Source organism: Corvus cornix, chromosome 9 (genome assembly GCF_000738735.6).
Source record: "Corvus cornix cornix isolate S_Up_H32 chromosome 9, ASM73873v5, whole genome shotgun sequence".
In the NCBI taxonomy this organism is placed as follows: Eukaryota; Metazoa; Chordata; class Aves; order Passeriformes; family Corvidae; genus Corvus; species Corvus cornix.
Genome location: NC_046339.1, coordinates 22,459,276 through 22,689,816, shown reverse-complemented (window position 1 = coordinate 22,689,816; position 230,541 = coordinate 22,459,276). Strand labels below are relative to the sequence as shown.

The 230,541-nt window shown below is 43.0% G+C and overlaps 1 protein-coding gene across 1 annotated transcript; it reads right to left on the bottom strand.

Annotated features, from left to right (window-relative positions):
- Positions 1–21,751: 21,751 nt before the first annotated feature.
- On the bottom strand, positions 21,752–206,155 carry HS6ST1 (heparan sulfate 6-O-sulfotransferase 1). Its single transcript, XM_039556782.1, has 2 exons — positions 205,334–206,155; positions 21,752–28,332 (listed from the first exon to the last, which is right to left on the bottom strand). The coding sequence occupies exons 1-2, from the start codon at positions 205,849–205,851 to the stop codon at positions 27,624–27,626; spliced, it is 1,227 nt and encodes a 408-aa protein (XP_039412716.1). The 5' UTR covers positions 205,852–206,155; the 3' UTR covers positions 21,752–27,623.
- Between the last annotated feature and the right edge of the window lie 24,386 nt (positions 206,156–230,541).

Below are 230,541 nucleotides of genomic sequence, written 5' to 3'. Positions count from 1 at the left end.
CTGAATGCTACAGAGGCATACACTTGCTTTCTTACAGTTGACTGAACTTGCTCAGGTCTGGAAAATGAGACCAAATCCTAGGAGACAACTAAAAGGGGAAAAGGAAGCAGCCAGAAAGAATAAATACACACCATATGCCTATGACCTCCTCAACAGGACTTTGCACTCCCCTCCTTTGGCTTTTTGAAGTACCTATTGAAGCATGTTACTGTACATACTTAATGCTAAAGAACTGATCACCCTCCACCCCAAAAGAGCTGCATAAATGAGAAAAATTCTGATGGGGGAGTGGGGGATAAAAAAAAAAGTAGTTTTGAAGCCTTTTTTTACAAAATTAAAAAAAATTGTATTAACCTGAATACAACAGGTTTCTTTGAGGAGCAAACTGTCCCATTCCCCTCAGCCTGCATCCTGCCAGCTATCAATACATGCAGGTAACATCAGCCATAACACCACACAGAGCTGGGGCTGTCACACCACACGGTGCAGGATTTCTCCCTCAGGGCAGTAACCTGCCAAGGGCAGCTGCTGGAGGAGCCCATCACGTTCTCACTTGGCTCTGCACTTCTGGCCATACGTGCAAGGCATTGCTCAAACAGTGCCCAACCTGTCCCTTTACTTTCTCAGCAGCAATCTCTAATTTCCAGCACCTGTGTCCATCTCTCATCAATAAGCAGAGCCAGCTTTCCAGTGTAAAACTTGCTGCCCTGAACTAACAGCCTGAGGGGCCACAAGGCACACGGGGACTGTCCACTGCCCTGTGCTGAGAACACAGCTGTACAGCGGGTGCCTCTGTCCAAGACTTTGCCACAAAACCCAAGCAGGACTTAACCCAAAGCTCTGTTCAGTGCTGCTGCTGATGTATTGGGCACAGCAGCTCGCATCCAGCTCCTGTCTCCACAGGAGAGATGAAAGGAATTGAGTGCCCCGATGTGTGTAGAGGCTTCTCCCTTGCTGGTTTGCTGTGTAGCATTTAGGCTCTTTCTGGGGGAGATACAAAGCCATATGAGGGCAGGCAGCACTTTGTTTGCAGGTAAACAAATCCCCTGCCCACAAGCTGCTCTTGCTGCCTGTTTCCATGTGTTGACCAAATACTTGCACTGACATAAGATGAAAAGTCACTAAAACGCTCTTCAGAACAAGCTATGCTGCCCTTGTCCCCAAGGCTTAGACACAGGGACAGGGATACCCCACACCAGTGTCCCATGCACACTGTGCTAAGCCTGAAGGGATCCTGCTCCCAAATTGGTGGTTTGGCCCATCCAAGGCACACATGGCACAGTTCCTGTGCGTACAGAAACATCCCTGAGTTTAGCACACAGCACACACCAGCACTCTCAGCTGTGCTCTGGGTGCCACAGCCCTTCCTGTCCCATCCCCAGGGACTTCTTGCCTGCAGACAGCTCCATGCTGTACTAACAAGCAGCCAGCACTGCCTGGAGAATCCAGGCCACTGGATTTAATCCTGTCCCTAGCAAGCACCTGCAGTCTGCATCACAAGGGAAGCCCCTTGATCCATACAGGCCATCAGAGGGGCTCCTGGCTGGAAGCTCTCTGTGGGCTCTGCCCAGCCTGCCAGGTCAGTCCTCCCACCACTCCTTGGTGGTGAGTGAAGGTGCCCAGACTGGCACTGCAAACCCACAACGGGGAACCAGAACCAGCCCTCACCAGTCCTGGAACTCCTCTCCACAGCTGTATGGTGCCTCTGCCACACATCTCACCAGCTCCTAGTGTCCAGAACACATCTTCTCTTACTCTGTCCATCAACCGCAGCCTGATTTGCACTCACTGCAGAAATGCACCCCAGGAAAGGAGTTAAACCTGTACCCTCTGGAGCCAAGAGACTCTCCAATCTGCCATCCCTAACACAGCACTGGCCAGCGGGTCACAGGGAACGAGGTTCCTCAAGGAACTGACTTTCCCAAACCCTGCCACTCCCCCAGAGCAGCCTTGCAAGTCACCACAGAAAAATTTATTCTGACACTGGATTCATGCTTCCACCTTGGCTAACAGTGGCAGTGTAAATATCTCAACACTCAAAGCTGCCCACAAGGAAATTCCTCTCCATTTACCCATCTCCTCTTTGCCACATAACCGTATTTACCCAGTCATGATCACTGCTTATGGATTTTACACTCCACCTGTTTGGAGTCAACACATGGATCTTCACTAACTTGAAGATAAAGAGCTCTCCCCCCCTCTCCCTTTCTGTCTGCAGCATGTATGCTAGCTGCTCCTTGGAATCCAGGTAATTGAGCAGCATTCCCTAATTGGGACACTGGGAAAATCACTTCTGACTACCAGGGTTTATTGCTGCCTAGATTTTATCAAGACCACTGCTAGAAGGATTGCCTTATTCTTGGAATACATTGAATTTGTTCCTTATTAGCCAGTTTGGGGATTGGTGAGGAATGAGAACAGCATTTCTTCTGTGTGAAGATCTGGAATAAAGAACTCTGCAATACACCTGATTATGGCACAGCAGGGTCCTCTCCTGCTCCTGGGCAACAGAAAACATCATTAGCCATCTGACATCCTCCCCCTCTCACTAATGTTACTACACCTGAGCACAAACACACCTGAAGATGCAGAACCTGCCTGGCCACAGGGTTGTGCCTGGGGGACATGGATTTGCTGAGAATCTGATGAGCCTGCAAGGTGTGTGTGTGTGTGGGAAGCACTCCCTGACAGCACCCCTTAGAAACGACTGATCTTTTCCAACTCACAGAGGTGAGAGGGAAGGACCAGGACATGCTGCCATCGTTCAGAGTGGGCACCTCTCAGCTGCCTCACCAGCCCCACAGCTCAGAGCTCTCACCCAAGGCTGCTGTATTTCTCACCACTCCACCTGTACTAAGCAGAGCCACCTTGTGTACAGCCTTTGGCTTCCTCCTAAAAGATACAAAGGAACAGAGAACCTGCTTTGCTTCCTTAAAATTCATTTTCAACAGTAAAGGTGTGCTTCTTTATTTGCTTCCCCTTTTCTGGGGAAAGTTTCCACCACACATACATCTCCTTCCTCTGCTGGAAAAAACAGGTCTCAGCTCTCAGACTCTTATTCTCCAACCTTATTCCTCCATCTAGGTGTTTATTTACTACAATAAATATGCAGTGGGTATTTCCAGACATCAAAATATTGCCCTTAGCCTTTAGACTGTTTTCTTGATATTCTCTCCTTTGCTTGGCTGAGTGTTTTAAAATTTGTTTTTTCCTTTTTTTTTAATAAATAAAATGGAAACTTGGCACCAGAACCGGATACATTCAATTTCATCAACGCTACATCAAGAAAACATGTTTGTTTGCATGTGTATTTCTGTATATCCACCCCCATCCTCTAAGTATTTGCCTTTTATACCATCAAGCTCCACAGGAATCCTTCCACTCAACCCACTGAGAATTTCTTATGAACTGCTTGTCCACGACAATCACCAAAACTCCTTGTTGACTCAGGAATGCAGCCCCCTATTTCCTGGAAGTCTTTGTGTTTCATATTCCCAAACGTGCAGTTTCAAACTTGCCTTACCAAAATGCTTCTGTGGTTTCCCTGCAAAAAGAGGCCTCAGGATTTTGTGCTGCTGCCTGTGATTCACTGCTGCTCAACAGCTGTCACCACAATTGCTTCCAGACCTCTAGGAAAGCACCAAATAGCACAGACCACTGCAGAGGAAAAGAATCCCAAACACCTTTTTGATAGGGATTCCCACTAACTATTACTACTGGAACTTTGCTAACTGGGTTTTAATTCTTTTAACATGTGCCCCAACAATACAGTAACATTATTTTGGAGCAACAAGGTACAAGCAACAAGGATTTTGTGAAGTGTTTATGTATACACCCAGTGTTGCTATTATCCCAAACCTGTAATTCCTCAAAGTTACACTGCTTTGACAAGAATCATGTCCCATAAAAAACCCTCAAGAGTAATTTCAGCTCTCAAGGCGCCCCTGATCTCCCAGGAGCTTCCCCTCTGGTTTCAAGTTCATGTTTGGACAAGTAGCTCTTTGCTGAGCTTCTCTGAACATGTGCCTTATCTTCCATACTTTATCAAAAACTGACCTCATCGGGTCAGTGACTCCTCCAGCCATCTTTTCTGACTTTCTAAACACCAGCTATTGAGTTGTCCCTTTAGAAAACTCTTCTAGAAAAATTTTAGAAAAATCTTAAAATACCTGAGCTGCTCAGCATCTATTGCACCAGCCTGGTGAAGATATCCCAGTATAGGTGATATTTTAAAGATTTTTACATATAGCACATGGATACCTATTACACGTCCTGGTTTTTGTTAAAACACTTTTGCCATCTTCACCTAACAAAGCTTAAGGAGTTAGGAACAGTTTCCCAAATGTTCTACTGTGCGTCCTTAAGTTGACCTGTATTTAAGATATGTTCAAGATTGTGTTTTTCCCTCTTGGGGAAATAAGGCCTTATCTCTTGCTGTGCTGGCAGCCACCAAGGCCAGTTAGCAGCCAGGCTGACTGAATTATGCTCCTGCCTCAGGAATGTGGCTCTAACTCTGAATTAGGATTTTATGGGAAAGCTCCTCGTTGCTGCTGATCTGTGCAGACCTCTGTAAGAACACATTGCTGTTTTCACATGCCATTCCTCTGGGGTCTTTCAAAAAAGCCTCAAAAATAAATGAGTGGCTGCTTTTGCCCTCCTGAATCTTGTAGTTATTTGTCCCAGCATCACTGACTGCTGGTTTGAAAGGTCTCACCTGAGTCAGCAAGGCCAGTACCTTGATACCACAGCCACGTTTGCAGAATCTCATTCCCAAATGTACCCAAATCACGTGAAATGAGTTGGGATTTCGCTCTCCCATCCTACTGCTGGGAGCCTGTTCAGACCTCTCCACAGTGATAGTGCTGCAGATCATCATCCAGTTGCCCACCTCAGTTTGCACTTAGCAATGTCACACTCTTTTCCCCTTATATCAACATTTGACTTTAACTTTTTCAGCTTTTTTTCCCCTCTCTGCTGCCACCCCTTTCTCACTGAATAAACCAGCTGACCTTATAGTAGGTGACACAATTTTCTGTTGGAAACTGGCTACCCAGAATCACACTGGGGGGCTCACTAAGGGAGTTTTTAGCTGTCTGGTACTTTAATTAAGGTTACTAAAGAAAAGGACTCCGACTGTGCTCCACAACGATCTCAGGAGATGTTCTGAGCTGTAGATGGAGCACTTGCACTGCTAAGAAAATCCACAAGTGCCTGCTGACCCCTGCCTGCAATTTCCAGCAATTTTTAAAAGTGGGAAAGACTTTTTTCCCTTGTGGTCTACCGTGGCCTTCCATGAAAAAAAAAAAAAAAAAAGAAAACAAACGTGCCTTGCTGCTGCACTCACACTAACACAAGCAATGAGCACCAGCTCTGTGTAGTACTGATCATTCACTGGACTTGCTGCTGTTATAAGGCTTTTCAATTAAGTTCAAGTATAGAAGTACAGTTCCCCTGAAAAGGTCTAAGGGCTTCCAAGAAAAGGAGCAGCCAAACTGATCAGATTCTGCACCTGTTGTGGGTGGGTTTTTCTTTGTTTGGCTGCTTTGTTGATTGGTTGAGGGTTTATTTTTTACTGTTTATTAAGAATAAAAGAAAGTGAAACTATTTATTTCAGTTACCACCAACATCCTAGGGCAAATCATGAGCCAACACAGAGACCTTTGCACTATGCTGAGGTTTATTTGGTCCCCTGCCTTGTATCCAATCACAACTACCACAAGCTCTTTGACAAGAGTGTGCAAAAAATCTTGTAGAAGGTAATTTAGAAACACCTGCCTTGTCCAAGAGTCCTCTTCCTACCTCTTCCTTTTATGGCAGAAAGGACTCAGATATAAGGGCAGAAGACTGACCTTCCTACAGGAAGATCCTGTTTCCAAGAGAAGCTCTTGTCTCACATCCCACTCAGAGAAACACTTCTGCCTGCATAACATGAACACCTAAAAACTAATACAAGATTTAAAATCAAAAGTGGACTTTCAAGACTTTTATTCTGTTCACTGATACAACCAATATATTCAGTTTCTTTAAAGGGTGAGCACTGGATGTACAGTGAGTGTTCTGAACGTGTGTTCCCCTTTTTCTGTGTTAGCAAAGCAAGCAAGAGCACACAGTGATTGAGTCATAAAAGTACCTGTGACTGTCAGAGTGGCACAGGAGAGCTGAAACATGCTCTGCCTACACTCTGAAGCACTGAGTTTCCACACTTTTGCCTGAGTTTCCAAGCCTTTCTGCTTATTTCTTTTGGACAAACCCACTGGGAACAAGATACAATCCTCTTCCTCATTGTCACAGTTCCTGCCTTGCCTGTTTTCCCTCCCCCAGAGCTGATGCATGAAAAATCTCTTGCCAGCTCATATCTGTGGAATAATAAATGTACCTGATCACTTTGTGTTGCTGATCAAAGCAAGAACTGAATTCTAAAAGCAGAAATGTGATCTGAAGGCAGCCAGCCCCATCAAGCATAAACGGAATATTTTAACATCTGGAAGTTGATTCTAAAAGCTCTTCAGCAAAGGCCAGGAATTTTAGGGATGAAGCTATCAAGGAATGAGATATTAAAAAGCTCTTACTACAGGGACCCAACCTTTGAAACCACCTAAGTGCTGTCCAGCTTGTTTGCTCATTCATTCATTTACATAAGGCTGTAAAGCTTTCATGTCTGTGGAGCAGAAAACAGGAGAGGAGCTGCTCCTGGAAGTCAGCAGCTGCTCAGAGCATTACCCACAGCACTGACCAGCAGTGCACGTGGGCCAGAGACAATCTGAGAAATTCATCTGCTGCCATCAATGGCACAGACTTGGAGGAAGAAATTAATTGCTTTAGACAAAAAACCCCGCAGTCACTATCCTACAGCAGCCACAGAAAATCAGGACTTAAAATAAATACGTGTTTTACTTCCTTTTGTTTTCTTACTTTCTTCATATTTGAGCCCAATACAGAGATGAATCTGAGACACAACCTTTACATGTAATTACAGCATGATCATCCAATTCAAACTTAGACCCAAAGTTGCCTCTCTTTGGACCTACAGCTTCCCGAGGTGGGGAGGGAGGGGACAATATGCCTGGAACTCTGCAGGAACCTGCAGCTCAGAGTGTCTTTCCAAGACACAGATTGCTTAGCTAACCTGTGCTCACCCAGGTGTGCCCATGAAGAAGAATGGAGTGGTTTCTCAAACTATCTCCTGAGCTTTCTCCAGCAAGAGTTCAGAGGTGTCAGGCTCACTCCAAAAGAGAGGCTCTGCGTGCTCCCAGTTTGCGTGTCACAGGAGAACCACAGGTAAGCAACTGAAGAATAACTGAAATCAGGAGCCTGGCTACTCCGATAATCGAAATCCAAAACACAGCCAGAAGGAAGGGAAAGAATTAATTCATCAGCTAATTATAAAAGCAGCACACAGCCTTCTCTAACTAATCTAGTAGCAGAAGGCAAAGTGATCAAATAAAAACAAGCAGTACTGAACTACAAAGATAGAAAAATGAACCAGAGAAACCCACTATTGCTGAAATGATGGACTCATGACCTGAAAGGAGATACATTATTTATTTCAACTATTTATGTCCTTTTTTATTCCCTTTTGGCTCTGATTTGCTGTCACTGGTGTGTTACAAGGTCATTAATAATGCACGGCAATAAATAATATATCCACACTCACACCAACTGAATTTTGTTTGTCACTACAGCCCTGTGAGCATCTTAAATTTATTATACTTGGGGCTTTTTCTGAATGGTGGCTAAGACCTGTACACATAGACTAGTTCAAATGTGTAAAACAGCAATATTTTGAGCTAATTTCTGGAGAAAAAGCAGACATGGAAGTACTCAGTCATTGGTTTCAGCCCAGACAGCTGCCAGGAGGCATGAACTGAGGCACCAGAGCTTTGGCTAGACAGTTCCATACAAACCACCTCCTCTGTCCTTCAAGCAGCCTGTTGGGTCCACAGCTTGCAAGAACATTTTCAACTGTGTGACTTTATCACAAAAAATGCACAGCCACACAAACCATAAAATCCACCAACTTGCACCTTCTCCTGCACTTGAAATGGAGTTTCATGGGGCAAAAGAGGTTCTCTGCAATGCAATAAGGGCCATTCATTCAAAGCCTGACTCCACACAACACCATCCAGCTTCACTGTGAAGCCTGGGGGGGGAAAAAGAACCAGCCCTAAGCATAGCCCAGAGTTATGGCAGTGAGTGACCCATGAGAGCACACAGTGAACTCCTGAGCAGCTCAGGACTCCTAAGCATTTCTACAGGAAAAGGTAAAGCCCATATGGAGAATACCATTTTCATTCATGTTAGAGCAAAAAGTGACCATGCTCATGTGTCCAGAACCAAAAGAGAAGCTCAGTATACAATAGGAACACAAAATAGAGGTATTCTAGCTTTAGAAGGTGAAATTTGGATTTAAAAACAAAAAAATACCAACCCAGCACGGTACTAATGCTTTTTATTGTTATCAGCGAAGTAGTAAAATATAAATCAACCCCTTCTGAACATCTCACTGTGAATAAACTGCAGTATGGAGTAACACAGGCACAGTCTGACCTGCATTTACTTCAGGTATAGTCCCAGAGAGAGCTCATCCCAGCCCTGTTTCTTTCACCCACTGCATTAACTGCACACCTGGAAAGCAAATAGGTTCAGCGAGCTGGTCTGATGAGAATAAATGTTTGGAGCTTTTTTTTTGGTGGGGTTGTTTTTGCCAGTCCAACTTTCCAAACATGCTGCTTCTAAGGCCACATCATCATCACCATGTGCAAAAAAGAGGAATAGCAGTGGGAGCACATGAAATTAAAAAGAAAAAACAAACAAACAAAAAAGCCTATTTTTAGTGGAAGGGCAGAGATGGGGTGGTGAGATGGGACTAAGCTCATTTCTCACAGCTGCTGAAAATTACATAAAATTAGATGCAATGTAGAAGCAAACCTTTAAAGCAAAAGCAAGGAACTAAATGAAACAATCCTGTAGTTGTTACTGAGAATACAGACGTACTTTCTGATGCCTGATCCAAGTCATTGAATTAACAACTCATACTTCCATTGAGGCTGTAAATAAGAGGTCTAGAAAACCTCCCTTTACATGTATTCCTCTGGTGTCATGCAATATAGTCACATTCTAAGTATTTACTTAGCAGTCCCCACCTATTATTTAAACACATTTCAATACAGTACAGCAAAGTATGATAAGTATGATCACAATCCAGAACTGCATCAACTCTGATAGGAAATGCAGAAAGACTCCTGAGCTGCCACTGAACTCTGAATTAATTAACGAGGAGGGGAGCAAAAGGTAACATCAAGCACCAGACTGCCAACAAATTTCCAACTTAACAATTATGACACAGCTGCGTCAGGGTGCAGAAACAATATTTATTTGGACAGTTTAAAAGCAAAGTAACTTAACAGAAATCCAGGGTCCTGACCCTGCTTTAAGGTCAATAGAGAAAGAATTTTGACTGAGATAAACATTACTTATCTGCAAGGAGCTGAGTGCTACATCACCAGGCATCAGCTTTTCACGCATTTCCTGAGAGCAGATCCAGAACAGGGGTCCATTTTCTCTGTTATCATAGAACCTGTAGCAAAAACCAGAGCTCAGTCTAATCAGCAGTTTCAAGGTAATAATTTCACACCTCTTGGCTGAAGCAGAACTTCACAGCTCATCAGGTAACAAGTGGAAAAATCACTTTTGTCCTAAATTAGTTTCCTTTCCCCTAGTGAAGATACCATCAACCCCCCTGTCACCAGGTATTATTGGAGGCCTGTGTAGTGTAGAGGCCATGCACAGGAAGAGATTTCATCACAGAGTTCAACTCTCACTTTGACCAGTGACCACAAATTCTCCCTTTCACTCATCAGTGCTCGCCAAGATCGGGATATACAACATTATGTGTGAAGCCTGTGCATATATGTTCTTAATAGCCATGGACCATAGACATGATCAGTGTGCAATAAATGGAGCGTGTGTTCAGTTGTAACACAGCAAACAGAAAACCCAGGTTACCTCTGACAGCCTGGACCTCACCCTGCAGGCACAGGGACACCTCCCTGATCCACCTGAAACCTTCCCATCCATGTTGATTATTCCTGCAGTCCAACCAACTGTGAGCAAGATGCTCACATAAAATACTTCAGGCAAAGCCTGTCTGGCTTGGAGGTTTGAATCCCTCTGTTAAGGCAGAAGCAGGTTAGGAAATGCCATGCAAACCTCTCTAAACTGTAGGGATACCAGCTCCTGCAATCCCTCCCTTGGCAAACAGCACAAGGAAGGGCAGCCTCATCTGAGCACAGCTGGGTTAGCCACGGTCTTCAATAAAATCATTGCACCTCTGGGATCTCTACAGCTCTTGGCAGTGATCTCGTTTTTATGGTTTTCAGTCTAAACCAGTCACATTTAAAGTGACAACCTCACCCATGAAGGTGCAAACTGTAAGAAGTCCAATCCTGCAAGGAGCTGTGCTGCAGCTCAGTCACGGTAAAGCCACTCAGCAGTACCACCACATCAGAGCTCTACCGACAGCAGAACACCCTAGCCTGGTTACTCTGACACCCCAGTCTGGTGGGAGAATTCCACAGACTCCAAGATTCACAAAGTTACTCAACACAAGCCTGTTCCTTGTGCAGTTAAAGCATGCCATACGGTGGCACACAATGATCTCAAAAAATCAGAATTATTAGCCTTCAAAAATAAAAATTGAATCCTGCTGCTCTAGGCTGTTTCCACACCAAAGGCAGTAGTCAGGCAGTGGCTTTGCTTGCATTCATATCCAAAACCAGTAGAGAATATCCAGAAAAAAACATGCATAGTAAATTCCCTGAAAAGTGGCTGCAGTTCTAGCTTGTCTCTGTAACACTGGCACCACTATTATCTCTTAATATGGTGCAGGAAGTCCAAAGCCACATGTCTGCTCAGGCTCTGATGGGCATCAGCATCTGAGGGAAGTCAGGGCATTGTGGGCATCAGAGAAAACCCCAGACTCCAGCTAAGAGAGAGGATTTGCTAATTCCAGCCTCTTCCCACCCATCAAAGATGGGCAGATTTCCCACAAGTGCTGTAATCTAAATATGAGGTTTGGCTCCAGCGGCAGAAAGAGTGAACCTAAGAGCCAAGTTTTCAAACATAGCCTGCAATATGGAACATCCTGGAGATCTGCATCCCCAGCCTTGGGTGGTGCTCAAACAGCTGCTCTTGCCGGCCTAGGAAGGAATGTTTGTGAACTGTCCTGTTCCATCCAGAGGTATGGAGAGGCAGGTTTTTCACAGAGTGAAATCATTCCTGAAAATTTAAACAGCTTTTGGATCAGGACCCTAAATTCTAGGGAACATAAATGCTTGTCTCAGACTAGTTAGGAGAGCAAAAATCAGAATTACACAAATGGGTGAGAAGAGCTTCCTAAAACCCGGTCTGTGAGACCTGACAATGCTCATGTGGTGTGCAGGGACAGGAACTTTTCCAACACAGCTTTAGAGAACACCACCTAATTCTGCAGTGCACTGTGCACAGGATCTAAGGCCCCTTTATGGAACTGACCCAAAGCTGAACTGTATCTTCCTATGCAGACCATGAAATCCAAATGCTTTACTCAGGTTTTAAGCCAGGTGCTCTGCTCTATACATAAGCATCAGACCACACTGGCAAAGTCTTTCAGACAGCCTCAATATATAGATGGATTTGGGCTCTCTTCCCTCTCTGGTGGGCCAGGTTCCCATGGCTCTGTGCACCTGAGTACTTCAGCAGCAGTGTCCCAGTCGCTCGGCAGCTCACGGATGGGCAGACAGGCTTCCAGACAGGTCACTTACTCCAGCTACCTTTAAACACTCTTTTCCTTCTTCCTCCTCCCTCTTTTTTTCAGAGCAGAGCTGTTTTTCTGCCTCTTGGGCTGAAGGGCAGGCAGGCAGTCATGCATGCACACATCCAGCAGCTAACTGTGCGTGATTCCCTCTGGCAGCCCTGTCAGGACCGTGGAGTTTGTATCTATGAGATGTCACTCTGGGAAAGGTTCTTACACCTGTTCCAAACCCCTTCAGAATTCACAGCCAAGAAATACTCATTACAACCCCAAAGTCTTTTCGTTTCAATTTTCATTCCTGGCTGATTTTTTTCTTTTTTTGAGAGGAGCCCAAGATAAAAGTTGGCTGTGGTCTGCCACAACAACACATGCACATTTCCTGAAGATTCCTGGAAAAAAAATATAAAATTTTGAAGTCCTGCAGCAAAGTGCATCACCTCTCCCTGGCCTCAGAAATCACAGAGTTTACCACGATGCTCTCTCTGGCTGCACCAGAGCAGCAGTCTACAAACTCCTCCTTTTCCGGTGGGAAATTCCCTGACCTGCAAAGGAGATTACTCCTTGGAGTTCCAACTGGAGCAGATCACTTTCCTTCTCACCAGCACACTTCTGAACAGAGAAGCATGAGTAATTTTTCATCTCTCTTTTCCTTTTTAAGCATGCTTACAGTTGAGCAAAATGCCTTGAGGACTGAACACAAGCCTCTGTGTTTTCAAGTCTGGCAACAAACAGCAGGCACTAATACTTCCTCAGGCCTTCCAGGGAGAAGTCCTGAATTACATTTGTGAGCCTTCAGCAGGAACAGCCTCAACATGAAGCTGGTGGAAATGCTCTCAAATACATTCTGCATTATGGCTTACGTGATCTACAGAGCAGGCAGTGAGCCATAATTATATATTCCACAAAGCACATGAGCACTTGCTCATCACTGTGTATGGAAGGAGTAGTTCCTACTCAGCTGCCACCTTTGAAAACAGGAACTGTCTAATCCTTACTTAAACCCTGACTCCCTTTCTCTCCTCACTCTGCTTTTCAGAAAATACCTCTTATTTCCCTGACTTCTATATGAACTTTTTCCAGGGGAGTCAATCTGGACTGGAAATTCCTTCAGTACTGCATGCTGTGCCAAGTCTCAAACAGTAAAAGCAGGGGATAATTAAAAGGAGCAGATAATTTTGACTGAAAGGCAATGAAACATGAGCTCTGAAAGAAGCAGGGAAGGATTCATTTGCAAGAAGTTCTGCTGTGATAAAACACTCAAAATAAGCAGGTAGCTTGCAGCAGGATAACATGCTGTTGAGCACAGTGGTTACTGTGCTGGACATGCTGATAGCTGCAGAGTGTGCATAACAGAGCAGATTCAAGGCCAGTCTCTCCCTTCTCCACTTGCAATTCAAAAGTAACCCAGGTCTGGCTCCCCACAACTTCTATCACCATCCACAAATGAACATGACTACTGAAAACAGTCTGTACCTGTACATGGGCTTGAATTCTCCATCAAAAACATGGAAGAAATCTATTTTTCTGAAGTTTTACACTTAAAACTCTTGCTGCTGGGGCTGTTCTGACTTCTCAGTTTGATTACTAGAGCCTCTCCTCTCCAGCTCTCCCACACCCACGCTGGCCTCTCGTACCCACATCCACAGGGAGAGCTGCTGCCCACAGCTTCCTCAGGCTCCCACCTTCTCCTTCCTTCTCTTGCCTCAGCTTTTCCTCCTCATGGTATTCAAACTTGTTTCCCTCAAACTGTCCCCTGTCACATCCCACACTCTGCCCAGCTAACAACATGCACCTTCCTTGAAGTCACTCAGGTCTCCTCCTGCCTTGCACAAAAGCAACCCAGATGCACATTTTAACTTTGGTCCACAAGTTTCTTTGTTTCTTTCAGCTTACTGAAATCACACCACAATGCTTATAAAACAGGCAGCTAGATTTGGGGTAATTGTCTAACTATGCTGTATCTGTTACCTTCAATTTCAGGATTTCAAAATGATGTAAAAATAAAAATTTAAATACCCACATTCTTCACCAGCCTTATAAGCTTTCCATTGTTAGGGTATAGGAAATTCTCTGCAACCTAAGGATCTAAAAGACCTCCAAACCAAACCATCAACCCCCTCCCACCCCCAAATGAGAAAACCTCCTGCCAAATTGTTGCTGGCAGCAAAGTGAGAGGCAACATTAACTTTTTTTTTACACCATACTCATGCTCATTCCTCAAACCTATCTTGCTCTAGCATTGTTAAGAGGTCTGGAGATGCAAACCAAGTTGCTGTAGTGGGTCAGTCTTTTTGAACTGCACGCAGGACAGGGAGATGGAGCCTTTGCTGACTTGGAAGGAAGATTTATCTGTAGAGAGCAGCTGCTACATGAATTTGATTTCCAGTTCCCTCAGATCCCACCTTTTAAAAAAGGCTCAATTTATAAAATGAAAATCCCCCTCCAATCCTACCAGAGCAAGCAGAGGACACCCCCACAGACAGAACCCTTGGATCTATCCAAGCATTGCATTTGCTAATATCAGATGTGACTTACAATACTTCAGCACAGCTCTCCCAACAACGTCCAAGGAAAGTCCAGACCATCCTCCCCCAGATTCTCCTGTGACCTGACAGCACAGTCAGAGAGCCAGACCTGTCCCCTGTGCATGTGCTCTTAGCATGGAGGAGTTTTTCCCAGTGGAAGCTCCAAATATATTGTCGAGGCAGCTCTGTGGCTGGAGAAGGGACACCCTACCTCACCCCAGCAGAGCAGCAGGGCACAACAGCAGGCAGGAGACCTCCAGGAAGGTGAGGGCACTGGGGGTCTCCACTAAATATCCAAATTCCCTCTGTGATAAGCCCCATCCTCCTCACCTGGAAGGATGGGTCAGAAGAATGTGTGATCCTAAACCTCCACAGCTCCTGCACTGCAGCACTTGTTTGGCACCTCCACTCCGAGAGCAGCAATCAATGGTGCTCAAAATTATCTCCTGTGTTGGTAACTGGGATTCAGTCAGGTTCTAATATCCTTGATCTAGAGTCCCAATCAGACCTCGTAATTTTCTGGGTCTAATTGCCTATGAAACTCTGTAGTAGTTGAAACTCCTGAAGCTGTAGTTTCAAATCTTTACTTGTGTGAAATAAAGTATAACCTTGGAAATTTTTTACTCAAAGAAAAGAAACTAGTATTTTGTACTCCTATAAAAACTTTACCTCATAACATGAGAAAGTTTTGAGGGAAGAGACAGAACAGTCCATCTGGAGATAATAATAAACCTGACAAGAGACAGAAATTGTAGGATTAAAGACAGAACTTCACTATATTAGGAAAAATGACTAATTAACTTGTGATTCATGCACCCTAATGGAGTTTGAGAGCCCCATCAGTGTCATCAAATCACTGTCCCCTCAAAATTATGGCTCATTGCCTGATCTGTAGATAAGGAAAGCATGATAGGGTAACTGGGCATTTAAATGGGATGACAGTAACGTTAAGGAGGAATTCTGTATTTTTACATGCCCAAATAGGCCAGTTTCAAAAATACTTTAAGGAAAATCTTTTGAAGTTAGTAACATTCACTTTTGGGGGGGACTAAATGTAAATCTGATAAGAGGCAGCTTTTATTTATTCTTAATGAGAGAAGATTGCAGGTCCTTACAATGCTGACAGTGAGAAGCTCCTGTCTTACCTCACCATTAAAATCACGGATGATGCCAGAGCCCAGGGGCAAGGCAAAACCAATTCTCCTTTCTCCTGATCTGTGTTACAGGGCCCCGAGGCAGGGGCTCACTGTGTTCTGTGTTTTTATGACACAAAGAGGGCACATTTGATGAACTAGGGTACGAATGCTACAATGCTTCAAAATAACATGATGAATGAAAACCTGCAGCATTTATTATGTATCAAAGCCCCAGACAAGGAAGGTCTTTTTGTTGTTTTTTGTTTAAGAGTGAAGCTCTGTAGTGAGGGGAAACAACAGAGTTCTAAAACAAATGAAAAAGCACACTGACCTCCTAGGTCAGTGTTTTAAGCACATTTCCATGCAGTTCTTTTCTACTACACACCACCACTTAACAACGTGAAGGACCTTAAATATGATAGGAAGAATAATTTGGCTCATGCTCAACATTTAAATGGAAGCTGGCTGACCTGGCTGATGAGTCAGACATGCCTGTGGTTATCAAGGTGCAGAGAGATTGAGATAGAGTAAGGGAGAGGAGAGATGGGCAGTTAATCAAAGTGACCTTTCCATTTATTTTATCCTGGAGCATCATCTCTGCTAGCAGCAGCCTGAGCATCAGCCTGCTTTGGCAAGTTTCCAGTCAAGTGTAGCCAGACAGATCTCTGTGACCTGTTTATAAGGAGCATTGCAGAGCATCTAGAACATAGCAACTATGGACACCTCTTGGCTTCTGCTCTTCTCCACTCTTCCGCACCAAAACTTGCATTGCGTTACTTCCATGGAATCCAGGATTAATGTGTGAGAAATGGTTCTTTATAAGAATGACTGGATAATGTGCCGCCTTTCTGTCACCCCTCTCCTTGTGTACAGTGAAGCAAACGTAATGGAGACCTAAGGAGGAGCCCACTCTTACCCCAGCCTTGCTCACCAGAAGGTGGTAGATATTTTTTGGATGTGGTTTAGAGTGTGGAAGAATCTACGACCTTCCTCTTTAAGGGCATGAAGGAAAGAAAGGTCAATAATCTCTCTACAGTTACCAAAGTTCCCACCCTAACAGCCCCAGCACAGCACACTGGGTTTCAGTGATGGTCTTTTTGCTGCCAGCACAAAAGACCACGAGAGCTTTGGGTTCCATCCTACCCTTAAAAAGTGTGACACAGTTTGGTGACTACCAGCTTGTCTGTCTTTATCCCCTTATGCTCATCCTTTCCAACACTCACCTTCCAGTTTTCCAGACATTTCAGCATCATTTCAGTCACAGAAACCTGGGGCCTTAATTACTGAAAGTAGTATGCAAGTAAATATATGGAAGGGCAGAAAGCATCAGACACCTTACAGGCACAGTTATTGCCATAGGGCATCTGTGCTAGTAAAAAAGAAATAGAACATCAGTAGGAGAAGAAGGCTTGAGGGGAAAACACCATAGACAACTCAAAAACAGATTTTGGAGGATGAGAAACACACCTAAGAGCTTTTAATGCACAAAAGGCAGCTCTGGACTAAGAAATGAATGGTAGAGGCAAGGGCTACTGTAAGGAACACACTACTTTCCACCTACCACCTTCCCATCCAAGAAGACAACTGCTTCACATGCTTTCATTGTCAGTTCCTGTGGGTTTTGGCCAACCCAGACCTGCAGGCCACCTTTACAAAGAATGAGGAAGGACGACAAAACAAATGGTTTTCACAAAGAAGCCACAGGAGACTGGGAGAAAAATAACCCACAACCAAAAATGTAAGACAGCTAATGAAATTCCCAAACACAGAGAAAACAAACAAACAAAAATGCTGATGTAATTTGTAATTCTAGTCTTGCCACAGATGTTACAGGCACTGTGAATTGTAAGTTCCTCTACTTAATAGAGTTCTTTTCTCTTGTCAAGATGAGTAAAATATATACAAAAGCAAGAACAGGCCAAGAGCAGAAAGGCCCTAACAAGAGATTGCTAACAAATGGCAGATCACTTGATGAGGAGACAGTAAAGGCTGTTGGGTTGGCATACAAGCAGAAATCTTTATTTATTGCTATAATTCTTCCTCCCAACACTGTCCCGGTGGGTTTGATTTGGTTTGATTTTCTTGTGAAAGTCCTTAAATGTACACATGAAAATCCAGACAACATGTGCACATCTCCAGAGCTTGGCTGGCAGGCCAGCAGCCATTCCTGCTGGAGGACATTGCTGTACCACAAACAACCCACACCACAAAGCTCAGCTTGGCCTGAGTTTTTGTCCACTGAGGCATGGCCCTGTCTCAGTGTGCTGCCTCGGCAGAGCTGATCCTGGGCTCGTTCCTCGCGGGAGGAGGCAGCCATGCTCACGCCTTTCACGTGGCAAGCACATAGCTCTCACCAGGACAGAGGCAGACAGGCACACAGAGAGTAAAAATGACCTGCAGATTACTGAGACGCTGCAAAGAGAAACCAAAAAGCCTGCATATGTGCTCAGATTAAACACTGTTTCCAAAAGGTTGTGGATGTCTTTTTCTTAGGGCAACATGGAACAACGAGAGACGAGGCCGTGCCCGTGAGGGCCAGGCCTTCACCAGCACTCTGGCCCCCGATTTTACACTTTGCTCTGACAAGCTTTCCCAGTGGAGAGAAAACAACAGTACTCAGAATAAACACATGAAAAGCTATGTGGAACAGTTGTAATGAAGGGTCCCTTGATAACATCAGCTAGGCTGCTCCTATCAAAAGATTTCTCCTCCAATAGGACCTCTGTCTCCATTTTCGCCTCCAAAACAGCTGAATTTTGGTCATTTTAGCTGCTTCAGAAGGCCAGACTGCCCTCAAAACAGAACACCACATACCCTTAATTCTTTGCATGACTTGGCATTTGATCTTGAGCAAAAACCTAACAAGCAGAAGATCCCTGAGCCCATAAGGTTGCACACTTCTCCCAGGGGCACAGTTTTCCAAGATCCAGGTTCTCCAGCCAGGGAGCAAAGCCTCCATTAATTAACTCCAGTAGCATTAGCATTTCCAATAACACAAACGGTATGATCATTCACTAACATAGTAAAATTTAAAAGCCTACATGGAGTTGTGGCTAATTGGGTTCAGTTTATAAATTCTCACTTACTATCTAAATATTTGATATCAAGGAAAGGAAAGAAAAGAACATATGATCAGTAGAAACCAGTACTGATGGGGGCTGCTGTAGTAGGCAAAATGTCTGAGCATTCACTAATTTGGCTGTGAGCTCTTGTTCAGAAAACAATGTCTGGCACTAATAATCAAATCCCACAGAAAGGGCTCTAAAGGAAAGTTATTTACCATCTCACAAAGGCTCTATGATTTATATGTGTTGTCACTGCCTATGCCAGAAAACTGATGACTGACTACCACATATTCATTTGGGGATCAGGTATCCAGCCTGAATTAACTAGATTAGGCCACATGGAATTTCTTTACCATTTACAGCCCAACTGAGCATAACATTTGGTTTAAGTCAATAAGGAACTTTTAAATGGAATCCAGTAATAACCAGAATATGCTAAAGCCACTTGAATTAAATGCTTATTATTTATTATAATGTCTATTACTCATTCATTGCACAAACATCTGGATTCCATGACCATAATCTAGAAGAATATATTTATATATTTATTTTGTTCTTCCCCACTAATAACATCTAGTTTATTAAACATTTGCAAAGCACTGCTTTCCCTCATCCATTCCCACCTCCTAGAGGACAGGCATTCGACTTTTCCCTTGTGTTGTTGGCTGGATGTTGATTAAAAAGTATCTCAGTTCTGCAGCTCCTTGTGCAAAGGTCACAAGAATCCTGACTGAGATACTGCATGCCCCCTGTCTCTGGGGACAAACCTTCTGTGAAGGGGACAAACCTACTGTGAATATCAGTGGGCCAGAGTAAGGCAGGGATACGAAAGCACTCAAGAGTAAAAAAGCTTATGAGAAGAGCATCACCAGAGAGAGTGAGATGAGTAAATTCATGTAGGACAAAGAATTTCTAAGCCCTAACAAACAGTACCACATACACAGACAGTGTGGTCTGACTAATAAATAGAGACTTACTCATTTTAGGCTTATAGATATTTGCAAAGTATGAACATGCATGGTTTCTTTTCCAAGCCACTTACTTCCCAGATCAATTAAAGCAGACAGGGCCTTGCTAGAAAAGCTTTCCCCACTTGAACCTCTGATTGCATTAAGAGATACATAGCAATGATCTATTAAATACTGTTCAATTAATGAATATTTCATTGACTACACCCCCTTTATTTGAAGTTTATGAAATAACTGCCAGAGTAAAACTCAAGCTGCTTTAGTGTTAAGCCCACAATATATTCTTTTGAGTTTATGTATGAACGTGCCTTGGTTTCCCCCTGCAGCAAAGAGGGGAGCTGATGTGCCCAAATCAGCCATGAACATTTCCAACTGCAGAAAGCCCATAAATTAATTTTATCTGTGTATAAATTTATTCACATCCCTATTCTAAGTGCCACTGAAGTACTGCATCATAAAGTGTTCCAAACTGCAAGGCCTGGGACTCTCCTAAGATCTGTCCACTTTTACAAAATCCATAGAAACATGCAGTCACCACTAGATACACATTTAACTATGCAAGGACCTACATCCCTCTTTCTGCTCTGTGACAACAAAGAAGTTCAGCATCATGTGGACCCACACATGGATCCTCAGCAAGGCAAAAAGGGAACCTGTACGACCCAAAGATCAACGCAGGAAAGCTTTGGCACTACAGTGTTAAAGCAGATTTGCTTTGCTTTTCCTTGTCCTCCAGCCAGTGGAAAGAAAGAGGTTATTAAAGTAGCTCTGTGTGAGTTTGCGAGCCAGAGAAATAAAACAAAACCTCTGACAAGATCTCAGCACCACCTCCTCTGGTATAGTAGAATCAGGATCAGTTTTCTATTCAGGAAGAGCAGGCTGTCACCTGGGGCAGCAGAACAGCCAGGGGCTGTTTATTGTTAGGGTAACAGCAGGATGCAAAGGAGGGCACTTTCCAACTAACCTGAGGCAGCACATCCCCCAGAGGCATGTCTTGGCCTTTCCACCTTCCACAGCTTCCCAGAGGCAGTGCTGGATAGTGTAAAATCACCAGACAGAATTGAAACAGCAACATTTTGGACTCAAGAATAAAGAAATTGAGTAATCAGTGTAATCAAGAAAAATTCCTGAGACTCTGGAGGTTATTCCCTCAGTAATTTCACTGCTTCTTTTAACCCTCCTTCAAGCATCCATTCTGCTCCTTTCCCTTTCTGCAACAGCAGAAGCCTTCCTTCCACCTGCTATCCTCCCTCTTTTCCTGGAGGCTCCTAGCACAGAGAGGAAGAACCCATTTTAAAGGCAGTGTAGGAAGACCATGTGCAAATGAAAGTGTTTTACCTGCCCAGACTTCTTGTGCCAGAGTATCCTCCTGGCTTCTGGAGAGGTCAAGGAGGAGACAAAGAGCGCTTAAAACAGGAACAGCAGGGCTCCCACAGAGCAGGACAAGCTGTGCCTGCACCTTGGCTGCCACGCTGGCCAGAGGGAGCCACACTGGGAAGTTCCTCCTGCAGCTCAGCAGGACATGAGGCCTCCTGGGCAGTGGTACCAGCACAGCTGAAGGGACTGACCCGAGGTCTCCATCAGTCCCCTCCCCTCACAGCTGAGCCCCATTGGGATCACAGGTGTTCCCCTCACACAGTCACTTACCCGAGTCCTCCAGCAGCACCTGCACGGCCCCTCCTTCCCTCCCTCCAAGTGTGATGCTTCAGTAAAATCACAGCCATGTTATTTGTTCACTTAGATAAATACCTTGCTGTTCTCATTCAGGATGCTGTGAAACACTTGTACCATCATCCTCTTACCCCCAGCTTACTTTCACTGTGCAAAACAGGCACGTGGCTTCGTTCAGTAACTGCAGAACATTTTTGCACAACAAAGTACTGAGCACGAAACCAACAAAAAAATTTCTGTTAATTATTCTGTAATGTTTGGTGTAACAACCTCTATTGCCTGCAAATGTGTTCGTTGCAGTGACTCTGAAAAAGACAACTAAGAACACTGTACAGCAGCAAAGGTAATTCTTAGATGATAGGTTCCATGAGGTTTAAGGACTTTCTGCAGTGTTGGCTCAAATGTAACAATAGGAACGAACAGACTGCAGTTTCTGCTTGAATATTTCTTGTCCAGGAGTCTGTTTTTGTAGCAGAAAACAAATATTCTTAATCAACTGCACTGGCAGCTTTATCTCTCTGTAATAAACAGGCAAGACATATTACACTGAAACAGCATCCAAAGGCCAATGCAAGGACAACACGCACAACAGATGCTCAATTTTAGGGTTTATTTCATCTGCTAACATTCATCCTTGATCTAGACAAAAACAATTAGATGATTTTTTAAAATTTTATTTTTCTTGTGGAAGAAAAAAAACCTTTTAACACTTTTTGTAAGATGCTATAAATAAATATATAAAGCTTTAAGTGTTACTCGGCTCAAGTTAAACAGTTGCCTTTTATTTTTTGTTGTTTTTAAGTTCCTGAAGTGGGGGGGAAAGTGCAAACCATACACATTCAGCCCAATGGAATGAGTCCAGCCACAATCACTTTCAGAGAAGCTGAATCTGTTTGATCTACAATATGGAGAATGGAAGGCAGGTGGGGGGACAGTTGTATTTTTTTTACCCTCAGTCACACAACCCCTAGAGGAACTGAGTTCCTTGGTAAGTAAAGCACGCAAGTAAGGGGAGAGGAAGAACAAGAGAACCCTGCCTGCATTGCCCTTTCCCTGCCCTGCACAGACTGTGTGGCAGAGAGGAAAGAAGAGACAATATAAGCAAAGTCTCAGATGAATAGAAATGACAATGAAAAACAAAATCAGATAGCAGGAGGGCTGGTGAGAAATCCTGCGCCTGTTACGTGTTTTGACTGGCAGACTACACATAAACACATAGGAACTTCACTTTGAGAGAGGATGGGGATTTTTGTCTTCTCCTTAAGGAAAAAAAGATTAAAAGGGGCAATAAAAATAAGTTAAATCATATTCCAATATGTACAAAACAAATCATGCTCAGTAAACCTTTTGAATATAAAATTATTCATTATAGTACAACTCTCTCAATCCAGTCTCCAGAACTGACACCTGGGGGAATTGACCAGGGAGGGGGAACTGTGGAGCTCTGAGGAGACAGACTCATTTGCAAATCTTGTTTTTTTCAGCTTGCATGGCTAAGAATTACAGAGAAAACTCCCTGCAGCTGGGACAACACAGGCTTTAACTCCCATGTGTTTATCAGGTCTGCATTCACCTTGGCAGAATTCCTGTGGATGGGGTAAAACAAACGGCCACGGGTAGCTGGGATTGTGTGCCCTGGTTCACCTGAGCTGCTGCTTGCTGACCTGTGCCATAAAGGCTTGGCTACACTCCTGATCAGGCAGTGAATCCTACATTCACTTCTGCCTCTGGAACATGATCTGCTAATATTAATGAAAGTGAAAACAAGAATAAAAAGAGAACGCAGCCAGCCTTGTGATTTGGATCCCGCAGATAATATCAGGTTGCATGCCAAGCTATAGCTCTGGGAATACAGTATTAAGCATAGTTTGGTTGATGAATTCCTGTAGTACTATCCCTTTTTTGTGATGACTGGAAAAGCCTATGGGGTAGGAGGGGGTCTGGGTAACTCTAAACACCAGCAAGACACTAGAGATGCTTTTAACCCCAAGATATGAACCTTGGTCAGGCCCTGTGCTGTAACATTCTGTAACACCTTCTGTAGCTGTCCACTGGTCCCTGTGAAGTGACTTGACTGGCTCAGAGCAAAAACTTCCCAATAGTCTGCACTGTCACTGGAGGGTCCTCCTGCCTTGTTCTCTCAGCAACCGCACTGCTCCTTTTCGCTCTAACAGGACAGCCCAGGGAGAGAGAATTCAAAACCTTATTGGGATCTTTCTTATGCTGCTTTCATTGTCATCCCAGTTTTGTAAGCAAGTAATGGACTATGGGGTGCAAAACCACCAACTGAAATGCTCCTCATTTATTCCAAAATGTTGGGTATAAAGGGAGAAATTCAGACAAGCCAGAAATTCACACTGATCCTTTGCTGACTTTTTCTTTGTTTGTGCTTGACTTCGAACCCTCTGACAGCCTGGGCTGTCAACTGTACCAGTCAATCCTGCATTTTGTGACCTGGATTGGGTACAAGGTGGCACCTGACTGTCTGGAAAACTTTGGATGAAGCAAACTCCTTCAACAGAGCTAACTGGGATGAGACAAACCAGCAAGAAAATGTTTTCTTCAGCAACACCACCACCAAGCAGTGAAGTTTAGCTTTAACTAAAAGCACATTGACTTCTTAGCACTACAACATGTCTTAGCCTTTCTACCTTCCCAGAGCAGGAATGAAGTCTGCTGGGAAATCCCCACTGAGCCCAATCCTTGTCTGTGATGTGCCAGGGTCAGCACAGTGCCAGATGGCAGAACCTGAAGGACCACTGCCTTTTCCTGCCCAAATTGCTCACTCACACTGGTACTGCTGCCCTATACAGCCTTAAACACCTTACACAGCCCCAGCCTTCGTAAAGGCTTTCCAGGGGGTACCCCTGGAACCATGGCAGAAACACTGTGGGGTGGGTAAGCATCTGACCAGGTAAATTCTGATTTCAAGGGGAACTGCCTCACCAAGTCCCTGAGAGACAGGTCCAATCTCGCACCTGCCCGCACTGCTCCCAGCACTCTCTTAACCTGAGCTGGATCATGACACATAGACAGACCCCCTGAAGAAACACTTCATGTACTGAAGAAGGTCGTTGTGTATCTGGATGCCACAGGAAAAACATTTTGGAAGAAAGGGGCAAATATTGAACAGGAATCTACTGTTTGGCCACTACTTCTGCCAGAGTGCCTTAAAGCCATTGTTCTCCATTCATTTTAAAACTACACACACACTTTTCATGTTATTGTAGCATCAAAATATCAGTCCTAAAAAGAAAAGAAATAGTACCACTTCAAGCTGTGGTACATATAAATCACAAAAAGCTACATTCACATTATGTTAAAAAAGTTCCCTTGCACCCACTAAAGGAAGAAGATAGTGCCAGGTGTGTCCTGCAACCCATGTTCTGGTACACAGCACTTAAAATAAATTAACACATGGCTTACAGCCATAAGCAGACCAGCACAGCAGCCAGGGTGAGGGATGGCTTTTGGGTGATTCTGTTCATTTCCATTACTCAGAATCTGTTTCAAAGTGCCCTATACTTTTCATACCCTGGAATACCCTTTTAGAGTCCGTAAATTTGTTACTCCCAGTGTAGAGGTGGGAAAACGGAGGCATTTGCTGGGTGCAGGATTTAAATCTAGAAACTTCTGCCTCAGTACTAAGTGAGGTCAGCCCTCCTTTTGTGGTTGAAATGAAACTGTTAACAGTTTTCAATATAATTTCAGTTCTTCTGCTTGTTACTGCAATATACTACAAAGAAAATGTTGGAACAAGGTCTTCTACTGACATGCTTCTAAGGTCAGAGGCTGCTTCTGATTTAGACAACCCTGCAGACAGATTCATTAACATCCAGCTGGTTACTCAGAGCCTGTAACACAGGAACAGCTCAGGCAGACACAGCACAATCACAATACTGGTGTGAATCACGCAGTCCCAGCAGTGCCACACAAACAGGGATTAGCTGCAGGCACCGCTTGTGTGCTATGGATCCATAACACAGGACGCACCCTGAAAAGCTTTTGGGGAAAGGTGGAAACTGTGCACATAGAACAGTTGCTTTTTATATGTCTTGTGTTGGTTTTGTGGATAAACAGCCTGTAAAGTCGAATTTTTAAGATACAAATGTTTTCTTTAGTTACAGCAACACATAAAAGTGCTGGCAACCACCAGACATAGCTTCTCCCAGTCTTGGAATTCAGAGATGAGCAAATGGACTTGTAATACCTTCTGCCCCCAAGCCAACCACCAAATACTGCTTCATTTTGCTTCCCAATTTTCATCTAGGTGGAAATGCTTATGGCCAGGCTACACATTTCTGGGAACAGGAGTCATTTGGTGCCTGCAGACAGGTGAGTGTGTGCTTGTGCACTTTGCAGCAGCAGGATGCAGACCTGACCAAAATCCATCTGAAAGCAACAGGAAAGACATCCTCTGACTTTGGCGGACTTTGGCTCAGGGCTGTAACAGAATTGTATTTGAGCCCTAAGTGCTCTTTGTATTTTCTGTTCTCAAGTTTTTAGTTGTCTTTACTCTTGAGGAGAAGAACGTCTCCAAAAGCAAGGTGTATCCCCCAGGGCATGCACAGGAGAACAGAGAAGCCCCTCCTTTGCAAAACTCAGTCTGAACTTGAAACTGCTGGAAACAGTGCACAGAGGCAGAGAAAGAATTAAAATACAAGCCAAGCAGCACATCAGTGGATTTGTATGATGGGAAAGAGATGCTTGTAAAAATGACATGCTAAAGTTGAGTGCACCAGCTCTCTGCCTCTCCTCCAGTGATTTCAATGCCATATTTGATTTGCAGTTAACATGGCCTTTGAAAATCAAATCATATTCCATTTGGTTCAGAGTTTACCCTAAACAATAGCTGGTTCAGGTCCTACAGGCTGAGCAATAACGGAGTGAGACATGAACCAGGCAAAAACTACTTCATTTCCATGCTTCCAGCCAAACAAAGAAGTGCTTGCAACAGCAAAAAAATAAGCCATATTTTAATTTGGCGAGTGGGAAGAGGAATTAGAGAAGCCATTGTTGTTCTATGACTGAAAAGTCAGTAAGCAGAACCTGGTTAGACTGTCCCCACACTGGAGGATTAAACTTACATGAGGCCCTAAAAAACAGCATTGAAAGAGAAAGAGTTCTGCTTTGAGAGTGGTCTGAGACTAAAAAAACACTATCCATGATTCTCCTTTCCAGTTTTATGAACACAGCTTGTTCATTTAAAGTAAGGGCTGCAGAACAGGCACCCTGCCAAAAGACAATGTGCACTGTCTCATAATTAATTCAGACCCATAGTCAGAAATTTTCACAGCTCTGGAAGACGGCCCCATCCTGTTCCCACTTAAATCAGTTCTAGTGACTTCACTGGAAGCCAGCTGATGCCCATTACCTCTTGATAAAAGCAAGTAAAAATAACTGAAATAATACAGCTAGAGTACGTCTGTAAGCTTATTCTGGGTCAGTATTTCACATAGCAACAAACAAAACACAACCACCCCTTTGTCATGTTCCCATTAATGACTGATCATTTGCAGGGTCTGAATTTTGTGTGGATTTATGAAGGAGTATTTAAACTTTTCTTTCTTTTTTTTTAGTATGTAGGAGAGGGTTTTCATGTGCTGTTAACACACAATACTGATGGTGGCTTGAGTGGTAGTGGTGTAAGCCGACAGGATAACATGGGAATGCAGGTTTGAGTCTATGGTTGGCTTTTGACTTGTTGTGGGACCTGTCTGGGAAACAAATCTGGGAGTTTTGTGCATGAATTCCCTATTATTTTTGTGATGAAGCTGCGTATGTATATGTGATACCAGTGCAATGCATCAGAACCACTGTGCTAAGTACATATCCCAGGCTGCAGTCAATTTGCTTTAATGTTTCTCATCCTCTGACTGGTTTTCTTCTTTTTTTTTTAATGGTGCTCTACTTTCTGGCAGTGGCTGCCAGCTGAAATGCTGTGAGTGCCTGTGTGCTGAGATCCCAGCCTGACAGGATGGCCAATCCTCAACTTAGTCACCATTACCAGTTACTGACAAACAATGCAATTCCCATCCCACCACCCCCATAAAAGAAAACCTCTATTTCCTTCTTTTTAATTATGTATCTTTAGATCATTATGCCCAGGGGAGAAAGAGATTTCAAAAATTCCTACTTCTGCCATTTGTGTTAAAATTGTGAGGATAAGAAACATTCTTTTGTATTTTGTATTCTTTGTATGAGTGGGTAACTGCATTTGTGCATTTTTTACCTCTGCATTAGAATGTTGACCCTTTTTTTATTTTTATGTATTTATTTTTTTTTAAGAATATCATCGGTCTTGTAAGAAACAGTAAAAAGACCCTATGCTTAAGGAAGCAATCTATCTTCTGTTTTACAGACTTGTTTTTAAATAAAATATTTTTTTTTGTTGTTTTTGCAATTTTACTTCCATGATCTCTTATATGGAAACCCTAGAATATCATTAATATAAAAGTCTGCCTAGGCTACCACTTCTCTATAATATGGCTCATGTAGTCCTCAGTGGGCAAACGTCCTTGCTCTTCGGTCTCTTCCTTGGGAAGTGCTTCATTGGACCGGTGAAGAAGCCTCTCTTCCCGGTTCTTTATCCTCTGCTCCATCCTCTCCAGCTGCCGTTTGTACTGGTAGCGCTGTTGGAAGAGGTCCTTTGCATAGTCATAGAGCTGCATGTCCAAGTCATTGAGCTCCTCGATCCTGCGGATGGTGTCGTTATCCACCTCCACCCCTCCTGCCCGCGTGCTGTTGTACTGCATGAAGGGCCGGATGAATTTCAGGTTAAAAGTTCTCTCAAACAGGTACTGAGTCTTTCTCTGGAACTCTGTCAGGCCGAAGAAGGCCATGTCTTTGAGGTTTTTTTTTGCACTCTCCAGCAGGATCTGTGCTCGCTTGTTCTCTGGGATGAAGGACATGTTGTAGCAGCCCACTAAGCTCAAGTCAGCCAACATCCTCACTTGGCGGTTGTTGGCCAAATTATATGGGCAATCCATGAACTCCTGCAGCGTGCAGCCCGACCAGTCCGTGCCCTCATAGCACGATGGCAGCTCTTCAGGAGTTGGTGTCCTGCCATCACACATGTGCAAGGAGGTCTTCCAAGTAGCTCCTCGTTGGACGTGACGCCATTCGCTGAGGTAACGAGATACGGGGTCTCTCAGCAGTGTGATGTAGTAAAATTTTCTACAAGAAGAAGAGAAAATAGAATAAATATTCTGCTAGTAACGGGACAGATGCTTGGCAATCAGAGATCTAGTGCAGACAGCAAAAAACTGAGAGTAAATCAACATCACATCATCCATTCCACTGTACTCGTGGGCTATTTTTTTCTTGCAATATCTCATGCAAAGCAGTGTGTGCAACATTAGGCCCGTGTTTCTCTTTCTCACTGCCCACCATTTTAGCCTTGCCAAGCAGTAGCACCTTCACCAGAATGTCCATTCCCAGCAACAGAGTACGAAGTCAGAACAAATCACCAGGACTGAACCTATCTATTGACTTCAGAGAGCAACCGTGTCTCCTGGCACTGCCTGGCCTGTCACACCAAGCACTGTGTGCCCGCCGTGCCAGCCAGGACCTGCTCTGAAGGACAGCCCAGCAGCCTCTCTGTTTATGAGTTGGGCCTATCACTTCCACTCCATGCAGATGCTGACCAGGACACCCACTGCTTGATTGATCTGGCTGTTGAGCTGAAATCTGGGAGTCTGCAGTAAGTAGCAGGATAACACCACAGGCACATAAACGAAAAACAATGGGAAATCAGGAATGCAATATGCTTTGCAGAAAGAGAAGGCTGAGCTGACAACCAGCAATAGCAGCAATAATTTATTCCCATTTCAGTCAACCTGACACTAAATCAAACAAACTTCAGACACACTTTTGACACGAGACTAAATAGAAGGGAAAAGCAAGACAACCAGGAAGAACATACATAATGACAAGGGGAATTCTTGCTGTTCCAAGCATAATGAAGCCCCCAACAATACAAGCTGTCCCTAGAACTGAAAACATGACAGCTGTCTCTAACAGAGACCCTCCAGCTTCAGCCCATAAAGTTCTGGGATTGACAGAGATGGCAGTCTACAATAGCCCTCTGCACACAGAGGGAAATGGGCCTTTTCTTCCCTAACTGCCAGCAGTGTGGGATTGAGGTGTCTTTGTGCTTCCAGAACAAGGAAATACCTTCTCTAGCTCCTAAAGCTGGCACGAGCTCGTGGGGCACAGGGCTGTGTTACACTGTGCACACAGAAGCACCTGGCTTTGGCAGGGAACACACATATGCAACTGGAAATGTTGCACACAGGGGTGCTGGAGGATTCATCTCCCCATCAGAAATGCATCTTTGGAATGCTGCTAGGGCTCACTGCCTTGCCAGCACGGCTCAGGAGCACTGAATGTAATGGCCATTGAGGTGGCAGTGAAAAGTTTTTTTGAGGAAAAAAATAGTAACAGTATTCTCTTTTGGCTAATTTTAACACACCCATGTTTTCCTAGCACCTTCAGTATTATTCTTCTAGTAGTAACTTAAATTTCTGCAATAAGAGCAATCTAATTTTAAAATAATACATCAAAGCCATTGCCCAGGAAGTCTCATATTAAGTAAAGTTTGCTTTCCTAATTCATTACAAACTTGCTGAAGGGCTGTTCCAAAGTGGCCAGTTCTGCTCTTTCCAACGATGGCAACGGGTGTCCACTCCAGCTCCAATTCCTCTCCTGCTTTCTACCTTCATAAGTAGGGCTGGTAAAGACATTTGTTATTTTTGGAAACTATTCCATCTCTCTTCAACAGGAAGAGTATCTTGCTGTCTAGTAATGCTGTCCAGTGCTGTCTGTGTACAGGGAGAGGGGAGGAAAAGGGGAGCAGACTCTTTCCTTAAGCCGACTTCTTTTTCCTTCCTTTACCTTGCAGCCTGTAGTGATTCCACTACCCTGAGAGGCAGCCATAATTTATACAGACTGAGCTAAGGAACCTCCAATAGATGGGATAAAATATGACAGCAGAAAGAAAAGGAAAGTAGTGATGAATGCCAGATGTTCAATGACAGACATTGGTGCTAAACACTATCAGCAGTTTTTGACTTGTGAACTGCAGTGGACTTTTTATTTTCACCAATGTAATCCAAAGGTTTTTCAGTGAGCAGGTTGAAGGCATTTATTATTTTGTGGCTACAGAAGCAACTAGAAGGTTGCTTCCCCCTGATCCCTAAGATCAGGGACTCATTTATGTGTGAGGTATCCACAGACACAGGAGGAGCTGATTCCTGTCCAAACATGCCATCTGTACAAGTATGGATAGTGGTAAAAGGCAAGAATTAATATCTGCATTTGGTAGACAGGGGAACCACAAATATTAACTGATGTGCATAAAGTCAAATGGAAGTGGCAGAGTTGGCATGAATCTGATTCCTGTAAGCCTGAGTCCAGCTTATCTTCTCTCTCTGTCTCTGTTTAAACTTTAGGAGACTGTTAGTAAATCAGATTAATAAATATCATGCAAAGCTTCTGGAGTCCATTGAAACAGAGACAGCTTGAACAGGACACGGACTGGCAAAAGCTTAAGGAGCAAGTATTTCTTTCTTCAAACCTACACTATAAGAGCTATTACCTTAGCTGAGGTAATACCCTGGTAAGTATTTTACCATGAATGATCTTTCTCAAAGATTCATCTCAATGATAAAAAGCACAGGAAAATAGGTTACAATTTTTGAAATTCTACTGAATCCGATTTGCCCCTTTCCAAGTCTGTCACACAGAAAAGTGCTTGAAGGAAAGAGCTTGCCTCCTAACACAGAAATCAGATTTATCTTTGGAAACTGGAACCAGCCCTCTGCAAGTACTTAAGGAAGCTGCCCCAATGGGGCTTAAATAAAAAAAACCCCTAACAAACAAAACTAAACAGAGACTTTAAAGCAAAAGAATAGTTTTAACTGCCTAAGTTGAGATGCACCATTCACATAGTGAAAGTTATGCTCCCAAATTTGTATTTAGCTTTCTAGAAATATATTCATTTCCAAGGAGCAGATTCCCTCACCCCTCAGGCAAGTGAGCAGTACACCTTCCAGGAGACTGGGACCTCAGGAGCCAGAGAGGTGAGCCACTTGCACGTTAGATGGATGACCATGCAAGTATTCACCCAAGGCACTTAAGATACTGAAGTTGCTGTTCTTGAAGTATAACTTGGGATTGCCTTTAAGTTTAGAGAAAAATAAGGTAACTGTAAAGCATCGTCCATTAGCAGTCAGAAAGCTGGGGGAACTCTGTTTCAGCATGGCTGAGAACACAGGCAGTGCCACTTGTCAACAGTGGCTTGATATTTATGAGGAACCACATGACTAGTAAGGTTTTTTTTTGTCATCAGAGATGAAATAAACCCATAAGCCCCATGCAGCTGTGAGTGCCCTTCCTTTCAGCATGGTGTCCCAGACAGCCACTTAACTTTAGTGTTCCTAAAGGCTCATTTAAGAAGTGTGGTCTTCTCCTAGCCCAGATGGTTCCACTCAATACTGCCTCATAAAAAGGCCAAGCAGCCCCAGTTTGGTCATGCAGTGTCATGTCTCACTGGCTTTTCTGGATTTAACAAGCTTGAGCAAGACAAATGGACATTGGAGTCAGTAAGATTTTGCTTCCCATGTGAAGCTGAGCAGAGCAGCATTACTGCTCTTGCAGGCTCCCCTTCACATAGCCATGGGGTTGTGATCTCCAAGGGCACAAAGACAAGCAGAAGACAAAGTCACACCTCTGCCTTTTCTTGCATTACTGTTCCTGGCAGTCCCAACATGAAAATCCACCTGAAGCTCTCTGACGTGTTTGCAGAGTTGCAACTCGGACCTGCACAGTTTTGGAAGCTGCACAGTTTAGTCCAAGGAAAGAATCCCTAGCATATCTTTTAAACAGAACAGAATAAAAGAATGTTTTTGATGAACAACCCTTTACCCGAACTGAAGTTGCAGGAAGAACAAAATCCAATATTAGAAAGGAAAGGCCAATCTTGTGGTCATAATACACAAATGAATTCAGGAAACCTTACTTTAAGTGCCCATTCTGTCAAAATTAGCCTGCTTGCCCCAGACAAATCTCTCTCTCTGCCTCTGTTTCCCATGTGTGAAGGGCTGACAATGTCTCCTTTGTCTGGTTTGGAAATTCAAAACATAACATCTCTTGGAGCAGGAGCCGTCTCCTTCCATGATTATGCAAAGCCCCTGTTTCAGCATGGATTGAGGTCAGAGGACAATGGTTAACTGGAGGCATATTTTCATGACACAGGCGTCAGAGGCACCACTGCCCTACAGGATTCCCGCCCGGACCTCTCCTTCCCATTCTCACATAGCAGCACAAAGCAGCCTTAGTTTTGCCAGCAGAGTTTTGTTTTTTTTAAGCAGGGCCATGCTGCAAATGCAGTCACTGAGCAGCTCTGGGTTAAAAACAACCCTTTCTTGCATGGCTGAAGCTGCCATTTAGCAATATTCTGTCTTAATTCCTGTCAGCAGGTTCCTCAGCTAATGAAGGGGAAATGAAACCATTCCTCCTCTAAAAACTCAATTCCTTCTCTTTTGCTAATAACCAGTCAACATAATTCGGATAAAGTGACAGATTCTAAATATGATGCTATCATTTCTCTTCAGTTCATTTCCACTCTTTTCTACATGCTGATGCACCCTTCTTACTGCTGCTGGTCTCTAAATTCTGCCAGGAACTGCTTATTTGACTGTGCAATTCCTTATTCTTTCCTGTGCTTGAATGCTTCCTCCCACATGGCCAAATTTTATTTTATTTTTCTTAAAATTTTTACAGGTTCTTCACTGAGCTTTCAAGCATTCCTCCCAGGAAAAGCAAAATATGTAACAAGTCCTTTTTGACTTCTGTGGTGGCCTTCCATCAGATCAAGAACAAAACACAGCTAGCCACTTGCAATATAAATGCTTCATCTGCCTGCCAGGAGGGGGAAGGGGAAGGAAGCTGCATAGGTCAGCTTCAACCATATAACCCCAATCTGTCAAAGCAATATGCCCCCAGGCTACAATTTTTCTAATGCTAGAAAACAAAAAATAATTAAAAAATCATTCCATATCCTTGCTGAATTAACTGAGCAGGGGGTCTGCCATCTTGTAATAATGAGGAATGCTGTGTTTTGCTTAAAGATGTAGTAATGTCAAATTTGTGGCTGATTTAAGGCATCCTTGTAAAAGTCAAGCCCACATATTATGCACTCCACAAATCCCTGGTGAGGGTCCTTATTCCATTCATACTGGCTCTCACTGTGAGTAGTTTATCACTGAAACAACCAGTGATTCTGCCTCCCAGCAGTGAAATGCACACGTGCACCTGCCCTGCTGTTAGCCTGCAGGGACCAAGGGAAGAAGAACCAGAGCATTCAGCACCCCCCTTGTGATCATCTAAACCCTCACTTGGCTGAAACACTGAAGGGGATTGCCAGGTAAAGGTTATCTCCAGTGAAAACGAGCAGTGTATCCTTAAGGAACAGCCCAGCAAGGACTTACAGGTAAGTAATAAGTAATAAGTAACAGGTGAGTCAGGTGTCTCTAACGATGGATGAGCTGAGAATGTGGCAGACGAAAGTTCATAAAGAATTTATATTCTCATTATAAAATCATACTAAACATTACCTACAAATAGCAGAGGTATGGTAGAACAGTTTCCCCCTTCTGCACAGAGAATGACCTTCAGCTACGATGGGAAACTCTGGGTGACTCTCCAGCCACCACTCACTTCAGTACAAGCTGCCTCCTGGCTTATTTACCACCAGTGCACCAAACCCATACTTACCACTTTTAAAGTCCAGCCTTGCCAAGACTCCACATATTTCCCTGTTTTCCTCTACAGTCAGATTTCTTGCACAACAAGCACATTCTCAGTTAGAGATTGGAATTTAATATATGTACAATGATTACTTCCTTTGGTAGCAAATAGCCCTAATTTTCCTCAGTCTATTTCCTCTCATCTGTTGTTCATTTAGACTCTTCCTGCATTTCACACACAATAAACTCTTCAGTCCTTTAAAAGTCATAGAAACAGAAAGAAAACCCCAAACAAACAAAACAAGCGTCTTCTCTATACCCTATGTTTAAATAAAGGTTGCAACACAAAACCCCAAAAGCCAAGAAACTGAACAGCAAACCCAATCCTCCAGCTCTCAGACTGGGTAAATAGCTACAGCAGTGATTTTCTTTGCCAGGAAAGGAGGGGGTGTCAGTGCTTGCTTTGGGAACCAGGTTTGTTTTGCATAATTGTGTTTGTTTTGCCTGATGATCTCTGCTCTTGGGACTCAGCTGTATTAAAAGATAGGACATTTGGAAATGTAACAACAGCCAACCCTCACACAGGCTCTGCTCACCCTCCAGATCTTTGCTCAGGGAGTCATCCTGGGGTTTGATTTCACCATGGGCCAGTTCCTGATGCAGCAGTGCCTGGACCATGCTGCCAACAGCCCACTGAGAGCCAGCCCTGAAACAATGCTCAGGCTGCTCCAGGAGGGGGAGGCAGATGAGAAGAGCCACTCCTCTCTCTTTTCACCCATATATTTCATAGAATGTGGACAATTTTGAATGGTTTGCAATCCTGGTGATGCAGCCTGTCATCACAGCATGATGATCCCACTGCAGAGCCTGCCCGGAGAGCAGAGCTCCAGCGTGTTGGACCTGCGTGCACCAAACACCACATCTGGGTGCAAGCACAACAGAGTCTGACCATGAAGAAGGAGACAGAAGAGAAAGCAGCACCTCAGGCATTTCATGAGAGAAACACCCACCCCTCCATCCACTCAAAACAATCTTAAACAAAAGCTCCCTTTTGGTGTTCTCAGCCATGCATGGGCTGAGTCACAGCTTAAAAATACCAGAGACAATCAAACACAACTGCAAGGCCTTCTCCAGACCGGTGGTGAAGAGACCTGAAGACACGAAACTCAGGAAAAGGTCAATCTGTGTGCTTGATCCAGTCACACTGCAGCAATACAGCCTTGATTCTGGGATCTGTAGGAGCAGTAATGCTGTGTGTCTGCACACATGGTGGCTGCAGCACAGTGTGAGGCGTCTCTATTTAAAGCTGACCCGCAAAGAAAGGTGGGTCTGCAAAGCAATAGTTGGAATAGTATTGTGTATATATTCCTGTAACACAGATATTCCTCCTGAATTATACTGGCAAAGGCAGCAGAGCTGGAGTGGAAGCACAAAGGATGTAAGTGAGCCCCAAGGGCAGATGGGTGAGACCTGGTTTGTCAGAAAGTTGGGAGGGCACATGGAGCCTTGACAGCCATGTTGGGAGTGGCAGAATGGTACAGGCTATTCCATACTGATTGATATGTATGGTAATACAAGGGAGCATTTCACATCTGGAATCAAATGGAGCATCAAGGTAGCTATGGCTGGGCATTCATTCCTCTGAAACCATCAGAAATGGATGCTTTCAAGACCACTATCTCCATTCCTCTCCATAAATGAAGTGAGGTGCACTTTTACCTCAGATCTCAGAGCTGTGCAATGCTGATACTCACTGTGTTCACACTACAGTGTTACACACTCAGCCCCAGTTCAGGTTTGTTGGCTTTTACCCAGGAAGCAAGTGTGGTCCTATCATCCTCGAGTCTCATGACTTTTTTATATCCAATTAGCAGAATAGACACAGATAATGAGTTTTAACAACATCTCTGCTTTTCATAAAAATTGCAGTGCTGTGTAAGCACAAGAATTTCCTGTTGAACTGTCTCTTTGCAAACAAGTTAATCTAAAAAAAGATACATGGCATGCTATGAACCTTAGGAGTGAACCGCCAGCTCATTTTTCAAAATGACAGATATGATGAAAATTGGACAAAGGCTTGGAAAAAAACGTGGGGGTCAGGGTGAGGGGAGCAAATGGGGGTGGAGGGAAAGGCATTCCAGAGCCCTCTGGAGCCTTGGACTCCTCTAGGACCCATTAAAAGCTTATGTTACTTGCACCATTTATAAACAAGCTCATTCTTTTGCCATCATAACTTTCCTCATATGAGGAGTTTAGGAAGTGTTGACTGCTGTCTTCTACTGAAGGAAGGCACCAAAAATGACAGCAAGTTACAAATCAAACACCTTTAATTTACGACCTTTCCCGAGTTTTGGGAGGCTTGTTGTGCTTCCTAAGTGACCTCAGTAAACCCCCTAATCAATAGCACATCGGAATGCTGACAGATGGCAAGGGGAAGTGTCAGTGCCAGAGGGATTACATCAGTGCTGGCAGAGAACAGATGGCAGAAAGGTGGACTGCAACCTGTGCTTATTCTTTGCATTCCTTCGCTTTTATTATTGCCCCTGCTGTCAGCAAGGTAGGAAGTTTCAGGAGGGGAAAAACATGGCCATTCTCTGGAAGAAAAATTTTCACTCCCTTCACTTACTGGTTCTGTCACAGAGACTTCCAATTGCATTGATTTTGGCATTACAAAACACACAGAAGTCAGTAACACATTACACCCATACTTACTAGAAAATATTTGCTAGAAGGGTTCTATATCCCTTTTTTGTGGAGTATCTTCCTGTGTGTGGCCACATTAGAACCAAGCCAGTAACAAATCAATCCCTGAAGAGTAACGACACATTTGCAATGAGACACTGAACTTTTCATCTCTGCATCAGAGATCAATTTCCACTGGATAGGTAGCATAGGACAGCAGTTTTCACCCCACCATTAGATAAGTGGAAAGCATTTGGGGCCTCATTCCTGCTCCAGGGAGTAAGTGCTGTGCCGTAGTACACTGCCTGTGCTTTCCGCTGTGTCACTGGGACCAAGCTGCACTGGTTCTGCACAGAAATCTGCAGAGCTTCATGCTGTCTTTGTCCTGGGAAGAGAGAGAATGCCAAGGATTTAGCCTCCCCAGGTGTCAAGATGGATGCAATGAATAAAACAAGTGAATATTTTAACTAATAAAGCAGGATTTCTGCATCTGATCCCTGCACGCTTCAGGACGCAGGAGAAAGAATGACCGGGATATTGCCGAACAGAAAAAAGAAAACCAGAAGCAAGTTGATACAGAGCAAAGACAAAGCTGAAGTAACTATGCAATATGTAAAGATATTTATTTGAAACAGCTGTAAATAAAGCAGATAGGCTAGAATTTGCATTTTCTTTTGAACTGTAAGTCAGCTTCTCTTGTGAATCACAGGAGCTCCACTGGCTCTGAGACTCAAAAAAGATTCAAGGAAAATGTAACAGCATGATAGACAGGAAATATGGCTCCTTGAAGAAGATTAAATTATAAAGAAACAATAGAGGAAGATTAAGGGAGCAAGAGTAGTCAGAGGAGCAGATATTGATCGCTTTAGCAGGACAATTGAATTCCTTGGCAAAGGGAGGCAATATTTGTGTCAGGCAGCTGCAGCTGCAACACAGCACTCCTGAGTTGCTCACTGATCAATCTTGTTCCAATCAAAAACTGATGGACAGCTGCTTTTATTGATCTGAGTAGGAAGGCTCAGTAGGAAGTAGGAAACAGGATCGAGATGCACAGGATTTTTAAACTGGACTGACATGTCCTGAACAAACAAGCAAACACTGAAACTTTCAGCCAGCCAGCGAACATCAAGGAACAAGACATTCCAAGGAAGAAAACACAAGCAGCAGCAGAATCCATCCCTGAAAGCAGGCACAGTGCAAGGACTGGATTCCAAGGAGCTCTGCAAGCCACACAGGGCTGCTAGGAAAAGGGAACAACTGCTGCCCTGCAAAGTAACCAGTGTGAGCTGCATACTGCCACACACCTCACAGCATCAGGTAGGGGACTGCTCCTAATTCCATTTACTCAGCTCCTTCTTAAAATCAGTGCTGGGGGAGGTTCCCACACGGCTTCTTTTCTTGTGAATAGTCATACTACTGGCTTACAAAGAGTACCAAAGCTCCCTCTCCTCAATTAACTGACTCTCCCTTGCTCAGGAATAGCAGATGTTGTTAAGCAGCAAAAGATAATCCTCAAGAAAGCAGAGCTACTGATCAATCACTTTTACATTTAAGATCACTTGGAGTTGCCACTGTCTTGTACTGTTTTCCTAATTAATTGCACTGGAATGCACTTAAGTAAGCCCCAGATCAAAGAATCATATGCAGAGATTGAAATAAATCCTGTCTGTGTTGCTAATGCCTCGGAAATGGATGACTTGCTAAGCATTCAAAATCCTGAGTACCATGGTTCAAAACTACAGATAGTGTGAGATGCTTTCAAAGGAGCAGATTTAAGGATGAAAAGGAAAAAGCTCCCTTCATTTGCTTATAAAAGACAATTAAGCAAAGGCAATTGTTCAACTAATTTAGTGTGAAGTTTGTGTATCTTAAGTTCCTTATTCTTCTCTTTCCTATCACCAAAAATCACAGATCAGGAGCATCAATTTTCATTACAGCAAAACTTTATCATTGTTACAGATATTTTAAAAATGTGCTTTAATGAAGGGCTGAAATCTTCTCAAAGTAATGATAAATAAAAATGACTGGGGCTGAATGTGTTACCAGTTGGTGCAATAAATCACTGTCTCTTCCTGCATGAGTCTCTTTCTCATGATCTAGAATATCATCAAAATGCTTTGATTGATTTACAGTTTAGTAACCCAGCCATCATCATCCATAATTCTACAATAAACCACACCACTTAATGTAGCTGTTACAGATGTTCAGAAGTTCATTCCCTGCCTTTCAGGAGGAGATATTGACACAACAGCTGCAGACACCAAGATTAGCTGGGGAAGAAAAATTTGTCTTCGGCACAGGAAAACATCCAATTTTCCTCTAACAATACCCTGTCTTTAAAGCTGAAAGACATGCTGCCAACCTTGATACAACCAGTTTCAATTATTAAACACCAAATATCTATATGCACATACCCACCCCCCTGCCAGCTGGCAGGAGTAACAAGCTGCCTGGCTTCTGTCTAAAACACATCATTTCCTGGGAAATCAAGACATTACTAAAAGCCGTACGCAACAAATCCATCAAAGGGTTTGCAGTGAACAGCAGCTGATCTCAGGCCTTGCCAGCACCAAGAAACCCATTCTGCATGTGGCACTGCCTCCAGTCAGCCCTAAGGAAACAACTGGAGGGAATTTGCTCTTAAAAATCACCACCAGAGGTGGGCTGAGCAGGGGGGGGGGCTCAGCCCCATGAAGAGAGGGCTGCTCATTGTGCTGTCTCTGTGGCCAACACCAGCCCTGCCCCACAGCACAGCGAGAGATTGCACGGGCATCGTTATTCATTTTTCACAAATTATTGATCTGAAAACGGTAGGTTGGTTCTCGGTTTGAACTTCTTTTGCTTGAGCCTGAAAACAATGCAGCATTAGCTGGCCTGCCATTAACACTTTTGTTAAAACTGTTTCCTCAGGAAAAGGAGAATGTGCAACATGCGAAGTACAAAGTGTGGGTATTTTATTCCAAACAGCACGAATACTCCCTGCCAGCCTCAGCAGCCACTGTTCATTTAAAGCAGGCATACAGACATACCCAACATGAATTGTCAGAGTGATGGTCTGGTTCACAGACACAATTTCTCTCCTAAGTGAATCACCATGCTGAGGAAGCTAACAAAGACTGTAAAATTCATTAACTGAGCAGTGCTGGAAAGGGCTGCTCCAAATCCATCACTGATCTGTCCTGGCCAGCCAGCATCCTGTCTCTGACAAGTGACCTGTCCCTGGCGCTGCTGAGAGAGGTGCAAGGAACAGCAAAGCCATTTCTAATTACAGGAATCCTCTCGTTTCCCCTCAGTTGCACTCAAAGGAAGCACAAATCAGCCTTGTGGTTTGAGACTTCAGATGGACATTTGAGTCTTCAAAACTTCAGCAGCCTCAGGATCTCTCTGCTAGGTGATCCCCCAGACCTGTGCATTGCGAGGCTGAGAGAGTTATGAAATATCAAGTGGGTATTTCACAGGGACAGCACCCCTGCACTGTGAAGAAGGGATATTTTGCCCTGACTAACTTTGGGTTCTTTTAAAGGTAGTTAATGGGATTCCTTGCCTTGTGGTTAGCAAGAGCACTTGTGAATACTAGAAAAGCAGCAACGTGTTGAATGGGATTTTAAAAATCTGCTTTTTGATTAATAGATCATTGAAAGACTTTTTTTATTTCAATACAGGCCAACATTATTCCCTCACCTTCCACGTGAAGGACTCCAGAGGTGTTCCAGCTGGCCAAAAGGCTGCCAAATTCCTCTGCAGCTCTACTGTAGGTAAGTCTAATTACGTGCTTAAAAGCGTATGTTGCCATCTCTCAAAGCACTGCTTTCAACGCGGAAAATCCTTCTGCCCAAAGAAACCCAAAGAAAGTGCACAGTGGGACTATTCCTGCTTCTGCTGCCGCCTGGGAATCCCCTGACAGCCCAGCGCAGAGGGAACCCCCGGCTGTGCCCAGGCGGCCGCGTTCCCACTAGATGGCATCTCCTGCCACGGAATGGCTCTGGCACGGAGGGACCGCTCCTCCCGCCAGCATTTCCCTTCTCCTGGGATTTGTCATGTCCTGCGCAGCAAGGCCACGAGTGCAGTCTCATTTAATTGCCGGGAATGGGTAATTGGGGCTGTTTCCCTCTCCAGAGCGGCACTGCAGGCAGCGATGCCCGTGTGCCACCCTGAAGCGCCGTGAAGTCACCCGGCTGGGCACCTCCCGCAGCCCTGCCGGGCGTCACAACCACGGGTGAGCCGGCACAAGCGCATCTTCCTAAGGCAGCCTCTGCTCGCACAGCCTTCCTCCCAGAGGCTCCGACAGCACCTGCCCCGGGTATTTACATTTTCAGCGTCACAGCTATTTCCTGCTCACACCCTGCTGCACCCGGAGTGCCCTCTGCCCGCGGGCGATGTGGCACTGGGACATGCAGCACTGGGGTTTGCCTTGGGAGATTGCAATGCACCTGTATCTGCTGAGCCTTTTGCTTAAGTCTCTGCTTCAGGCTTGACTGTGAAACACCACCTTTAAAAAATGTACACAGGCGTTTTCTCCCTCACAAGCTTAGGTTACACAGAAGAGTTTTGTTGGCATAGCTGTACTGTAGGAAGTAAATAATAAAAGAACATTACCAGCCAAATAGCAATGCCAGCAAAAAGTTGTGGGTAGCAATATATCTGTGGTTGTGGGTATGGGTTACTCTGTCCAGGGAAATGGGTTAAACTATGGAGCAGAGGATCTTTGCCAGTGTGAGTTCCTTCCCAAAAAGGGTTTAATCAGCACAGCTCTGCTGAAATAACCACGGTTTGAATGCAGGCATGTGCTCAGTCTCTCTGTAAAAACAATTATCACAGAGAAAAACTTTCTTGTGTTTGGTAAATTTTGAAGTAAGTGCGTGGCAATCCACATCCCTGGAGCATGCTGTGCTAAGTCTCTGCCCACTGGGATCTGCTGGGCTGGGGCCATGAGCTGTTTCAGATACTCTGGCAAACTGCTGAGCTTGGAGAGGCTTTCAGGCACCACCAACCTGGGGTGAATGAGAGCTGGTGATCTTGTTATATGAGACTCCATATCCCACAGCTTTGAGTCATTCAATCTCCTGCCTGTCTCTTCACATAGTAATTTATCTTTTCTTTGAATATTTTGCCCATGGGAGCTGGAAGGTAGCAGGGCCATTGCAATCCGTTTCTTTCAGTACTCTGGGGGATCTCAGCTTGGTGTATAGCACTTTTGTTCATCCTAAATAGAGGATGTGTACAAAAGCAAGAAATCTGGAAAGCTTTCAGCATCACAGAACTGCCAGCACTGCTTCCTTTGTCTGCACCATTTAACCCAGTGATGTTTTTTATTATCAGTTAGCTCAAACACAGAAACACTCTCAGTCACCTGTGGGACACAAATATTGGGCTTCAAACTTCCCTTGTTAATCTTTCTGAGAAGCTGTGCTGATGCTTGTGCATCCTGTTATTCCAGTCAGCCCAGAGACAAGTGCCAGAGCTGGCACGAAAGGTATGCATCAGAGGTAAATTCCACAGGTAAATTCCTCCCACTCCTTGCTTGGGCTTGGTGTACCTGTTACTGCATGTGGTTGCTCCTTATGCCAGACACAACAAGGCAGAAGCGGTGGTGGATAGGGACAGAAGGGGGACTGCTAATGCAGAAAATGAATTGTGAAGTAATCAATACAGTAAAGATTCACCATGTTCACTCTGGGAAGACAAGGTGCTCCTTCTGGAGAATTCCATGAAGGGAGGAACAGTAGTGACAGATTGAAAATGAAGAAATAACAAAAAAAACCCCCCCAAAACAACCAAAAAACCCAAAACAACAAAAAAAAAAAAAAAAGGAAAAAGAAATCCAATCACATCCTCTATATTTAAAAATTAAAAAGACTACCAGATGCAATTACATTCATGATTAAAAGATCTAACAGAAGCGTATTTAAATTCATTAACTTAGTCCACACTTTCCTACCTCAGGAGACCAGCTGCTCCTGAAATACAGGGCAGCAAAATACAAACTACATCTTGCTTGTATTTGATCAAAACCTTTTTGAAGTTCCAATGATCTGGCTGTTAACATCTCTTAGGTGATAATTAGGCTCTTGGGGCAGCAAACATTGTTTGGGAAAGAAAATGCACAGTGGAAACATAAGTAATGGAGCTTTCTGCGTGTTGAGGAGTCAGTTATTCCACTGTATAAAAAAAGGCACCAAGGGCAAAATGAGGCCATTTTCAAACAGAGCCTCATTTTGCCTGTGTATAGCAGCAATCAGCAGATGCTTACCTCTGTGTAAACTGTTTACTTTGGGTTTTGCTCATTTCTTGCAACACATGTTTTAAGCAAGAGATTTCAGCCCTTGCACACTGCGGCTCATGAGCATGGCTCTCCTCTGGAACACGGATGCTGCACGGTTTTTCCATCACTGCTTGACAGGCATTTGGTAGCAGGTACCAGCAGGGGCTGAGCAGGTACTTCTCCCAGTTCCCATCCTCTCAAGAAGGATTTGGTCTCTCTGCTCAGGGGATGCTCCAGGGCCTCTGGATGAGGTTCAGGGCATTTTCAGAGATACTGAGAAGAGCCAGAACCTCCTTGTGGGATGACGCCTGTTATCAAACCATGCACAGTGATATTCTCTGTCTGTCCCAGGAGAACACTAGAATAACAGCTGAGGCACTGACTTACTTCCCTTCTCTTACTGCCATGGGACCCGTTTCCCTCTGACGAGACAGGAAGAGGCTTGATTAAAGACAACTGGGAATTTCTGTTTATGGTTGCATCTGACAGGTATCTGTCCTTCTCAAGCCTCCCTCCAGGTGCTATGCCTGGCTTTGGTCTCCTCCATCCTGCAAAGCTCACCTCCTCTGGATAATGACCCTTCCTTCCCAAGAGATCTTTTAAATATTTCTGACAGTTGGAGTCTCTCCTTTCCTTCCTGCACAGCCCTCTGTAATCAAACACAAGACACATCAAAGGACAGAATTGCTCTTTCAGAAAAGACAGCTACGCCTGACTCTGAACTGTCGGTTCAGACATTTTCAGGACCCACTTTAGGATTTTCTTCTTGTGACTTAGTTATGATCCATGGCAGAGACCTCTGCACTATGGAAGAATCTGCTCCCCCTCCTCTGAGAAGTAGGGAGTGCCCCTGGGAAGTTGCAGCCTTGCTGAAGAGCTGTAATTCAGCTTCCTCACTGTCTGCAAATGTATCTGAAGTGCCCAGCATCTTCCCACACAGCCAAGACAGCCCTGATCATGTGTACAGAAGCAGGAACAGTTCCCTGCTGTCTGTGTCTCTGTGTTCCAATGAAGGCAGTGGAGATGGGGCTGCACCAGCAGTGCAATGTCCCACTCAACTTTAGTTCTCCTTTGCCACTGAAGAACTGGAGAGGTCTATTTTATTTTGCTCCAAAAGCCAATATATGGCAGCTGACCTGCCTTGACAAAAGTGAAACCCAAGAAATATTCAGGTATCAAAATCACAGCTTCAGAATGTTCCCTGTTTGAGCGCTAGCCTGGGAATACATCACAGCTGAGAGCATGGAGGGGAGAGCTCCTGGGGGGCTGCAGAAAGACACTCCTCCATGACTGATCACCATCCCTCTGGTGAACGTGTACATAGGGACAGGATTAGTCAAAAAAACTGTAACTGTAACCAAAAGCAAGAAAATAGTGGAAAAAACAGGGAAATGCACGGGAAACTGCAAACACTCAAACTCAACTTTAAATTCCAAAACTGTTTCTAGTAATTCAACTCCAGATATGTGATTCTGGATGTGTTTCTATCTCCTAAGTCTCATATCTTTGTTCTGACTCAGAGGAATTATTGTTATTTATGGGACCATGCATGATATATATCACATTGTGTTTCAAATGCAAAGGAAGATTCCTCTTATTGCCATATTTTTGGGACAATCCTTCATGCTGCTCCGAAAGTCCAAAAAGTATGTGCTCAACATGAGATCACTTTCCTGAATGGGAACCTGGAATTCAACCTGAGCTAAAGTTACTTACAGCAAAACTCAAACATATTTCATGCAAGACCTGCCCTGTGCACGTAACCTTGAAAATAATGACATTTTGTGATGAATTTACATGAAATCATGAGTGTTTTCTTCTCTTTCTAGAGCATTCAGTCTCAGAGAAAATGGAGATTATTTCCACAGAAGAGCAAAATGCCTGTTATCACCATGAACACACAGAACTTTACAGATGAGGTTTCTGATGGCACCTAGTGAAACTGGGTGCCAAAGTCCCACACACAGTGCTGTGCCTTGTTCTCATCATCAAGGAGCCTGTAAAGGCTGCTATGAGTCTTGAGATTGGGAACTGAAGATGATGGATGGCAGATTTATCAATCACATTCCAATTTTTTATCCCAAAGAATCTTCAATACCTTTTACTACCCTTTCCCCTCACAAGAATGTTACCTGTTATCCTTGACAACTGATAGCTCCACATAAGCTTTCATTCATCCCCAGTGAATATATAGATTTTCTCAAACCACAAACTCTCATCTGTCCAAGCCTTTAGGAGTAGCAAAATATTCTGGGAGAGAAACTCGGAATGATCCAGATGACAGGATAGGGAGGACAAGGTAGGAAGACAAGAAAAGAGGAGCTTGAGGATGAATTGTGATCACATTTGTTAAGTTTAAATTTTATTCGATTTGTTAGATTAAATTTGTAAAATTACTTAAGACATATCAGCCTTGAGTACACCATCAGGTCAATCTGGTGGTAAAACAAAAGGCTTCCCTTTTGAAGAGGGGAAATTAAAAATATTAGATGTTTTCTCTTTTAACACTAATTTGTGCAGGAGGGGATAGGCTAGGCTGCAAATGACACGATTAGCTCCCTTTGGGGTGAATATTTGGGTGAGCTTGGCTGCATGCATTATCATCCAAAAGCTTTATTTTTAAAACTGTATTTACTATAACCTGACCTTTTCTTTTGCTTTCTGTGGATAAGGTTTGCACGGGTCTTACTTAAAAGCTGCATCGATTCCAAAGTGAAAAACTGTGATGATGAATTTTTCAAATGATTACCATTAATACAGGTAACACAAACACACCCAGCCTTGTTGCAGGCTGAAAGCTGCACAGCTTAGAGGTCGATTGTCACTTTTAATTGACTGAACATGCCCATAACTCTGACAGAGAACTACTGTCATTACCAGTGTTTTTCTGGGCACCAGTGCTGACCTCTCTGTTCCTTCCTGTGCTTGGCCTCTTGCACTCAGCTCAAGCTTTTCCAGCCACCATCGGTTTGCTGAAATCTTTTTCCCTGACTTAAGTTGGGGATTTAAGCTAGTCTATACATTCTTCTGCCAAGTTTTCCTTCCATTAGGGCACAATCCAAAGCTCATTGAACTCAGAGGGAAGATCTGCACTCACTCTTAGGGATTTTGGATCATACTTCACCTGCCTGTCTGCCAAATGCTTTCCTTGAAGACAAAGTGAATGCTGTGCATGAGCTCTCTTACGAGAGAGTGACAACTGATAGGGGAGGACACATGAGAAAATGTGGGGAGAAGCCTGAGGAGACATGGGGAGGGACAGACTCCTGAGGACATATGGGGCTGGAGACATGCTTTTGGAAGGAGGGACTCCCCTGAGGGACTGTGGCCAGTGGAGGACTCACACCAGGGCAGGACCCTCCTGAGGAAATGCAGCCTGCTGGTGACCCATGCTGGGGAGCAGCAGTGACAAGAGCAGAGTAAAAGAGACAACCAGTAAAAACTGTGGAAGAGGGGCAGACAAAAATGATTTCACCATTACATGTTATAACAATTGATCCTACAATTATAACACTTGATCTTGCCTTTTACGCCCAGACCCTTATTTAGAAGAATAATCTCTAGGTAAAGTAGGAACTTGGATCTCTATGTTGTTTTAGTGCTGGGCCTTTCTCAGAAAGGGACAACTAGGACCCCAGCAGGGTCCACCTTCCTGCAAAAAGGGCAGATATGTTTAACTGAGGACACGTGGACCCTTCCCAATCCATGTTCAAAGAAACCTTTTGAAAATCAGCTGGACCTACTTTGCTTTCTGTATCCCCACCAGTTTCTTTAGGCTATGTCTACACCATCAGATCCAGGAACTCTCATCCAGGTGGGAAAACCAGTTTGTCCAGAGGTGCCCCAGCCACCCTGTGCTGTGGTTTCAATGGGCTGGAGGAGAGCTGTGGGCTGCTCCAGGCAGGTACCTTGTTAGCAGGACAAAGGGATCAGGGTATAAGGAATTGCCACAAAACACACATAATCCCATACCTTGGACAGAAGCAGTGTCAAACATCCTTTGGAAGGACAATTTGAGAAAAAAAAATATTGTCAAGCCTTGTTTAGGGAGCCAAACACTGTTTTCTCCCTAGAATTATGTCTTATTTGCCATTATCACAATGTCAACCTTCTGTGCCCAGTTTGTCACCTGGGACTCTGCTGATCTCGTTGCCTTCACCAGAAGCACTGGGGTCTTCCAGCTGTTCAGCAGCACCAAGAAAACCAAGCTTTTCCCTTGCTAATTCACTAAGAAGCTCAAAGGTAGAAAATAAAAGCCTCAGCAGAAACTTGAGGCCTCTCAGTTCAGTCCGTGCTCTCCCAGTCTGCCAACCCATTCTTGTGGCATTTACTGACCCTAAATTCCTGCCTGTCCACATGTACATGCAAAGTGGGTTTTATACTGTTTGTGGCTGATGGTTAGAAGGGCCAAAAAATTTATGAATTGCCAGAATCGTGCATTCAGAAAATTTGACTCAGGCCCCTGGAAAACCACTGGACTGGCTGAAAAATTCCACCACATTAAGCTGACCTCATTCTGCTTAGCTCCAAGTACTCTGGCAGGGGAGCCCAGGATCCTTCCAGCTCCAAGTCATTCACTCTAGTAACTACAGGAAAGCTGTGGAAGGAGTCCTCTGCCAAAGCTCCTTCCCTCCCAACAGCGATGCCTCTGTTCATCAGCGAGTAGTCTTGATTTCTTTTAGTTGTGGCCCAGTTCTGCTCTATTTTAGGATTTCTAGAAGCTGTTAAAAACTAATATCCTCTCACTCCCTCCTTCTAGAAACTCATTTATCACTCTGCCTCCTGCACAGTTACACTTCTCTCTCTCTTAGCTGGCAATTTCTCTCCTATGGTATGAATTTTGGATGACCTTAAGCGGTTGTAAGCACATGGGTGCAGTGGACCAGACTACACAGTGGCAGGGAAAGACTTAAGCAACTGGGACTGCTAGGCAGGGGGGAATTGTGCTCATTAGAAGGAAAAAGAACAATAAATAGCTACAAACAAAAATGCAGAGATCCTCAAGCAGAAGGCCTCCCCCCACCCTGAGTGGCAGCAGAGCTCCCTATGGCCTCTGAAACAGAGCTAGGAAATGCACCAATTTAGTGATAGATAAATTCACTCTCAGAGTGTATGCAGTGTCATGTCTGCTGACTTGGACACATATCTCATGATCAGTATTTTTAAAGATAAGCATGAGCTAACTACACATAAGACATGGAACAAAGAGCAGGCACCTGGAAAGGGAGTTAGCACAGGACAAAAGGAAGCTTCTCAAAACCATGAGACTAATCAGACTAGGGTTGTTACTACATGTCAACTAAAGTGACTGAGCTCTTCCATAAACAGCTCAACTAAAACACCTATTTACCTGTGTGCACGAGCACAAGGAGGAACTTGGAGAGTGCTTTCTTCACTGTTGTATTCCAGGGAAGAAAATTAATCTCCCTTCAAATCTAACAGGGGCTTTTTCTCACAGCTGGCACCAGTCTTCATACACTGATAACCCACTGTCTCAAAACATCAGGGAAACAACTGCTCTTGGGACTGTCGTTTGGCACAAAGCATTTGTGTGCTGTGAAACTCAGCTGATCACCAACCTGCTCTGCCTCCCAGCACTATGGCACGTCCGTGGCCACAGGCAAGAAATGTGTAGTACAGGTCCAGAAAGGGCTAGAGGTAGCTGCCACATGCCTCTGAACCCAAACCTGCCTTATGCCAGTAGTAACTGGCAGTAGTACAAAAGCTGGCTTAAGTTTACAGGCTGTCAGGGGTTCCTGTGGGCCAATAAAGCACCAGGGGGGATCAGTGGCAGCGTGCAGAGAAACCCACTCCAGCTCCTTTAAATTGCCACTGGGGAGCCACAACACAGACTCAAGGATGCAACAGGGCTCCCCTCTGCTGAGATGATAATTCAGGGATCAATTGCACTGCTGTAAATCCCTTCCCTAGCACCAATGTGTATCACAGTGACCAGCAGAAGACTGCTGTCTGCACCTGGAGGGTACAATACTCTACAGCTCACCAGGTGCTGGAGCATGGCCTGATGGAGAACACACTGATCACACCACAAACATCTCTGAGCCTCCCATTCCATTCACTGCTCACTGTCTTGCTTTCAGACAATCAATATTCCTTCTGATTTTTGTTCACATTCACACACACAAAGCAAACAAAGTCAAATTTTCCCTGCTTCTCATCTCATTACTGAAATTTTCCTTGCAGCTCACTAATTTTGTTCTCTCTCAGGTATGAGCACTCCCAGCAGCAGGTTTCCAGCAGCAAATTAGACAAGCTAAATTACTGGAAGTTTACCAAAGGAAAAGGAAATAAAGACCTCAAACACCTTGTAGACTTTTCTCTCCCTCAAATCAGTAGCTTGTTTATCCAAATAATAATAAAGCAGGCAGAAGGATGTAATTAATGTCAAACACAATTCTTTCCTGTTACTTTGAGGTACTAAAATCAAAACCAGAATTCCTGACCTTGAAACAACATACACACAAAAGACCAAGAAAAATTTTATATGTACGATTTTCTAATTTAGGAATGTCCATGTGCTATGTGAGCTGCTCAGCAAATTGAGCCAGGAAATACATTAACTGAAAGCTAATTTAGGGCAGACCTATTTTACCTCATGTTTGAAACTCTTCCACGAGGTTATTTCTCTGCAGCAAGGCAGAACATTTTGGAGAGGAGGATGAGTGCGACAAGGAGAAGAGAGAAGGGAGGAGATTTGCACTGTGGGTTTTTGGCTAAAATGGAAAGGAAGCTATTTCTGGTGAAGTGGACTCTCCCACACACATGGTTAATGGATAAATTGTGTAAGAAAAATGTCTCCATCCCAAGGCAGACCCAATTATGTTCTGCATTAACTGAAACATATGGGAACATTTCAGTATAAACAAAACCTGCACTGTATGAGCTTTTTTCTATGAGCTTTCCAGTTCATTTAACCCTTGATATGGTGCACATTAAGAACAGCCTGAGATTACTGGTGTAACGCTCTACTAAGTATTTTTTGGCTCAGATAATGCAGCAGTTATCTCCCAGCCTTTACACTGATAAACTGAGGGCCTGCTTGTGGGTTTCAACCCCTTCTTTGTGCCAATTTTGCAGCTGAAGGAGGTGGATGTTACAGTGGGCTTCCTGAGAGCACCAGGTTGAACAAAAGCCAATTTTTTGAACAGAAGGATGGCAACACTATAAAACCATCTATGAGAAAAATGTTATTCACATCAGCTTAGGTTCCCAAATAACTCGTCTGCTTCTCGAAATGCTGCCACTGTGTAATTCCTAGATTTCCCTTCCCTTTCAGGACCATGCCCTTTCCTGCTGGGATTCCAGAAGCACTTACTGCTGGTTACAAGAGCGAACACCAGGAGTCGTGGTGAATCAAGATGACTCAAACCAGTGCTAAAGTTCATACACCTCTGGGGTTTCAGAACAGTGAATTATTTGCTTGCCTTTTCATCTCCTTGCTTTCCTTGACAAGACCTGCCCGGCTGAAATGATCAGCTGCCCCATCCATCACTTTTTTCATCAGGTAAATGAGGAGCTATCAAGATTTAGACAATTTTCTCATGTTAACTACTCTACTTTTATTTCAATACCAATGTTTACTGTGTCAACTAGTTTACTTTCCTCCTTGAGAGCCCACTGACATTGAATCAGTAAATGTACATCCAACCTCTCATATCCTCCTGACTGCTAGAGCACCAGCAGCTTGGGTAGAGCTCTAATGAAAAGCTTTGGTTTTATATTTTCATGCAATTTGTGTGGCAGAAAAGAAGACTCACCAATCAAAGCAAAAGGTCCTTCTGCCATGGAAAACAAGGGAAGATATCTCTTCAAGTCAACGGCACAGTATCAAGTGACAGGATACACACTGATTTTCATTTTCTGACCAAATCACTGTGAAGCCAGGAACCTGTTCATCTCACTGTCATTCACAGAAAGTAAAACCACAGAAGATTATTGCAATTTTGACTTCTGAATTACAGGGGCCATTGGGTTCCTATGACTTCATTTTTCCTTGAATTCAGCATGTATTCTTGAAATAATCCTATTTCAATTGAGCAATTGTCAGCAGTGCTCAACCTAGTATAATCCAGCGAGTTTTATACAATCTTTAGCCCACATTTGTCCAGCTTCATCTGTCTTTAGTCTATTAGACTACTTCCAGCCTGCTGCTCTCTTTACAGACTGCAATCAATGGCCCTTTAGACTTTGGGTTGAACCCAACAAACTGTGCTCTATGAGCTTCTTCTGGAGGCCTGGTTACCAGTCTTTTTCTTTCACATAATTTCCCAATGAATCCTCCCCTATTTATTTTCTGCCTTCTCCAACTATGGGCACCAGAACTGAGGAGGGTGAGTGAATGCTACACTCACAGCTGCAGGGGATGCAGTCACAACTCCTGGGTGGATACTTGTTGTGTACCTACAGTACATCTCACAGAGGAGGATCGTGGCACTGCACCCCACTAATATCCCCTGGCCCCCTTCAGATGTTGTTAGGATGAGTGTCATGCTGCTGTTTGAGTATAAAGTGCTCATAAACTGATCCCATCTCATCAAACAGATTGACTTTCTCAAAAAGATTATAAATGAAGCAACCATAATGATGGAAATACTGACAGGGATATTCTGGACAAATTTCACATTCTGCTACACAGAGAAACAAGGACCTGAAATTGCTCAGGACTGAAAATGAGATGTTGCAGCATTTGGCTTCTGGATCAGGAATTCTAATCTGACGGAGGAGGGTAATGAACAAAACCTCATTATCATCTAGCAGCCACTAATGTGTGTCAGGAACTAGATGAATACAGGACTTTGCTGACTAGCAGTGGCAGCTCCTATTTTAGCAAGAGCTATGTTTGTAAGAGGTCTGGAAAAAGGAGCCAAAATTCTGAAACCAAGTACTCCTTGGGTACAAAATTCTTGCAAGATGGCAAGTGTGGGGCAGTGACTTTATTTTTAGGTCACTTGCTTACAAACCAGACTAGAAAAACAGAATGGGGAAGCAGTTAATGCTTAGCTGTCTGTGTGTAAATCATTTACTCTCCAGTCCAGAGGGCAAGCACTCAGGGTGGAGGCCATGAGCAGCGGTTTCCCCAAAAGCCCTGGAGGGGAAGATGTGCCCAACTGCCCACACTGAGTCAGCTGGGAGGTGCAGCAGTGGTACCTTCTGACAGACCTGTGGCACAGCTGCTGGTGCTGCTCCAAGTTGGGAGTCCAGTAGCCCACAGGTCTTTGCAATGATCAGCTTTAATGATTTTAATCTGGCTGGCTGGCAGGAGAGAAGGTCAGTACGTAGCTGTCCTCCAAGCTACAGTCTCATAAAGGTAATTGCATTCTCACTTTTAGAGAGGACTTTCACTCCACAAACAAACGTTGTTTCCAAAGCTCTGTGATGCAAATGAGTGTGCCCATTCTCCCTCCAAGCATGGACTGCTCTGGCAGTGCTGTGACACAGGCCAAGTCCCCCTCTCTCTCCCTTTCTGTGCTCTGCACTCACTGTTTCACTGCCTGAAAGGTTTTCACCCTTTTTCCCTAAATGTGTTTTTCTCTTTGGCTATTTTTTCTTTCCTACATGAAGTGCAAGGCCAGTAATATTAAAGAAGATGACAACTGTCAGACCTACAGTGTTCAAGTCAATGAAAATGCTGATGAAATTATTTTCCTTGTCCCTGATCTCCACTGCTGTCAGTTGTGGTCCTTTTCACACAGTTTGACTTCACTTTTGAATGTGTCATCTTGGCTAAGGCGGGCTCTTTGGGCTCAGAATCACACCCAGACACCTTAAATCCTTGCATCTCAGGGCAGACCGCTGCTACACAGAAGCCTTGTCAGCTTGCAGACAGAATTCCCTAACTCCCACAGATACCCTCTGCACAAGGGTTAAGAGAGGAAGGGACCAGGCCTTTCACTGCTCTGCCACGGCTGGCTGTTGGCAGCAATGATAAACCAAGAGAAAGAGTCAGGAAAACTCCTGGGCAGAAGAGTCCCGTTGCAGAATTTGCAGCAGAGGATGGCAATCAGAAAGAGAGCACATGTTGCCTGGATAACTCTGCTGGAGCACTGGGACAAGCTTGGGAAGAGGAGCAGAACTTTTTCTAGGTCTGAAAAATGTTTTAAGAATCTTCTGATAACCTTTTCTTTCTACTCATTAGTTAAACTTCCCTTGATGACCTTCTCCACTCCGTCTGAGGCGTGGTGTAAATCACAGACATAAAATCAAACACTGTTCTGCATGAGCAAGCATTTCCACAATGAGTACAACTCACTCCCTGGGTAACTGGGGGTATTAAGAAGTTAAATCCTTCGAACTACTGTTGCGAACAGCAGCACTTGACACGGTAACCCCAGACCGGAATAATCTTGGACTCTGATCTAGTCAAGCATCCCTGTCTAATAACTGCCTCAGGCTGTCAGGCTGCAAACCTTGGAAAATAAAGCAGCATCACAGCACAGAAAAATCTGAACTCATGTCATTCCTGGCTAAGAACCTGCTCACCTTGAGCTGCTAGGTCAAACAGGCAGGTACAAAGAGCTGGGGGTATGGATAGTCAGGCCAGGAACAGACAAATCAGGGTGCAGTTTGTCTCTGAATGAAAACAATTCCTGCTCTCAGCACTTTTGTTTCAGTGTGCCACACCTTCCCTGTAAGGTGTGCTCCCCTGCTCGATGAGGTGGGCTTTGCTGAAGGTGGGAGTCTGGCTCTGTCTCGGGCCTGCCAGGCTTCACATCTACACTTACTGCCTGGTTCTGAGAAAAAAGTAGATGATTTTGTTCTGGAGTACACACAGGAAATCCCTGAATGGTGACATTTGGAAATGGGGTCAGGAAAGGCTGCTCTCTGCAGGTCTTGGAGCACACAGCCCTTTCTGGGAGCCAGCATGTTTGTGGAGAGAAGTGCAGGATAAGCAAGAGCCTCCAAAGCAGAGTGATGCCACTTGTCAAATGGTCCCTAGAGAGCACAGGAAAACTTCAGAGCAGCAGCTCTGAACTAAACAATAAAAAATGAGGAACTTGGAGCAAGTTGATAAATAAACTGAGGCCATGCTGAAGGACAGAAAAGAATTCATGACAACTGGCCCTACTTCCTATGGGTGGTGAGCATGTTTCCCTGATTGCACTCTTCCTCTTCAAAACACCCCATCAGGAGATTAAAACACCCCTTTGAGAGCAGCTCCCAGCCCTGCCAGCCTTGGTTAGGATGTGCCTTGCTGTCACACAGGGACTTGCTGAGTGGGAAAGCCAGGCAAGACCACACACATGGCACAGACCCCGGGGACCCTCAGAGAGTGAGGCTCCGGGACACCCCTTTGTGCTCCCATCCTGCTTCATCCTCATGCTGAGTCCAGGATAGCACAGAAAAATTAGAGCCTTTGAGGGTCATTTATCACGTGACAGGTGTAATATTCAGAGCTGTTCAGAGACCTTCCTTTTGCTTTTCAACAGTGGCAACAGTTCAAGAAGACCCTTAGAAACTCTTTTTTTGTGCACAGTCCTCGGAGCTGCAACTACACACACCCGCTCCTGGATGGCATCTAGAAGTGTCAGCAACAGTCCCAGGGTTAAGTCCCTTCCCTTCTTATTGACAACAATAGTCTAAAGCTCCCCACGAAATTCTTTGTTCCATATCCTCTACAATGAAGCCGAATGAGACCCCAGGGCATCCCACAGTGATAATCCAGCCACATGTAACTTGTCTGAGGGCCTGTGAATTAACGTTTGCAGTGACTGGCTGAATAAAAAATCTCCTCTCAGCCATTTTTTGGCACTGCAACACTCATCAGAGCCCTGAGCATACCTACAGTAGCCACCATTGTGTAATGTTTATTATGGCCTTTTATTCTGTGCACACACTTTGGTAAAGATCCAGCATATGATTCCTCTACTCCTTCCATGTTTCTCTGGTCTTCTATCAATTAGCTTCCTTATGAACACATATCCCACCTCAAAGCCCCATTTTAATGGAGAAACCCCAACATTCCTAACAAGTTTTTAGTCTCTACTGGGCATGAACAACCACCTCCTCAACAAAACCCAGGAACCTTCATATAGCTGATTTAATTTCTTGTGACACACTTGCAGTTTCTGTCATTTTGCCTCTGGCGCTGGCATCCAGCCACGGTGGTGAGTCATTGAAAATTCCATTTCAAGGGTTAAATTTACATGTTTTACATAATGAGTACACACGTTTTCCAGTTCCTACTAATTAAATTCATTGAGTCTTCTGTGACTCCACTGTCACTATGTAAATGAAGGCAACCTAACATTGTTGAGAGAGGCACAAGGCTACTGGGTCCAACCCTCTGTCAGTCAGAGTCTGGAACACAGCCAGGCCTTTGCAGGGTTGTGGAGATGACCCAGACACTACAGCATCTACTTCTGCACCTCTAGGAAGTGGGGGAAGTATAAAGTTTGGAAAAATAATAGTCTTTTCCAGATCTGTCATAGACCAGGACTGTCTCTGTGCAAGCTGGGAAGCATCAGGACTTCACTATTTGCCACTTGCTGGTTACATATAAAAGTGCTCATTAAAATGAAATTTCTTACTGCAGTTTCTGTTGCTTGTCTTCGGTGGAATTCTGTGCTTGGAAATTGTCAGAAAATACACGGCCCTGCCTCCCAACGTCTGCACATTTCTAAATTTCTCCTGCAAAACATTCTTTTTCCTAAGTGTCCTGGTTCCGGAGGAACAGAAGGCACTGAAAAGGCATGAAAAGGCAGCAAGCTCTGGGAAGGACTGGCCTGGAGATATTTCACCTCAGACTTTGGCAGACTCCCAAGCGGCAGAAAATGCTGTGCGAACCAAAGACATTCTTGTAACAGAGCAACAGAAAGAAAACACGGCCAGCTTTCAGGGACAGACAATGTCCCTGCCTGTCTCTGGACACCTCTCTCTGTATATTCTGTTCTTGACTGGCATCCTCTCTCTCTATTGTCATTTAAACAGGCTGATATCTGTGATCTTTAAACTACTGAGCCACCTCTGACAGCCCCAATTCTCTGGAACTCCTGTGTCAAGGGAAACATCAAGTGACCGTGTCTTGCTCCTGCAGTCCTGGGCAGATTTGCTGTGTCAAGGCTGCTCTGATGCCCCCTCTAAGCTGTGGTGGGGGAGCTGGCAGAGCTGGGTGGCAGCAGGAGACAAAGCCCACCTGGCACTGTGTCCACCGTGTTGGGGTGTCGCCCAGGAAAACCCAGCCTCCTCTGCTGGGAGCATCCCTACTTGCAGCCAATGGTTAGTGAAGACAAAATAGAAAATGTTCTTCTTAACTGGAGTTCTTGCACTCCAAATGGCCTCCTTACCAACCTCCTCCCCAAAGAGCTTTCGAGTTACATTTCTGTACCTCTGAAACATGTATGATAATGACTGAGGAAATAATAATCTTACCTTTAAAGTAATGAAGCAGACAGGATCACACAGAGATATCAAAGCCACCAAAAGACAAATCCGGGTCAAATGGGAAAAGGAAAAGAGAGAGAAAATACACAGTTAGATTTGTATTTCACTATGACCACTCCAGCTAAGGAGGGAAAAAACAAAAAAGAGACATTTTAATTCAATTTAGTTTGCTTTCTCCAAGCAATGATAAAGTAAAAACAATGGGGCAAATGAAATAGGGTGACACAGAGTGCTTTTGTCAGTGGATAAAGATTTCAAAGATTTATGCAAATGATCTTTTACTAGCATTCCTTCATGACACTGACATGTCATCAAAAGAGTAGCAGGAAGATATTTTATGTACTATGAAATTTAACACAGACACACACCACTCCACCAGAAGTCCTGGGTGCAGACAGAGGGAAAAGGTAGGGTGTGTATCAACAGATCTGTCTGCACACACTCAGCAGCATTAAGCCCTTGGCAGAGCTCCAGTTCCCGGTGGTACCAGCCCAGCCCACTGGATTTGCCACGTTATCCCAGAGCCCCAGGCAGAGTTCTAACACCCAGCCCCTTTCCCCTGTATTAGTAGGCTACTTCCAGCATAAACAATGGAAAAGGCTTTGGAGACCTGTTAACACTAAAACAAAAATCCATAAAACAACACAAGTTGTGTGCAATGAAGGTACAGAAAAGGGAAGGGAAGGATTACTTGCAAGAAAAGAAACCAAGACTGTTCTAAAGCCAGAAAATCTGCGAATTTCCTGAGGAATTTATCAGACCGAAAGGTTTCCAGTACTACTGAAGGAAGCAAGCAGGAAGCAAGCTCAAGTCCTTTAACTGCCTCATCATCAGTGCTCCAACACTGTGGTAAAAGGTTTGACGTGAGTGTCTGTGAATAGAGGAAAAAACCCAAGCAAATGGGAAATCCTTTCTCACAACACCTGTGTCCTCCCCCCAATGCCTGCATATAAACGTAATGAATTTGGCATGGCATGTTGGAATTGTTTTTATAATGCTTTTTTCCATTTTATAATGCTTTTTTCCATTTTCAGTGATGATAAAAATTAAAAGCATTTTTTAAAAATTCCTAAAAAGAACCTTTTCTGGGAAAGCAAAATCAAGCTGGCTTGAATACTAAAAAACTTTCAGTGTTTCTATTTTTTTCTACTTGAGCTGCAATGCTTGACCCTAAATGGCACACAACTAAAGAGTTGTTCTTCCAGAGAAATTAAGGTCATAATGTAAGAAAAAAAGATTACAGACAAATACAGAAAGCAACATAAATGTGCTGGGGTAGCACAGCAAATGTGTCTGCCGTGGTGCTGGGGGAAGTCATGCACTCCCTGTTCATCCCAGCCTTGAAGGGACGTACGGAGAGCCTTGGTGCAGCTGGGTCAGGTGCTGACTGCTGCCTCCCAGCTAATCAGCCCAACATGCATGTGGCTGCAGCTCCCAGGGCAGGAATACCCTGTGATAGCAATGAGCTGCCTCTCCTCCCCTGGGCCTGAGCTGGGTGCTGGAAACTGGCCCCCAGCACGTGTGGGGAGGCAGCAGATGAGTTTCAGTGATGATGCTCGCTCTCACTCAGTGTGAGATTATGAGGAAAACCAGGGCCTTCTGCCAAAGCATTTCTGCCAGAGTATTCTTCCATCCACCTTTTTTCTGTTTATGAAAAAAGACAGGAGGAAATGAAATCTTGGATAAAGTCACTGTGCTGAAGGACCCAACAGGGCGGAGAGAACACAGTTCTAAATGAATTCCAGTTATGATCTCACCCTTCAGTAACTACTGAGCAAAGATGAATGAGAAATGAGCAAGGGCACGAGTAATGAGACGTACATTTCATGCGGTCACAGAAGTAAGTGGGAACATGAACTGTGTCTGACTTTCACCCCAAAACCTTCACAGGCAGTCTGTTATCGCCCTGACACTCATCCATGTACTGAATTCACTCAGAGAATTCCATCTTTGATGAGGATGCAGTGAGAATGGAGGAAAGTGGTTCAAAAACGCCACAGTAATTGTTAGAGCGAGCCGCTGTAAGGCAGGACACCCCAAAGGGTCTGGAGCTTGGGCAGAGAGTTGGTCTGAGAGCTCCCCCCTCCCACTGAAATCTGCCCCCAGTTGGTCTCTGGGTTGGGGGAAAAACAACTGGTGTCTGAAAGGGATGGGGAGTTTTGTAACAACTTCTTTCACAAGATTATTTATCTTTTCTTGTGTCTCAGCAGAGCCCTGTAGCTCAACTTCCCCATGAGGAGCTGGAATGAACTATGGAGCACATGTCCTCTGCCATGGGGCCTGGAACACAGCACAGGAATCAAGGAAATTTACTCTAAGATACTCTGTCCATGCTTGGAGGTACAATATTGAGACTGCACTACTGAAGCAGCAGAAGGAGAGTCCTACACAACTAACTCCACAAAAGGGTCCCATTTTCAAGGTGAATATGTAATTTGTGTCTCTCCAGTTTTGCCTCCAATTGTGGACAATACTGCACTACTGAAAGATTACACATAAAGGCAAAATGGAATTACTAGTCTTTATTCCCAGGCCAAACACTAAATGTTGTCACATACATGTGAACATATATGCTTATAAAGGCAACAGCATATGTGACAACACCTTGACACTTAAGAGCATCTCCTACTGCAGGGCGAGAGGAACATTGATAACATCTGTAAAAACACCCTGCAGGATCCTTGAGAAAGTGGCAAAGATGAATAATCCCAAAAGGCAGGCAGGAAAGCTGAAGCCTAAGGGAGCCACCATTAAAGATACCCAGGAGGTGGATGCACACACAGCTACACTGTCAGCAGCAGAGCCCTCACTGGGCCCTGGCTTCAGCCAGGCTACTGATGCCACGTGCCAAGCAAGGAAGGGCAGTCGGGCTGTGGCAAGGGGTTCAGGAAGGAGGGAAGGGTAAGACATGGTGGCAGCTGAGACCTGGCACTGTGAGCACCCTGCTGCCTGTGTCCCCACCACATACAGCTTCCTCTGGCTGCTCCCACCTTTGTGATGATGGCCAGCAGAGGCTGGACGAGGCTGTGGAGCCTGGAGCCTTTGGAACAGGCGTGCTGCTCTCAGTGCATCCTTGCTGCTGTCTGGATCATCCCTACCAGCTGTAAAAGAGTAGGAAACAGTGATCCTTGCCACGATGGAGCTCAGTTCAGGCTATATTTTAAGCATCATCCCTGTTCCTCTGGTGCTGCCACACGAGCCAAGAGCACTGTGGCATGGCCATAAAGACCGTTGAGGTATCAAAGGGATTTATAACTTTTTTTAAACTTGAATGGCATGGTACTGATGGAAATATGTTCTGCTACTAGAGATGAGCTAAAGATAATGTGGTTTGTATGGAATTGGACATGCACTCTGTCTCCAGTGCTTGCTCTTAAACAAGAAAGCTTTGCTTTCTGTCTGCTGCACTTCACTCCCTGCTGAGCCCAGGGCAGATTCCAGTCATTCCAAAGCTACCAACAGTTTTAAGGGTCTAAGATGCAAGGACATCAAAACTCAGATTTCCTTTTAATTTATTTCCTTTTATCTTGTGCTGATGGGCACAGTGTCTCCTATCAGCAAAAATAAGAGCATCACCCACTAAATCTCTTTCCAGAGGTCAACATGAGAGCACAGAACAATTGTCTAGGGAAAGCAAGATTATTTGCTTAATTCAAAACCACTTTTTTCTCATTAGCTGGCAGAGAAAGGGAAGGGAGTAGGTAAATCAATAAATATAATAACTTTAATAATAATCACATAGGAAACAGTTGAAGTTAAATAAATGAAACTTAATAACGATTTTTAATTACAGGGGCTTTCATTTCACTTTTCAAATGGATTTTAAAAACCTTGCCCTTGGAAGCCTCCCTGTACTTATGAAATAATGAATAATTCAACACAGCTGCAGTTGACACTTTACACACCACTGATGGTAATAGCATTGCTGTGATCAATCTGCAGAATGCCTTTCTTTAAAGTTCCTACATCTGGCTGTTAATACAGCTCTGAGTCACAATGCATTTTGCAGTCCCTAATTTTGTGAAGACATGCATGGAAGCAGAACTGAACTACTTCCTAAGCTTCTGCGTGCCAGCTTACAAAGGCTGGATTGCTTCATGAGACATCTCATTCAGGACTGCAGTCAGAAGCATGAAAGAGTGGTCTTGGAAATTACAGCAGGATGGATCCTGGTTCTTGGCTTTGGGCAGGGAGAGGAGAATGCTCAAGAATGTGCCTGCAGGACAAAACTGCTCTGATGTGCCCTAGCATGCCAGCTGAACAAGCCAGAGTTTTGTCTCTCTCCCAGAACAATCATCTCTGGAATCTTACAAATAGCAAACTGTTCTGAAGGTCTGAACAGGAGAGTAAAGCAACAGAAGCTCCCTGCTCAATTATCATACCAGAAGCCTGCCCCAGCCCCTTTTCCTGGAATAGCCCTCCATCATCAATGCACTGAAGTATTGTTTGTATTCAGCAAGGAGCAAGCTGCACACTGCTGAAGTGAGCTCTTCACAAACCAGTGGGACTGTCAGCAAAGTACCAGGGATGTACAAATTCTTAAACATAAAGGAGATGGAAGGACCACCATTCAAAAACAGCAACAACAAAGCAACCTCCAAAAAACAAACAACAGAGACATTCAGATTTCTGAAGGACGTTTTCCCATGAGTGACGGAGTTCACAGTATGTTCCATGACAGTAAGACAGGCTACAGCTTTAAAGTTCTGCCTTAACCAGGGCAAAGCAATGACTTGAGAGTGTATTGTCTGTACTTCATGCTTTTGTTTCTAAGGAACCACAAAATTATTAAGGAATTGTGTCATGTTTCATATTAATCCAGCTTTTCAGATGGTGGACTCTTAACTCAGTTGTAGGGGCAAATTCAAGCCACTTGAATAATTTATGCACAAAATTTTGTGGAGATTTGGAAACTGGGGAGTTCACGTGATGCAGACGGTGCTCTGTGAACAGCCATGGGGTTGAATAGCTTCATTCACACGATCTGTTTCACCAGCAAGTTAATGTAGCAAAATCTGCTCATTCCTTTTGACTGGCTGGATTGGGGTGCCTTGCCATGGACATGGGGGGGAAATAGGGTGTGACTGTAATTCCTGGGGTTCAGAAAACTACTGACAGCTTATTACAAAACTCCGTGTTTTTTCTTCTCATTCCCCTTTGAAATGATGCTTGACTCTAAATGTTGTTTGCCATGCAGCAGCACCAGAAGCTGTGCTGTCTGTACATCATTTTGTGAGTTGCTTCCATAACCACATCCCACAAGTGATAGAGGAGTTCGTATTTCTTTCAGAACCCATCCCACAAGTCTTCAGTTTTGCTCAGATTCAGTCACTCATTCCTTCCAACTCACCTTCTTGACAACTGATCAGAAAGGCCCTTCAAAACAACTTGTACATTTAACTTTCAATCAAAATTTTAAAAGACATCTAGGACATACTTAGGAAATATTCAAACAGTAATGGCCTTTTCACTTGGGGCTAATCCTAGGGGAAAGACCTAGGTCTCTTGGGAGATTTCAGGTTTTATTGATCTTTTGAAAATTTAGACATTTTAATGTAATTCATAAACTTTGGATGATTTTGCTCTCATTTAAAGCTTACCAGGCAGCTGAAAAAAATATCCTGAACACCTATAGGAGAGAAATCTGTGGTGAGAGCCTCTTAGGCATGCTGAAGGGAGATGAGAAGAACGGGCTTTGTAGTGGCATCTAGCAAGAGGTCCCTGTGGCAGACTCAGAGGTTTCTGTAATGCTTCCCTGCAATGAGCTCAGAGGTACCCACTGACACAGAGAGAGGAGAGACTGTGGCTTTGGATCCTTCCAACGTTTGACCACCAACTCCAGCAGGGCAGCAGGAAGAAGAACAAATTGTCCTCCCCACAAAGATTTGGCATTTAACTGTTTCTGTCACTTTTTGTCTCACACTAGCAGAACAGGATTTCCTCTGTTACAGGGCATGAATACAGTATCGGTCCTAAGGTTTGGTACATAACTGTAAAAAGGGTTGGAAATGCCCTATTTTCCTTTCAAAATTAAAAAAGAAACAACGAAAAGACCAAGAAAGTGGGATATAAAAATGAATCTTGCTTTAGGTGTTGGCCTTACAACATAAAGTCCTGTATCATTTACAAAGTGAACACTCACTTTAGAGGAGAGCAAATTTCTGTAAAATTGCCTTTAGATGAAAACAGAGTTCTGACAAACTACAGCTTGGGAGGCAAGCTTTGGTTCTGCAACACCAGCTTCTCTGCAACCTGATTTTTCTTAGCCAAAGCAAACAAAAAGCAGAAGAATCTTGACTGAACAGATTTTGTTTTGTTTCTTTTTTCTCTTTCCTTCAAAAGAATCGCTGATGTCAAAAATGTCAAAACACAATTAGGGAGGCCTTTCCTCCCCTTCTGTATGCTTTCTGACAGTATTAAATCATTACCTTCCAAATTAGCTTCAGAACGATGATAAATAAAGGGGAAAAAAAAAGTACCACCAGATACAGAGCTGACAGGGCTAATGCTCAGTTTGAGCCTCGTGTTCACTGATTCTGGCAGGTCTTCCACACATGCTCTGGCCCCTTCCTGAGAGAGGACGGACTGTTCACTTGAGATCTCGGGTAATTTTGGTGTTTCAGTAGAGCACATCATTAGACGAGCTAAATGAATGCTGAAGCAATCTACAAATAGCAAACCTCATACTACAAACCCCTTATATTTTGAGAAAGAGAACTTGTCTTTAAAAGAACATTGTCTTTAAGAGAACTCTTCAGCTTTCAGCCCAAGGTACCACAGCTTTTCAGCACTAGTGCAGCAAAGATCAAACACAAACCTCACTTACTGTCGTGTCTGACCTTTGCCTTTTGTCAGGACTCTGACAAAAGCCACCATCACAGGGCGTTCTGCCACACAACAGACTTTCAAGAAAAGCTAAAATAAATAAGTAGGAAAGCACTGATAAGAATTTGGGGTTGGAGCATGGTGGGATTGATGTGACTTTGCCAACATGGAGTAGAATAAGAAACGGTATTTTGAAAAATATTGACGGGGGTTTGAGAGCTGTATAATGTTCTTTGGGGTTCAGCATCATTGCTGAGAGTCAGGCCAAATCACTCTGCATCTCACCTGAGTGAGAGAAAAAGCAGCTGGCTTTCACCTACTTTTGTTCTTCCCACCTGCAAGCTTAAGCTCCTGCAGACAGCTGCAGTGAGCACCCACTCAAGGGATTAATTTCTGGCAGACAGGAATTTAGCACTGAGCTACTTTCCAGCTATCCTCCTTTCCCTACCTGGAATATTCCTGCAGCACGTCCTCTGGGCTAGCAGAGCTTGTCACATCTCATGCATCTCCCTAGGCTGGAAGCAGTTGAAACTGGTACTTCACGTATCTTTTAAAGCAAGCACCTAGTCCATCCAGGGTGCCATATAAATCAAAACAATCACTTCACTTGATGTAACTTTATCTTCTGTTGCTAAGTGGAAATGTTAGGGAGAAAATGGGGGAGAAATAAGGCTGCTTTTTTTAACACAGTCCAAATTGCCTCGGTCTGCAGGATGGCACGTAGCTTTCTCTTCGGGAGTCTTCCTTCAACACTTGCAGCTCCATGACTCCCAAATGCATTAGCCCCCTTCTATGTCCCTGTCTCTGAAATCCTAGTTAGAGGACAGAAACCTTCCAAAGACAGAGCAAAGTGTGCAGCTGGAGGGGAGAGGGGCAGAAGAGCATTCCCCAAATTGCCTGCCCTGCTTCTGCTGCCTCTGCTGCCCATCTGCCTCACAGAGGGCAGCCTACAGAGCTGAGCTCGCAGTACAGGTGATGACAGCACTGCTGCTGGTAGCAGATTTGGAATTAAGGAGCTTTGTCACTTAGCCCTCAAAACCTCTTAATTTAACTTATCGGGGAATAGATAAAATCTGATCAGCAGGATGGGTCTACCCACACCACTGGGGACAGCAGTGCATCAGCAGGGACTGGAGCTTTTTCCCTCAGATTACTCTACTGTGTAGATCCCACTGAGAATTTAGGCAGATCAGATTCCCCCACTGTCTTCTCTTTGCACATTCATGTACAGCAGTGCCAGGCCAAGTAGGAATGAGCTAGGAGGCTCCACCTACAGACACACCTGCACAGTTATAGCTTTCATTGTACAGTAAGCCCCAAATTTTAAACCCAAAGTTCCTTCTGCTCCATAAGGGGAGTCCAAGGTGAAAGTGCAATTTCAGCAGCTGAGATATAAGGAAAAACTCTACAGTGGTACTATTTAAAAAGCCTCCAATTAGAAATGCTGCTATAAGCTCACATACTAGTTGCTCATTCTTGTGTGTATTTCAACTAATCCAACTCAGTTTGCTGAAATTCAACGTAACTCCCCTCTGTGTCAATAATTACCCAAATATATACATTTCTATATTTAAAAATTTTTATATTTATATGCATTTTTATCTTCATATATTTATCTCCCATCCCTCATTTTTAAAATGCTTGTGAATGTGATTTTGGTTTATGGATCACTCACAGCTGTTTTGCTGAACGTAGAAGTGACAGATGCCCAGGTGGAATTTCAAAAAACCCCTTATGGATCAGTTTTTGGGCAGTTTCATCACTAATTGGTTCATGCAGAAAGATCAAATTAAGTAAGTTTTAGAGACAGAGGACACAGAAATTGTTTAGCTGCTTGATGGGGTGTGCTGAAATGTGCTTAACCACTCGGAGAATTCAGGACTTGGGATCTATTCTCATCGATTGTTCTGGGGTCTGCAGCTGCATTCTTCCGTCTTTGACAAACTCCGGTCACATTATGCTTTATTCCAATTCAGGAAGTCTCTCAGGCAAAAGAGGCACAGAGACATCCCACTCTTCCATGTGCTGTGGGACTGACAGCAAGCCCTCAAACGTGCAGGTTTACAGTCCACTGCTGTGGAATGCAGTGTAGCAGAAGTGGCCAACACACACCCCAAGAGGAGAGCGAGAAAGGCCTGAGGATTTTCAGAAAACATTTTGAGGTGACTTAGGGCATACATATAAAAATTAGACCATGTATGAGTGAGGCTCTGCTCAGAGCTGAAGCAGAAAGAAACACAGAAAGAAAGGTCAAAGCTACCCTGTACTTTATGACCTCATTTAGAATCATGTCTTCTTATGCACCAGAAAATATTGATCCTGCAAGGGACTCCCAAACCTACATTCCTGAAGAATCTCCCATTTTTTTGCTATAGGGCTTCCTTCCATCTGTCACTTTCTGTTCCTCTGCAGTGGGAAGTGAGAGGAGATGAGTGTGCTGCATTACATCTTTTTCTTTTCCTTAGAGAGACTTTTGGGGTTAGTGAATGATGACAGTAAAAATATATGGAAAGGAAGAGTGATCTGTTGGCACCAAAACATGAATTTTCTGGCAAGTTTTGATGAAAAGTAATGAGAAATACATGCAGTCATGGTCATATCAGCCAATATTGACTCTCTTGGACTAGTTACCAGAGGAAATCATGCCCTGGAATGCAGGCTGCTCTGCCAGAAGCATGATTTCTTTCTGGAATTTGGTTTTTCAACCCAAGAAACAGCCACTTTCTGTCTAAACTGAAAATACCAGACAAGAATGTCACATTTTAAGCATGTACTGAAAATCTGAGTAAAAAAGAAAACAAAAACCCCTTCTGCCTCTTTACCTAGCTCTGTCACTTAATTCAAATACTCCTTTCAGGCCATAAAGAAAAAGACTAACACTTTCAGAGATCTGGCTGGCTTCCAGCATGACAGAAGTAAGACATGGCCTATTCTGCTCCATGTTTCCATCAAAATGAGGGATCTTTTAGCATGGGACCAGTGGGGGACACAACAAAAAAAGGATTTTCTCAACCCTGACTCAAAGGAACACTCCAGTTGAGCCCAGACCAGTCCCACTCAGGGTAAGAAGACTTTAAGCAGATATTTCACCTCAGACATGGCCTTAAGCCATTTGCTGCCTGAGGATGGAGCACTGCACTGGGAGGATGAGCCTGTGGGTGTGCATGGGGCAGTGGGGCAGTGCTGGAGCTGGGGTTCCACAGTCCTGGCTGGAGGACTGTCACTCATCCACACTGCTGGGTTTGAAAGAGGCAGCTGTGGGGTATCCTGTATCAAACCCTGTCACTTAGCTGAGAGCTCAGAGCATCTGGCAGCCAAGACACCAACAGGACATCACCTAAAGGTTTACTGTAGCAGTTTATCCCTGAAACCTGTGCAGTTGTGCAAGGATATACATTTGCCCAGGAGAATGTCAATAGGTAAGAATGAGTGTATCATTTTGGTGATTGTAGAACACAGAAAGATGAGTGAATGACGGTGATGATGGACTTTCTAAAAAAAGGCATTTGCTAAACTGCCTGGGAATCACACTGCAAACAACTGCAAGGTGTTTCTGATCACCTAGTCAGGAAAATCAAGCCTTAAGGTTTGCCAGGTTACTCTGCATCTCTTTGCTTGAATGAGAGTAAAGTCACAGGTCAGAGAATGAGTGAGCTAAGAAGCAAAGCAGAGAGCAACCAGGTGGCTGCAGGATGTGCCAATCCCTGTGCAAAAGTGAATGTGCTTTAATTCCTGCCTGTTACATTTTTGTTGGCTTGTCCCATACCTGAGAGAAAACTCCTGGAACATGAATGAAGTGGGGACATCACTGATATGAACCCTACTTTTACATTCAAACCAGTATTTGTTTCCTTTGAATGAAGTTGCTGCATGCAAGCAAAACCAGGGCACTTTTCAGTGAGGATGCAGTGTTTGGAGACTGCCAGGGAAAAGACTGAGAGCATGAGGCATAGCTGTTTTACACTTGTTTGGACTGAATACAGGGCTGTGAGGGCAGCAGTGGGCTGTGTAGGGAAATACACATCCCTGCTGGAGCAGCCTGTTGGAAGGACATGCTGTGGGAGCTGGGGCCAGAGAGGTTTTTGGGTTTCCACAAAGGTGGCTGGCACTAAGTGGAGAACACAAGAAAATTTTCAGATTTTCTTGTGGAAAAGTGAAAGCAAGTGAAAAATGAGAGTGGTGATAGGACAGCCTGATGGGGGACTCAGACGTGCTCTGCCTTGGCCCAGTCCAGCTCCTGCTGAACTCGGAGTTTTATCAGTTAAATCAATAGAGAGCAAAGCCAGTACAACATGGTGCTTCATTTGTGGCTGTGCCTTTGGAGGGACAGGCCATCCTTTACATTCACCTCTCTGTATTACAATAAAGCACCAGACAAAGGCACTTAATCTTCACTTGGGCCAGCAGGAGCCTTTTTGCACTAACTGGTGTGTCAGAAATGTCCTGTCTTTGACACTGAAAGGGCAGTGATTCCCTTGCAGCAAATATGCACATATGTCATGGAGGTCATGTGTCCAGAGTAGGGAGATAGGAAAGGAGAAAGGGAGACAGCAGCAACTGTGCTTATCTGTGCCTTGCTGTGTTCACAGTCCAGAAGAATGGATATCTGTACCATCGAGATACGGCCTCATTCCTCTTGGGACTGCAGGAACCATCTTCACGTGGAAAACAGCTAACAACATGCTACATATAAGAGAGCTGATCACCAACTGCTTCACTTGCAGACTATTAATCTAATTTCTTTATGATTATCTTTCCACAAATTGGATCCAGCTGTTCAGTAATCTTCACTGGGAGGTTAATGAATATGCTGAGCTCGCAGAACAAAATGGTGAGCTTCAAAAAACTTCTGGGTTCATTTTTAATGAAATGTTTTAAATTATTTGCTTTTAACTATCTTGCAAGCTTCAGAAGTAGCCCTGGTATCCTTTTAACTTGCTTACTTGATATTTTTCGTTAAAAGAATTTCAAAACACATGTACTAAAATGTATCATATTGTTGCCCTTTTAGCCCAACCGGTATGCAAAATTCAGAGCCTTCCTGTCTTATTTCCATAAAAAATTTATATGGATCCAGTACTTTTTTTTTTTTTTTAATAAGGGAGGACTACACAAGAATCTACAAAAAGTAATTTTTTTTCCCTTCTGAACACACAAGGGGTAAAAAGAAGGACCAAAACTACTCTTGGAGGCTGGAAAGGTGTTAGAGGCAGGTATCCTACATGCCTGGCATATTCCTGGCCATCCCTGAGCACCATTTCTAACTACTACAAGGAAAAGATGGATGCGGCCTGATCTGGTGTGTCTGTCTTCCACCTTCTCCACAACTCCCCCTTCTCCAGTGCTCCATCTCAGGAAGCCCTGCCTTGGTGTTCTTCAGGACCAAACTTAGCCTGTTTTCTCTCTCCCTCTCCTTCATGGTTGCTTTCACAGAAGGAGCTCAGGAGAACCCGAGAACTCACTGACATAGTGACCCTGCCCTGCTAAGTAACATCCACAGAAAATATTTGGGACTTAGCTTTGGCTCTGGCCTTCCTTGCCAGACTGCAATGTTGGCAGCATCTTCTGGTATTAAATGATTACCAAGAAAAGAGCATTTAAATGGCTTCACTATTTAGCCTCAACATGGAATGCTTACCATATACATAGATGCTTGCCAGGTCTGTGACTGAGGGCTGTTTTTATCTTCCACCACTGCAATGTATTTTTTCCCCCAGGGAAAAACGGAATGCAGCAGTGTAACCACGTCCCTGTGGAGCATTTTACTCCTTGACAAATACTGCATGGCTTCCTCCATGCCCAGGTGCTTCTGCTTGGAGAACATCTCACCTTACCACACACCACAGCACAGCAAGAGCATTTCTGAACATGTCAGAAAGAAGCTTCTCTCCCCAGGCCAGCTGATGCTGGCTGCTCCTCCAGGAAGCCGTCCATCAGCGTGTGTTATCTTGCTTCTCACTTAACGGGTAGCTTCCACCTCACAGCTCCTGTGAATACTCAAGGTGCACAATTCTGGTGGCCAAAACTTTACCAGAAGGGCCTGGTTATTCACCTGTGTATTTACTATTGATATTTTACCCTCTTTCCTCGATGGAAAGACTGTTTAGGTGATGTGTGATTACACACCTTTAGAACAACCTTGCTTTAATTCTATATTCTCCTTCTCTTTTGCATCCCTGTGTGTGAAATTGACAGTAAACTCTTATGGGTGCAGATCATTCCCTCACTCACCTTCAGGACTGGCTGCAGGCACAGCACCACAGATGGCTGTGCTGTCTGTTCTCTCAGGCCAATTTTTCCTACAGCTGTCTTGCTGACCTTATAAAACCATTTGGCCAAAGAAGTCAGGAACAGTTCTAATCTATGCTCATACTTTTGCATTTTCCAGCATTAGGCATTTGCATATGGACCTTTGTGACAAGTTTATTGCTTCCCATGTTTATGTCCTAGGCAAATGCCAGCAGGAGAAGCGTGCTTCTGCTTCAGTCCCTACTCGCCATCTTCTTGCCAAAATAGTTTTGCAGGCTCTGAATGCCTTTGGGTCAGCTCCACAGTCCTCTGGGGCAAGCCAGTTCTCTTGTCTGTTTATCCCTTAACTAAACACTGGCAAACACATAAAGGACACACCACCTTTCTGCAGGAAGAAATAAACTGACCTTCAGCCTGGATTTGCCCTTTGCTCTATAAAATAATAAAAAGAGTAAGAAAAAAAATGCACTTGGTGCACAGCTCCAGTGACTTTTAAGCAAGTCTAAAGCTGGTCTGCAGTGCACGAGTGGACAGTTTATTACAACTCTGGCATTTTTACATCAGTTTACCATCAACAGGAAGCAAACTGTTTGAGAAATGCCAGACAAACGGCTCTGTGAGATCCTGCAGCCTCCTAAGAAATGCTTTTAAGCAGCTAAACTAGGGAAATCTCTCCAATGAAACTGAGCAATAGCTTGCAGTCAAGATGCGCTGACAGAAGGACAGAGAGCTGTTTGAACCATAAGAAAATCCACTCTGCTACTATCAAGTTAGAAGCTGCGCTAGGCTAATTATGAATCCAGATAATAATCCTAAGAGAAAGTGGGAGAGAATGTTCCCTATGAGCTGTAAAATGCATTTACCCTGCACAGCACTCCTCCTGCAGCTCTGCAGGCACACAGACCTGCATACAAACGGCTTTATTCCCAGCTCAGGCTCTGGGGCTAGTGCTCCTCTGCTGGCTTGCTCACCCCTAACTTGTGCCCTCTCAAATCACTGTTCAGGGGTACAAACTTTCATCCCTAAAACCAAGACAAGAGTGGAAATTCAGCCTGTCCCAATAAAAGGCCCAGCTCAAAAGCCACCTTTACGTAATTGCCTACGAAAGAGACGTACTCCTCACGTTCAGACCACAAGTTTCATGCTTTGCTGGGAATACACAACACACGGTGGATGCATAACACTCCGATGGATCTCATACACAGAGACATAAAATTCTTTACCAAGACTGCCAGAGTCACATTTTTGTAACTTCTTTCATCTTCGTCTTGGACTGGTGGGTAGCAGCCTTGGGGAAGGGTGAGCTTTAAAACACTGCAAAGATTTGCAGTGGAAAGATATAGTTAACTTAGTTACAGTTAACTATAGTTACTATGCTATAGTAACTGCATTTCTTTCTTGCAAATTGAGAAGTCCAGTTTAAAATGCCCCTGTACATAATATTCTCCTCCTTAGGAATATTCAGGATACCTCCACCAAGCGGTGTAACAGCACTCAGCATTGCAAATTAATTATGGGTAGACTCCAATCATCCAGTATAATTGCTGGATACTGTGGTATTATAAACATTGGCAAGGACATCAGAGGTGGAAAAGCCTTCTCATATATAAGGCTTATCAAGATCTTACTCTAAATTGACATTTAGCTCCTTCATAATGGCAAAAAAGAGCTTCATGAGCAGTATGTATTTTAAGAGCAGCTCTGGTACTCAAGAGTAGGTACATGCATTTGGAAAGATATAATTTACACTTTGATTCCGAGTACATGCAACACTCCCTGTATAAAAGAGTTGACTTGTCCTCTATAAATATTTTCGAGGTGACATCAAAGGCCAGCTGGAATCTCTTCTATGGAAAATACGCAAACTCTAGGATTACACATGTGCAGAGAGAGACTCAGCTCAGGGGCAAGATAATCAACAGCCACACTCTCCTTCCAAGGTCACAGCCTCCCATTCAGCCCCCATAGATGTTCCTACCTAGAGATTGATCAGGGCCTGTCATAAACTGGAGCACTCCTAATCCAGTGCCTAGGCAACAGATATCTATATTAAAAAACAAACCCTGACACCTTGGTGGACAGTAACTGCCAAAGGCAGGAGGGAGGCAGAGGAATGAGGACATGGGAATTAACGACCACTTTGACCTACATGCATCCTCATCATTGTAATAAAAAGGCTTTCTTCATGCTAAACAGGAAACTCTCTGCTTGGGGACTGCAGGGAAACCTGTTCTTCTTCTCTCCATAACAAGTCTAAATGGTGAAGAGGGAGCCTGTGCACCAGCGTTCTCAAGGCAGCACTTCTCCACTGTGCTGCATTCCAGTGGAAGAATGATCTACATTTATTTTGGCAGCAAGGTCAACTGAAGTAGCTCCCACCATCCATCCTTGCCCTGCACAGCTCTTTTCCACCCCCAAAGCATTCACTCCAGCAGTGTCAGAACAACTGCTTCATGGAGACGAAATGCTGGGCTTGATCAAGCAACTGAGACAAGTTAAAAATAACCCAGCAAAGAAGGGAGCCCTGCCTGCTCTCCCAATCCAGTTCAGCATGCAGCCCTGGGGCCAGCAGCTGTGGGAGGCAGGGAGAGAGGAGAGGGCAGCAAAGGAACTGTTAGCCATCGAAGCCACCAATAATTAGATTTTCAAACCATGCCCTAAATTGATCCTCACATCCTCCAACCCTGTGGAACAACAGTATTTTTTTGCCTCATTTTATAAATTAAGAAAAGAATGAGTTAGTTATTAACCAGAAGATAACTCAAAAAACATCATATGAAACTCCAGCCTCCTTACCATTAGGTTTTGGGGTTTTTCAGGGTCAGACAAACTGGGTCTCTCTCCTCCTTGCAGTTCAGCTGTACTTTCCCTACACATGAATTTTCCATGGGTCCAACCAAAAAGATGGGATAATCACATTCTAAGCATTTACCAAGAAAATGCAGAATTTCCAGCAAGACTACTCTCAACCTGCTATGGTATTACATTCCCTTTTCTAGATTAAGAAACAGGCTCAGAATTCTTACACAGATACCCAAGAGACTCTGTTAAACAGAGAAGACTCAGAAATACCACAACATAGAGTACCACAGTGCACCTCAACACAGAAAGAGTCTATTAAACTTCCAGGGTTACACATCAAAGGCAGTCATCTATCCAACTTATATTCCCACTTTGCCCTGTGTACTTTTGCTGTGTGCAGGGCAAGGCAACATCCAGTGACAGGACAGTCTGTTGCGGGCAAATATCCAGCTAGCAGCCAAAACGACCACTGGAAGGACCCTGGGAACCTCCAGGTCTGATGCTTTAGGAAGAAGTTAGCTGAAGATTTGTCATGAGCAGTTTATTTTGAATGGATCCTGCCTTGGGGGCATCAGAATGGAGTAGACCTCCTGTCCTTCCTAGGCTGATCTTCTGCAATTCTGATGAAAGCAGAGAGAGCAGAAGCCTGATTCTGATCCTGTCTCTGACACTGCCTTTTCATTCATCCTTGCACCTACCATTAGCTTCTCAGAATGCTGTCCTTGCCATAAAACTGGGATTAAAGCACTTCCTCATTCATATGAACATGTAAAGTGCATAGGCACACAGACAGAAATACATACATGATGTATACCTCTAGCTCCATTTGTATCAATAACCGTTTTTCTACAAAACATACAGGCACTGCTTCTATAAACAGTCACTCCAGAGAAGCATGAAAACAGTAGATGAGAAAGAAAATGGAAAAGCATTAAGGCTAGGGATACAATAATAATAATTTCATAGCTGATACTTAGAACTGCTATTTTTGCAGCACAGAGACTCCCATCTCAGGCTAGCAAAACTTTTCTGATAATACGAGTGAGTTATTACAACTCCTGACACCAGAACAAATAACTGACTGCCATGGGACCCTTGTATTCCAAAACATCACATGCATCAGGAATACTCCCTTTTGTGCCAAAATGAGGACAAGCTCTAAGATAAAGGAATATTTTCCAGCTCACGCCATACCGAGAGGCTGTATGAGAGGGACACATTTACGTGACAAAACTTCTGCGTGGAGGCCCCAGAAGGCAAAGAAGCTGCATTTTAAGGGATGCTTTTCAATTAATGCCTGAGCAGAGCAGGCATTTAAACTTCACTAGAGCACTCCAAGGGACAGGAACAGAACACAGAAGAATCTTTCTTGGCTTATCTGTTCAGCTGTCACTTCAGCGAGCCAGCAGCTGGACTACACTACACAGTCTTGCATCTTACACATAGAATGTAGTTTACTAAACACATTCTACAGGTACACAATACAGGATTCATACATCACAACCAGCCTCCACTTAGGCCTCTACAAATGCAGGGTAGCCAAATGTAGTAGCTGCCTGTTGAATCACATTCATTGTAGCTCAAAATCTGCCTCTGCTCTTTGCAGAGGACGCACACACAGACATTGCAGGCACATTCATCGGGGCCAGCCGAGCTTTCTGGTGTCCTGCATGCATCTACATACATTATCTATGGCCATGCAATAGCTGAATATGTACAGACAAGTTTTAAACACCACATACTACACAAGCACATTTCTGTAGAGATTAGATGTCTGTTCTCGAGAAATGACAGGAAATGACTGGGGAAAATTTATGAAAACTGAAATAATCACCATGCAAATCTCCAAAGTGGGTTTGAGATGCAAAGGGATTTAATTCATCAATTTGCACAGATTAGGCAAAACTGAAATTCACTGCCTTAAGAGCTCCTATTTATTTCTTAAAACCTTTCTTGGCAGGGAGCCACTAGGTACTTGTAAAAGATTAGAATTATTGGTGTTTGATGGGATCTCCTAAAAGGAATAGAGGAAGAAAATCGCAGACTGGAGTCATTAGGATCATCTTCTGCTAACTCCTGTATTTTAGAAAAATATATTTTAAAAAGCATAAATAGATGACAAATTGCCTACCACCTAGCACGATTCCCGGCCATCTGCACTCTCTGTGAGCGTGTTTTTCCAGGCAAACCACCTGCACTCCACAAGTGTTCCTCCCTACTCAAGTTGACACATCCCATAGGCTGAAAGATCCATTTCATAGACAACTTTGTTTTGTCCTGCCACATGGACACTCAGCAACTCCTCCAGAGCTGCAAATCAGATATTTTAGACCACCAAGCTGCCTCCCTTCTCCTTTTCAATACTGTAAGTGGGCTGACTTCAGTCAAGACGCAGGATCGTTCTCCTGGCTGCCTGCAAACCTTCCTCGTGAGCATCTGTCAGCGCAGCTCCAAAGCAATCAGCAAATCTTCCCTGCTCTTCTCACCCCAGACCCACTGCTCCTCTCCTCCTGCACATCCCTTGTTTGGATGCTGCTGCTTCTAGGAAAGAACTACAAACATTCCAGCCAACGTGATTTACAAGCTAGGACCTAATCTCAGTTTTTTATTGGGCAAGAGATTAGCACCCTAGCCCATTTCATTAACTGTGCATCAGGAGACCCAATTTGTTGATTGACCAAAGTGATGTGATTTGTGAGGTTCGCAGAAAGAAATGCTTATGTTGACCTTGTAGTCCAAGAAAGAAGAAAACCAGCAATTTCTAAGGCAGTTCTACAACAAAAAGACATACCCAGAGTAGACAAAGCAGTAGTTTGTAGTTTTTGAGGTAATTAGTTTTCAAAATTACATTTATGCGATCTCCTATGTTTTATACTTCAAAAATGTCCTTTAAATTGCCTTCAGTGCTGCTTCTGCACTAGAATACTGACAAATGCAACTTGAGAAATAACCAAAATCAAAAACTGATTTTGAGCCACCTGCTTGACTTCAGCACACATGGGACTGAGTCTGAGAGTGGGGTCTCAGAAAAGTGGACCCAAGTCTAGTTTCTTACAGTGTTTTCCCTTTCCCTTAATCTGTCTGTCAGCCTGAAAAATGGTTTGAATTTTTCTCAATTGCCCACTTAAAGGATTTCTCTTCTTTGTCCAAATTTTGTGAAAGGATCTGAATGTTTTGTGTGTCCAGATGAGGGTGAAAGACATAACAGATCTTAAAGTTCTTGTGCAAACAGGTTACACAGCACTGAAAGATGTTAACTCCTCTGGTGTTAGCCCAGCCTATCTCTGATGCATTATCACTGCACTGCTTATCGTAGCTCACACAGGCACTGAAAGAGAACTGGCTAAAAACCTGTGTGAAACAAAATTTGTCGTGAGCAGCGCTGGCCATAGCCACGTGGCCATTTAATTCCAGTGTTTTGCGAAAATTAACTGTATGCTGACACTTCCTCCTTGTTTTATAATTGATATCAGGAGCTAATAGTGACTAAACTATGACTAAAATAAGGGATAAAACGTGGCCCGTGAAGAGGAGATTTGGCAGCGAGGCAGATGCACTCAGCAGTAAGCGGCTAAGGACCACATCTGTGCAATCTGTTGCGCTGCTGGAGGCTCAAACCCGCAGCTCTTCTAGAGACTGAAAAGATTTTCAGCCTTGTCATCCATCTTTTAAGATCAGTCAATAACATGAAGGAATCCTGCATGATTTACTAAAGTGTTCTCTTTCTTACCTTGAGACGTTCTGCAGACAGCACATTGTAGGATCGCACTTTGTAGGATGAGCAAACAAAGCTTAAACGATACGGAGTTCTGAGATTTTCTTGTTTTGCCAAGTTTTCTCCCCTGCTTCTTATGTATAATACAGATTTATGCCTTGCTTACTTTGAAAGGTCGTGCTAATGCCAAAAATTACCACAGCACGTGAATCAAGAGAATGAAAGCTGTGTAACAGAGAAGACCTTTCAATTTAGGCTCCTTAAAAGCTCTAGTATTTAGTTTAAAATTCCAACAGTTAATGAGCAATTTTTGAGAAGGGATGTCCTTGTTAGGAATTCAATAGCTCTACTCTTTCAATTATCAAGTAAAATCACACTCATGCTTGAATACCTAGGAGCAAAAATGGGTACAAGCCATGAGCACAAGAACATCCTTTGAAAAGGTCACTTTTAAAAGACATTCCAGAATGCAATACAAGGCAGCTGTGTTACCCCCCCCCAGCGCCTGACATGTTTTCACTCCTTTTTAAATATAATTCTGGGGAAATGAACAGGCTTCATTTTTCTCCTTGGCTTTGCAGAGACCTTAGCCCTTGGAACACAGGTACTCCTGTTTTACGGCATCCAAATTTTGACATTTATTCTAATTACCTGTGCTGGGAGTACAGGTATAGCCTTCCTGGCCAGTCAAAGGAGAGAAAGACTCCCCTGGAAGGCGATAAAAGCACGTCAAACAGAAACCTCTCTCTCTGTTAACAATATAAAAAGCCTGAAGTCCAATACTGAGCTGTTGTTACAGCTGTGGTGGTCTGAAGTTGCACATTAGCTCCGATTAAGAGTGAATTTGTATGAATACACATCCCTGTGCTTAAGCACCTTCAAACCCAAGGCCATTTAGAAAATGCTAGATAAAATTCAGTTCTGATTTACAAACTGTACGTTCTCACACCTTTTGTTCATATATATATATATGTACAGCCTCTGTTTCGTTTCAGTTATTATCTGTATTTTGGAGTTACTTTCTACAAACTGTCACTGTAGATAGTATTTGAGACACAAGAAAAAAGAAATCACAGTATTTTGGAACTAAACAGCTTTAGGAAAAGCCATAGTCACAAGGATAACTGGTACTAACAAGATGACAGCTCGGAAAGAAAAAAGCATAGGACTTTGAAACTGTGATTCACATTGGTCCGAGACTTCAAACAGCAGGATCATCAACCACTGCTGTTTCCAAAGGATACTCCCAAGAAACTGCCCTTACTGCTCTGAGTGACAACAGGAAAGAAAAAACAGATGATGGGGAGAGGTTAGGCTACACTGTGATAATGTAGAGATGCAGCATATATGCTGGGTAAGGTTGTTTTTACTTATCTTGGAAAAGCTGAAAAGAATGAAAACTAAGCAAAGGTTTTATGGGATAGAGAACCCTGTCATGTCTCTGCAAGCTCACTTGAGGCTTCCCACTCTGAACTGTGGGACAAAATGACCTAATTCAAAAAAATGAACCAATGGAAAACAATGCTCAAAGGAACAAAGCCAAAGAATGTTCATTAGCCAAGTGTGTCCAGCCCCACTTTACATAATGCCATATCCTGGGGGAACCAGCTGCTGGCTGTGGCTGCGGCCCTGACTGGCAAAGTTCCGGCTGCACAGGGCTCTCAGGTGGATGCAAGGAGCTGGCAGATCTTCCCCTCACTTCTCAGGAAGAAGGAACCAAAGCCCCACATGTATTTGTTGTTCCTTTCCCAATCTGTGACACGCAAACACGCACGTTGGGGAAGGGGGGCCTTGCCAGGAACCAGCTGCTGCTGCTTCTCTGTGCTGTAAAAGAAAGCATGTGTGCTCCTGCATGTGTGTGTGCATGGGCTTGGACGGAGAGAGAGGATGAAGTAATGATTCCCACCCTCAACCCAGGCCAATTAACATTCCCTTGGAGGTTTTTAATTAAAGCAAATGTCTGCCCAACAAAGAAGGCGAGTCTGGGAGGTTGACATCTCCTCTCCTCAAAAAACACACACAGACACACCTCCCAGATAAAGGCTATTTATTATCTGCTCAAGAGACTTTCTGGGATCCATTCCCCTCTTTCGGCCTCACTGCGGCCAAAGCGTCCCTTTCATATCTGTCTGACAGGTCTATACAATGCTTAATTGACTTGCCTGGGGTCTTGGGTTTTCTTCTTTAGGGAAAGCAGAGCTTTGGGGTGGTGATGGAGAGAGATCCCATCCTTTTGGCTTTTAATGAAAAGACTCATAATAATGCCATCCATTTGCAACCATGACCCCCTAGAAGATACTGTGTGGACAACTGTTTTCCTCCCAGTGGGAGCTGGGAAAAACACATGGCTGAATTCTCAACTACTTTGGCTTTTGTTTCCCTAATACTATAAAAATACAGCATTCAGGAGATGGAACTTCCCTTATGCTGAAGCTGGGTTTTGCCAACAGCAAAACCTTCAAAAAAGTCAGTCTTGTTCAGATACAGGCATTCCTGACCGCAAACACACTTTTGACACATGAGGAAGTTTGAGAAGGGTCAGCTATTGCTGAAAGCCCACACAAATCCTAAATAGCAGCTGAAAGTGCCTGAGCTGAGTATACTGAATGTTCACAGACCCACAGGGATGAACACAAGAGCACTCAGTCCCTAACCACGGTAGCACTGCCCTTACTAATGCCTCGGGGAGACGCAGCTTCTGTCAAAGGAGCTTGGGATCCACCACATTTTTCCGGAGCAGCACTGGAAGGCAGCATGGACCCTGTGAGCATGTTCTGATGAGAGGAGCTGAGCCACCTGAAGAGCCTGTGGCTGCCAGCAGGAGCCATGCTGCCCTCCCCTCCCCATCTTGGTGCGTGAGGTCTTGCCCTCTCCTCCTGCTCCAGCACCCACCTGATGTCTCCTTGAGCCACGCCAGCACATCAAGCGTTTATGTGCAAATCAACATCAAGTCAGGGTGCAATTTGCTACCCCACTGTTTTTTTAGTATTGGGGTTTTTTCCCAAGTTTGATGAGGCAAACCCACTCACTGAGATGCTAATCACACCCCTAAGTCAGTGCAAAGGAACAGGCATACACAGAGTGGGGAATGGAAGACAGCCAGCCACGTCCGCCCTTGGACAGCAAGTCATTAGTTGCCATTTCAGCTCAGACTTTCTGAACTGACCAAATCCCTCAGTAAGTGCTCCCAAGCAGTTCCCCCACAGTAGACGCATCCAAAACTTTGCCATAAATGTAGTTTCAGTAACTGCAGATGAGAATATGCATTTATAAAATGAGCAAGGCTGGCCTTTGTGGTCCCTGGCTCCCCTTGCTCCCCATCCTTCCAGCAGAGCAGGGCAGCAGACAGGACACACTGCTCCTGCTCTGTGCTTGCAGCCCTGACCAGGGCCAGAGCAGGGAAGAAGTGAGGAGATGATGGAGTTTGCATCCCTTGACTTTTTTGGCTGCTGCTGTAGCCAGACATCTGTGAACTCATTGCACCTGGTGGCATCTGGTTGCTAAAAATTTGTTTCTCTTTCCCAGAGGAAGAGGAAGGTTGCCAGCCCTGCTGGAAGGGGAGCAGCCCACCTCACCCCCACGCTGGGCCAAGAAATTATTTTGTCTTTGTGGTTGTAAACTTCAAATTTTCCTAAACATCCCTACTGATGGATCTATGTGGAAATGGTGCAGCAGAGGAACAGTGCTTGTGGAGGGAGTGCTCAATGGATCCTTCCCCTTCTTCCCCCTCATGGCTTTAGGGCAGCGTTTTGGAGAGGCTGCTGACAGCACAGGGAATGAGCCATGTGTTGCCACAGGGTAGGTGACAGAAGAGCACTTGCCATATGTGAACATCTGTGAGATTCATGGGGCTTTAATACGCCCTTGGGCTGGGTGAGCTCTGTACACAGTGCTAGTTGAACGGAATAAAATTCTGGAAATTCTCAGTAGAAAACAAGGAAAACTAGGATTCTTACAACTACTTGTAGTTCAGAGAATGGGTCACTAATAGTTTGTACTGGGAGCAAGAAACTGTTCCCCTGACTTGCATTCACTAAATACACTTAGTGTCTAGTTGCTGCATTAAAATCAATTTTCATAATTAGATAACAAAAAGGAGAAAACACAGAGAGACAGGAACTCTCTGAGTGCATGCTAGGGAAGCACCCAGATAATGTAATAAATCCAAGAGGAAATCTGCAATTAAGAATGAGGACGTTCCATAAACTGTTTCTCTAAGGACAGCTTAGTATCTCTTCTATCTTGCATTCTGAAATTAAAAGATGCTGCTTCTGCATACCACCAGAGCTTCCCCTGCTGTTCTCACACGGCACTGTAATTCCATACCCCAGAACTGTGTCCCAACCTCACAGCTGCACACTGTGTGCATACACCAACCAGCCTGTTCCCAAAGTTTTAAATATATAGCAGAGGCTTTCTAAAGGTCCCTGTCCTCACACAGCATCTTGAATGTGCCTAAAGGCAGACAAAGTATCCTGAGATTCTCAGGTGAAAGTGTAAAAGTGCAAAGAATAATAATTACAAACAAAGTTAAAGCCTGTTTCAACAGAGAAATGCATCATATATTCTATGTTTGTATATTAATATATGATAATTAAATCCCTCTAGCACTAATGCCGGCTTGGCCTGGAACCAAAGCAGCTGTCTTGGGGGATTCTCTGCATGGTACTCCCTCTTAAATACACTAGAAGCAGACACTTATCCACTTTTAGGCCTTTTATAATGTTTGCATGGACAAAAATAGAGAAAGAGGCAAAGACGGGAGGCATGGGGAGAAAAGAATAAAAACAAAAAAAGAAATGCAGCCTGGAAGTCAGGAGAAGCGAGTTTCCCGCAGCACAGCTCCGGGGGTGCTTTCTGAGGCTCTCAATAGTGATTCAGAGAGCCGACGCTTACTGGAGGAAAGCAGGCTAAAGAGATTATCCAAGTTTGCAATTGTATATTGGTTTGGTTATTTTACATGCGGCTTCTGATGTCCATTTCTATTCCAGAGACAGAGCTAAAAAGCTCGGCTTTGTCTGCTCCCCCTCAGAAACGGGGATGTGGGAGGCGGCTTTTATCAATGTTGCCATGCAAAAAAGTTCGTAATCTCTCTAAAGTCCAGCCTTACTTTTCTTTGTCACTTGGCCTTTGTCTGCTGGTATTTCAAATCTACAAATTCCAAAATGGTTTCCAATGTACACTTTAATGGGGACACTTCAATCTGACACTGCACTAGCAAAGAGTCCTGTTATTTAGCCCCTCAAACTGCACCTTCACCTGAGCCAAGGTGAGGAAAGTGCGAGGAGCCAGGAGCAGTGGAAACAAATATTTTGAAGAAGAACAAAATTATCTCTGCAGAAAATACGGCAAAAATACAGCAAGGGAATCATTAATAATGCATTTGGAACTCTGCATCAAGCCATACATACAGCACAGTATACATATATACAGTATTCATAAACTTTGCAGAAAGAAAGGAAAATCAAGACAAAAAATGTTGAAGTTCTCAAACTTTAAGTAACATTAACCATTGGTTTGCCTGTTACAAATAACTCAAACCTAACTTTAAGAAAATAAGTCGCTCAGGCAGAAAGAGTCTCATTATTATGGGTGCAGCTGAGAACTGCCTTCCACAAAAAGATTTCAGTGTCAGAGAAACATCCTCTCTTGCCATCTAAAAGACTGAAGTACTGCTGCACCAAGTACAACAAAGGGGCATTCCTGACATTACTGCCTTGTCTTCAGAAGGACCAGACCTCCCTTTAGTCTGCTGTTGTGGTTCTGTGGGTAAGTTCATCCGCCTGATTGTGTACCATGTGGTTAAACCAGTTTATTTGGAGGTGAAGAGCTCACCCTTTCTAAAGCTTCTCTCCTGTGACCACTTCCAACTCTCTCTGACCTACTTCTCCTAAAGGTCTCAATCTATAATGTATAAAAGTAACTTCCTTATAAAGCATCCCCAAAACCCTCCTAAAGGGTCTACAACTTCTACCAGCATTACTAAAAGCTCCCTGGATTTTGTACCAGCCTTCCTGGCTCTGCAGGTTGGCTCCGAGTCCATCCCTATGTGCAGAAGGTCTGGCCTGTAGCTGAGAAGATAACAATTCGTTGCAAAATGTCAACATTATTTTTCATATCATTCAGGGCAGTCAAAGTATTTTCAAGTACGTGAAGTAGCAGTATTGGGGCAAGGGATTTCACGAACTATCCTGTCACATTGTTTTATATAAATGGATTAAATTAGTGCAAGCTGACTCTGTCAGTGAGATATCAGTCTCCGAGCTGCATCCATATGTGCAACAGAACACAGGAAGATACAGAGAGATTGAGGTCACATTGAATAAACAAGAATAAGCACAAAGTCCACAAACGTCTCCATGTCTGTGGATGGCTATTTACAGCCCTGCAAATTGAAGCAGCCACGTAAGAACCACCTGATACTCGGGAAGCTGGACACAGCCCCAGGTGCAACACAGGCAGTGCCCAGAGGAGGTGAGGTGATGATTTCATCTCAGCCCTTGGGGAAGACCAGGTACCCCTGAACACGCAGCTGGTGCCAGCACTGCCTCAGGACTGCTCACCATGCCATTGTCACAGCTCTTCAGCACCACAGCAGGATGTTTGCTTCTAGCTGAGCACATTGCCCAAAGCTGGCTGTGAATGGTGCTGAAGGAAAGGTGTACCAACATCACTGGTTCTCCCACGCAGCACCGAATCTCAGCACTTGGAAGAGTACTTGGTTAAAACCAGGATTGTGCACAGCAACATGGCAGCAGGAATAGACACAGCCAGGACAGCTCTCAGCTCTTCCTCTCAGAGCATTTCCCACTCATTGATAGCAGTGCTGTTGCCATCCCAGACAGCTGCAGACATCAGGGAAGACTACAGCAACAGCAGTGGGGAGGGTATTTTTCTGTCAGACACCAAAGGTGCTGCATGAGAGGCTTGTTATTAATTCCAGTTTCAGGCAAAGTTTTCCAAATCTTGCCACACTGAAGAATCAACCCACAGGCCACAACTCTTGGAGAAACTGGGGTTCAGCAGTGCTGCTGCTCACAAAGTGACTTCTGTGCAAAGGCAATAGTCTGGGACAAGGCTTTTTTTCTCACACAACATCCCCTAAATGCTGCCATTGGCAGCTTCTGCTGAAAATGGCAGTGTTTCATTGCATCTCCTTCATCACACAGGAAAAAACATTAACTTCCACTGAAGTCACTGTTCCTGGAATCTGAATTTCCTTTGCCTAGCACGCACTGCAGAGTAGGCAGAGTGACAGTATGGTGTGTCAAACTAAAGTAAACTAAACAGCTCAATTCTTTTTGTATCTTTTACAATAGTTGCAGCTAAAAAATAGATGTCAGCTACTGACATACCAAGCACTAATCAGAGTCCGCCCTTTTTTATTTCAGGAGAACCTACAGTATTTTGTTTGCTTTTTGTCAGAAAATTTCCAATCTTAAATCTTACATCTGCTAAGATTAATAAATCTCACTGTGTCATCTTGTTGTGCTCCTTACTTCTCCTTTTCTCTCTGTGCTCATGCATGTTTGGAGAGCTGTACCATTATTATTTATGACACTACCAACCCTCTTGTCTGTTCAGACATTTTTATGGCTCATGGCCACATTCCAAAGCACAGCGTTAAGGGGCTTAATGGCTGTGGCAGAAAACTTTTCAGATATTACACATGTGTCAGCCTAATATTTTAATCATGCTCTGCTTCAGGTACAACACGTTGCCCTCAAGGGTTTGTCAGGTTACAGCATACTGATATATGTTTCAACAACTCTTTGCCTCAGGAGGGCTTAATCAAAATTTATAGCAGGGCAGTGCATTCTGTTCAAGGGCATGAGCAGGCATGAATCTTGCACCTTGATCTGCATCATCGTCCCTGGCTTGTAGTTGGCTTTTTCTGCACGGAAACAGTTAATACACCTGAGCGAGGAGTAGTTTAAGAGCTGGCTCCCATCCCCAGACGTCCCTATTAAAGTGTATTTTCTAATCTGCTTGCAGTTGGTGTGACAGGGATGAACGTGTCCTGGAGCAGTGTGTGAGTTCTCGAGAGTCTCCTTGTGCTGGGAGCGGTGTGAGAGGCAGCAGATGGGGAATGAGGCACACGGACAGCCAGGGCTCCAGCTCTGGCAGGGATGTGTTTCTAAGAGTCACACATTCAGGTGCTTCTGCACATGTCTCTGGTATTTAATATGACATTAAAACAGAAGTAGACTAGGATTCAAAACCTGTCAATTCATACAGAAACACAAGCCATAGACTGAGCAGGATGCCCTAGAACTGCAGGCAAGGCCCTGACTTGACCCTCTCAGTGCCATCTGGCCATTTCTACGCTCTGTGCCAGAGAGTTTTCAAAAAGTGCCTTTTAAAAGGCAACTGAGACTGTGGAAAGCCTTGAGGCATAGACACATACCCGGCTACTGTCCCTTCTAAGCTCTGAAGGCACGGCTCAGATTATAACAATCATCTTTGAACTGATGGGGGTTGTTCCCCAGAAGTACCAAAATACCTCACATGCATTTTCCCCTGCCATCTGCCCAGCCTACCACACTACATCATTATGCTCTGCTCAAAGGTTGGCCCCGATTGTGCAGAGGTGAGGCATGAAAAGGAGGATTAAGTCTCCTGACTCGAAAGCTTTGTAGGAAGGACTGATCCAAGGTCAGGCACACACATCTCTTTCCCACAATGCCCAATGGAAAAAAATGAACTGCAGATTAAGAGAATGGCCAGCAACATGGCTGTTGTTATCTTTTTCCAATCTTTTAAAAATAAAACTTGCATGAAAATTAAAACAAAGTATGCAAGCAGGAAAGAAAAGTCTCCAGACATTTGGAATCAGCTGGCCATGTGCTTCAATACCTAAACTTGGACTGGCCCAAAGGAGAAGCCTGAGTAAAAAACACCCTAAGAGAGAAGACAAGCATGCTCAGACAGGCCCCATTTGGAGAAGACCTTTCCAGAAATTAGTTCCTGGGGCTACATTTAACACAAATATAATGACAAAAACTTGCACTCACAAAGCTATTTTCTGCCTCAGGCCGCAAACACGCCTTCCTATAAGCTCCTGTGACTATCAAAGCTGGAACCAGCCACTCTTTCTACTGCAGAGTCCAGTGCAAATTCACATTTCTTCCGAGTATTTCAGATACAGGCTCATTTCTAAATGAGAATGCAACATACCACTTACTTCAAAACTAAATTAATATACACTACAATACAAAATAAACAAAATCGAAAGGGCGCTGTTTAAATGTTACAGAACAAAGAGGTACCAATTTTACCTGTCTTCTATTTTTACCAACCTTCAAACTAAAACATCACTACAAGAATATAGCACTGACTGCTATTGGCTCCTTGTGTCCTTTTCATGCCAGCCTCCAACTGCAGCTGCTGACCTTACAGTAGAAACTCTGATGGACCAAAAATACTGTATTGTCTCTCTGCTATGTTTGTCCAGCTCCCAGCACAGTGAGAGCCTTCTGCTCCCTGGGCTCCTGTGCAGCACTGCAATGGGAACACTGGCAGCAGGACTGAAGCCAATGTTAAAGACACACAGCTCCTATATACTCACATCTCAGTTCCTGATCCAGAAACTCCCACAGTGCAAAATGAATATGGAAAAAAAAAAACCAAACCAAAAAAGTCATGTGCTCTCTGCATTTGTGACATTAGGAATGTACAGTGAATGCTCCAGACCAAACCATTATTCCTCAACGAGAAGGAGGAGCTGGAGCAATGACTAGCGAGGGCTGAGAAAGAAGGAAGCCTCCAAAGCAGCACTCCTTGCTGGGAAACTGCATGGCACCAAGGCAGCATTCAGCACAGCTTGAGCGCAACCACCACTCTGACTCTGAATGTGACAGAAAAAGACCTTCTGGTCTTTGAGGGCAAAACAGAGAAACACCTCCAGCCTTGGTAGGACAGAGAAAGGACTGTTCAGCCCCCAAAACAACAGCAGGAACAGGCCACTGAGGAGGGCTGCTCTCTGCAATGCTTGTAGTTCTTACAAAAAAACTCTGCAGGAAGAAGAAAGTAATTCTTACAGCACAAAGACTTACAGAAATGCAGTGTGGCAAACCCAGCCTTCCCTCCCCTGCAGAGAGCTGCCTGCTGTTCTCGGGCTCAGCTCAGATATGCCCTTCCCTGTGCTGCCTCTGAGATGAGACACTTCTGCCACCATCATCCTGATGCAGAGAAACGATCTCTGCCAACAAATTGACAGAGAATTTCAGTCTTAATAATCATCCTTCCCTGCACTTCAGCCTGATCCACATCCCAGAAGCAAGATTAATCCACTAAGCCTCTCAGCTCCTAGAAACGATACTTACAGGCAAACAACTATCCCCACTCATTCTCTCACTCAGATGATAATCAGAAAAATGTCTGTATTTGGCTCACTATGACAAGCTGATTTGAAACCTCCTAAGGAGCACAAGCTTGTTGGCTCTGGGATAACCCTGCTTGTCCCTGTGCTTTAGCCTGGCAGCCTGGGAAAGAACAAGGCAGGCCTCCTCAGAGGTCTTTTCCAACCTTAACAACTCTGCTTTTGGGATCTACGGAAGGGTTAATGCAAGCTGGTAACACAGGCAGATCCTGATCACTGCACATCCCAGCGTGGCAGGTGCCTCTGTGGCCCTGCACAGCCACAGAAGGGCTGATGATCCCTCAGCTCTTTTCTTCTCCCAGGCAGTTCGATCACAGGTGCTGTTCCACTTCAGTGTATTCAGCACTACTAATGCATTCTTCTGATTTGCAAAAGGAGTAGATTTGCAGAGCTCATGGACATCTTGGCACCTTGGTGAACCAGAATCCATATTTACAATTAAGTCTGAAGCTAGATGGCTTGTTAGGAACCAGCTCAAGCTTCCCCTATAAAGAAATCAATACCTTTGAAGCTTCATCTTGCCACAGTTTAGTTTGGAATAAGTATTGTGTTTAGTCTTTGTAAGGATAAGAAAAGGAGTGAATAAAGACATGAAACATCAAAATCACAGCATTTAAGAAATAACTGGCTACATGTTTTTTCTTCTTTTTTTCTTTTAATCCTCCATTTTGAGGCAATTATGCTTTATCCTACGAACTTCAACTTTTTGTTCTTATTTATAGTTTAAACCATTTGAATGATGAACCTTATTTTTTTAAATGTATTTATAATAAAATATTCAAGCTGTTACAGGGAGCTAATACATCATACATTTTTTCATATGTGGATAATACACACAATTTCTGGTTGAAGAAAATTATCTTTTAGTAATTTATTTTCCCTTGGAATCAAAAGGGGCTGGAGAAAGACAAGACAAGCAATAAAACATATGCAATGCACAGAGTTTGTGATAGTCTATGGCTGCTTCACATTAAGAAGAGTTTAATTAGAGCAGCAATATAAAGGAGGTGGCAGTGGGAACTACAAATAGTCATGCAGAAAGGGGAAATAACTTGTCCAGCCTTGCTATGCACTCACCAGGCCCCAAGGCATAGAGGCTGTACAGCTAGAACAGATGGCCAAGGAGTTATGTCCTCTTAAGTCTTAGCAAATCTTCCTCCAGCTTTGGCTTCAAATGCATGGTAAAACAGGTCAAAGCAAACCCTGCATTTCTGGGAGGGAAGGTGAAATTAAAAGGCACAGGTAACTTAGGCCTTCTGTGGAAAGTAACACAGTTTTGCTCAGCATCACCTCTATCTCCTGATTTGGAGTCTATGTGTCATTTCATTCCAGAGTCAAGAGTTTTCCAGATTTTTGCCCACTGAGGAAGGTTCATCATGACACTGTTTCTAGCAGATTTGGCACATATGACATCTACACAGAGCCACAGCTTTGGAGGAAGCTATGTCCTCCATCTGATAGGTGTAAAGAGAAGCCCTGGGAAGAAACTGTAGGCACCTAATTGCAGCAAAATGAAAATGAAAGTGGATGTACATGGGAATGACGGGAGCAGAAGAAGAATTTATTGTTAATGTTTAATTATCTGATAGCTAAGCAAGTTGAGAAAGCCACACAGCCATAACAGGTCTTCATCTAAATGTCTGCAAAAAGAAACACTTTTCTTTCAGCAGCTTCATGTTTTGTTCTTGTTTTTTTGGCAAAGTGCTTAAAATGTTTAGGGATTGTATATTGTCTGGAGGCCCCAGAGCATACAAGCCAGGCAGGTCATTCAAGAAAACTGTGAACTCACAATTTCCTCTAATTTCGTTCTTTGTACATCACTCTGAGAAGCCTTGATTACTTCAACACTTCCTAAATCATGCTCTCAGGCAACTTTTCCTAACTCACACCTACATTATGTGGTCTCAACAAGAATCTGTTCCACAGTGAACTGGGTAGTTTCTAAAACATCTCCTCCTCCAGTAGGGCTCTTTTAAGGATAAGGAATCATTCAAGGGGCTGTGCTGTAACTAATCCTTCTACCCTTCAAACAATAAAAATCAGCAAGCTCAATAAAACGAATGGTAAAAAAACATAAGCCTGGAACAACTGAGCTAAACAGAAGATTTTATAACAAACCCTCAGTGCTGAAATTCAACTACACAGGAGGGCTCCTTTTTCCTCCTTGCTTTTCTGAAGGCTTTCTTGATAAAGTTCTGTGACAGGACTCATTCTGTGTAACCAAAGTGTGCTAATTGAAATGCAGTCCATCATTTCCTTCTAGGTGATTTGTTCTTAGTATCTGTTCTGCATCAGGATTTTGATACTTAGATGCACCCACTGTACCAATGGGAGGGAGGAAAAAACCCTATTAGCCGTAGCAGAGATGATGAAAAGCAGAGAAATCAAAGGGGAAAGGAGACAGAAGGCTTTCTCTCTTTAGTCAGGGCCATTCCATATTCCCCATGACTCTCCAGAGCTGGGCCAGCACAGACAAGTTGGCACCTGGTGCCCTGAAGAAATAGGCTGGCAGTTTGGCACGAGGTTTTGAAAGACAGCCTGGGTTTGGATCCCATCCTTGCTCTCCAGCTGACACCTGACTTCGGACAGAGCTCAACAGGAAGCAAGGCATATGGAAAAAAGCCTTGTCTAGGGAACAATGAGAAGCTAATACAGAAACCTAAATGAGACATGACTCAATTAATGAGAGCTGATGGGGCTAATGACTAAACAGATGGTATTCCTAAAAAAAGATGAGGGAGAGGAAATATAGCTGTGATAATGGACCTGCTGTAGTGTAGATGGCAACTCTAATGCTGTCTCTTGCAGAGTATTGAAAGCTCTGAGAAAAAGGAGTGCTCTTTGCCTCAGCTGCAATACAGAGCAAACTGAAAAAGGCAGCTCTCTGTATACCTGAACTAAGGCACCTCATCTCTCCTTCCTGCAGGTGGAAGATGATTTTATTTAAAAAGTCTCCTACTACAGCCCCCAACAGGCTGCCAAAAATGGTGTTATAACTATACTTTTCATCTCTACATACACCCATTCTTTGGTTTTGACAGACTACAGTAGAAAAGTTGAAGTCATTCAAAGTCAGAAGTGCTTAGAGCTGAGACATGGCTCTAAGTAAAGGAGCTTCTCTAATTGCAAAGTACCACACAGTGCTGCTGTCAGCATCTTCCTGCAATGGTAACTCAAGGACAGGCAGCCTGTCCTCTCGTGAGACACTCCTGTACATTCCTGGAGCAGCCTTGAGAAGGTTTGACTGGATTTGATCCCACTTAATGTTGTAACTCTGCTGAGATTACAGGTCAGATGTTATGGGCCACTGGACTGTCAAGGCGAGTCAACATTAGGGCAAGGAGCAGCCTCTGTCCCTTTTGATGATATGTCAAATACAATTATATCTGTGACATCTTATCATAGGCCTGAGAAACTCTAATGAGCTCAGACCTACAAATCTGATCCAAATACGCTCCCAGTTCTAACCAGCAGCCTCCTTTTACGTGTTCCCCATGTGTTCATTCGTCAGCCCTTCTTCAATGAGGCTGCTGTGATCAATACATACAGTGCTGCCAAAGCTTCCTGTGGATTAAATATGCCACTGTAGCATGTCTGTTCTGATAACAGGTTTTGCAACAATGGGCCCCTCTATGGCGCTTGCCAGCAGGAGGGAGGAGGGAAGGTTCATCCTGCTCAGTGGTGCATTATGACTGACAGGAGTCTCTGCTTTGGGATGAACTTTGGATTTCCTCCCCTATATCCTGAGATAGCACACAGCTGCCTCCTCCCACGACAATCAGCCTAATGCAGCCAGCATTACAGCCACTCACATCTCTTCAGACTTTTGCATTTAGAAACAAGCTAGATGGAGGAAAAAAAAAATTAAGAAAATGAAGTTGCTGCTCCTGAACTTATAAAAATACTTTCCTAAAAAGGCTAGTGCCCCATGCATCCATTTTCCTATTTATGGCATCTCTGAATCTGACACTCTAGTGTCACTTCTCACACAGGTGCCTTGGGGCTGCCATTGGAGGGCACCTTGCTCTGACCCTCAGCAACCCACAAGAGCCTGGCCACAGAAGAATCACCAGCACCAGTAAACCTGCCCATACTATCAGGTTTTTCTCCCAGAAGAGGACAGGCAGCAACAGTTACCCATAAGTTCTAGCCATCAAGTGCAGGATATCTCTATCTCCTCAACAGGGGTGTGTTAGGATGTTTGTGAGATTTATAGTTGAGCCATAAAATAACATCTTTTCAAGGAATATTTGAACAGCTGCCATCCATCCCAGTTTCTAAATGCAACTGTCTCGATACGCCTGGTGAGTAGAGACAGCTTGTGACAGGAAACTCTTCTGGACACAAATGGCCTCACCAATTGCCACTAACACAGCGGACACAGTAATGAACCATTTCATGATTAAAATGGGGAAAGGAGTTGCTCCTCAGGGATGATTCTGGGACGAATCTGTCAGGTGCATGACACACCCAGGTGACAGCAGTGAGATTCTGCTCTCTTAGCTCTCCTCAGCTCTGACTGCTGGGATGAGGACAGTGGGGAGGTCAGCATGCAGATTCTGCCCAGCTTCCTACTGTCATGAGTGGGCTTTCAGCCTTCTATTTCCACTGAAAAAAAGGAAAGAAACAGCAGCACGAGTATGCCTAGGCATGAGTTCTTTCTGACAAAGGAACATTAAAATATCATCATTAAATTCAGAAAGATCCAGGGACCGATGTAGATACAATTTAGGAAAGAACAAACCAAATAAAATTAAATTCTCTACTTCTGTTTGATATCTGCTGTTGAGTGAGTGCCAAAAGTCAGTGACTGACTCACATGAACCTTTCCACTGACTCTGGCAGCAAGGAGCATTGTCCAGCTGCCTCCCAGGGAAAGAGCATATCCATAGAAATTAAAAACGAGTGTTTGTGGGGGAGGAGAGGAAAAGAAACCTCTCAGAAATAAGTCTGAAATTACACACAATAATGAAGGATTCATTATTGTTTCAGTCTTAGCTACATTAAATAATTATATCAAAACACTACAAAAAATAGAATATTTTGTTTCTTTGTTCAGACTACAGAACAAAATAAAGAAAATCTGAGGCAAAAAGCATAGGGGGCAACTCTTAGACAGAAGCACAGAATTAAACTGAGCATACTGGCACAGCATCAACAAATCTTTCAGAGAAAGCCTGACAGTCCTGCACAATAAATCTGCTCCCTCTTCATTACAAGCCTGTCTGCAAGAACACTCTCCACTAAAAGCATTGCTATAGCAAAGTTCTATTTATAGAAATCCTCGTTGCAATTCCCTACTTCTCCTCCTTCCTACCCCTTGTCAACAATCACAAGCATTATCTCTCTTGGATGGTATTAAAATGAAGGTGAAGCTTGTGTTTGTTTTCCTGTTTTAAGAAATGGTATGCACCACAGAGAAGGACCAACGAAAACGTACTAAACTAGTAACATTCATGCATAACTTGTATCAAGTCAGTTGATATGCATGATTTTTTTGGTTTTGCCCCCCTCTCCTCTTCTGATGATATCCCTCCTGGAGCAGAACCAGCCCCATGGCCACTTACCATGCTCTGGGGACAATACATGCAAGGGCCTGTCATGCCCTGAGCGTGTGTTGAGGTGTGTTTTAGGGCAGAGGCTTTTTGAGGGACTCATTCCACACCCCTGATTGACAAAGGCACAGTGTGCTCCTATATCATGCAGGAACAGGTACAGCAAAGTCAACAGCAGCACCGTATCATCCCCCCAACTTCACTTGAGCTGACGAAAGCCTGCCCATTCTTTGCAGCTGTATTAGCCAGTCCAACAAAACATAGTAACTAACCCTACAATCCTTTTTCTTTTAAATCTTTTGATCATTATGGCCGTAATATTCTCACTGTTACAATTGATCCGGCAACATTAGAGCTCCTGTATCATCAAGGGAAAGTGGTTTGTGTTATTTGTTCACTCCTTGATCTCTGAACGAGAGCGGCAGTCGGGAGCGTGGCAGGTGGCAGGGGAGTTGCATGCAATTCCCCCATTTGTTACAAAATGGAGCACTTCCTCATCACTGTCTTTTTAATGAGCAACGAATCGCCCAGGAGTGAGGCTGTATGTATGCAGTGAGATTCCCTGCGTTTCCTCTCTTTATTCTCCTATTTTAAAAATCAAAGATTCCCCCTTGCAGTCATATTCTCCATATGTGGTTTGAGTTTCTGGGCCAGGACTGCCTGCATTTGAGGATTACAGAGAAAACCAGGGCAGGGACACCATTCTTGTGGTTCTGACCCTTAGGCACGGGTTATTCAATTGCTGGGCGAGAAAAAGTGGAAGCAGAATACCCATTATTTTGCTCCGGGGAATTTACACTTCTGAACAAAGATTCTGCTGACACACACAGGTTGCTAAGCTTCCCGTTTACTGGGTGCAGCTCCAGCTTCAGCACTCCAACAAAACAGCTGAGTCTAAACATCTTTAGATGCTGTTTCCTCTAATCATTCCACCCTGGATGAGTGCTGTCCCCCTTTCTCCTACTTCCCAGTACATCCAGGGACCTTAGAAGTCATCACAAACAGCATCACAAGCCCAGGGCAAAACAAACCCAACCTGAGCAGGGATGGAGCAGGATCTTGGTCAGGCATAGGGCAACACAAGAACCAGAAGCCTTTGTGAGAACAGTCAGTGAGGGATTTTAAAGGTATGTAAAGCATCAGTACATTGGGATAAACAAGGGAATAGCTTCAGTACCTATGTATCCCTCCTGATCCAATTTTCACTATACCATTTCAATCCAATTTTCACTATACCATTTCAATCCAATTGGGATTTTCATAGTTTTCTGCACTAATTAAAACGCAAACAATACCCCTTACAAATATTTAAAACAAGTGATGTTTCAACTTTCTCTGATACAGGCAGGTATCTGCTTTTATCTTAAAACTACACATTCAGTCTAGTACTTTTGTTAAGTAACCCAAATCCAGGAACACCAAGTTTCACTGTAAACAGCAGAAATGAGGGGGTGGCACCTTCCACATGGGCTCCAGCTGCAGCCTTGGTTTGTTCTTAGGATAGGGATTATAAAGATCTGTCAGGTGAGTTATGCATTTTTACAAGGAAACTTGCCAAATGCCAAGTAGACCAGCTCTTAATGTCCTTTTCCATCCATCTTCAGTGTTGCTTTACCTCACATTTGTAAATTACCAAAAACTTTTGTGTTTTTAAGAGTTTTCAATTATTAAAGCACAACTAAAAGCCACAGAAACAGGCAGGCGAGATTCACAATAAAGCTCCAGCACCTTCTGGAGTGTGAACACTTTGCCTTGGGGAGCACTGCTGTTACTATAATGTGGATTTATTCTCCATTTAAAATCAAGACCGAACAATCGCTAGTGCAAAATTTCTTCTTGTCATGACAGTTAACAGAAAACAAACTATCATGAAGGAATTAGATGTCCCTGGATACTGATTATGCACACAATGACATCCATTTGAGTTTTGTTTTGGAGTTTGAATGCAGAATTGTTAAACAATTCTGATGTTTTTCAGTAACCCCCTGGCAAGCACTTTGGAATTTCTTATCTTTCTTACAGTAATGAGACTACTCAAAATCACCTGTTGGGTTTTTCTAACCAAATGACAGTATTTGGTACTACTCCTTACAGATGATAGAATCTGAAAAGTAATTTCTTCCACTTTCTCAACTTCTTATGGGAAAATTGGCCTTTTGTGCTTGTACTCAGTAAACACTCAGCATCAGTCCAGCTGTAACTGACACAGAAGCCTCCAGCTGGGAAATCCTGTAATACAAATTTTCACTTACAGCTTCAAACACTGCTTTAATAAGCGTGGATTTAAAACAGGAACCCAGAACACGAAGAAACTTACTCGAAACAACAACATACAGGATTAATGAATATAAAAATGCTTCCTTGTTGAATTTCTTTTGATGCTCAGTAGTAGCTTATTTGCAATCAGAAAGAAAGGTGCTGTAGATGATGCTACACCTTCCTTTACGCATTATATCTATATTTTCTATACACATAAGTAAGTAATATTAACCTTCTCTTTTTTTTTTTTAATTTCAAGATACTATTTTTTTCATTTAGTACTTTAATCCCCAAAAGTTTTTTGTATTATTTTAAAGGCGGGGGTGGGGGGAACCAACCAGAAGTCACATTTGTACTGCCAGCAATCACTGTAACAGGCTATTTAGCCAAAGCTGGGCGGATACAAGTCAGGAGAGCTGCCAAGCCTGGCAGCCTGACTACCTGTGGCAGGTTCCTGACCTGCCCAGCAGGCACAGCTCCTCCTGCTGCAGCTCTCTCCACTCCTAGGAAAGGGAGATAAGCTGAAACAAACAGAACTTGGGAAGGTTTGAATGAAACCTTCTGGAATGTCAATAAGAAAACACAGTCGCAGTTTAGTCTCTAGAGTGCTTCAAATCCTGGGGAAAAAATAAAAATAAATCAGAATCCCAGGCAGTAAAATCTGTTAAGGTAATGAAAGATTAAGACCACTCCCACAGGCAGGCTGCCCCCAGCTCCTTGGCACAGCCCCACTCTGTTGTGTCAATGCCCATCTCCAAGGGGCAGCAGATGGGAAAGTGGAATGATAAGACCAGCTAATGCTGCCTCCCTCACTAAAATGGCACTATTTTAACACGGAAGGCTGACTTTTTGTGTTTAATCTCTAACCGATTTTATTTCCTGAAGAGTTCCTTTGAGAGAGGTGGTTAATGAGAAAGGCGCTATAGAAATGAAGAATACAGCTGATTGCATAGGCAAATCAGCATGTGCATTTTCTTTGGGGAGGGGGATTTGCAGCTGAATGGGTTAATGATAAAAGCGATTGCTGGCTTTTTATTTATTTTTTTTTTCCCTCCCAAGCTCCACAGCTGAGCAGGATGGGATGTGAGAGGGGGAAGGATGGTTAGGGACAGAGAGATTAAGAAGTACAAAGCCATTTTAACTGCTTAAAATATTTCTGGCAAGCCTGATAGCACCGGTTGTGGGAGGACCTGCCTTCAGGAGGGAGCACCGGCTTCAGATGTGACTCCCAGACAACCTTTTTTCCTCAAAGCCTCCACTTTTCATTATTTGGGAAAGAAACAAAGAGCAAGAGAGGAGCATGCCAGCGGAGGGCACCGAGCAGTCATTCTCCCAGGCGTGGGGCGCTAGCGGGGAGGATGCCTGTGTTGTGAAAGGCTGGAAAGGAATCAAGAAACAGAGAAATAAACAGAGAAATAAAAAAGCAGGAGCCCGAGCCCTCCAGAAGCAGTAAACCTTCCCTTCTTTTCTTTGCTGTGGTATCTTTGGAAGCTGCTGCTAAGGCGTGCTGAAAGAGGTTTTTGTCAGAAGCCCTCCCTGCAGATGTCTTCTGATCCCTTCGGAGGTATTTCAGCCCCTAATACAGCTGTCACTTTCTCCCCACCGCTCTAACAAAAAAAAAAAAAGGGGGAAAATATAATAGTAATAAATTTCTGCCTAACGGACCGAACTGCCCCTGACAGCCACCCACTGGGGACTGCGGCCTGCACGGGACACCCGCTGGCCCAGGGAGAGGCCCGGCGCTTTAAACTGCTTTCACGCCACATTAACACCCTGCCTGGCAGGAGCAGGATGGAAGAATCCAGGGCTGTCTGATCCCCGGAGCTGCTGCTCTCTCCCACCCTCTGTCTCTCCTGCCCGGCTCCCTACAAGTGGAAATGAACAATACTTTTCCCTCGATGCAAATGTCAGGGAGAGGGAGGCGAGAAAGCACCTTACCCTCACCCCCTCCTCTACCTCTCCTTCCCTTTGTGAGTTCAAGCAGATAATAGTGAAAGCCAAGGCCCATCTGTGGCTTCTGAGCAGACTTTGCCCCAGTTACTTAGGCTCATCTCTAAGCCTACTTTAGGCTCCCTGCAGTTTAAGGCATCTTTAAGAATTGTCATTCGATCACTCCCTTGCTCTGCCGCCTCCTTGCTCCCTCCCCTGTTCCAGTCCCGCCCACTCTCAGCCTCCCTTTCCCCCAATTAAAAATTCTTCACATTTGAATGACTGTATTCTCCTCATCGCTTAGCTCAGAAACAGGCCCTCCCCCCTTCTCCTTCACATCCACCCTCCTGCTGAATAAAAACTGGGCTGAGGAGCTCTTTTCACACATTATTTATTTAAAAGCTCTCCCTTACATTTCATATCGAGCCCTTAGTGTGTCAGGCTGCCTTGGGACAGCATGGCAATGCTCACAAAACCAACACCTTAGCATTATCAATGCATTTGAACATCTTCAAAATTAAATTATTTCACTTTTATTCTCTTACCTCATGCTGTACAGAACGGTAAGAAAGATGGAAAAGTACATTTTCTTGAAGATTATTAACTTACTTTACTTTTTTTTGCTCCAGTGCTGGCTAGGGAGTATTGAAGGTGCAATAATTTTTAAAAGCACCAAACACATGAAATTAGTGAGAGCTGCTGTGTGGGCTCAGCACCTCTGAAGAGCAGGTACAAGTTCAGCATGAAGAAAAGTCCTGTATTCCCTTTATCTGCAACTATTAGCATTTATTTGTAGTAGGCTAGCACCAAGACAAACAAAACCCTGCCACAAATGGAATATATAATGCCCATCCCACTGGTCCCTGATGGGGGCAGGGACAAAGCTGCTCCATGGCCAAGATGAGGCTTGTTCCTTTGTTCTGCCCTGTCTAGAGCAGGGCATAGTGTCCTTTTACAGTGACATCAGGTTTTACTGGACAAACCTCTGCTTGTTCAAGGACCTAAAACATCAGTGATCCCCACAGTTTCAGGTTCTGTTCCTCAGGGAACTGGAAAGCTCTGGGCAGCCTATAGATGTGTGTACATCTGAGGCAGGTGTGTTATAGCCTCTTCCCTGCCCTGCAGCGTATGGCTGCCTGCTCCTACAGCTGAAGAGAGAATTTTCAGTTCCAGGTTCCTAAACAGACAAGGCAGGAAGAGGACAGGAAGTAAAACAGTGTGTTAAGGATGCAGAGTCTTCCTGAAAGTCATGGCAGAGCAGGAGTAGGGCAGATGAAAGTCCCAGTCCTGTTTTTGAAGATTTTCTTTCTGATCAGGATCACCTCTGTTTCAATGGAGGGAGACTGGGAGGGCTCGAGCACAAAGGCTTCAGATTCTTCAAGGGCAAAAGCTCGATGCTACATGAAAAAGCCTTATTTCTTTGCCTTAGAAATCTGTGAAGGAAAAGACCTTTCTCCAAGGCATGAAAATCATTTGAGTTGTTACACAAATGGCAGATGCACTTAATTCTGAAAGCTAGAGAGCCAACATCTGACCACTACCCCTGATCTTCTCTCTCTCACATCAGGTCAGACCTCTGATTTCATGACCTCTTAAGTGACAGAGGCCTTGAGCATGGAATTAATGATGGTAGTAGATTTCCTAACTAAACATCACAGGGTTGACATGGTAAACATTCCAAAGTTGGAGAGCACAGTGGAGCAGAAAAGGTGCTCACAACCTAACCTTACAATTTGCTTTAGCTAACAAGTCACTCCTAACAAGTAGGAGAAGAAACCAAGTAATTTGTCTCCCTCCCTTCTGCTGCCCAGCTGCCTGCCTGACACTGATACAAAGCACCAGCAACTCTGACAAGTCCTAAATAAATCCCAGATTGGATTTCTCTACTTCCTCAGCACTACGATTTTGACAAAGTTCCCGTGACACTGGCAAGACACATTTGCAAAAACCCCAGCACAGCATATTCCTCTACACAAATGAAAAATGTAATATGCAGATCAGAGAGAACAACTCTGCAGTGGCATAGAACAGTACAGCTTTCTCTGGATTGACTGACAATGCTGTTTGATGCACGGGAGAAACTCTGCAGGAAATGCACTGGATTTGCTCAATAGACCTGATGCTTAAGTCCTAAGACCTCTTTGTATTCAGGCCAGATATGAGCATAAGGATATTCTGAAAATCCAGCCATTTGTAACATTTCTTGCACACAGAACAAGACTGACAAAAAATGGGAAGGTGCATAACTACTTTGAGAGAATTGGGAGAATTTATCTTGTGGGGTTATGGAGGTGGAAGAGGGAACCTGTGTGAGAGTCTGTATACTCCCTGTCAGAACATGCAATAACAACAATCTGTTTTCTGTCTCCCAGTTTGGAGCTGAGTGAAAAGCAAGTAACTCCCAATAACAAATTACAGTGTTATGGCTGCTTTGAAAGCACACAAAATATGGGTGGATCATAGTCCACTCGTATTTGGTATTGCAAACATATGACATATACTTAACCTATAAGATGGGAAGCTGTCTGAGGCTGCAGTTTCTGGTATGGGGCAGTGGGACAGATTCTCTGAACAGCATTTAGGGGCTCAGATGCTCCACACAAATGTTTTCTGTGATGAGCCCAGTCATAAAGCACCAAATCCTCGCTGTGGTGTAAATGAGCTTGTTTCATCAAAATTTAAGGGGTGATGTTGATTCACATCAGCGATGATCTGGCTTCTTCGTCCTGCAATCTAATGAGGATTACCTACCTGTACAAGTGATCAGTCAATATAAATACAAGACTGTAGACCTTAAATGAGGCTAAAAGCTACACAAAGTAAGGCTCTCAAGAGCCTAAGTCCCAAAGTTCACTCAGACACTTGTGAAAATTTAATCTACTGGTATCTGTGTGCTCACAGTGTCTGTAAGAACGTGCACTGTGGAGTGAAGCAGGTGGGAAGGGCACTAAGAGGCAGGAATTAATAGGTTTTGCAAGGATTAATAGACAGACTGACACTGAGAGGCTGGGGTTTGTGAACAGCACTGTGCCACCCTACACTCAATGTCACAAGGACTACCAGAAAAGTGGATGAATAAGCAATTCAGCCTAAAATCAGGCCATGCACATATCACAGGTGGCTGCTGGCAGAGCCCTGTGTGAAGGTGGGAAAAGGCTGGGCTCTGCAGGACAGCGCTGTGCCAGCTGAAGCCCCTCTGTGCAGACGTGTTTATACTGGCAGCACATGCTTTTGGCTGGAAAGCTCATTTCATGTGTGTGCTCCACTCCAGGGAGAAATGTAACTAAACCAGGACAATGAACAGCTCTGCCAGTGCAGCTGATTCCACAGCAAGAGCACTTGGTCCGTATGGTGGCTTTTTCCCTGAAAAAGCACTCCCAGTGTAGTTTTCCTAGCAATTCTTAGGTTAACCTTAGCATTGACTCCAGCTTTCACCCAGGACTTTGAAATTGAATTTGTAAAGGTAGAAAAAGCTCCTTTAAAACAAACCACCTCAACCAATTCTCAACCTTCAGGTCGAGCTCTGCTTCTTGGTTGTGTTACACTGCTGGCTGATGTTCAGCAGCTGTGTGATGTAATGAGTACTCCACGTTCAGACACACAAAGTGACAAACCAAAACCTCAACCCATGAGTATCTGTATCACGTACATACCAAAGGCAAATAAATGAGGCAAAGGATGGACTGCTGTCAAGACATCAAACCTACTTTCTAGATGAGAGTATCTGGGCAAGCACTGAATCACACCACTGTGCTGCCTTGGCCAGTGCTAATTATAATCATACTTCTAGTTCTCTACCCTAAAAGAAGGCAGTTTAGGTGACAGAATGGATTACAGTTGACACTGAAATGCAATATAATAAACCCCCAATTTCCTTGTAAATAAAATTACAGGAACTCTAAATAATGTATATCAGCTGCTAACCCTTTGAAATGGGAGGCAGTCTTCAGTTCAGCCTCAGGATGGAGACAGAAGGAACAGCTTCTGAAGACAGACTCTCTGTGGACTGCTCTGAACCCTGTCCCTGTCTTGTTACCTCTTCCAGATTGAAGGGAAAAATTGAATTGGTCATCAATTAGGAAGAGTTCCCACTGAACCTGCAGAAACTCAAATTCACTGTTAGCTCATTACATGTCCTAACATTTGTAAAGCTTCAGATGGGCTTTTCAGGCTTCAGCCCAGCAAGAGAGCTATTCCTGTTGCTTGTTAGATAATTGTCAATTAATGAATTTAAATGCTATGTGGCAGTTTAAATGAGAAACTAACAGCTCTTCACAATCCAAAAAAATCAGATGAAATCAAGTTAAATCAAAATGTTTTACACAGCATCCCAAATAAGTGACACTTAGAAAAGCACATGAATATAAAAAATGTATGATTTCAGAGTCTTTGAGTGGTCCCACTTTATGGCTGGATCCACCAAGAATGGAATGAGATGCCATGCTACATTTCCAAGTGGCAATGCATCAAGCAAGACTTTGTAAACCTCTGGTACCTCCTTTATCTTGTTCTTACAGACTGTTTTAAGGATTTAAGAGTTACAGCCAAATCATTTACAATCCAAATCACATGCAAGTTTCCCTACATTTTTTTCTTCTCATTCTCACAAAACATTAGTAACAAGAGGCATTTATTCAGAACTAGTCAGCACAGGGGTGTACCCACCACACATCACTCTTCCTTTACCCCGTGATCACTTTCCCTACCTGCAGACACCCAAATGCCAAAGCAGGAGTAAGATGCACAGCTCAGGGGAAAGCAGACTGGAGTGCTTGTTTAGAAATAAGCACCTTCATGAAGAGAAGAAAGGTAAACATTTTGCCTGGGGCACTGGCACAATACACATACCTTCCCTAAGTACATCAAGGACTCGAAGTTCTGCAGGAGAAGGTGCTGCAGTTCTGGTGTGCATAATTTCCATCCCTTCTGCCCTCACAGCTGCCTGGAGGATGCTGCAGGGGGTCAGGAGCAGGCTGCCTGCCCACCCCAACAGACGGCCTACCATAGCAAGAGGGGTGAATTCTGTACATCCCAGACACTCTTCATGCTGAATTTACTACCTGACAATCAAAAAGGAAAGGGCTAAACAATGGGCAAAGCATAGTAAAAGACAGAGAGATGGGGCAGAATGGGGAGGAGGGGGAACATACTTGCACTTCCACTACTTCAAAAAAGTTAGCTCTGTTAGATTTTAGATTTTTGACCGCTTTTAGGAAATTGGAAGGATCAGCAGAGCAGCACATTTGGCTTAGAGAAACAGAAAAACAAAAGGACAGCTACAGCACTCTGTGTAACTTAAAAGAACCCACATGAAAAAGGTTAGATAGTTTAGCTTGTAAAGATACAAGAAAATGACGGGAAAAACTAGATCAGTTCCTATCTCTGAATCAGCCTTTATTCTAAAGGTGAAAGGAGTAATCAAATCAGACTGCAAGGTTATCAGAAGTTCACTAGTTTCCTTCACATACGACATTGCCTGTGCTCCTGCAGAATATTACCTACTACCGCTTGTAAATTGAAGAGAAAATGTCCTGTAAAGAGAAAAGCTGTCTCAGAAACCAGCTCCAAAAGTGTCACTGGCCAAGGAGAACTTGAACCACTGAATTTCTGCCTAAGCAGATGTGGATAAAAGTTCAGCAATCCTGTCCTCAATACCTTTAACTGCTAGAGAGGAGACCAAAGGACATGTCTGCCTCTACCATTTATGTAATCCAGTTTCAAGACCACCAGTTAGTGTTTCTGTTTGGAACAGCCATGAGATGCCACATCAGCAGCATCATGGAGAGATGGGTTGGCAGAAAGGACAGGCACTATTCCAAACTCTCACACAGTTTTTTCTGGTTTCATCACCCCAGGGAGATGCCTCTACATAACAAGAACAGGTCTATGGTTGCCAGTTTTTAAGTACTACTGTCCTTCAGGACCCAGGCATGTCTGTCACCTTAAGCAAATAATTGCATGTTCCAGCAGTCTCCTCTGCTTCAAAACCTGTAAAAAAGCCAGCGCTCTGCCTGCTGAACTCGAAATGAAGATGTATGATTCAAGTCCCAACAGCCAGTCAGGAGCTATAGCAGCAGGCTCTAATGGTTTATTGTCTCCCTGGGAGCTGGAGTCAGAAGACCTGATTTTCCCAAACCCTTTAGTGACCTGCTATGTGCAAAGCACACTCCCTCACTCTCCAGCTCTGTATTTCTCCTCCTGCCTCTGGTCAATTCTTTTTTGGTTTGCACTGGAGGCTGGTTCTGCAGAGAAATCCCCTGGTGCACCCAACCAGCAGGACCACCTCTTACCTGGACTGTGGATGCTCCTGCCAGTCTCAGTCTAACAGCAGGAGCACCATCCAGAAGGTGTAGCATTATGGAGCAAATTCAATCAGCTGTCTTAGACAGTAATGTAGGTACCAGCTGACAAAGGGAAAGTTATTAAAAATCTTCACAAGGTAGCAGGACAAAGGCTCTGAAATATCTTATTCTGCACAACTTGCAGCTTAGCAGTGGGGAAAGGGGTGAATTAATTACTGGAGTTCATTTGATTTCTAGTGTTTAACATGCAGCAGCTCTTCAGTCTGGACTTCTTGCTTCTTGCCTACAATACCTAAGACTGCCAAGCAGTCTCTCATCCCATGTTTGCTAAGCCTAAGACAGCTTGGTTTCCAAGATCAGCAGGTGCACCGAGTCCACAATCATCAGAACGTTTTTGGGGTATGCCCCCAAAACCACCTAAAGCTCCATAACGGGGCCCTTCACACTGTACCTTTTGCTTCCTTACAGACAGCTGCTCCCATATGCTATTACTTATATCATCAGCACTGAAACTTTACTTTGCTGTGCAGTTTACAAGCAGATCAATACACCATTTTCCCTCCCACCAGAGCACCATGCTGCTTTTCTGCTGCCTTTAATGCACTGTTTGACTTCAGCAGCATGTCACGGAGGCAGGGCAAACTGGGAAAAAGCTCGAGAATCCACTTGATGGAAACGTTAATTGTGTGAGTTCCTAATTTCCTCTCGAGGAACCCATGTGCTGTGTCGCTGGCAGGCTGGAGTGGGGCTGGCAGCCACGGTACCTGTGCTGCAGTGGTGGCAGAGAGCACACAGCCTGCTAAGGTGACTCAGCACACTCACTGCCATCAACACCCCTGGATTAATCCTGCCATCTGTTCTTACAAAAAGGTGAATGTGCTTATCGTGAAAAGTTCTTGATTTTAATGCTGGCTGAGTCGCTGACTGCTGCGACCTGGGATGAGCTGTCTGATTGATGCAGCTGACAAGGCCGTAAAGCTGGCACAAAGCCCCTCTCAGAAATGGTTGCTGACATAAGGCTGTCAGGCTGATACAATTGAAAAAATAAAATACATCCAGGAACCAGAAGCAATTCCATATACTCTTCCCCAATCAAGTACCCATTATTAAATACAAGGTTGCCCACTCTCTTAGGATGGCCACAGAGGAAATGCTGTGGTATTTTCAAACCCCAGTCTGTTAATCCTTTTAGTCCCAGCAATAAATATGGAATCCACAGGACAAAGCCCCAAAAGACCATTCGTGCACAGATACATCCCACAGCCACAGTGACTTGCAAGCAGAGGCTCACAGTCCAAGAGAGCCACACTAGCATGTATCCACATTGGACTGGGACTGCAAGTGAGACTCCACTACACTGAAAGCATGCTTGGCATCCAAAGGCTGGCCAGTGGCCAGCGGGGTCAAACAGCACCCAACTGACCATGGCTGGGTTGGAGGCTGTGACAAGTGAACAACAGTATTTTGATGTACAAACAAATAGCATTTCCTCATCTTCTCACATGCAGCATGGCACCGGTCACTGCAGTTCACACATTTTGGTGGACAACACCTGGGGATCTCCTGGGCTTGGTGACAATGGTTTGTTAGCAACAGATCAAAACAGTTTACTTGGAAACTCAGAGCAGCAACATTAGTCCTTGTGGCTTCCCATTTGCTCCACTCAAAACATTTCCTTACTAGCTTTTTAAAGCAGGATGCACAGGGAACACTGATACTCAGCAGCTGGAGGAGGGGGCAGGGGAATTGTGCCCCCATCAGCTCAAAGCTAAGGCTAAGAGTATGGCTAAGAAACCCCAAAGTGAAGTGTTTGCTCTCAAGTTCACTTTTTTCCTGCCTAAGTGGATTTTCATCCCATTAACTGAAACCTGTGACTAGAAACTTGGATTTCCTTACTACACATGAAACATTAGTTTGTGTCCCCTCCTAACGGCAATAAAGGCTGTGGAATGCTGATGCCTCATGACTAGTATTATAAATGCCAAATCAGATAACATAAGCTGAAATTACACTGTGACTTGGTACTCAGCTTTAACAGTTACAGGTAACTCCCAACAGCAGCCTTACACCACAAACCATGCGGGATGTCTCACACTATTTGCCACTAGTTTGATTTTGTAACACTTTCTCCTTGATATTGTTGGACAGACAGATATAGGGCCTTCAATGGGACTTCCTCCTGCTATCAGCAGGAATGTCAAAATTATCCTAAAAGTTACTTGAGTTAATTACAATTCTGTTGCAAATAGCTCATGAAAGTAATTTTCCTCAGCCTTTGCAACAAAACCCCAACTAAATGTTCTGTGAGCTGCCTTTGTTATTGCCCTCCAGCAGGTAAATGCTGAGAGAAACAGATGCAGCTTATGCTTGTTTAGAACATTCCTGTAAGAAGCTTAAGTCCCTTAAAGAACTGAACTGGCCCTACACAAGAAAGTATTTGACCTTATCAATAAGGTCAAGGATTCAGTGAAAGATTACTAGGAAAGAAGAGGTCTCACAGGTTCAGGCAAAGGCTTCTGTGCCCACAATCAAACTGGACAAACTCTCATGCAAAAACCTCCCTGTCAAGTAGGACCACCGAATTCCACCTTTCCTAAAAACTTTCAAAAAAATTAACTCACACCCCCATATTTTTTACCAGTTAAACTACTTCTCAGGAAACAAATGAAACTGAAAATCAGGAAGTCCAACAATACATTTTCATGTTGGTCAGTGGGACCTGTAAATCATTATGTGAACCAAAGATATTTCTGTTGTACCCAGACATGCTGTTATCTACTTTTTTCATCTTGAGAAATGTATAATTATCAGTCTTTACAGAACAACCATACAGCAAAATTCAACAAGGTAACTCACTGGGTGGTTTTACAATTAAAAAAAAAAAATTAATTTTCATTCTTTATCTATGGAGTCAAACATTGTAAAAGCAATTAAACTAAGTAATAGAGACTCAGCTGCACTGACAGTCACATTTCCTTCTAAGAATCATAGCGAGATCAGTTTCTCCATCCTTAAACACATAAAATGCTTGCTAGTTTATATTTGCTAATCAACTTCCTTTCTTCATTAAATTACTTGTGGTAGGTTAGAAAGATGAAATAACTCCCCAAGGCAGGAAAATACTCGTAAGATACTATACAGGAGAAGCAAGAAAATAAGAGAAAAATATATCTGGGACTGGAGCAAGACAAACCAGTCACATTCCTGTCAACCTCTGGCTATAAGAGCCTGGGAAAATTGCAGCACTGTAGCTGGGTACCATTTTCCTTATAATGATGGCTGTAATAGCAAAAGAAAGAGAGGTTTTACAGGGAACTGGGAAATGAAATGAGGTGTAGGTGTAGATTGGTAAAATCAGCTCTGTGCATGAATTTTGAGAGTGGGTCAGTACTTGGCATGGCCATTCTTAAACCTTTTGACAGCTTTTCACACCTCTAATACCCCAGGGGCAGAGGGGTCTTTCATCTCCTGACTTGTCTGGCATCTCCTCAGAGACACTCTCTCCAGGGGAAGAATACAAGGGCTGGAGATGCACTATCAGAATAATTTAAGCCTTTGTGAATTTTAAATAATGGGTGTTATTTTCTGTAAGTTAGTGTAATTTATCTCAGCTGATGTCAAGGGAGTTATCCTGGTGAAAAGGGGTAAGATGCTGAGTTCTGTGTTTTATTCTGAGGGCTGACATTGCTCACTTGTTCTCTCTGGACATTTGAATTCCCAACACATCTACTAAGAATCTCTAGATTTTGAGTTGTTATCTTCTTCTTTTTCTTTGATCTTTGGAAAGATGGATTACTTTTTTGCTTGTCTGACTGGACCATCTGCTGATATTGCAGGAGGACACGTGTTGGTATTAATAAACTATATATTCATGTAATAATTTTGCTTGGGAACCCAGCTGAATTTGTTTAGCCTGTTCTCAGTATGATGCTGTCAGCCACTGATATTTGGAGGGGAAAGCCATAAATACTTCTCTGAGTCTGGCTAATGAATTTTTTAAAATTTTTTTTTATTTCAATCAGAACGACTGCCATGGTTTAGCCTGGGAAATAGCAACTTGCAAAAGTGCACTCAAGAGGGATGTAGGAGATTTAAACAATGCCAGATGTGAATGCCTGGTTTTAGCCAATGAACTGCCAGGCACCTCCCAACCTCAGTAACAATCTTCAGGACAACAAAGCCCACAGGATGAAGGAAAAATTACATTGTGCATTTCTGAGAGACACACATATTCAAACCAATGTCTGTGCCCCATTCTTTGATGCAAATCTGAAGAGTTCTTGCTTTCTTCTCTTAAAATCTTCTGTCCCTCTAGATCCAAGGCCAGCTCAAGTCTCTCCAAAAAATAATTAAAACCATAAATCATTTTGGAGTCAAAACAAAAATGGCAGGGAAAAAAGAGGTGAAACTGTATCTCCAGCTATTTTTAATTCTGGAGAACTGAGAAACAATGGGATAAAATATGGCAAAACTCTTCATCACCCAGGCTCAGGTTCACTAAGACTCATTATGGCTTTTGGGTTGTGCACCTGTATAACCAAATTCCTATAAATAAAGCAACTGTGACATCTGTGTGTCCTGTATCTTTCCCAATTTGACAGCCACTTGACATCAGCTTGATTCCTATGGTACCAAAATGTGCTCTCACTGAATTTTGCAAGCTGTACCTGACATCACTTTCCCAGGAAAGAGGTATTTGCAACTTGTTTCCCTCCCACCATCACCATCAGGATAAAAGGACCAAAGCCAGTTGGTAGCAAGGCATGTTGTTCTACAGGCACACCTGGCCTCATCCCGAGCCACAGGGGTCTCCAGGGAAGCAAGAAAGCCTGCACTGACTTTCAGGCATCTTCTTAACATCCCATTTCTTTGTCCCTTTACCCTGTATCATCACAAGCTTTAAAAGCCCCCATGCTTCTACCTCCTAAGTGTTCTTTTATTTCTGCTGTGTGCAGTCAAGTTAAATGCCAAAATAAAAGCAGGGAACAGTAACTACAGAGGTGATACAACAGCATGAAGCCAGTTTAGTCATTCTTATCTCATTGTGATCAAAATCATAGCCCTGTATCTGTTTGCAACAATGCCATAAGACATGAAAAAAAACAGGACTAACTCTGCCAATAAATTTTCAGACAATTTCATGTTAAGGATAAGGCAACTCGATTTACAGAAGTAAATCTTTTTGGTTATGTTGGTATTTTGAGTGCAAAGCTATAAACCAAAACATATTAAGAAAGAGTTACTGCTGTATAATTAATATTCCAAAGAAGAAAAATATTTATGCTAAGGGATGACGTTAACTGCATTCCCACTTGAATATGTTATGGTACAATATTTAATTACATGCTTGCATTTCTCAAACATCTATTACAACCTATCTTCTGTAAGACATGATGCATGTGTATTATTGGGCTGAACAACATGATAATACATCAAAAGAAATTGCAAGAATTGTATTCTAGTTATCTCAACAGAATGTCAATTCCCTTCCACCTCAGACTTGCACCCAATCTGATGAACCATGGCAGTCCTCCCTCCCACACAGGCCAGCTTGGAGCAGGAATGCCTTAACCTTAGGCATTGTATTTTCACAATACTACAAGCAACAGAAAAAAAGGAAAATAATGCAACTACAAAGCAACTTTCCCCAAGAGGACTTGCTACTGATACAGCTGTATCATTGCTGCAGTGAAGGCAGGGATTCACATGCCGCTTTCAAGTACACACAAGAATATCTCTGTACTGGATATATGCTTTCTCTTCACTCCTCATGTCATTCCAGAAACTTAAGCCGACTACACTTAATTCACTTGAGAATACATGCAACCTTCAGCTGAGCTTTCAGACATATCCAGGTTTAGTAAATTACAAATTCAGGCTGAATTTTCCTATGAAAGACTGTGAAGTAGCTCTGCAGGGCTATTTAACATTTATGTGAGCCCTCACACACAATTACATGTGTATATCAAAGTTTAGTGTCTACACCTGCAAGCCTAATATTTCACTTCAAAGAGGTGTTGGTACCTTTGATAGGGGCTTGACCCCAGCTGGCTACACTGCACTGCTCTGTCACTGTGGGCACTGCAGGGTGAGCCTCAGCAAGGTGACATGCCAGACTGGGAAAGCTGGAATTCTTATACAAAAAAAAAAAATTTTGAAACTTAAAGTTATGAGATAGAGAATGCCTTTGATGCACTTTCATTCTTTTATGCTAAATTTCACTCAAATCTGCAGGATTCATGTATGCTGTCTTCATCCTGCTACAATCTGACTTGATTTTGTCCACCATGAGATTTCTGCTTATCTCAGGATCTGCAGCTCCTTACTCAGCACTGCTAAATTGGGAGAAGTTTGCTTCAGTTTGCCATGTCTCAATATAAGGTATGTAACAACACCAGGGACTAGGAGTGTTCAGGAACTGAAGAAAAGGAGGATAGGGAAAACTTCCAGGTCATTAAACTATTTGAGAGACAGTGGATTCCTAGTGAGGCAAAAAGAGAACCTGTTTGGATTTTTTCAATGGAAAAGTTTGTTATGAATAGGGACTGTTCCTTCTAAACAGGACTTACATGTATTTAAACCTTCCAGTCACAGCTGACAACACCCCAAGGTCACAGTTTGCCAAAAATGGTAGACAAAATGTCTGGAAATCTTCCACATGTGCAGCTGGCAAATTGACAGTTCATGTCTCATTCAACCCCCAGCAATGAATTCTTACTCTGACATCAACCAAAAGTAAAACAGAGTGTTGGTCCTTTCAAATGTGCTACCTTCCCAAACTCCTGTGCATACAAATACACATGCCTTTTGTAAAAAGAGTAATGGTATGGTTAATAATTCTACTACTTTCCTGCATTTAAATAAGTCTTATCTTTACCATTTGTCTGAAGAAGCCTTTACTGAACACTACCTTTTCAAGGATACACCTCTTGACCACAGTATTCAAAGCCTGGTCTTTTGTCTGCAAGAAGAATTTGGAAAAAACCCCAAAACTCACAACAAAAAACCTACCATATTGCTACTGTGACTTGGTACACAGCAGGCAAAGCTGCATGTGAGAGAAGCCTCCTTTCGGAGTGCAAATCCAGTGGTTTCGTTTCCCAGTTTTTCTGTAATACCACAAACACTTCCAGCTCCACTCCTCCAACAGGTGCATGTTACCTACCTTCAGCTACATTTCAAAACACCACTTTTGGCAACCAAACTGAACATTCTCAGTAAAGGACAGAAATCATTTTTGAAGTAAGTCATTTCAAAATGATGACCAGCAATGGTTTTTCTGCAAGGAAAACAAAGGCCAGCTATTTGTGCTCGAGAACATCACTGGCCCTGGAGGATTAAACTAGGGCTCACGATATTCCCTTATGTACTGGAAAGGACAGCAGGTAGATGCTCCTAAGAGATTTAATTCTAATTCTACATAAGCCACTCACAGTCACAAAGACTTTGGCATAGACACAGATTCCAACTGTTCTATGTAACTAAACAAACCCAGAAAGACCATCCATTACTGGCAAGACTGGAAAAGAGCATGTGAAAACCACGGAGAAGGAAAGCAAGGATATCTCACACAGCCCTGAGTGGTGCCTTTGGGAGGAGGAAGAGACAAATCTCCCTCTTCCCCAGCAGAGGAACCACTGCTTTGAATTTCCCAGCACCAGCTACAATTTCACTGGATCACTATCACTTACACTGAAACAGTTTTAAGAGAGCTACATCAAAGGAACCTGTACACCAGTGCACAAGATTTATTTGCCCTCTGGGAGAAAGCCAGCATTGGTGGGTGAGCACAGGGAGTGCAGTGCTGGGAACTTCAAGGAATGTGGGACTTGAGGAAGAAAGTAATGTGTTGCTGTAAGCAGTGTTTAAATACTTAGGTCAGAAACATATTCTGTCCCACATTTGTCTGGCAAGTTTAATTTCCACTCTCCATGTCCTACTTCTGCGATGCTCAGGAAATCACTAAACTGAAAATAATTGGAAGCTGGAGAACTATTAAGGGGAACTATCACATATGCTTGCCCTGTTTTAGTCTTCCTGGAGCTATCACACTAGATGGATTTTTCTCCTGCTCCAGTACAGCTGTTCTTATTCTTTTTTCTTTCAAGAAAGGGTAGCATCCCATATGAACACAATTTAAGGTCAATATGTATTGGTGGAAGTGTATCAAGATTACATAGGTATGTGTGCACACAAGCTTCCAAAGCTGGATGGCTTCAAACTCTGCTCATACAGATGCAGCTCAGACCTACAGCTCCATACTGTGGTACATGCAATATTGATGGTGTTTTGTTACATTTCAAATTTTAAAGCTGTAATACAAAGCTTTTAAAGCATGCAGTTTACATGAGTGCTTTTATAATTGCAATTACCCTTTGCTTTGGAGTTCACTTATGCAGCAAAACAGCTTCTCAAAAAATGGCAATTTTGGGTGTTTTGGCTATTGCAGCATCATTTTGAAGTACTGCATTAACCAAACACATTTAAAACAAGATTTAATCCAATTTAGAAAAAAATATGACTGGTGAATGAGTAGCAGCACAAAGACAGCTACTCTGCCTTTGCAGCACCAGCAGAGTCACAGATATTTAGGGGAGGAAAGAGGCAGGAAACACAAGGTTGAGAACAGGACTGAATTTTCAGCAGTTGCCTACAAATTGCTATGAAAAGAAATTGCAGCACTGGCAAGAGCAGTGTGTGGGAGACACCTGCAACACCCTCCAAATAATGCAGTCATCAGTAGGGAGTTCCAGAGCAAGTTCCAAAGCTCCATGAGGAAGCTCAGGTCACACAGAAGGTGGGAGAAGTTCGAGCTGTCCTGTGCTACTCAACTCAGGTGCAATAGTCCAGGTTTCAGGCACCTCTCTAAAAGTTCCTCTTTCAGATCTCACAAACCCTTTTGACTCTCCACACATCTTCAAAGATGGGAGGAAGTTTTCCAAGACTCCAGAAATCAAGCATTTCTTATTCCCTGTTACGTGGTTGATAATTAGAGGAGGGCTGGGGGAAAGGATTTGGGACAGGTTTTGTATTACAACAGACTTCCCATATTACAGCAAACCGCTCAGCAAACACTTGTGGGAGTTGCCAGAGAGTTTTGAGCTCAAAGCTGTGCTGATTAAATGTATTAGTAGGTTTTCTTACATTTAAAATCCCACTCCCATTTTGAATTACGCTTTGAAATTATTTTGTGACTTCCTATGGAGATCTCCCTCACTGAGGGAAAGCAAAGAGTCTCCTCATACAGAGTTCTGAATTCCAGTGCTTTTCATTGCAACACTGGCACAAAGTGGGAGGTTAGCAATTTCCTTGGCAAGAGACTTGTGTTGCCTTGCTTCATACTGCTTCTGGGTTAAATGGGAAACTTGGGTTTGGATATTCTTTTCTTTTTGTGAAATGGCTCATTTTTTGGGACTTGTATTTATAGAGCACTGGGGGTCATACTGCTACTATTTCTCCTCTGTGCAACACACTACTCAAAAGTCACTTGTAATAGAGCATATGACTGGGGAGAAAGGCAAAGAAGAAAGAGATAGTAATCTTTTTTATAAAAAAAGATTTTACACTTACCTGTATGTTTCAGTTCATAATGAAGAGAAGGAGAACAGAAGATCCAACAAGTGGAAGATCCATCCAGTGAAAACATGGAAGAGAAAAAAAATATGAAAAGGTACACCGTTAATTCAGAAAGGGAGGTTTATTTAACACAGACAGCTTGGTGCTGTAAGAGCAGAGGCCTGAGGATCTTGCCCACTGTCTCTCCACAAACTAGATCACATACACTGGATCTGAGAAGGTGTTGGGACACAGAGTTTATTTTATGGCTGAGGACACAATTTGTTGAAATGAGCTTAAATTGTGGAGTGTGGCAGTTTCTTTCTAACAGCACAACTAAAGCCTGGTCAAAGTATTTACTTTCCTGAATACACTTCAGATCCGCAGTATCCTGAAGATGATGAGATTTTTGGCGTGTCTTTTTGTGTGTTCGAGTCATTTTAAGAAAAAAAAAAGGCAGAACAAAACACTTTGGCAGGAAAAAGCACTGTTTTTCATCCCTGAAGAGGGCCCTTACTTCCCTGTTTAAAGGTCTCTATGCTCAGAGAGAATTAACACTTATTTACCATCAGAGTGCTTTCAAGGATTCTCAAGTTCAGTGGATTTCTTCTCTTTCCACATGATGAATTTTAAAAAGACTGAACAAAACCAGGCAGACAGGACTGTCTTTTCTAGAAAATACTCCTTTCCCTCCCTTCATCCGCCCTCTCACCATAACTGAGGAAAAGGCTGAGATGAAAGCCTGCACCTTAACTAAGCCTCTGTCTGCAGGAGTGAGGCTGAGTTTCAGTTCCTGCACTGCGCACAAAGAGAAGCCATTAGAAGCCCGGGGGTTACAGGGAAAGGCACTGACAGGTTCCTTTTAATTAGGCTGAAAACTAACTTGGTGAGAATGGCTTGTCTGTATCAATAGCTCTAATTGACTGTTCTGAAGACAGACAGAGCAAATAAAGCAGGGGGTAATTATTGTCTGTGACAATTTGATTGACAAGCTTGTCCCCTGGAGGAGAATCCAGAGAGCCTATTGTCTAGCAGAGCCCCCAAAATAAAGCATTCGCTTTCAGAGGGCTCCATTAAAAAGCCCAGTGGAGGCCTGGGAGATTTGGCATTCTGCTAATGGGCTAACACTCATTCCAGCCAGGGAGGCTCCAACACGGCTCAGGTGTGCTCACTGGGGACAGGGAACAAAGCTGAAGAGCAGAGGTGTGCTTCAGCCCTGGGCAGGAGAAGGAAAACGAGAACAGATGAGGAAGGTGCTGCCTCACTCTCCCTGCAATACACTCAACCATTACAGAGTGGCAGATTTTCAGTGCAGCATTGTGGCCTGTCTTGAGAGACCACTGCTTGAGTCAGCCAGAAATACAGAGGAAGCAATTGGAAGGGATGATGATGTCCAATCTAACATACCAAACAGGGAAGAGCTGCTACCCGTGCTTGTTTTCCAGACCATCAATCACAACCCCAATGAATGCAGCCCATGTTTTTAAACAGCACCTTTAGAAACTATCTCCGCAGAAGCTGAAAGCTTCCCAAAGCACTGTGCTACCTGCTGGGCATCTCACAGCAAAGCTGAGGGCCCCCCAAAAGACAAAGAGAAGTTGACAGGATAGAAACAGGAGGGAGAAAGCACCAATTAGAAACAAACCTGACAGGTAACATGGAGAGAACTAATACAGACACCTCAGTGCTGCCAGCTTGTTCACCCACTTGCAAATTTCTTTCACTTCTAAAGAAACATCATTAAGGAAAACTTTCTCTACCAAGTGCTGGCCACACTTGTTTTCTCCCTATGAAGACTGTCTGAATGGGCGTGTTTAGGGAGCAACAGTGAAAATGAAAAGTCAGTATAACTGGAGGTACGACTTTAATTTTGAATTGTTTAACTATTTAACCAATTACTCGGTTTCTTATGGAAACTTGCAATTTCCCCCACGTTTTATTTTTAGTGTCAAGACAATTTCATTAGAAATTCCAAACCACTTTGCTAAGAATATTCCTGTCCTCCACATCAGTGAAAAAAAAAAAAATTATTTGGGCAGTTTTATTCAAGAATGACCCTTCAAACCACCAGGTTGTCCTTTCACCCAATATCACAGAGCACAGGAAAGTCCCAAGATGGAGTAGCAGTCTGCTGCCAGGAGCAGTGCTAGGGGCCCTCAGGCACATGGTATGGGGCCAAATCTCACTCAAGAGGAACAAAAGATATTCATCAGTTCCAGCCCGTCACTGTGTGTGACAGCAGCAGCCAGCCTACAAACAGTGCTTGGTGCAGGCAGGTACGACATACTTAGAGAGTGAGAGGCAGCGTCTTTGAGAGCTTATAATTTAAATGCCTGAGACAAAGGATGAATGGAAAACTGAGCGACAGGGCCTGCCCAAGGGCTCAAAAGCAGGCCAGCGGCAAAACTTGTGCAACCCCCTAGATGTCCTGACCTCGGGCTCAGGGTCTAACCACCGAGGGGTAAGCAGCCCATCAAGTAAGTGTCACACGCCAGGTACCTTCCATTCTCTGAAGGGGAAATACAGCTGTGCTGGCTTCACTTTTCCCTTGCACAGAGGGCACTGTGAGCGGCAGCACTCCTGACTCCTGCGGACTGCACTTCACTGGCACTTTGGAGCTTCCCTCTTTCAGGAGCAGGCACAGCTGGGAGCAGCTTGTCTCTGGGAAAGGCAGTGACCTCTTACTGCCAGCTCTGTGCTCCTACTCCGTCCCCATCAGGCCGTGGACAGGCGCCTGCCTCCCTTGGCTGGCACGAGGCAGGGCCAGTGCACAGCTCAGGCTCCACAAGAGCTCAGCTGTGGGGGCTGTGTCCTCTGCGTTACATACAAACAAGGCTCATTTAATGCCAGACAGACTGCCTCCTGACTGTCTTTAGAAGAAGTGCCACAGGTCAGCAGGCCCCAGACTGTGTTCCAGCCTCCCAGGTGGTGGTCCCAGAAGAGTTAAGAATTACTGAGTCATGAACACAGGTCAGTTTATAAAGTTCAATCTTCTGTTCTGCCTGGAAGGTCAAAGACATTACTTCAAAAACTGAAGCTGGGCTTAGAGGTCATTGCCCAAGCACAAATTGCAACAGCACAACCACATAAACCACAAAAATCTCAAGAGACATTGCTAGAGAAGTCAAAGGGTACGAGAACATTGCAGCCCAGACCTTGAGAAACACGGAAACCCTGAGGCATCCTAGGTCTTGGCTGTGGAGAGTATCCCTGATCTGCAGAGCATAGGCTGAACTCAAATAAGACTTAAACTTTGAGCTACACAAAATATTTTAAGTCAAAGAATCATCAAATGGTTTGGGTTGGAAGGGACCTGAAAGATGATCTTATTCCACCCCCCTGCCTTGGGCAGGGACACCTTCCACTGTCCCAGGGTGCTCCAAGCCCCATCCAACCTGGCCTTGGATACTTCCAGGGACCCAGGGGCAGCCACAGATTCTCTGGGCACCCTGTGCCAGGGCCTCATCACCCTCACAGAGAACAATTTCTTCCCAATATCCCATCTAACCCTGCCCTCTGTAAGTTTAAAGCCATTCCCCCTTATCCTGTCACTCCAGACCCTTGTCCAAAGTCCCTCTCCAGCCCTTTTGGAGCTCCTTTAGGCACTGGAAGGGGCTCTAAGGTCTCCCTGCAGCCTTCTTTTCTCCAGGCTGAAAACCCCCATCTTCATCAGAGAGGTGAATGACCAAATTAATGTAGAAGTTTAGTTTTTGCTTATACCAAACCAATTTCCTTTTCTGGGTCTTAGACCTTTCCCCCATATACATAGAAAAAAAAGAAAAACCTTTTAATTTTTTTGGCTGAAACTCTTTGTGACGTGCAGCCCATTTGAAAGTGATTCCCCCCACCTTAATCACACTTCTTGGCCGATTTACTGTTCACTGACTATTTTGCTGCCATCTGCCTATGAACAACTTGAATGTAAAAGCTCACTCTATGGCAGATACCAAAGTGAAAATACGCACCTCAAAACAAATCACAGGCTGGAATTCTACAGGAAAAAGGTTTAAGAAGCAACACAACTGAATAATTCAATGAAGAGAAAAATCCAGCAGGTACTGTGACAAAAGGCTTACAACATGCGTGTAGGACTTAGTGACCACTACCATGAAAACATAAGCCACGTTTAAATTAGGCTCACAGCAGCAGTTTAAAAACATAGCCAGGTCATTTTAGCCTGGATCAGATGGGCCAGGATACGACATGATCAGGACTAACGCCAAAGCAAAATGAGTTTTTAAGCTTAACATACAGACAGACGTCCCAGACTGACAGTAAAGCCTCTTCTGACTTCCTCCTACCATCCAGATCAAGCAATATGATCCAGCCCCCTTCCAAACTGCACTTTTGAAAAGACAATAATGTAAGTCCTCTCTGAAACCCCTTCTGCTGAAAGATCCTTTGGTGTTGGCTGGGAATTGTTTCGTAAGAGGCTGGTTTCAGGCACTCACGTGTAAGCAGCTGGCACCCTGAGCTACCATTTATGCCAGGCAGGACTTTGAGGCCAGTGGTTTTCCCTTCACAGAGTGCCACGCATCACTCAAGGTAAACACTCTCATCGAATCTGTAGTTCCAGAAGCATCCTGGATTTCAGTGTGTTACTCAATATGCTAACTAGCCCAGCATCCACAAGGCAACAGATGGCCTTGAGATATTTCTGTGTCCCCAACCTTGCTTCTGGTAAATGTCTGCAGTTTGATGTGATGGAGGAACATTTTAGCTGATAAAATGGACAGAAGCAGCTGCTTCTGGAGCCACGAGCCTTGGGTTTGTCTATAGTTGGAGATAAAGAGCCAGGTTCTGAACGAAAAGGACTCCCATCCCCTAGAAGGGGCACAACATACATCTAATGCATTCCCTGCAAGGGATACCAGCATCTGGGCTGGAAGGCAGTGAATATGGATCAAAAAGCTGCTTTGAAATGGTGGATAAGCCTGTTGCAGTTTTTCCGTGGTGTCGGGGGACGGATGAGCCTCCTGCTCTGGAGAAACGAAGAGATATTTTCCAGAGCTGACCAGGCAAAATTTATCTATCAAAGAAAGCAAGTGAGCAGTGGAACTTACAAAGGCTGATTTCCCAGGGCTTGGGGTTTGATTATCCCATGTCTAACAAAAGTGGGAGCTCTACTCAGAGCTTCTCTAGAAGCAGAGGCATGTGTCCCGTATGGGTTCATTAATGTCTAATAATGCAGCTGAGCTTACCCCTAAACCTCCCCTGAAGCAGGGAATTAATTTGTGTGTGTCTCTTTGCTTTGCCTGGCCACCTATTTTCACTGAACTTTCCAGCTGAAATTGCCTAGTGAATTCAGAAGCTTTTACAAGAGGAGTGACAAGCATGAAATTAGATGATACAACCATATACATCTCATTCCCTTCAGAAACCAGGTTAGAAGTCATTTAGGACATTTTTCAGCACAGAACTCTTAATGGCTGACCATTTCAGAATGAAGGTTTTTATTATGTTTTTCTATACTGTTATGCAAAATAGGAATAACTAAGGGATCAGGGATTGAAATGGGGTGCATGCAGCAGACACCTGAGCCTGTGGGTGACCCAGGCACAAAGCATTTCAAGTATGAAGACCACGCTAATTGGACCCACGCTGCCACGAGCAAAGCAAGCCCTGGCAGCTCTTCCCCCTGCCACCAAAGCCACCAGGAAATTCTTGCTTCCTTAGCTGTTTCTAAAAGGACACTACTAATGACTACTGCTAATTTGTATTGTAAACACCCTCTCCCAGATCTAGCAAAGTCTACAGGACTCTGCTCCTAACTGGGACCCAATTATTCCTCCAGGTCTTGTGCTATACTTCAGGTTTCCAAGTATGGCACAAGGACTGACCCTACAAATAAAGAGTCACCAGTGTCTTGCATGTGCTTCATGCTTTGAATCCATTTGCGTTTTTTAGCTGCTGGCACCATTAGGGGAGATGCTGTTCTCTATTAAAACCAGCCCATTGCTTCTCTAGGCTTAATTAGAAGCAGGGCTGTACATTCTGGCACCAGCAGTATTTTCTTTTCAATTAATGGACTTAACAGGCAGCAGATGCCAGTGTCTTCCTTTCTCCCCTCTCCAGCAAGCATCCCACCCCTATTTTAAAATCATCGACAATGATTTTAAAGAGACAGCTAATTCAGATACTGCTTCTCAAACTGAGAATAGTTGTAAAAAACCCCGAATAAATCCATTTACATTTCAATGTTGAGACAGCCCATAGTAATCTTCCATCTTCTCTATATTTTAAAGCAGATGAGAAATGCTGAGCAAAAAGGAGAATGGTGAATTAAATAACAGTGCAAACTATGATAGTCTAGGACTAACCTTCTTGTGTGACTTTCATTAAGTCCAACGGTAAGGCCGCAAAAAGACTGCAGTTAATTTTTCTTGATAAAAGCATTCACACACTTCAACTTTCTTGCATTATTTCATTGACCATAAGTTGCAAAGAAAATGCAGTTACTCCTCCTATTGGAAACTGTAAATTTCTAATTAAATATTGTGTTGATTTTTTATTACATAGTAACAAGTCATAGCCTTTACCCCAGTAAGATTATTGCCTGTGTTTTAACACTGTTGCCTGCTTTCATTAACCTTTGCAGACCTTCCTCTCTTTAAAAGACTACTCCTCTTCGGCTGGAATTTGCCAGACTCCTATACTCCAGATACTTTGGTCAGGGATTCAACAGAAATACAGCACAATGACATAAATCTTGCTTGCCTGGAAACTTAGTTAAAAACAGTGCTGGAGGAATCACTTACAGCTCAGGATGACAACACTGTCCAGCCATGGGGGACTACAAGCAGGCTTCAGATACATCTGATAACAATGCTGCCTTTTTGGCAGGCCTGGGCAGGAGGGTATTCCAGAGGCATGGATGAATCACATGTGAAATCCTGCCTAAAGTCTATCAGATAAAACTGCCTTTTAAACCTCACAGGCTAATAGCTATGAGATTAAAGGATGTTTTCATAAAACAGTCTGATAGCTGTCCTACTCCTGTTTTGCTCCTTACCCTGCAAGTAAGATAAGGGGAAAAACCTTTTCCCCTCCCCTTGTAAGGAAGGAGGAATATAATGCCATAGCACAGAAGCACTGAATTGAACTGCAGTGCCCTAAATCAGGGCTTCCATTTTCCAACAGTGGGCCACCACTACTTCACAAAGCAATCCTGAAACACAACCATATTTAATGCTTGAGAACATCTGTCTGTCCCAAGTGCCATGATAAATTTTGTGATGTGGAGATCCTTCTTTTACTGAGACTGCTGAGCACTCACCTCTGCACTGGTACCCATCCACCGCTCTCCGACTGCGACTCCCAGTCACTGTCCCCTAGTCTGCTGTACCCAGCAATAAATGGCAACATATGGCAATATCTGACAGGTTAGCCTACCTTGTTCAGTGTCCTGAACATCTAAAACCTACAAAACCTCACAAATTTTATTTCTGAGCACTGTAGTACAAAAGGTCCAGTGTCCCCCTTTTCATGTCTTACAACCCAGGCCAGTGCTGGTGTTCATTTCACGGCACAGAGCCAGGAGAGAATAGTTTGCTTTCCTTTAGTCTAACAAAACTAACCTGCCTTTCCATTAAGCAGCTGGATCAGTTAATGTTTAAGAGAAACTATCCTTAATTAATTTGATAAGATTAAATTTAATTTAGAAAAAGCATGGAAGCTGCCCAAGGGAAAATCTCCCTCCCCACACTATAAAACAAGCTGGTTCCAATTCCATATTCTTTTTCATGGAAACTGTGAACGTGAAAGATAGGGTGATTCATAGCATTAAAAAAGGGAAATAACATAATTGTTGCTGACATCAAAATTACTACTCTTATTCCAGGAAAGCAGGGAACAACTGGGACAAAGAATAAACAAAGAGAAGGGCAGGGGGAAGGCAAATGGGGGAGTTTTTCTTATGGTAGGTCCACTTTTTGGAAACTGAAAGGAATCTGAGATGGTTTCCTAATCTGAAAGTGTTGTTTACATCAGAACTATGCCCTTCTAATGCTTTCTTATTTCTACATTTATTTTTTTACTGAAAAGAAAACAAAGTGTGTAATTACATTCCCTGTATGAGCAAACCAAAACAAATATATAAAAGAGCATTTCTCACAGAGAGAGAGAGAGAAAAGAGTCCAGAACTGTCCCACCCAAGTTTTAGACATTTACCTGAGATGACTGACTTGGAAACTTGCTGGATACCCGAAATCTGAAGCACGTTCTGGGAGGCATCATTCCAGTTCTGTGGGCTATGCTCACAGCCTGCACAGTGAACACCTCTCACCAAGGACAGCCAGGACAAAGCTCTCCAGTTAACTTGGATGGACCTCAGCTCACTGCACAGACAGAACAATGCTGTCCCTGACCACGATGGTGACTGCAAGGACTTGCTTTGGGTTCTCTCACCCAGCACTCAACTACTCCAACTATTTTCCTACCACTTGTATGACAGAAGCCCAACTATATCAGTTCTGCCTGCTGTGACAATATTAGAAAAGTCTTTAAGCATGATTAATGCTGATAGAAACAGAGAATGTTTGATTTGCCTGTTTTAATGATCCCTTTACACGCCTCATTCTTCCAAGCTTTATGAAACTCCTCTTCCACATTGGAAGACTAAGAAACAAATGGTATTTGTAATAAGCTTCCTGACCAGCACACCAGGAATCAAATGAGGCAATTTAACTGAAAGAGCCTACTTTGAAGGAGACAGTAAAAGCTACCATGTAAAAGATTTAAGAGAACTGAGGAAGAAGAGGAACTGCTTTGACACCAGGCTGGAGAAGATGGATTCTGTCCAGGAAACCACACTACGTCAGCTTATGGTAAGTGTGGCTCAGGCATCCTAACTCAAGGATTTTTATCTGATGCAATCAATTTTGCATATGCTAATTTGATTCAGGAAATGCAACTCTGTCTAGATAAGATTTACTGATATTTTTACTGATATTTTTCCTGATATCCCCTAACAGCTCCTGCTTCAGAGCTGTCTGATGTGCACAGGTGCTACAAGAGCTCCTGTTACTTACAGCCCAGTCTCAAAGCCAAAGGCTTTAAATAAAGTCCCCTCTAAGACCTCATCTGCCAGAAGCATGAGAGAAAGGTCTTGAGAAAAAGCCCTTTAGCAAAAATCCACTTCACCAGGCCAAGGTGACTTCTGTGTGAGTGAGATGAAAAGATAGCGTTCACTAGAGCATTTCTGGTTTTGTTTGACATGGACCCTACCTTGACCATCACTGTAACCACAGACTAGGAATAGCTCAGCAGTTCTCTCCAGCCTCTGTCTTTCCCAGAGTGGCTGAGTTTCATGGCAAGCAGCCTTTCTCCTACCATTCTGTCTCTACTACAGGCAAGCAAGCAGGGATGGACACAGATCCTACGTTTTCTGGAGGGGGAGGATATAAAATAACACTGATGAGAAAGGACAAAGGGGTACCACAACAATGCAACCATCTGGTGAAACAGCAGACAGATGAAAGCACATGTTAATTTGGGTAGAATTATGGTCTTTTCATTTATTAAAAAAGTCACTCCAGCTCCCTTGGATTGTTGTGAGTGAAGGATGAGGGCAAAACTCATATATTTCTCCCCCTACTCACTAAATAAAGTAAAAATGCAGAGATCTAGCTGAGAACCAGGAAAGCCCCCCCGCAGCACCAGTCAGAGGCTGTAAAAGGAGCCTGCACAGAAAGGGGCTCATTACATACCTGTTAATTCTGGGTATTGTGCACTGAGCAGTTTCTGGTTTTTACAGGCTGTCCACTTTGCTGTTTACACAGGTGTTTATGCACCAGGGAAACAGGTTTTAAGATGGGAAAACAGGTACAAACCCATAAACACTAACAAACAGAAGGTGTACAAGAGATTTGAGACAGACCTGTTCCAAGTGGCTGTTGTTCCTTTAAAATATTGGTGGGAAGGATAAGGAGATTTGGGATTTGAGCAAAGTTAAACTGTCCTGCTCTGAGCTAATAACAAACTTCCTATTATAGTTCTCATCTCAGTGACAATAAGTCAACTCAATTTCTTAGCTTAAACAGCACTTTATGGGACCCAGTGCTTTTATGCCCTTCAAACATAGGAACTAAAAGAAAATGAATGTATGCAGTGAAATATAGGGCTGCTTCAATATGATATGTTTTTATATATATACAAACACACATATATATATATACTTCAGAGATCCTAAATATTCACTGTTTGTTCCTAGGAGTAACTAAATTTGAAAATAAGAAAAGACACATTACAAACGGCTGCTAATTGTGCCATCATTTTATCAAATGCTAAACATTTCTGCCTGTGATACTGCCTCTTCTTTGCCATAGATCTAGCAGCAGGGAGCTCTACTAATATTACAAAAACACAGCCCAAGTGAATTTCTGAGATGGGAACACACTATACATCCTCTTGCCACACCAGGGAAATGCATTTGGCAGCTGACTCCTACAGCTTACCATTAAAAGAAAGGCCAAACATCTGACAGCAGGCAGGAGAGCTCTTCCTGGAGTGAGCAATTTCTTTCCCCTGTTCATGATCCCAGAATTACACTGCTCTCATTGAGTCCATTCATCAACTTAAAATGAGCACCTCACTGCAGTTCCCAGCATATGAAGAGTGGCTCAATTTCAACTAGTTCCTCTGGAAACGCTCAGAAAACACACACCAAAGAAACCTTTCAGACGTTTCCCAAGCAGACTTGGTGAGTCTGTTCTTAACACTCCCCCTTCTGTAGCAGAAAAGGTAATTCTTCATTCCCACTGGCTGATTTAAACACATTTAAACACGAGTATTTAAAGAGCTACTGAATCATCATGAAAATCTCAGGAAACATGATCTCTACAATGTACAGATAAGAGAGTGTGCTTTGATATTTCAGCTGATTAAATAACTGTCATCAAAAGCTTGTCCTGCTTTCCCATGCAGATCAGTCAGGACAACAAAAGGTATCATCTGTCTGTGAAACTGTTATACCCCTAGACTTTCATCACTGCTGCTATTTCAATTGTCTTCCAGTTGCCTGAAAAAAGGCATTTGAGTGAATGCAGACTAATCTAATATGTCATCTGTCTGCTTCTCAGTTGTAAAAAAAATTCACTGCAACATTAGCTTAGAAGTTGAGTGACCAAGGCTGCAGTGCGGCTGTTTATTGTGCCCTGACCAAAGAGCAGGAACAGAGAACATGCTCCAGCCTCCTCACAAACACCAGTTCATCTAATTCTCAGAAAAGAAGTAACATTCAACTGCTTAGAATATAGGAAATGGGTGATGAAAAAAAAACCAAACCAAGCCAGAACCCCTCTGGACTAGGTCTTCAAAATAAGACAGTAGCCAAAAGGACTTGTACAGTTCTAAAAGATGAAATATTGTTTTCCTAACTAAATCTAAGTGTGGCCTTAATATACTCTGCTTCTGATCATCTTCTTTGTCCTCTCCTTCACATATAAAATGGACCTTTGCCCTAAGATAAGTATGTCAATTTATGTGAAGTTCATTATCTCATGTTTTATACAGTCATGGCTTTCATATAGAACTCAAACATGCATTTGATTATTAACTTATTATTATAGCCGACATTAGTTACTCTGAGAAAAATAAGTAACAAAAGCTAATATAACAAAGCTTATGATTTTGAAAAGTTTCTATTTCTGGAAAACATGAAGCAAAAAACCCCAAAAGAAAGCAGCAGAGCACTGAAGCAGTGTGCTTTAGCATATCTCTCTACTTAGAAACTGAAGATCTGCATTTTCAAAAGAAAAGGGCATATTAGCAAGTTTCTCCCAGACTTTTAAAATACAGCATCCATCTTGCCTCTCCAGTAATGCAAATGCACCTCTCAAAGGGCATGAAAGAAATATGGATGCACTTCTCAGCACAGCCCTTGTAGCTGTGTTTTCATGTTGTAACAGAGAGCACCCCAAGGCAGGTTAGCAGTGCACCTGGCTGAAGTCTGTTGGGAATGTAAGGCTTGGACTTTTAAGTTCAAAGCTAGGCCAGGCAGCTGCTGGCTTTGTTCCTTCTGCAAGCTTTGTAGCAATTCCTTCTAAGATGCCATCAGGAGTGATACATGCTCTGGCCATGACTGGAGCATCATCCTGGATTAAAAACGAGCTTACCACTCTGGGTAACCATCCTGAGTCGTTCATGTTCTTCCACAATTGGACAGACAGAGTAGTGCAGAATGTAAGGTGTGAAAATTGTCACCCCATCAAGTTAAGTGGGTGCTTGTTTTGGCAGGACAGATCAAACAGGCTATGGTCAAAAAAAAGGAAAATGGCTCTGAATTTTTCATCAGTAACTGGGCTTTCACAGTTTAACAGTTAGCCAGCAAAAGGCTTTTGGGAAAAATACTCCCAAACCTGTGGAATACAAGGTTACATGTTAAACAGGCTAAATGAGTTTATATTGTGTCTCTCCCATGACAAATCTGTCCCTACAGTATTACTTGGATCACTTGGGCTTTATGCATCCAGTAGGAGAACTACTAAGAAATTAATCGATTTCATTCTCAGGCTGTTTCACTTCCTTCCTCCTCCTATCCTCTCAAGCTTACATCTTCCTTCATTTCCTGTTCTAGCTCTATAAATCACTCTCCTCGTGTATCTCATGTTTGCCTTGAAACTGCATTCCTCTCAGCCACTAATTTTTAAATTAGCAAGTAAAACAAAAGGATTTCTCTGGCAAGAGTTACTCTGTGTAAGCTCTGGCTGTTGACTGCTTGTGGTTGTTCTGCTCATTTAGGACCAAAGTGCTGGCAGTACGAGCACCACATTCAGCTCTACGTGTTCTTTCCCTCAAAAACAGAGCAGTGTTGTCTTCCAGGTTCCTCAAGCCAAGTCAAACCAAAAAATACAGCCTTTGTGTGACTAACTGAAGCCAAACCTGTGGAGGTCCAGCAACCTGCATAAAGAAATTCTTCTACAACATGCCCCACCATGCAGGCGGAATAGTCTTTCGATTGTTGAATAAAATAGCTGAATTTTAGTCCATTATGGGATAGATACTTCTTACATGAAGAAACATTTAAGCTCTGTGGCAACCTGTGAAGTGTGACTAGTTTAGCAGAGAGGAAATTCTTTGCAGAAGGTACAGCTAATTAAATTAATAAAAGATATTCCAAGATGGAGACCTACAGAAGGCAAGCAGGCAGCAGCTCTTGTTCCAGGTATATTCAAACTCCACTCCCCCACCCCCAGTGCTCACAGCTTAGGATGTGTTCTCTGCCTGGGACAGATACATGCGTGGGAGAAAAGCTCTCCTGCAAAAGATTTGGCATTGCCCCTGAAACACAAATTGGTCTGACAGTGAAGATGACTACAGGAGCTGATTTCTCACCCTTCCCCTTTAAGGATATCCCTTGAGCAAGCAGGGAAACACAAATGGTACTTGATAGGCATAACTGCTGCCAAAACTGTTCTTTGGAGCACTCAGAAATGCATACATATGCTTTATTAGCCACCCACACAAGGACAAAGCAGACAAACTGAAGTTCATTCGGTTTTCATTTTAAGCCTTGGATTTCAAGCACTCTTCTTCAGGTTGGTCCTACTGACCTTGACACTTCTATATTCACGATGGAGTTTACATGGAGTCCAAAGATAAAATTCTCTCTTTGGTTTCCTGTGTCCTGTTCCTGTGAAACTGGTGAGTACAGGGTATCTCTGTAATAGTCTTAACAAACAAACTGTATGACAGATCTTAGACAGTAAGCAAATATAAATGCCTATATTGTTATCTGCTTCTATTTTACAGCTGCAAGTCATACATATTCTTTGGGCTTAAACCCACTGTATTCTACTTTAAACAGTATTAGTTGTATGGCAGATAAATAAACACAAGAAGAGACAATTTATCTACATTTTCAATGAAAGTTCATGAAGTCCCTGCTATGAGGCCATTAAAATAACACAGAACTACAAATGAGAAGATCCTGTCCTCAAGTAAGCAATGAAAAGCATAAACAGAAAAGAAAAAAACCTCAAGTGATCTTTCCACAGCACAGAAATGATACTGGGCTCAGCCCCTGTTTCTCAGTGACACAACTCCCATGGGGTTCAATAGCACTCTGCCTGGCATTTGAGGATCTGGGAGGTGAGGGGGAATACAGCAGTGTACATTTACTTTCAACCAACCAACACAGAAAGCCTCCCAACTGAAAAATTAAACAGGGAGCTTCAGGAAAAGAGCTGGCTAAACAAAATTCCCCAAGACCTGACATCTCAAAAACACATTACTAGGAGACGAGCACTGAAATGCCCACAAGGACCTGTGTGACTCCTGACTTATGCTGTGATGGATTAGCCTTCCAGAAACGAGATCTGGACAACATGATGGGCAGCACTGTGCTCAGTCTGCACAGAGTGCACACAACTAAAATTGATAGCAATGAAAACTGAAAGTGCTACTCTGGCTAAGACAGTCCTCTAGACGATTACTGATGACATTTTATCATCTACAAACCCAAAGCATCTCGAGAAGACCAATGAGAAAGACAAAATTGATTTTAGTGAAGACCTGCAATCTATATAAACAAATGCTATCAACAATACAATGTCAAATTTCCTCCCCAAAAGGGCTGTCCCAGCTGGGGCACAGCTGCCTGGGGCAGTGGCAGAGTCACCATCCCTGGAGGGATTTAAAAGCCGTGTGGATGTGGCACTTGGGGACACAGTTTAGGGGTGGCCTCGGCAGTGCTGGGTTAATGGCTGGACTCGATGATCTTAGCAATCTTTTCCAACCTAATGATTCTGTGATTCTATAGCAACAAATCTGCCTTTTCATGTACAATCACACAGCTCAGGGAAAAGTATGTGAAATGTCACAGCAACAACTGAAATTAAGAAGAGGTTACCACACCCAAACTCTCTCTGTTCTCTATTGCACAGGTGGGGTAAAAGGAATCAGTTTTGTGTGTGGAGTTATTACAGAATTTATGTGCTGAAAAGGTTTTTTTGAAGGAAGGATTTATTTCAATTAATAAAAGACACAAAGAGTAATAATTCATTTACTGTCTCAGAATATTAGGACAGAGGAGGGATTTGACTAATTAAGCAGTACTACTTCTACAAAGAAGAGAAATCCAGTTGTCTGGACAGGCATCTTCTCTGAACTTTCTCATGAAATGAACTACCCCATACAATCACAGGTCAGTAAATGTACGACACCTCCACAGACATGACCATAATTCATCAAAACAGTATTTTTACCAAATTTTGTACCCGGTACAGGGAATTTTCTCAGTGTGCAAGAGCAGAACCTGGCCCATCTCATTTGACTGAGCTGGGACTGACTGCTCAAGTGCAAAAGTTCCAGGATACCTTTACTAAGGCCCACAGCAGACCTGCCCCACCAGGAGCTGGTGAAATCCAATAAAGAACAAGTGATGAGAGTCCCTTCATATATCCTTTGAAAGAGGACAATCCAAGTTCCTGCAAGCAATCCTCTGTGGCTCCCAAAGAAGACAAGCATGTGTTTTCACTCTAACAATCTACCCATATCCTCTGTGTGCCCAGTAGAGTTCTAAGGCTCAGCTCTGCTTCTCCTCCTTACATGAGGAAAGCAATCCAGAATCGGTGTGAGATGAGAATCTGTATGTTTAAACTGCCCAAAGGTTATCACAGATATTTGGAAGAATGGGCCAGATTCTAACCATATGTCACACTATAGAGAAGCACTTTTCTTTTTTAAAGAAATGCACAGTCTTGAGATAGTAGCTGCTACTGATCCCTGACTGGGTTGCCACACAAAACCATCACGTGCAGGAAGATGGAATAGTTCACTTGGTATTTAATAGTATCAGATCAGTAGGTATATAAATTAAGAAACTACCTGCAGCCAAAATGTGATTCTCTACACGTAAGAAATCCCCTGTAAATGCACTGAGATGTCAACACAAATAGTGACTGCATAAAAGTAGCCAAATTACTACTAAATATGCTTCCTGACAGCATGGAAAAAGGGAAGAAATTCCAGGCCAGAGCTCATCTCCTTGGTTTAAAAGGAGTCAGTAGCTGCCAAGGACTCTGCCTGCGTTGCCCTGTCAAGGATTTTTCACCACTTCTGAGAGCCATGGGTGGGATCTTGCTGCCAAGTTCAGTACCCAGAGACCAGTAAAAGCTTGGAGGAAAGGGCTGCTGGTCTTTGGGACATATTTACACAGTGACTTACAGAAAGGATTTTTGGTCCACAGGCTCTTTAGGAAACATCTACTGAAGTAAGGTCATAGGTTTACCACTAGTGTGCCTCAGCAGGTGATACAGGGCACACATTACATGGAAATCCTCAAGACTATAGCCCTAAACTACAATGTTCATATGGAATTATTTTTCCTTAATGTTTTTACTGCAGGGAAAAAAAAAATTGCACAAACAGTAGCATATTTCAGGCCTGAACTTAAAAAGACCTTTTTCTCTAGCTATCTAGAGGTACTCTAGGGGTATCCCTTCAAACAAAGATGAGCAGACTAATCCAACTCTGAAACTTCCTCTCATTAGCCACTGTGATTTCCTATTTTCATGAGTAATGTATTTCCCACGAAGAGGAGACTGTTTCCTCAGAGCAATGCTATTAACAGACATCCTTTTGCCTGGTTTTTGTTTGCATGGGTGCTTTTATTTTATTTTTTTTGCCATCCTTAACAGTAGCAAAGCTCATTTCAAAGCATTAGCGTCTTCACAGCACAAAACTGACAGATGTTTTTTTATATTAGAAATAAACCTCAATGATATTCCTGTGCTGCCTTCAATGAGTTTTGGCTTTTATTTTCCTTAGCAGGGGAAAGAACACAGTTGAGGTGCAGGTTTAGAGGATTCAGGACAGTTGTTTATCTTCTTCAGTCTCTACAAGGTTTATCTGACTGCCCCTGAGCTGGGACTACTGTGAATGCAGAGCATCAGCAAGTAACTGAAAAAGGAGCTGGACAGACACGTGTCACATGAAGGGACATCCAAAGTGACTTGACAGTGACGAACACCTGCTTGCTCTGAAAACTGAGCAAAACCAAGGCAAATGAAAAACCTGCATCTGCGTGCCTGAAGATGTGATTGATCATGAGTGGAAGGTGTCCCACTCCATGGCAGGAGGGTGGGAACTAGATGGTCTTTAAGATCCCTTCCAACCCAAACCATTCTGTGGTTCCATGATGCTCATGGGCATAAAACATGCACAAACATTCTGTACCTTCCAACAACAGTCACCCTGCAATTTTTGTTGGACTGCAGATCCTTTGTTCAGCAGAAGCAGTTCAAAAACTGCTCTTCTGAAACCTCACTAAAACACTCGCCTTTGAAACCAATGGAATTTTGTTCCATTTATTGGAAATGATGCAACTTCTAAAATTTTTTTAACTAACTTTGGTCAGGGTTTTGTTCATCTTTGCCCAGGGGGAAGGGAATTGAAGTTTCTTTCCAAAAGGCCTGATGGTGTTAACATCCACAGATTGGGAGTAGCCAGAAGAAACAGAGGAGATAACCGACCATTAACGAACATTAATGAACATCAACTCCAAACATCATCCCTGAAAAGAGAACTGAAGAATGAGGACTAAATGAGCATCTAAGGTTGAAGGCATCGATAGCCAACAGGAGATCGAATACTAAGAATTGTGTAATTTAAGACCAATGAACTTGAGAATTTCTTTGGGGTTTGTCTGTATAAATATGAGAAAAATCTAGTAAAGAACCATGTGTGATGGAATGATTTTCACTGCACAACCCAGGCAATGTGTGGATGGGATGATTTCTATTGCACATCCTGGCCAGAACAACATCCTGGCCAGAATAAAGCAATGCCTTCATTCTCTAACACTGAAAAGATGTTGGAGAATTTTTGTTTTTCCCAGGATTTCCAGTGACACATCAAACTAAAGACATACAATTTTAGAAGCTACAAAACTCAGTGGGTTGTCCCAGAGAACCCAAATCCCAGTGTGCTTATTATTAAGCCACAATGGCAAAACTAGTAAAATTATGAAAATTTATGGTGAATTTTCATTTGCCTTGGAAAGACCACGAACTAGCTCCATTTGCAATGCAAGTCCTGATGAGATTATTCCTTGCCAACATGAAGCTTGACACCAACTGCTCATGCCAGTCTGTGCCCCTAATCTCTACTTGCATAAATATCCAGATAATACTATTTCTACTATTAATAATGATAATAAAAATACCTCCCCCACCTCAGGCCCAGTGAGAAATCACAATCTGAAAGCATTTCAAAGGCTGTCAACCATGAAAATCAATCAGTGCTGACAACCTCAGCCGAATCAGGGCTCATGGAGGCAGTTTCCAGCATTACTGGAGAGTTGCCAGCCTAATCCTCTCGCTGTAAATACAGTGCTTCGAGCCTCTGACAAGGGAAAATGAGCAGATTACATGGGGAGGTAACAAGCTTGAACTGCACCATGTCATGAATGATGGGGTGGAGGGGAGAAATCACCCTCCCTTTGTACTCCCAAATTATTTGCTTTGTACCAATCTTTTGAGTAAACCTTCCAGCAAGAGAAGTTACCCCTACACACATTACTACAGCCTTACTCTGAAAATAAGGTGGTGGCTGTAAGAGGTAAGCTCTTTTGCCTTGTCCAACAGAAAATAAGCCATTTGCAAGTTCTCAGCTTCCCTCAACTTCACAATACCAGCCTGATCTATGCACTGAACAGCCACCAAAAAGCAGGTTTGCTTTGTGCTCCAGGAATGGAGCCCAGATAGAACAATACAGCTGGGGGCCTGCATGTTCTCCTGCCTTCTCTGACAAAGAGGCTGTTGAGCGTCCTCTGGGCTCTCACCTGGGCCATCCAGGAAACAGCATTTAAAGGGAGTAGATGGACACTGAAATGCACATGCAATCAAACTAATTACCCACCACACCTTTCCATATACGAGGTGCTCTTAAATGAAACCGGCACTTCTAAGCCCCATTTGCTCACCCTTGTGCTACTCACTCCTTTGAAACGGTGCTCATGAGAAACTAAACCAAAATCCAATAATGAAAAGACCACGGATGATTCACAGATTTGTATCATTCCTGACACCCCACCCAGAAGTGCCTAAGCATTTCTGGACTCCATGTCTTGACCAGCACTACCACCAGAGCCAGTAACCGGTCTCCCGTGCACTCAGGCAGGCTTTTGGTCAGCTGGCAGCTGTTCTCTGAGAATTAGCCCACCAGCCAGAAGCTGCAAACATCTTACAAAGCTTCCTCCTTGCTTTAAGAGCTTCACTGAAAGGAATCTGTGCAGAGGTCTGTGTGCTACTGACATCAGCCATGCGCGTGTGCAGGCACGTCCGCTCCCATGCAGAAATGAAGAAAAGATCAAAACCCTCCAACGCTCCCCGAGTTTTGGTCTTTGCTGCTGGACACCACAGCTTTATGATTTCAATGGCTGTATTCTTTCAAAAACTTCTTGCTCTTGAACAAAGCAGTGAACTCTTCAAAACACTGCTTTACATGGCAGTTCTCACCCAACAGCTGTTACAGACAATATTCATGCCTTATTATTATTCATGAATGTTCAACTGAACCATTTTTTTTTTTGTTTCCACAAATGTTAGGGAAATGGCTCCTTTCTCCAGAGCTGAAAGGGTGTTTGTGTAAGAACAAGAATCCCCATTATTACCTTGATGGTCATTATTCTCAGTTGTTCATTTCCTCCCTTTAGAAATTTAAATCATGCAATCAGAACAGAGCACCACCACCACCACCTGACTTGTAAGACACTCACTCACTCCCAATTCCAAAGAGAAAATAATTCAAATAGGCTAGTTTAAAATAACTGTTTATCCAAACTACTCTGTGAATCAATGTCATGTTTGCTGAAATCAGAAGTAAAATGGCTTGGGAAACAGTTCTGTCCACAGTGAACACTGGCATTATCAGTAGCCATAAGCTACTGATCAGCTTTATTTCTGAACAGCTCTGCACAACCAGCCAGCATGTGGGTGTGTGGGTACTGGGGGTGAAATTAAGAGGCTCATGAACTCCTTGAGAAGCTTGAGAAAATCTTGACACTTTTAGCTCTAAGTATTTCCTTTTCTACTGCACCTTTAGTGAACATTAACCATCTTAAGGAGTTTAAATTAAATTTCGTAGAGTATTTTGATACAAGCTGGCATTCTCCAATCTACTTAGGTGGCAAATGGATTTATGTGATGTACAAACAGCAGATAAAGCACAGGCAGCCTGTAAAGCATCAGTAGGAGAAACAGATATTTTTCACCTCTTCTTCAAACTTGCTTTCATGCTTGATAAACTAAAAACTTCCCTATTTGAAAATAGCATTTGAGCAACGAAGTTAATCCTTTCTCTGCCTCCACGCCTGGAAAATAATCTTATAACTCATTCTGAAGCTGAAAAGAGGTAGATTTAAATTAGATTTTGGGAAGAAATACTCCACTGTGAGGGTGGTGAGGCTCTGGCACAGGGTGCCCAGAGCAGCTGTGGCTGCCCCTGGATTCCTGGAAGTGTCCAAGGCCAGGTTGGACGGGGCTTGAAGTACCCTGGGATAGTGGAAGGTGTCCCTGCCCAAGGCAGGAGGGGGAACAAGATGGGCTTTTAGGTCCCTTCCAACCCAAACCATTCAATGAATTCTGTGAGTCTCACCTGTGTTGTTGGGCACCTCTGCTTTCTAAGCAAAAAGTGCAGATCCAGAAGAAAATCTGTCTCAAAAAAGAGGTTTCAGTGGGTGGAGAAAAGGAAGGATAACTGCTTTACACACAGATAACAAATAGTTGCTTTTCTTAGGAGCACAAAGGCACAAGAAAACTGCACACAGATCTGTGCTGGGGTCTCACCCAGGCAACACATTCCCAGCCAATATGAAAATATATGACCAGTGACACCAGGTTCAAAGGTACCAGTGTATCAAGACAAGAAATACAGAGTATTTCAAAGAGTTGAAGAAATACCTTGCTACACCTGTGAGGAATAAAAAGGCAGATGAAACCTAGGCAGAAAAATATTGAATCAGGCACCCAGAATGTAATCCTAACTGCACATATGCAGTGATGGGCTATAAATTGGTCATTTCAGAATCCAGCTTTGGGAGTTAATGAGACTGCTGAATAAAAATGCCAGCTTAGTTTTCCCTAACCATCTAAAAGCAAGGAGAGTGACAAGAATTAAGAACAGGAAAGCAAATATGAGACAGTAAGTACGATGGAGGATGTATAGACAGAACAAGATCATGTTTTCCTACCATCCCTGAAAAGGGATGCACCTGAACTAGAAAAAACTTGCAGCCTGAAATAGAGATGACTGAGTAGGCACCTGGAGAAGGGCTATGGAATGCTGTGACACACAGCAGATTGCTGGAGATCAGGTGTCCACTGTCCCTTCTGGGACAGGAAATGAAACTTGCAGGTGGCCAGTTCACAAGTGGCTGAGGAAGTGGCTCTTCACACAGTATTTAGTTAAGACTGTGAAACTCATCTTCACAGAATGCTGCAAACGCTAAGAGGAACACAGGTTCAGAAAGAAACTGGAAAAATGAATGGGAGTAATGGCTGAAGATGTCACCTCTGACTCAGGAGGTCCTTGAGGATGGAACACCACTATGATAATTACACTCTGGCCTTATCCTGGTGCTATTTTGCAGCATTTCAGTCTAGTTGCTGTTGGATATGGGGGCTAGGTGGACTCTTGTGGTCTGACATGATACATCATTCTTCAAAATAATAAAAAACCACCCCATCAAACCAAACACAACTTAGTCAAAACAGATTTAAAATGGGTTTTAGTACATTATCCGTGTACCACTGAAGAACCCATTCAGTGGAGCTGATGTAGGAAAAGGGCTTCTAGAAGAAAAAACAAAAGTTTGACAGGTCCTTCCAACATGCTTCAATATCTGTTCTGTTGCATTTGTGTACAGAAAGGACCTTACTTTCGGAATGCTCTTACATTATGAAAAGTAAAATCACAACATAAACCTCAAGAAAAAAAATATCTATATTCCCCCATGCTCTAAATTAAGTCCACTATAATAGCATTGCCAGAGTAAGCTGTCTGAAGCATTTAGCAGCTTTGGTTGGCTGGATGAAAATCAGGAATTTTAATACATATAGGAGACATCAAGCCCAGTTTTCCTGTTCTCAACTCTGTGACCTGATGATAATTTTCCATAAGCTATTATCCACCTGTGCCTTGCACTATCCCTTCACTAGTCATACCATAAGAATACAAGCTTATTCAGGCTGGAAAATCCTAGCCACACAACATACTTCTGTTCTTATGATGATAACCTGAACAATACTCCCAGCCACAATCCAACATGAAGCTTGTAATGAAAGGATTTCCCCTAGTCTGCAAGTGCAAACGGCAACGGTAAAAAGGGAATTCAGAATGAAAAGGCCAACCCCTGGGACACTGACAGTAGAAATGACATAGGAAATAAAGTACTGGAAATCAGGAAAAATACCTCTGTGATTCAGAGAAAATACATAATTAAAAAAAATTGGGAGAACCCCATACAATCAAGGGCAAGAATCAATTGTGTGTGCATTGAGTAGCTCTGAATTCCCCACAGGACTTGAGCTGCCATTCATACCCTGAAGAGATTTTCAAGGACCAGTTAAACCCCACCAGAGGGAGTGGAACACAAAGAGGGAGAAAAGGAAACTAATACCCTGAAACTCTTCCCGTTTCCAGCTGCAGGCTGCCACACACCTGCACAGGTGGGAGTGGTGTGGCTGTGGGGTAGGCAGAGGGGACAGGGCAGGGCTCCAGCAGGGCCTGGCTGGCTGGATACAGGGCTCAGGCTGCCAGCTGCAGAACGGGAGCCATCAGCTGGAGCATGCTGCTCCCCATTAATCATCTGGTGCGAACCCAGCCTTCAGCAGAGGGCCTGACAAGAGAGCCAGGATCTAATAAAACCCTGACAGACTGAAAGTGAGGCAGCCTCCTGCCTGTCTCGCTCCTTCTCTTTGAAATGTGGGGTAGAGGTTGGGGGAGAACAAAGAGACACTGATGATTGATAACAACTTAATATCTTTCTGCAGCTTTATCAGGCTTTTTAACTAATGACTTAAGCAACTTCACCTCTACAAAATCAATCATCGTGTCATAAAAGTCTGAAACACTACAAAATGAAGTGCCTGCCCCAGGGATATAGAGCATGTGTCATGTTTAAAGTGAACCTAATTCTTCTGGGGGTCCCTGGATGTTACTTTTTACTTTCATGTCCCTTGGAGATATTCAGAGATGGGGAGAGACACAGTAGGAGAACCCAAAATTAGTGTCTTCCCTTAAAGAAATTATTCAAGTAATCCTATCAGAGCTGTTTGCTTATCAGAGGAGTGAACTCAGTGATCTGAATAATGTAACCACCAATACATCAGCAGGAACAATGCTGCAGCAGTCGAACAGGATAGACAATACAACCTGGTTCTTCCCAAAGATGATCAATCTTCAACAGAAAGGCACACAAGCCCCACATGCTACAGCCTGCATCCTCACTGTAAGCACTTCAAGCTGACTCTTCTTTTTAATTTTAACAATGTCTGGATACCATCTGTTTTGAGCCACCATCCTCAAATACAGACAAGGGCAAGCAGGTGAAGATAAGCATGTGCAGTGTTTTCCAGGTACAGCGTAGCTGTTTAGGCAGACAAGCAGAATCAAGACTGGGCCTCTCCCACAGATGCCTGTAGGAGCAGAGCACTCCTTGAACTTCACTGGGCAGCTGGCACCTTCCACACGAGCCTGCATTGCATCAAGTTGGTTTTGACAACAATACATTGGTGTCAATATATTTGACATCAATAACTCTGGGTTGCACTGAAAACATGATTTCAGTCACTCAAATATACAGAATTGAAAGATACTGAAGCTATCTGTTTTTAAGAGGGAAATAGCTAGGAAATTTAAAGAAAATGACTGGCAGCAAAGAGAAAGGTGCAATTAAAAATAAATAAGTTCCTAATTTAGGATAGGACTTGGCAGCTCTCTTCTCTCTTAGCAGAAAGAAAAATTACACTATCCCCCTCTCTTCTGTACATAAAAAGGAAGACAAAAACTTCTAGATTTAGCCTCGCATTGTCTGAAGCCTCTTCTCACTGGCAGAAGAGCTGAGCAAGGGCTACGAGGAGCACATGGCCCTTTGCCTGCTCCTTGTGCAGGTGCAGCTGGGTCACTGTTGCTCACACCTTTCCTCCCCCTTCTGCCATTTAGGCAAAAAACATTCTTCTAATTTAGGAAAAGGAAGATTTTTCTCAAATTGGGTCGGACACCTAAAAGTGATCAAGGCTTAACTTCCACTGGATATATTTATGTGACAATGACTTCAACTGCCAATTTCAATGTTGCACACAGCCAGGTGAGATCATGAGAGCTTTTCTCTACAGGCAGGAGATATCTGTACAGTGCTTTGAGTTTTAAACTGTTTCTATTTCGATCCTGTTTGTAACCATACTAACCTTTTAACAGCAGGGCTCCTGCCAAGGATGAACTATTTGCCAGAATTTTATTATATTTTTTTAAAAGCTCAAATCTGATACAAGCCCTAGATTCTTTTTCTCCTGCTTTCATACAGTATATAATTCCAACCTCTCCCTGTTCATAAACTTTACAAGAACTGTATTTAGACAAAATCTAAACTGGCATATTTTCCATACACTTAATGGAAATATTCCTAACCACTTTTGCAAGCAGCTGAAGATGTGCTTTTATCTTGCCATGAAGTCACCAAGTTTAATTTGCAACATCACAGTTGCTTCTATGGCAACAGATGGTGACATCAAACACAGGATCATGACTTCACTATAGGATCAAGAAGGATTAGCATGGCACTGGGGAAGTTAAGATCTAATACAAACAAATAGCTACAACAATTGCAAAGAGAATTTACAGCGTGATAGTTTACTCCCTGTGTAAATGTTCTTCTTGTTTACTCCAGTACGAAAATCCCTTTAAATCAACCAGCTGTCTGTAAATTAAGCACAAACGGATTAGCTTTAAAACAAGCTCAAGGGTTTAAGATGGGGTTTGCACATGTACCCAGTTATGACTGCACTCAGGCCTATGACTTCCACCGACATTTAGAAAAAAAGAGGCCAGAATTACAATATCATTCCCTCACCATAACCTCAAGGTCTTTTCACCTGCCCTATGCAGGTTATGAGTGCAGCATACCTGCATATAATTTTTACTGAAGCATCAGCTTTGAGCACTGCTTGTTACCCCTGAAAACCTTGTGGGGGCAGTTATTTAATGACCTGATATGTTATCTTTCCTAAGATAATCCTTTAATAGATGAATTCCCTGGCCTTTCACCTTTCCATTTCCAAAACAGGACCAAACAGAGGGGTCCCAGCTTGAAAGGCCCCTCTAGAGACATCTATTTATTACTAATGTCCCTAGCTAGAGCCAGCCCTGGGTGAGACAGCACGTGCAATCAAAGAATCAGCTTCCCCTGAGGGAAAATACAGAGATGGATCTTTCCAGGACACAGCTGAGTCTGATGGTGGGATATGGAAATCCACCTTCTGCAGCTGTTGCAAGGACTCTCACAGGTGGGAGAAGAGACAGAAGCCTTAAAGCAGCAGCACAGGGGAAAGCTCCACCTTGGGAACTACCTTTACAAAAAACCAATCCTATTCCTCTTTGCTGGGTTCCTGGGCACAGGCCCTCAGCACGTTGGTTCTGCTGCATCTGAAACCCGAGTGCTACACGCACACATCGGGGTGTGCAAGTGCCCAGCTACTGACACAGGTTTTTTCCACTGCGGTAGATTCCAAATCTTTCAACAAGTGGCATTTAGCTTTCTGAGAAGTATTCACAGGAATTCTGCTGGAGCACAGCATCATCTGTGTCTCCACAGGCTGTTTTTACTCTGAAATGGTGCCAGCTCGGATAGCTTTGCTGTAAGTTGGGCACTGTGAGAATCCCCACCATCACTGGGCCCTGCCTTGACAGAACCACCATCACAGGATATAAAGGTGATAACCTTTGATTCCACACCAAGTCACTCTCGTGCCTCTTTGCTGAGATGCCAACTAGGGTATGAAATGCTGTTCCTCTATCAGAGCTCTCCTTTAAACAGACACATCTATTGGACTACCGGTCCTGTTTCACAATGCAGATTCTGTTGATTAGCAGAGCCCTTAAGGAAGGGATGGTTTTGAGCAGTTCCCTCCAGAATTAAAGTCTGACAATAGCTGCAGCACACAGCAGGGCAGGAGACTTATTTTAAATCTCCCCATCCATTTCACAGGCTTGCAGGGGCCCTCCATTACTGTTAGAGGACTCAGCAGGCTTTGTTGGACTATCCTTATCAGTGTTAGTAAGGATTGGCTTACAGAAAGGTACTTGCCTAGGTAAATACAATCATTTTGCACGTGCACAATTAAAATAAAATTGAAGTACATCAAGAAAGCAATAGCATGAGGGAAACTGTCGAGACTGATGTAGTGGGACACATCTGTTAGATTCACTTCCAGACACATTTAGTTTGAGGTAACAGATTTTTTGACCTTCTTCCACACGTACTTACGTGATAATGAGAAATACTTCAGACTATGTTTGTCACCTCCACTTTCTTTTCCTGTTGCATCTCAATTCCAACCAGCTTCCCTTGCATTCCTATTGAGTCCAGCTCCTACCTCATGTAACACTATAAGATTCTGTCTCATTCCCAAATACTTCTAAGAGGAAGTCAAAAGCTTTTCATTCTTAAAAACCTGCTGGCCAGAACTAAAAGCATCTTTACCTCAAAACAACTATCATTCAGTGAAAGAAAAGACTGACTACAGAGAAAGGCAGAAAACCTACTACCTCAATGCTGCAGACATTTGACAACCCATTTAAAGTCTGCACCTCAGCACCCAGAAACAAAGCATGGTGAAAATACACCCTCTCCTCTGCTCCTTGCCTGCTCAGCTATTAAACAGGGCGCTCACTCTCTGATATCCACAGCAGACCGCTCTGCCCAAGGAACTTGGCAATTCCTCTGCCAGTGATGGGCAGACCCACAAAGCAGAGCAATGCCTCCATCTAACATTGCCTTGGAGACCAGAAATATCAGGGAGAACTCCAGAAGCATATGTGCTTCACTGGTGTGAAGGAAAAAAAGATGAGGAGATCTCATGTGTGGATCTTTTAGCATTTTGCCCAGGCAACAGGAGGAACATCCACTGAGCACACTGTTAACAGAAGCTGAAGGCACCTACAGAAAGAGCCAACTTGCACAAAAATATTTTGCAACGTCTGTGAGACCTAGAAGCATTAAAACTAATGTGTAAGTGTTCCCCAAATGGTGAGCAGGTTCTGGGATGAGCTGTGTGCAGGAATCCCCAGTCCAATTCATCTCGAGGTCTGAAGAGGAGGATCGCTCCCTCCCCACCAAAGAGATAGCAGGAAAAATGACAGCTCTTACACAGAAAGCGAGAAGGGTTGAAGGACAAACTCTTCTGGGAGAGGTTTCAGAAGTACATAGCAAATCCCCTTCCTAAGAGAAACCAGGCCTGAGCTGTTAGAGGAGAGAGTCTAGCATTTCATCCCTGAGGATGCTACTGATGCGTAATGGTCAGTCGCAGCGTTTGCTCTGGCTGCGTTTAAACACACACTCATAAAAATTATTAGAAGAGTTTGTGGCCTTTGATCTTCCTAAAAAGACATGCTTAAGATCCATGTTTTTTCTAAAATGGCTCTTAAAATGAATCAGGTGCCTGCGTTTGACCCAGTTCTACTCACTGTTCCCAAAAGAGCAATGTTGTATCTGAGTCCTGACCAGCAGATGAACCCAGTGCTGAGGCTCGATGGATCCACCTCGTACAACACTGTCTATTCAAGCATGACCTCCAGAGGCTCAGATCCCCATTCATATTTCATATTCCACAGATGTTTTTCCCCCACTTCTGCTGCCTGGTTTTAATGCACCACTGGTCTCTGTACAACCCCCACTTAAATATATCTTACTTTTTGTTGTAAGCAAGCAACAAGGTGAAAAGCAAAACTGAAAGGTCTGACAGTCCCAGCTTCCCACTGACATACTCCCTTGTTTATGTCAAAAACCAGGGGCTGCAAGTGACAAGAAAGCAGCAGAGAGTGGAGAGTGCACAGAATCATTTAAAAGGCAGCAGTGACGTGAGAGCCTTCAGCAGGCCAGAGTTGACGTTTGTCAGGCTGGGGGGTTGGGATTGCATTAAGCTACATTTCATTAAGAAAATACTCAGAAACTATTAAGGGGTCCCATGTGGCTGCTTCAGCACATTTAATTTAATGTCTTCCCTCTCCAGTGACCAATCCACCCCCCACTTTCTTACAAACGATGACTTGTGGGTCTTAACCTTACAAGTGAAGATACGTTTGACCCATTAGTTACCCTATTTAAAGGCTTTTGTTAACCTATAGTACAGAGCCCAAGCCATGGTTTTACACTGAGGCTCCAGATCACAGAGGCAGATGGTGTCATAAAAACCCACCTCCCCCTACCCTACTTATCCAACTTCTGTTCTGTAATCGACATTCATTCTTTATGCACCATTTTCTAGGCACCATGTTATCCCCACAGATCTGGAGCTGGGGCAGTGAGTATCTGAAATGCTGGTCACAGGGAATGCCTTGGTCAGTGGGTGTGTTTGAAGCTGGTGTTGCTGGCCTGTTTCTTGGGAAGAAAGTCCCAAATGTCAAAACCCACGCTCCAAATGCAAAAGCCTCTTTGAATATGTAAAAACTCCACTAATATTTGGGGAATTAGAAATGAAGTAAAAGACAGAAACTATTTCATCTTGATACTACAGTGCCTATGTCTGTTTTAATTTTTTAAGCTTCCTGTTCTCATTGCCCAGATCCAGCTTCCCCATCAAATGTATGTATTTTCCCCTTCCAGAAAGAACTGCAGGAAAGATAATGAATTGTGACTCTGTTGGCTACAGAAGAGGATTTCCTAGTAAACTGCAAAGTTCACAACCTTCAAAATTCATCTCTTAGACTCAAAAATGACTCAAAAATAAAGCCTTCAGACTTAAGGAATGGAGAAAAACAATCCAAACACACGGAAGTCTCTCTTTTACATTACTTTTCCAAAAGAAACTGGAAAGCTACAGAGAGGAAAAAACCCCACAAACTGCAAGCACTCAGTACTGAGGAACTGTCAAGAGGCAACATGCATGTGCATTAATAACAATAATTAATGAACAATCTTGTTAGGTATCCTGTCTCATAATCAATGAGCAAAATCCTTACAGAAAAGGTTCCCAAAGTCTGGCTTGTTTAATTTTCAGAAGGAAAAGAGGAAGATTAGTATAGTGACTTGGTGGTAAAGCACCTAAATTACCGAGCAATGTTAATTTAAGATCAGCAGAACATCACTTCTCCCTTTGTGCTGCAGCTGCAAAGCCCAGAGCATGGTGAGTGTCTGATAAGGGGCTGGAGGCAAGCTCCTGGCCCAGCAGACTCTTACTTGCTGAGCTCTAATACCATGACATGTACAGCAATGAGCTCTTATTGATTTTGCATTTGGACCTGCCTCAAACACTCAGGCCATCTCTCCACAGGAAAAAAAAATTATGTGGGAATGTAGGAAGGACAAATCTGGTGCTAGATGTAACAGCAACTGAACAAATAGTATTTCAAATCTTCAAAATACATTGAGTTCTTTATCTAGAAACAGGGAAAAAACAATAGAAAAAGCAAAATATTCAGAGAACTAAAAGAAAGTATCAATACTGAAACAGAGAAGGAGCTGCTGAAAAGAGACATTGGCTCAAATTTTCAGCTGAATCTGTTCCAAGGAACAATCTTCCTCTGATCACTCTCTGTACCCACAGTCAGTTCTGCTGGGCTGTGGGTATGCACTCACCAGCCCTGCCCTAGCTCTTTCACATGGGAATACCTAGCTCAGCCCACATGGGAAATCCATCCTGTGAGCATCCTTCCGCACTTCCCAGCACAGGCATGCCTTGTGGGAGGGTCAGCACGGCCACCAAGGCCTCTCCAATTGTCCTGGAGGAAGTGGGGACTACACAATCTTGCCTGTGTGACTTCCTCCAGAGACTGGAGGGAAAGCCTCTACTCCTTCCATGGTCAGGTCACACATCCTGCAGAAACCTGGGAGTGTCACTGCCAGAAATCTTTGTGGTCAGACCGCCCGACGAACAGTCCACAGACTGACTGCAAGCAATGCCATCAGCTAATGGAATCTGTGCCAGGTCTACAAGGGGCCTTTGGCTGTGCCCCAGATTGTGGAATGACCCCCTCCACAGACTCTGTCAGCAGCGGAATCCAGGGACCATGGGCTGCTAGCACCAAGCTGCTGCCCACAGCAGCTCAGACAGAGCTGATGTAACCACACAGCTTCAAGCAAAGGAGAATTTCCTGTGTATCTAGACCAGCACCAGCCAGAGCACTGAAGTCCCAGACTGGCAGTCTAAGAGGCTCTTTCACAGCATGAAAATCAGTGGTGATTGCCCCAGCTGAAAACCACAACAGCTCATCATGGTGAGGCACTCTGTGGAAACCCGTCACTTCGGACAATTTCCAGGCAGCCAAATGTCCACAGCTGGGCAGACACACTCATGGATCCTGTCCATGCCACGACTGCCAGCAGCCCTGCATTCCCCCTGGCTTCCCCAGACTCGCAGGGTCTGCAGAGGCAGCCTGGATCCCGCAGATGCACTGCTGCAGGTACAGCTGAGGCAGGTGCAGAGCAATGGCAGAGGGCTCGTTTGGAAGGCTCAGAGCCAGGCAGAGATTAATTACCCACAATGACAGTGCAATCAGCAGCAGAGGCATCATCATCTCTGCCTCTTTTCTGCACACCATTTATAAAATCCAGGGCAAGGCATTTAACAGTTCCTGGGCTCAAAGGGCCATAAGATTTGCAGTGAAACTGGAATGACAAGCAATGCTACCTGGGGCTGTGATTTACCTGAGTGCTGCTGGCACTGGGCAAGTGACCCAAAGTGGAGTGTGTGCACTTTGCTTCACTGCACGGGGAGGTGGAAAGTACAAAGGTCTGAAACAGGTCATATTCAGCAGCTGTATTTTTCAAGAGTTCATGATCCTGAGGTCAGATTTCACCTTTTCTATGAAAGCAATCTTTCTCACCCTTTTTTGCTATATTTTTTTTTTTTAGTTCATATGAACTTGTGAGGGGAAATTCAATAATTTGTGAAGCAGTAATGTATAGAGAACATGCTCCAGTCTACTAATAGGTTATTAATAGAGCAAAAATTGCTGCAGATTAGAGTACCTAAGCATGCTGCCTAATTGCAAAGCAAAATGTCTGTCACACTATGTGGCAGTTGAAGTGAAATACGTGTCCTGAAATCTTGGTTTTCTTTGCATCACTTATCAGCTCAGTGAAGTGTCATGATAATCCACAGAAGGAGTCATGCAACAGTGGGGAAATTCAGTGAGAAGGTCTTAAAGAAAAGGTAACATACTAATATCATAATCCTGCTTCTATTCTGTCAGGTAAGCTGGATTCTTGGAGCCCCTGGAAAGCTATTTTATGCTAAGCAAGTGTTTGACATTTCCCCTGATCTGCAAAATTTAAAAACAAAATAAAATAAAGAGATGGATTAGAGTCACAACTGATTAAGCTCACCAGAACTGTTTAAAGACCCTGAAGAGATCCTGCTAACAAAGACAGATTCAACTGCACCTGAAACTCTATTGAATTACACATTTTCCCAGACAGTCCATAAACTCTGAGCACGTTTCCCCCCTACCTGCTCTAGTAACCTATTCCAGTGCCTAAGTTCACCACTTTGTCTAGTATTAGCACGAGCTCCTTGGCTGAAATTTAAGACCATCAATTGTCAGGTCATGTTTCCCAAGTACTAGAACACACAACACCTGCCCCTCACAGCAGCAGCAGCAGAAGCTGCATTGATTGAGCTGACAGCTGCTGTTGTCAGGGGATAGTCTGCATGCTACCTCTCTTCCTTAATCCCAGCCCTTGCCTGTTTGTCTTCTCCTTGAATGAGATGACAAGTTTAAACGGAGGCAGTCATTAATTACATGGCTTGGTTTGAAGCTAGCTCAACACAGGAGCTAAAAAAATCATGACTTTTCAGCACTGCTACAGCACAAATGATGCACAGTCCCCTTCAGAACTGTCTCCTGCCCTAATGTTCCTTCTCTGTCTCTGCAACCCTGAGCAGGGTTAGGAGGGCCCAGGACAGGTTTAGGCACAAGAGCTCTGACACTGGGCTGCATGGCTGATGACCTCTTTATCCTGGTCCCTCACCAGACTCCTGCCCAGCTCCTCAGAACGGCTCCACACAAGGGACAGGCAGCAAGGGACAGCAGCTGGTTCAGTTCTTCTAAAGGGAGTATCTTTAATAACCTGGAGTAGCTTCTGCTCTTCCTAACTACCCTGTTCACAGGAGTTACAGATCTTTCTCCCTGGCAATGACTCCTAGACCACGGATATTCAATGTAGCTGCCACAGAACAGAGTGTTTCAAACGACAGAAGGTGGCTGTGCTGGATCCCCCTTTTCTCCATATGCTCACAAGGAGCCAACCCAGTCAATCCCTCCCTGCAAAGCAGCTTCTGAGAGAAGGCCTCCAAAGAGCCTTTCCAACAGAGCACACAACAACAGGTGTGTTGACTGCTGTCAAGACAGTCCAGGTAATAAAATATTGTTCATTTAACACTGCAAGAACAGGTGGGGACACAAATTCAACAAGCTGTGTCACCTCAGCTGCAGGTGGGGAACGTGGGACTGTGAGAATTGGACAGCTTTAAAAATGAGCCCAGTCTGCTGCCACTGCATGGGTGGGAAATGCCACGTTGGCATGTGACACAGCACTTGGCTCTGCTGAAGCAAGCAGGGTCCCTGCAGAAGCACTGCACAAACGTGTGTGGTTAGTGATTCATTTTTCCATGTGCCAGGGTACGGGTTGGGACCCAACTGGCAAACTTTGTGTGGTGAAGCCAAAATTCTTCTGCTTTTGCTGTTTCTCTGAGCACAGCGAGGGACATGTTGTTAGTGCTACTCCCAAACTCTCCAGCTGGGACAACTACCTCTGAAAAGAACCACAGCAATGGTCACAGAGCTGCTGAAAGTCACTTGTTCCTCTGCAGGCAGCTAGTAGCCAGCTCGTGTTTGGTTTCCCAGTTGAGCCAGTACAGAGAGGCAGAGTATCCCATTTGTCCCCTGCAAGACGCTATGGGCAGGTGCACATCTGCCTCCAGAGCAGAGCTTCCCTCCTCTGCCCTCCTGCCTCAGCCTTGTGCCCACCCCAGCACAGGCACATGAGGACACGGCAGCCAGTGCAGGAAGCACCTTGTCACACCTTGCCAGCTCTGGGGCAGCCTGACCATCTGTTTCTGTGAGCAGCCACTCTGCTGATGGGCTGGGATTTCTGGGAGGGAATTTTAAGCTGGTCTGTCCTGGTTTGCCCAGGGAGACAACGCTTACACTCAGGAGCCTAGCCCCTGGGGATGATTTTCTGTTTCAGTCCTTGTTTCCCCACCTTGCAGCCTCACAGAAGTTAGCAGGATAGCTAACTAGCTCTGCTGTGCACAAAACCTCTCAATGTGAAATCCACAAAGTATCTGTTTCCTACACAGGAAATCTAACAAGTAGGCTGCCCTCCATGCTTTCTCTTTTGTCAAGCATATGGGCTCCCACATTATGCATGCAGGCTTTGTATAGCTGCAGGTTTCTCACACATAAATACTCATGAAGGAGAGACAGTTCACGCATCTTTATTCTGCAATTCAAATTATGCCTCCTTTTTATCAGTGGAAATCCACTGTGGTTCAGTGAAGGCAGCAACTCCTCTATTACATCATGCAAGAGTAAAATGCTGCCCTGGAATATCAGTACCTCTACATTCTGTATTTTTCTAACAAAAGGAATCCATTAAAAAGTCACACAGTGATGACGACTAAAGCTTCTCTCACCAGCAGATTACAAGGACACAAGTCAGCTCCCCAACCATGGAAAGTGCTTCACTTGTCTAGTCCCATGGCTATATTAACACCCTCAATAGATGCCAGCAAAGTCTCCATGTCTAGATGCGTTGAAAATATAAAATACCCACTTCACTTTGAAATTAAAAAATAATGGTTATGTCTAATAATGTTTTAGAGTCAATATCACATGGTAGCAGCTCTACTGCTCAATAGGTAAATGATTTCAGTCTGAATTTTTGGTGATACAGATTTATCACTTCAAAAGCATATGAATACATTTCCTAAAAGGGTGAAATTTTCAAGTAGCCCTTCAAAGAAGGCTTCGTGAACCACTATTTGTTTTTAACAGTGAAAGTTTTGGAGAAGTTAAAAAATCTCCAGCTCCTATTGAGCTTGAAAGTGCTGTAGACTCTGAACACACATGAAGGGGCCCTACCAAACAACTGCATCTCTGATTTGTAGGCACAAAAGAGGGGAAAATGACAAAAATGGAATTCTAGGTAAAAGAAGGTGGCTTTCACTCAGCATTCACTTAGGTAACATCATAAAGCTTTCCTCATCAGCTGTAGGTGTGCCAGCCCTGTGTGGTAGCACTGATTTTACTCCGAGTGCTTTTCCTAGAGACTGCCCTGGCCCCACCAGGGAGCTGGGGCATCACTGAGGGCATCAGGCAGCCTCAGAAAGAGCCTGTGAGGTCACCCTCCTTCCCAAATCTGGAGCTGAAGGAACCCGGAGGGTGCAGCCTCACAGCTTAGCCCGTGGAACAGTAATGTGACAGATGGCAAAAAGTGCTTCCCAAGCGCAGGACAAACAGTCACAAATGCCACGTGGTGTACAGAAGGGGAGAGGGAGAGACTAAAAATCCCACAGCAAGACAACACTCCTTTAGAGCACATGGACTTACCTAAGTCATGTCAAATGAGGAAACAGGTGCAGGTCAGAAGACATCAAGGAAACATGAAAAAAGAAAAAAAAAACAGGGAGCAAATTAGTTGCAATTCCAGTCAGCTTGGTGACAGGAGCGAAGAGCACTCCACAAAATCAGACTCAACCTTTACTAGAGTGAGCAAAGTTTAACAAAATAATTCTACTCCAGTGCTGCCTTTTTGCTGTGTGTTAGTTTAGCAGCAGCATGAGGCACCCAGATGAAAAAGCAGAGAATTAAAACCAAATCCTTTGTGCACTGTGGATGGAACACAACTCCTCCACCTGCAAGGCTCTTGGAGGCTTCCCACCTACAGCTGTTTGTGACTCTGCACTGGTGGCTCAACACAGGTGGCTTGGGCACACAAAGGCCTGACTTTGCCTTCAGACCTCATTGACTTTGGTTAAGCAGTTTTAGGAACTTGATTCCTATTGAGTCCATTAACTCTTAGCTGTGCTAAGTCTGGAGCAAATTGCAAGAGCAGACAATCGTCAGGGAAAAAACTGCTTTAGGAGAAAAGGAAAATAAAAGACAAGAATAGGAGTAACTTTCCAAAAAAATCTTTCTTTTGTACTGTTGGGTTTTTTTTTTTTCTTATTGAGGCTTCTGTTACAATGATATTAATTTGATACAATAGAACTTTATTCTTTCATTCCATTGCACGACAGAAGTCTTAATTCTTAACAAAGATTTTGTATGAGAGCAGTCAGCTCTCAATTCCACTAGTTGCAGTAACTCACAACCTACAGTTCTGTTGCAAATGACATCAAGAGGTAAAAGGATACGCTTTATTAACCTTGACTACACACATTTAGCAACAAATTTCAGTTTCTGCTTTCTTTCCTTAAATCATGGATGGACATTTCCAACAGCAGATGACCATACCATTGCTCCCCAATGTCTTCTTTTCCAGAGTCTTTCATTTTTGTCTTCTGATTCCTGCCAAAGCTTACTATGATTTTATCTTGAGCCTTGCCATTTCTTTTATACAAAATTTCCTTGTAACCCCTCTGTTAGATCAAACAACTCATCCTCATTAAAAAAATGGCCACCACCTGTCAGGGCATTCCTCCAGCCCTTCTGTGAACAGAGGATCATCAGTTCTCCATTCTGTCCATTCTCAGAGCTGGGGCAGCAGCTGACAGAATTATGAGCAAAATCCAAAACAAACAACAGCAAGTAAATCCTTTGCAGTATGGAAACACAGTCACCTACAGAAAGCTCTGCCTGGACACCACATTGATGGCAGACTGGGCAAACTCAAAGAAAAATCCACTGAGAATTACTAAAGACAGTAAGAACTGCATCTAGGTCAGAAAGTTTCTTGACTTTACTCAGGAGAGTTTACTCAGGGGAAGTAGCATACACCCTTGCCTTGTTTCAATTATCTGTAGTTCTCTTTATGACCAGCACTGAAGATACTGTGTTAAGGTGGGCCTTTAATCTGACCCAGGATAGCTGTATCCTAGCATTCAAAGGTTGAAGCCTGGCTGTTCTCCAGGCTCTCTGTGGCTAGAAATCAGGGCAGATGCTCATGAGGACAAAATGTGCTAAGGAAGAGAAAAAGGGAAAAAAAAAAAAAAAAAAAATTAGCAAGGAGAGTAGAACAGCTCCCCTTACTCCATGGGATTAAGCAGAAAAAAAAAGTGCAACCAACCAATCAACCCAAAAGCAACTAAATAAATTCTCCACACATTTGTCTTAATCATGAATATTTGAATTTTGAAGGAGAGAGAATCCAGAACCCAAAGCAGGAAGCTTCCTTTATGTGACTCTAACAGTGAGGACTGGAGCCATGGGTCAAGTTGAGCTCAGCCTGCCCAAATGGCAGGGGCAGGAGTAAAACCTCAGTACTTCACCCCAGAGCCCCCAGCACTGGCCAGGGAAGGGCACTGCCTTCCCAAACAGCCTTTTTGCATAACAGATTATGTCCTCTGGGGCCAGAGCTTTAAAATCAACCAAGCAAATTATGACCCTCTACTCCCCAGTCTGAAGGGCTTCCTTCCCTCATCACCAGCAAGCATCATCCCATCTCCCTCTGTGCTGGCCAAACCAGTATTTTCTTTGCATTTTCCTTAATTTTAACATGATTTACAAATGAACATGAGCAACTCTGCATGGCAGGCTAGGCTAGGTAAAGTGCAGATGTTCCTTCAGCACTGCCTGGTCTCTATTAGCAGTAACAGTTCAGCCACTGTATGGTTCTGCTGACATAACTCAGCACCCATCCACGGCTCCAGACCCACTGCCTCATTAATGAGGATAAATGTACCTTTATCTTTACAAGCAAGTGCTTCTGCAGGATTAGAGCTGCAGAGATATAAAGAAGAAAGAGTGTTGCCTGCTGCCTTCTGCAGTGTATTAGAGACACCTACATACAGTCCCACGGCCAGACAGTAATAGGAATTAAGATTAGAGTTGTGTGGCATTGCCAGGGAAATCATGCCAGCTCTCCAAGGCTGACAGATGCAGCAGGAGCAGCAAGGGAGCAAAAAGGAGTCAAAGCTATTGGTAAGATGACAAGATAACAAAATTAAACATCTACAGTGTGAACTTCTCCCCAGCTTAGAATCAGACTTTAATATTTACAGCATAGCACAAAACAAACACAATATGATTTAAATCTTTCTGTGTTGTTAAAATCCTAATTCCCACTGCCTGAGGACAAATAAATCCTCATGCACAGATCAGATATCAGCCAACCATACTATAAGGGAACAAAGCCCAATTAGCATTCTCCACTACAAGGAATTTCCTATGGAAAACAAATAAAAGGCAATGTTTTCTGCATACCTGGCCCTTGGCTGGCTGTGGAAAGACAGCAGAATTCCTTGTTTCAGCATTTAAGCAGTGTTTTAGTTCAAAGTCTTTGGCATAGAGTGACAGAGGAAAACAGCTAAATAATTTTGTAGCTCAGACTCAAACAATATCATCACTTGGCACTTCTGCTAAGTGTCCCCTCTTGTGCAGCCTCCCCTGGCTCCATGGGCAGGGATGAAGAGAGCAGAACAGGAAATGCTCTGGGTAAGATCTCACATGGCCTCAGGTGCAGATGCACAACTCGGTGCGAGGCCAGCTGGCAGAGGGGCCTGAGACTTCACCCCAGCAACCCTTGTGCAAGCTGAAAAGAAGGTGAAAAACAATTCCCCTCAAAACACATTTTCCAAAAGCCTTCATGACTTTCACTGCCTCTAGAATAAGCTAGCATTTCAGTGAAATGAAACCACATGGTAAATGCTATGGGGTTTGGTTTTTTTTTTTCAGATTAGTCATAAAAAGGTTTGTATGGAATGAAATTAGACTGATTCGTCTTAATTGTCACTAAAGATTTTTCTGTTTCTGTATGAACTGGGCTTATTCTGGACATTGATGAAAATACAGTTTTCTCTCCTAAACACATTTAAAAAGCATTCAGTATTCCACTTCAGGAGCTCCCCTATTAAGTGAACTGAAAAACAGTGATGTCTCCAAAAAAGTTAGCTTTTCAGGCAATAAAAATGATACCTCTATACTGGAATATTTGTTTTACTAGACACTGAATAGTATTTTTCAGAACTGAGAAGAAAAATCTAAGGATTTATTACAACCACGTGACACATCAGCCATTCCATACGGTCTTTGAAACCAACAGACAGTTTTGGGGCACTGGAATTTCATTTGTTTTTCTCAAACAAAGCAAGCATGGATATAAACCTGCTCTTACTGAAATCAGTAGCTCTGACTTCAGTGCCAGCAGAATTAGATCAACATCCTGCACTTTTTCGGATCCCACCTGCATTCAGCGCAGCATTGTTTTTGAGAAGCAGGACAGAGCATGGTTCTGAAAGGGTTACTTCATTACAGAAATGTTTACTTTACAAACCAAAAGCATTACCACCTATTTTTACCAACTTTTCTTGTAAAGTGTTTTTTTTTCCTTTCAGGTGTATATTTGCATTAAGGAAATAGGGCTTTTTTTATGAGAAAGGGAGACCCAAAGGTTTTCTTTGACTGGAAAGTGGAACAGAGAGGCAAATGCACCCCTGTGAAGTTGAGAGTGTGCTGGATCATGAAAGCACAAGGGTTCTCAGACCCCTGTTCTGTTGTACAGCTATAGCACCATTTCACCTCCTGGGCCTCTTTTCTTCTGATCTTTGATTGCAGGAATCTGAAAGCAGGAACTGTTACCACAAGCTTACATAATGCTCAGCAGAAAAAAACCCACTCATATTTATGCCACTGTGTTCCACCAAATTACAGTGATTTTGCAGATTTCCCTCAGTATTTTTTCTCAGAATCTCTCTGACTACAGCAGTGGACTTGATTTGGCACAGCCAGAGTGAACAAGCACTTTAGAAACCAAAACGCTGCCTTGTTTCAGAGAATTTGTCACTGTCCATGAAATCATAATCTTAGCTCAAGGGCAAATAAGCTGTGTCTTATATATGCTCTTTCCTAGTTTCCAAACACTGCTGCTGATTAGTGGGATGGGTGAAGCTGAGCTCTCAGCAAAGGTTCAGAAGCCCTGTCTGGGCTGTCTGCTCACACCACCTCACCTGCCTGTCATCAGCAGTTTGAAAGGCCAGCGTGGCCAGCGCTCATGCCAGCCAAATGCCCTTCCCTCTGAGCTGCCTGTGCCATACTTGCCAATAAACAACAGAAACAAAGCCCACTGGGGGACAAGAAACACAACCACCCTGCTAAAGAAAAGATGATCTGAGTCTACTTGCTCTTCCCTGCTCCATGGTACTAAAGGCTTAAAAATTCCCTACACACCAAGTACACGTGTGTAGCATCTTGGCACAATTATCAGAACAAAGAAATCAGTGCTGCGTATGTCTTCCCCACTAATGGCTTGTCCAGATACTCACAGCTCTCACTCTCCCTGTGTTTGCAAAGCAGCTTGAACCCCAGCTTGGTTTCTCCCCCAACCCTGTGAACTAAAATAAAGCTTTTCTTCTTTGTTTGACAACTTCAAAAGAAAGAAAAGTTTAAATTAACAAATGGCTGTCAGCTCCTGAAAAGTATTTTCCCTGTGATTACAAAAACATTTCTAGAGTCTTTCAAAAAGTCTGCTTGCATTTTCCTCCCTGGCCTCAGTCTTCACTGCACAAACCCTTTTGGTTATGAAACCTGTATTCAGAAACAGACAATCAGAAATAAAGAAGCATAGAAAGTTTGGAGATCAGTAGGTATGGAAATCGAAACTTCCATATCCTGACACTTGCACTCAGGTCTAAAACTCAGAGAGGGGGAAGAGATTTAACATTGTCAGTACACAACTTCCTCAGGTTCTCCCAGGTCGCACTCTCATTTGTGCTTAGGAATTAGAGAAATACCAGATAGTCACAAGTCCTCTGGTATCTTATCAGAGTGAGAACCAGGAATTTTATCACTTGTATTAAAAAAGCAAACATTCTGCCCCCTTCTTTTTCCATTGCTTCCCTCAATAAACTACACCAGCCCTGACATATGAGAAGCCTTTGTCCAGCACACACTTTCCTGGTAAAAACAAAAATCCCCAGGACTGCTGTGACATGATTATCCTGTTCACTTGATCATGGGGCAGAGAAGGGTCGAGTGGCCAAATTACACCATCCCAAGAGGGAGTATGCCAAAGCAGCTCACTGCTTTTGTGCCTCAAATCCCACCAGAAATCTGCACTGTTATGAGCATGGCTGCTTCACTCGAGACACTTATGATGTCAGGAAAAGAGAAGAGGGAGTTAAAAACCAAAATCCTCTTGGGAGTCACTCAACTCACAGGAGCACAGGAGACATCACTGCTGGTAGAGCCAGGAGAAATTGGAAGCTTGAGGGACCAGTGATCACAACATGGTGAAGGAACAGGGAGGGCAGCTCAGCTGAAGTCAGTATCTCATGGTCCACAGGGGCTGTCTGTAAAAATGACTGAACTGCAGTCTCAAGGAAGTTTTCTGTTCAGACTGAGCATAGCCCTGAACCAATTCAGTGTGTCTATCAGCTCTGCCAGGGGAGAAGGACAGCGAAGGGACAGAAGAACAGCAGGGACAGGAACGTTCAATCAAAGGTGAAAACACTAAGGGTATGTGCCGGTTCTAACTTCTGAGTTAATTTTTCCACAGTGGTTTGTATGGCATTATGCTTTGCATTTGTGCTGGGAACAGTGTTGACAATACAGGGATGTTTCTGTAATTGCTGAGCAGTGCTTACGCACAGTCAAGGCCTTTTCTGTTCCTCACCCCACCAGTGAGGAGGCTGGGACTGCACAGGGAGTTAGGAGAGGACACAGCCAGGACAGCTGACCCAAGGGCTGGTCAATACCATAGGGCATCGTGCTCAGCATGGAGGAGAAGTGCAGTGTGATGGCATTTGTCTTCCCAAGGCACTGTCACACGTGATGAAGCCCTGCTTTCCTGGAGATGGCTGAACTCCTTCCTGCTGATAAGGGGTGAGTGTATTCTTTGCTTTGCTTTGCTTGTGCATGTGGCTTTTGCTTTGCCTATTGAACTGTCTTCACCTCAACCCATGAGTTTCTCACTTCTGATTCTCTCCCCCATCAGTGGGGAGTGAGTGAGCAGCCGTGTGGGGCTCAGCTGCTGCTGGGGTTAAACCACAACAGAGCCCTCGCGGGGTGAGGCACAGCTATGGTGAAATGGGAAACACACACGCAGCCCTTCAGGAATAATCCACAGAGACACCAACACCTGCAGTACAACGAAGGCAAGAAAACAGACACATAGCCAAACCAACACATGGATGCCTGGGAATAAGAAAAAAAACCCACTGCTTCTTTCATGGGTATATAAAGAAGTCTAAGCAGCCCTCAGACTTTTTGTGAATACACTCCTGCCTGGGTGGCAGGAGCAGCACAGTTATTTAAGATACATGTGGTTTTCAGATTCCAAACAATACTTTTATGCCAAAGTGATATATAGGCCAGCTACTGTCAGAAATGAAAATGCTGCTCATGAAAATATTGTCCTGTGCATCAGCAACAAAAATAATAAAATAATCTTGCAATAATTGCCCTAGGGCTGGGAAAAAAACCCCCAGCTAAGTGTTCTCTGCACCATGGTAAACTCATTTTGATTCATATTGATAGAGTGAAACATAACATGCCTCCAATTAAACTCAGTCCAAGCTTGAGGGACACCTCTCTTGTCCTTCAGCCAACAGTGACAAATAGGATACTCAGAAGTCCACATCTATATCTCAGCCCACTTATTTCAGTCAGCTTTTATCAGAAGACAGGAATAGTTATGGAAGCCCATCTTTGCTTTTTGGAGTATAACTTTAACACCTCCTAAAATTTACAAAGGCACCTCCACCAGCCCGTGTAAACCATCCCAAACCCAGCTGTACAGTACAGAAGCTTGCCAAGTGTCTGTAAAGAGCAGCACATCTTTATGTTACTGCATAAACAAAGAGACATCAATTTTTCTGAACATCAGTACAAGTCACTAGATCTTATTTCAGCAGGGCTCAAAGCAACAGCAAAATGACAGCTGCCATCTCTGTTGTGAAAAAGCACTCCAAGAGAAAAATTTTGCCTTGGTTTCAGGCATTGTAGGTGTACACAGCACCTGTTTCCTTCTCAGCAATCCAGCCCCTTCAGGTTCTGCTAGGATAAGTCTAAGCACTCTCCCCTGTACAAGCAAAAAAGGATCAGATTGGGAGGTGCAGTTTGCTGCAGGACCAGGCTGTAGGCAGAGACACCTTTCTGCAAAGAATAAATTTTCATTAACCCACTCTTGGGGTTTTGTTTGTTTAAGCCTGACATTTATTAGGTTTGAAAAAGTATGTGTTTGTGGTGTAGGTGTACCGGTGGTACAAGCAACTTCAAAACACATACAATTCTTTGACAACTGAAATAAGCAGAGAGGTATTTCCTCCCCTGGGATCTCACTTGCTGAATTTAACTGCAGGAAGCTCCCATGTTTTGACCTTGCTTCCCAGCCCTCTGGGTTGCTGTTGGAGAGCAGCCCCATCCTGCTGTCAGAGGGAAGCAATGCTTTCCCCAGCCCAGGCTGCTGCAGGCATTCCTGCATACCCTCTCCATATGCCACTGTGGGACACAATCCATCACCACAGAGCTTCGGATCCCACTACACAGGGGAATTATCTGCAACTGGAGGCTACAGAATAAACTTTCTCCCAGGTGTGGGCATTTTTTCCTAGGGAATCTTGATTGAATTTTTTTTTATCCTTCTAGGAAGGACCTGAGATGGACACAGGGGAGCTATGCCTTGGCTATAAAAATGGGAGAAGTTTCCAGGCCCTGACCACAGTGCAGGAGGTGATGCTGGCTCTGCTCTCTATGCTCTGCTCAGCAGCAGGGCTAAGGGGAGAGAGCTTGGCTGAAATGAGGATTTCACAAGCCCCAAGACACGACGTAGCTTCCCTCCCGTTTTCCCCCCTGACCAGCCAGAAAGGTAGACATTTAATATCCAGGCTCATTACTCGTCCTAATGAAATGTCAGCAGCAAATGCACAGGTGTTTAACTGCTGCTGGAATGCCTGCAGATGCCAGCAATCCCTCAGGCAGGGAATCATCCCAGTCAACAGCCTTAGAAAGGTCACAAAGGCAGTGCAAGGTCATAGCAGACCTCTGACCTTCATTTGCTGCACTGAAGGAGCTTTAGTTCTTCCTCCCTTTGCTTTCCCAAGCCCCCAGTGCATTCTCTGCTCTCCCTCAGCCCTCTTTGGCAATGCAGCCTCTCAAGGGTTCTTCTGCCTTATTCAAAACAAGTGCAAATGTGTGACCTAAGGGAGACCTGACCGGGACTCAACAAAGGCAAGTTACAAACAGCTCCACGGCTCCTGAATGGAGGTGCAGCTCTGCCTCCCTCCCTATCCTGCTCTCCCCAGCATTCCCGAGAGGCTGAGACGTTCATCTGCATTACAAGCCCCGAGCTGGCTAAAAGCATCCTTCTTCCCAATGCAGGGCAGTGGGTGTGATTTATGACTGTGCTCGCTGTGGGTTGGGAGCCACAGAGCTGGCTGGAGGCAATGAAACCGTGCAGGAACTCGCTGACAGGAATCCAGTGGGAAAGGACATACCAAAACCAGGAATAGAAAAAGGGCAAACAAAGACAGGACCAATGGACTAATTTAGTCAGGTTCCTTCCACTTGCAGCTTAAAAATTACAGATGTAAACACTGCTAAATATTCTACCTAGCTTGCCTTTCCTGAAAGAGGGAATGCGGGTAGGGAAAGGACAGAATTTCTGCCCAGTTGTTTTATTTTTCTCCTGCTCTAAGTCACACACCTAAAAAAGCCCACAGGTATTTGGACAGCTGGAGGCTGCCATTGCAACTGGGCAACACTGTTAGAAAGCAGGACAAAAAGGAAGGAAAAACAAAAAGCAACATTTTCAATAAAGCAGGCAAAGCCGCAGGGGGTTTTTAGTTCTGGCATCAGCTGCAAGCACACAAGTATTTGGCAAGTCCCATCCTGCTCCTTGGTTGCTGCAAAATCACTCCACCTTTTGGCACAACTGGCAGCATCTGAGCAGAGCTCGACCAGAAAGAATACAGCAGGGCACAGAAAGAGCTTGTTAACCTGAACTTACCTAACTTGGATCAAATCAGTTCTCTGTCAAAGCCACATTAAAATGTAACCACCAGCTGACAGATTTGCTGTTTACTTCAACAACACCTGCAGCTCTATCTTGGACTCTTGGAGAAAATACTATAGGTAAAGCTATAAATTTCAGCTTCTGCTCATTTTTGTCTGACTGAAAAAGTCTCTAGTTGTCCTCAAAGTGTTTGAGCTTACCTGAAGAGTGAGATGAGGAATCACAGTGGCTTACGAAACCAACTGACTTTTTTCCAAAGTAGAGGGAAGCCAATACCTATAAACTTACAAATCTTGTGCTCACTAGGCACAAAAATCAAGTGCTTGTTTTGGAATAAACACACAATAAAACCTGAAGAAGAAGAGTTTATGAAAAGATTGTGATACAAGAGATTTAAATACATATATGTCGATAAAAACCCTTTTGGTTCACACAGGCTTGGGTTTTTTGTTCAAGCTTTTGTTTGGAATTTTTTTACCTTATTCACAGTACACAGTAAAGTAACTCACTTCTTCCCATACAAAATTGTTCTCTGGGTCTACTTCAAGATGTATTGCCTTTGGACTTCCCCTTTTCTTCATCCTCTTCTCCTACCAAAGAGCCTCGTGTCAAAGACAGTGTGAAATCCTTACTGACACTTCCTACTTCTCCTTTCCCACAGCCACAATAACACTGTTGCTGGTGGAACTGCATGTTGCCAGGATCTAAAGTAAAAAAAGTCTTTGCCAAATTTGGAAACATGGGGTGAATGCTGAGGGATTGCTCCAGCTACGCAACACTCACGCCCATCTCAGAGTTCCCTGGTGCTCTGGAGAACAAACACTGCACTGTGCTTCTGCCCACCTCTCCCCAGTGCAGACCATGGTGATGGGACGAGGAGCAGCACCCTGTCCTGGAATGGCCACAGACCAGGATCTCACAACACACCTTTGTTTTGTCCTCGCTGTGGTGCAGACACCAGGAAACTCAAATACCTCTCCTGCAGCTCACACACCCGAGCTGCCCAGGTGTGAGCACTGTGGGCCAGCCCTCTCTCTGCTCCAGCTGCCCAGCACACACAGAGGGTCTGCAGGCTGTGAAACTGCTATTTACACAAATAAATAAATGAATTCTCACAGGCATGCTCACATTTTTACCCACTGAAATCTATTTGGGTAACTGCTCAAAGAACAACTGAGGATTATACTAAAACCACTCCTGTAATGCCAGGGCTTCCACTCACATGCCCCCTATGACAACTAAATTAACAGTTTAGTTACTTGGGTCAGGTTGTTCTATTCTCTTCACAAGAGCTACATCAGGACTGAGCCATGTATACAGCTGCTGGGCACAGGATTTCCCAAGTAAATGGGGTTGTCAGAACTGTTTTAAAATTCTCCCCTCCTCTCCCATTAATTCTCTCTACAACTCCTTTTCCCCCTTCTAATTTCACCATCATAGTCATTCATTGGCAGGCAGAAGTTGGCTCAGTAAATTATTCTCTGCTCAAAATACTAAGCTTTCAAAGAAAAATGTGAGTAAATTCCACATCAGTCCTGAAATTCCCTCGAGTTTACGAGAGGTCAGGGCAGCACCAGTAAGAAAAAGGTTTTAACCCCACATTCCTGGCTAAGAATACTCTTTCCCTTCCTCCTTCCAGCCCCCAGCACAGAAAAATCTCTGTATTTCAGGAGCAGAGGTAGAAAAATTAGAAGTTGGACAGTGGTGCGAGCTGCACCTTGAAAATCCAGTCTGGCCCTTCCTACTTCTTTTAGAAACAGGAACACAAGGTGACAAAAAAGTGAGCGGAAACACTGGGCAGTTAAGTTCCCAGACTATACTGCATAGTTAAGCCATCTCATATGCAAGCAAAGCAACAGAAATACCTTAAGTGCACAAAGAAGAAGTTTTTGTTTCTTTAGTGAGCTGCTTTTCTTTCTCTTTTTTTTTAATATCAGTATGAAGAGCATAATAAATTATCTGTTCAGTCTGTTTGCTTTTATTTCAGATAGTCAAATAGTTCAACGTATCATTCACCAAACTCTGATATGAAATGGCAAACCCAGCAGAGAGTAGCAGGGGGCTGTGTTGAGATGTGCACACTGCAGAGGTGTGCAAAGTTCACTTTTCAGATCTGAGGTTTCACACTAAGGAAGAAAACAGGAAGCGGTTACCTACAGCTGAAGCCAGCAGCAACCCATTCCAAGGTGAAAAGTTTGAGTTTCTAAACGTAAAGATTCTCTTTCAGATCATTTTTGTACTTTCTGTAATTCTACAAAAGACACCAAAATGAGGACCACAAGCAGCGCTTACAGTTGTGAGCATTTAGCTTTTATAGGTCTAATGACCATTTATTTGTTTCCATTGCTGTTTACAGCAGCACCTTGTCTTCACATGATTTAAACAGACAGCACGGCCAAGTGCAGAAAATACAGATCTAAACCGTGGCTTTGACCACCACCAGCTTCTTCCTGTACAAGCCATGCAATTTGGGAAGTCTGCAGGGCTTGTGCCACAGCTCACCATTTATACAGCATCCAGCAAGACCATCAACCTAAGGAACAACCTCCTCAAAAATGAGCTTATGACTCACTGCTTTACAATAAATACCTTAATGCCACAACTCCTGAGCCAGCTCAGGGAGTGCTGATGAGTCTGAGGGAGGCAAGTGCTGCAGGAGTTTTGGGCAACTCAAGTTTTTCCCTCATTAAGATTTTGTTTCTTGGCCTGAGGCTGCCTGAGAGGGTTCCCAGTCTCTTAACAGAGGTCACCCTCCTCCTTCTCCCTTTCTGTAGGTACCATGAAATCACACTTGCTACTAACAAACCTCATAGCCTCATAAAAATGTTTCTCAGACACATTTTCTCTCTTTGCCATGGACCAGAATGCATCACTTTCCAAGAATGTCTTTTACCAGCATTTCACATGTCCTCAGGCAAGCCTAATTCAGCTCTGTTACAAAATGTCCACTTCGTGCCTCAGGTAAATCCCAGCTGGACATCGGATGGCAGCACACATTTCATTCTGTGTATTTATTTATAACTTTGATAGTCAAAACCAATTTTCTCAGAGGCTCACAATATGACTGAAACAGCAGATCATGTGCAGTGGGAGAACTGCAGGGGAAGCATATCCCTCATCGTCTCGTTCCCTCTCTTAGCATGTATTAAGGGATTCATATCAGCATTTCCCTGGTAACACAATATTGGCCATGTTTCAGCAAGGTCAAAAATGCCCTACACAGACTTAGCCACTGCTTTCCGTTCCAGCATCTGCATCACTCTTCTCCCAGCTAATGGCATCTACTGAACATATTGAAACATCAGATCATGGGGTCACTTTGAAAGCTGGCTCACACATTTTAAGAGACAGACAGAGCTCAAAGATACTCTGTTTTGGCATGAGAACTGTGACAGGAACTGAAATAGTATGTCCAGGAAGAAAAATTTATGTATCAAGAAAAAGAGAGTACAAAAGTTCTGTTAACCCCATCTCTGCACCCTCTGAGAGGGTTTCTTAATTCCTGTGGGAAAATTAGACTCTTTTTTAAGATACTGATGGTGACTTCTCTGCACTGACAATTGGCACAACTCTTCAAACCTAAGGAAGAAAATAGTCAAAGCCTGAATAAATAGGAAATAAAGAACATTAGCAAAGAATTTCAGATGACATTTCTATCAGTTCTAGCCAGCAGGTGCTGCTCTGGCAATAGGAAGTTAAGAGTTACAAAAGCTACATAAAAACAACTGCACCACATGAAGACAAAGAAACATCATATGGATGCATAAAAATGAACAATTAAAACTACAACTGCTACATGGAGAAGAAAGCCACAAATATTTCAGCCCTATTATTATCGATGCTGCATGCCACAGCTACATTCTGTTCTGTATCATTACATCTTCACTGGCTAATTTCACAAATAACATCTTATTAACAACATGTTGACTTCAAACCATTGTTATCTCTCCTCCTCCCATTCTCTGATATTTGACACTGAAATTGTTCCAAGGACATTTGAAACATCAGGAACTAAGTAACAAAATACTTTCTTGCCCCACTCCAGTGTGAAAAGCAGCCCGAGCATGCTGTAAGTAGAGGAGAAAAGGAGAAAGTCACAAAGATTTTTTGATTTTTTTTTTTTTAAAGAATTAACTGAATCACTGCTCAACATCTGCCCCACCCCCTCACTTCTGTAACCTCTCCTCTTTCTAAACCACTTCCAGTCCAGAGGGGAAACATAAGGGGCTTTCTATTAATGGAATATTTATGGACCTGGAGACCTGGGAGCCTTGAAAAGAAGGAAGATTTATGCATAATACAGGGACAGGACTTGCTGTATGAAACTACAAATTTACCACACTGGCAAACTGAACTAAGTGGCATAAAACCCATTAGAAAAAAACCCCATGGCTCACAAGTTATGAATACTGGACAAGAACCAAATACCAGAACTGGTAACCAGCACACACTGTACAGCATAATGACATTTCCTACTACAGTTTATTATCTGATAAATGATCAAGCTTATTAAATTAACCTTTTCCCACCAGCAGTTGACTGAAAAATTCCCTCCCCTCTTAATTACAAGGAGATTAGGAGAAACTAAAAAATAATTGTAAGCAATTTATACAATGGAAGAACCCTCAATTCTTCAGTATTACATACCACATAAAACAGATCCATCACCAGGCATTGCTCCCTACCTCTGAACAATGAATGATACAGAACCTGATCCAGTGACTGCCAAAAAGCCAAAACAAAGGTGTTCACACCATTCTTTTCTCTCCCTGAGTGGCTGTTTGCTCATTTCTGCTCACTCTTTATCAGCACAATTCCAGTCTTACAATGAGAAGGTATAAAAGCAATACTTTTTTTTTTTTTTAACCCCAGCAAATAAGAAAATGATAAATTTCAAACAGAACAGGGGATGTTGCACATGTCAGGAGTGTGTAGCACAGACAGACTGTAAAGCTGTGTTACAGGCCAACCACATGACAAAAGAACAGATGTGAAGGTATCCTGCCTTCCTTTAGCAAGCTGAGAAACAGGGAAGGAAAATCTACTCCTTCTCTACAAAAAAGGACAACCTCCTCCAGATCCCAAACTCCTTTTGTCTACTGATTGTGTCTGTGGAGGTCCAAAATGAAGAGACTAAAGACTTACAATGACATGAATCCCCACATGACCATAACATACGCAAAAAACCTCTTCACTGCGTGAATACAACCTGATGTCCTCCAACATTGCCTTAAAACGTTACAGTACCACACGTCTTCTCCCAAGTAGTTTTCAGCTTTCCCACTGTTTTACGGGGGAGGTTTCTAGAAAACCTGTGTAAAGGTGTGGCATTTCAACTTTTCCAGTTCGCACCATTTCCTTAAGCAGCTGCTAATGGACACAAGGACATTTTATTTTTTAAGCTATATGCAAGCTTGTTGAAACTCACTTGGCCTGGGTCTTTCACAGACCCCTTAGAAACAGGCCATGATATACATATAAGAGCTGAGAAAGCAAAGGCTGAAACAGCAGCTACGGCAATGTTTTCCAGAGATTCATCACTGCAGATGCAAGGGGAAATTGCAGAGTGCCCAGTGTAGCTCCTTCCTACAGAGATCTTGGGAGTCCCAGGTTCTGTGGAAGCTCCTGAGCGAGCAGGGTGGGCTGCACCCCATGGTTCAGCCTGGTGCTGAGCTCCACGTGGTTTTATTAGAAGGCATGGAAGTACAGACAGTGTCAATAACCCTGTCACCAGGCCTGGGGAGAGGGAGCAGACTGAGTGGGTTTTTTCTGCTTTGTTCTTGCTTTTTTCCAGCTCTGAAGCAGCACCGACAATATGAAGACAATTCTCTGAGAAATAAAATTAGAACGTCCCCTTCAATTCTCTTTGAGAAGCATCTGAGTTCAAGAAACTCTTTTATCAGGATTAGAGGTGAGGCTGAAAGCAAATGGTTTCTCTTAGCTGGTAAAAAAATGCATTCCATTTCTCAACCTCCCCACCCCCTGGGCCAAGAGTTTCATGCATATTTGACATGTTTTCCATCTAGACAGCAATACAGCATTTCTAGCCACTGTCTTTTTTCTTTTAAGTGACTCAAGTGCACAGTGTTTTTTCTGAGAGTCAATTTATTTTTTAATTGTATCTGAATACTCTGGGATTTTTAACTTGACTTCACATGTTCTGATTTGTTAAAACAAAAAGGAAAAAAGGTATATATTATGAGCAAAAGCTGCTTGCAGTAAACTGGAAAGTGCTTATGGGGTTGTCATTTACTATTTAGGATTGTCATTACTATCACAGGAGAACCTAGAAGTTTTTAAGCAAGATCTGCCATTCTACCATGTTAGGACATACACAAAGCAAAGGCTCATCCTGGCCCAAGGCACCTACAGTACATATAAAAAACCCAAAAGAAACAAGAGGGGGAGAGAGAACACACACATGCTAGCAAGAAAAACACAGAAAGAGGGTGAAGTTGCTATGAGAAGGCAGGAGAAGAGAGATGGAATAAAATGCAATGTGCATCATTCTAAGCTTGTGCTGAGATTTCAAATGACCTTAACTGAAGTCCTAGTTCCAACCTGGGGGATGCAGTAGAAAAAGCTCCCCCTAAAAAATCTATAATGCAACGAAGAAAACTTTTTAATACTTGTCATTAACCACAGATCAACTGTAGCAGATTTTTGCAGCATTTAATCATTTCAGGACTTCCGAATTTTTGGTTTAAAAAGTATTTGAAAAAAATTCAAGCAATTTAGACTCAAAAGAATTTCTTGACCTAAGAGAAGTGAATGCTGACTTCCAGATGCTTTTCCACTATTCAGAAAATGTATGCATTAATTATAAAAACCATTGTATTTTTATTTTCCTTTTAAAAGTCACAATGCTTGGGTTGTGTTTGCAATGATTGCTGTTGGGCAGTGAAGTGCAAGGTTAAGTTACAGCACGTGTGGTAATGACAGCAGACACTGATCTAAGTGCAATGAAAGCAACTGCAATAAATGCTTAGAAAAGGGTAAAGTAGGCAGAAAAATTCTTGTTTGATCATTTCCACAGCGATGTTTGTTTCCAAAATCTCATCTCTTTTGCCTAAAGTTAAAAAAGTTAAACCCTCGCAGTTTCAACGTAAGAATGTTTTAATTATCTTGTTCTATTTCTCCCCTAAACGAATCTATACTTTTCTATAACATTTTTTGTAGAAATTGATAGAAACACAGGAGAAGTAACAAAGTGTTATTTGAGACCTGTTTAATCTTAACCAAGACAGGTGGTTCAGAGGTTACCAAGTGCCTGTGAATGCACGCAGGTCACCTCCTCCTCCTCAACCACTCTTTTTACCCTCCACAGCTGAGTGTAACTGCTTAAAAATCACTGTGGAAAAAGCAGCACACTACATTTTAACACAGATTCAAAGAAGGCACTTGGAATTACTATTTACCATGCCCCTCCACCAAATTTTAGGATAAAAACTGACTGTAAGTGTAACTTCATCTAACAATGAAGTTTCTCAAAGGCATTCAAATGCAACAGTAATCCACGACTGAAGAAACTAAGTACAAAAGTTAGAAAACAAATTAGATGCCTTGGAAAATGTATTCCCCAAGCATGTCAAAATCTCTTCACACTGTTACAGCTGTGGAGCTCACAGGGATACCAAATGGTATATCAGGATGGGACAACATAAATAATGCCACTCCCAGCAGGTGCCAATTCATCCTGTTTCTTTCCCCCCCCCAGGTGATCATGCAGAAAGTCTAAACCTCTACCAAATCTCCAGAGAGCTTCTGGCAATATTTGGCTTCTGCATGGGGAGGCTTGGGAAGGAAACAGTTTGTACCCTACAAACAGGCACATGCAATGGAGCAGTTTTAGAAACATGACAAATCATGCACAGATATAAATGGAGCTGCTCGTACCAGTTCTACCTTTCTTGCTTTTCTCATGTCTTTTAGCCCTCTGTCCCATCTTTCTCCAAGAAGGATTTTGCATCCTGCTCTCAGGGACTTTTCAAGGGAACTGTAACAGATGCAGACTGCAAGCAAACAGTTCCTCATCAACAACAGTGAGATGTATTAATGGGTGCTTTGGCTTCACATTTTCAAAGCATGTGTAGGAGTCATTCCAATGGTTCCACTACTGTTAGAATTAGTGACCTCGTGTCTAAGAAAGGTGGTCTCCCTTTTCTACACTTCATTTGTCTGTGAGAGCTGAGTGCTCTATTCTGGTCTCAGATTTCTTTTTGCCTATCCATTTAGCACTGCTGTCCTTTCTTACTACAGTAATCAGGAAACCTACTGTCACAAGCAACCACTATTTTCACAAACAGCCTGACACCCTCTCTCCCCTGGAAGGTACCACAAAACCTTTCAAATGATTTGGGTTTTCCCACCTTGCTACTTTACATGTTCACAAATAGATCTGCATGAACGGATTTCAGAAATAATTACATTAAAGATAAAGGAGGAAGAATGTCACAGGGATGAAGGGACTCCTTAGGAATCGTGGAGTCTTTCACCTAATTAATGAAGTCGAAGAAATTCCAGCTAGCATATTTCATGACAAACTCGCCCCCCACGTTTTTGCAGAGCCTATGCATTTATATCCAAGTGGCACCTACTCATATGCTACACCTATTGCACAGTTATGTCAATGTACATAACATATACACACCAGCATAGCACGAGCACTTAGTATATGTTTCTATTTGCAGAGGAATTCATTATGGGAAACAGAAGGCTTTTCTCTGCAAGGCAATTTGTCTCAATGGATGCAGGAGTGGGTTTCTCTCCCCTCTCCTCTCCTTTTGCTATTACTCATTAAATGGATAATTTCCTTTTATAAACAAAGGAGTCCATATAATAAGCAGGCATGTTTGGATAGATCATTAATGAAATAATAGTCTCCTCATCTGCCAGCCTGAAAGATGAAACCTAAACCCAGGGCTCGCAAGAGCCAATCCCTTCTCAGCTGGACTACAAGAGCACGCAGCTCCTCTCTGACCGACCTTCAGAGTGCCTGGTCAGCAGCCTGGCCAGCCTCTTTTAAATTACCTCATAGGCAGAGTGATGATTTCAGCAGAAGCTGCTTGTATGTGGTTTAGAGAACATAATTCTTCCCCATTTCACTATTATATCTGGAGATCTCCAAAGAGATCTAGAGAATATTCCCTCCACAGTTTACCTTGACTGTTTCTTATCGGAGTTTACACAGATAGATTTTGACAACAGCAATTCCTTAAAAATCCATTGTGGTTTCTGAAGCATCAAGCTCCCAAAGAATAAGACAGAAACGTCAGCCAGCTTACAATATCTAGCTTTTTGTATGAACAATCGGGTGAGCATTAAGACATTGGCCACCAAAAATGAAACAAAAACATGTAACCTGGCACTTTGAGAAGTATTCATAAAACATGGCTCATCATCAGGGTGACTCCTGTATTGAAAACCTACTCTATTTGGAGTCACTTGCTAAGTTCCAATATTCTTTTATTTATTACTCTTTATTCAGAATTGTCAGAATCCATACTGTTGTTCCACAAAACATGCTTTGATTTACTTTTCAAAATGAATGAAGAATTAAACCATTCCAGTGTTCCAAGGTGCTCAGAAATCACCAAATCAGGCGAGAAAAGTGTCTGAAGAGATACGTTTAAAATACAAGGGTATAGTATATCCTCTCTTCTGGGAGAGCTATCACAAAATACAGGACTCCTTCCAGCTTTCTTAGTTTTTAACCTGTGTAGTGTTCAGATGCTGGCCAGATGCCAGGCACCCATAAAAGTTGCTCACTCATCCTCCCCTGCCACAGCTGGACAGAGAAGAGAAAATTTAGCCAAGGGCTCATGAGTTAAGAACTGGGAGAAAACACTCCAATGGCAAAACAGGCTCATCTTAGAGATACAAAGTAAACTTATTATTAAGATCAAAGCAGGAAACTGATAAGTAAAATAAGCCTTTAAAAACACCTTTTTCCCCCCAACCCATCTCTCCTTGCCACTGACAGTGCAGGGAGATGGGGCATGGGGGTTTGGTCAGTCCATCAACTGAGGTTTTCTTCCACTGCTCAGGGAGAGGAGTCCTTCCCCTGATGCACCGTGGGGTCCCTGCCATGGGAGGCAGTTCTCCGTGAACTTCTCCAGCTTGGTTCCACTCTCATGAGCAGCAGTCCTGCCAAACCTGCTGCAAGGTGAGTCCCTCCCATGGGCACACAGTCCTCCCAAAACTGCTGTGGCGTGGGTCACTCTTCCACGGGGTGCAGTCCTCCAAGGACAGGCTGCTCCAGCCGGGAAGCAGGGCCCCCCTCTTTCCACTGGGTCTCCCACTGGATCACAGCCTCCTCCAGGCATCCACCCCCTCCAGCACGGGCACCTCCCCCAGGGCTGTGGGTGGATCTCTGCATCCCCCGTGGCTCCCCAGGGGCTGTGGGTGGATCTCTGCATCCCCCGTGGCTCCCCAGGGGCTGTGGGTGGATCTCTGCATCCCCCGTGGATCCCCACGGGCTGCGGGTGGATCTCTGCATCCCCCGTGGATCCCCAGGGGCTGCGGGTGGATCTCTGCATCCCCCGTGGATCCCCAGGGGCTGTGGGTGGATCTCTGCATCCCCCGTGGATCCCCACGGGCTGCTGGTGGATCTCTGCATCCCCTGTGGATCCCCAGGGGCTGTGGGTGGATCTCTGCATCCCCCGTGGATCCCCAGGGGCTGTGGGTGGATCTCTGCATCCCCCGTGGATCCCCAGGGGCTGTGGGTGGATCTCTGCATCCCCTGTGGATCCCCAGGGGCTGCGGGTGGATCTCTGCATCCCCTGTGGATCCCCAGGGGCTGTGGGTGGATCTCTGCATCCCCTGTGGATCCCCAGGGGCTGTGGGTGGATCTCTGCATCCCCTGTGGATCCCCAGGGGCTGCAGGGGCCCAGCTGTTTCACCATGGTCATCACCACAGCCTGCAGAGGCATCCTGGCTCTGGTGCCTGGAGCACCTCCTGCCCCTCCTTCCCCGCTGACCTTGGTGTCTCCCTGTTGTTTCTCTCACATGTTCTCAACTCCTCCTCTTCTCTGGCTGGAATTACAACTGTGCCATAAACTTTGTTTTGATTTCTTCTTAAATCTGTTATCACAGAGATGTAACCAACATCTCTAACTGGCCCAGGCTTGGCCAGCAGCATGTCCATCTTCAGAGCCATCAGAGATTGGCTCTGTTGGACGTGGTGGAAGCTTCCAGCAGCTTCTCACAGAGCTGTGGCCCCCCTGCTACCAAAAACCAGGCTGTGCAAACCAACACAACCTGGAAATATCCTCTCAGAAATGACTATTACAAACTGCCAACTGTTCCCAGCTCAAAGCAAGAAGGGCAGATTGCACCTGGCCCCCCCAAAGGGGTAGGGGAGCTTTGGAGTGAGTCACATACAGCATACAGCTCGGGTAGTTTTAACTCCATGATCTCTTTCTGTAGAGAGTTACCAGTAATCTTTTTTTATTCCACATATACATCCACTTTCCCACCAAGACAGAGTGCAGATAATTGCAATCCAATCAGGGGTTTGATTTTTTCTTTAAATGACTACCAAGTGCAAGTGCTGGAGTTCAGCTCCTCAGAGAGGCAGAGGGAAGGGCTCAGCTCATGGCAGTCAACCACTATCTCTGGACAAAATCTTTGGGCAGAGGCACAGATGCATACACAAACTCCTACCTCTACTCTCTTCTTTTTCCTCTTTTATTTTGAATGGAATCTTAGACATTTAAAAAAAACCCCATTCTCAGTTGCAGTTAAGAATAATAAAATTTTCCACCTTTAGCAGCAAACACTATAGCATGAAGGCTCCACTGTCATTCTGGCCTGAGTTCTTAAGAGGTATCTTCACTACTGTCTGGGCTCCTCTACAGCCCAAAATGGCATGTAGGACTGGGTCCAGTAAGTCTAAGTTCCTTCTCCAGAAGGCTGTTGACAATGTTTGCACAAAACAATGAACCCTACTTTCCCAAAAGGTCTATAAGAGCTTTAAGCACTACAAAGGGAGAACTTCTGGCTAGAGAAGTGAAGGACCACACCTCACATCCATGGAGTGTACCTGGGCAGGAGCTCAAGTGGTAAAGCCTCCCAGCAAAGCACCAAACTAACAATCAAAAGTCAAGAAGAGGTGAGGCCCTAGAGCTCTTCTAAAAGTGCATATCATGAAAACTGTGACTTTAAAAAGGGATAATGAGTTATAAAAGAAATCATCAAGTCAGGGTCGTTCCTTCAGTGCAGCTTCTGGTTTCTGTTGCCCAGTTCTTCATAATTCAGAACAATTTAAAGGTTCTGGCTGGCTGCATAACACTCTGATGAACATTATCAGCTAAAGATCTTTGTCTCATTTACACTTAGAGCTTAAGCCAGCAGAAACAGAGAACTTGTGGAAAGAAAAAAGCATTTGTGACTTTATCTAAGTTATCTCTTAACCAGAAAACTCTTATTTCCCTCAAATATCCCTACAAGCTTTTGTTAGTTATTTTCCATTTATCTAACATCTTTCTCCTGGCAAACTTATTGGGATCAGGTCATTTTCTCTCTCTTTTGATCCAAGACCCTGGCTTATGGAGTGGCTCTCCCCTCATGCCTGACCTTACCATGTCCTTGAAGCTCAGAACTTGGAACAGAGCTGTTGAACTTCATGTGCTGATGTTAAACAGAGAGTTTAACCAAATCTCATACTCATTTCACTTTAATTTTAAAAGCTCACCACTCAAGGGTAGAGGGAAAAGTTACTGCAATGAAGGCTACACACTGAAGACTGTAAAATCAAGTCAAAGCCTAACAGGTCTGAAAGACCCTGACTTTCAGGGCCCAAAGTCACATAAACATGGCAACAATATGAAACTATATTTGGAGTCTACTGAGTTTCTAAATTAGAGTCAGCTTTATGGCACAGCCACCCTTCAGTAACTAATTGCTTCATCCAAAGCTGCATGTGTTGCTACATCAAAACTTCCATGTCTACGATTTGCAACATTTCCTTCAGATTCCTTCTACAGTTCTAGTAGAGAAGTGAAAACTGACTACAAAGGTGGTATTTTTCCTCTTCTAAATACATTCATTGGGAATGATCCTTAAAAATATTTGCTATTTCTAGGAACAAGTAATTTGTCCGTGCATCAACCACTTACTATGAAAAACTGCATTCCCTGGAGGTGGCTGGTGGGGGGAAGGAAGGGTGGCATGTGTCCATCCGCATCCACATCCCCACAACTTACTGATCACTAAGCTCAAATTTCTGAAAATTAGCATTGTCAGGACAGGAGGGTGGGTGGGGATGTGCAGACACAAAACAATGCACAGTGCACAGTCACAAATAAATGTTTTTTTTTTCCTAGTTACTCCTCTTCCCCTACCCTGAGGATGAATAATTCAATCTAGTGGCCCATTAAGCCTATACATAAATAAAGGAGGAGCTGCTAACTTCTGATCCTGGTTAAAAACAGCTCTCCAAGTTCTGTGCAGAAACAAAACCGGGTGCTCATTGCAGAGCTCCTGATAGAACTCCAAACACCGTCATTTGCTCATATTAGACCTACAGACCCCAGATATGCTTCTTACAGTCCGACTACTTTTCTATGCAGTATTTTGGCTCTATCTTTCACACTGACATAATTTTAAGAGCAGTTCTAGCTGAGGAAAGGAGGCCTGGCTTTCTACCTGGACCCACAGTGCACAGCAGCATGCAAGATTACCTCAAAATCTTATTTTTAGAGCCTAATTCTTATGGAGAAACAATATCATTCGCTACCTTTTTACTTTCCTTTCATGCTTCACTGGCATGAAGTCATTTGTTAATAATGCCCATCTGTGATGGTCCATTTTCATATTCAGAAATTTCATGGCAGATTACAGGCTTTCAGAGAGCTCCCTAAACATCAGCTTCGTCACAGAGAAAAGTTTTACCCGCACCCTGCCACTCCTTGCACCCTGCCAACAGATAAAGCTGCGGCACGCGGAATTGTTTTACATCTGTGTGCCCCAAGCAGAAAGGAGCAGCCGTGACCCCACAGCCCTGTGAATGCAGCCACAGAGAAGCTGACACTCCACACACAAACCAAAGGTAAGAAAAAGAGCTCCTGATTCCTGTGGGACAGCAGTTCCATGGAGATTAAGAGGAAAAAAGCTGCAGAACCATCAGTTCTCCTACCTTCCAGGAGCTCTGGATTCAACAAGCAGCAGTTTTTAACAGAATCAGAAGAGGAACAGAAAAAAAGCAGCTAGAAGCTGGTAAATTACAAAGTCAGAATCAATAGAGACTTTGTATAAGGGAATTTTAGGGTCTTCATGCCCTGCAAAATGCCATCTGTGTGTGCCATAGCTCAGCTACTGCAACAGATTATCTGATCAACAGGGAAGGAACAACAATGGAAAATCTATTAGCTGGTGGCTGTGGAGCATCACAGGTCTATTAGAGATTGACTGATTAGCCTGTCGGGTGAGAGTCAGACTTTCTCATATCTAGTTTTCAATAAACTGTTAAAAGTCAATATGACACAGAGTGAAAATTCAATTCAGGGTAACAAAGAAAAAATAGCTAATTATTCTTTTACAGCACAGTAGATCCTTCCAGGTCTCCTTTAACAACAGACTAACCACTATAATAGACTGTTTATATATAGATTACCAACAAAGATAATCTGGGACACAACGCAAATAAAAGCACCGAAAGAAAATTCTACATGCCAAAATTCACAGAATTTTAAATACTGAACTACAAACAAATGGCTCTCATGCTATGGAATCTCTGTGGAAGACCAAAAACATGACAGAGTCACCAGAAAAATTACCTTATTTCAAAACACTTTTTTTAGGCAATTTATCAACCTAAAATTGCAGAATTTCAACTGTGGGACACAGCAATCAATACAGTATCAGTGCTTTGGATATAGAATAAAACCAAGTGTGACAAAACCCAGAGCTTTACAGACACTGCTGGGTTTGCCAGCTCAGTTTTGCTCAGAAAATAACTGGGTACAGGTGAAAAAGGCAAAGCAAACTTTAAATGCTGTAGATTTTCTGGGAAGATTGGTAACAGCAGCAAAGAGCACATCCAGGGAGTTTGTCTGGCTTGTGTGCACTCTACCCTTGCAGAGCCAAACCCTCGTGTTGCCTTGCCCTAACTCCTTTACACTATTTTTGAATAATCAGCTGTGTTAGTGGTCTTGTGACACATCGACTCCACAGCACCTGAAAACAGGGATACAGGATGAGAAAAAAACCAAATCTGTATTTCATCCATACTTCAACATTATGCTTCAGTCTTTCTCAGCTGCGTTGGGGCAGACATTTGTGGGACCTGGTGCAGAAAAAAAACTTACTTGGATTAGAGAAAATCTATTGAAATCAATTGCTTTCAAGGATATTGTTTGAAAGTCTGGTGCCCAAACACTTGCACAAGTACCACCAGGACAATGGTGATGTGGCATGGGATAAAAACAAAGATGTACCTGCAGCCTGTGTTTTTGACCCCAGCATTTCACTTCACCCTGCTCACCTGAAGGGCTGTCAGTGGGAAGAGTACAGAAAAGGAGGAGGAATACTGAATGCCAGCCAAAAACTTGTGTATTCTGCAACTTTTACTGTCTCACTTTATCACAGAAGAAATTGCTTATCATTGGCATGGTAAAGACTAACACACCCTCGTACTAACTCATCCTACCTGAAAGCAATGTGAAAACATAATTAGAAAGAAAAAGCAAGCAAATGAAGAGAAGAATCTAATACTGGTCAGGTGATGCCATAATTTCAGTGGACTAGAATGGACAACACACATTTTAAAACCACATCAATATTACCTTGAGGGACATGAAGCCTGAAATCTCTCCAGCTCTGTGATCTCAGTAACAGATGTCAGGTCTGCATGGCTTCTTTCTCTTGTCACAGGAACACTGAGATCTTTAGAGATCCAGTTTGGGATTTTTTTTTTTTTGAGAAAAATCCAGTGCAGAGCAAACTAACTGATACAAATACTTGTTTTCTAAGCTGGAAGACCACAGTGCTCCTCCTCCTCTTCCAACACTTTCAATCATCTGGGAAACAACAGGGCTGCAAGACAAAAGCCTTCCAAAAGAAACTCCCTGTCAAAAAGGGTTTACTTCCAAATTCCTCAAATCAGATCTACTTCAGAACAGAAAGCAATTTCTAGCACCATGCCACAAATTCATGGGCTGGTGACGAAAAAAACCAGTTTCAATCCAGGTTTGGTCCACCTTATTGTGGTATGTTTTACTCTGAACCACTTCTCAGTGTGAGAACTCTGCAATCTATGCAGCCACGGTCACCCTTTGTCTAGGGAAAGGCACGAAGGAGTCTGGTAAAGGGTGGGGAAAGCACATGATGATGCATTACAGAGATGTAAAATCCTTCAAGCAGTCAGAACGTCACTGCTTCATCTTCTGGCACTGCTTTTGAGACTGAGATTGCATAGGATGATACACATTCCTGTCTTACAGACACACCTTCCCCTGGATGGGGGAAGAGGGATCATGCAAAGAATCAACCCTGGCAAATAGCATCGTGAGATAGGCATGGCCAAACCAAAATCAAATAAAAAGAACAGTTGATAAAATACAGGGCCTGGAATAACCTTTGCAACACTGAAGGGGAAGTTCAGTCACCAGAAGCCAAATAATTAATTTAAAAACGTGAAGCAGAGTTTTAGAAGCAAATCTTTGTCTTTAAGACCCAGAATGCTCAATCCTGTAGGCTGTGTGCAGCTGTACAGATCTACTTAAACTGCCAAACCCAAGAAGCTGAGCAGGAATCTGAAATTGCAGCACTCATATTCCCAGAGCAACTAGAGATAAGGAAGACCAGGAACAGCGTCATTTTAGAGTTTGCTAACCAATTCCCCCTTTCCCCCCAAAACCAGTTTAAATTTCATGTTTATCCTAGCTGGATACTTTATTTATTTAAGACAGGGATTTGCCATCTGGTTAGCAATCAAATAAGCTACCCAGACTGAAATTAGCAATAATGACATTTTCCCCTCTGTGAAATGCTATTTCTTCAGAACATGCACACGGTGTTGGGTGTGGGGGGATGTGGGGGAGAGGACAGACAACCAAAATAAACCTCACCAAAACAAAAAAAACCCACCCAGAATTAACCAGGTTCCACCCATTCTGGCCACCATCATCTTCATGCTCTTTTTCACCACCTCCAAACATGCAATAAACAGGCAGTAATTGCATTCCTACCTGCATAGGATGAGCATGGAGAAGACAGACTGAGTAACTATCAAGCTGCTTACAATAAGGAGTAACAAAATGCATTAACCCATAACCCAGTCTCAAGTAAGTACTGAAGCTTTGGGTTAGTAAATATAAATACAAGACAAGAGATAAAAGTTGAATCCATTGAGGAATTATCACTTCTCTGCTCAAATTTATTCCCAAGAGAAAGCAAATGCATCAAAAGCTGTAGAGTGAAGAACACATTTAACTCCTTTTTCAACACTTTAAAACTGTTACTTAAACTTAAAAGCTTTCTACTTAGAGCAAGGCATTAACAATTAAAAAAAAAATAAATGTATGTTCCTTTCTCAACACATATTCCCATGTCTTCTATTTCAAGGGTTCCCATAATGACTTTTTGTTGCTTTTTAAGAAGAAAGACACAGACTGATTACTTTTGTTTCGGTGATTATTCACCAAACAGAAGAGACATGGACTGCATAAACTTTGGCTCAGATACCGTAAAACTCAAACAAAATTAGCTCTACTTCATGCCTGCCAGCATAAGAAGCAGAGACAGATTTAAAATGCACTACTTTTGGTTTCCTACTCCACACAGGCACACTTTCAGCTATGTAACCCCATTTAAACCAGGCAGCTTTGGGCACAAAGCAGCACAGGTGGATTGCTCAGCCTGGGGCCACCTCCACAGCTGGAAAGAACAGCAGGAGCATCCTTTCCCCCATCCTGCTGCAAACCTGGGAACATGTACAGAGAACTGGACTTGCCAAGCTGGGACACCCACAAAGCTTATCTAGAGACAAATTAAACTGGACTAAACCAAATCCACACACCTCCCATTTTATGCTTCAGAAATCTAACATGTCTTGTTAGACTTGAACATGTCTGCTATATTTGTTTTTAACTTATTATTTTCAAAAGAGAGAGTTCCCTCAGGGAAAAATTTTCCAACAATCTGGTATTTTTTACTGATCACTGCATGTTTTCAGAGTCCATTGCCATTGTTTACTTCCCCTAAAATTATTACCAGGCCCACAGATATGATAGCTGGATGTTTTTCTAATATACTTTTCCTCCTTTTTGTGGGTTGTTTTTCAATTCCTTGGCTCTGAACACTCTTAGAGCTGTCACAAATTAAGCTGACCATAGCATCTCCTGTTCCCAACAAGAGGGCAACCCAGTTCTCATTGAAAGTAATAGGAACTTTGCCACTGATGGCAATGCAAGCAGGATCACGCACTCAACCTCTGTAACAAAAGTAAATAAACACTTTCATTTTCATGTCTGAATTGGTAATGCTGGAATAACAGCTTTCTTCTCCTTCTAATAACAGTGGAAAAAAAATCTAAGTATAATTGCAATTCAGCTGCTGTGTGAAGGAAGCAAAACAAAACCCAATGAAGCTTTTTATTACATGTGCTGTTTGCAGAAAGAATGAACAATCCCTTTGCGTCTTCCTACTCCATTTTGAAGAGGTGGCCAGCTCTGGTTGGACATCCAGGAAACTCCTTTGTTTGCTGTGGACTGTACTGCCCCAGATCTTACCCATGTAACACAGAAATCAAGTGGAAAAGGAATAGCTTTATATGGCCTCTACAATTTGTGCACAACAGTAAGAAGCAGTCAAGTTATGCAGTATTTTGTCAGAAAACAATAAAAGCTTCTTTCTTTAGGAAAAAGGAAAGAGGAGACAGCCCATGCACTGCAGTGTTGCTACTTCCCATTAACTTAGAGGACACAAGGCTTAGTGAGCCTCACTGCTCACCCTGTCAGTAACGCTGCTGCTGCTGCTCAGACCCTCAGCACTGCCAGCTGTGCTGTGCCAAAGCTGCCTTCCTGCACAGTGAGCCTGCACAGGGCAGAGCAGCTCCTGGCTGCTGCAGGACCTCACTGCCCCAATCTTCAGCTGTAACTCTTCAGCCCAGCACTAAGAGAAACTTTGGTTAATAATGGGATATGGACATCAGTCTATAGCAACTCAGAAAACAGCTGTTTTTCTCTTTTTTTCCTTAACCATTTTCTTTTTTCAAGCATCAGCTGTTCAGCTACAGATACAAACATCCAGTAAGCAGAGTGTTTAAGAGAAAGCAGAAAACCATCTATAAAATAGCCCTATGTAAATCCAACTTCCACTCAGCTACTTCATAAATGCAGGCTTCTCACTTTACATTAACAGCAGGAGACAATCCACGATCAAGTAATACCTCAGATTGGAGTGAAGGGTTTAATTTCTTTTGTGCCTTCAAGTCTGCTTAGAACCTGATGAAGCTGACTCTGCATTTTCCTAGTGCCACCCAACTGTAACTTCGAGGACCCTTCCCTATATCCAAGATAAGGGAAGGATTTGGTTTAGACTGCAAGGAGATCTAAACTTTGCGTCCTTACAGGTGTTCTGCAGCCTGTAAAAAGAACCAATGGCAGTAATACAAACAATAGGCTTTTATGGCTCACCATCTCAAGATCACCATCACAGATTTTCTTATCTTGAGACACCCTTCTCTTAGCAAGACTCCTTCTCAACAAATGCAATTGCATAACGTGACAAAATGATATGCCTGAAATAAATGAGCCACATGTGGTGATAACGCCAGGCAGCCTCTGGGTTCAAGGCGCAAGTACCACTGCCCCTTCTTGCAGCCATTTTAGGTGTGTCTGAGGTAACAATTTTTTCAGAGCAGATAGTTACTGATCATAATGGCTGTCTGTCTCATAACTAAAACATCTGCTTGTGGAACTAGTTCTTATTAATTAAAGTGGCAAGGAGCCAGTTGGGACTTTTTTAAATCAATGCAGGTCTCATAAACTTGAGTCTCTTTGCAAAGCACTGCTACAAAACAGGAAGCAATCTCTAAAACTGCCTTCAGCCCATTATTTTTCACTTCCAAGGAAATCCGTTTCCAGTCCAGCCAGGAAGACTCATCACAGAATTACAGCAGTCAGTGAATTGCCAAAACATGTTAATGCAGTGCTCACAGCCAGGCACCCGACCAAGGAGAAAAACTGGCAACAAGAGTCAAGACAACAAAATACAGAGAATCTCAAGTCACAAGTCCAGCATCATTCCTTATTATGAAACACAGAAAAAGAAAAAATCCAAGAAAGGCCAGTGGATTAATCAGCTGCTGAAGGGAAAACTTCCTGCATAAGCAAAATCACACTGCTCCATCATTTGACGTACTGCAAATGAACAAAGAAATCAAAGAGGAACCCTGTAATTTACCCCCACTTGCACAGCTTCTGCTACATGCATTCACTCTTACTGATAAGCAAGTGATACAGAGCTAAAACATTTTATTTTTAGATGCTATAATGTCCAAGGAAAAAAGGACTCTTAAGTAACTCTGCATTTCTCAGCTTTTATGAGTTGACATCAAGCTTTTAATGTCACTTCTGGTGCAAACACCTAATGCTTGTTCCTGAAACAGGCATTGCAAAATACATTGTTTCTTCCTCCAAAAAAAGCATTACTATTCTCACCTGTGCCACTACCTACCTACTAACACACATCAGGTAAATCACCTGTTGACTGACTGGCAGCATATTGTTTCTAGTGCCACGCACCAAGCACGTGTGACATTTATCTCTCCCTTCCTTAAAGCTGAGCACTGACCACACAAACGATTAAGCCACCTTTTTCTAAGCACCATACACATCTGTTAATCAGCAAAGAACTTTATTCCTCCATCCAGGTACACAGCACAGCTCCCTTCTCTTCACAGCTCTCTTTCAGGAGCTGCCTTGCTAACAGGATTCAGAGAGGGAAAAAGCTATACAGAGCTCTCCAAGAGCACAGTGGGGCACAGTTGGGAGGAACCATAATTTTTCATTGAGTTTTTAATAGCCAGTTGGCATGTGAAAGCTCGATTTTCTTCAAAAGCCTGCATTTCTTTCTGTCCCGGTGAATATTTAACAATCCTCTGGTGATACTGTGTTAAGAAATCATGCATGGTACGTTGGTTTAATAACTCTGGCATATGAGATGGCATGTCATACTCAATCTACCACAGAAGCCACTCCAGTCAGGTGGAAACAGTCAGTGAGGGGAGTGCTGATTTGTAGAACTGTTTTTCTGTGTCTCATTTGACTGCTTTATCGAACTCCAGGCCTTCCCCCAAGCAGTACAGATGATAGCTGAAGCTCAGGCTAAGAAGAATGGCTACCCATCAACAAAATTAAAAAAGGCAAAGCAAAAGCAGGAATCATACAGGGAGCTTCACTCCCTGTTTGTGTTTACTGTATAGACAGGACATGAGGTTTTATTTTTCGTTTCCTCCACCCCTTCATTTCCCCTCGTTGCTCTATCGAAGTATCACATTTGGTGGAGGTGGTTCATTGCACATTCCTTTGTTCAGAGGAGGAGCAGCCATCAGGGGCAGTATGAAAAGGTTGCCTTGCTCCCTTGCAAAGCAAGGCACTGCACCACTGATTCCTCACCTCAGCTCTGGACTGAATTACTTTGGCAGTTTCAAGAGCTTTACGTGTATTTTCCAAGTCTCACACTCAAGATACTAAAGAAATGGCTGGAGACCATCCACCCTTATAATTCTCTCACCATGATCACCAAGCTTTACAAAGAAGTAAAGAAGAACCTTGTACTTCCCAAGTTTAGTCACAAAGAGGAAGCAGGACAGTGTCAGATCCTTCAAGGCCCCAGCCTTTCCACCATGCTCCCAACTCCAAATTTCTTCCAGTTAACTCTGGTCCTTCCCTCTGTGTAACACATGTTGAAGCATGAAAAGTACAGCAGAATAAGCTGTGCAATGTTATTATAATGCTGCTGATAGTATCAAAATTAAAGCCAGACTTTAAATATATCATATGCCACATGAACTATTATCAACTGTATCTATCCAGTACCAGTATCTATCCAGTGCTCTTCCTCAAAAGAGTGAACTTCAATTGGTGAGTCCAGTTTTTCTGCAGGCAAACATATTTGTTAATTAATGAATTATTAAACCAATCCCTTCTTGCTGGGAATGGGAAATTAAAGGACTAATAATTAAAATTTTATAACACAGAGATTGGCAGTTTGTTAAGAAACACATCTACTGCATGTTCAGGGTAGTTTTATCAAATTAGTCTTACTTCACTGTTTTCTCTTTCCCTACTCATATAATTACAAACATCACACAGCAGGCACTAAAAATTTCTAAGTAAATTCAAAGAAAAACCAACACAACTGCTGAAAATTCCACACATCACTATAAAAACCTCAACCACTCCAAAACTATTTTTACAAACACTATTTTTACTGTCTGGATGGTCCTACCACCCCCGCACTAGTTTGGCATGACCCTCCTCATAGAGAGCAAAACCTACGTCATGTGCTTCTTTATAATGACATTTGCTGATTTCAGGTAAAATTTCTATTAAACTCTGTTTCAACAGACTTACCTATCCAGTGTCAGGATCAACACAAACTTAGAGAACTCAGCTTTAAATTCCTTACAAGAGAGGACTGAAATCAAGCAGCAGAAAAATTAAATGAGAACATAAGCCAGTAGGACCCTACATGAGTATTTGAGAGGTATCCCTGCCCCACAGCTCCAAACTACTTTGACAGAAACAAGGATTTTAGCTTAGGGGTTGTACCTGTTTTCTCTCTTCTGTTTCTCTTTCATTCTCAACTCCTGTGCATGCAGGAAGAACAGGAAAATATCTCATATGGAATTGATAATGGACCTACTGGAATTCAAACATTTACCAAAGGGGAATCAGTCATGCAGTTCTTTTTCCTGCCAGCAATCATATATTCCCAGCACGGATAACATTTTCACATATAAATAAAGCCACATATCATTCCTGCTTCTACTTGGAAAGTACTGAACTTTAACAGCTATGGAAAAAAAATACAGTGCATAAAAATCCACCCAAACCTTCACACTTTCATGCTGAATTTTTAATTTAAAAATACTATTTACATGCTTAAAGACATGCATGTGCAGCAATATCTGCAGCTTTAAAATCTCTTTCAGTACTCCTGTAAATCATGTTCGATATTACCAGCTATAAGCACTGAGGCTGCAAAGCCAATTTCCATTAGTTCTGGTTCTGACCAAGAGCCACTCCATGGAAATATTGCAATTGTTTGTACCACTTAAATTATCTCAGTCAGACACCTAAATGTGTTTGTTGTACACCCCATTTCAGCATAAGGTGTCATGCTACACCAGCATGTCAGTTCTTACAGAGGGAAGTGGTTTATCAGTAACTATTTCTCTCAGCATGGAACAAGCAATAGTGGAAAGTGCAAACCAATTTAATTTAACAGGAGGGATTCATACCATGGCACGCAGTTGTCCATTAACAGAACAAACCCCTGCCTCCCTCCCTTTCTCCAGTTGGCAATTGCAGCAAATCTTCCATGAAAATACATTTCCTGTAATGTTCTGGTCATGGTTGGCAAGAGCCACAACCCATTTCCATAAAGCCACCATGTGGAAAATTGCCTTGGCTGTTAAAATGGACTAATGCAAAGGAATGTTTTTCTTAATGTTGAAGGCATCAATCCTTTTTAAAAAACACCACGTTGCAGGACATTAGCTGGTCACCCACCAGCTGTAAGGCAGAGCCCTCACACTAAACAGTAAGAATAAAAAAAGCCCTTCATCCAAGTACCACTTGCAGACCACTAACTCGGTAAATATAACGAGAAGAGAAGCCTGAAGGAACTTTGCAACAGCAACTCTGTTTTCACCAAAGTATAATCCTCATGCTGCAACTGCTAATCAACAAGCTTCCACAGCATTAGTTAGCCCCCCAAAAGTTAAATCCTGAGTCTGCAGCCAAGTGGCTGCATCACAGGACAAGTCAGGCTGTTGAAGGAGATGCTGTAAGGCTTTCAGGGCTGGAATCCCATTCTCCAATACTCTTGTTACCTGGTGCAATTTACTCTTTAGTTCCCAGGGACTCACAGAGATCCTCTTTATTCACTCTTGGCCTACAGGGCTGATTCAGCCCATAATTCTTACCTACACTTGTCTGTGGCCTCTCCTACACTGCTTTTGCCTAGATGAGCAGAACACATCTCTCTTGCACACTGCCCTCCCTGAGCTCTTCATCTGTGCTGGACCAAGGATGAGACACAAATCTGGTGCCCAGGGTGAGGGCGTGCAGCTCATGCTGTCTGGAACCTCTTATTGCTCAAAGAACATCATACAGAGCTGAAGGAGCTTTGCATTCTCTCTCTGACTCTGGAAGACCCCTTGAACTTCAGGGTGTTACAAGAGCAGAAGCTGTTGAATGAACTTGCCTGATCTGGAGAAATCTACCAGTAGATTTTACAGAAATGCCTGTGGGATAAGACACAGGTAGAGGAGGCACCTGTTTTTGGAAAGGGGAGACAGTCAATGTGCAAGATTTCAGTTGCACTGATTAATCTCAAACCAGTTCTTAAATTGATAAATGTAAACTTGCACAGACTCCCTGCTATGTTTTACAAGTGACACAACCAAATTACCTGCAAAATATTAAACTTGGTTACAGCATTTTTGCACATTAAAAAGATAACTGTGTTACCATGGTATCATTTGTATAAAAAAACTCACAAAGCTTATGCCAAGAACCATGAAGTGCAGGACAGCAGTGGTGGTACCAAAACCTTTTGCAAGACTGGAAAGTGAGAGAAAAACTCAGAAAGACATTCAGGAAATTTAGTATTGGAAAACTAAGAAACTGAAATCTCTGGACATACATAGCTTGCAATGCATCTGCTGGATGTTTGGGAACTTCTCAAAATCAGGCCAAAGGTGTCTATAGTCAGGGACCATTATAGATACACTAAAAGTATGGACACTTTTGAAGATATAAGGTTTGTTTCAGAAGTTCAAGGCTTTGCAAAACTAAAATAAACCAGAAAAGAGGTCCTAGAAATCTTTAATCGCCATGTGCTATTATAGGAGCAGGCCGATTTTGGACTACTGTACAAGAAGGAAAGGTAAAGATCACTGTAAGCCTTGAGGAAGGGTCACTAAGGCAATTTATTGAGAAAAGATTTTTAAGATTAAATATCTATGATTAAAAAAACTGATAGAGCATAGAAAAATACATTTGTGAGCATGTAAGTTCTCTGAAATTTAAATATTCTTGTGATACATTCCTTGACTACAAAATTCTGATGGCTGTGTTTCCAGGCTCAAAGCTGTGCCTAAGGCAGTAGATACAGAAATACAACAACAAGTTTCCCAGTTTTGTCCTTCCTGGCCCCAGTAAGAAAAGAAGATGCACATGAACAGAAAAGCTACTTTACAATGCTCTTCCGTTTCTTCAAACTTCACTGGTTTTCTTGTCTGGAAAAAAAACCCCCATCATATTATAAAGTGGTTTTTTTCAATCCTGAGAGGCAGCAATGGAAAAAAAACCCCAGGAGGTAAGAAACAGGAATAGAGGAACACTGTATGACTCTATGTTGTACATGCCATCAGAAGGGTGTAGTGTTTTGCTACCATATGTGATTAAGAGAAGCATACATATTTCAGAGTACAGAAAACGCAGTTAAAGGGGTGCATGAGAAAATCTACATAATGCTGATTTCCTTCTGTATAATCTTGTTTTCTATTTATCATATCTGCTGTGCAAAAATTTAATTTGTGCAGGGTCAGTGAGCAGCTAAAGTATCTTGAAAGAAAAGTCTAACCTTTCCTAATCACCTGTGCTTCCTGCAACCACTCCATTAGCCCTTTCCCTGATTTATGATTCCCACACTGTCCCTGTGATTAAAAGCGTGATGGTTTGTTTGCATTTCTACTTAGGCTGATTATTTTTTGCCCTTTCTCCAACTTCAGCCACCATGCAGATGATAGGTCTAAGGGTCCAACACTCATTTCCAAAAGCCACGTATCACAAACAGGATGCTGCCCTACAGCACTGCTCCCCTCATGCCCACCACACAGAGAATGAGCACTCTGTATCTGCTGGAAGTTTCAGCACTGGCCACTGGGTTTTGCTGTAACTCCAAAACAGTTTCAATTTCTTCTCTGTCTAGACTTGAAAACCCAAAGTCTCCAGAAATTCTAGTTAGATTGAACTGAGAAATCACGTTTTTGATTCAGGTCCTTATAAACGCCAGCCTGAAAAGTGTCATGGGTTTTGCCTGACTGACAAAGCAGCTGCTGGGTACTTTTGAGAAGACTGCCTCCCATTCCTGCTGGCAACTCCTGTCTGGTCAGACAGGTACTTCAATAGCACAGTGGCAGACAGAGAGAAAGCACAGCTTAATGGAAATGAGGTCCCATGATGTCTGTAAAGGAGAATAGCCACAGCAACAATATGTAGGTTCAACCTAAAAAATAATACTCATGCTTCGTCAGAGACATGGCTAGTCAAGAAATTCACATGCATCCCAACAATTAAACAACACAATGAATTTACTGCTGTGAAAACACAAAACCAGGAGCCAGGTGCCATGACCAAGCCCAGCATCTATGGCGTGGTTATTGAGCATAAATCACACTTCTGGGAGGCTGGAAGAACATGCTAGAGTGGCTGGTTGCTATTCTGTCACCATCTTGGTAGCTCCGTGAGTGTGTAACTGCTACTGCACAGCTGGAAAATGCCACTGTGTCCACAGAGGAAGCCAATGGTTATGCACATGGTTGATGCACACCCCAAAGCACAGTGCACTCCCCAGGCAGGTAGCCTGTGGGTCCTGAATGAGTAACCTCACGTGCCAACATTTGTTAGAAGTATTTGTAAGGCCACAAAGACACTTACGTGTACAAAGGGCACCTGGTTTTGGTCAGGCAAAAAGAAAATTCCACAAAAGAAAAATTAATATAAATCTGACTGAGTCTTGGCAAACTTTTATAATGCTGAGTAACACAGTAAAAATGATATTTTCGTGCTCAGACATGTCTACCAGCTCATGTCTACAAACTGGCTCGCTACCATCTGCTGAAGGTAAGGTAACAAGAAATGAAACACACCAATAGTGTTTGGTTAGTAGTTTGGCTAAAGCAATAAAGGTATCTTTCGTCACCCCTGGAATCACAGAATCTTTACTAAAGTAGTTGTCAGTATTAATAACTTTGCAAAGAGGTGTTTTAGTAAGAAGTCTCAGCCATTTTTACTGTGCTTCATCACCCTCTCATCCCCCCAAGCTTTGCTTTTCATTTTTCACTCCCAAGACAACAAAGAGACTAGAAAGAATTTTCCCTTCCTTTCACCAAAATTGACAACAATCCTTTTTTATCATCATGACATGCCAAAACAACAATACATCTCCTCCCATGACCATTGTTTTTCTCTCTCACAACTGGACTGTTACTGTGTGGCACATCAAATGTTAGCAAAACACCATGGTTAGTATCTGCCAGGTTCCATGATGTTATTCCCCTCGCATTAAAATAATATGATTAACTTTAGTTTGTACTGCATCAATAATTTTTTTTTTTTTTTTGCAGGCACAGAATTCCCATATATTTATAACTTGTGGCACTTCATGAACTTGTGAAATCTTCTATGCTTCTTCCTGAAGCGGGAAACAGTAATTTCAGCAGAAATATGAATTTCATTATGTCTGACTGACAAGCTCAGGCCACATAACTGACTTAACACACACAAGGCGTGCTCCCTTTTCCTTTGATTTATGAGTCTCCACTAGAGCTTGTTTTTTTTCCTGCAGGAACAGAAGCAGAGTATATTTATATAACTATTCTATCCCCCCCCCTCCCCCTTTAATCTGAACCTTTATATAGAACATCTGTTGCTGCAAGAGCAACTGGAAACTACTGTGACTGTGCTGTAGTAACAGACCTCACGGCAGTCTAATACAACTACCAAAAATCCAACCCTTCACAGGCAGGAGTTTTGAAAAACACCAGCACATCTGAAAAGGTACTGACAATTGCAATAGCACTGTCTCCTATGCTGACCTGCCACTAAACTCTTTTATTTTGTTTCAAATTAACTGCCAGAAAGAAAAGATCTTGTTGTGCGTTGCAGCTGTCTGCACAATATTTCAACTACATATTTTTTGTTAGGTGACTTAATTTTAGATCTTTTTCATTGAAGGACCCACATCTGATACAAGAGCTCTATTCCCCACTTTAGTTCTAACCCCAAATATATGATCATTTACTTCTGCTCACACCTTACATGCAGTGATGTAGCAGTCCACTAAATAAATCACTTCAAAAATGTAACAAGTTTAACTCTATGAACCACACAACAGTGGAGCAATAACCTACAGCAGAATGCCTTTAAAAAACCCACCCAAACAGCAGCAATTATATCACACAGCTTTTCATGCTACCAGAGGCTTTGAAAGGAAGCTGACTCAACAGTCAAGGACTGAAGAGTGAGGAAAACCAAACATGAAATTTCCACTTCCTCTACACATGCTTTCAGCATAGAAAAGGACATAGTCAACAAAATAACAAGCTCTGTCTACCTTTGGCTTGTGAAATGGGCTCTGATGAAATAAAACAGACCTCCAAAACCCTCAACCCACCCTGCTTCTCTGCCTTCTCCCTGCACACCTGAGGTGACAGCAGTCACATCTGAGCGTAGCCCTTGGACATACAACTGCTGATGCAACCCAAATGCAGACATCACATTTTCAACACACTAGCACAAAAATACATTTAACAAGAATTGTTAAATGCTTCTGATTTTTCACATGCCAACCTGAAAATCCACGAAACTGTGACTGCCAGTGTTTCACAGATGCAAAAAATAGGTTTTATACCTCTGGGGTCAGGAAACATAATGGTAGTTGTAAAGGGTTTTACTATACAACAGTGAACTGGCTTATTAAGATAATAAGTTGTTTTTCCAATCACTCTTCAATTAAAACAAACAAAATGAATCACTGAGCCCTTCCTTCCCAGTGCAGCTGTATGGCACACTCACATTTTGCAGTTTTTTTAGGTGGCGAATCAGTGAAAAATAAAGAACACTTCCCTTGTACACTTCCTTTTCTTCTCTCACCTCACAGCTCCTCCCCACCTCCCTTAGAAATACCCACGGATGTAGGTGCTCTCACCAGATCTGTACACACACACACACCTCATCTATTTCTTTAAAATGCTTTAAGAAGCATTTTAAGTCTGCTTTAAGTCCTGGGTGACTTCTCTTCATCACAAAGAGTTCCCCATAGGTACAGAGGGGTAGTAAGGGCAAAGCACCTGCCATGACAGATGAAGAGATGCCAACTTTTGGTTGTGAGCTGTAAAGCACCTGCTTTCAAAGGTTCTGTTTTCTCTGCCAGCCCTTTTCTCTGGAAATCCTTCCACTTCTTACCCCAACTCATTTCATATTTAATTCTCAAAACTCTTATTCCAGAAGGAGGACAGTCATGGTTCACAGCCTATACTCACTGCCTTGCATTGACCATTGCTGAACTGTAAGAATCCACCCAAAAAATAGATCTTTAAAAAAAAAAACCCCATTCTACACTGTCAACCATAAAGACTTTGATAGGACATATGGGGCCAAGATCCCTGAAATGCACAGTAGCTTCATTTCAAAGTGCTTTTCTCTCTTTAGCAGCTAATGTATCTGTCAGGACAACAAAACTGAGCAAAATAAAATAAAACTTCCCCTGCAGATCCACCACTGACTCAGCTACAGCTCAAACACTTTCAGTACAAATTGAAATCACTGACCTAATTATAAAGCAGAAATAATGCCTACCTCTCTTCTTCCCATCTTCCCCAGCAGTCTGGGAGCTCAAACGAAAAAGCTGGAAAGCACTTTTCTCCTTGATGCTTTTGCTACAGAAAACCAAATGACTTAAGAACAAAGGCCTGTAGGGAAGATGCAGCAGGCAAGTAAGAATCACCTGTGAGTTCCTCACCCTGTCATTTCACAGACGAGCCCACAGTGTTTCCTATTAGCACTGCTCACTGCTTAGAGGGCACCTGTCAAAAACCTCAAGGGTTAAGCAGGGATTGAAATAGGAAAGACACTCGTCCTGTTCCCTTCTGAGCATTTTACAGAAAACTAAGTGGCAATTTACACTTTCATATGTAAACTTGAATGACAAAGGATAGCAGACAATAAGAAACGGCAACTTCAGATTGTGAAAATGAAGAGGAAATTAAAGCAAGGAAAAAAAGGCGGGGGGGGAAAAAGACCAATGTAAATGGAATTTTCAGTTATTAAGGGCTTGACCCCCTGAGATACTCAGCAGGTTTTTCAAGGCAAGAAAAAATATGAGCTTACTGTGATTTTAGTGGCATAAGTCTAAGCCTATTCTCAGTAGTAATACTGCTGAAAAACATACCAGCAGGTTAAAGAGCATATTTTATGATATTCTATGAAGAGCAAGAGAAATGTAGGAAAAATACAACTTAAATTGTTCCTTGCAGCACACTACTAATGCATCTGTTTTCAAACTGCAGATAATTCAGGATGATCAGAAAAGTAAGCACATGACATGTTTAAGAGAATTCCCAATTATTAAACTGAAAAAAGTGCCAGTAAGCAATAGTCCCTCTTAGGCTTCTTTTCAAGAAATTGTTGCTTTATTGCGATTATAAAGTGGTACTTCTTAGCTCTACCAGTTTCTTTTTAGAAATTAGATTTGTGTACTTTTTAAGAAACCAAAACACATTAAATTTTAACATTACATGCAAAGTTTCAGAAAGAGATAGGACCAAACTTAATCTCTCTAAGATTAAAGATCTGTCTGAGCCTCTGTCAGTGAACATCCATAACACACTGAGGAAGCTGCTCATTTCCCAGTAAAAAACAATTTTTTATATGTTATATGCATGAATAGTATACAATGTGCCTATTTTCATTACTTAGAAATAAAGATAAACGTAGTAGATTTTTACTATCTACTTGTACTGATCACTGGATGTCATAAAATATTTTGTTACGCATAGTTTTGGAAAAATTAGCAGCTTGGCAGGTGCCAGCCAAATGGTTTTGCAATCCTCACAAACTTCATCTCAGTAAAACACTTGTGAGAGAAGCAGCTCCTCAGCCACCAGTGCTGGTTGGCCAGGTTTGCCTAGAAGTTATTTCCAAAATGAGTATCAAAACACAGGTATTGAAATAGTGAGAAAAACCAGGAGTAACATTATCCTTCCTGGTGCTGGAACAATGCCCCCCAAGTGTCTTGTAGAATGACATTTTTGAGAGTGAAGTCACAATCAGTAGCAAGAGAAACGTTTGAAACTAGGACAGCAGCACTGAAAAATGAAATCGTCTCAGGGAAGGAGAGAAACAACCTTCAAGAGAAGACAGGAAGCAAGGACTCAGTTCTCAACTGGCAGGTTACCTGCAGAAAAGACACCAGGGCATCTAGACACCATGAGAGGAACTCCATGCATGACTTCTGCTGAGCTTGGTAGGTGGATCTGTAGTGTTTGCAGGAAGGTTCAAATGGCCCTTAACCAACTCAATCCCAGGTCTGCACTTCTTGTTAACAGTGCAGCAAAACCAGAAAGAAATGCTTATAACTGAGAGCAGTCAGGATCACACTCAAAGGTTCTGAGACTACTGCCAACTTAATCGGAGGTACTCCTGAAGCAGTTTATGCCCTTGGGTTCTAAAGGGCAACTGATGTGAGTAGAGAGCTCAGCAGGAGCACAGGAGCCTTCTCACAGCACTGGTGATGCCTTCTGCACACAGTTTGAACTGGGCATAGAGGAGAGCATGGAAAAGCTGCAGAACAGTATCATTACACACACATCCATACAGATTAACCGGACGCTACAATTAATGTTGCAAATGCTTAATTTCAGTCCAGTACACTCCACAGAACACACAAGTCCCTGTAGAAAAGGCAGTGTGCTGCATGCCAAAGTAGACTCTGCTGGAGTTGAAAATGTTACTGTATTTAGCTTCCACCTCCGTGCTCCCATTCAGCAAACACTATTCTCTTAAAACATCAGTGTGCAGGGCAAGAGACAACAATTGGCAAACCCCAGAGATACACTGGCCTTGCGTGGTGGAAGCTCAAGCACCTGCCAGAGTTCCTTGCCAACATAATTAAAATTGTGCCATTATAGATTCTTCGGACAAGGTTTCAAATAAAGCATTTCCCACCTCATTTCCTGCCAAAATTCAGAAATGCAAGTCCACATTCATGCGTGCTTTGTGGCATGGCATACAACTTTTCATTCTCTTGGGGTTTTTTCTCACTGATGCTGCTGCTTAAGGCAAGTGTTTAATACTGGAATGACCAAGCATAACTCCAACATCTGTTCTCCGAAGGAGGGGAAAACAAGACAAAAGAATAAACCATGCTCTTGTATTCCATCCCTTTACATTTCTCAATTAAAAAAAAAAAAAAAAAAAAAGCAGGAATCCTTCTTGCTACTGAGAGCATCACTATCTCTTCCATTACTCAAAAACCCAATGTACAGAAAACCAAACTCCTAAAGTCTGATGGACACCTCTGTTGTTTCTTGCCAAAGACTTACTGCACGGGTATATATATATATATATATCTATATATATATAGGTGTAAGAGCTGCTGAACCTGATCACATTACACCTTTTGCTTGTATACCATAAAAATCACAGGGCTGAAAAGCTTAGAAATTGGGCAGCAATTTCTGCTTATACACAGCAACTCTCACGAAGACCAAGCAGTGACAACGCTTGTCCTCAAAGCCATTGATCCAAACCTGCTTTTTCAGAGCCTCTGGCATGTGTGTGGTACCTGACAAAGCTTCCCAAAATCTAAACCTCCCACATCTTTCTGTTCATGGAAACCAAAAGTCGGATGTGGACTAGTCCAACCCGGAGAACCTGTCTGAGACTGCGTCCTACAAATTAATTGAGTAACTGTCAGTTAATGAGTGCCACTCAGTGGCACTCTCACTGGAGGCATGCCACAAAGCCTGAAGCCAGAAAAGGCTTGAAGGCAAATGGAGATTCTTGGACAGCGAGCTAAAGCACCTTCCAGTGTCCTCTTTATGCCTTCCTTTTCTACCAGGATGCAGCTGGATACAGCACATAAACCCAAGCAGTGTTGCCATGAGGGGCCAGGAAAGGATTAATAGCACCAGAGCCAGTGTCTCGCTGCCACTGAAACCAAGAGAGCTGAGCTACAAGTCTGCATGGACAGCCCACTCCTTCTTTCTGTCAGACACGAGTCCTCTTTTGACAACTCCAGATTAGATCAATAAAGCTCTTCAGTGTGACACCTTATCCCCATTTCAGCTCTGAGCTCTCCCACTGCCATGAGAGCTCTCAGGAGAGAGCTGCAAACGAAGACCTTTAGTTAGTGTACCTCTCCTGAGACTGTTACGCATGATTGAATTTCATTACTAAATTGTTGAAACTAAATCCAGACTTTTGTCAGAAGCAGCTATGAATCCTATGACAGGTTCACTTAATTCTGTGGCTTTCAGAATGAATTCCATTTTTCTCAGGTTGAGAGTTAGTAGTGCTGGCATCTACAGCTCTTTTTTTCCTCATGTGGAGGAACAGAGATAAAGAGGTAAGGGATGGTGGCACCAAATGGTTAAAAAAAAAGAAAACAACAAAGAATTATAATTGCTCCTATGTGTGAAAAACAGAGTTGATGCACAGAGGCTCTGTACAACGTGTACCTGACCTCCTGATGCTGTGATGGCACAGTTCCTACCTCTGGTAGGGGCTGCTGTAGCAAGCAAAACAAACAGCAAATACTTTTGACTCAAGAATGTGGCACAGGTTTCACTAAGCTTGGTGTCTGAGGCAGGCAGCTGCTGCACGACTGCAGTACCTCCCAACGCAAACACAACAGCTTTGGGATTACAGGATCTCAAGGTTTGCTATCAGGTAAATTTATAGCATGCCACTTACCCCCTGAAACCTGTGGGCAGGGATTGTCACAGAGAGAAGTGGCTCCCCCCTTTCCACTGAGGCTGAAATACTGCACCTTACCCTGGGAGAAGGCAGGGTGAGCAATCACCTGCCAGCAACCCACATCCTCACCTGGCATTAACTTGCTGGCAGAGCCATACCCTGAACAGCTCGTTCTTGAGACACCTCCCTTCTCCCAAGCAAGGAGGACTCTAATAAGCTATAGGAGGAATCAAAACTACACAAATGTTGAGAAAGCTGAACTCCATATTTAAAGTCCAGATCCATGTTTATTTTTGGTACTAACACTGGGACCCTTTCTGTCTTCGCGCCTTCAAACACATACAGGGAAACTGCTCCTGTCTCCTGGGCTAGCTTACAATTCACTGTCTTTCTGAAAACTTTTTCATAGCTGTACAGTGACATTAAAAAAGAAAGGAAGAACAAGAGCACCCAGTAGCTGCCCAAGGTACTGAAGTGATGGCCACTGGGCTATGTCCAAAAGTCTCATTTTAAAGGCCACGTTTCTCCTGCACTCCATATTGTGTGCCTTTGAAGCAACTTTTCTAACCTGAATAAGTGGAACATTTTTGGTCCTTGTGTTCAAGGACCACTTGGATAAAAGTTTGGATAGCCCTTGAATCACAGAACTAAAGTGAGAAGATTCATGGGTGTCAGTTTTGACACTGCTCTAAATCTGCTTCAAGAGCAGTGACACGCTCTGTACCTGTGTCCCATTCTACCATCACTCTTCTATTTACAAAGAGCAGAGGAGCACTCTGGCATGCCAGAGAGGCTACCTGGAGAAACCAGAAACCATCAGTGGAAGTGTCAGAACATCATGAATGACTTGGACATTTGCATAGCTCAGTTCCTCTGTTTCATTCTACCTTACTTGCTCAAGTAAGGCTTCAAAACAAATAGGGGTCTGCTTAGTGCCATATAGATAGTCACATTCTAGAGAGAACATCTGTTACCCAAGAGCAGCACTGAAAATACAGACCAGGAGGATATGAGCTTTCAGCACATTAAGCATGTTCTGCATTGATCCAGTGACCCGGGGGCTGAAAGCTCCAGGTATCTCCTTACCTGACCTCAAAGCACTGGCTCCACCTCCATCTCTAACCAGGCAGAGCACTTAAAAGAACCAGCTGCATGCTAATAACTCCTCCTGCCTCTTGTGATGCCATCAGCTGTGCTCTGAACAGAATGAAGAATGAATTGCTCAAAACTTACCTGTAGCTTTTCCATACAGGCTTGGAGGTGTGATTTAAAAGCATGGCTTAGAAGCATGTGAACTTTTTTATAGAGCTTAGAGGGAGCTTAAACAACTGGGCCTTTGTTTCAACTTGCATCATCAAGCGGGGTGGAAAATAAAAAGGATTATGTGACATGCAGAATAGTCACAGCTTTAGCCGTTAGTCACAGTTAAATTTCTTATAACTAGGAAGGGGGAAGAAAAGCCAATAACCAGAATGAATCAGTATAACCACTCCTACTCTGAGCTCCCTCACCACTATAAACAGCTGCTTAACTACTTGCTGGAGCAAGAGGCCTGTATTCTTAATTACAGAAATATGCTAAGATTCAGATTTCCTGCTCACACCCAGTAACTGGATTTGTTTGAAGGAAGGACTCTTTGTGCTTTATCCTGTGGGAAGTTGTTAACGCCCAGTTGTTTCCCCCTCGTATTCTCTCCTCACTGACTCCAGAGAGACCACTTCACATGAAAAAGAGTTTTTCTCAAGACAGGAATATTACAGCAGCATGCATGACACAGTAAATCCTGATGCATCCAAGAACTTTGTGACTGACACCTTTGGAATTCAGTAGCACTGGTTCCTATCTATACCGTTTTGGGTGTTTTTTACACATATTACGCGATAATTTTCAGAATAATTCAACATGTTATGGTTCATACAGACAGAGCATCCAGCTTGAGTTTAATGCATCTATTTTAACTTGGTTTAAACTTTCACAAACATCGCAACACAAGCGCAGATTCCCATGAAAAGGAGTAAAGAGCCATATAAATTCCTTGGCGTGTAAGCAATTCTACTTATTTCCATAAGAGAAAACTGTTCTCAGATCCTTTCTGCACTAGGCAAGAGCTGCTAAATCTCACTTACCCACAATAGTAGAGCTGACATATATAACTGTTCTTTTTGTTCTCATGAGCAGTTATTTCCAGATTTGGGATTGGCTGGGCTTCAACCCAGAAAACAGACTTTTCATGGCAATCCCCAAATAACTTCAGAAGTTCAGAAGAATCAGGAAATATCCTAATTAGGAAAGGGGTCAAATTCATCTTGCCTGAAGTATTTGGCAGACCAAGCATCCCACATCTCCAGAATGCTCAAAGAATCCATCCCTCAATTTCTGCGAGGTTTCCAGCTGAGCGATACACTGACAAGCAGTGCTTTATCATGGCTAACCACGATCCATGCAGCAGTCAGGACAGACTCTTGATCATCCAGCACATTTTATAAATTGCAGCTGCACCCCTCCTACTGTGATTTATATTGTCATTACAGTCCAGCTACACCTCAAGTGTTAAGTCGTCCCCCTCCAACACCAGCTAGAGCACAAGGAAGAAAATGCTCTCACCAAGAAGGCCTTCTGACAGAAAGCCTTAGGGGACAGTTATTTCCAAATGGAAGTAGTCACACCGTGGACAGTCTGCAGAAAGATTTAGTTCTGCATTTGTTTCAAAACATTTGGAAAACCAATTTAGAAGGTCTTTACTTCTAGTGTCTGAGTGAATGACAGGAAATCTCACGGTTACCTCAGTTACCTGGTTACACAGTCCCATCCAAGCTCACTGCCTCAGCAGATCCTGACGCAGGAAAGTCCATCATGCTGTACAACACTGCTTGTGGTGAGGCACAACCTACCACTGTAAGCACATGGATGAGCACTCAGCAAACACATATTGTCATAGATTTGGTGTCCTGGCACATCCCATGGTGAGCAGTTGAACCTTTGCCTCTGTTTCTGCGTTTATAAGAAGTACAAATAATATCCTGCCTCAGGATGGCACATGGATTACCAGTTACACTGTGGAGGAATTTGAAGAAACAGAGTATGTATACATTCACATCCTGTGAATATGGTCCTCAAGAACAACAGCCCTTTCACACCTCTGCCAGGTAATGGCTTTTCACCTGTGGTTTCAAGACTGGTAGACTAAGACTGGGATACAAACATTTCCCCATTTCTTGTGCAGACAATGTATTTCAAAAGAGCTCCTTAACAGACAATAAAAAATAACTACTGCTGAAATACTTCAGGTCAGATGGCAAGGAGCACTTTCCCCGAGTACGAAAATTAGGCAAAGTTCTCTGCTGTCTTTCAGAGATGATGCCTGGGCTATTCACAAATACAGACTCGCAGGTATAGCAAGGATTTTCCCTTCTTATGTAACAAAAGAGTTTGCTGGTGGTGCTGCTCCCGTCACATCCTGCTGTGCTGGCTCAGTCACAGGGGAGATGCTCTCTCAACAGCCCTGGTGACAGAAGGTGGGAGCAGTACACAGTTCCCCCAGACATCATGAGAGGAGCCACCCCTGCACGTGTGAGCTCAGCTGTCTGGGAGGAACACGAGACCTGTGCTGAACAGTTACACGGCCCAGCAGCCCCTCACACGCAGGGATCACCTTACAGCTCAGCACCACAAGGGCTGGCTGTGCAAATAGTGTGCATAACCCACTTTGAGCATTGTCAAAAAACATGAAACTTGCCTGGGCAAGCTGGGACAGACAGGCTAAGAACAGTCTCTGCTCACTTCCCTGAAGTACATAACATGGGCAGCAATCCAGCTTTTGTAATGCCCAGCTTCCACACCCCTGGCTGGGCCTTCTGCTGGCATGGAAAGGGGATGGACAATTTCCTGTTTGCTTTCCAGTCACAGAAATCCTATTAAGCACAAACGTTTTCATCAAACCATTTCAAACGTTCCGACAAAACAATTGTATTACTCCTGCTGACAGCCACTGTTACACGCACTGTGGAAACATTTCAGCTAACTATGGGAATATTTCTTCCCAGGAATTGCTGTCTTAGGCAGGTTAACACCTAGATAAGAACTGCTGGCATAAGCATAGTCCAGAAAAATCTTAAGTAATGTTTCTGAGAAAGCGATGTCCAAGGAAGACCTGTGCCCCCCACACGGCTGACCACACAGGAACCCGCTTCCCCAACTGAGGACACTCAAAGGAATGTGGAAAACTTCTGTACCACAGCCACTGCAAGTTCTTCCATTTCCAGGCATTAATACTGATTTTTGAGACCTCCCTTGAGCTTTGATTGGGTTTTCAGGGAAAGACACTTCCCTTTTTAATGCTCAGAGAAGCTGCTACAAGCAGCATGTCACAGCATGGGAAACTTTCAGACTAGCTGGAGGCAAATCCATGACCTCTTCATGGTCTCGAGGCAGCTAACACTAAGAAAAAAAGTTGGAAAGTTACAAAGAACTTGCCAAATTATTCTTCCAAGGACTTGCCTAAATCATATTAAAAAAATACACTCTTTGTGGACAGCAGCTAAAAGACCTAAATATGTTTTATAAGTGAGGGACAAATGTCTTTAAAATTCACTAAGCTAGTTGTCTCACAAACTGTATTGATTCACACTAGACTTTTCAAGTATTTTTCTTGCATGTTGTAGTCCAGTATTATTTCTTTAAAGAATTGCACACAGTTTTGGCAGCAAATCCCAAGGCAAAGAAATTTGGTGAAATTTGGCATGGAATTCAAACTGTGTCTTCACTAAGATCAAAGACTTGACAATTATTTTAAAACCAGCTTTATTGGTAACTAACAAACCATCTAATACCTGAAAATCCTAGTGAACACAAGCTATGTATGATTCCTTCTTATTCACTTATTATCTCTTTTTTTTCCTTGTATCCCAAACCTCCTTTTACAACCAAAAGCTAACTACAGCTCCACCTGTCATTGAACAAATTCCTGAAACTCCTTTTTTGGTGGGAGTCACATTAGTCCTCACCACATACAAACCAGAGCTCATATTCATGTAACTGTTTTTCAGTCCCTTCTTGACATATCCAAGCCACAAGTAGGAGACCATCTAGAGCCAGCCCTGTGTTAATAGAAACAGCAAATGACAGGGTTGTTTTTTAAATTCAAACTCATGTATCATTCAGTGATTTTTGTTTCATCATTTCAATATTTGGAGTGTCATTTTTTCTTAGAAACAGAAAATGAAGCTCATAAAAACTGCTGGCACACTGTCTGCTTGGAGCCTGACTGAATTCTGAACAGTCAGGGTTGGAAACTGGGAACTGTGAAATGGAACTGCTGAAAATAGCAACTGGCTACTTTTGAGTTTCTGTAAGGTATGTGTTTGCAATGTACAACTGGCTCCATAAACAGGTGTCAGCTTCATCCAATTTAACCAAAGTCATGAAAACAACCCTTTCTGAGTAGTGTCAGAAGGGAGTAGTACCTCACCTAAAATATTCAAGTGTATTGACTGCATTAAATTTGACTGTTCAGGTTAACAGTTGTTTCTGATGTCGGCATAGTTATATTTTGTAGGCCTAAAATTTTCTGACCTATCGCAAAAGGGGCTCTTCAAGAATCAGAACAAAAAGTGCCCCCAAGTAAAATTCTAGTAACTTATGAAAGTGAGAAGGGTTAGGCAGTAAGAGAGCTCTAAAGGGAAAGAAGAAGCCTTAATTTATCAAGTTCAGAAACATAAATAGTACTGAAGCAATACAAGACGATGCCAACCTGGAAGAAAGTGTTAGTTCAGGGAATGGAAAATAAAATTGTTCAGGTATTATAAAGAAATAACACATTGCTCAGAAAAAGCCTATTTTCAAAGTATGAGAAAAAGAGCAGAATTAAATGCTGGGCCCAAATAATGGCTTTAATAATGAAGGGCAATATTGAGTCATTGGTAATCAGTGTAATATTACATTTCAAAATCAAAGTCACCAGTAGCAGCAGTCAGAGACATGATACGTGTAACACAATATGGTTGTTAAAAATACAGGACCTCACTACACTGCCTTTGGCCAGGTCTAAGGCTCCACTGGAGTCAGGTTAGGTACACATAGAAGGATAGTGCCATTTTTAAACACATCTGTAAATACAGCCAAATAAATCAAAGAAAATCTGAAGTATTTTTTCCCACTGAAGTTATTTATTTTGGAAATGGTGCAAATAATAACCCCAACCAGAGGAGTATAATCAATGAGGGAAACTTCACTCAGATGCTCAGAACAAGAAGTTCCAGTTTTGGCCTCCTAGAAGAGATGCCAAGGCATTTCCTTACCTGCAAGAGCTCCTATGCATATGTATATCTCTTTCCTGTGCAGTATGCCACGGATGAAGTATTCCCCTTAATGGGGGGTTTAATCTAAATGACCCCTGCTGTACTCGCTTCAGCAGCCAGAATAAATCTGTGCAATCTTCTTCCTTGCACAACTACCCACATCACATCTGTCTTTTCTCTTTCAAAGGCTGAAAAAAAGGCACAGGTGGCAAGAGAAGAGAAGAAGCAAAGAACAGAAGAAGGTAATCCTGTCTTTTGTGATTTAAGGCATGTTAACAGAAGGGATGGTTTACTGATTATGGTTATACTCAGATTCCTGTTCTGCTTGTGCTTTTGTCTATCTCCACCAGGAAAGTGAAAGCTGTCAGGAAATTGGTGAGTCAGCATGCTGCTGCTGTTTCTCTTAGCTGTGAGGCATTGATTTTTTTCCTGATGCTTTGATATAGGGTCACAGGTATCCGAACTAAAATCTTTACTGAGAGCAAGGAGGTCATGGCAGCAAGAGCTGTTAGTTTAAACAAAAAAAGTCAATTCTATTTCTACAGTATTTGTTTGGACGTTTAAATTTTCTGAGAGAGTTGAGAGGAAAAAAAATACAAACCCCACTTTTTTATTTAAGCTGTTTAAGATAAAAATTGCTTTTTTAAATCTTATTTTTTGTGCAATGCTTTTCACAAAATCTTTCAAAAGTTGCTGAGGATTTCACTGTAATCAGGTGCCTTATATGTGTGTATAATTAACACAAGAACTAAGGCTAAAATATAGAGTAACTCCAATATATGGAAGAAGCAGCACTTTGAAATCTTTAGCACTCGTCCAGAAACAAGGTCCCTTTCAATATATCTGAAATTTGTGCAAAGTTACCACGCATTTTGAAACCCTAAGCAATGGTATTTGGCAGAAAAATCTCAAATCATCTTGTTAGTACTTGAAGATTAACATTAAGCAGAAGGAAATTTGGTCTATTTAAGAAAAAAAAATGCAAAGGCTGCTCAGGAAGCTCTGAGGTTTCCCCCCCATGTAGAAGAGGTCCATAAAAGCAATGATAGTATTCCAATCTGCAGTGAGGTACAATCAAAGAATCTCTGCTTAACAGGCTATAGATTAGTTATGAAATAAAACACAGAGTCAGACCATAAAAAGTTAATTGCAAATAACTGTTTTCTTGTTTAAATCGGCAGGAAAATCTGAAATATTTCCTCTAGAAAAACATAGGTGAGCTACAATGTAGAATTTACCATTAATAGGCTGGAAGGAAGGGAAAAACAGAGCCAAGCAATAATAACAAGTGAGGAAACCAGTGGCTTCTGAAAGAGACAAAGTGATTGGGCAGGAAAGGCTGTACATTAACATGAAAGTCTGAGATTTATGGTCAAAGCCAGCTTTAAGACAGACCCCTTAAGTGTCTTTAGACTGAAATGAAGGCACAGACCTAAAGCCTGAAATTAATATAACACCAGGTGCTATTTACTATAAATTTTTAAGAGGCTTTGAGATACACAGGTGAAAGAATAATATAATTAGTACTGCTAAAAGTTCAGGTTACAGCTAAAGGTGAGCAACAGGACCCTCTTAACCCTTTCTGGATGCACCACTGAAAAAGAGATGCCTCAGAACATCTCATACCCTTAGCCTTATTCAACAGTTTATAGGGATGAAACACATCCAGTTTAGTGTATTGTACTTCTGAGGCTAAGCACAGAAATGACATCGATTTACACCATTTAATAAATGTAGAAACAACCAAACCCTATTAAGTGTACATTGTGCTTTTCATCTGATGACTTCTCTCTGTGTGGACCTTTCCTGAAAACTCTTTTTCCACTCACAAGAGATCTCAGGCTCCAACAGACATGCATGGGGAAATAGCTCCTCCTTTGGCAGTAACACACAGGACTGTCTGAAGCATCCTCTTCAGCTCTCAGACTTGACATGCTACAGTACAGGGGTGTTTAAGGCTCTTTGTGCCTTCGTGACAACAATCTCCAAAGGACTCTTCAGAGAGATTCTCAGCTCTGGATTTCCAGCAGAGTACTCTGCTATGGAAACAGGAAGGGGGAACAAAACTGCATCAAACAGTGATTACAGAAACTGTGTTGCCTTGAGTGTATGCTAGTGGGTATTTTTTCATTATCATTCTACTTCAATTCCTTTAGAAAAAGTAGAGGGTGTTTTTGTGCTTGTTTGTTTGGTTTTAAGGTCAACCATCATTGGTGAAACAAGCAAGTTTGTAATGGGCTACTTCAGCTCTGTGTTCTTCCTGTACTTTGTTTATTCTCCAAACACAGTAACGTCTTAGTTTATGAAGGTCTTTGCTTCTGAGGCAGGAGTATCAGTCCCTTCCATCCACATCAAGCAAAACTTCATCAAAAATCTTGACTTGGCAGCTATCACAATTGTGATTATTAGGAATTAAAAGACCATGCTTCATCTTTGCTTGACAAAGCCCAATTTCAGTCAATAATGGAAAATTTCTCTCTGTTCTAGTACTTTGTGGAAATACAAGCATAAACAAAGCTTTGTGGAGTTAGACTATGTCACTTTGGCTTTCTAAAGCCAGCACAAACCCAAGTGTTCGCTGACAAAACATTACTTTTTCAAGCATTACATCCACAAATTTGGTAAAATTGCTTCCAAATAATTGGAAGTTTAAAATAAAGAGACATAAACCAGAGATTTTGGTTCTCTCTGACTGCCTGAAGGCAATTGTCCATGCTGCTTTCCCACTTTCTAAGATATACAAAAGCCATAACCTGTAAAAGACAGCAGGATGTATAGTAGGGACACTCTAGGTGTATGTCATACATTCGATAAGACAGCTATTTCTAAGCAAATTTAAAATCAAGTGTGTTCTCTCATTGCAGTCACTCTTTGCTTCCAGGTCAAAGTACCCAGAAGAGCACAGCCACAACCCCTTTTGACTAGCTTTATCTTGATTCTTCTGGGGCTCTGCTTGTCACTCCAAACTTCTGGGATAGGAACACGCTGGCAAGGAGTCATCAAGGACTCTGGTGCCAGCCAGAAGTGTGGGCATTATGGACAAATATGACTCAGGTAAGGCACATCGATCTCACCTACAAAATGAACTCAGGAGGAAGTTTTCTTAAATACCTCCAGGCCTGCATGTCCTGAATTACTTTCTAGAAAATGCATCCCAGGCTACACTCCTCCAATTTCTACAACAGGCAGCCAAAAGCTTCTGCTTGACTGCTGAACAAGCCCATTAAGCCTAACCCCACAAATCACTGCGGGAAGGGGCCACAAGAGGAGGAAGGAGAGGGAGCCAAGGCCCAGGGAGAGGGCAGTCCTGCAACGAGCTCCAGTTACAGCTTCATCTTCTCCAGCAGTGCTTTCTCAAGAGGTAATACGACCTCATCCAGTTCATGTTCTAACATCCAACTAAAGACCTTCCCCAGCTTCCTGGAGGGAAGAGTCCTCACCCCACACCCCCAGCCGTGCTCCCTCCCCCAGGCACACCACGTAATTCTGCTGCCGTTCTACCAGGCAACATCAAATTCACATGTTTGCACATCACATGCCAGTTCTCACCTAAAGCCCCTACAGCACTAATGAACTCCAAATTCCTTTCATCACAGATTTCTTCCGAGATGCAGCATAAAGCTGACAAGGTGGCATTGCTAAGATCATCAGTTTGTATTGCTCACTGAGCATTCAGCATCTCACGCTGACAAACCAGGACCCTTCAGCAGAGCCTTGAAAACCGGGCTTGGCATTGCTTTGGCCAAGAAGTGTCACATAAAATCTTCCAAACTCTAAGAGCTGAGTAATGAACCTCAGAAGCGTTTGGCTGCACTAGCACGGTGGAACCCATCCACTGTGCATCTACAGTGGACCATTCCTTAATGATTCTCCTTACAATGGGAGTATATAGCAAAGCATCCAGTTCAGTTATTAACAAAATTCAAGCCAGCTCTTCTAAAGTAATTACTTTTAAATTGTCGTTAAAGAAAAAAAAAAAGGAATGAACCAAAGAGAAAAAGAATAGAAAAACAACAGAAAAAAAGAAAGAGGATATTATTACTCTGAATACTGAACACTTTTATTTGTAGAGCAGGAAATGATAAACAGAAAAAGGCAAAAATCTGAGGTCTAGGCAAAGAGTGTTTGCAAACTTCTAAGCAAGAAAAACAAAGTTACAATGATGGAACTTTGGTTTAAAGATTAATGAAAAACAGTCAAACGTATCCTTTTCAAAAATCAGGTCACACACAAATATACACACATCCTTTTGCTTTGTCAACAACAGCACCAAAACCCAGTAACAATTAAACCTGGCACACCAACCAAAAGTCTCAAGCTTAGATAAATACGTACCTCAAAGTTAAGGCAGCTATTTGAAGAGTTCCAACTTTCAGCTACTTCTGGTAACTATGTCAAATTTAAAGATTTTCACTACAAAACTACCTGGCCTTTTAGAATTGTTTGGCTGGGAAAGACCAGCCTGGCTTTGTTGGGTGAGCAGAACCAGGTGCAAAAAGTTTCCTATGAGACCAGTAGGATTTAAAATACTTCACATGCTAAAGGTTTGAGAGATGACCCAGGTTACTGAAAATAGCTTTATATTGATATTTCTCCATGTGTCTTTAAGAGAAAGAAGTCTGAGGCGAACTGGTGAGTGGAAAAAAATGCCCCTTGCTCCCTGCAGACAGGTATTTCTCAATCCCCAACACACACAGATCCAAAAAGAATGACAAGCCCAAGCTTTTAAAAAGTGCTAATATTATAAAATTGATTTGGTAAAGCTTTTCATTCTCAAACAGTTGGTTTCTTGACGATGTGTCTCTGCAGCTCCTAAGCACACATATAATAAAAACCTCATCAAGAACAGATCCCTGCAATGGGACAGATACGTAGTCGGAAGCTGTGAAAGTTCACACTTCAGAAAAATCAAACTAACAAACTGCTGAGCCCTGTTAATTGTTTCTTTAAAAAAACCCAACCCAAAACATAAGCTGTAAATAGCTAATCATAGAGATTGTTGACTGATCTGTTTAGCAGCAGGTTTTACTAACCTGCCATGGATTTCTTACATAAAAGTATGTGGATTACAAATTTTTTTTCTTTCTTCACGTATGAAACCTTGAGAAAAAATACCTAAATTGGAAGCATGCGCAAAGTTTTGTCATTTTTGTCCACAGCTGAACTCAGAAACCAAACTTCTATGACAGACTAGCACATACAGAAAACCATAGCAGAAAAGCCAAGGCTAAGCTGATGTCTTGAGGCAGCTCATTTAAAAAAAAAAAAAAAAAAAAAAAAAAAAAAAAAAAAAAAAAAATTAAGAAATCTACATGGTGCTTGCAAGAGACTAACAGAAGGCAGAGCGTGTGTGTGAGCTGGGGGAGCACAGTGCCAGTAATGCCCAACCAACACTCTACCAGTTACATGGGTTCACAGATTTTCCTAATTCTGGAAGTCAAATTAAAGAAATGAGTTTGGCTTTTTTTTTTCAGAATCAACTGAAGAGATTTGATCTCTCATATTTTAAGTGAAACAAATTGGAGGGAGCAGTTCACAGAAACTGCTTAGTTTCTGCTTGCTGAAATACCAGCATGGTGACTCAAGGCATGCATCCTAATTTTGCTTCTTTTTTAAAAAAGTCTTTTGCAACAGCACAAGGAATAATTAGGCCTCCATTCCCCAAATCTTGGAATTTGCCCTCCACTAAAGCCATGAAGAGAACTGCAGCTAAGTGACTTAACTGATAAGCACAGCCAACTTCAGAGTTCCTTGGAATCCCAAGTTTTACAACCCCCAAACAAATCAATCTTTCTTTTACTGGCTGTGTATAAAACATAACATTTGCTTCAAGAAGTCCAGAAGCCTTTTGAATACAAAACAGGAAAGCCACTAGGAGGGGGTGGGAACCAGTAGTTTTTCAGAGTGCTGACCCATTGGACCTAACACACCCATCCCTAACACTTACTGCATCAATGTGGAAGAAAGAAAGAAAAAGAGAAGAAATGCAGCCTTTGGCAATCTAGGGCTCCTAATCATTAAATGTAACACAGAACAACTGAACAATGAAGAAAGTTGAATTGCATTGCAAATTTATGTTCCATGCCCAGGTTATGGAATGTAGTGCAATAGGGCACTGGGCAGCAACAGAACTCCATTCCTTACAAAGGGAACAGCTTGAACCTCATGATTTGTGCATGTGGGCAATACTGAATGACCTTCATGCTTTCCAGCATTCACTGGAAGGCAGATTTATTTGTAATCACAAGTCAGCTGTTTTGTTTTTGGGGACAAACATATATTTGAAAGAGCAAAGCTTTAAACTTTGCACTAAGTAGCAAATGCAGAAGCCAATACATTAGCTTTAAAAGCTGAATTTGAAGACTACACTCCAAAATCCAGATTAGAATCTGAGAGAACCCTGACAAAATGGTAGTTTGCTGCTGCTTCTTCTGTTTCCTTTGAGAGAGATATGTTCATAGTTTAGTTATGTCCATAGTTCAGTTCCATTATAAAACAGTAGCCTCTCTAGCATATACCTTCTGTAAAAAGACGTCCCATTTTAACATAAGAGATCCAACACTCACAATGGACAAACAAAGTGATATTGCTCTTACTGTAATGGACATAATACAGGACTATCTGTATTTTAACAAAGAAAAACCATTACATTTTTATTTTAAACAAGCATTGCCTGTCTCTTATTTGCAATTTTCTTAGGCATGAAATAAATCCCATTCTGGATACAGTGTTAACTGAACTGGACTGCAGTACAACAGAGCTGGACCCTAGGACAGTATTATTAAAATAACCAGCAGCTGGTTGCACTAAAACCATCTCCAGGATACAATGAACAGTAAATTCTGGGTTTTGTTTAACAGACCAAGGTGATAAACCATAGATATCTAAAGCTTCCACACCCTAGTTCTTGAACTCCTGGAAAAGAAGTTCTAACTTAGATTTAAAGGAAGTCAAGAGACAACATTAAGCACAACTATTTCTTGATATGCAGAAACATGAGGGAATGGGACAGGATTAGTGATTTTTCCTGCACATCCAATAATCAAGACAATTAAGAAGCATGTGGAAGCATACAGCTCCTGATATTCCCAAACAAATAGCAAGGAGAATCTTATTTACAAGCATGTGAGATGAAGCAATGGACTTCTGATTCTCAGCTTCCTATGAGCAGCTGTAAGGAATTTAATTGCTACCTCACAACTTGACATGCCCCTTTCTCAGGTACCTATTCAAAATACCCAGCTGCTGAACAGAAGAAAGTTGAATACTGAACACGTAACAGATTTTAATACAAAATTGCCAGCGGAAGTACACAAGGCTCTGAGACAATCCATAAACGCACACAGGTCTTTATAGAAGGTTAATGGTTTGCTAGCCAAGTGCCAAGGTTCACAAAACAGGTAATTTTTCTTTCTTTTTAAAATCAGATTTGAACTTTGTGCATTTTTCCTAACAACACTTCACTGAAATCTCAGCAGCAACTAGATGGGCAGAAGATATTTTACTTATAGGTGTTCTCAAACACCTAATTAATAAGAGAGCACAGGAAAGCCTCAACCCTTCAGCTACATACTTCAGTTTGCCACTGCTGGGTCAGGCAGCATGACAGCAGTCTGAGCATACTTGGATGACTAACACTGAAACGGGTTGAAAACAGCAGCAATCATGACAGAGACAATAAAGAACCCCAGCAATCGCACACAGCTCCAAGGGGAAAAAAAAATCACTAAACATTGCTTTTAAAAAACACTGAGAAAACACAGTTCTGATGCCCAAACATACTTTCTTAAAGGCCACTTTTCATTGAAGGGATTATGGATGATATTGACAACATACGTATAAATAAAGCAGATGGCATAAGCAAATATTAGCATGAGATCTCAGGCACCTTAAAGAATGAAACTTTAAGGCAAACAAGGTTACAAAGTATCATAATAAAACAACTAATTTGTCAAAGGAATGTGCATAGTGTTAAAAATAGCGATAATTTAAAAAACTGTCTTGTGAAATGAAAGACACAACAGAATATTGAGCTAAAAGAACATAATCTTTTGGAGATCTTAATATACACCACTGTCTTTACTACAGCGCTTCAAACAGAAAATTCCCCTGAAGCTTACAATTCATGAAGACACCAAGGCAGAGAAATGATGGGCTAAGAGGGCAGGAATACACTAGGTGTTCCACAGGGATGCACAGAGGGGTGCTTTAGGATGGCTCTCCCTCTCTCCCTGGTGCACGTATGAAGGACACTCAAGGAACACATACAAGGTAGCTGCCTTCCCCAAGAGAGTTCACCTCAGGTCTCCCATCAAGATAAACAGCAAGGAACATAAAAAAGGTGATTAAGGAGTGTTTCCTGCAATGTGCAAAAAACTGTGTGCAGACTGGGGGGGAGCAAAGCAAGGAGGTAAGCGTGAGCACTGGTGGGCTCGTGTGCCTCGCCTCGGTTGCACTGGCGAACAATTTCAGCTGGAGGAAAAGGAGTGCACAGGTTAGGGCAAAGCTGGTTACAAGGACAAGCTTGAGACTAGGGGTATGGTGTAAAGCGTTCTTAAAAGGTGGCAAGTGATGTCTGAGGGGAAGACTAAATGTTTAAAAGAGAGAGTAAACAGCACAAAGAAATGGTCTTCATAAAGGGTCCACAGAGGCTGCTAGAGCAGAAGACCATGGGCTTGAGGGTGCAGTGTACGAGGTGCGTGGGAGGGAAAGAGCAGGAAATTTACAGGAGGAAGGTGCAGGGCACAGCCTGGAGGACGGGAGGGGAGGACAGGTGAACCAGCTGAGGAAAGGTTCAGGGCAGGTTGAGGCACAGCACACCGGCAGCGTGCTGCAGCGCATGGCAGGGGCTCAGCGGAGGAAGGGCCGGGGCAGGCGGTGGCGGCGGAGGGGAGCCGGCCCGAGCGAGGGGCAGCGCGGCGGGCAGGGGCACGGCGAAGGGCCGCTGGTACCTGGGCGTCTTGGCGGCGGCGCTCTCCCGGCGGTCCAGCACTCCGGGCACGCAGTTGGTGAGCTCGGTCCAGTCGGCGTGCAGCCCGCAGCTCCAGCCCGTGGAGAAGCGCGAGAAGAGCCAGGTCTCCCGGCGGTTGGGCCGGTAGCAGGTGCACTTCTTCTGCCCGGGCCGGCAGTCGCACGGCACCTCCAGCCGCACGTTCTGCACCAGGTGGCGGCCGAAGGTGGTGCCGCCGGTCTTCTGGATGTGCAGAAAGACGATCACGTCCTCGCCCTTCATGTCGAACGCGAGCTCCCGCTCCAGCTCCCGCACGGGGAAGTAATACTTCTTCACGTAGTGCGGGTCCGGCGTGGGAAAGAGGTCCAGCTCCTCCGAGTAGGAGCGGCCGCTGGGGGAACCCAGGCTCAGCCCCGGCCCCACGTACTGGTACAGGATAAGCATGAAGCACACCGAGACGGCCACGATCAGCAAGAACTTGCTGGTCCTCTCAACCATGGTCCTTCCCGCACGCTTCATGTGTCACCATCTCCCGGGGCTGCCAGCGCTGGGCAGACTGCGGCGGTGCCGGGGGGTGGGCGGCGGAGCTTCGGCGTCTGTGCCAGCCGCCTCCCCCGGCTGCTCCCCGGAGCAGAGCCTTCCCCGGGGGCGGCGGGCCGCTCCCTGGGTCGCCTCGGCTCGCCGCCGTGCCCGCCCGCCCCGCCGCGGGCAGCGCCGGGAGCGGGGCAGGGGCAGCCCGCAGCCAGCCGCTCCGGAGGCGCCGCGGCTCAGCGGCGAACTTGGGAGAGAGGGGCAGGAGGGGGGCGGAGAGCGACCGAAAGGCAAGAACCAGCCCCCTCCCACCCTCCCTCCCTCCCCGCGCTTCAGGAAGCCACCCCCATTCCGGCGCTGCCTCCGCCGTGCCCCAGCCCCCGCGGCACCGGCGCGGCTGTGCCCGCCCCCGCCGCCGGCTGCGCCCGGGCTCGGCTCGGCTGGGCTCGGCTCGGCCGGCAGCGAGCGCTTCCTGGCCGCGCCGCCCCGCCCGGCATGCACAGCGCCGCCCGCGCCGCCCCGCGCCCGCGGCCACGCTCCGACCGGCGGTGGCCCCGCCCGAGCCCCGCTCCGCTCCCGGCTCCGCTCCCGGCACCGCTCCCGGCACCGCTCCCCCGCAGCGCGCCGCGGGCCCCGCCGGAATCACCGCCACTGCGGACCTAGGTGGGCTGCGAGGCGGCTGCGGCTCCCCGAAGCACTCGGCTCTTAGCGCTTCCAGGGGCAGCCTTTATGTGCCGCCTTAAAATTAATCCCGAAAAGCTGAGCTCGGCGCTCCTCGGGGGCTAAATTCCTACTCCCTCTGTGAGACAACAGTATTAGTGACGAGAATGTTTGCAGGGGAAAAGGATTGGGTCTTCCCGCATGTGTCTGCTCCCGCTGTGGCCGCCACATGGGCCACCGCAAGCCTCTAGTTGCAATGTCGCAACTGGATGCAAGAGGAAAATGCTCCGGCCACACGGAGGGTAATGATGGCTGTGAGCTGGAAGAAGCCTGGGCACACCATCAGCCACGGAATGTGTAAATAATAGTAATAGGTGAAGCTGAGGCAAAAATCGTCAGAGGTGTTATTTATAGCGAACTTTCCCAGCGAAATGCTTTGTGCTGCTCAGGCAGGCGGACTCCATCCAGCAGCGGGGCTGCTGCAGGGTTTGTTTGCAATCTAAGTCTCCCAAATGAAGCAAAGCGTTGGGAACGCCGGGAAGTGCCCGGCACGGAGCCGGCTTACAGCGATCTCCTCTGTCGGGCAGCACTTAGCAGGGGGAGATGTTGCTGCGAGGATCGGTGCGATCCGGATCCGCAGAGCCCGGCCGGTGTGCTCGGAGCCAGGCATCCCCTTAGCGGAGCGGTAAGGGCAGGCAGGTCCCGCGGCTCGTCTGTCAGCCCGGGGCCGAAATGCAGGTGAGGGTCACTGCCACCAAGTATCCAGGGAACCCCTGGAAATCACCATTTGGTGCCTCTCTTCTCTGACTGTAAACGGAGGAGGAAACGTGGCCCCATGTCAAAGAGCGAGGCTAAATGTAGTGGCAGTCATGCTGCCACCTCATCGAGACACGAGTTGTTGTCTATGCAGAATAAACGATACGGACAATTGTTAATTTCTAGCCAAAAAGAGTCTAACTGAAATGCCCTATTCTCCTGTCATTACTGCTGTTGGAGAAAGTTTCCTTAAATTTCTGGTGCTTTTTAAGATAGAAGTTACAACTAGATTTTAGCGCTCCAGCACTGAAATATTCCACCAGGTTACATTTTTTAATCCAAGTTATGCCTTATGTAAATGTAAAGGAATTCATGCCGATGGGTCATTGTTAAACACTGGGTCAAATTTACAACGGCCAAGGAGGAAATGAGATCCTGGATTTTCATTTGAACACCCTGACAGATAAAACTGCTACATTTTGAGATGGCTGCATTACTCACAAGTTATGGAGCCCCAGTGAGTTACGCAGTTCTTCCCAAACAAGTAACAATAAAATGTTTATAGCACCCAAAAGCATCATATGTTGTGTTCAAACCATTTATTCTGTTTGATATTTTCCTCTTAAAAGTCTACTTCTGGTTCTCCTCATGTAGGTTAGTTACTCCAGAAACAATGATGTCATTCTTATGCACAGAGTTCAGCTACACTGAGAAGCAGAGCATAAACCTAATTTACACGTTTGAAATTTGTATTACAGTTTGGGAAATACAGGCATATACATGAGGTTTACATACATGGTTGCACTACACACTGCAGCATAAAAAACACAGAGCAGATTTTTTGATTGTAATGTGTTTGCCTACAGTTCTAAACATACAAGTATTTAGAAATGCCAGAACTGTGGAGAAATCAGCCATTAAATTATTTCCAGTTACATGAGCAATTGGTAATGAATTGTTTTAAACTCTAAGGTATAAAATATTTTGCTCTTTTCATTAGTTATACAGATGGAGATATTTCATTACAGATTTGTATTTGTGGTAAATATAGTGCCCGTTAGTTTGTGAAAGAACATACTAAAATTCAATCCATGTAAGATAAACAGACCACAAAGGAAAATACAGAGTTATGGCTGAAAGTGCTGTTTTCTTTACTGCAGCACCTTCATCTAAAAGTGGGGTTTGGGGAACATGCTGGAAGCATTAGGGAAGGACTATACCCTTCTGATTTACACTTACACAATTACCGCCATCCTGCCTTGGAGACACTGCATTGACTCAGGGGTCAGTGCTTTTATTTTTACGAAATGCTTTGGAATCCTTCCCTGATAATTCTATATGCTGCTCTGAAATGCTGGTATTTTAAAGGTTCTTGCAGATGTGACTCACCTAAAATGATCACTTAAGCAAATACTTAAATCACTCTCTATTTATGCTCAAAATTCCACTGAAGACAATGATAGAGTAATTCTTCACTGCATGGGGAGTTAAACATCAGGTACTACATCAGTGCTGGTTTAGACCAGCACGTTTTGTGGACAAGAGAAGATCCAAGTAGAGTTAAAATAACAAGATCTACACTTTCCCTAGCTTCTGCATTGGAAACAACATTATAAAGGGGTGAGAAATCTGACAAATGCAAGTTGTTACTGCTACCTCCTGTTACATACTGTAACTGCCTGTTTAGTCTGTGAGTTTCCCTCCACCATGCATTTAGCCATTATCCATCTTTCCAAGCTGAATCTTCCACTCTCAGGCCAGACCTCCCTAGGCTTTCCTACGTCTTATCTGGAATTCACCACCCTAGGTCTGACTAGCTCCAGAAGCAAAGCTCTATTTCCTGTGAAGCAGTGAGACTGTCATTCTGCAATCATCAAGATGCCTAAAATCTAAATATTTGTATAAAAAGCATTTTAGAGGGGGGAAAAAGTTGTATTTTTATCTCTTGAGTGTGGACTAGAGGAGCTGCATTTCAGATTTTCTCTCCATGTTCTTCTAGGCAGATGCAAACAAAAGACCCCCCCCATACCCCACTGGAAAAGTTCTCCGACATTTTAGTGTCTATCTAATCCTTTGCATCCTTCCACTCCAGATCTGTGTCAGACTGAGCAGAACCCTCTTACACAAGCAAATAGAAAGATTATGTTTGGCACTTTTGTAGGAATCTAGTTGATCTAGGAGCATAACTGTGCTGATTTTCAGTGATTTTCACATGACTAAGTTCCTTCGGGCACATTTGAAAGGCCTATGGCTTTTGTATACTCCCTAGCACTAAGCTGTATTTGTGAAGGAACTAACTTTGAATTCTCACTACAAAATAATTCCTATACTAGCTAAGTTACCTAAGCTTGGTCTACACTCAGCCACTTTCCTGGCTTTCCTTTTTCTTGATTTATTTGTGGTAAGACCTTGCTAGGAGTCAGCTACAAGGATTAGAGATCTTTGTAGAGATAACAAGAAATAAACACAAATTTTGCAAAAGCAGTTGGAAGGTATTTTATCATTGCTTGCTTCTGGCCATGCCATGGGATGCCTAAATATTTATGTTAAATCTACTAAAATATTCTAATCTAATCTAATAAAAAAATTAATAAAATATTAACATGTGAGTTAACACTAGGTGAGGACAAACTCGGGTATCGTGAGAGTATGGCTTATTACAGGAAACCTCCCATGAGAAAACAAGAGTAAGAAACGTGTAAACCACACACCACCTCTGCCACCAAAACCTCATGCAATACTTATCTCAAAGCTTAATAAATAAATAGTAGCTTTATTAGGCAAGGGAAGTCTAAAGGCTTCTTGACTCAGAAGATACAACAGTTTGCTGCGAACTAGTATAACTTAGTTAACCAAAACATTACCAAAAAAATCCTCTTTAAACACTTGCAAACCCTAAGAAATACCTCAAGAAATGTTTTATCCTTAAATAAAGTTCTACTACTTTTTAAGAAAAAAATTTTTGTATCTACTCTGTTTCCAGAGGATAAACTCCCCATTACCCCAAATAGTTGAGACAAACCATTTGTTATCCCACTTTAGCTGTTTGGGTTTATAGCCCGGCTCCTTTAGGGAGAGTGGGCATGTGATGCTCATTTGCTTTGCTGATGTGTGTGTGTGTACTCAATATACTGAGTGAATGGTGAGGAGTCACAAATCACAGACTGTAGTCCTTGGCCTGTAATATCAACATTCCAACCTGCAGCAAAATGTAGAACTCTTGTTTTTCTAATGTGAACTGGTTTTGCTTGTCCACTGCTCTTGCAGCATCAGTGGCCAGCCATGCACATTTGCACGGAGTGGCAGCACTCACATATCATTTTCCTATGATACTCGCACTCCCAGTTGGAAACCTGTAGCAGTTTGTAAACTCTAGTGTAAATACTCTGTGGTTCCACTCCTAATGCTGTAGGTTAGTCACAACCCCACAGAGTTCTCACAGCCAGCAAGGTGATCACTGATCCCTGAGTACAGCATGGTTCCACTTAATTCAAGGAAGCAGGCACTGAATGATGCCAAAATCTCTTAGACTCAGCAAACCTGGTTCTGATTTCAGCTCTTGCACTGCTTTTGGGGACTGCTGGAAAGATCTGCTGTTTGAAAGGTACCAAAGACAGTCTTAGAAACCGTGGGAGAAACCAAAACAGTGAAGGCACTATCAGCTGTCCTAAACAAAGGAAAGTGTAACTTCAGCATCTACAGAGATGAAATCTGTGTTTTCAAACTACATTCACAGACTGTGTGTTTGTGACATAATCCTGCTCCCTCCTCTCACATGGATGCCGTGGATCTGTACACCTGTGGCTTAGCAGGATGTCAGCTTATGACTGGTGAGACGGAGCTAGTTACTTAATAATTGTATTTTCTCTCTTGCAAAGGGAAGATGATTGAAACAGACCCACTGCAAAAGCTTCCATGAGCAGATCAGTTCTCTGAGACCTCATGTGATAAGCAACAGTGGAACTTCTCAAAGCCACAAATACGTGCTGCATGTAGTGACTGCAGATGCCAGACTTGAATGTGTGACGTTGGAAAGACCTTAACTGATCTCTCAGATGTACAAATGCCTACAAGTTTAAGCAGGAAGCTGGGACTGCAGCTGATGCATATATAGTTTCTAAGGTATTAATCCTTGTGAGGAAGGAGTTTGTGGGTCCACAGAGAAGGCACAAGGTGCCAGCTGTTCCCCATTCAAACTCTTTTTTTTCCTACTTGTACTACAACAGCTGCAAGATGATGCTGTCTGGGCTTGATGGAAAGGACAGGCCTATTTGGCAGTGGCATATTATTAGCATTATTCCCCATTCATTCATGGGTATTAAATAAACACGAAGGGAGCTTGGCTTCTAAAAGATTTCACTTCCCCTGACTCTCTCCTGCAGCAGCTGTCCACTGGGACATGCCTGTTAGCAGGGAACAAGTGTAACCCTTTCAGACTTGCTCTGTAAAACCCCTCAGAACACAAATCCTTGGCTTCTGCTAGGGCCATCAGCGTGATGTGTTTAGAAGCACCAAGATGCTCTCACCGTGGAAGGCAGCCACTGCAGCCAGCAAAGCTGTTGGCTCTCTCCACACGTGTAACATGGATATGTACACTCAGAAAATGGTGCTGGAATAGTTTCTGTACAACAGCTTAGTAGCTTTCTGCAGTGACTTGAAGCTTAAGCCTGGCTTAGGGCCAAGCTAGCTGTCACGGGTTTTTTGTATCGTACATATTAATCTAAATATTATTGGAAATACAATTGTTTTATCTTTACGCTCTTCAGGAAATGCTACAATGCACGAGGAAGATCCTTGTCTCTTTGCCATTGGGTCTTACATAAACATGTAGATGTCCTGTTAGCACGTGCACTGTTTTTTAGTGTTTTATACCATAATTTCCTTGATCTTTGTAAAAAAAAACTTTTGTAAAAAAACCCAGTTTGGAAATTGCATTCTAAAGCATATGTGCTTACAGGATTTTGACTTGACATCTCTGCAGGATTCTCCAGGAAAAAAAAATCTAATTAGAACTCAGATTCATCCTTCCTTGCTGATGTTTCAACATTGTGAACAGACAAAGCAGGGATGCCAAAGTTCAGGAGAACGGAGTTACACACAAAAAAGTGACTAATCACTTTCCCATTTAATCCTCAAATTAAGGAGTTATGTAATAAAGTGAATAAGCTGAAAGCTATAAAATAGACTGGCTATATAGCAATTATGCTCGGAGATGTGCAGTTAAACTGAAAATGTGCACCATTCAGTTCTTAGAAAGCTTTTAGACAGAAGTCAACCACCTGAAAAGTGCAGGGAATTTGAAATGCACTGTTTAATGTATTTTTTTAAAAAAGAAATTGTCTGACAAAGCCAAGCTGTGAATAATCACAGCCTCTGCCTTTTGTTCACAGCATCAGCTCTTTCAATTATGTTGCTTCTACAAGCAATGTAGCAGAGGATCTGTAGGCTGACCAATCAAAGTTTGAATACTTTCTCACCAAATAAAAGCCATTGGTTGAAAAATCCCTTGGTGTGAAAAAAAATTGCAGAAATACTTCCCCCTTCTCTCTTCCCCCATTCATTTTTGCAATATTTGAAGCACTGTAAAATTATTTCAGTGGCAAAGCAAGAGGAAGAAGTTCACATTCCGGCTGCCTCTGTGTAATAGGAGCTGCCAGAACCAAGAGATGGAGAATTTCCCTGCCCTGCTGCCCACCCACCGGGCCCTGTACTCTGCCATGGATCTGGGTGCTCACAGACATGTTGATGCTGTGAACAGAAGGGATTTTCCACAGTTGGTTTTATCACAGGGATTGTGATTATCAGCATCCTATCAAAACAGTCCTTATAAATGATACCGAATCAACACTCGAGAGCACAAGGAAAAGGAATTTCATGGAGATTGCAGGACTAAAATTAAGTCCACAACATTTATAATTAAGGGAAAGTTACTGCAAAAGAAGCTCTTGAGTGCTGAATATTTTTAGGCCACAGCAACAAGAAAATTGGGAGAAAAGGCTGAAATGCCACCAGGCAAACACATTCTTGATGACAATGAAAGCAGTGGGGCCTGTGTAGAGCATTTGGGCTGTAGGGCGAGGCTGCTTGCCCAGACTGAATGTCGTGTTCTTTTCTGTGCTGTTCTGTCCTAGGTGGCACTTCAGTCCCTGTTTGAACCTTGCCACAGGGTGACTTGGCAGAGAGATAAGAGCAGAGATCTCCCCAAACAGTACCTAGTGGTGACTTAAAATTGCACCAGATGAAGGAGTGACCAGCTTCAGAGGGGATCATCAGTTAAGCCTGATATGGGTGCACAGGGGAAATAACTGTAGATCCAGCAGTTTCTGCTGTGAGAGCTTATGTATTTTAAGCTTGATCTACTTAAGGCATTATCCATAGTATATGAATCTCTTAATTCTTTTTCTTGATTTCTACACTGAGCATCAGTGATAGCTGGTGGCACAGACTCATCTGCTTCTTCAATTTTGATATAAAGTCCTAGAAATTGGCTTAATATGTACAGATGAAGTACACTGGTATTACAGTCAGTTGGGATTAAGGACTCATAAGAACAATAAGAGGAAAAAGGAAATAAATTTGAGCCTACTAGTCCATGCATAGTAGAAATAAAGAATTAAACTTGAAAAAAAATTAAAATGTATTATTTAATTTTAGTGTAAACACAGAAGTCCCGACTACTCTGTCATCAAGTCTCACAGGCCAGGTAAGCATAAAACTCCATATTGAACTTGTGCTGATTTTTTCCTAGATTTCATTCCTAGACACTGACAACTTCAGTTAACTGATTCCTCCCTCTGTCACTGCAGTTCATCCAGCTCATACTTCCATTTATGTCTGCTGCAATAAAAAAAATCCTGCCTTGTTGTCTTCTGTCAGGAGGGAGAGAGGCTATGGTCAACAACTATTCACAGCCAGAATTACAAGAGAGGATTCCACATCATTCCCTGAGAGGATGCAGTGTTACCTTCTTTATTGTATCACATTCTAACCAGTGGAGGATGCTGAGTGGAAACAGAGGAATTCCAAGAATTCTTTATCACTGATAATAAAATAGGACCTAAGCAAGACCAGCCAGCCCTGACAGCTTTTGCATGTTCTAAAGGAAAACACAGAACACATGCACACTGCTGTAGGAAGCCCAGCAACCTATTTCCCTTAAAATATTTATCACAGAAAAGGAAAGAAACTGAATGTATAGACAGGAACTTCCCCTTGATTTCAGAAGTTTTAATCTCTCCCTCTGATATATTTATTACACAGTTAAAACACTTGAAGTTTAATATCACTTCTTTTAATTAGCCATTTTATCTGTCTTCTTTTTTCCTCCAAGTTGGCAAAGTTTTGTTTATCAGCAATTATCTACCTTACTTACAATGCAGAGAGGATTGAAATATAACAGAGGGCACCTTGCTGAGGCTTTGTCACAGACAGAAATGGGTCTGTACCAATGATACAGAATTCCACATGCTGCTGGAATACAAAATCCTTGTCTCTGCCCTTTTTTCTCAGGTGGAGTTGATGTGCCTATACTGTGCCCTGTGATGAAACCTGGCTCTAATGTTGACATCCCTAATTGAAAAGTATTACTTCGTAATTTCTTCTTGCTTGGAAAACTGATAGAGGAATAGTCTTAGTTAAAAATGGAAAAGGCTGAATTTATGGGCACATGGGACATTATTTATAAGAATAAATAATTATTTATCTCAAACTTTGTTTCCTAGATTTGATGAGAATCAAATGAAACAAGGCTATTTACTGAAGCCAGAGGTGAGAGATCATTTTCCCTGACTCAGACACAAGTGTTTGTTTCCCAGAACAAACTCAAGGGGAAGCTGCACTGTACAAGAAATGGAAGAAGAAAGATTTCTCTTTCCAGCCAGAATATTAAAAAAATCCACACATCTGTCATGTTGGTAACCTCTCGAAAAACAGCTTTTGAGAACACCAAGATAAGAATCTCTGAACAGAAACAGACTGTTTAATACTAGTTTTACAATGGAAATAACCTGAAAAAAAAATGAGTTCACACAGGCTGGATGTTGTTTAAAATAAAGCTATTATTCTTCCTAGTTTGTGCTTCGCAGTATAGTGAAATGTATTATAACAGTTCTCAGGGTGGACACTGTTCTATAATAAAAATTATTTATTTTGGAATAATAAGTTTCTTTCAAATGTAATGTAGGTTCTTTTAGTATAACACACACACACACACACACACACACACACACACAGAGCTGATTTTCTAGAGCAGTGTCCATACAGAGAACTGTTCTGGAATTCTTACTGTGGTCACTGGGGCTTTGTTTCAATGTTAAACTATTGCATCATTTCAGAACAGATGTGTCAGTTAGGTAGATACTTGCATTACTAAACAACAGGAAAATTAGGGATGTGGAAAAGCAAAAGCCAAGTTGAGTAATTGTAATGCATCGGAGAATTTTCATTCAGAGCTTCCTCTGCTCCTGATGCTAGGCTAAGAGGGGGCATTTTCTTAAGAGAAGAAGGTATAGGAAGGAAGGTGTTTAAACTTTGCCTGTGATAGAGAAATGGAAATTGGAAAAATGTGTTTTCTATTGAAACAAAGGCTGTAACAAGGCACTACAAGTCCATGGCATCCCTTGCAGGAACACATGAACCTTGCTGGTAACCACAGCATCACTTGCTTCCACCTATGAAAAGGATCCAAATGTCCCAAGTAAAGCAGAAACCAAAAGAAGTTACAAGTACTTCATTATTGTTCTTCAGATAATCCAGCCAAATATACTAGAAAAAATTCCACATCATTCCTGGAGATAAATCCTGGAGAAGGTTTTGTGTTGATTTTGCAGAACTCAAGTAAAATGCAGTTAGCACTTTACTCTTCATAGCTTCAAGGAGCAAACAACTGCCTGCTGATAAGGTCAAGCCTCTGTATAGCATTTGTTGCCACTGGACTGGCAAGAATTCCTTTAAATAACTTCAAGAGAGTCAACAATTCCACATGCAAAACTGTAGAAACAATATGACAAGTGAGTATGTATCAGCACACTGTGTTTGTTTGGATATTCTGATCTGCGGAGAAGGAAAATTTTTGTTCCCTCACATTTTTGTGGTTGTTAACACAGCAGCTGTAAGCCCTGGACTGCCAGCGCCTGATGGCTTTGCCAATACAACCTCTGAAAAAGATGCTCAGCTGTAGAACAAGTAGCTAAAAGGGCACATATTCCAGCAGCGGAGCAGCACCAGTAAGAGAAAATCAGCAAAATGGGTGTGGTTTCTTTGTTAGGAATATTGGTTATACCACAAAAATGCCACCTTTACTAGCGTTCATGCAGTCACAGTGGGAGCCTGACAGTTTGAGTGTCTCTGGCCTGAGCTCAGAGCAGATTTTATGGCAATTGCACTGCAAACAGCTGTGGAAGGGCAGCTGTGAGCAGCCGTCAGAGGGCAGCTTGTGTGCACACTGACCAGCAATGCTCTCTGACAGTAGCCACAGCAGGAAGATGTGTGGTTCTCTGGTGCCCTTGCACTGCTGAACTGCATAATGCTGTGGAGGGGAAGGTCAAAATGGGAAAAGTAAAATACTCTCTCATTATCTCCCCGCTTAGGTTCCTCAAGATTACTTTCTACAAATGACTGTCATTTTGGGAAAGGGTCTGGTGCAAGAAACACACATACCTGAGTGGGAGGAATAGCTGTTATGGTTTCCATACACAGCTGGCTCACTGCTCCCTGAGATTTTAAAGGGTATGAGCTGAACTGTAATAATTTACAGAATGGTAAACTGGCATTGATTTTAGCTTTCCCTATTATGTCAGCTATAATTTACAATGATTTGGGAGCTCTTCAGATAACTGAGTCTTCCTGCACTGGAATGGAGCAGGCACTTCAGTAGGAAAGATAATGTGGGCAAGCTGAGAGTAGAAATTACCAGACCTCTCCCTATGTAGGCCACCCCTAAGAATTATAGCCCCAGAACAAGCCTAGAAAGTGCAGTGATTTGTCTGTGGGAAAAAGAATTCAGAGACAACTTTTGTGGCATGTGGGAGAAAAGAGGTGGAAAGAAAAATGAGCACTGTCCTCCCACTTCAGTTAATCTGAAGAGAGGAAGAAGCAGGGTCTTGGTTGTGGACATTAACCTCCATGAGAAGAAAAACTTGTGCTGTGACACTTTATCTTTCCCCAGACCAAGATGAGGGTATTGATGCTCTGCAATACATTTCCCTTTGCCCAGTACTGCTGAGGGAGATAGTTGTCCATTAAACCATAAAAAAGGTCTTGCTGTAGATTCACACTGCAGACAATTCTCAGCAGTAAACTACATTGTACGTTTTTTAAAAAACTACAGCTTGAGTCTTGTGGATCTAGGAACATTTTGAAGGTGTTGATAGGAAAGTGTGCAACCCCACTCTTTAAGATCTTTTGATCTCCCAGAGCAAAAAGCCTGGGCTCCTGAGCACAGCGATCTATTGATCAGTGCCTTATGACTTTGGATAAAGAATGATAATCACAGTGACAGGGAAGTTTGAGAAAGTATCGTAGTCAGAAAAACATTTGAACTAAAGCCATATCACAGTGTACTGCCACCTCCTGTATGACTTTTTTGCACTGTGGTGGGTTTGATAATCACTGGACCTTGTGTTCTTAAATTAAAGAACTTGGTAAATTTTATGAACTTCAGGCCATGAGTCATGAACTTTAACTACAATATTTAGTCCAAACAACTGCCTAAGTCCCAGAGTTTGTGCTGTCTTGCCTTGGTACTGCACAAAGCACAATCCTGTGCTCCCTGCACTGTGTGGATAGACAATGCAGACACATATACACAGATGTGGCTTAGCTTTAGACACTTGAATAGCCAATCTTGACCATATTCTACTCAAATTTACTTTTGTCTTCTTACAGAGACTATAATGGGAGAGAAAAAAGGTAAGGGTAAATAGTATTTATTGTTTGCCTGCAAACAACTACCTCTAAACAGATGAATCTGTTACTGTAGTAAAAATATGTAAGACAATCCAGGGCATTCAAATTTGAGTTCATCCCATCTTTTGAGCTGACAACTAATGTAATTCACTGAAGATAGAGACAGTGGAGGAGTCCCAGGGATCTTTAGAAGAGAATTAACTCTGGTCAAAATAGAGTTTTATCTGTGCCAGATCCTAAACAGAACACATGTGAAATTTAGGCTCTAACATAGATCAGTGTTCTATAAATTGCCCTGATCTTTACAGTATGCTAAGCTAAACCATTAGAGGCAAATGCTCTCTTATCTGGTGCTCTTGAAGACAAACTTATTTTTCCTGTGTCTGATTCAAGATGCAGAAAGCTTATGTCCCCTTTCAGTTCTTAAGATTATCATACCAACCATCCTCTTTTTTTCCCTAAAAAAGCAAAATGAAGCTATCCCAAATTAGCAGATCAGTGTGAATACAGCCACAAAAAATATATATATATTAAGCTGCTTGGCAATCATATAGGTTCAGCAAATCTATCGACTTAGTTTTTATTATTCTTTCTTTATAAGTAGTAATGTTTCACTCCTTGAAATCTCATCATCCTTGGGTCTTGTTCTGAATTCTTTTCAATTCTATCTCTTAAAACAATAGAGTTTTCTTTTGTTATCTGGAATTGTGTATCACAACTAATTTTTAGCAGTGCATCCTGTTGATAATTAGGCTGATCTCATGAATCAGTTAATATCTGAATATTCTCAACATTTTCTCAGAGGCTCATGTGATTTTGGACACTGGTCTGAGTCACAGAAGCAAGTTTTTATATGTTACTTACTTTTAATGTGTTTCATTAAAGCTATAAGTCCTCCTGTCATAGGCCTCAGATAAAGATGTGATGCTGATACTAGAAGTGTCAATTTAAGTGTTTCAAAATATAATGTATTGTTGAGAAAGCTGAGCTCTTAACAAGCTGGTTTTGGGACCCATCACATTGGATTTCTGGGCCCTTAAACTTTTTCAGTTGAAGAGTTTGTGTCCCTAGCCTCTTCCATAAACTCTGTTGAGCACCCTGGGCACAACTCTTTCTGTTACTCTCGCTGAAGCAGGACCCTGCTGCCAAGAGGGTGCTCTGAAGTACCTTCAAAACTCCATTTCCTGAGGCTGCAACCCTGTGAGCAATTAGAGTTTTCTGTCAACCTCTTCAGGAACATATGGCCACCAAAGCAAAAGGGCACTCAAAATCTGAGAGGGCTCCAAAATACCACCACTTTCACTTATTTAAATATCTGTGCACCTACTTCTCACTCATTGCTCGCATTCATTAGTGCACAGCTACTTCCTTCCTGCTCTTCAGTATTCCCAGCTTTGAACAGTCAGGGTTCTACTGGCAAAGTGCATTGCATCTTTTTTCAGTGGTGGAAACTCCTCCTTTTCCCTATGCCACCATATTTTTTGGAGTTTTCACTAATCAAATCATATTTCTTTACCACAGACATGTAACTCTGACATCCCTTCCCTCGGCACAGATTTGCTGTACCTGTACCCAATTCTTTCAATTCCAGTTCTCTATGGTTACAGTGCCCAGACAACATTTCAGTCTTGCTTGGCTATTGTTGATTTACCAAACTTCCTCCTCCATGTTGCAGTCCCTCCATTCTCACATCTGACTGCTGCAGTTCAGCCTCAGCCATCCCTTGCTCACTTGGAAAGGCAATCAGTTCCAGGCTGGCCCTTTAGCAGTGCTTTGATGAATGGAATATGACTTGTGTTTCACACTTAATGCAATTTAGGAGGGAGCAGTTTGAGATACTAGAAAACTTGGCAATAAAATGCCAATTAGGTGTGACTTAACACAGACTATTAACACAGTGTTTGAAATACCCAATGTTCTCCTACTATTCCTTATTATTGAATTGTATCCATTTAATCCCATTATGCCCTCCTGATAAAGAGATTATTCAGTCCTTTGCTTCCTTGTTCACTCCATGGTTCTCCATGGTGCTTTTTGCAGACTCTTCTTGGCTCCACACTGCTGTGACCAGCTGCTCTGGTACCAAACCCAGCTCATTTAAAGCAAGCTCTGATATATCTGTAGTGTAACACAACAGCTGTGAATAAAACTGAGGCATATCTTTTGATGATAAAGTTGCCAACTGGATATTGTATAAAAGTTGAAACAAGCATGATGAAATACTAGAGCAGCCTGGTGATTGTGGACTCTCTGTCCTTGGAGATACAGAAAACTTGACTGGACTGACATTGAACAAACAGCTCTAACTCTGAGGCTGGCCCTGCTTTTGGCAGGAGGCTGAACTGGATGGATGTCCAGAGGTCCCCTCCAGAATAAATTATATTATTCTATTGTTAAAATAACACAAACCCATCAGGTTTTATATATATATAATAATAATAATTTATATTATTTATTTACTGATTTATTTGCCTATCTTTAAAAAATGTTTTCAAATAAAATAGATTCGAGTAGGAGAGATTTGGTCTCTCTGACTAGACATCCAGTGTAGGCATGCTGCTCTGGAGTTTCTATTTTGACTGTATCATAAACTGAGGTGTCTGAACAGAGATGCTGCCAACTGCTGCTGAGATACATCAACGACATAAAACAGATAAAGAAATTACTCTACCTTTCCCACACATTAAACAGTTGTATTTTAGACTGCATCCTAACTCCAGCAGTTTAAAATTGTACCTGGTGCTTTAACTGCCTGAAGTAGACCTGGAACCAAGCCCCTTTAATGGCATATGGAAAAGGCCTTTCAGAAAATACAAGGAGCTGACAGGCATGCCCATGATGGTTCTAAGTAGTAAGCAGAATAAAACCTGTGTTCTTCATTTTTAACTGCAGTGTACTGAACACAGATGGTACCTGGGACAGGCACTGGCACCGTGGCCTTGTGGACTTTACAGAAAAAAAGCACAAAGCAAGTGGTAGTTGCACACTCTGACTGAGGAACCAAGGCACGGAGACGCTTTCCTTGCTGTTATCAGCCAGTTTTTGATTCTCTCCTATTTTCTCCAATGCCTCTTTCCTATTTCCTTGTCCCAAAAGATACTCCTGCTGGAAAATTAAAATGACAACACAGAACCCTTTTTTTTTTTTTGAGGTACAAACCTTTCCTTCACACCTGGCACAGCCTCTAATATTAATTATTGCTGCCATAAAGAAGGTGGTAACATTCTTCATTCATGGGAGTTTTGTTGATTTAATGGCAGTTTTAAAAGCATAGAATTTCCTTATGCTTAATCCATGGTTTCTTCCTCATCCCCAGCCCTGCCTCACGAGCTTATTTTTGGTTTGAATCAAGGGCTTTTTTGTCCATATAAGCCAGAAGTGTTCTGGAAGTGTTTTACATGGACAGAGGTACTTTACTGGGCTCCTGTCACCAGCCAGCATCTTTGTGTCACCTGGACCAGCTCACAGCACCGTGCTTTGTTACACTGCATTTTAGTGCTTGGGGTTGGGAGGTACCCTAATGAGTAGTGGCAGACAATTTAAAAAATATTTTTTCTGCTGAAGGGTGGGTGGAAGACAAGAAAGAAGGCCAGTATGGCATTCTTGATAGCTTGCTATGATTCAGGGAAAAATACAGTTTTCATCGTGATAGTTCAATGAATCTTGAGTGCTCTGGAGGTTTGGGAAGTGTCTCTCCTAATGCATGGAAAAGCCTTCATTTAAAAAGGTATTTTTGACTTGTAACTGTATCTTTGCAGCAAGCAGACAGCTAGGTTATCTTTGTATTTATCAGAGTTCACACTGGATTGTGGTCTTGTAATTCTCTTTAGAAAAGAGTCTCTGCTCCTGTGCTAACTGCAGCTATTCAAAGGCACTGCAATCTATCAAAGCTCGTTTCTTAGTTGTGATGATTACATTCTTGAGCTTACTGGGTTATGAAGAATAAGCCACTTGCCTGTCCTCTAAAATTACTACATTCTTGCTGGAGAAGGAAGGAAAACACAGACATGTATGAAGGTCACAACACCCAGGTGTCAGTGGATAGCAGATAAGGCTCTTGATGATTTCTTCCTCCTTGATCATGCACAAACCACTCTCAACTCTCTGTATTGATCTTCCTCGAGGGCCATCCTCACAGAAAAAGACAGAGATTGAGGAGGAGCAAAGCAGCAGAACAGCACAAGCTGGAGCCTGGGGACAAAAACAAGTTTGAGAGCCTGGAAGCTGGACAACAACAGGTCTGAGGAGATGAAAGAGAAGTTGCTGCAGCTTACGAGGCTCTGCTCACTAAAGCAGAGCAGCAGTTCTACAGTCTGCAACAACACATGGCATTTTCTGAAATCATCATTGCTTTTATGAAAGCAAAAGCTTCTAAAGGTAAGACAAAACCCCTTCCCATCTCAGACTGCCTGGCTGTGTAAAGAACACTACCATAAAGCCCTAGCTTGTGTGATAAATGCCCTAACAGTGCTCATTGATTATATCAGTATACAGATGATGAAATCTGAGGGAGGGAGAGGACACGGGGTTACTTGTCAAAAAAATGAAACTTTAGAATACCAGAAATAAAGGTGCTTGTCTAATCTCAATTTGGCCCCTTTTTTGCTGTGAAGGATACATTATTGAATTACATCATTACACGTGTATTTTTTATTTTAAGAGGGAACAAATCTAGCCCCAAGGGCCTAAGCAAAAAAAGGAAATGAAATCACACAATGGCTGAGTAGGTTCATGCAGTTGTTTACAACTGTCAGCCTCCCAAATATCTTTCATTTGTTTCTGGACTTCATGGCCAAGGTCTGGATTAGAAGTGTTCAGAGTATCAATAAGAGCATCAATAATGTCAACCATCTGTTACCACATGAATCTGACCCATAAGAGATTCTTTCTTATTGTGAGAACTTGGGAGAATGCTTTTTAAAGGCCTTTGCCTCCTTCTGAGTGAGACCTCAGCTCAACAGCTACCTCAGAAGGTGAGAATAGATATGCTTGAGCAAATACTGGATAAATGCCACGGGAAAAAATTCTCCTTAATATTACCATGGAGTATGAATCAGCTGCTTGGCTGCATACAAGACATGAATCCAAGCTGGCAACCCAGATGTAATGTTCTGCCTTCAGGACAGGCAGAGGTCAGTGATGTCCCTAAACCTGGGATCCCTCTATCATGCTTTTAATACTACAGAAAAATGTTTCCAACAGGTTTTAAACACTAAGAGAATAAAAGATGACACTAGAGTGTCAAATCCCTCTAAGGCTATGAGCACAGAGAGTTGTATTTTATTTCCCTGAATGCTTTTGATAATAAAGAATAATTAATATCCAATCGACAACAAAATAAGATGAAAGTTTGTTCAACCCACAAACCAAAAGACCCCATGGTATTAGTTGTAAATGTGCACCAGATAAGTTTTACTTCCCCTTGGTGAGGTTTACAAGTTTAGCAACTACAAATATTGCACTCCTGATCAAAAATGCCTGAAATAATACAGATTCTGGGCCCACAGATATAACACAGAAATGTTTTAAAATCAGAAGTGCAGTTGAAGAATACACATTTGTTCACCTGGAGCTCATCAATTCTGGGACTTTGGACAGACTTATACTAGGAAAATTTTGGAGAATTTGGATATTTTAATACATCATGAATCTTAAAGAAATACAAATCGTATATCATATATATATACATATATCAATACCGTGAATATTAGTATTTTGGTTTAAGACATATTACTAAACATAATGATAAATATGATTAAAAACAAAATACTAATGAAGATTTCTAAGAGCTTTTCTTCAGATGAGCACATTTATGAAAAAGTAAACTGTCTGGAAAATATTCACACTGTCCCTGAAGCAATCAATAAATAAACGTAATAAAGAAAAGAAGAGCAAACTGTAGTTCTGAGTACAGCAAAGGCATTTGAATCCTGAAACTTGGTTACATTTTTGCCATGAGCAGCTAATTTAACCTGTCTCCCACTTCTTGGTTTTTCCTATTAGTAAAATAGGAAAAACACGTTGCAAGCATTATGAAGAAGAAATGTTATCAAAATTATTGAGGTAGGTAAGGTCCTGTTAGTATATAGTAAACCATCCTCACAACGAGGGGTGCTGTAACAACCTGGCAATTGTGAAACTGAAGATTCAGCATTGTTAATATAGTGAGATTAGAAAGGTCATAACACTGCAAGCTGGCATTATTTTCATATTTGGCGTCATGGAAGATTGCCTCCATAGCACACCTGCCTAGCTCAATATTGATTTGGCTTCTCTGATTACAAATGGAATGTAAACTGATTAGAAAACAATTAGGAGTAAATCTATATGAACAAGGCTTTTTTTCTCTTCTTTCTTCTTGGAGAGTTAGCTTGATGTGACATGCAGGAATTTGACTTTGCCACTGACTGGCTAAAGGCAAGCAACAAGACAATGAGTTATCATTGCTGATTCAACGATGAGCTGTGAAAATAAAAGGTTTTATTCATTCTATTCCTCAAGGCTGAAAACCTCTGCCATCTTTAGTGTCTTTACAAAGGAATAAGAAAAACCCAGGTATGGCTTCTTAAGAAAATACTCCCTTATTACCTCTGACCTTTGTACAATCCTGTTGAAGCTGTGCTGATAATACAGTCTCTTGTTGGTCCCTTCAGTTGTTCACTTAAATGCTAATGTCACAGTCTAAAGGAAAAGTTGCCATGGATTCACAGTAACTGCCTGACCTGAAAAAGAGTCCAATAATGAGGAAGGCTAAAAGCAGTTTTGCTTTTAAATTTGTCACCAGGAACTAATGGTCAGTGCTATTCCACTCAGAGTTTGCATGTACTCCTATACCACATGAAAGTTTCCCTGGACAAATAACAACTTTTTTGTTCTGTGAACAGCAAAACGAACAAAGTCTGGGTCTGTACAGATTTGTACATTGTGTTCCTGAGTTCACCCCCTGCTCTGCACAACTCCCATGTTTTTACCACGCTCCCAATGCTCACTGCCTCCCCCACATCCTGTATGTGCAGTTATACAACACTCAAACTATTCCAGGGGTGACTCATCATCTCTAGCTGCTATATATATCAGAATAGATAAGAATATGTGTGTGTATATCTATATATAACTGTATATATCAGAATATTTAGTTCCCTACTTACGAATCTGCATAGATTGGGACAGTTTAATTCAGCCCACCCAGCTTTCTCACAGCAGTTGGTAGCTTGTTTCCTTCCTATGTACACCTGAAGGTTTTTCACAAAAAGCGTGGGAACTTCATGCCTTTGGAAATATTGCTCATTTCTAAAAGTCAGCAGGGCAGCAACAGAGGCAAAAAGAAACAGCCCAGTGTTAAAACCCTGCTTGAGATACTTAGGTAACATAAGTAGTTTATTCTGAGGTATGTCTCAAAACAGACACAAATCTGGATAAACTTGTCTGGTACAAGATGATGTTGCAGCTGCTACTTAGCATTAGGCCATAAATGCTCTGTGCCATTACCTGGGTATTTGGCACTGATATTTCCTTTACTTGAAGAGCCCCTAAGTTACAGTGCTGCAGCTTGGATGAGGAGAAGCAACTGAAGCCCTCAGGTTGCTACATGAAGGAGCTAATGGCAACTAGCTCACAATCCTTTCCCTTCCTTTGCCGTAATTTCCATGTTGTTTCATTAGAGGTATCTTGCAAGGAGAGCTTGATGATTCTCCTAGTATCAAGGACCAAAAGACAACTTCAGAGGGCCTGTAAGATGGGTAATTCTGTCTTTCTTGCTCAGAAGAATTGAAAAAAAAAATTAAAAAATATTTGGCTTACTAGGAGAGGTCTTCACTAGACACAAGGATCTAAAGGTTTTCAAGAGTCCACGGCTTTGTCCCTTGATTATGGGAAAAAACCCACTATCTTATATCTTACAGATTTAAAGTCTAAATACCTCTTACATCAACTCTCTGCTTGTCACAAATCATCTTTTTAACCCATATTTTCTCCCTAAGTTAAGAACAGCTTCTAGATGTTATGAAAAGCTGGTAGTTTCTGCATAGCTAACACTTCAAGGTGGTACCTCAGAAAACTGGACAATAAAAAGGCCAAAGCCAGGCTGTGGCCTCTGCATGTCACAACATACTCCTATGCTGTGAAGGGAGAGGGCTCTCAAGTTTCACATTTGACAATGGAAGTAGTTTAAGATTTAAAGTACTTAAAAATTACTATTTTTGTTATGTCCCACTCATATTTATGCTGGCACGAAAGAAATTTCTTCCTATTTGACTGAAGAGGCATTTGTTGCATGCCAAGCTTAGATTTGTGATATCCTTGGTTGTTTCTTTACTTTTATGTTCCTAAGCTTTGTGAGGGATATAAATACAGAACTGCCACTTAGTAAACTTGAACAGTCCTTGAGACAGAGTATTTTCTTGTGATGTAGACAAGGGTCCTTATTCCCTTTTACCACTTTTGACTAACATTTATTCATTCTGCCTCCGTGTAATGTACTCCTAAAGCTACCAGCATAGGCTTTCTAGATCATCTCCCTGTGTATGCCACTGCTTTATTTTCCTTTACTTTTTATTTTCTAAAACAAACATCTCCACAGCACACTCGTGATCACAACTGAGAGTCACTTGCAGAATAAAGTTCAGCCACTCTACGATTTCCTAAGTCACTGCTTTTCTTGTGTTGCAGAAAAGTGAGAGAGCACTGAATTCAAATTATATTTATACAGTACGTAGACATGCAGGGCCAAGATTTGTTGAAGTTACAGTACTCCAAGCCACTATTGGCAAACATATTTTGGACTAATGCTGCTTTAATTCTCCCAGGGCACGCAGCCCTGAAGAAAGGGAAAGAACACGGCCAAGAAAAAGCAGCATTCCTGGCTGTAGCAAATAACTTAGGATGGAAGTTCACAGAAAAAGGGAGAGGGGGAAAGAGGCACAATGGGAAAAGGAAGAGACAGGAAACATTAACATTTTTGCAATTTAGGTGGATTAGACCATTACTTTGAAGATTTAAATTTTCCACTGATCACAGAGAAAAATGGAAGCTATTTTGACTGAAAGAAAGCACAGTCACATAATGAATTTCTACTTAAGTGTAATGGTAGTACTGCAGTGTATCTATAAATAAAGTATTCTCCAATTAAACAGAGACATTTCATTCCTTCTTCCACCAAATACTGAATAAAAAGAAAAGATCACTTGCCCTCTTCTAACCTAGACTTAGATCTAAAGTGTATATGTAACCTAAAACCCTAAATCAATGTAATGCAATCAGAAAGTGCTGACACAGAACACTGGCATGAAAAACTTCTCTTGGCCTTTTAGATTGTCCAGATTTAAAGGCAACAGATGACATATTCCTTCCTTTTTATCAAATAACTGTTTGTTTGACTGATTTTAAACCTGTATGGAAGTATTCTTCCTGGGTCATGCACTTTGGTCCTCAATTGCAAGTCCATTGGTGTGGTGGCTGTGAATATTTAGACATAAAAATGTAGGGGCAAAATAGAAAAAATGTCACTATCTTAACTATTATTTCTACAAGGGAGCTCAGGCAGGCAGACACCTTTTTCCCAATTCATTTAATTGTGGTGCAGGTCCTGCTCAGTTACAGTGTGGTTCCAGTGTTCTTCTGGAATTTACTTTTTGCCAAAAACGTCACTGAAGTGGCAAAAGGCAAACTAGAATTGACACACTTATGAGATACTTTTTCATTGCTATGAAAAGTCAAGCTTTAATTATTTCTAAATGCAATAATTTTTCCTTTTGAGTCACCTCTCAGATACATCCATCAGTCATACTGCAGTCTGCCCTTCCTGGTTTCCAGAATTTAAGATGTGGTGTTTGTTGAAAGGATTTTAACCAGAACTGAACATGCAGCCTGAAGTGAACACAGTGAATATTTTAGCATGCTAGGTTTGCTGCTCTGCACCTTCAGCCACTTCTGGAGAAGCTTGTAAGTAACTACCACCTCGGCAGTAAAGACTTCATGGAACATATGGAACTTGTGATGCTCTGATGGGTGGGTATAAAAGCACATTATCACCCTTAAACATTTGCTGGTAGATTTCCATGTTCATACTTTGGATGTTTATTGGAGATGTAGGAGCAGCAGCAGAATACAGAACTGGTAATATTTTTATAAGAAGGAACAAGGGGAGCTGTAAGTTTCAAAAACTGATGTCTCTCCTTTCAAATGTTTGAGTATGTGAAATCTGTCCTGCAATTTTGCCAAATTTAGCTTGTTTCTTAAGTTTTATTTACTAGCAATCCTTAGAGAGCAATTCAGATGTAAACCATTTACAAGGAACTTCTCAATATATGAGAAAATAAGACTTGTTTTGGTGTATCTACATCTCCTTTCACTTTGTGAACATTCATTGTTCACAAATCATGCTGATTGATAATCTATACTATGTGTTCAGATTTCACGTGTGTAGCAGTGAAATACACAACTCCTTTATGGAAAACAAAATGAGCAGTGAAACCCAGATAGAAAACACATCTGCTAGTGCAAACAGAACCAAAAGTCATGATCCCAAATCCTCCCAGGGACAGCAAACTGTAGGACTACAGGTGTCAAGGAATTCCTGGGTGATGCTTGCAACTCTGCCTACATTATTCTTGGGAAAATGCCTTTGATTGCTCAAAGGGATCAGCTCTGTGAGGTATGGTATGAGCCCTACTACAAAGGGCTGCTATAAGATATCATATTGGAAAAATTAGATAGACATATGAAAAAAAAAATTATCTTGACCCCGTTCAGCAGCCTTGAACCTCCAGCGACAGCCACTATGGAGCAGTACTTTCTTTCTTATGGAGGTGATTTGGGCTTTCAAGCTCTTCAGGGTGGTCTCATCCATGAGATTGCCTCGCTGCTGAATTTTGAAGCTTTCTTGGGCAGCCACAGCACTGAACTGCAGACTCCATTTGCAGATCTACTTCTGTCTTAATACTGGGATTACTTCCATAGCTGCACGCAGAATAGCAACATTAAGCATTTGGTCCCATTCTTTCTCCTTCCAAAGCACTCAGCTCCTTTGATGGCAGTTCTGTATATCTGCTTGATCCCTGCAGACACATGGAAGAACCGTTTGTGAATCCCAGAATGGGATTTAGCATTAAGAGACAAATAGCTTTTTGTGTGCAGAGCAGAGAAAATTGGCAGCAGGAGATGTGTGAGGAGCCAAGAAAATAAATGCTTCATGGCTACCTATTCTTCCTCTCCTCCTTATCTTAAAGACTTTCAAGGACTTTGGATACTCTGCAGTTTCAATGATTAGCTAAAAGTCCCAAATTCAGCATCTGAGATGGAAAATATTCAAATTGCTTCCATGCTCTTGCTTCACTCAAATACCTCTTGTATTTGCTTGAGAGGTGCTCACCAAATTATACCCCTCCATTAGCTAACCATACATGACACAGTATGTGTGAAATGCCCTACTAAATGTCAGGATGTGTGGCTTGTGTGGTCTCTTTAAATTAATTTTTGCAATCTCTCAGTATCTAAGTAGAGATGGAAGTTCATAAACTGTTCTAGCCTTTCAAAGTTGTAGCATGAGTTCATACTGTTACCTGGGGAGGAGCTACTCTGTGCAGTCTGAAAATCTTCAGGGCGAGCAGACAGGCAAAAAGACACTATAATATCATAAGCAAATTCTAGCTCAGGAAAATGCTTGGCACTCTTCCATTTTCCTTCCCACAGCTGAAGGTACCCGTGTTCCTTGGCCTGTTCCATGAGACACTGAAGTGAGCTACAGGTGACTGCCTCATCCCCAGACAGCTTTGGAGGGGCTGCACAATGTTTGTCATCTGTGCCCTGAGCCAAAGATCAAAGCTACCATGTATTTCATTCATGTTGCACAGAAATAACTCTGCGAACTTAAAAAGATGCAAGCTAGGAAGAATTACTGATTTAACACAGCCACAGACATGCCCATTGTTACTGCCAGATACTGTCTTGAGACGGAAGAGTCCACATCTGTCACACGCTTCCAACATTATTTTGCTTTTTACATTTGTGGTCTCAGAAACTCTTCACTGCCCTCATCTTACCTGAGAAGACAGTTGAGCCATGACATTTTGGAAAAGGTCTGAACATTCTGGCTCCCTTCTCTGAAGTGCTCCTGCCCACTCTCAGAGGAAGGCGGGTGGGCCGTGCGGTGCAGGGAGCAGCTGTGCCTGCCAGGTGGGCAGGGACATTGCCCGAGGCATCTGATGGGGCTGGACGCCTGCTCAAACATTTGCCTCTTGGCCCAAGGCAACATTTGGCTTTTGGATGGCTTTGACATGTCTCTGATGTTTGCATACCACTCGGAGCAGGTTGGTTTCCGGCTGTTCTATGGCACCTAATCCAATGCAAAATTCCATTTAA

What these genes read in the sequence shown, in the direction of transcription:
- HS6ST1 (XM_039556782.1), bottom strand. Translation starts at nt 205,851, where the DNA reads ATGAAGCGTGCGGGAAGGACCATGGTTGAGAGGACCAGCAAGTTCTTG. An exon ending in GCCGCCGCCAAGACGCCCAG is followed by an intron (nt 28,333 to 205,333) that starts GTACCAGCGGCC and finishes TTCTTCTTGTAG; the next exon opens with AAAATTTTACTACATCACAC.